The sequence below is a fragment of the Bos javanicus genome, chromosome 4 (genome assembly GCF_032452875.1).
Source record: "Bos javanicus breed banteng chromosome 4, ARS-OSU_banteng_1.0, whole genome shotgun sequence".
Classification (NCBI taxonomy): Eukaryota; Metazoa; Chordata; class Mammalia; order Artiodactyla; family Bovidae; genus Bos; species Bos javanicus.
The window spans coordinates 30,552,664-30,796,456 of NC_083871.1; the positions used below are offsets into that span (position 1 = coordinate 30,552,664).

At 39.0% G+C, this 243,793-nt stretch overlaps 1 protein-coding gene and 1 long non-coding RNA gene across 3 annotated transcripts; both read left to right on the forward strand.

Annotated features, from left to right (window-relative positions):
- Nucleotides 1-10,585: 10,585 nt before the first annotated feature.
- LOC133245927 (uncharacterized) lies at nucleotides 10,586-241,173 on the forward strand. 2 transcript variants are annotated; one of them, XR_009735818.1, is made up of 5 exons: nucleotides 10,586-10,932; nucleotides 46,944-47,014; nucleotides 105,871-105,951; nucleotides 172,337-172,440; nucleotides 240,964-241,173. It is a non-coding gene; the product is annotated as an uncharacterized LOC133245927 (long non-coding RNA). The 2 variants fall into 2 exon arrangements; XR_009735819.1 differs by having other exon boundaries at nucleotides 240,967-241,173.
- LOC133245926 (histone H3.3A-like) lies at nucleotides 58,362-58,873 on the forward strand. The gene has a single exon (XM_061413679.1). It carries the CDS (start codon nucleotides 58,448-58,450, stop codon nucleotides 58,856-58,858), a length of 411 nt encoding a protein of 136 aa, XP_061269663.1. The 5' UTR covers nucleotides 58,362-58,447; the 3' UTR covers nucleotides 58,859-58,873.
- Nucleotides 241,174-243,793: the final 2,620 nt, after the last annotated feature.

A 243,793-nucleotide genomic window follows, 5' to 3' on the forward strand; every position in this document is an offset into this window, starting at 1 on the left:
AAAAAATAATCCAGCCTTTCAGCATGACTTCTCAGGGCCTTAGAATTGAGGCACGGCGTGCCGTTTTAGTCTTATAGCTCCACCAATCCCACACCTACATGATCTAGTCTTCGTTAATGATTTTGTTTATAGAACATGCCACATTCTCTAATGCCTTATTGTCTTTGCATCTGCTGCTTTTTTTTCCTCTGGAAGATGTTTCCTCTCTGCCACTCTCCTCACAACTGCTTCTCTTTACCATGTTTTGAATGAACAAATAAATCTCACGTGATGGACAGCTAAGAGCCATGCCAAGGGAAATTAGTTCTACCCCTGAAATATGATTGCATAAATAATAATTTTTTGTAGAAATAGATTGCCTAAAAATAAGCACTGATAGTTTTTACCTGTAAAGAACATGTATCCCAGATATCCTTGATTGCCATAGTTGTAAACAGTGCAGAAGGATGAGAACCAACAGATGAAACAAGGAGAATAGAGCAGGAGCCATAAACACCCACGGAGGCTCTGAGGGAAAAAAAAGTCCCCCTAAACTTTTGTGTCATCACTTCACTGTTAAGGAAGTGGGGTGTTGGTCAGTGAACCTGGATAAAAGGCCCAGATTTCTATTCATGGTCACAAGAAACAGCAGGCAATTACAAGGACTATAGGTCTGTATAGATTTTAAAATACCTTCTCAAATTATTGAACATAGACTGGTCCACCCCTCTTTTTCCTCCTAAGGCTTTGACCTCTTTGAACCCATCAGATTTTTTTCCAGTCCTGACATCATGTGATTTTGAAATCTACTCTAATTCAAAGGCCCAAAGTGCATTTTTAAAGATTTGAATATGGGATTCAGCTGCTAAAGCCGCCTCTGCCTCCAGGTGTTGCTATTTTGAGAAGGTAAGGGTGAGGTGTGCTAGGCTTTTGTTCCCTCCACTCCACCAAGGCTGCTGCTGTCCAGGAGACAGAGCCAAACCCAGTGACCTATTTGAGGTCCTCTTCTTAGTTGGCCCATCAGTGTGTTGATTACTGAAGCCCTTTCTTGGTTTTCTTCTGATATCCTCTTTTTTGAGTCCTCATCATTTTCCAAACTCTTAACATTGGAGTGCCTACAGCTCAGTTTGTTAATATCTTCTCTTTATCTGTATTCACTCCCTAAGTGCCATCATTCAGTCTCATGGCTTTCATACTTGTGGATGGGGTCGCAAGAGTCGGACACGACTGAAGCGACTTAGCAGCAGCAGCAGCAGATGACTCCTAAATATGTGTCTCTGGTCCCAGTGAGGCACCTAAACCAGCTTGCCTGTGCACAAGAGCACATTTCTTTCTTACTCTGTATTCAATCACAGTGACCTCACCTTGGTAACTAGAAGTCAGCTATGAAAGGTATTTATACCAAAGAAATTGGCAATCTCTGCTACATATTGGACTTCTTTCTTTTCCTAGAAAGACAGTTGTTAAGCACTTTCCAGCCCACCATTTTTCCTGAACTTCCGATCCATGTACAGCAGTGTGTCTAGCTGCCTCCTGGATATATTCCTTTGCAGATCAAACATGTCTCAAACTGAATTCCTCTCTGCCAACTCTGTCATTCCCCCCTCAGCTTCCCCCTCAGTAAGTAGCAACTCCATCTTTTTAGCTGCTCAATTCAAAAATATTTTAGTCATCTTTGACACCTCTTTTTCTATCATATCTTATTGTCAAGTGCTTAGTAAATCCTATTGGATTTACCTTCAAAATATATCTAGCATATTCAAAATACTTACTCAGATGACCTCCATGGGATGCATGGATTAGATTCCAGAGGGAGGGAAAGAAGAGTTGTGTTTCTTGATAGAGCTGACTTGACTTCTTGCTGCCCTTCTCTGCTGCTGTGCTCCTCTCCTAGTTGACTAAACACTGAGTCTTCTTTGCTTCACTTTATAGCAGACTCCATTCACGTATCCTCTTACGTGCTTGTTTCAAAGAGAAATCAACAGCATGGACTATTTTTATCTGTGTCACTCCTACATACAATCAACCACATGGGCGGTGTATGTGGATTCTCTATTTCTACCATTATTCTAGTTTATGCAACAAAAGGCAACAAGTCAAAGGTGGACTTCCCAGGAAGCTAATGAAGCGTAAGCTTCAGGATCACTTGCCTGGACTCATGTGAGGTCTGGGAATGGCAGGGAGGCCTAGAGTGTTCTAGGTGGGGAGGAAAAGCCAAGCTGCCACTTGAAAAGCAAGTCAAAGGTGCCAGTTATTGAAATCTAATTTGCTGATTATATAATACATGAAAAAAAAGTTAACACACAGTCTATCTAAATATATTTGAAATATTTAGGAGAGTTTTTTTAAAAAGCTGCTCAAGCCATCTTCCTGATTTCTGATCAAAAGAATTTAATCCTGATTTGATTTGAATCTTCCAAAGAGTTTATACTACACTGTTACATGATCTACATGTGTAACGGCAACTTTGACAACTCCCTGTTGAAATAAACTCAAAGCAATAATACAGCAATTATTATCCCAGAATATACTAATGGTATATAATGGGATTTCAGAAACATCAACCATTAACCTCTGCTCAACAATATTATCTTCTGAAGTATTACTTTCTTTTTTTCTCCTCTGGCACTAGCATTTTGGAAAGTTGTACTGACTCCATCCACCCAGAAAAGTACAGAGCAGGGAACAGGGGTTTTCAGACTGAGAATACAGAAAAACCACACTAACAGCCCAAGAGAATAATGTCCCTTTTTTTTTTTTTTTTAAAGTTTTCCAACTTTTACACTTCTCATTGGCTAGCCTTTGAATGGTTGAAGTGCAGATGGGTCATCTCCCTTAAATGTCACCCACTATCCTGTTAACAGCCAACAACAAAACAAACAGATGGCTAGAGAATGGGGTGGGGTGGAGGGCAGATGGAGAAGGAGGGAAGGCCTACTGGAAATAACTCAATTCTTGATTTAGCAAGTTGTGTGTATAGAACTCTGCTGGAAAAGTTCACAGGAGTTATACTTCTGGAAAGTCAGGAAGATTGGATTACATCTTTAAAATAATTGGTCAAATAAATGGACCAAAACACAGGAGAAGCCTGTATTGACTTTCTGTTTACCCAGAAGGGGGAGAAAAGTACAAAACAAGCTTTTCTTTAACTACAGTGGCAATCTTCTAATAGCAGCACTGACTGGCTCCAAAATACAGGACTCAGAGGTTGATAATCATCTTTCAGCTTGGGTTATTGCATGCAATTTTTCACATTCATTCAGCTTTCTTCATATAGCTCTTAGTAAAGTAACTCTGTTAACAATAAAAGCTTTTATGGAGCCCATTACATTGGAGAGCTAACCACTCCTGTTTTTTTTTTCCTCCTTCTTCTTCATCTTCTTTTTATTGGCTCCTTGGAATATTTATAGCTGCCTTTGTTCTCACTGCAAAGTTGTACATCTGGCTGCGTGTGGCCATTTTCGTTTTTTTGTTGTTGTTATGATTGGGTGTGAAATGGCTAAGCATGTGTGTATGTTTGAGTGGCTTCGTTTTTCCACACATGTATCTGTCTTTATCATCCTGTCATTGCAACTGTTCGTTGTATAGCTGTGGATTGTCCACCCCTGGACTCCTTCCACTGTGAGTTTCTTGACATAAAACTTTATGTGCTGCCATGCTACTTCTTCCTGATAAACAGGTTCTGTAGTGGAGGGAGCCTTGACTGAGATTGGGCTTCAGGAACAAGAGCTTGGCTCCCTGAATGAGCCAATCACACTAAATGAGCAGATCAGATTCCCTGGTTAAGAGTTTCACAGGAACTGACTTACATAAGTGGAGCAGGCACAGTCTGACCCGGAGGGAGAAAGAACAAGGGAGCTTATTCTGTATCCCAGCCTCATTGACACGAGCACAGCATGTGTGAGAAGACAGCCATCTTTACTGCTCCATTAAATGCATTTAGGCATTACAACATCAGCACCAAAGTCTCCAAACTCATACCGAACAACTCAGCCTTGTCATCCTCATGCCTCCGGCTATTAAGTCCATCCTCTTATCTGAAAGATGAGAGAGTGGTAGAGATGGCTGATCTAGAGCCAGGGTGTCTGGCTGAGTTATTTAACTCACCGAGTCTCAGTTTCCACACCTGCAAAATGGGAATAATAAAAATATTTACCTTATAGAGTGATAGAACTGAGCTAATACTAGTAAAGTGGGTAAAAGAATACCCGGCCCACAGTAAGATCTTAAAACACTGGATTTTATTAACCCTTTAGTTAGAATGTAAGTTCCGTGAGGATAAATTTGGTCTGTTTTTTCACTGCTTTATCTCTAGCACCTAGGACTTAGTAGGTGCCAATAGATCCTTGCTGAGGGGATTCCTCACCAGGTTAACTTAAGAACTTGTTCCTGGAGAGAATCAGGGAAAGGAGTTTCCTAAACATCATATATCAGGAAGCCATGGGCCTGGTTCCTGTTAAGTGCCTGCCCATTTAAGGAAAACTGGGTTGAAAGGGGTTCGGAGGTGCTCCACCTCTCGATATTGCTTCTAGGTCAGTAACTCTCAAACCAATCCAGAAGGCAATACAGGTAATTCCCAAATCCACAAAAATCCACTTCTATTTTTCTGGCTTCCTTACAGTAGAAGAACAGGAAACTGCCTTTCCCTCCCCAGCACATCTCCTACTGGAGAAATTCTCATCACCCGGAGGGATCAGTTCTCATGACTCCTCTGCTGTGAGGCTCACTTTGAAGGTCTTTGGCATTGGAGGCTGTAAATGTGAACATAAAACTCGTGTTGCCAAAGGCAATTGGGTATCACAGATCTCTTGACTTTGAAGGCTGGAGTTTGCCAAGGCAATTTTAGACCAATTTGTTCTTTATTGTTTAACTGTAGCAGAGTGTTAATGTGGGACTCTTTCTGAATAAGGTTTTAGCTGAGGCCCTGAAAGCACAAAGCAATAGGTGGCAAGCATATGTGTAATCTTATTAATCTATAGCTTAATTTCCCTATGGACCCATACTCACCTTCATGGCACCTTTAGATAGCTAGATGACTTGAAGACAAACTTGGTGCCTTAAATTCTTTCATGCAGACAGTCTTCAATATGGAGTCCATGAAGGAACCACAAGTGGCTTTAATGATGAATGAGTGGGGCAGAGGTGCCCTGGTGTTGCCTTTGCCCACCTCAAGGCTTGCTCTTTCACCTGATTCTTTCAGGAACTCCCTGGGGTATATGTTGAGCAGTCAGATGCAGTGGGTCATCTGTATTCAACACTACGGAATAGGCTACTCATCACTCAGAAGAATGTGAGCATTATTGCAGAAATCAAGAATTTACTGGAATATTAACTACTGCCTGGCAATCCTGGGGATTACCAGGATTATCACAGAATGCTTCAGCCCAGCTCAGGGCATATACAGGGAAGAACTTTTCTCTTCTGTAGTTGCTGCAAAGGAGCAGTTGAGTCACTAGGGTATATTCCCAGTGGCCTGTGGGTATGGAAGGCTTTTCCAATGCAAAGGAAACATTAGCAACCTCTGACTGCTTCTGTCCTTGCCTTCTCTGTGCCTATGCTCTCAGGTAGCAATTAGGGAGTGTTTATGCTGCTGAGCTCAAATTTAGCTTTGGAAGGATTGAAAAAATACAATTTCTTGTATTCGTGTGACATACAGTTGAGAACGGATTTTTGAAAACTTAAGCACATTCTCTTAAAAACGGATAGGGACATGTTTTAAAAGGAAGAAACAGAGATTCAGAATGTGAGGTCTTCTTTGGGTCAGGAAACCCGAAGTACAAAGAGATTGGGCTTGACAAAAGGGAGAGGTGGCAAGTCAGAAGATCTTGGCTGGAGCCACTACGAACACTGTCCTGAAAACATGAACAACGTGGACTTTGCCTGAGTGTCGTCGGGTAAAGTCTCACTTGAACAGCCCTATCCCTTTAAGGGCAGTCACTGTGACTCACTGGACATTTGTTAAACCTACATGACAGATCCCCGCCTCCAGCCTTTATCCATTTCAAGAGCTAGAGAAGCAAAGGTATGAAAATGCGCCTTAAATACATCTCTCTTCTGTTATGAGTCCAGGCCTCCTGCAAGCTTTGTGGTGTCTTCTTTCTATGTAAGCCTGAAAGGTCAGTTGAGACTCACTACACTGAGCTCAGTTTTAATTGAGTCAAAATGAAGGAAGTTTAATAAAACTTTGGTGAAATATTGAAATGTAAATCTAAATATTTTTGATATCTATAATTATGGAATAATCTAGTACAGAAAAACAGGGGTAGTGGTGAGTGCCAGGCATCTCAGATTTATTTTTCTAAAATAATGGAAAAATTTGTGTTTTCAGTCACTGTAAACTGCTTTAAATAATGATGTTGTGTCTTACATCACACACACAATAATGGTTTTCTCTAATCCTGTCAAGATACAGTCTTGGTTGTTCTGATTTCTATCAATAGCTCTTTGATCACCAAAAACTTTGACCTTGAGGAGCTAGAGCTGTGATTCTCAACCAGAGGGCATTTTTGTCCACCAAGGGCAATTCAGCATATATTTAACTTATATGCAGAGTAAATCATGAGAAACGCTGGCCTGGAAGAAGCACAAGCTGAAATCAAGATTTCCGGGAGAAATATCAATAACCTCAGATATGCAGATGACACCACTTTTATGGCAGAAAGTGAAGAGGAACTAAAAAGCCTCTTGATGAAAGTGAAAGAGGAGAGTGAAAAAGTTGCCTTAAACCTCAACATTCAGAAAACGAAGATCATGGCATCTGGTCCCATTACTTCATGCCAAATAGATGGGGAAACAGTGGAAACAGTGTCAGACTTTATTTTGGGGGGCTCCAAAATCACTGCAGATGGTGACGGCAGCCATGAAATTAAAAGACACTTACTCCTTGGAAGGAAAGTTATGACCAACCTAGATAACATATTAAAAAGCAGAGACATTACTTTGCCAACAAAGGTCTGTCTAGTCAAGGCTATGGTTTTTCCTGTGGTCACGTATGGATGTGAGAGTTGGACTGTGAAGAAGGCTGAGCGCCGAAGAATTGATGCTTTTGAACTGTGGTGTTGGAGAAGACTCTTGAGAGTCCCTTGGACTGCAAGGAGATCCAACCAGTCCATCCTAAAGGAGATCAGCCCTGGGATTTCTTTGGAAGGACTGATGCTAAAGCTGAAACTCCAGTACTTTGGCCACCTAATGTGAAGAGTTGACTCATAGGAAAAGACTCTAATGCTGGGAGGGATTGGGGGCAAGAGGAGAAGGGGACGGCAGAGAATGAGATGGCTGGATGGCATCACTGACTCGATGGACGTGAGTCTGAGTGAACTCAGGAGTTGGTGATGGACAGGGAGGCCTAGTGTGCTGTGATTCATGGGGTCACAAAGAGTCAGACACTACTGAGCTACTGAACTGAACTGAGAGATGGTTCTGACGATCACAAATTGAGGCGAAATAGGGGAAAGAGGGGAGAGGGATTTGCTATTGGCAGCTAGAGGGTAGAGATCAGGGATGCTGTTAAACATACTATAATACACAAGACAACCCCTCACCACCAAAGAATTATCTGGAACAGAATGCTCTTAGTATCAAGGCTAGGAAGCCAGGAGATAGAATCTTAAAAGAGAGTCTGGTATATTGTTATAAAAATATTAATGAAGTAAGTTATTAGAAGATAATTTCTCAACTAGGTTATCTTTCAAAAAATGTGTATAATATTATAGCAGCTTAAGTTTAATAGAAAATAAATATGAAATGTTTGAAGTGAAATAATTTTAATTAATGACGATTTTTAAGGAAAACTTCTTGAAAACAGTGATACTCCTAACTCGGTGTGAAGTATAAGACAGTGACCTTGTCTTTCCAGTGATAGCTTACCAGCCCATAACTGATCCCTGAGGCATTTCTTAAGTACGGATAGTGTGTATGCAACACTGCTTGCTCTCCTGGGGGCAGCATGTCATGTGACCTCTTATTATAGTGCTATCAATACAGATTTCAAATTACCAATTCCAAAGCATTTTTCTTTGAGTTTATTGAAAGTTGCTCAAGAGGCACATTGTGCATGACAAGCACCCCGCATATGTGGGGGCAGATTTCAGAGGAATGACATGAGCTCTAACAATTTTCTCTCAGAGAACTTTATCCCATCTATGCAAAGTCATATGCAGGTTGTTGGTTTTTGCTTTTTTTTTTTTTTTTGCCATGTGTTTTAGTCTGTTCAGGCTGCTATAACAAAAGACCACAGACTGGATGGCTTGTAAACAACAGAAATTCATTTCTCACAGTTCTGGAGGCTAGAAGTCTGAAATCAGGATGCCAGTGTGGTTGGATGAGGGCCCTCTTCTGGGTCTCTGACTTCTCCCTGTGTCTTCATGTGGCAGAAGGGATGAGGGAGCTATGTGTAGTCTCTTTTAGAAGAAGAACACTAATCCCATTTGTGAGGGTCCACCCTTATGAGCTAAGCACCTCCCAAAGGCTTCACTTCTTGGTACCATCATATTGGGCATTAGGATACCAACATATGAATTTGGGAGGCAGGGCAGGCACAAACATTCAGACCATAGCACCGTAATTACATGAAATGATGTCCCAACTTCTCTCACTTAGGTTTATCTGCCTTTCTCCACACTGCAAACATAAATGACTAGCAGTGTGATGTTATATAAATCTTCTTTACCATTAGTCTTTCGAAATGAAGTGTATTATTTGTTCAGAAAATTATATCATGTTTGTGTGGAATTAATTTGTTCTCACTAGGCTGCAACTTTAGGAGGAGGCATCCAATAAAAATAATTCTTGGGAGACAAAACATATCAACATAAAGGAAATATTTACATCATGAGTTTCTATAATATGAAAATTATGTATCACCTTCCAGTCTAATGAGCTAGTGTCCTAGAGAAGCATTAATGCTGGTTATGTAGGTCTACTTGAGGTATGCATGTCAGACTCTATTCTCTGATAGCACTGTATTCATCCCTCCAGTCATTCAAGAGATATTTATTGAGTGCCTTCTACTTCCAAATGTTGTACTAGCCATTATATGGGAAATGTGCTGTGCTGTGCTTAGGCGCTTGGTCGTGTCTGACTCATTGCAACCCCATGGACTGTAGCCCTCCAGTCCATGGGGATTCTTCAGGCAAGAACACTGGAGTGCGTTGCCATTCCCTTCTTCAGGAGATCTTCCCAACCCAGGGATTGAACCCAGGTCTCCTGCATTGCAGGCAGATTCTTTACCATCTGAGCTGCCAAGGAAGTCCATATGGGATATAATTGCTGTAATTTGTTGGGTAAGTTTTACCTATAACACAAATCACAATTTAAAATTGTGATTGTGTCAATAAGTCACTATTTTGTTTCACTCATCCATCCATTCAATGTATATGTGAAGTACCTCTATGTACTAGAAATTATGCTAAGTGCTAAGGACACCAAGACTTTTAATTAAAGTCAGTAATCCTTATTTAAGTAGGATAGGCCGGAGGAGGCAATGGCACCCCACTCCAGTACTCTTGCCTGGCAAATCCCATGGACGGAGGAGCCTGGTAGGCTGCAGTCCATGGGGTCGCTAGGAGTCGGACACGACTGAGCGACTTCACTGTCACTTTTCACTTTCATGCATTGGAGAAGGAAATGGCAACCCACTCCATTGTTCTTGCCTGGAGAATCCCAGGGACGGGGGAGCCTAGTGGGCTGCCGTCTCTGGGGTCGCACAGAGTCGGACACGACTGAAGCGACTTAGCAGCAGTAGCAAGTAGGAGAGGCATAATAACTTTCCAGGTTAGATGAAAACCAGCTGTGATGGAAAATGTGGCTGGCACTCAGCATCCATTTTAACCTCCTTCTGCTGAGCCTTTTTAAAAAAATTGTTTATTTTTAATTGGAGGATAATTGCTTTACAATGTTCTGTTGGTTTCTGCCATACATCAATATGAATCAGCCATACGCACACAGATATTCCCTCCGTCTCGAACCTCCCTCCCACCTCCCACCCCATCCCACCCCTCTAGGTGGTCACAGAGCACCAGGCTGAGCTCCCTGTATTATACAGAAACTTCCCATTAACTATCTATTTTACATATGGTAATGTATATATTTCTGTGATACTCTTTCAATTCATCCCACCCTGTCCTGGCCCTGCTGTGTCCATAAGTCTGTTCTCCATGTCTGAGTCTTTATTCCTGCCCTGAAAATAGCTTCATCAGTGTCATTTTTCTAGATTGCATCTATATGCATTAATATACAATATTATAACTGTTTTTCTCTTTTTTATTTACTTGACTCTGTACAACAGGCTCTAGGTTCATCCACCTTACTAGAACTGACTCAAATTTGTTCCTTTTTATGGATGAGTAATATTCTATTATATATTTGTACCACAACTTCTTTATCCATTCATTTATAGATGGACATCCAAGTTGTTTCCACGTCTTGGCTACTGTAAATAGTACTGCAATAAACACTGGTGTACACGTGTGTTTTCCAATCATAGTTTTCTCAGGCTATATGCCCCATAGTGAGTCCTAAGCCTTTTTGTACTACCAGCAGCTGGGAGACTAGATGCCTTGCTTCCCAGAATCCCTTGCTGCTGGACGCCTGCGTGCGGACTAGACGCTCTCCCCCGAGACTTGGGGGAGGCAGCCGGCAGAGGGAGCCATTTTCCTAAAGCTTTACTGGTTTCTCCCGGGCACGTGCCGTCCTGGAGATGTTGGTTTTCCTGTAGCGGTTTTTCAGTGACCAGCCGCTAGCATTATGAATGCTGAAAGGAAAATGCAATAGTGGTGGCAAGCAACCGTTTCCTGACCCTGAGCTAAAAGTTCCAGTTAATAAATTCAGTGGATTCTCCACCTTCCTGATTGCGGCAGAGCAGGCCCCTAATGGGCAGTTTTTGAGGTGTGTTTCTGAGAGCCATTCCTGAACAACCAGTGGGAAGCCCCTGTCTCCAGCCCTTACAGCAGTTTTGTAAGTAATTAATTCCCTGAATTCTGCTTTAAATATCCTGCTTTAAATAGCCAGGTTTTGTTCCCCGCAGCAAAACTTGAACTTTAAAACAAAACCACAGGAAACGTGCACCGTATTGGAGGCCTCAAGGAGCAGCCCGTCTCCCGCTTTAGGTGCTTGTGGGCTCTGAGTCCTGTGAGGCAGATGAAAGTCAACAAGGTTGGCTTTGCCGCGGGAGTCGTGTCCCTTGTCCTTCAGGCACTGGAGGGGGCTTTGCGAGTTTTGTGCTGGGCAGCGACATGCCGGTGAGACCTTGGGAAACAGAGACTATACTCTCTTCATCTTTGTATCCTCTGTCTAGCGGAGTGCCTAGGGCATATCAGCCCTTGATAAAGATTAGATTCTAAAGGAGGAAAGTAGTGCTCTAGGCTGGAGAAGGCAATGGCACCCCACTCCAGTACTCTTGCCTGGCAAATCCCATGGACGGAGGAGCCTGGTGGGCTGCAGTCCATGGGGTCGCTAGGAGTCGGACACGACTGAGCGACTTCACTTTCACTTTTCACTTTCATTCATTGGAGAAGGAAATGGCAACCCACTCCAGTGTTCTTACCTGGAGAATCCCAGGGACAGGGGAGCCTGATGGGCTACCGTCTCTGAGGTCGCACAGAGTCGGACATGACTGAAGCGACTTAGCAGCAGCAGCAGCAGTGCTCTAGGCGCATTTGTTAGAACTAGACAGCAGAGGCAGGGAGCCATGGGAGTTATATGGGAATAAAGTTAAAGGAGCCTGGAAGAGCATGCGGAGGATTTGAAGCAGAACTCAACAAGCACTAAGGGACTGTATCAGTCAGAATTCAAAGAGAAGCAAACCCAGTAGGAGATATATATATATATATATATAGTATGAAGTTTACTGCAAGGAATTGACTTATGCAGGTGTAGGGGTTGGGAGGGACAAGCCTGAAATCCTTAGGGCAGATGGTCAGGCTGGAGCTCTTAGGTGCACAGGTGAAATTTCTTCTTCAGAGAAGCCTCTGCTCTTAAGGCATTTTAGCTGATTGAATCAGGCCCGCTCAGATTTTATACAATCTTTCTTAAAGTCAACTGGTTAAGGATTTAAATCACATGTATAAACACCTACAAAACAACACCTAGATTAGTGTTTGATTGAATAACCGTGGGAGCGATAGCCTAGCCAAGTTGACACACTATAAAAAGACCATCCACCAGTGACCCACTGAGGCGAGGAAATAATAGAAAAGGGTGAGGAAGAAGTCAGAGGTAGCAAGTCCATCTACTCCTTTGATGCCCTAGCATGCAGATAGGAAATGCTTAAAGCGCACTGGGGTAGCAACCTGTTCAACTGCATGAGACTGATGGAGGTGCTTTACAGTTGAATTTATTAATAAGCAGAAAAGCTTCTCCCTTGAGATGAAAGTAACTCATTAATTTATTATCTGAACTGGGACCATATTGAGAATAAAAAGGCGTTCTGTTAATGATTATGTCAGGAAAACTAGCAAAAACCAGGACGGTCCCAGGCAAAACAGAGCGCATGGTCCGTCCCCTCATTCAGCCAGAGAAGCTTTGAGTCCTCCTTTGAACCCAGCTCTCAAGGTTTCTTCAGTATATGTAGATGTACAGTGTCCCTCCTACCCACTTTTAATATTGCAGTGGGGAAAATAAACACAGAGTTTTGTTAAGTTTGTTAAAATTCACATGGAGCAATTTATTAATACTGAAAGATCATTTAAAAAGCAAGATTTTTGTTTTCCTTGAATGAACCAATTTTTGAGAGGATTATCTTAATAAACATTAATGGATACAAATTGTGAGCAATTAATGGCCCAACATACCATCCATGCCAAGTGATACAGTGATGTTACAGTAAAAGACCCCAGTGCATAACAGTTAGGAGCTTGACTTTGGAGTAAGATTGCTTTTGATTCATGCCCCAGTTACTTTGTTATTGATTATGTGAATTTGAACAAGTTGCTTATTCTCTCTCAGTCTCAGTTTCCCTACCTGTTAGATGAGGATAAAGATAAAGCTCCTATCATGGGAGCATGTAAGGATTAAATAAAACAATCCATGTTAAAAATGCTTGGCACAGTGCCTGGCACATAATAAATTTTCTATAACCACACATTATTACTGTAATACAGCTATGCAGTCTTTGAACTGAAATATCAAGTAAGATTTATTTTAGGCAACACAATAAAATGCTACCCATGTATTTATTTTTAGGACTATTTGCTAGGGTTTTATTCCTGTTTAATAGCATGTCCATTTCAATTATATAATACTTGTGGCAACACCATACTGTGTCTGGAAATTTCCATATGACAAACCCCCTCCTGGAGCAATATTAGGCAGCATATTATCCACATCTTCAGAAACTTTTTCATAAATGTGATTCTTATCCATGAAGTGTAATTATTGAATACAGCTTTGTTTGTGAGATTTCTGCTGAGAGACAAACTAGCAAAGCATAGGACTGTTCAACATTACTAGAAATGATGGGGAATAAAAGAGCTTTCCCACTATGCTTTGTAGTTTATGAGACTATCTCCAGGTAATTCATTAGTTATAAAGTGACATGAAAATCAATTAATTTTAATGGTGGATAACAGATTATGGTATTTAATAGTTCATCTAATTTCATGAGGCAAAGTGAATTAGACAATGCAGTGTAAATCTAATAAGAGTTGTGAGAGCTCATTTGACTGTCAAATGCAAATATGAATGTGTGTGTCAGGAGTTGGATAAAAAACTAAAGCATTCTATACAAACACTATACACTTTATATACAGTTTTAAGTTAGAAGCCTTAAGAAATGTAAGACACTGTTCTGCTTTAGCTTGCTCTTAGAACTTATTTATTAAGCACTTACTATCTAATCTATGGTGTCTGCTAAAGAAGAAAGCCCAGAAAGGTACATGCATCCCTCTCATCTTTTTTTTTTCCTTTTTAACTATAAGTAGAATAACTTAGAAATATTGGTGGTAAAAAGTTCTTCGTGAAAGGCTGTTTATGAATAATTGAAATGATGGAATACCAGGCTGTTGATGAGTTCTATTCCTCTGTGTGATATTAAAAATAGCTAATTTTCTCTCAAAACATTTTTTTATTGTTCTTAAATAAGTCCATTTAAACTCAGAAACAGAGCCAGTTCTCCATAATATTTAGCACAGCTGAGACTTTGGGTGAATAACTGCTTCCTTGCCCCATGAAACTCAGTTTACAGCCAGTCTCCATTCCCCAGTAGAACAGAATGTACAAAGGCAGACTTGCTAGAAAGTTTCTTTTTAAAATGTTGTTAAATTATTTCTTTGAAATAGTTTTTGCTTTACAATAAAGGAATAGGAGGTCACAGTTGCCTGGTTTCTGTTGATTCTCCTAGTTAATAAAGAGTTAAACAGTGAAGTGTGGACTTTTATTTTTATTTTTTTAAAGGCATTTTGAAGGTACTGGAGAGGGAAGGCCTGGTCCTAAGTGGTCATGTGGCTACCGCCATTCATCTTGGTAGTGACTATCTGTCAAAAGTGGCAAGAGTCCCTGTTAACAGCCCTGACCTGAGCAGTAATGAAGGGAGAGTGCACGGCAAAGTGTCCATTATCAGCAGGTCGGGAGCAGTAAATTGGAGCAGTTTGCTTCAATCTTGCTGCAAGTTGAAATGTAAGATAGGTGGGGATCAGCAAGAGGCAATTTTATCCTATGATCATTTTTGTCAGATCGCATCAAAGTGGCAACTTAGTTCGATGCATGATTTCAATTAACCAACTCTGGACGTAATGCTTCCACTGCCAGGGGAAGCTCTTTTCTGAGCCTGGGTTCCTCATTATTTCTTATTTCAACCCACCTGGGTATCCACAGGTGAAAGGAACTGTGAGGTTAGAGAAAGGAAGTGACATGTATGGATGACAGCCACTCCCCCAGACCTCGCCTCTGGGCAGCAAGCATCACGGTGTCTGGGTAGCTCTAAGTGCTACCTTGCTTATCTGCAAATTTCCTAACTCATAAATCTGTTTTTAATGACCTTCAACTCTGGATTTTAAATATGTTGAACTTGCATGCTGTTTACCCTTTAACAAAAGGATTAGTCTTTTGCATGACAGTTTTAGGGAGAGTCAGGTCACAAAGATCTGTACTTGTGCTAAGTCACATGAAGTTACTCATAAGCACAAAACAAGTGAAGTGAATGTGAAGCTGAAGACTGAAGCTTTGTTAATTCTTAGCTCCCTGAGAAGTCTTTCCTACATGGCCTAAGTGAATACTGGGTTCAGTGATTGTATGGAACGTATGCATATGTATATAAGGAAAGCCATGTCTGCTCTCAAGGAACCCACAGTTTAGGAGAAGTAAGACATACACAAACAGCTACAATAAAAGTAGGAAGTTCCATAAGAGGGAAGCAAGATCCTATAGGAATTTAGAGAAAGATCACTTTTTGGTTGGTGAAGTAAGGGCAAACACCAAAAAGATAAACATTTAAACTGGGTCTCAGTAGTTGGGTGGATATTTCTTTCTATAGGAGCCTAACAAATTACCATAGATTTAGCTGCTTATAGCATGACCAGTTTATTAGCCCACAGTTTCTGTGGGTTAGGACCAGGGTTAGCTGAGTCCTTAGTTCAGAATCACACTAAGCTGAAATCAAGGTGTTAGCCTGGGCTTGAGTCTCATCTGAGGCTTGGGTCCTTTAGCTCAGGCAGGTTGTTGGCAGAATTCAACTCCTTGCAGTTAAAGGACTTATTCTCTGCTCTCTCACTGGCTGCCAACTGAGGGTGCTCCTCATCTCTTAGAGGCTACTCACCATTCTCTGCCATGTGGTTTCCTCTTCAACATGAATTTGCTCCTTCAAGACCATCAAGGTGTGCTTAAGAATGGCCCAGCCCCTCCTAAGCACTCACCTGATTAGGTCAGCTCCACCAAGATGATCTATCTCCCTATTGATTAGCTCAGAGTCAACTGATGACTAACCTAACCAACCACAGGAGTGACATCCCAGCATATTCACAGGTTCTGTGAGGTGGAGGGGGCTGTACAAGTCTGTATTCAAGAGATGAGCATCTGGGAACCATCTGGCATGGTACTGTAGAAAGAACAGTTTTTGAGAAAAAGAAAGGAAGGGGCTAGGAAGGAAGTATTAAGGATGTTTGTGAACAGGTAGAAAAGTTATGACCAACCTAGACAGCGTATTAAAAAGCAGAGACATTACTTTGCCAACAAAGGTCCGTCTAATCAAAGCTTTGGTTTTTCCAGTAGTCATGTATGGGTGTGAGAGTTGGACTATAAAGAAAGCTGAGCGTCAAAGAATTGATGCTTTTGAACTGTGGTGTTGAAGAAGACTCTTGAGAGTCCCTTGGACTGCAAGGAGATCCAACCAGTCCATCCTAAAGGAAATCAGTCCTGAATATTCATTGGAAGGGTTGATGCTGAAGCTAAAACTCCAATACTTTGGCCACATCATGCGAAGAATAGATTCATTTGAAAAGACCTTGATGCTGGGAATGATTGAAGGCGGAAGAAGGGGACGACAGAGGATGAGATGGTTGGATGACATCACCAACTCAGTGGACATGAGTTTGATCAAGTTCCGGGAGTTGGTGATGGACAGGGAAGGTTGGCATGCTGCAGTCCATGGGGTCGCAGAGGCGGACACAATTGAGCGACTGAACTGAACTGAATGTGTTAGTTTTCTCAACTGAATCAAAAAATGGAGGTGACTGGGGAATATTGGCCTGGAAAGGGATTTTAGATTAAGTCCATGAAGCATCTTAAATTTCAGAGTGCAAACTCACCAAAGGTTTATAAGTGGTGATGTAATTATCATTATGATTTTTAAGAAGGTGATTCCTGGGTACAGGGCAGATTGAAAGAGAAAGCACTGTATGAGAAGGGGTTGTCTCTCTCTGTACAAGCATGGAGGTTCTTAGGGCAGTGTCTTGCTGCTGTAGCCTCAAGTAGAACATAGCAGGTGCCCATCACATATTTGTCAAATGAACAAATGAGTGTGACAGGACAGGGCACAATTGTCGTAGTCTGGGTGAGCAATATTAAGGGAGGAATTAGAGACAGCAGTGCAAAGAGAAAGGGGGAGGGTGTATTGAAGAGATATTGCAGAGCAATAAGCAATGGAATTTATAACCTATGGAGCAGGAGGAAAAGAGAAATCAAAACTGATATCAGTTTGGTTTTTTCTTTAGGTGTCATTACCAAAAATTCATTGCCAAGACACTTTCCCTGTTTTCTTCCAGGTGTTTTATGGTTTCCAGTGTTACATTTAAAGTAACCATTTGATTTAATTTTTTTTAAATTTTATTTTATTTTTAAACTTTACAATATTAGTTTTGCCAAATATCGAAATGAATCCGCCTCAGGTATACATGTGTTCCCCATCCTGAACCCTCCTCCCTCCTCCCTCCCCATACCATCCCTCTGGGTCGTCCCAGTGCAACAGCCCCAAGCATCCAGTATCGTGCTTATAACCTGGACTGGCGACTCGTTTCATACATGATATTATACATGTTTCAATGTCATTCTCCCAAATCTTCCCACCCTCTCCCTCTCCCACAGAGTCCATAAGACTGTTCTATACATCAGTGTCTCTTTTGCTGTCTCATATACAGGGTTATTGTTACCATCTTTCTAAATTCCATATATATGCATTAGTATACTGTATTGGTGTTTTTCTTTCTGGCTTACTTCACTCTGTATAATAGGCTCCAGTTTCATCCACCTCATTAGAACTGATTCAAATGTATTCTTTTTAATGGCTGAGTAATACTCCATTGTGCATATGTACCACAGCTTTCTTATCCATTCATCTGCTGATGGACATCTAGGTTGCTTCCATGTCCTGGCTATTATAAACAGTGCTGTGATGCACATTGGGGTACACGTGTCTCTTTCCCTTCTGGTTTCCTCAGTGTGTATGCCCAGCAGTGGGATTGCTGGGTCATAAGGCAGTTCTATTTCCAGTTTTTTAAGGAATCTCCACACTGTTCTCCATAGTGGCTGTACTAGTTTGCATTCCCACCAATGGTGTAAGAGGGTTCCCTTTTCTCCACACCCTCTCCAGCATTTATTGCTTGTAGACTTTTGGATCGCAGCCATTCTGACCGGCGTGAAATGGTACCTCATAGTGGTTTTGATTTGCATTTCTCTGATAATGAGTGATGTTGAGCATCTTTTCATGTGTTTGTTAGCCATCTGTATGTCTTCTTTGGAGAAATGTCTATTTAGTTCTTTGGCCCATTTTTTGATTGGGTCATTTATTTTTCTGGAGTTGAGCTGTAGGAGTTGCTTGTATGTTTTTGAGATTAGTTGTTTGTCAGTTGCTTCATTTGCTATTATTTTCTCCCATTCTGAAGGCTGTCTTTTCACCTTGCTAATAGTTTCCTTTGATGTGCAGAAGCTTTTACGTTTAATTAGGTCCCATTTGTTTATTTTTGCTTTTATTTCCAATATTCTGGGAGGTGGGTCATAGAGGATCCTGCTGTGATGTATGTCAGAGAGTGTTTTGCCTATGTTCTCCTCTAGGAGTTTTATAGTTTCTGGTCTTACGTTTAGATCTTTAATCCATTTTGAGTTTATTTTTGTGTATGGTGTTAGAAAGTGTTCTAGTTTCATTCTTTTACAAGTGGTTGACCAGATTTCCCAGCACCACTTGTTAAAGAGATTGTCTTTAATCCATTGTATATTCTTGCTTCCTTTGTCATAGATAAAGTGTCCATATGTGCGTGGATTTATCTCTGGGCTTTCTATTTTGTTCCATTGATCTATATTTCTGTCTTTGTGCCAGTACCATACTGTCTTAATAACTGTGGCTTTGTAGTAGAGCCTGAAGTCAGGTAGGTTGATTCCTCCAGTTCCATTATTCTTTCTCAAGATAGCTTTGATTTAATTTTTATGAGTGGTGTAAGATAGAGATCTAGTTTTATTCTTCTACATGTGAATATCCAGTTTTCCTAGCCCTGTTTATTGAATAAATACTTGTCTTTGTTGTATATTCCTGGCTATTTTGTCAAATATTTTAAGTCTTTGAATTAAAGGATATGCACAGGTATAGACAGGTAGATAAATGTTGCTTATCAGTGGCATATGTATATTTAAAATTAATATATGTAAATAATTTGGAAAAATTCATAAGTGACAACCAAGATTGTTGAAGAAAAACAAGATAGCTTTCATCAGAAAAGATTAAAGTATTTGAACCATTTAGTCATGAAAGCTTAGAGCAGGAGGTACCTTACGTGCTATCCACCGAACCTTTTAACTAGTGAGGACTCACAGTACCCTCTGTGCGTGATCATTCTGTCTTTGCTTAAACAATTTCAGAGACCAAGAAGCCACTGGATTTTTAGACAGCCTGTTTAAGTTTTAGGCAGCTTTGTTATTACATCTTTACCATATGTCAAAATATGCCTTCTTATGATTTATTTCCACTGCTCATAGCCTACTCTTTGGAGCAATGCCCAACAGACACAATATTCCTTCACATGACAGCACTTCAGACCAACTAAGTCCCATTTCTTGTGAGGAATGCATTCCCAAGGACCTTGCATATTCGAAATTCATGAAAACTGAGGCCAATTCTGAAAAGGTTGGTATGTGTGTGTGTGTTAGTTGCTTAGTCATGTCCGACTCTTTGCAACCCCGTAGACCACAGCCCACCAGGCCCCTCCATCCATGGGATTCTCCAGGCAAGAACACTGCAGTGGCTTGCCATTTCCCTCTCCAAAAGAAACTATAGAAAGAAAGAAAGTGAAGTCGCTTAGTCGTCTCCAACTCTTTGTGACCCCCTGGACTGTAGCCTACCAGGCTCCTCCATCCATGGAATTTTCCAGGCAAGAGTACTGGAATGGATTGCCATTTCCTTCTCCAGAAAAGGTTGGTATTTATTCTAGTTTTCTGGCTAAAGTGGTGCTTCTGTGTGGCAATAAGAGAAGTACACAATTCACTATTTGAACTTGTCTAATTCCTGATTAATTTTTAATTGAGGAGAATTGCCTTTGGAGATAAAGGGAAGCTATTTCAAATTCCCCTAGAAAGGCAGAGAACTGTATTTGAAGAAAACTGTCATTTCTCCAAGGCTTTTCTTTCCATACTCCCTCAACATATGGAAACACCAATATATTAGTCTACTAAAACAGTCCATGATGCCTCCATCCCTAGAGATGGAGGCAATTTAAGAACAGGCAAATTAACTCTCTTGAAGGATCAAGAATTTGCATATTCAGAGGCTGAGAAGTAAACCAGATGACCCACTGAAGTTCTTCAGCACTGATGGCATTCTGATTTTTACTCTTCAATCCCAGGTTTCTTAAATGTAACACTGCTTCCACACAACTATTTCCAATGGTAGGTATAAGGCATATCCAACAAAATATAAACTTAAAATACAGATTGGCAAAAGAGAGTAGCATTGATTTTTTTTTTCAGTATATTTAGGTGTATGCATAATATGTATTGTCCAATATCCAGAAGTCATTTATTTGCTTTAAGTCTTCAACTTGGCATGAACCTGTGTTTGAAAACCACTACCTGTGTTTGAAAATACAATTTTTATTTACATATTGTTATATATCACCATAGAACTCATGGATTTTTTGCATGTGTAACATTCAGGCTATGGTTTTTCCAGTAGTCATGTATGGATGTGAGAGTTGGACTGTGAAGAAGGCTGAGCGCCGAAGAATTGATGCTTTTGAACTGTGGTGTTGGAGAAGACTCTTGAGAGCCCCTTGGACTGCAAGGAGATCCAACCAGTACATTCTAAAGGGGATCAGCCCTGGGTGTTCCTTGTAAGGAATGATGCTAAAGCTGAAACTCCAGTACTTTGGCCACCTCATGTGAAGAGTTGACTCATTGGAAAAGCCTCTGATGCTGGGACGGATTGGGGGCAGGAGGAGAAGGGGACAACAGAGGATGAGATGGCTGGATGGCATCACTGACTCGATGGACGTGAGTCTCAGTGAACTCTGGGAGTTGGGGCTGGACAGGGAGGCCTGGCATGCTGCGATTCATGGGGTCGCAAAGAGTCGGACGTGACTGAGCTACTGAACTGAACACTCAGTTTTCTTTCTCATGTGGCACTTAAGTACACAGAGAAATTTCAGAAACAAAAAGAAAAAAAACACTTTGTATAACACTTCATATAAAAGTTTCTAGCATTTTTCTTTTAAGAAATCAAACTTTTAAAATCAACTAACTGAAGCCCTGAGTGACTGATACTCACAACTGAAGCCCTAACCCCATCTTTTTTTGCTGTTTTGTTCTTTTCAAACAAGGAGCAGTAATTGATGTTCAAAAGGACACTTTTCCCCTTTGAAAACTTTTTTTTGTCTTTATACACACTGAAAATTCTCAGCAATAGACAGTTTTATGTTTAGACAGACTGAATTGTCTGAAAAATTGTGATGCAGCAACTGGGCTGAGAGAGAAGTGAGATGTTTCTTTTTTTTATTTTATTTTATTTTTTAACTTTACAATATTGTATTGGTTTTGCCATATATCAAAATGAATCTGCCACAGGTATACATGTGCTCCCCATCCTGAACCCTCCTCCCTTTTCCCTCCCTGTACCATCCCTCTGGGTCGTCCCAGTGCACCAGCCACAAGCATCCAGTATCGTGCACCGAACCTGGACTGGCGACTCGTTTCATACATGGTATTATACATGTTTCAATGCCATTCTCCCAAATCATCCCACCCTCACCCTCTCCCACAGAGTCCAAAAGACTGTTCTATACATCAGTATCTCTTTTGCTGTCTCATATACAGGGTTATCATTACCATCTTTCTAAATTCCATATATATGCATTAGTATACTGTATTGGTGTTTTTCTTTCTGGCTTACTTCACTCTGTATAATAGGCTCCAGTTGCATCCACCTCATTAGAACTGATTCAAATGTATTCTTTTTAATGGCTGAGTAATACTCCATTGTGTATATGTACCATAGCTTTCTTATCCATTCATCTGCTGATGGACATCTAGGTTGCTTCCATGTCCTGGCTATTATAAACAGTGCTGCGATGAACATTGGGGTACATGTGTGCCTTTCAATTCTGGTTTCCTTAGTGTGTATGCCCAGCAGTAGGATTGCTGGGTCATAAGGCAGTTCTATTTCCAGTTTTTTAAGGAATCTCCACACTGTTCTCCATAGTGGCTGTACTAGTTTGCATTCCCACCAACAGTGTAAGAGATGTTTCTTTATGTCTGATCCTCTCTAACAGGAAGACAAGAAAAAAGTTGAAATTATTCTCCAAATATGAAAGCTATCTGTCAAAATATTACTTGTTGAAATTATTATTATTTAAATTTATCAACCCAATAGCATCTGCAAAATGAGAGGAAGAGGGTTAAGAAGAAATGTTCTTAAGATCTCCTGGTAGCTGATGTGTCCTTAGCTCTCAACAGTTGCTCCCCAGATGTTAAATAGCAGGTTCTTATTTTCGAAGTCTATACAAATAATTAGTAAGCTGTGGAAAAGACTGGGGCAACTCCTGTCTTTCTCACTAATTTAGTTAGCCTTGTTCTGGACTCTTATCTGTACTACCCAACCAAGTACAAAACTGTGAAAATAGAGTCCTTTGGAAAAAGAAAGTTTGAAACACAAGGCAGTTGCTAGAGCTCATGAGACTATGAGAATAACCAGCGGTGTGAAGTCTCTGGGCTTCCCAGGTGGCTCAGTGGTAAAGAATCTGCCTGCCAGGCAGGAGACATAGGAGATGCGGGTTCTATCCCTGCGTCAGAAAGATCCCCTGGAGAAGGAAAGGGTAACCCACTCCAGTATTCTTGCCTGGGAAATCCCATGGACAGAGGAGCCTTGTGGGCTACAGTCTATGGGGCCAGTCATACACGACTGAGCTACTAAGTGCTGAACTCTACTGTGAGATCTCTGAGAAAAGAGAAGGAAGGAGAACTAGAGCACATCTCAAGTCACTGGTCTTTGAAAAGAGGAGGGAAAATGAGGTTGGAATCAGAGGTGGGTTTTACAGATGAGAAGATGAAGGAATTCCCTTCTGGTGATTTCTATTTTTGACAAACAGAAATTTAACACCCGAAGACTTTTATATTAACCAAATTCATAGGCCAAAGACAAACTACCCTCCTTTAACACACACACACACACACACACACACACACACACACAAAATCAACATGGTCAAGGTTATAGAAAAGAAGATAGAGGGAGAAATGACTGGCTTATTTCATGAGGAATCAAATATTTATAACAGCAGCAACCATAGGAGTGACTATTGCCAACTACAAATTGGCACTTACCATGGGCACTTGGTATCTACCTCTACACAAATTAAATCGTGCTGCTGCAGCTGCTGACCTTCATTAACCCCCTGAGATGAGTTCAAGGTAGAGAGCAGAAGTATGAGGCATTCTGTGTTGTGAGGAGGGGTGAGGGGACTGGCAGAACAGGTCTTCATATAGATATTTTCAGGAGCCAATTTTATGAGCCCAATTCTTGTATCTCCCCATATCTGGAGGAGGGAATGGAAACCCAGTCCAGTATTCTTGCCTGGAGAATCCCATGGACAGAGGAGCTTGGTGGGCTAGCCATGGGGTTGCAGAGCAGACACAACTGAGCGACTAGCACTATGTCTAGAAAAGCACTAACATCTTTTTTGGTGAAGATTGTTCCTCGTGACTAGCAATAAGCTTCATGAGACTAGTAGAAACCTGGAAAAATATGGGCTTGACTGCATGTATTTTTCCTTCACCAAAATCACATATATGGTGACCTTTACCCCCTGCCTCTTTGGAGCAGTTTCTCAGAGCTACTTGAGGTACTCTCTCCCGGACTGGTCCACATTTTGCCTCAAATAAAGCTTAACTTGCAATTCTCACATTATGCATTTTTTTAAGTCGACCCTATTGATGATATCAGGACTGAATTTGATTCCGTAAAGTCCATTCTAAAGACTCAAGATAGTTTTTGCCCCAAATTAGTTGCAGACAAGGCTTTAAAAAATCTACCATTAGGAGGGCTTCCCTGGTGGTCCAGTGGTTAAGAATCCACCTTGCAAAACAAGGGACACCAGTTCAATCCCCTGGTCTGAGAAAATCCCACGTGCCTCAGGGCAACTGAGCCTGGTACTCTGGAACCCCCAAGCTACAACTACTGAAACCCATATGGCACAGAACCTGTGCTCCTCAGCAAGAGAAGCCACTAAAATGAGAAGCCTGCACACGTTAGCGAAGAGTAGTCCCCGCTCACCACAACTAGCAAAAGCCTGCGTACAGCAGTGAAGACCCAGTGCAACCAAAAAGAAAAATTAAAAAATGTCAACCGAAGGAAGCAGGTTGATTATTTAGTGCCTGTCCTGAGATAGGACTGGAAGGGGATGAGCTTTGTAGCTAATATGGAAAGTAAAACTTTTAACTTCAGTTTCCTTTGCATTCTTTATAATGATGTATAAATCAGAAACAGCTGAATTAAGCAGGCAATGCACAGCAGTTGAATACAATGATTAATGGTACCTACACAGTAATTTATGGGAAAATGCTATTAAGCTCAGATATTATACATAGTATAGTTCAATACATGTGTACGATATCACCTTAAACAAACCGAATTTGCATTACCTATTTTTCTCCATGTTATCAACCTTAGTGGATAGATTCTTGACCATCTCTGTTAACAGACATGCTTCATCTCAGTTGTGCATATCTGATGATATTTCTTACACTATCAAAATGTTTAGCAGTCTTATGATGGAAAGGGAGAAAGGATTTAAGGTATTTAAAATACATTCAAATACTTTTTATATAGCTTCATTCTTTTATGTGCCCAATTCAAAATTCAAAGACTGTATATATATGTGAGTATATGCATTTTGAGGTAAAAAAATTACCAATGAAAGTATAGAATTAAAAATAACTGAAAATAGTTTATACACTGCTGCCTGTTTTTATACCAATTTTTAAAAACCTTTACTAGTTTTAATATTTACTTTATGCCCTTTAAAGGACTCAAATTCATAATATACAAAGAAGTTTATGTGATATATAGAGCAGAGCCATAAACCATATTTTATGCATAACAGTGATTAAATACACGGTTGATATATTTCACAAAGATGGAAACCATGTCAAAAGGTTTACATTTTGATAACTTTCCTTTTGGGGGGCATTTCTAAATTATTTAAGTTGAAGAATAAAATGACTTGTTTGTGAATTTGCATGATCTTTTTAATCATCTTTAGGTAATGCTGATATGGCAAAGACACTAAATTACAGGCAGCAGTGGGAATCTGCTGGATAAAAAAGCACAGACTCGTTTTGTATATGAGTCCATGAGGAATATTCTGTTCAAGGAGTGGAGACATAAGAAAATTACCTAACTCATGAACCACACATTAAGAGCGTAGTCAGCTGTTGTAAATGCGTATCCAACAACAAACCATTATATATCTTTGGCTTAATTATATGTGCTTATTATACACCTGTACTGCAGAGTAGAGGCTGCTATTTGCATTACTTGTGGTTTTCTCTATCAAAACAGCATTAGCATTATGAAGCTTATCAAGCTTATGTATGATTTCTCTGGCTTGAGTGTGTAAGTCCCTTTATTTTGTGCACAACCCAAACAAGATGAGGGGAACAAATGAAAAAATATTTTAATCATGTTTGTAAAGAATTTAAATGTAGGGAATTCATAGATGTGGACGAGCATTAGCAAAATCACTAAGCTTTTGTAAACCAACTTGATGTTTAGGAAGAAAGTTAAAAAGATAAATTCAGCATTTAATTTTTTCTCTAGAGTTCCATCATCCTAAAGGGTGTTAATTATTATGATATTGATGTTATTTACAAAATAGCGATAAATGTTAAACTAACAAATAATTTGTGATTTAGAGTTTTTACAACTCGTGGTAAATAAACAGTCTAGGCACAATTATTCTGTATATTTAAGAGCATTTACTAATACATGGAAGTATTAAAACATTATGTAAAAATGTATATTTTAAAAGTAAAACATATATATATATTAAAAACAACCTCAAAAATAACTCTAAAGAGAATTTTATGGAACATTTCATTTTTATACATTATCAAAACTTATTTTTACAAATTAGATTTCCCCTAAGGTTTTGGTATGTACTTGTTTTAAAAGCATCTCAGAGTCACTAATTAATCTTTTAACTTCACCACTGGCTATATTTAATCTTCCCATGTCTTTCCTTTACTTCTGTTTTGCGTCCTTTCCAAAGGAGAAAAGTGAGGTTACACTAAGGGAGATGACACATGTCCTGATGAACACAATCCTATTATCATGACAAAAATAACACCATTTCAGAGGAATAAACAACAAATGGTGCCCAATGCCCAGAGAAAATTAAAATTCTATTTGAAATTCCCACAGGGTCTAGTACCAATCCCACAGCTGAAGTTTGATAGTTTCTCAGGAAGGCAAAGCTTAGGAAAATAAGGGGTTTGAATCCATGAAAAATAATGGTAATAATAGCAAAAGGAGACAGAGAAGGAAATGGCACCCTACTCCAGTACTCTTGCCTGGAAAATCCCATGGAACAGAGGAGCCTGGTGGGCTGCAGTCCATGGGGTCGCGAAGAGTCGGACACGACTGAGCGACTCCACTTTCATTTTTCACTTTTCACTTTCACGCATTGGAGAAGGAAATGGCAACCTGCTCCAGTGTTCTTGCCTGGAGAATCCCAGGGACGAGGGAGACTGGTGTGCTGCCATCTATGGGGTTGCACAGAGTCGGACACGACTGAAGCGACTTAGCAGCAGCAGCAGCAAAAGGAGAAGGGCTCCATATTAATTGATTTATAGTAGACCCAAAGAAGGGATGGTAGTTTGGAAAAAATATGCCTTGTAATTTTAGTAGATACCTCTTAATACAGAATATAAATTGCATTTCTTAAAAACCACAGAAAATCTGCAAATAAATCTCTAGGAATGCCAGCAAGTTTCTAGAAACATAACTCCAGTAATTTTTATTTTAAAGACTAGGGTTAGATGTAAAGATAGCAAAAATTTCCCAGCTCTGCTGAAAGATCATATATTTAATATATTTATTAAATGTTCTATTACCCCTTCATTCACAAAAACCAGAGACACTAAAATAAATATGGTCAGTGTTCTATATTACAGTGTGTGCTCAGTCACATACAACTCTTTGCGACCCCATGGACTGTAGCTTGCTAGGCTAATCTGTCCGTGGGATTTCCCAGGCAAGAATATTGCAGTGGGTTGCCATTTCTTTCTTCAGGGTATCTTCCTGACCCAGGGATCCAACCTGTGTGTCCTGCACTGGCAGGCAGATTCTTTACCTCTGAGCCACCTGGGCTTCCCAGCTAGCCTTTATTATTAATTGCTTAGTCACTCAGTCATGTCTGATGTTTTTCGACCCCATGGATTGTAGCCTTCGAGGGCTCCTCAGTCCATGGGATTCTCCAGGCAAGAACACTGGAGTGCATTGCCATTTCCTTCTCTATTATTATTAATTAAACTTTATTAATATTTATGTAGAGATGATTTTTTAACTCATTTACTTTAAAAATACTAATTTTTGTCCAATAATCACAGCAGTGTTTTCTCAGGAATTGCTTTTATGATAAAGCTATCTGAGATGACCAGAACAATGAAGTAATCTTTTTTTTTTTAGAATTTAGATTATCTCCACAATGTCTATTACATATTTTTGCAACTCAGCAAATTATTTCATTTCTCTCTCCCTAGTATGGAAATTTAATCTAGGTATTTATTTCATTTTCAGTAACCTATTTGAAGAAAGACTAACTACCGTTCAGTATACAGTATTACATTATGCATTCAAAACTGATACTATAAATTATGTAATCTAACAAAAAAATTATTAATGGTTTGTGTGGGGGGAGCCACCATGACACCTCAACTGCCAGCAATGGAAGTAATTTTCTCTGTACCCATCAGGAAAGGGAAGGAACCCAGAGTGCCTGTGTTTAAACAGGTCCATGGCATGCATTCTCTTTCACACACATCACTGTTTATAAAGACAGCAGTAAGGCCCCAGGGCAAATTTCAAGTCTAACCATAGGCCACTTTTAAACATCAGTAAGCAGATACTTTAATTAAAATACAGCTCTTTAGTACTTTTGTGTTCAGGTCCATTTTAATAAGCAATTCATGACCACAAAATAAGGATAGGATTGTCATTTTACTGAATTTTGTAGATGACAGAATTTACCAGCTGTTTTTCTCTGCTATTCTTCTCTACTACTGCAGTGCTCTCCCCACAAATTGTATCATGATTAAAAGCAGTGAATGTAGATTCTAAAGCTTTTTAAGCTACTTTAATATCCCCGGAATTAGGGAAGGAATCCTGTAATCCCTCAGGTGAATCCTTCTGAAATTCTGTGTTGAAGAAAATGGATGCCTCCACTAGACACAAGAGTAGAATAAAGGAGAATCCTGGCCAAAGGCAGGATTCAGAGGCATACTAGGTCAACGTGGACGTCCCAGAGGAAGGTGGGAACCTTGGGCTTGTTGGGCCATCCATCCATTTTGGGCACTTGTTTGGGTGATTTTTATCCCCTGCAGCACTTTTCAGCTCTAGGTTGAAAGAGCTGGTTAGGTTTCTTCAAAAATGGTAGAATAGAATAACTGCTGCAGTGGGCCTGGAGTCTAGGGTAAGTAGAAGAGTGCAGGGTTTGTGATAGACTTACAGGCTGGAGGCTGGAGAAGCAGAGCCTTTGAGGAAATCCACTGAGAGTACCCAGGTCCTCCTTCCCTTTGTATCATGTCCCCTAATTATGACAGTTGTCATAATTTAGCATTTCATGTCAAACAGTGTGAATCGTGGGGTAAATGTAGTATAATTCGTAGAACTCTGTTTTACAGAAAGTCTTTGATTTCTAAAAATATTTTACATAAAAATTATAGGAAAATTCATCATGAGGTTTTCAGTATGATTAAGACAAATCTGAATGTAATTTAATATAAAATAATAGGCTGAGCACCAAAGAATTGATGCTTTTGAACTACGGTGCTGGAGAAGACTTGAGAGTCTCACGGACAACAAGATCAAACCAGTCACTCCTAAAGGAAAACAACCCTGAATATTCATTGGAAGGACTGATGCTGAAGCTCCGATACTTTGGCCACCTGATACGAAGAACTGACTCGTTAGAAAAGACCCTGATGCTGGGAAAGATTGAAGACAAGAAGAGAAGGGGATGACAGAGGATGAGATGGTTGGATGCATCACCAACTCAATGGAAATGAGTTTGGGCAAACTGTGGGAGATTGTGAAGGACAGGGAAGCCTGGCTTGCTGCAGTCCATGGGGTTGCAAACAGTCAGACACGACTGAGCAACTGAACAATAATGACAGTTCTCTAATATAATTTCTTGGATTTGTGCTCACAACAATTACTTTATGTCCTAGTCTCAGAAAAAAGATTTTATATTAAAGCATCCTGCCTACAATGAAGCTGAACTTTGTCATACCCTGTTTTCCAAATAGACTGTCTCAATTCTATTAGGAGTTTCCCTGTGGCTCGGATGGTAAAGAATATTCCTGCAATGCGAGGGACATGGATTGGATTCCTCGGTCAGGAAAGTCCCCTGGAGAAGAGAATGGCTACCCACTCCAGTATTCTTGCCTGGAGAATTTCATTGACCGGGGAGCCTAATGGGCTACAGTCCATGGGGTTGCAAAGAGTTGGACAGGACTGAGCAACTAACACTTTTTAAATTTTCAGTTCTATTAAAATAGTAGAGTGACTCATTTGTTTTGATTTATTTTTATGTATTTCTTATATGAAGGATTAAATCTCCCTCACTATGGGATACTTTTGAATTTTTCATCTTTAAATTAATGTGTGAATACTTCCTCAAATTAATATGTAGGGACAATATTCTTAGGACTCAGGAATCTGCTCTCTCCTCTTCTATTTTACAAATTTAGTTTGATGCTATCATAGGTTCTTTCCAAAATGTGCTAAAGGAAAGTATTTGTTTTGTTTTGTTCTGAGAATTTAGTATTTTTGGTACAAAGCAGAGAATTTCAAGTAGGATCCTTGTATCATTAATGAAAAGAAAACTGCTTTGCAATTTTAGCTTTCACATAATGCTGCTAGTTATGAATTAGATGAATTATTATATGCTGAGTTTCATAATATGCATTGTCATTGGATTGTGCCCCCCAAAAAAGATACGTTTAAGTCCTAATTCCAGATATTTCTGAATCTGACTTTACTTATTAAATAGGGCCTTTTAACAATGTGTCCTAGGATGAAATCATAGTGGATTGAGATGGGCCTTAAATCCAACAACTGATGTCTTTTTTTTTTTTTAGGAATTTTAAAAAATTGAAGTATAGTTGATTTACTTAAGTTCTTGCTATATAGTAAAGTGATTCAGTTATATATGCTTTTTTTATATTTTCCATTGTGATTTATCAAAGGATATTGAATAATAGTTAGTTGCCTGTGCTGTATAGTAGGACCTTCTATATATTAGCTTGTGTCTGCTAACCCCAAAGTCCTCCTTTATCCCCCCCAACACACACCCTCCTTCCCATGGCAGCTATTAAGTCTGACCTCTATGTCTGTGAGTGTTTCTGTTTTGTAGATAAGTTCATTTGTGTAATAGTTAGATTCCACATATAAGTGGTATCATATGGTATTTGCCTTTCTCTCTCTTGCCCCACTTAGTATCATTGTCTCTAGGTCCATTCATGTTGCTGCAGATAGCATTATTTCATTCTTTTTATGGCTGAGTAATATTCCATTGTATATATCTACATCTTCTTTATCCATTCATCTGTCAATGGACATTTAGGTTGTTTCCATGTCTTTGGCTTCCCAGGTGTTGCTAGTAGTAAAGAACCCACCTGCCAATGCAGATGTAGGAGATGTGGGTTCGATCCCTGGGTCAGGAAGATCCCCTGGAGAAGGAAATGGCAACCTACTTATTCTTGCCTTGAAAATCCCATGAACAGTGGGGCCTGGCAACCTACAGTCCATAGGGTTGCAAAGAGTCAGACATGACTGAAGTGACTTAGCATGCATGTCTTGGCTATTGTGAGTAGTGCTGCTGTGAACATCGGGGTGCATATATCTTTTTGAATTAGGATTTTTGTCTGGATAAATGCCCAGGAGTGGGATTGCTGGATCATATGGCAACTCTTTTGTTAGCTTTTTGAGGAACCTCCATACTGTTCTTCACACTGGCTTCACCAACTTATGTTTCCACCAACAGTGTAGGAAAGTTCCCTTTTCTCCATACCTGTTCCAGCATTTGTTGTTCATCAACTAGTGTCTTAATTTATAAGAGAAAGGAGAGAGAGGTTTGGATTCAGAGACCTGAGGACGCACACAGGGAAGAAGGCCATGTGGCAACTGAGCCAGAGACAGGAACGATGCAGCTATAAGCTAAAGAACACCAAGGAGTGCTGGCCACCACCAGAAGTTAGGACTAAGGCATGGACCAGATTCTCCCCTCAGAGTTTCCAGAAGGAACCAGTTTTGTTGACACTTTGATTGTTGCACTTCTGGCCTCATAATTTGTAAAAGAATAATTTTTTTAAAGCCACCTATGGCAACCCACTCTAGTATTCTTGCCTGGAGAATCCCAGGGACGGGAGAGCCTGGTGGGCTGCCGTCTATGGGGTCGCACAGAGTCGGACACAACTGAAGCGACTTAGCAGCAGTGCATTGATAATCTGTTATGGAAGCCCCAGGATATAAATACCTGCAGTACATATAAAATCTGTAAAACCATACTTAAGCTTGTTTTCTGGTGTAAAAAAAGTCAACATAAGCCAGGACTTACACCACTAGAAACATAGGTGGAAAACTGTGGGGTGGGTATCTGGTGACTTCTTTTTTTTTAATGTGGACCATTTTTTCAAAAGTCTTTCATTGAATTTGGTTTTTTCTTAATGTATATATTTTATTGAAATATAGTTGACTTACGATGTTTTAGATGCACAGAACAGTGATTCAGTTATACACATATATTATTTTTGAAATTATTTTCCATTATAAGTTATTTCAAGATATTGACTATAATTCCCTGTGCTATACAGTAAATCTTTGTTGCTTGTTGCATATCTTTTTTAAAAAATTAGAAATCTAGCATTCTTTTCATACTAAGTCAAACAAGTAGAATCAAAATGTCATAAATGTTTTAGTTAGGCAAAAAATTCACATTTTCTAAAATACATATATTATACATATTATTTACATATATGTATTAAAAGCTTTTCTCCTACAGTTGATAAAAGCTTGAGAAAGAGCATAAAAAAAAGAAATGGAGGAATTGGAAAACAGACTAAATGAAATGGGAGCACTGAATATGAAATAGAGAAAGTAAAACAAACGATAAAAATAAAAGATCCTCATATAGTCCAGTTGTTATTAAACATGGCTGCTCATTACAGACATATCTGGAGCTCTGGAGAGAAAACAGCAAGACCTGGGCATTTGTATTTTTCCAAAAATTTCAAGATAATATTGATATGCATGTGGATTTTAAAAGGTTGAAAATTCTTAAAGAGATGAGAATACCAGACCACCTGACTTGCCTCTTGAGAAATCTGTATGTAGGTCAAGAAGCAACAGTTAGAACTAAACATGAAACAACAGACTGGTTACAAATCGGGAAAGGAGTACATCAAGGCTGTATATTGTCACCCTGCTTATTTAACTTATATGCAGAGTACATCATGTGAAATGCTGGACTGGATGAAGCAGAAGCTGGTATCAAGATTTCCTGGAGAAATATCAATAACCCCGAATACGCAGATGACAGCACCTTTATGGCAGAAAGTGAAGAAGAACTAAAGAGCCTCTTGATAAAGTGAAAGAGGAGAGTGAAAAAGTTGGCTTACAACTCAACATTCAGAAAATTAAAATCATGGCATCTGGTTCCATCACTTCATGGCAAATAGATGGGGAAACAATGGTAACAGTGACAGACTTTATTTTGCGGGCCTCCAAAATCACTGCAGATGGTGACTGCAGGCATGGAATTAAAAGACACTTTCTCCTTGGAAGAAAAGCTATGACCAACCTAGACAGCATATTAAAAAGCAGAGACGTCACTTTACCGACAAAGTCTGCCAGTCAAAGCTATGGTTTTTCCAGTAGTCATGTATGGATGTGAGAGTTGGACTATAAGGAAAGCTGAGCACCAAAAAATTGGTGCTTTGAACTTTGGTGTTGGAGAAGACTCTTCAGAGCCCCTTGGACTGCAAAGAGATCAAAACAAGTTAATCTTAAAGGAAATCCATCCTGAATATTCATTGAAAGGACTGATGCTGAAGCTGAAACTCCAATACTTTGACCACCTGATGCAAAGAACCAACTCATTGGAAAAGACTCTGATGCTGGGAAAGATTTAGGGCAGGAGGAGAAGGGGACGACAGAGGATGAGATGGTTGGATGGCATCACCAACACGATGGACATGAGTTTCAGTAGGCTCTGGGAGTTGGTGATAGGGAAGTCTGGCGTGCTGCAGTCCATGGGGTCACAAAGAGTTGGACACGACTGAGCGACTGAACTGAACTGAACAGGTTTTTCTATTAAATGGTAATTTTGGTGATATAACATTCTATTATTTTTTGCTTGACCAATCATGCTACAGTGGTATTAAGTGAGTGATAATTACATAATCACAATAGTAAAAAATGTTTACCAGTTTCACAATCAATAGCCAGACAAGAAGTAAAAGATAATTACAGTTGCAAGCCATTATGGAAACATGATTAATCTAACAATATAAAATGACAAGTGAAAGTGACAGTTGCTCAGTCGTGGCCGACTCTTTGCAACCCCATAGACTACATGTAGTCCATGGAATTCTCTAGGCCAGAATACTGGAGTGGGTACCCTCCAGTATTCCCTGCTCCAGGAAGGGAATCCTGGAGAATTCCATTCTCCAGGAAATCTTCTGGTTCCTTTCTCCAGGAGATCTTCCCAACCCAGGGATCGAACCCAGGTCTCCTGCATTGCAGGCAGGTTCTTTACAAGCTGAGCCACCAGGGAAGCCCAACAATAGAATATAATTACATACAATTTGGGTGGTCAAGCAGAATGATGTGGTAAGCAGAAGTGCATACATGCATATGTTTTCATCTATCCAGTCCTTCTGTGTCTTTTGGTTGGTGCATTTGATCCTATTACCGTTTTCTTAATTGTTTTGGGTTTATTTTCTGTAAGACTTTTCCTTTTCTTGTGTTTCTTGCCTAGAGAAGTTCCTTTAGCATTTGTTGTAAAGCTGGTTTGGTGGTGCTGAATTCTTTTAACTTTCGCTTGTCTGGAAAGCTTTATAATTTCTCCATCAAATCTGAAATAGAATCTTTCTGCATAGATTTGGTTGAAGGTTCTTCCCTTTCATCGCTTTAAATATATGGTGCCATATCTTTGTCTTTAATTTTTGTCAGTTTGATTGCTATGTGTCTTGGTGTGTTCCTTCTTGGGTTTATCCTGCCTGGAACTCTCTGTGCTTCCAGGACTTGGTTGACTGTTGCCTTTCTCATGTTAGGGAAGTTTTTGGCTATTATCTTTTCAAATATTTTCTCAGGTAGTTTCAGTTTCTTTCTCTCTCCTCCTTCTGGGACCCCTATAATGTGAATGTTGGTCCTTTTAATGTTGTCCCAGAGGTCTCTTAGACTGTCTTCATATGACTTTTTCATTCTTTTTTCTTCATATGACTTCATATGACTGTTTTCATTCTTTTTTCTATATTCTGTTCTGCAGCAGTGATTTCCACCATTTTGTCCTCCAGGTCATTTATCCATTGTTCTGCCTCAGTTATTCTGCTATGGATTCCTTCTAGTGTATTATTCATCTCTATTTGTTTGTTCTTTAGTTCTTGTAGGTCTTTCGTAAACATTTCTTGCATCTTCTTCATTGTTTACCCAAGATCATGCATCATCTTTACTATAATTATTCTGAATTAATTTTCTGGAAGGTTGCCTATCTCCACTTCATTTAGTTGTTTTTCTGGAACTTTTTCTTGTCCTTTCATCTGGGACATAACTTTCTGCATTTTCATGCTGATTAACTTTCTTTAATGCGGTTTTTGTTTTAGCCACTGTGGGACTGTGGTTCTTCTTGCTTCTTCTGTCTACCCTCTGATGGAGGAGGCTAAGAAGCTTGTGTAAGCTTCCTAATGGGAGAGACTGAGAGTGGGAAAAGCTGTGTCTTGCTCTGGTGGGCAGGGTCTTGCTTAGTAAAGCTTTAATCCAGTTATCTAATGATGAGTGGGGTTGTGCTCCCTCCTTGGTAGTTGTTTGTACTGAGGCGAGCCAGCCCTGGGGTCTGTGGGCTCTATGGTAGGGTTAATGATGACCTCCAAGAGGGTTACTAAGGGAGGGTTACCAAGGGAGACCTTCTCAGACTGCTGCTGCCAGTGCCCCAGTCCCTGTGGTGAACCCCTGCCAACCCACACCTCCACAGGAGACCCTCCCAACACTAGTGCATAGTTTTGGTTCAGTCTCCTGTGGGTCGCTGCTCCTTTCCTCTGGGTCTTGGTGCATGCAAGATTTTGTTTGTGTGCCTCCATGACTAGAGTCTGTTTCCCTCAGTCCTGTGGAAGTCCTGTAATCAAATCCTGCTAGCCTTCAAGGTCAGATTCCCTGGGGATTCCCAGTCCCTTTTTCAGATCCCCAGGCTGGCAAGCCTGATGTGGAGTTCAGAACCTTCACAACAATGGGAGAATTTCTTTGGTATTATTGTTCTCTAGATTGTGGATCACCCACCCGGCAGGTATGGTATTTGATTTTTGTCATGACTGCACCCCTTCTATTGTCTCACTGCAGCTTTTTCTTTGTTTTTGGATGTGGGGTATCTTTTTTTGGTGGGTTCCAACATCCTCCTGTCAATGGTTGGTCAACAGCTAGTTGCAGTTATGGTGGTCTCACAAGAGGAGATGAGCACACATCCTTCTGCTCTACCATCTTGAACCGGAAGCCCTTTTATTGAATTTGTTACAATTTTGCCTCTGTATTTTTATTTTTTTGGTTTTTTGGCCTCAAGGTATGTGAGATCCTAGCTCCCCAACCAGAAGTTTAACCCACACACCCTGCATTGGAAAGCGAAGTCTCAACCACTGAACCACCATGGAAGTACCTCTGGTTGACTTCTTTTTGATATCTAAAGATGTTAGCTTACTTTTCTTCATAATATACTTTCATCCTCATCTTTAGAAATTTTAAAGGCACGAGTCTGTACACACACAGAGAAATATATATATATATATATATATATATATATATATATATATCTGGATTAAAGATCTATATATATATCACTGTATAAATACCAAATGGTAATATTAATAGAATTGGGAGTTTTCAGTTTTTTTTCTTTTTGGTTGTAGAGCTTTCCTACTGCTTCTACAGTGAATATGAATTGCTTATATAATAAAATAGAAATTAATAGAGACTTTACCTGGTGCATGGCATGAAGTTTGCATTTTTGTAGGTCAAGTATTTCTGACTTTACTGTGTGCTAGGGGATATAAGGTAATGAATTCCAATCTCCTTGCCTTGGAAAATTTACACACACACACCCCTCATACCCACAAATACAACTAATAGAGGAGTGTTAGCTTTTTCAACAATGAGATATAAAGGAGACATCATGGATGTATCTGACACTTAACCAATTTAGATTCCTTTCCCACAACTTTCACTTTGAAGTGTGTCTTTTGATTCTCCATTTAGAGAAATGTGTCATGTTTGCTGATCAGAGAATGTCTAACCAAGGCTTCCCTGAAGTCTATTCAGTCACAATAGTTAAGAAAGATGTGAAAATGCAATATGCAACCCAAGGAGTCACATGTGACAGCCCTCAGAAATACCCTGTTTTCTAGAAACACTGCATTGTATGAAAGTCTTCAACATTAAAAATAAACAAGAATATCCTGTTTTACAGCACTACCAATTTTTAAAAACCTGATATTTCTAGGCCTCCCAATAATCTAAGGACAAACAATATCTTTAAAGTGGCCTACAATGCCCTATGAGATCCAGACCTGCCTCACCAACCTCATTCCTGCCATGTTCCCTTACTCTCTGCAGCTCAGGCCTCTTTAATCCCTTGGATATGCCCCAATTTTTCCTGCCACAAGGCATTTGAAAATACTATTCCTTCTGCCTGGAATTCTCTTCCCCCGACCTCTTTACCTAAATCATCCAGTTCATAATTTAGGTGTCATCTGTGTCTTTGTTTTTTTACAGTACACTTTCCTTACCCCACAGACCATGTCTACCAACCCAGCTTCTGTTCTCACAACATAATTAACCTTTCCTTCCTATCACTAAAGATGGAATTTTACATTAGTATGATGATTTTATTAATGCCTATCGCATCTTCTGGAATGTTCTATGAGGACAGAGATGAAACTGAATTTATTTTATCACAGAAGCCCCTGCAGTTGGACAGTGCCTGGCACAAGGTATGCTGCTGCTGCTTAGTCGCTTCAGTCGTGTCCGACTCTGTGTGACCCCATAGACATGAGCCCACCAGGCTGTCCTGCCCCTGGGATTCTCCAGGCAAGAACACTGGAGTGGGTTGCCATTTCCTTCTCCAATGCATGAAAGTGAAAAAGTGAAAGTGAAGTCGCTCAGTCGTATCCGACTCTTAGTGACCCCATGGACTGCAACTCACCAGGCTCCTCCATCCGTGGGATTTTCCAGGCAAGAGTACTGGAGTGGGTTGCCATTGCCTTCTCCGGCACAAGGTATAGTTAAGCTCTAAATGATTAAATTGAAGAAATATGAAGATGAATGGAGATACAAACATTAGAACCTTCTCCTGTAAATACACGAGACATAAAACTGTATTTAAAAAAAAAAAAAACTGTACACTCAGCTAGACAGATTGAAAGAACTTTGAAAGCAGCAGAGTTCAGTGACCATTCACAAATTGATGCTTAATCATGATGAGCAATTTGCTTCTTTTTGAGGTATACTACTAGCTATTCTTATTCATGAGTCCAGTACCCAGCATGACATTTCTACCATTTCTTCTTAACATGTACATAGTGTCTTACATTTGTATTATTCAATGGACTTACATTTGAGGAATGTTCATGATAAAAAGGTGAATTTCCACATCCCTGAGTTATGCATTTTTGTTGTTGTTTTTCAGTCGCTCAGTTGTGTCCAACTCTTTCTGACCCCAAGGACTGCAGCATGCCAGGCTTCCTTGTCCTTCACCATCTCGCAGAGCCTGCTCAAACTCATGTCCATTGAGTTGGTGATACCATTCAACCATCTCGTCCTCTGTTGTCCCCTTCTCTTCCCGCCTTCAATCTTTCCCAGCATTGGGGTCTTTTCTAATGAGTCAGCTGTTTTCATCAGGTGGCCAAAGTATTAGAGCTTCAGCTTCAGCATCAGTCCTCCCAATGAATTTTCAGGACTGATTTCCTTTAGGATTGACTGGTTTTGATCTCCTTGCAGTCCAAAAGACTCTCAAAAGTCTTATCCAACACCGTAGTTCAAAAGCATCAATTCTTCGGCAGTCAGCCTTCTTTATTGCCCAACTGTCACATCCATAAATGACTACTGGTAAAACCATAGCTTTGACTATATGGATTTTTGTTGGCAAAGTAATGTCTCTGCTATTTAATATGCTGTCTCAGTTTGTTATTGCTTTTCTTCCAAGGAGCAAGCGTCTTTTATTTTTTATTTTTTTTCATGTCCTATTTTTTTATTTTTTTTAAATTTTATTTTATTTAACTTTACAATATTGTATTGGTTTTGCCATATATCAAAACGAATCTGCCACAGGTATACATGTGTTCCCCATCCTGAACCCTCCTCCCTCCTCCCTCCCCATACCATCCCTCTGGGTCGTCCCAGTGCAACAGCCCCAAGCATCCAGTATACTGGCGACTCATTTCATATATGATATTATACATATTTCAATGCCATTCTCCCAAATCATCCCACCCTCTCCCTCTCCCACAGAGTCCAAAAGACTGTTCTATATATCAGTGTCTCTTTTACTGTCTCGTATACAGGGTTATTGTTACCGTCTTTCTAAATTCCATATATATGTGTTAGTATACTGTATTGGTGTTTTTCTTTCTGGCTTACTTCACTCTGTATAATAGGCTCCAGTTTCATCCACCTCATTAGAACTGATTCAAATGTATTATTTTTAATGGCTGAATAATACTCCATTGTGTATATGTACCATAGCTTTCTTATCCATTCATCTGCTGATGGACATCTAGATTGCTTCTGTGTCCTGGCTATTATAAACAGTGCTGTGATGAACATTGGGGTACATGTGTCTCTTTCAATTCTGGTTTCCTCAGTGTGTAAGCACAGCAGTGGGATTGCTGGATCTTAAGGCACTTTCTAACACCATACACAAAAATAAACTCAAAATGGATTAAAGATCTAAACGTAAGACCAGAAACTATAAAACTCCTAGAGGAGAACATAGGCAAAACACTCTCTGACATACATCGCAGCAGGATCCTCTATGACCCACCTCCCAGAATATTGGAAATAAAAGCAAAAATAAACAAATGGGACCTAATTAAACTTAAAAGCTTCTGCATATCAAAGGAAACTATAAGCAAGGTGAAAATACAGCCTTCAGAATGGGAGAAAATAATAGCAAATGAAGCAACTGACAAACAACTAATCTCAAAAACATACAAGCAACTCCTCCAGCTCAACTCCAGAAAAATAAATGACCCAATCAAAAAATGGGCCAAAGAACTAAATAGACATTTATCCAAAGAAGACATACAGATGGCTAACAAACACATGAAAAAATGTTCAACATCACTCATTATCAGAGAAATGCAAATCAAAACCACTATGAGGTACCATTTCACGCCAGTCAGAATGGCTGCGATCCAAAAGTCTACAAGCAATAAATGCTGGAGAGGGTGTGGAGAAAAGGGAACCCTCTTACACCGTTGGTCGGAATGCAAACTAGTACAGCCACTATGGAGAACAGTGTGGAGATTCCTTAAAAAAACTGGAAATAGAACTGCATCTTTTAATTTCATGGCTGCAGTCACCATCTGCAGTGATTTGGGAACCCAAGAAAAGGAAAATCTCTCACTATTTCCATTGTTTTCCATCTATTTGGAATGAAGTGATGGGGCCAGATGCCATAATCTTCATTTTTTGAATGTTGAGTTTTAAGCCAGCTTTTTTACTCTACTCTTTCCCTTTCATCGAGTCTCTTTCATTCCTCTTTTGTTTCTGCCATAAGGTTGCTATCATTGCAGATCTGAGGTTATTGATGTTTCTCCCATCAATCTTGATTCCAGCTTGTGCTTCATCCAGCCTGGCATTTTGCATGATGTACTCTGCATAGAAGTTGAATGAGCAGGGTGGCGATATATAGCCTTGACGTAGTCCTTTCCCAATTTGGAACCAGCCCATTGTTCCACGTCCAGTTCTATCTCTTGCTTCTTGACCTGTGTACAGATTTCTCAGGAGGCAGGTCTGGTATTCCCATCTCTAAGAATTTCCCACAGTTTGTTATGATCTACATAATGAAAGGTTTTAGTATAGTCAATCAGAAGTAGATGTTTTTCTAGAATTCTCTTGCTTTTTCAATGATCCAATGCTGCTGCTGCTAAGTCGCTTCAGTCGTGTCCGACTCTTTGCGACCCCAGAGAAGGCAGCCCACCGGGCTCCCCCATCCCTGGGATTCTCCAGGAAAGAACACTGGAGTGGGTTGCCATTTTCTTCTCCAGTGTATGAAAGTGAAAAGTGAAAGTGAAGTCGCTCAGTCATGTCCGACTCTTTGCAACCCCATGGACTGCAGCCTACCAGGCTCCTCCGTCCATGGGATTTTCCAGGCAAGAGTACTGGAGTGGGGTGCCATGATCCAATGGGTGTTGGCAATTTGATCTCTGGTTCCTCTCCCTTTTCTAAATCCAGCTTGAATTTCTGGAAAGTCAAGGTTCACGTACTGTTACTTGGAGAATTTTGAGCCTGCCTTTGCTAGTATGTGAGATGAGTACAATTGTGCAATAGTTTGAACATTCTTTGGCATTGCCTGTCTTTGGGATTGGGATGAAAATTGACCTTTTATAGTCCCGTGGCCACTGCTGAGTTTTCCAAATTTGCTGGCATATTGAGTGTGGCACTTTCACAGCATCATCTTTTAGGATTTCAAATAGCTTACCTGGAATCCCATTACCTCCACTAGCTTTGTTTGTAGTGATACTTCCTAAGGCCCACTTGACTTTGCATTCTAGGTTGTCTGGCTCTAGGTGAGTGATCACACCATCATGGTTACCATCGTGGTTTTGCATTTTTTTTACCTGCCAACTATTCCCTAGTACCCTGACCAAAGCTGCCAAGATGGCTCCTTTCTAGACTCACCTAGCATGCAGGGTTTCTAGATTATCCTTGCTTTCTAATAAGACACATGAGGCCAAGAAGAAACTAGTTCAGGGATTTTATTCTCTCTTCATTCCTTACCAGTTGCAAAGCCAAGTGTTCCTGAAACCTCCTTCCCTCTGTCTGGAAGTGGTTGTCTTCAGCTATCTGAACATTCATGGGCATCAAAGCTTCTCATAGGACACATAACCATGCTGCTGAATCCCAAAGAATTTTGCTCAGGACTTACAGCCAAGCTTTTGCTGTCAGTGCTGGATAAACATTACAAAGGAGAGGAAAATTTTCCCATCTCTTTTTGTCTAACTTAAGACAGGAATAAAGACCATGTTAATGGCCAAACACTATGTTTTCATGTCTCACTTAGAACATCAATGGATGAGTGTCTGCTTATTATTTTATAGAAATGTAAAAGGCAAAATGTGAGATTTCAAGAAGAAGATGGGCTTTTACTAGAATGTTTAATGGTTTTACACATTCTTTTTTCTCACCAACAGACAACTCATTGTATAGAAGAGATACCCTGGGATGCCCTGCTTGAGATCCTCACTGTTTTTTGTGTACGCTTCCTCTGAGAAGGTAAAATCATTATGTGGTAGTGTTGGCATCTCAGGTTACATGTGGGGTATTTTTCAAAAGGTCTCCCCAAAATAGAGCCAGTTTACTTTGTCACATTGCTGCTTTTCAATTTTGTGCTCATTTTAATTGCATCCACTCAGCAGTTCATTATAGTCTCAGTCCCTGAAGGTCACTCACTGTTACCACCTCTGAAGCTGGTGCTGCACAAAACAGCATGACAGCACAGAGGAAGACCTCTGACTGCACTGTCCCTTCCTCAGATACTCACCACCTCAGCTACTTTTAATGCCTCCCTACCAAACTTGCAGCTTCAAAGAAAATGACTTTAGCATGCAGGTTTTATGTGGCATTTTAGACATCATAGGGTTTGTGTATGGGCTGTAAGGGGCGAGAGCCCTTTCTTAGACCTCTGAGGTCTCGTAAAGGCAGTTCCTGATCTTGCTTATCTATAATGCTTAGCCCCTTTATAGACATCTTCCTGATGTCAAGCGTGACAAGAAAGTAAATAAAATGGAGAACTTCCCATATATGTTTTAGAAATGAATTGGGAAGCCCTTGAATCACTGGTCTTGCATGATCTAGCGCTTTACCACTCCCTGTTTTAAGGGGAGACTCTATGTTTGGAAGTCTGATCAGGTTGCAATCTACAAAATCACAGCTCTGGAAAGAACTCCCTATTCGATATGCATCCATAGAGACATGAGTATATTATTCCTTCCAAAGTCAGCTGCAATTGAAGCTCACTAAATTGACTCCACATCTTCCTATCTCAGGCAGTGACAGAGGAATAGCAAATATTTTTTACTAAAATGCTCATTTTTAACCAACCCCTTTTTTGAAGATTTCTCTATCATTGATGCGGAGGACATGATCTTTACTTTATAGAAGATGGCAGAACACCAGCAAATCAGTGTTTGAGTCCAGGGGCTGCTGTCAGTGCATCAAATGCTTATCCAGCAACTGTGTCTTTTGCCAGCAATGTCATGCAGAGTTGAGGACAGAATTTATTGTAATTGTAAGAGGATTAATGTCAAAAGGTAATTTGCATTTTTGTGAGCATAAATATATATGTATGCATGCACGGAGGGTCATGCATTGCACAAACATACCTGTCTTCACCCCTTGGTACTCCATATTAATGGTAGCCAAGAAAATCATGCTAATTGATATATCTCACATTGTGTAACAATGTGTTTCAACAGATAGCTTATACCAGTTCCTGTACTAAGCTGCCTACACTGAGTGGTAGATGACTGGTTTCTTTTTATTTGTTCATTCTGTTCATTTTCATGGGGAGCGCCCCAACACCCATCATCTTCCCACTCTCCTCTCTTCTAGCAGAATTTTCCTGAACTGGGTTGTATTCAGAATTATGAAGTTGTAATGGTGAATGGATGGAAAATGAAAGGAAAGCCAAGCAAGGGAAAATGTGGAAATCTGGTAGTCAAACCCTTAATCAAGTTGGTTTTACTTGGTTCACATGAAAAAAGTACCTCTTCAGCAAGTGCTACCTTCCCGAAGATTACTTTTGTCACATCTCAAAATGGTGATGATCATTTATTAAATGGATGTGATGTTACAGGCACCGTGCTAAAAGCTGTGTGTGCACAGGGTCAGTTAATCCTCATTCCAGTGCTGTCAGGTATTGCTGGTCTTATCCCCTTTTCACAGCTGCAAACACTGAGGTTCAGAGGAACTCACTCATCCGTGGTCAAATGGCTGCTAGATGATGAGTGCATGCGGGATATGAACATGACAGGTAGTCCAGAGCCTAGACACTTAATTAGGACTTCTCTGCACCATTTATTTTTATCCTTGAAATTCCCAATTATTTTGTAGATTTTGATAACCTATCATGAAGAGGTAATACAGAGGCAACAATAAAAGCTATATAGAGAAGACACCTGAATTTTCTATAAATATGTCAGCAAAATCTGATGCTCTGAAATGTGAATCTTTGTTCTCACCCCTTATATGAACTTGATTTTGCTTGTGACACATACCTCTAAAGCTCACTGTCAATCCTGTGTCCCCTGCCACCACCATCCAAACAGCCAAGACCTAATCATTCCACTAATAGGCTGTAAATAAATTGTCTTCAGAGGTGGAGGTTACCTAGGAGCTAAAATAATAAATTTTAAAATCACAGCTCCTAAACAGTACTGCGTTTTTACAAGAATGCAATTTGACCATCCTTGTGCCCACAAACTTATTTTGAAATCTCACTTCAGTTCAGTTGCTCAGTCGTGTCCAACTCTTTGCAACCCGTGGACTGCAGCACGCCAGGCTTCCCTGTCCATCACCAACTCCCAGAGCTTGCTCAAACTCATGTCGATCACAATGGTGATGCCATCCAACCATCTCATCCTCTGTCATCCCCTTCTCCTCCTGCCTTCGATCTTTCCCAGCATCAGGGTCTTTTCCAGTGAGTCAGTTCTTTGCATTAGGTGGCCAAAGTATTGGAGTTTCAGCTTCAACATCAGTCCTTCCAATAAACATTCAGGACTGATTTCCTTTAGGATGGATTGGTTGGATCTCCTTGCAGTCCAGGGACTCTCAAGAGTCTTCTCTGACACCACAGTTCAAAAGCATCAATTCTTTGACACTCAGCTTTCTTTATAGTCCAACTCTCACATCCATACATGACTACTGAAAAGACCATACCTTTGACTAGATGGACCATTGTTGACAAAGTAGTGTCTCTGCTTTTTAATATGCTGTCTAGGTTTGTCATAGCTTTTCTTCCAAGGAGCAAGCATCTTTTAATTTCATGGCTACTGTCACAATCTGCAGTGATTTTGGAGTCCAAAAATAAAGTCTGTCACTGTTGCCATTGTTTCCCCATCTATTTGCCATGAAGTGATGGTACCAGATGCCATGATCTTAGTTTTCTGAATGTTGAGTTTTAAAGCCAACTTTTTCACTCTCCTCTTTCACTTTCATCAAGAGGCTCTGTAGTTCTTCTTTGCTTTATGCCATAAGGGTGCTGTCATCTGTGTCTTTTTTTTTTTTTTCATTCTTGCTTTTTTTTTTTAATTAATTTATTTTAATTGGAGGCTAATTACTTTACAATATTGTAGTGGTTTTGCCATACATTGACATGAATCAGCCATGGGTGTACATGTGTTCCCCATCCTGAACCCCTCTCCCGCCTCCCTCCCTATCCCATCCATCTGGGTCATCCCAGCGTACCAGCCCTGAGCACCCTGTCTCATGCATCAAACCTGGACTGGTAATCTGTTTCACGTATGATAATATATATGTTTCAATGCTATTCTCTCAAAATCATCCCCCCTCGCCTTCTCCCACAGAGTCCAAAAGACTGTTCTATACATCAGTGTCTCTTTTGCTGTCTCGTACACAGGGTTATTGTTACCATCTTTCTAAATTCCATATATATGCGTTAGTATACTGTATTGGTGTTTTTCTTTCTGGCTTACTTCACTCTGTTTAATAGGCTCCAGTTTCATCCACCTCATTAGAACTGATTCAAATGTATTCTTTTTAATGACTGAGTAATACTCCATTGTGTATATGTACCACAGCTTTCTTATCCATTCATCTGCTGATGGACATCTAGGTTGCTTCCATGTCCTGGCTATTATAAACAGTGCTGCAATGAACATTGGGGTACACGTGTCTCTTTCGATTCTGGTTTCCTCAGCGTGTATGCCCAGCAGTGGGATTGCTGGAATCTCCACACTGTTCTCCATAGTGGCTGTACTAGTTTGCATTCCCACCAACAGTTTAAGAGGGTTCACTTTTCTCCACACCCTCTCCAGCATTTATTGCTTGTAGACTTTTGGATCGCAGCCATTCTGACCAGCGTGAGATGGTACCTCATAGTGGTTTTGATTTGCATTTCTCTGATAATGAGTGATGTTGAGCATCTTTTCATGTGTTTGTTAGCCATCTGTATGTCTCCTGACAGTCTTGATTCCAGATTGTGCTTTGTCCAGCCCAGCATTTCATATGATATACTCTTCAGATAAGTTAAATAAGCAGGATGACAATATATAGCCTTGATGTACTCCTTTCCCAATTTGGAACCAGTCTGTTGTTCCATGTCCTGTTCTAACTGTTGCTTCTTGACCTGCATACGGATTTCTCAGGAGGCAGGTCAGATGGTCTGGTATTCCCATCTCTTGAATAATTTTCCACGGTTTATTGTGATCCATACAGTCAAAGGCTTTGGCGTAGTCAATAAAGCAGAAGTAGATGTTTTTCTGGAACTCTTGCTTTTTCTGTGATCCAACAGATGTTGGCAATTTGATCTCTGGTTCCTCTGCCTTTTCTAAATCTAGCTTGAACATCTGGAAGTTCATGATTCACATACTGTATAAGCCTGGCTTGGAGAATTTTGAGCCTTACTTTACTAGTATGTGAGATGAGTGCAATTGTGCAGTAGTTTGAACATTCTTTGGCAGTGCTTTGGGTGAAATCTACAAATGCCCATTATCATTCCCTTGTAAGAACAGGGACTTCAAAGAATCTCTCAGATGATTTTCCTACTACTGTGGCCCATTCAATTCCCCTGACACTTGTTGAACTTAAACAACCCAGAGTGAGAAAAAATAGCCATTCTGGATGATATTTGTTTGATCAGGGTGTGAAAAATTGAATCACTCAATCAAGCCTGCATATTTAAGGGGACAGCTCAATTGAATGACAGCAGATTTGATGTGTGAGCCTGCATCTGTTAGTGGAGCTGACTAACAAAATGACTGTTGATCGTATGGATAAGTTTTTATCTAGTTCCAGCCTGGAGAAGCAATGAAAAGAAATTATCTACTCGTAAGTGATATCCAATCAAGGTGAGAACTAGAAACTGAATGTTTGGAAGTCTATGTTTATTAGAGCACTGCTTTGTTTTCTCTTATTTTGGGATAGTCTGCTTTGGGGGGATCATATTCACCTATTCAAATGTAAAGATGTAAAGAAGAGAAATCAGAGACCCCTTTAGAAAGTTAGATTTAGAATATTTCATCAAAGTTCATCTTGCATTGCCAGACTGACTTCTTGCTCAATCCTTGTTTTATCTCAGGCTCCTCCTTAGTTAAAATTCTTCTCTTTGAACCATCTCTAGGTTGAAACCTTCTTGGCAAAATAATATAAACCAGCATCTGCAGCTCGATGGACCTTTCAAGCCCTCCCAAGGTGAGAAAATGTTATTTTTCCCTTTTATGTGCTGTGGTTCATGGGGTAGTATTTGTCATCTTGTCATATAACAGTAATGACGTTCATCGTGTTGAAATACAGCCTTAAGCAGCAGCATCTATGGGTATGGGAGCGGTCTCCATACTGTGGCCCTCATCAGCCCCTCCAGGCACTCCCAATGAAAAGATTCTCCTTAAAATGCGCCATTTCATTCTGGTTTGTCACAAGGGTCAGTTCCTCACTAGAACAGTCTTTCTTTTGGAGCAGCAGAGGGATAATTGGTTTTCATGTGGGTGCTTTTTACCATATTTTACACTGACACTTGAAAAATTTGGTATTATATTCTTTAAGGATCCCTCCCCCCTCCCCAATATATACATGCAGACATACACACGCTCCATTTCTATGGGGGAAACAGGTTTGTTGTTTGCCATGAGGACAGCTGTAGTTGAATCATTGTGGTAACATATAGTCAAGGAATTCATGAAGGTGCAAATTGACAGCTCAGAGGGACGTAGCTTAGGCTCCCCTTTTGGGAAAGCCACCTCTCTGCTCTTAGCTCTATAGAGACTCAGGGAAGCTGCCAGTAGGGCCACATGTACTCATTCCGTCAAGCCTAACCCCGTTGCCACTGCCCCCTCAGGCTGCACGGAGCCCCTTAAGATTTCTTCATACCTTCAAGCCACACAGTGAAACTCATTTTATCCTCTCTCTACTCTTATCTGTCTTTTAGGGAGAGGGGAACTGTGGGAGAAAGCACACAGAATGATATTCCCACTGACCTCTTCCAGGCGGGATTGTCTCGGTCTCGAATCTCCAGGAGAGACAGTTCTGCCTATTGACAAATAGGCATTCTCAGGCAGTTTTTGAGGAAAAAAAAACACTTTCACAGATGATCTTGTAATTTTTTTGGAGAAAAGTTGCCCAAGAACACATAACCAAAAATATATAAAAATGTTACAGAGGTTAATGATCCAGTCAGTGAGATTTTGTGGTATTTCTGATTTGTAATTTTTTGTCAGTTCACTACCCCTATCCCAAAGAGAACACTAAGTTAAAAAGAAAAACTCATCAAAAGCCCTTCAAAGATTTAGGTGAGACCATTTCAGCAGTTGTTTAGTGTGATGGGGAAAAAATATCCTATAGACAAAAAAGAATTTTCAAATATATGAGATATGACCTCATTTTTTGATCAAAGCATGATGATGGATACCTGACTTTCAAAGCCAAAAACTTACTTTTGTAATATTGCCCCAAATTTTAATTTATGTATATTTAATAATAAACTCTGGGCTTCCCTGGTGGCTCAGCTGGTAAAGAATCTGCCTGCAATACAGGAGACCCCGATTCAATCCCTGGGTTGGGAAGATTCCCAGGAGAAGGGCATGGCAACCCACTCCAGTATTCTTGCCTGCAGAATTCTATGGACAGAGTAGCCTGGCGGGCTACAGTCCATGGAGTCACAAGGAGTTGGACATCACTGAGTGACTAAGCACAGCGCAATAATCAACTCATTTAGTTGCTTTGTGTTGCTTTAGTTGCTTTATTTAGGTGACAGTGTTTTAGAGAACACAATAGAAGATAGCATTGCTCAAAACAATACATTCCGAATACTTTATTGGGTTGGTGTTATGCATACAGTTGAGTATTTGAGTATACTTACAGTAAAGATTTCCATGCTAAAATTGTTGTAGTCAAAGTCTAGAAGAAGAACTTTGGGGCTTTAGTTGTCCATGAATTAAGATAGATATAAATTATTTTCTAAAAAGAATTTTCATTCTGCTCATTGGTAATGCCTTGACTTCTGGTAATCCTCTGCATGGAAATAGACCAGCTTTATGTTCATTTTTTTCAGTCATGTGTTTTTTGCTAGGCTCTAGTACTTTCACAAGGGGGAGGGTATCTAGTTTGACATTTCATTAAGATACAGTTTTAAATAGCACTGAAAAAGAAATTATATTCCAAATAATTGCCAAAGAGAATAATTTCAAAATCAAGTTATCCAAAACACAGCAAAAGCCTACCTGAAGGAAGCAGAGCTTATGGGGGACCACTCAAAGAATATGAATGAAATTCACATACACTTGGACACACTCTAAATATCTTCCTATTGAATTGCATTTGGGGTAAAGTCTTAGTCCATGTCATTAGCCATATGAAATTGATCATGTTATCTCTCAAGTATTATTGAGGATATTGAGCAATTACAGTACAGAGAATCCCTTGTATATGCAACCTCAAGGACACTTTCTACCTTATCTTAGTATCTGAGCTTCTCCTAACAATTGCTCTTTTTTCTTAAGGATTTGCCTTATGGATACCGTGGCTGGTGTATCGCCCTTTGCTCCTTACAGACATAGTCCAAATAGCCATCCACAAATACCAAATGCCTACAGGCTAGGCATTTTATATTGGTTGATCCCTAGATTTATTTAAGGTCGTTCTCCTTATTTTTCCTTTTTCTACCTCTAGTTAATATTCCTTTTGCTGCATTTTAGTCATCTGGGAAACCATTTTTATAAAAAAGAAGGCTAATAATATTGCTACTTAAGGGAAAGAGTTTATTACCCCAAAGCCTCAGAAAAGCCTGACTTATCCTATAGGAAGCTGGTAAAAATGAGAAAAAATTTCTGCTTGGTTTCTCAAAAAGATTCAAAAAGGAAAAGTTAAAGAGCTTCTTTGAATAAAGAGCAAGCAAGCATAGAAAAAAAATCAAAGCTGAGATAAAGTCAGATACAAATATAGCTAAAATAAGGAAATAGTATAAGAAAAAATATAATATAAAAATGTAAATTTGCTTTGATATTGATTATAGACAGCATAAATAATTTCTAAATTCATATCTATACTATGAAAGACACAGGAGATACCCATTCAGAAGCAGAGTAAAAAATGCAGAGGTAATAAAAAATATGAAAGGCTTATATGCGAAGTCAGACTTGGATAGTAATTTTCCAAATTCAGAAACCAGGGCAGTATGAGGGAAGCAATAGTCATGGATCTAACAGACAAAACTTTTCTGAGTAAAGAAAAATCATGACTCAAAGTGAATTACCAGGGTCTAGGCAAAATTAGTTAGAAGAACCTACATCTAAATCTGGAGTAGGAAATGGCAACCCACTCCAGTATTCTTGCCTGGGAAATCCCATTGACAGAAGGGCCTGGTGGGCTATAGTCCATGGGGTTACAAAGAGTTGGACATGACTGATCAACTAAGCAACCACATCTAAATGAACAGTAATAATTTTTAAAACTTAAATTCAGGAACAAAAAGGAACATTATATAATCACTTTTCAGAAATACGCAGCAATAAGAATGCTCGTTTCTTTTTTTTAATGAAAGAAAAACAAAAGAATGTTATCTATAAAATTTCAAGGCATAAAAAGATTGAGAAGCAAGAATTACATTATAAAATCTAGATGACATATCTATGGCAAGAGTCTCAGTCAGGCAAGGATTAAAGGATATATCACTATGTGTCCTTCCCAAGAAGAATACTTGAAGATAGATCCAGCAAGTGTCAAAAAAACTGGTGGGTTTCTGGAAACAGTGTAAAATCTAGATAATTATTAATAAGCTATTATAGATATAATTGAAGAATTCAATGAGAAATCCTAGAACTATTGGGTGAAAAAGTAGAGTCAAGTGACAAAAAATGATGTATAAAAATGAGCTGTATCTATAACCCTAAATGAAATAAAAACTTTGTAGTAAAGACAGACCATGGAAAATTAACGGGACACTGAATTTTTGGCCGTATATTATAAGGGAGTAGAATCAAAATTTACTTTTATGACCTTAAGAATTAAAGAGATATAGCTAAATTTAATATATCTAGATTGCTATAGAGTTAATTCAGAATTCCCCACTACTGTTAACTGCAAAAGATACCAATAGAGCAACAATCGTATAACCGGTAGAAGAGAGAAAACAAAGACAACAGTATCATCAGAAAGTTTAAAATAAGACCACAGAACCTTGCTAAATTTTAGCTCTAACTTTGTATGTGTAATCTTTGGGGTTTTCTCAGATACAAGGTCATGTCAGCTGTGAATAGGGATAGTGTTGCTTCTTCCTAATTTGAATGCCTTTTCTTTCTTTTTCTTGCCTGCTTGCTCTGGCTAGAACGTCTCATATAATGTTGACTGGAAGTGGCAAAAGTGGGCATTGTTCCTTGTTCTGGGCAGGCAGGCTTTCTGTCTTTTGCCACTGTGTTGTTGGCAGTGGGTTTTTCATGTATAGCCTTTATTGTGGTGTGGAAGTTAACTTCTATTTCTGTTTTACTAAGTGTTTTTTGTCATGAAAGGATGTTGAACTTTGTCAAATTCTTTTATTGCATCAACTGAGATGATTCGGTTTTTTTCCTGCATTCTACTGATGTGAAATATTACCTTGATTAATTTTTGTCTGTTGACCCATTCTGAAATTCCAGAAGTAGGTCCCACTTGGTCATGGTATATAACCCTTTTAATGTACTACTTTGATTTGCTGGTATTTTGTCCAGGATTTTTATGTCAATATTCATAAAGGATGTTTGTTATTTTCTTATAGTGTCTTTGGCATTAGTGTAAAAGTTTGTAATATATATTCTGGATGCAAATTCCTTTTCAGATCTATAAAAAAAAAGAACACAGAAATAAACATGCCAGTTATGACAGTACACACCAGTAAGTTACTATTTCCCCTTAACCCTTTACCTTCAGCCCCATAAAAAGATAACTTAAAGCAACCAAAGCATGTGGTCCTTACAGAAAATCTAATAGAGACAAAGGGGTTTTTGGTTTGTTGTTTGTTTTGTTTTAGGTATATAAATTCATAATTTTGAATATAAATACTGTGGTAGATTGAAGATGACCACAATTGCTTTGTCACATTTCCCCCACCAAGAGGTGGACTCTATTTCCCCAACTTTTATATTAAGCTCACTTGTGACTTGCTTTGACCAATAAAAATCAGCAGAAGGTATTTTCTGGGCCTTGGACTGAAGAAGCCTGGCAGTCTAGGTTTTTGCACTCTTAGAACACAGCCACCGTGCTGTAAGGAAGCCTAAGTTATCTTGCTTGAGACCACAATATATTTTACCACAATAAAAAAGAATATATATTGATAGAACAAATGTCTGTTCTAAAAAATCACTTCATCTTGCTTTATCCTGCCTTATCACAGTTACTTTTAGTATTGATAATGATTTTTTCTTCTTATAGTTTGCTCAGTATTTAAAAAAATTTTTTTAGAAATCCAGATTTTTTAAGGGTTTTCAAATGAAAAGCTTTATCTAGCAGTAATGCCCTCAGACTTCAAACTTAAGCTCCCTAAGGACCAGTGAAGTGTGCTTGCCAGTTGCAAACTGTGGGTTTGCAACATTCCACACAGTATTTTCTATTAAGGAAATGTTTTTTGTAAAAGTTCCAGTTAATTAGCAAAATAACCCATTACTGCTGCTGCTGCTAAGTCGCTTCAGTTGTGTCCGACTCTGTGCAACCCCAGAGACAGCAGCCCACCAGGCTTCCCCGTCCCTGGGATTCTCCAGGCAAGAACCCTGGAGTGGGTTGCCATTTCCTTCTCCAATGCATGAAAGTGAAAAGTGAAAGTGAAGTCACTCAGTCTGTCCGACTCCTAGAACCCGATTACTACCAGTCTCTATTATGCTAGTTGTCCCCTCAATCCAAATTATATAGTTAATATCTAAAGTTTCCATTTCTGAAGTAAATAGATTCAAGGAGGACCAAGTATATGATTCTTGCTGCATTTTTCTTATAGTCAATCCTTATTCAAGCATTTTGTTGCTGGAATATTCTGTATGAATCTCTCATACTCATTTTCTCTCCCTCTTGCCCTTACAGTGTGTTCTAGGGACACAGCTACTTAAAGCTGTCCTCAACCCCCATCCCTCACCTTGATATTTCTCACCTCTGTACCTTTTTAGGGTTGTATTTCCCTGCCTCCCCCTGCAATTTTGCTTTGCTGCACACACACACACAAACACACACACAGACTTCAGCATTTCACTAAAACTCCCTTCTACTATCACCACTTCCCAGTAATGTTCCTTGATCCTGTCCACTCAATCTCATCTAGACTCACAAACCCATGCATGCTTCAAGCTGAATTAGATGACTTTCCTCCAGGCTCCTAACGCTTTTGTTTTCTTCTCTTATTACACTTCTTATATGGCATTCAGTTCAGTTCAGTTCAGTCTCTCAGTCGTTTCCGACTCTTTGCGACCCCATGAATCGCAGCACGCCAGGCCTCCCTGTCCATCACCAACTCCCGGAGTTCACTCAGACTCACGTCCATCGAGTCAGTGATGCCATCCAGCCATCTCATCCTCTGTCGTCCCCTTCTCCTCCTGCCCCCAATCCCTCCCAGCATCAGAGAGTCTTTTCCAATGAGTCAACTCTTCGCATGAGGTGGCCAAAGTATTGGAGTTTCAGCTTTAGCATCAGTCCTTCCAAAGAAATCCCAGGGCTTATCCCCTTCAGAATGGACTGGTTGGATCTCCTTGCAGTCCAAGGGACTCTCAAGAGTCTTCTCCAACGACAGTTCAAAAGCATCAATTCTTCAGCGCTCAGCCTTCTTCACAGTCAAACTCTCACATCCATACATGACGACAGGAAAAACCATAGCTTTGACTAGACGGATCTTTGTTCGCAAAGTAATGTCTCTGCTTTTGAATATGCTATCTAGGTTGGTCATAACTTTCCTTCCAAGGAGTAAGTGTCTTTTAATTTCATGGCTGCAGTCAACATCTGCAGTGATTTTGGAGCCCCCAAAATAAAGTCTGACACTGTTTCCACTGTTTCCCCATCTATTTCCCATGAAGTGGTGGGACCAGATGCCATGATCTTCGTTTTCTGAATGTTGAGCTTTAAGCCAACTTTTTCACTCTCCACTTTCACTTTCATCAAGAGGCTTTTTAGTTCCTCTTCACTTTGTGCCATAAGGGTGGTATCCTCTGCATATCTGAGGTTATTGATATTTCTCCCAGCAATCTTGATTCCAGCTTGTGTTGCTTCCAGTCCAGTATTTCTCATGATGTACTCTGCATATAAGTTAAATAAACAGGGTGACAATATACAGCCTTGATGAACTCCTTTTCCTATTTGGAACCAGTCTGTTGTTCCATGTCCAGTTCTAACTGTTGCTTCCCGGCCTGCATGCACATTTCTCAAGAGGCAGGTCAGGTGGTCTGGTATTCCCATCTCTTTCAGAATTTTCCACAGTGTATTGTGATCCACACAGTCAAAGGCTTTGGCATAGTCAATAAAGCAGAAATAGACGTTTTTCTGGAGCTCTCTTGCTTTTTCCATGATCCAGCGGACGTTGGCAATTTGATCTCTGGTTCCTCTGCCTTTTCTAAAACCAGCTTGAACATCAGGAAGTTCACGGTTCACATATTGCTGAAGCCTGGCTTGGAGAATTTTGAGCATTACTTTACTAGCGTGTGAGATGAGTGCAATTGTGCGGTAGTTTGAGCATTCTTTGGCATTGCCTTTCTTTGGGATTGGAATGAAAACTAACCTTTTCCAGTCCTGTGGCCACTGCTGAGTTTTCCAAATTTGCTGGCAAATTGAGTGCAGCACTTTCACAGCATCAACTTTCAGGATTTGAAATAGTTCAACTGGAATTCCATCACCTCCACTAGCTTTGTTCATAGTGATGCTTTCTAAGGCCCACTTGACTTCACATTCCAGGATGTCTGGCTCTCGGTCAGTGATCACACCATCGTGATTATCTGGGTCGTGAAGATCTTTTTAATACAGTTCTTCTGTGTATTCTTGCCATCTCTTCTTAATATCTTCTGCTTCTGTTAGGTCCATACCATTTCTGTCCTTTATCGAGCTCATCTTTGCATGAAATGTTCCTTTGGTATCTCTGATTTTCTTGAAGAGATCCCTAGTCTTTCCCATTCTGTTGTTTTCCTCTATTTCTTTGCATTGATCGCTGAAGAAGGCTTTCTTATCTCTTCTTGCTATTCTTTGGAACTCTGCATTCAGATGTTTCTATCTTTCCTTTTCTCCTTTGCTTTTCGCTTCTCTTCTTGTCACAGCTATTTGTAAGGCCTCCCCAGACAGCCATTTTGCTTTTTTGCATTTCTTTTCTATGGGAATGGTCTTGATCCCTGTCTCCTATACAATGTCACGAACCTCATTACATAGTTCGTCAGGCACTCTTATCTATCAGATCTAGGCCCTTAAATCTATTTCTCACTTCCACTGTATAATCATAAGGGATTTGATTTAGGTCATACCTGAATGGTCTACTGGTTTTCCCTACTTTGTTCAATTTAAGTCTGAATTTGGCAATAAGGAGTTCATGGTCTGAGCCACAGTCAGCTCCTGGTCTTGTTTTTGCTGACTGTATAGAGCTTCGCCATCTCTGGCTGCAAGAATGTAATCAATCTGATTTCGGTGTTGATCATCTGGTGATGTCCATGTATAGAGTCTTCTCTTGTGTTGTTGGAAGAGGGTGTCTATTATGACCAGTGTATTTTCTTGGCAAAACTCTATTAGTCTTTGCCCTACTTCATTCCATATTCCAAGGACAAATTTGCCTGTTACTCCAGGTGTTTCTTGACTTCCTACTTTTGCATTCCAGTCCCCTATAATGAAAAGGACATCTTTTTTGGGTGTTAGTTCTAAAAGGTCTGTAGGTCTTCATAGAACCATTCAACTTCAGCTTCTTCAGCGTTACTGGTTGGGGCATAGACTTGGATTACTGTGATATTGAGTGGTTTGCCTTGGAAACGAACAGAGATCATTCTGTCGTTTTTGAGATTGCACCAAGTACTGCATTTCGGACTCTTTTGTTGACCATGATGGCCACTCCATTTCTTCTGAGGGATTCCTGCCCACAGTAGTAGATATAATGGTCATCTGAGTTAAATTCACCCATTCCAGTCCATTTCAGCTCGCTGATTCCTAGAATGTCGACATTCACTCTTGCCATCTCTTGTTTGACCACTTCCAATTTGCCTTGATTCGTGGACCTGACATTCCAGGTTCCTATGCAATATTGCTCTTTATAGCATCAGACCTTGCTTCTATCACCAGTCACATCCACAGCTGGGTATTCTTTTTGCTTTGGCTCCATCCCTTCATTCTTTCTGGAGTTATTTCTCCACTGATCTCCAGTAGCATTTTGGGCACCTACTGACCTGGGGAGTTTCTCTTTCAGTATCCTATCATTTTGCCTTTTCATACTGTTCATGGGGTTCTCAAGGCAAGAATACTGAAGTAGTTTGCCATTCCCTTCTCCAGTGGACCACATTCTGTCAAATCTCTCCATCATGACCCACCCGTCTTGGGTTGCCCCACGGGCATGGCTTAGTTTCATTGAGTTAGACAAGGCTGTGGTCCTAGTGTGATTAGATTGACTAGTTTTCTGTGAGTATGGTTTCAGTTTGTTTGCCCTCTGATGCCCTCTTGCAATACCTACCGTCTTACTTGGGTTTCTCTTACCTTGGGCGTGGGGTATCTCCTCACCACTGCCCTTCCTAACCTTCATTACGTTTATCTTTTTGTGTGTTCACTTCCTCCCAACCTCCTTATTACTAACCTGTAAGATAAACTGTATTTCATTTACTTTTGGATTTCCCAGCACCTAGCAATGAGACCAGTGGGAGGTGACTCATTGACCAAATCAGAAAAAAATGAGTGAGTGAGTAGCTTGAACCCCATGATATTAAATCTCTGCAAATAGTAATGCAGAAAACTGCATGGTTCCTTCCTCTAGTACGTTAATAACCTACTTGTCAGTTATTTGCTAGAATATGGATCCTTTACATTTCTTATTGTTCTCTCACAAATAGCTACATAAAAAACCTGGGAATGTTCGGCCACATTTGTAGTGTAGAATTTGTATCTGTTACTATGACATCTCTGTTTTATTCAGAATCTACTTCATTAAGTCCAGAATGGGTTAGTTTCAATACACAATTTGCAGCTGAATGTTGTTCTAATAACAAAATTCATCAGACAGAGACATCCTTCAAAGGTACTAAGAGTTAACTGTGTAATTTTCTTAATAAGACAGAGAAGGCAGTGCATCATTTTTTTTAACTATGGCATGCTCTGTGACACCATGTAATTTTTGGGGTATCTATACTTTGCTTGGAAAAGAAAAAACAATACCTAGTTTCTTTTTAAGACTATTTTTGCTGCCAAGAAAAAAAATCATTTGCTCTGTCACAATTATGGCAATAAATCTTACAGTGAAGACATTTAATGATGGCTACAAAGCTTCCTTTATTTTACCTTACAGAGACAGGCTTTAAGCTGAACTAACTTGGCATGTCAGGAAAAGCAAAGAATGGATGTGTTTTAGTTTTACAAATGCCTGTTTAAGAAATATGTTGTTAAAAAGTACTTTTTTGGTCCTAAGTTTGCATGGCCTATGATAAGACTGTTGCCTTCTGTATATAATAAGTTTAATTACATTCAGAAGTAAAAGATTTAGACTTTTTGTTCTTGGGAACTAAAATTTTAAGTTGAACTTGAAATAAGGTTGACTAACTCAGTTGTTTCAGACTTTTGCATCTTGAGGTTCCATTGGCTTCTAAATTTTTGAATTAATTTTGACTAGGAAATATGCTCAGAATATAAAATTCAGGAAGTCCCAAAGAGAGTATAGTGAAGTATCCTTCCTACCCTGGGCTCCCTGCTCTACTTAACACTTTCCCCAATCCATGCACTTATACCAACTTCTTCTGTATCATTTCAGAAGTGTTATATGCAAAGCAAATATTGAATATGAACATGCAATTTTCTTATTTAATGTCTTTGAGACTATCCCATATCAATACATATTGCATTTATTTTAATAGCTGCATAGAATCCCATTAGATGGATAGAATGTAATTTATAATCAGTCACATATTGATAAATAAATGTTATTACAAATGATATCTCAAATGCTTATCATTGGCACATGTATCTTTCCACAAATGTGAAATTATGTATGCAGCTTGAATTCACAGAAGAGAAATTGCTAGGTCAAAGGTTATGTATGTTTTTCTCTTAACAGATATTGCAAACCAATTTCCTTAGGTGTTATACCAATTTATATGCCACCAACATAAGTGTGCCTGAATTTTCACATTCTCACCAGAGAACATGTTACCAAAATTTAATTTTTACCAAATATAAAGGTTACAGGATATTCCCATATATTATAAACTATGGAATAGCTCTTATTTTTTCAAGATAGGTATCTGAAAAACTTGTTTTTAATGTGAAAATGTTCTTATTTAGAACATCTGAGCTAACTTTGATGAGTGACATAATCTGAAATGGTTTAACACTCATCAAAAAAGGAATTTAGGTGTTCGCAGCCGCCGCTGCGCCGCTGTCGCTCTCCAACGCCAGCGCCGCCTCTAGCTTGCCGAGCTCCAGCCGAAGGAGAAAGAGGGTAAGTAAGGAGGTCTATATACCATGGCTCGTACAAAGCAGACTGCCCGCAAATCGACCAGTGGTAAAGCACCGAGGAAGCAACTCGCTACAAAAGCCGCTCGCAAGAGTGCGCCCTCTACTGGACGGGTGAAGAAACCTCATCGTTACAGGCCTGGTACTGTGGCACTCCGTGAAATTAGACGTTATCAGAAGTCCACTGAACTTCTGATTCGCAAACTTCCCTTCCAGAGTCTGGTGCGGGAAATTGCTCAGGACTTCAAAACAGATCTGCGCTTCCAGAGTGCAGCTATTGGTGCTTTGCTGGAGGCAAGTGAGGCCTACCTGGTTGGCCTTTTTGAAGACACCAACCTGTGTGCTATCTGTGCCAAACGTGTAACAATTATGCCAAAAGACATTCAGCTAGCATGCCGCAAATGTGGAGAACGTGCTTAAGAATCCACTATGATGGGAAACATTTCATTCTTAAAAAAAAATTCTCTTCTTCCTGTTATTGGTAGTTCTGAACGTTAGATATTTTTTTTCCATGGGGTCAAAAGGTACCTAAGTATATGATTACAAGTGGAAAATAGGGGACAGAAATCAGGTATTGGCAGTTTTTCCATTTTCATTTGTGTGTGAATTTTTAATATAAATGCAGGGACATAAAGCATTAATGAAAGTCAAAATGTTTCAGTGAACAAGTTTCAGCAGTTCAACTTTATAACAGTTATAAATAAACCTGTTAAATTTTTCTGGACAATGCCAGAATTTGGATTTTTTTAAAACAAGTAAATTTCTTATTGACTGCAAAAAAAAAAAAAATTAAAAATTTTTCTTTATAGAGTATGCACACATCAAAACAGAGGAAAGAAGAATGTGAAATCTTTCCCCACTTCCTTTTTCCCCCAGCTCTAAATCCATTCTGTACTGGCTAGTCTTTACTCACTGCTCTCCCACCTTTTCTTTCGTAATAAAGAGATCGTTTACTTGACAGTTATTTTTTCCTAAGTGTGGTTGTTCGAAGTATAGTGACTGGATAAAACCAAATGTCTTTGGAATTTGAGGGCAAATTCAACTAATAGGAGACAGGACATTTTTGCCTTTTCTTTTAACCAGTTTACCAGATCATCTTCTATACTAATTTTCCTTTAGATCTGAGTTTTTATTTATTTCCTTTTCTGCTTTCTTAGGAAAGAAACCTATCCCCTGAATCTGCAGAGCTGACTTAAATGCTCTTTTCCAAAGCAGAGCACAAATTAATGAAGTCTTTTATTATATGGTAGTCACTGTCATTGTGGTTAAATACAAATAGTGCAGAGGCAGTGCTTTTTAAAGATACACACAAACACACATGTGCAGTGGTTTCTCTTTGATGAATATGGCAACCTGTTCATTTTTTCACAGCTGTAAGAAGACAGTTGTTAACAAGTAAAATCCAAATATCCATTTCGTCTTCTCAAATGAGAGAGAATATAAATAAGTTAAAGCTAAAACTTCACTAAGATTCATATACTTGGCCATGTATTTATATTTGAGGAACATTAAAAAATTATATTTGGCCATTCTAAAAATTAAAATGCAAAATTGGGCACAATGGGAGGTCCAATTGAGATAGTGTTGCAGATTAATGCTTAAATATTATAGTTAGCCATGCTGATGCTGTGCTTAGTTGCATCTGACTCTTTGTGACCCCATGGACTGTAGCCCACCAGGCTCCTCTGTCCATGGGGATTCTCCAGGCAAGGATACTGGAGTGGGTTGCCATGCCTTTCTCCAGGAGATCTTACTGACCCAGGAAGCAAACCAGGATCTCCTGCATTGCAGACAGATTCTTTAGCAGCTGAGCTACCGGGAAGCCCATAGTTGGCCATAATGTTAGGGGAAACACACTGACTGAAACTGCCCACCCTGGCCAGGCAACATAGTAACCACTTGCATGAGTTGTTTTATGACAGGAGGTCCTGGTAATGAACATGGAACTAATAAGCCACCACCAACCGGAAGAGTTCGGGAAAGGTCAAAAGGGGTTACCACATGTCAGACCACATCCCAGAATCCTTCTCTCTGGCATCCATCTTGGCTGAACAAGGCATACACCGCCAGAAAGGACTCTGAGTCAGAATGATTGGCTAAAGACAACCCAGAAGCTAATCCCATCACCATAAAACCTGAGACTGCAAGCCATGTAGCAGAGCTGTTCTCCTGGGTTCTCTTACCCTACTGCTGTCCACCTGGGTGCCCTTTCACGATAAAATCTCTTGCTTTGTCAGCATATGTGTCTCCTCGGATAGTTCATTTCCGAGTATTAGACAAGAGCCCAGTTTTGGACACTGGAAGGGTTCCCCCTTCCTGCAACAATAACAGGCTCTAAAATTAAGGTTTACGCTAAAACCAAAACAAAAAATTAATTTAAAAGTATGAAAAAAGCCAATGATAGTTTCAGTAGGTTTTTTAGCCCAAGTATCCCTTGATTTAAGCACACTCAGTAGCAAAATCTTTGGTAACATTGATAAAGAAGTCAATCCATTATACATATCTAAAGGACCAGTTCCAAGTACTGATATTTTAGTTTTAGTTTTGCTTTTGGTTAAAAATAATATATGCTGGGTGTTAAGCACATTCTGATGAAGTATGCTATTATAGTTAGTTCTAGTAGATATATTTATGTTTTGTATTAAAAAAAAAAAAAAAAGAGGCAAAAACTTTGAGAGAAACTGTTAGGCCAGAGGTGAAATCAAAAGGAAGATTCCAAGTATACAACAGGCAGAATTTAACAATACAGATAGAGCAGGAAAAATGTAATACAAAGCATGCTGAAGCACGAACCAAAATGTGTTGGCAAGATTTCTAGAAAGAGAGTGGTGATGCAAGAGAAAGTTGATAATGTGCACTGAAATGTCAGGGACCATAAATAGGGTGTGTTCCAAGAAGAAACTTTTTTATGTCTCTTGCATTTGCAAGCGGGTTCTTTACCACTGACGCTACCTAGTAAGCCACAAAGAACCTTTTTTAAATAATGCTAATGTTATTGTCAAGAATAGCTTATGGTCTGAATCTCTTGTTAGGTGGAGAATGACCTCTCAGTTCTAAAGCAGTGATTATTAGTGTGTGGTCCCATACCAGTATCATGGGCATCACTTTTGGGAACTTGTTAAAAATAAACTGAGTTGAGGCCCCAAAATCTGCAAATTTTACAAGCTTTCCAGGGATTCTGATGAAGGTTCAAGTCTGGAGCCCACTGTTCATAGACTGAAGCTATTGTCTCAGTGGTTATAAGAATTGGAATGTGTCAAATAAGCCCTTTTAGATTCCAGTAAGCTCTATTTCCATGTCCTGGTATCATAAGATTGTCTGTCTGGAGCAGGAGGAAACAGGCTGAGGAATAGTCTCCATTCTGTGGTATATCTTCACAATCACAGTTCATAAATTAGTTTTGGTTTCTCACCATCCCAGAAGTCTGTTCTGTATTATTGATTATTGTAGTAGAAGAGAAAGGCTTTTTCTGCTATTGGAAAGGAATGTTAATTGTATCAGTTTTCCCTTACTTATACCAATGTGAGGCAAACACCATAATGAACACAAACTCCATGTGGAAATCTTGGAAAATATGTGCTTTCTAGATGGCAAAGCCTTTTGGGCATCCTCCGCTCATATGCCACAGAGACCACCATGTTGTTGTTGTTTTTATTGTTAACTCATAGTAGTTAATCACTACAATAAGAATTAATATTTATTGAGCATTCTAAAGCTAAGCGTTGTGTTGAGAAAAAACTTATTTAAGCCATTGGTGTATGAGTTAGGTGCTATTATAACTCATTTTATACATAGTGGAACTTGAAGGGGTTAAGTAACTTGTCTAAGATCATTCAATTAATAAATATGTGGAAAAAAGGACCTCACTAGATTTGATGCCAGATCTCATATTATTAAAATCCTACAGTCTCTTCTTCTCTATGCCTTTTACCTGGACTGAGACAGTCCCCCAAGATCTTTCTTCTGTTCTTGATAGCTTCCACAACCCATTCTGTTCTGGGCTTTTGTTCACAATCAACATCTACAAAGAAGTGAGATACCTTTTAACTTTTTTTCCCACTATTCCTCTTCTTATACAGAACATAAGTGTGTAGGCTATAGAGTTTTAAGGATTTTATTGCCTTCATAATGAGAAAACCAGATATCTAAAACGGACTAACATGGAGAAAGTAACCAACTTTTAAAAAATATATATATATTATTATGTTTAATAAATAGATGTCATACTATATTTAATAAAATTACTGCATTTAATATTAAAATACATATTTTAAAGATATATTACTAAGGTCTTAAAATTGTGTTTTATAATCCCTGAATTCCTTACCATATTGTAAGGCAAGTCCAAGGGAGTTTCTCTGGATTTTGTACATTTTGAGTCGAGTAGGGGGAGGGGGATTGGGACCAGAGAAATAAGCAGGCATTCTCACATAGGTTGTTCCTGAACTTCCCCCCCGCCCCCAGCCTTTTCTTTAACATCCTTGCCAATGCTTGCCTTCCTCTCAACTTCTCATCCAGCTCCATCTCAGTTCCTATCAATTGCATCTTCTAAGTAGCCCTGTATTTGGTGACTTCTTCCTGCTTTTACTGTTACCACCTTTAGTATTAACTGATGTTTTTGAATTACATACTGAAGATAGTAGAGATATACAGAAGGCATTTAAGGCAAGGAAGTGGCATAATCACATATGAATTTCAGAGTCATCATTCAGACAGATATGCAGAGGACAGATTTGAAGGGAAACCAGAGGCAATGAGATAAATTAGATAAGGATGAATTAAATAAAAAGCATAGGAGCACTGAATACGGTGAAGGCAAATGATGGAAACTTCTGTATTGGTTTCTGTTCCTGTTCTTTGCAGATTACAAATTCATTTAACATTCATTCAGTAAATGTGTACTGAGCACCTAACCATGTGAGAGATGTGTTGCTAGGCTATGGCAACACAATAGTGAAGAGAACAGAACACAAAAATGCCTCTACGTAGCTAATGCTTTGTGTTGTTGGCCACCGTTATACTTTTACATGAATGCATGCTCTGAGAGACTATTTTACTAAACAAAAAAATGTATTCCTGGGTAGGTCACTGATTTGGGGATGAGGACACGGAACCAGGAGAGGAGAAGTCATGAAGATAAACCTTCCCTGTCTTGTGGTCTTAACTAGGTTTCCCCCAGACAGAAGGGAGGTAGTTGGCCATTAGTTACTATTAAATAGAATCATATATTCAGATTTTTTAGATGTCCTGTCATCCAGCATATAGTAAACTCAAGAATGAATAGAATATAAGTCAGCTAAGTCTGAATTTGGATAAAGGAAAAATAAAAAGACTGCTATCTCTAAAGAAATGTAGGTAGAAGCCCAGGTCAGAGGCTTGCCATCTCTAGGAGGGTCACCAGGTCATGATGCTTGGGAGTGGATGGTTATCCAAAGAGAATCCAAAGATGAAATGGCTGAAGAATTGTGAAAGAAAACAACTATGGCTAGGCTACTGTGAACGTGGTATTGGGCTTGAAAGCAACAAGGCTAAGTTTGATGCCCTGCTATGTTCTGCACAAGCTGTATGATTTTAAGCACATGAGACAGTCCTTCTGAGCTTGTTTTCCTATCTTTAAAAATGATACATTAACACTTATTCTAATCACACTACAGCATAATGTGAAAAGTCAAGATTAGAGTGAGAGGCTAATAAAAAGCTATATTTTATCAGTTTTATCTTTCTCATTATACTGTAAAGTAAGCTACTTCAAATTAGTTTTTAAGAGAAAGATTACAGATGTATGACTGGAAGTATATACAATACACGTGAAAGAAATTATTGCTATTATCCACTACCATGTCCATGCCTAAAAATAGGGACTGTATTTTTTTGCTTTTTATCATTATTTTTATTGAGGTATAGTTGATTTACAATATTACATTTATTTCTCCTATGGAGCACAGTCCTGTAGAGCACAGTGATTCAGTTATTTATATATATATATATACGCACACACACACACACACACACGCATACACACCCAGTTCTTTTTTTATATTCTTTTTCATTATGGCTTATTTTAAGATTATTGAATATAGTTCTCTATTCTACACAGTAGGACCTTGTTGCTTATTTATTCTATGTGTAAAACTTTATATCTGCTAACCCCCACCACCCACTCCACCCCTCCACCAACCCTCTCTCCCTTGGCAATCACCAGTCTATTCTCGATGTCTGTGAGTCTGTTTCTGTTTAATGGATAAGTTCAATTGTGTCATAGTTTAGATTCCATGTTTAAGTGATATCATATAGTATTTGTCTTTCTGATTTACTTCACTTAATATTATAGTCTAATATTATAGTCTAATCTCTAGTTGTATACATGTTGCTGCCAATGGCATTTTTTTTTTAATGGCTGAGTAGTGTCCAGACAGAACTATAATTTAAGAAGATACATGCACCCCTATATTTATAGTGGCGCTATTCACAATAGCCAAGCCGTGGACACAACCTAAATGCCCACTGACAGATGATTGGATAAAGAACATGTGGCAAATATATATATACAAAGGGACCATTCTTAAATCAGTTTAGAATCCCAAGAATCTTATACATAATCAGTTCAGTCTCTCAGTCGTGTCCAACTCTTTGCAACCTCATGGACTGCAGCACACCAGGCTTCCCTGTCCATCACCAAGTACCGGAGCTTACTCAAACTTACGTCCCTAGAGTCGGTGATGCCATCCAACTGTCTCATCCTCTGTTGTCCCCTTCTCCTCCCACCTTCAATCTTTCCCAGCATCAGGGTCTTTTCAAATGAGTCAGTTATTCGCATCAGGTGGCCAAAGTATTGGAGTTTCAGCTTCAGCATCAGTCCTTCCAGTGAATATTCAGGACTGATTTCCTTTAGGAAAATTGTATATAATCAATTATCATTAAATATTGGTTGGATGAATGAATAAAAGCACGAAAAAAAAAAAGAAACGTTGCTAGTTTTCCTAGGACTGACTCTGGAGAAAGTATCAGTGGCCTTCCAGATCTTTCTAGGGATGAAGAAATGAAGTCAGAATTTGTGTGACCTATTTTATAGTAGTTTAAAACTGGTTGGTACTGTACCTCAACTTAATTTGCAAATTGTCTAGTTTCTTGCTCTTCAAAGTATACTTCTAGAACAATACTAGTCTGCAAGCTCTCTGACACTGGTCTGTGACAATGTAAGTACAGAAATTAAGAGTAAGCATTTAGAAATGCTAGCAGCAACTTGACAGTGTAAATTTACATCTATTGAATCTTTTTAAAAGTTGTCTTGTATTTTTTCTTTTACATTTATTTTTCCATAAATTCATTTTATTATATGTTGCAAAATAATTGGTGTATGGCAGAGTAGAGTTGGGGGAGAGTCATCCTTCACTAAAGGCAGTCTGAGAAGCAGTGACCTGGTTTATCATTCTAGTTGTTTTCAGTCACTAAGTCATATCCGACTATTTGTGACCCCATGAAGTGCAGCATGCCAGGCTTCCCTGTCCTTCACTATCTCCTGGAGTTTCCTCAAATTCATGTCCATTGAGTAGGTGGTACCATCCAACCATCTCATCCTCTGTCGTCCCCTTCTCCTCTTGGCTTCAGTGTTTCCCAGCATCAGGGTCTTTCCTAATAAGTCAGCTCTTTGCATCAGGTGGCCCAAGTATTGGAGCTTCAGCTTCATCATCAGTCCTTCCAATGAATATTTCCTTTAAGATTGACTGGTTTGATCACCTTGCTGTTCAAGGGACTCTCAAGAGTCTTCTCTAGCACCACAGTTCAAAAGCTTTCAAAAACTATACGTGGTTATAATAAAGATGTCATATCTATGGGCACTCTTATAGTTTTTATGATTCCTGTAAATTAAAACTAGTGTAAGTGCAAATAAACCAGTCCTGGTTTAAATAATTACCATAGTGCTTAGTCTAGGGGGACTAGGGAGCTGATGTCTCATGGTATCATGGAAAAAATCCATAAGAACCAAAATTTTATCCAGTTCCTCCAGCTACTAATGGCATGGCCCTAGTTGAGAAGGAATTCTTTAACACTGTTCTCCTACTCGTAAAATGGGCATAGTTATTTCTGTATTAAAGAATTTTGAAGCGTAATTGGCTCTACAGAGGTTGCTTAGTACAGGATCTGGCACATAGGGGAAGCTAGTTTTCAGTATTATGATAGTTGTTTTGGCAGATCCTCTGGGAAAGGGAATAGGGTCAGTCGGCTCTGATGGCATAAAACAGCACAGATTCTAGTGGACAACTGAAGCTCAAATAGTTCTGACCATGGCTGCTAGTGTGTATTGATGATTCGTAGCTTTAGTGGCATACATAACACCGAGGAATCTTATTAAAGTGTAGTATTTAGTAGATCTGGAGCCCAAGAGTCTACAGTTCTAAGTAACTTCTGGATAGCGTGAATTTTGCTAGTCCGCAGACCGTACTTAGGGTAGCAGGGTCATAGACTAAGGTTCCAGCTTTAGCAGGTAACATACCATGAGGGCATGCACACTGGACCCTGTCCCCAGAGTTTCCATCTAGTAGTTCTTACAGTAGTTGAATGGGTGGATGCCATTGGATGTGACCTGAAAATGTGCATCTCTAACAAGATACATCAGCATTAGGTGTTATTGTAGTTAATGACTAGGGAACCACACTTTGAGAACTGTTGCCCTAGACTGTGTGGCAGACATCTTGGCTTCTTCATTGACCTTAAACAAATGACCTGATTTGCCTCAGTTTCCTCAGTTATAAAATACGGATAAACTGAATAATTCGTAAGAATCCTTCTAGTACTAAAATCTATCCATTCCTCCTGGCCTTTGTCTCAAAATAAACAAATATGCTACATTGGTGACTCTGAAATGTACGTAAATACATTTTTACCAAGAGTGTTTCCTTCATTCAAAATGACCAATAATGACACAGGTTTACTTATGGAAGAACACCTGTCAGCATCTTTTTTTGCCTTGATATGTGCTAAGGCTAACTGAGAACTGATTTTCTAAAAAATGAAAATCAGAGCCTAGAAGTCTTGATCCTTCTGCCTGCTGTCCTCAAGAACAATCCAACAAAGAGATCTTCTTTTTTCACTTAGAGTATTCCAGACTAGCTTTAATAATTGTTGTTTAGTAGCCAGAAACTATACTGTGTACTTGATGTGGATCATCCTATTTAGCCTTCACAACTACTGTAAGAGGCAGTTACTAATCTCATTCATTTGAGTAGAAAACTAGGAGATTTAAAGTAAGTTACCCAGGTGTGTACAGTGGTAGTGATGGAGCTAAAATTAATTCCTAGCCTGGGAGAGCAACCTAGACAGCATATTAAAAAGCAGAGACATTACTTTGCCAAGAAAGATCTGTATAGTCAAGGCCATGGTTTTTCCAGTAGTCATGTGTGGATGTGAGAGTTGAACTACAAAGAAAGCTGAGTGCTGAAGAAATTGATGCTTTTGAATCATGGTGTTGGAGAAGACTCTTGAGAGTCCTTTGGACTGCAAGGAGATCCAACCAGTCCATCCTAAAGGAAATCAGTCCTGAATATTCATTGGATGGACAGATATTTAAGCTGAAACTCCAATACTTTGGCCACATGATGAGAAGAATTGACTCACTGGACAAGACCCTGATGCTAGGAAAGATTGAAGGCAGGAAGAGAAGGTGATGACAGAGGATGAGATAGTTGGATGGCATCACGGACTCAATGGACATGAGTTTGAGTAAGCTCTGGGAGTTGGTGATGGACAGGGAAGCCTGGCATGCTGCAGTTCGTGGGGTCTCAGAGTCAGACATGACTGAGCGACTGAACTGATCTGAGCCTGAGAGATGGCAGAGACCACATTGTTAACCACTGAGGATGCAGAACAGAGAAGAGGAAAAAAAGGAGGAGAAGGCTGATTGATGCTTTCAAGTTTACTAATCCCTAATAATGGAGTCTAATGACAGAGTCAAAAACTACAACGAGGTTGAAAGATTTCAAACAGAAAAGAGTATAAATCTATGAGTTCAAGAACATTTTAAACTAATCTATGTTGACAAAAGTCATAGCAGTGGTTAACTCTGGGGAGAAATGGGGGAGTATGGCAAGAAGGAAACTTTCTAGGGTGAGTGAAAATATCTGGATATTGGTCACAAGGGCTTCCCAGGTGGCACTAGTGGTAAAGAACCTGCCTGCCAGTTGAGGGGACACAAGAGATGTGGGTTTGATCCCTGGGTCGGAAAGATCGCCTGGAGTAGGAAATGGCAATCCACTTCAGAATTCTTGCCTGGGAAATCTCATGGATAGAGGATCCTGGCGGGTTACAGTCTATAGGATTGCAAAGAGTTGGACATGTTTGAAGCTTAGCACTGAACTGAAGTGGTCACAAGGGCATATATATACATATATATATATATACACACACACATATACATGCAAAACCTCATTGAGCTCTGCATGTAAGATTTGTGTACTTTAATGCTTGTTAATTCTACTTCAGTTTAAAAAAAGGTACCTGAGAGCAAAATGCATGTGCATACACATACATGTAGGCCAACATTTTCTAATTTATATTTAAGCCATATATTAATGATTCCTCACTGAGCTTCTATAGGTCAGTCAGAATTATGACTCCATTTCACAGATGAATTAAGCAAGGTAAAGAAATCCATAGTGCATGACTGACTTTCTAGTTCCCAACATTCTTCATAACTTTATATTAGTTAGACAATGTGAGCTTGTATGCTTGTGGCTAGACACATTTGTAAAAAAAGACAAAATTAAATATAAAATGTATGGTCCTAAGCCATAAACTATAGTCTTTTCACTAGCATGTGATTTTAGGTAGTATGTTCAGGATGTCTCTAAAGGGATAGTTGTTTTCAGTGAACTGCTTTATTTGTTAATATTCAGTTCACCTATACTTTTCTTATCTTGGTTTATGATACTATATCTCCTTATTTCTTTGTAAGTTAATGGAAGATAATTCCCTGAGAATCCCATTTGCTATGTCCATCCACTCATAAGGTCACTTAATTTAATGCCCTTATTAAGTACCACTCTAAAGTTTAATAATTTTGCTGGCACCAACACTTTGCCATTTCTCCCCCAATGTATTTTGTGTAATTTATTCTTGTTACAACTCATCCCCCTTCATCTGCCCATAAACTGCAGTCATGATATTTCATGATATTGCCAGCACCATATAATTTACAAACGGCCTTGCATACCTAAAGGTCTGTTTAGAAAGAAAGAATAAATTGTTGCAGAGAGAGCTTGGTTAAACAAGTGGAATCAGGAAGTTTCATTAGCAAGAGCTCAAAGAGATTTTTATAGTGGTAGTTTCTTATTCTTAGACAAGGAACAGATACTTGCAGAGGGAAATAAAGCAGGTGGCTATTTTGTGTTCCTAATTAAATTGTTTGCCACCAGTAGCAAAACAGAATTCTGCCACTGTTAAATAGGCAACATCAAGGTAACTGGCATTGGTTCCTAAAAATATTTCAGTGCAAAGATTAATAAGAACAATTCTCAGAGAAAGGACTACAAACCTAAACAAACAAAAAATAAATGAATACCTTTGAAGTACTTTTTGTGCATGAGAGATCTGCCTTAAATGTTGAAATGAACAAAAGCCTAGAATTCACAGGCAGCGACATTTTAAATCTATCCTTTGAGGAGTGGGTAATTCTCTAAGCTACAGAATAGGAATCCACCGCTGTCCGCACGCCTTGAGGTGCAGTGCCTAGTAAATGAATCCGGAGTACAGACCGTAAGAGAAAAAGTCCAGCTCTGTCTCCTCCCTACATTACAATTATGAACTGGATTTTCTATTCTTTCTGCATGGGTTTCATTAAAAATAACTGTTATCACTAAATGTACTGGAAAAATAAATATTTTAACTGCAAACTCCTTTTCATTTTCTGTTTTGGAATAGTACAATACTAGTGTTACTTTTAAATATTTTAAAAATTATATTTGTTACATAAAGTGTGAGAACTTGTGAGTCTTATCACTGCTTTGAGAAAACGTGTTTCCCCAGTAAAGGTGTCATTCTTTTAGGTATGTTTGTCTATTCATGTTACGACTGAGAAATAATGAACAAATAATGCTAAAGGTTTAACCAGTGTTTACAGATTCCCATTTTAAGACACATTCAGAAACTTTAAGAATTAAATAATTATCCTCCCCCCACCTTGAAATTGCAAAATCAAGTGGGGGGGGGGGAATATTTACTTCCTATAATTTTAAATAAGATTTAAGTCCTTTAAGATTTACTTGCTAATACTGCTGCCTGATTTTAGTTTCCAGAATAGCGGTAAGTTAAAAAAAATTTTTTTTAATAAAAAATCAAATATAAATGAAAAACACTCCCTTGCATTAAGATAGGAACCCCCTGGTGTTTGAAGCTGAAATTCAGGAGAGAATCTCACACACTCTCAAATATGGTATCATTACTTTCCTATAGCAGAAGGGATATGATAGGGCTGACAAATGTGATCTCTGTTGGCAGAAAAGAGAATGGGATCAGCTCCTTTTATGAACACGTGAAAAAGCCTGTATAACTTTAGAAACCTTGATGTGATTGAAGATTAGTAGATTTTAGCAGATCTCTCTTTTAGACAGTTTTCTGCTATCCTTTGATAAGCCACTTCATTTTGCCATCTCAGGATACCAGTGGGGGTGGCTGGTATTTTTTGTTGCTGCGTGAATGACATCACAGAACTGGCATACCCCAATAGCAGATAAAAGGCACTACATCCACAGAGCCATGGGTACCTCTAGGATCTGGGAAAGCAGGAAGGAAAGAACATGAACATGCAAACTCCTGGTTAGGTGGCTTTCATTCTCTAGGTGTTTATTATTTGTATGTTTGTTTTTAAAGAAAGACATTTTCTGTCTTAGATTCTGGAAATTAATGTAGGGTGGTTTTCTTCTTTGCTTGAGAAATGTGATTGTAAATGTCACTTCTGTGTTCATGAAATGCTGATATTAAGAAAATATATCATGATCCACAAAAACCTAGACACTCATTTTGTTAGCTGTTTTGCATATAAAATATGTTCATAAGGTGGTACAAATAATTCTACATATGGCTTAATAATCAGCCTATGTATGTGCTATTGAAAGACATAGTATTTAAGAATTACAGTATATTCCTGTTTTCCTAAGAAAATTAGGGAGTGCATTTAATTAATGCTGAAATGCAATAGAATTCCTATGGAAATACTTATGACATCCACATGCATACCAAATAAGTTCATGATGATCAGTGTTATTACAGTGAATACCAAATGAATTAATAATGCTGGGACACTCAAAATGAAGTGTTACCAAGTGTTGTGGTATAACAAATATGGTTAAATATTGTGTGATTAAAGTTATTATAGGGCTTCCCTTGTGGCTCAGCTGGTAAAGAATCTGCCTGCAATGCAGGAGACCTGGGTTCAATCCCTGGGTTGGAAGGATCCCCTGGAGAAGGGAAAGGCTACCCGCTCCAGTATTCTGGCCTGAGTCTCAGTCAAAAGAAAGCAAAATTTCATGTCTCTTATAGGGAGTTAAGAGGGTAATCTGCTCTTTCTAAGCACTGTGATTCTTAACTTTGAACAGTCGCCGAAAGTATTTTCCCACATACTATGTACTATAACCATTTAAATCACCTTGGTGCCAAGTGGCAGAGGAGGTAGGGGAGGGTGGGTGGAATGATTCGGTAGTGGGGTGGGAGGTAGGTGGGGGTGGAGCAACAGAGCATACCTCAAGAATTCAGCAAGTTCTAAGTGTGTGTATAATTTTCTGTAGTTTGCATATTAAGAAAAGGAGTTTTCAGCTTAATTATTCTCCTCTAATGACAAGCTTATTAAGATAACCATTTAATATGTATTTCAAGACAGTGAGGCAGTGATAAACAAGGATAGTTTCTTTAGTTTTCTAGCTGAAGTCCCACTTTTCTGTGTCAGACATTTTCTGTCATAACAATTTCTAAAATAAGTTGTTTTTTATACTGTATCCCAACTATATTTGTGTAAATTATCTCCACACGTTCTGTTGTAGAAAAACTGGACTCTACATCTGCATTGTATTATTTATGCACTTAGATGTAATACATCGTAACAATTCATGTCTATTATAGATTTAGTAAGACGTGAAGGCATAAGTGGATTTAATCAGACATGTAATTATTTTTATGCCTCCAACTCAGAAATATGTGTAAATGAATTTATGGTTATTTGGCAATCAGTAGAAATGGTCTTTATAAATGTTGAAACAGCTGCTGGCAAATATATTTGCAAAAGAAGGAAAATGGCACTTATCTTCTTGTTGGGTAAATGATAAAGGAATTATTGTTAGCTGCGCGCAGTACCCTAGCTGCTAAATATTTGCTTCATCATCCTTAATATCACATAAATATACCCTAAACATAAGAAAAACCTTGAGTTTCTTTCCTTCTGTGATAACGGAACACACTTTTTTACAGGAGGATTTTTAGAACACATCTGTATTCTAAAAAGCTTTTTCTCTAAGTCTGAGCATTTTCTGTCATGCTGTTTGACTTTTACATTCCCATTTATTCTGTTATTTGTGGTATCATTCCAGTTCTTGAGGTAGAACACTCTTATTTAAAATAATGGGCCATGATAACGCACACACTTCAGATATGTTGATTCTGGTGTCTATTAGGATTTCTCACTGCCGCTTTTACAATAGCTTTGAGACATTTGTAAAACTTTTCTGCCACAGAGTAAAATGCAATCCCTGTACTACCAGATTATGACTTTGCTGTGTTGAAATGTCTAATAAATTACATATCAGTAAATGTAGATCTTGGACGAATACTCCGAGAAGATCTAATTTTCTTAAAGTGCATCTTTTTCCATTCTTTCAGATTTTCAGTTTAAATTTAATGCCTTTGACTGATGAAAAATTAATAGCCCCAGCACCTGAAATTTTCTTTATTCCCGGTAACAGAGAAAAAAAGCTAGATCTCTCTAATGTGTCAATTATGGCCCTGATAGATTACCATATGAAGAATTATTTCATTTTTCTTGGATCAAATATAAAACAGCTATAATATATTTAAGTTGTACTAAAACAGTCACACTGAAGACACTCCCGCACACAGTGTGAGGGCAGGCAACATAAATAAGGCTGTCACTACCTCTACAAGGCGAGCTCGGATTTGAGCATGCATCTGGGTGTTATGCAAATGATGATTTCCTATACTAACCCTTAGACTGATACTCAAATAATAACACACCACTGGCTTAAAAGTCACTTGCATCAGACTTTTATAAATCACGGGGTTCTCTTTCACTCAGGTATGTTGTTTCAACGATCAGTAGCATTTCCAATGAATTACACACTGACCAGTTGGAAGAGCTTCTGCCTGTTACTGGAGCAAACTCTTTGCAAACCTCGTCTGTCAGATGCAGCACTCCCAGCCCTCAGCCCCCTCACCGGAGCTGAGTTCCTTGGCAAACGATAGACTGCCCTCTGTTGATGGAAAAAACAATGCTCAGTGCAGGACACATGGAGAAGCTTTCTGATAAGTCGCAAAGCTGCGATTAGCTGGTACACATTTGTAATGGGAAAAAAATCGCATTTTAAGCTATAAAAATATTGATTTAATGGGTACTGATAGAGCAAAACTGTTGCAAATTCAGAGAGTTCAGAGGCAGTTGTAGAATCATATCTATTTACACACACACAGCTTATTTTTCACTTTCTACATAGCTGGAAATGCTAGGTAAGATGATTTCTTTTTATTCTGCGAAGATACTGATTTACCTACACACACTGTGCTTCCATTCAATTATTTCTGAAGCTGAATTGAAAACTTGGCATGAATAATAATCCCAAATGCTCAGGGTCTATAATTTAAATAATTTTAAAGTGAAAAACTGTAACAAACAACTCAAATGAATAGGGAAATTTCTAATTCCCTCAGGCTCAAGGAAGGGTGGGGGTGTTTAGACAGAAAGCAAAATCGAGGAGAGCAGCCTCCAGCGCTGTCTCTGCAGGGTGAGAAAAATGGATAACCTGGTTTGCTGTTAATGGCTTTCAAATGACGTTCTAGTGAGCCCTTATAAAACAGTAAATTTTATTGCAGTTTTAAAGCAGTCTTTCACTGATGCTTTCACTTTTCACAGTCTTTCACTTTTTCTTTCTTCATTTCTATATTTCCATTTACTTTGAATTGGAAGGTGGAGGGGGGTTGTAATCAAATCTCACAGAAGTGACAATTTTCTATTTTAAATCCGTTTCGCATGTTAATTAGTTTAAAAGCAAACTTGAAAAAATGTTAACTTGCACCAAATACAGGAAGCATTTGAATTTGTGTGACTTCCTTGCCTATTTTGGATAAAGACACTTACATTGCTACCGCATGTTTCAAATATCTTCTAAGAGACTGAATGTGGGTGATCTTTGTGTATTTTAGATATACAAAGCTGTAAGCTGCTCTTGTGCTTAAATCTGAGTATCTGCAACCACAAAATTAACCTTATGTAGGAATTTGATTGCAGTCTTCAATTCCACTGTTAGAAACGGAGAGATTTCCACACACCCCCCCCCCCCTGCTGAGGTTCTATTTGGAAATGCCAAATGAAATTGAGACTTAATAAATTAATCTTTATGCTATTGCCAGAAGACAGTGCTACCAAGAAAAGAAAGAGGGTATGTTAAATTGGATTTTCTAGATATGTTATCAGTATTGATGAAATTGATCGGATAAATTACTCAGTAACACTTTTCATTTTTCTTACAGAGAGGCTAAGAGGGTGGTTTTTTGTTTTTAAGTAGTTTACTTAAAGCTTTAAGGAGTCTTTCTTTAGGAAGTTTTTCTTGACTTCTTTAAAAAACCCAATCTTTTTCTATTTGAAATAACTTTGTTAATGTGAATTCAAATTTTCACAAGATTTGTTTGCATAAGGATGGGACATATGCTGAGGAAATAATTTAAAATGTGAGTTGAAATTCTCATTGACAATGATCTTACTAATGGGGCTGGTGATGCTTCAGAATTTGATGTACACAGCCTAAATAGCTGAATGAAAACTGAAAAATTCAGTTAGCATACCTGAGATATCAGCTCACTAGAACCTCTTTATTAGGAAGAATTGCAAACAGGAGAATGAGATCCTATTGGATTGACAATGTACCGGACTTTGTTAAGATTCCAAAGGGTTTTATCCATAGTCCTTAAACATGCTTCCTATTTTACCCATCTTAGCTCTTATACATTGATGTGGTATTTTTTTTAGCTGTTTTCCCCCCAAAGCAATATAATATGTTTTTTTAATTAAAAATATAATTATCTCATTTTTATTTCTTTTTTCAAATAGTAAAATTAACACTTAGGGACAGAGAACAGAACCTAAGTGTGATAAACACTTTTTTTGTTGTTATTGCTTAACAGTGAAAAAACAACACAATTATTAAAATGCAAATGTGTAGAAAATGAAAATAAAGTTCACAGAACTTTTTGCTTTGCTTCCACTACTGTAATTGAAGCTTGAAATGAAAATAAATGTACATTTCAAGGAAAAACACGTTTTAAAAATTAGAAATAGCTAAACTTGTTTTAATTTGTTTTTACATTTAATAAAGAGTATTTAACTGACTTTTCTCCTTTTCCCAAATATTAGTGTTATTTACATGGATTGAATTGTAAAATAGTCTTATGATACTTGCAATATTTATAAAGCAAAGTTAAAGAGGTGCTAAATATTTTAGAAACAGCCCACCAGAGGGCAGTCAGCTTTTAGTCTAACAGATTTGAAGTAGATAAATTTATTGGTATCGTTGGATTTTAAGTAAAATATCTATTTAAATTACATTTCTTTTTGTGTCTACAAGTTAAATGAAATAAGTCATGACTTCACATTGAGAAGGTTAAGACCTCAAACATTTTGAGTAAAAACTATTAAAGGGTGAACAATTCTAACTTCTACTCTCTGAACACCCTCACATTCAGTTTTTCCATTGTAATATTTATTTTTAGTCATAAAGCAAGATTTGTTTTGATTTGAGATGCCTTAGGACATCAATATTTTTTAATCAATACTGACTTTAGGACAACTTCTTATGGAGAGAGTCAAAGACAGAGACAAATTGGGGGGTAGCGTGGAAGAAGGAGGGAAAGGAGGTTAAGAAAAGAAAGATTTTGTTTTCTTGCTCACCTCTGTCTCACTCTGTCTTACTCATTCCAAACACATCTAGTATGGTTTTATTGGTGAGTAGTGTGCTTAATCATACAGATTATTGTACAGATTATACAGAGGAAATTCTGGAACCTGTGTTTGGAGATTGTATGATTAGTTCATGGTTTGTTTCTTTGTGCAGATACCATAGGTGTGGGCACTGAATATCCTCTCATTATCTTAGTAGTGGGAGATAATATTATTTATTTAGAAGAGTTCAAAAGCACTGAGATTCTTGCATATACAGTTTGTTTAAAATAAGGAAGAGCCATTGAAGTTTGGATAGTATTTTGTCGTTGTTCTTATTTGCAAAACTCTGGTTGTTACAATTCTAAGCCCTAGAAACAAAATGCTCCTCTAAAGCCTGCAAAAGAGAACATGAGTAATAATAATTCCTTATGAGGGCTTAAATGCTTTTACATATCTCTCACTTGGTTTTCTATAATAACCATACAAGATATTGAGACCTGGGTTAAATCACTTGGTTGTGATAACAGAACTGAGACCTAGATCTCACCCTCATGTTCTTCATTATCTTGTCCTGGAATTGGAGAAACCAAGAAAGAAGATAGAGTTGTGGATCCCCCAAGGGTCATTTGTTTATTTTTATTGTTTTTGTCAAAATGGAAACCAAATTTTTGCAATTATAAAAATCACCTATGTTTATAGGAAATAAGGATCTCCCAACCACAGCAATTAGTTGTTGTTGTAGTTCAGTCACTCAGTCGTGTCTGGCTCTTTGTGATCCCATGGACTGCAGCACGCCAGGCTTCATGAATTGGAGAAGGAAATGGCAACCCACTCCAGTATTCTTGCCTGGAGAATCCCAGGGACTGGGGAGCCTGGTGGGCTGCCGTCTGTGGGGTCGCACAGAGTCAGACACAACTGAAGCGACTTAGCAGCAGCAGCAGCAGGCTTCCCTGTCCTTCACCATCTCCCAGAGCTTGCTCAAACTCATGTCTGTTGAGACGGTGATACCATCCAACCATCTCATCCTCTGTCATCCCCTTCTCTTCCTGCCTTCAATCTTTCCCAGCATCAGGGTCTTTTTGAATGAGTTGGCCCTTTGCATCAGATGGTCAAAGTATTAGAACTTCAACATCAGTCCTTCCAATGAATATTCAAAGTTGATTTCCTTTAGCATGGACTGGTTTGATTTCCTTGCAGTCTAAGGGACTCTCACGAGTCTTTTCCAACACCACAGTTCAAAAGCATCAATACTTCGGTGCTCAGCCTTCTTTATGGTTCAACTCTCACATCCAAACATGACTACTGGAAAACCATAGCTTTGACTAGATGGACCTTTGCTGGCTAAGTAATGTCTCTGCTTTTTAATATCCTGTCTAGGTTTGAAATAGCTTTTCTTCCAAGGATCAAGTATCTTTTAATTTCATGGCTGCAGTTACCATCTGCAGTGATTTTGGAGCTCAAGAAAATAAAAGTCTGTCACTGTCTCCATTGTTTCCCATTTGTGTGCCATGAAGTGATGCGACCAGATGCCATGATCTTTATTCTTTGAATATTGAGTTTTAAGCCAGCTTTTTCAGTGTCCTCTTTCACCTTCATCAAGAGGCTCTTTAGTTCCTCTTCATTTTCTCTGATTAGGCTGGTGTCATCTACACATCTGAGGTTGTTGGTATTTCTCCCGTCAATCTGCATTCCAGCTTGTGCTTTATCCAGCCTCGCACTTCTCATGATATACTCTGCATATAAGCTAAATAAGCAGGGTGACAATATACAGCCTTGATGTACTCCTTTCCCATTATTGAACCATTCCATTGTTCCATGTGTGGTTCTAACTATTGCTTCTTGACCTGCATACAGATTTTTCAGGAGGCAGGTCAGGTGGTCTAGTATTCTCATCTCTTTAAGAATTTTCCATAGTTTGTTGTGATCCACACAGTCAAATACTTTAGCATAGTCAGTGAAGTAGAAGTAGATGTTTTTTTTTTTTTTTAAATTCTCTTGCTTTTTCGATGATCCAGTGGATGTTGGCAATTTGATCTCTCGTTTCTCTGCCTCTTCTAAACCCAGATTGAAGATCTGGGAGTTCTCAGTTCACATACAGTTGAAGCAGCTAATACTCGTAACATTATGATATATGTGTTTCCAGATATTTCCCCTGGATGTGTACATATTTTTTTTTAAATGGGATCACAATATATACCCTGTTTCATAGCCTCTTCTATTCACATTACAGTATATCATGAACACCTTTTCACATCATATTGATAATAAAAGCTAACCTCTGCTGAGTGCTCACCATGCACTCAGTTCAGTTCAGTTCAGTTCCTCAGTCGTGTCTGACTCTTTGCAACCCCATGAATTGCAGCACGCCAGGCCTCCCTGTCCATCACCAACTCCTGGAGTTTACCCATAATCATGTCCATCAAGTCGGTGATACCATCCAGCCATCTCATCCTCCGTCGTCCCCTTCTCCTCCTGCCCCCAATCCCTCCCAGCATCAGGGTCTTTTCCAATGAGTCAACTCTTCACATGAGGTGGCCAAAGTATTGGAGTTTCAGCTTTAGCATCAGTCCTTCCAATGAACACCCAGGACTGATCTCCTTTAGGATGGACTGGTTGGATCTCCCTGCAGTCCAAGGGACTCTCAAGAGTCTTCTCCAACACCACAGTTCAAAAGTATCAATTCTTCATCATTCAGCTTTCTTCACAGTCCAACTCTCACATCCATACATGACCACAGGAAAAACCATAGCCTTGACTAGACGAACCTTTGTTGGCAGAGTAATGTCTCTGCTTTTGAATATGCTGCCTAGGTTGGTCATAACTTTGCTTCCAAGGAGTAAGCATCTTTTAATTTCATGGCTGCAATCACCATCTGGCCTTGGAGTATGGAATGAAGCAGGGCAAAGACTAGTAGAGTTTTGCCAAGAGAACATACTGGTCATAGCAAACACCCTTTTCCAACAACACAAGAGAAGACTCTACACATGGACATCACCAGATGGTCAATACCAAAATCAGATTGATTATATTCTTTACAGCCAAAGATGGAGAAGCTCTATACAGTCAGCAAAAACAAGACCAGGAGTTGACGGTGGTTCAGATCATGAACTCCTTATTGCTAAATTCACCATGCACTAGGCGCCCTTCTAAGCATTTTACATGAATTATTACATTAATTCTCATAGTATCCCTCTCAAGTAGTTAATATTGTTTCCTCATTTAGTAGAAGAAAGAGGAGATTAACTATTGGGTGACACACAGAGCTTATATCTTGACCCTTTGACTTTTTAAAGGCCTTAAAGTATTCTACTATATGAACCATTTAACCATTCTTCATTGGCGAGCAACTCTCAGTTTCAGAAAAGAAGAATTTCCAGAAAGGGAAACTCTAGTTCCAAAACAGTATTCCTTGGTCTGTACAGGTAGACCTTAAACCATTCTGAGGTGTTTTTTTTTTCTTTTTCTTGTTTTAAGTATCACTGTTTCCTTGTTGTTGTTGACCCCTTTCCTCTTCACTCATTCCAGAAAAATGACCCATATCCATTTTCCAGGACTTCTGAACCTGCCCCTTACCACTGCCACTGAGAGACATAGTTAAAACTCAGGAGTGCGATGCCCAGAGTTTAAATCTTGACTATGTTATTTACCAACAGGGTGCCCTTAGGTATTACTTAATTTCCTCAGGCTACATTTTTCTTATCAACAAAATAAAGAAAGGCATCTACCTCACAGAGTTGTTTGAAAAATGGCATATGCAATAAGCCTGGCAAATAGTAAGTTTTCAATATATTTGGGAAGAAAGTGTCCCATTACTGCTTGATTGGGGGCCTTAAGGTGAAATGGAGTGAGAAAAGTGTATCCTATGTTGTTATAAAGACAAACTCCCATCTAAATACTAGGCTTCTAAGGACATTGAAAATTCCAAGTCTCCTTATCTTGAGTGACACATGAAGGAAACTTGAAATGAGTACCTTTCTTAAGTATATTTGAATAGAAATTTGTTTTCTGCCATCCAGTTCAATAAAGTTGGGGAGAAAGGAGGCAGGAGGAGGACAATATAAACTACAAATTCCTTCCTTGACATCCTTCTTCTTGTAATGTCTCTAAATACTAAATTATGAAGATTTGAAATAGGTACTAAAACTCACGTTCTGTCACCCAAGCTCTGAACTGTCTACAGCCAGTACCAAGATGCTAATTCCAAGTCTGTTCCTCAAAACAATTTCTGTTTCAGACATAAGGCTCCACTATTAGCTGGCCCAGCTCAGTGACTGTCAGAATTTGAGATTATTAGTTCCCAAACCCATTGTTAGCAGGTAGAGCCGGAGCTTTTAGCTAAAACATCAGTGTTGTTCTTCTGAGCATCCAGGGTGTGAAATTGCTTCTGATGTGTGCAGTTGTAATTCCAGTTGCCGCACAGTAAGACTGAGTTTAAACAACTCTCAGAGACAGAGGTACTGATGAGAATTTGTCTAAATTGCATAGAATGGCGGAAATCCCCATAGCACCTGGTCTGAGGCTTGACCATGAATACCAATTGGTTATCCACTTCTGTAATAGTCATTTTCCATTTATTTGGAGGAGAAATCCTTGAGCCTACACCAAAAATAGTACTTGATTAATAGGCACTCTTTGGGATTTAAAAACAATTAATTCAGCAGCAAGGTCTCTCTGGATGCATCTCCAGCTACTCCCATTCTTAGTCAGAAACACGGTCAATGGAATAAGCCTTAGTAAAGAAGTTAACCCCTTGGAACCTAGGTAGCCTGATTACCAACTTCATTACATGTACTTTTCACAGGAATCCTCATAATCTGGCATTATGACATTTGGCCAAGCTTTAAAAGTTCATATGATATAACTCAGAGTGACAGAGCTGGTGTTCAGATCCAGGTCCTTTGAATCTATGCTCTGTACTTTTTCAATAATTCTGGAGCTACTTTCCCCCATGGCTTTTCCAAAGCTACCAGTGAATGCAGATCCTCACAGTGCCCTGGATAAGGCCAAGGAATTCCATATTTAAGAGGTTTCTCCTTCACTGGGGATGAGGTACTAAAGGTACTAAAACACACGTCAAAACTCACATGTATAACGCTTACTTTTCCTGCCTGTATTTCAGAACGTGATAAGGACCAGTCAAGCTACCAACATTTAGGGCTAGAAAATATCCTGAAGTAATCCAATGGACCGTGTTCTTTTTTTTTGGTCAATATAGCAGTCCCTGGATTTACATAGAAGATGCTCAGAAGGCCCTAGTGTCACAGTTAAGAACTGCATCTAGTTACTTACAACTGTTGGTCTAACTAGCCCTGTGAAGTGAAGGGAAGTTGCTTAGTCGTGTCCGACTCTTTGCGACCCCATGGACTGTAGCCTACCAGGCTCCTCCATCCATGGGATTTTCCAGGCAAGAGTACTGGAGTGGGTTGCCGTTTCCTCCTCCAGAGGATCTTCCCGACCCAGGGATCGAACCCGGGTCTCCCACATTGTAGGCAGATGCTTTACCGTCTGAGCCACCAGGGAAGTCCCACTAGCTTATCTGTAAGCCAGATAAAAGCCACAGAAGAAATGCCTAGGTTTTCCATCTTGGTACTGTGGTTGCTAAGCAGACATGCTTCCTCTTCTAATGTTTTAGCATTTAAATTTTACTGTCTTAAGAGAGATGTTAATTTTCCTGTGCTTCATTTTCATTTTCAAATTTCTAGAGCTCAGTGACAGTCCCTTTTTTAAAGTGTAATGAAGCAAAATTTTTCCCATGAAGTGTTGATCAGGGTAGGCTAGTATCAATACCAGACAATACCTAAATCTCAACAACTGCACAATACAGAGGTTCATTGCTCACTCATAGGATATGTCATCTCCATTTGCCTAGGGACTGCTTCATGTGGTTCTCATGCTGAGACCTGGCTGACAGAAAAGCCGCTATCTGGAACATTCTAGTCACTGTGTCTGAGGAAAAGCAAGCTCTACAGGGGCTCCCAGCATCATTATTCCAGTCCGGAAGTGACTGTTTTTACAGCTCTTTCATAGGAACAAGTAAGAGGGCCTTTTCCTACCCACCACAAGAGGGCCAGAAAGCCTTGTCCCAGTGGAGCAGAAAGCTGGATAGAGTCAGCATGCCCCACTCATTACCGGTGCTACCTGGAAAGTTTTTGCATTTTAGAGGGAAAAAAAAAGCCTCTTCAAGATTCTGTGTTCTTCAGACTCTTGTCTTTTGCACATTCCTGTCCACATGAGAATGGTTTTAAATATTGCAAGATGTGTAAGGAAAGGAAATTTGGGAACTAGGAACACACGTTTTGAGATGGCTGTGTTCTACTTTCCAGTCAGAGCATAGCATCCAGACATCCTGTATGCAGTCATGCAGAGGAGTACTTGGTGTCAGGCAGGCAGCAGTGAGCCAGCGCACAGCCCGACAGTGTTTAGGAGAGACAACCCCCGCAGGTCCACACTACACAGTGTGACAGGAAGATAAGGTGTCCAATCTCAGAGTCGCACCCAACCCAGCTGGGGTGTCCAGGGGACTTCCCAGAGGAAGTTAAATGTTCTACAGGAAGGAGGACATGATACATTTAGTGCATTTCTTTTCTATCTTCTTCCCCCAAGCCTGGTTTCTTATTTTTATATAATTTTAAGAACACTTTTTAAGCCAAGTGTGTGAACTGCTATTACATAAGGAAATTATGGTATGCCAGTTCAATAGAATATATAGCCATCAAAGTGACAGTTATAGCCTCTTATTATTAAGTAAATGGACAGGATATAGAAGACAACATGAAAAATGGACACTTGAGACTTATGGATGGGATTGTGGGTAAAATTTCATCATGAATTTTTAGCATGACTGTAACATTAGCATGTTACTGTTAGGATGTAAGGCAATACCTGTACACATACCCACAACACTACGCAGTCCTTTAACTGTGGCCTCAGTGTTCCTGCCAGAGAATAATTCTGAATCTGTTTAGCTTAGACATTTTTATATTTTTGATTTTGTGCCTTAATGTCTACATTCTGTGAATCATCCATGGTACAAAGATTAAGATTTGAAACCTGGTTTTAACTATCTTCTATATGCTGATAACTACAGATTTAAAAATCTAGCTCTGGATGCATATAATCCAACCCCCTACTCAACATCTCTGCTTAACTGTCTATAGAAATTTCCTTCCAATAAATCAACAGCATATGAACAAAATTCATAAATGCAGAATTTTATGGTGCTGATACAAAAAAAACATATGTTAACTAAGATTAAGCTTGTACTGTATTCCTCAGTATTTTATTGCCTTAGCCAGGGTGTCAACTAACCATATAAATATCAAACATTAAGAAGTACAAATCAGCTTACTAAAATATCTGTCAGAGCTTTCCACATTTGTCAAATTTGATGTATTGCAACCTACAGGGGAAAACTTGTGTAGCAGAAACTCAAAAATAATTGAATAACCATATGTAAAAAAGCTAGAATTTGAGTTATTACATAAGATTAAATAAAGAGAAAAAGAGTTAGGAAGACCAAATTATATTTACACACTTTTGTTTGTCACAAATTTTCTACATGTTGTAGAGACATTAAGCTGTGTATTACTTATGAAGGAGTTTTAATCTAATTGGACATGTTCAGCTCAGTTCAGTTCAGTCTCTCAGCCGTGTCTGACTCTTTGCGACCCCATGAATCGCAGCAAGCCAGGCCTCCCTGTCCATCACCAATGCTGGAGTTCACTCAGACTCATGTGCATCAAGTCAGTGATGCCATCCAGCCATCTCATCCTCTCTCGTCCCCTTCTCCTCCTGCCCCCAATCCCTCCCAGCATCAGAGTCTTTTCCAATGAGTCAACTCTTCACATGAGGTGGCCAAAGTATTGGAGTTTCAGCTTTAGCATCATTCCTTCCAAAGAACACCCAGGACTGATCCCCTTTAGGATGGACTGGTTGGATCTCCTTGCAGTCCAAGGGACTCTCAAGAGTCTTCTCCAACACCACAGTTCAAAAGTATCAATTCTTTGTCATTCAGCTTTCTTCACAGTCCAACTCTCACATCTATACATGACCACTGGAAAAACCATAGCCTTGACTAGACGGACCTTTGTTGGCAAACTAATGTCTCTGCTTTTTAATACACTGTCTAGGTTGGTCATAACTTTCCTTCCAAGGAGTAAGCGTCTTTTAATTGCATGGCTGAAATCACCATCTGCAGTGATTTTGGAGCCCAGAAAAATAAAGTCTGCCACTGTTGCCTCTGTTTCCCCATCTGTTTCCCATAAAGTGATGGGACCAGATGCCATGATCTTTGTTTTCTGAATGTTGAGTTTTAGGCCAACTTTTTCACTCTCCACTTTTACTTTCATCAAGAAGCTTTTGAGTTCCTCTTCACTTTCTGCCATAATGCATATCTGAGGTTATTGATATTTCTCCCGGCAATCTTGATTCCAGCTTGTGTTTCTTCCAGCCCAGCTTTTCTCATGATGTACTCTGCATAGAAGTTAAATAAACAGGGTGACAATATACAGCCTTGACGTACTCCTTTTCCTATTTGGAACCAGTCTGTTGTTCCACGTCCAGTTCTAACTCTTGCTTCCTGACCTGCATATAGGTTTCTCAAGAGGCAGATCAGGTGGTCTGGAATTCCCATCTCTTTCAGAATTTTCCACAGTTTATTGTGATCCACACAGTCAAAGGCTTTCGCATAGTCAATAAAGCAGAAATAGATGTTTTTCTGGAACTCTCTTGCTTTTTCCATGATCCGGCGGATGTTGGCAATTTGATCTCTGGTTCCTCTGCCTTTTTTAAATCTAGCTTGAACATCTGGAAGTTCACGGTTCACATATTGCTGAAGCCTGGCTTGGAGAATTTTGAGCATTACTTTACTAGCATGTGAGGTGAGTGCAGTTGTGCGGTAGTTTGAGCATTCTTTGGCATTGCCTTTCTTTGGGATTGGACTTCCCTGGTGACTCAGACGGTAAAACGTCTGTCTACGATGTGGGAGACCTGGGTTCGATCCCTGAGTTGGGAAGATCTGCTGGAGAAGGAAATGGCAACTCACTCCAGTACTATTGCCTGGAAAATCCCATGGACAGAGGAGCCTGGTAGGCTACAGTCCATGGGGACGCAAAGTGTCGGACACGACTGAGCGACTTCACATTCACGTTCACGTTCTTTGGGATTGGAATGAAAACTGAACTTTTCCAGTCCTGTGGCTACTGCTGAGTTTTCCAAATTTGCTGGCATATTCAGTGTAGCACTTTCACAGCATCATCTTTCAGGATTTGAAATAGCTCAACTGCAATTCCATCACTTCCACTAGCTTTGTTTGTAGTGATGCTTGCTAAGGCCCACTTGACTTCACATTCCAGGATGTCTGGCTCTAGGTGAGTGTTCACACCATTGTGATTATCTGGGTTGTGAAGATCTTTTTTGTACAGTTCTTCTGTACATCTTTACATGAAATGCAAAGCCCATCTTTGCATGAAATGTTCCCTTGGTATCTCTGATTTTCTTGAAGAGATCTGTAGTCTTTCCCATTCTATTGTTTTCTTCTAGTTCTTTGCATTGATCGCTGAGGAAGGCTTTCTTATCTCTTGTTGCTATTCTTTGGAACTCATTGAACATGCATTCAAATGGGTATATATTTCCTTTTCTCCTTTGCTTTTCGCTTCCCTTCTTTTCACAGCTATTTGTAAGGCCTCCTCAGACAGCCATTTTGATTTTTTGAATTTCTTTTTCTTGATCCCTGTCTCCTGTACAATGTCATGAACCTCCGTCCATGGTTCATCAGGTACTCTATCTATCAGATCTAGTCCCTTACATCTATTTCTTACTTACATGGGATTTGATTTAGGTCATACCTGAATGGTCTAGTGGTTTTCTCCACTTTCTTCAATTGAAGTCTGAGTTTGGCAATAAGGAGTTCATGGTCTGAGCCACAGTCAGCTCCCGGTCTTGTTTTTGCTGACTTTATAGAGCTTCTCCATCTTTGGCTGCAAAGAATATAATCAGTCTGATTTCAGTGTTGACCATCTGGTGATGTCCATTTGTAGAGTCTTCTCTTGTGTTGTTAGAAGAGGGTGTTTGCATGACCAGTGCGTTCTCTTGGCAAAACTTTATTAGCCTTTGCCCTGCTTCATTTTGTACTCCAAGGCCAAATCTGCCTGTTACTCCAGGTGTTTCTTGACTTCCTACTTTTGCATTCCAGTCCCCCATAATGAAAAGGACATCTTTTTTGGGTGTTAGTTCTAAAAGGTCTTGAAGGTCTTTATAGAACTGTTCAACTTCAGCTTCTTCAGCGTTACTAGTTGGGGCATGGGCCTGGATTACTGTGACATTGAATTGTTTGCCTTGGAAATAAACGAGATCATTCTGTCGTTTTTGAGATTGCATCCAAGTACTGCATTTCGGACTCTTTTGTTGACCGTGATGGCTACTCCATTTCTTCTAAGGGATCCCTGCCCACGGTAGTAGATATAAGGTCATCTGAGTTAAATTCACCCATTCCAGTCCATTTTAGTTTGCTGATTCCTAGAGTGTCGACGTTCACTCTGGCCATCTCCTGTTTGACCATTTCCAATTTGCCTTGATTCATGGACCTAACGTTCCAGGTTCCTATGCAATATTGCTCTTTACAGCATTGGACCTTGCTTCTATCACCAGTCACATCCACAACTGGGTATTGAATTTGCTTTGGCTCCATCCCCTCATTCTTTCTGGAGTTATTTCTCCACTGATCTCCTATAGCATATTGGGCACCTACTGACCTGGAGAGTTCCTCTTTCAGTTCCTCTGTCAGTTTGCCTTTTCATACTGTTCATGGGGTTCTCAAGGCAAGAATACTGAAGTGGTTTGCCATTCCCTTCTCCAGTGGACTACATTCTGTCAGACTTTGGACACGTTCAAGTTATATTAAAAGTATGTTTCAGTCTGTTGGCTAGTTGTTTCAAAGAATAGTTTTAAATTTAATACACAAATCATTCACTTAAATTTTTTTTTAAGTTTTTACTAAGAAAGGATAAATCCTCCATTTTAATAAGTAGTTCCTCTCTTTAGCCAGGAGCCAACATATTGTGTAATGGTGAAAAACCAAAAGCATCACCATTAAAAAAGATGTCCTGTATCATGTATTATATAGCATTTTCTGAATATTCTGACCAATTCATAAGATATGAAATAGGAATAAGGGATATACCTTTTAGAAGAAAAAGATAAACTTTTATGAATAATATGTTATGATGTATTAAAACAAAGCAAAAATTAACCCCATGAAACAACAGTAGTTACACTTGCTGCTGCTGCTCTTGCTGCTGCTAAGTCGCTTCAGTCGTGTCCGACTCTGTGCAACCCCAGAGACGGCAGCCCACCATGCTCCCCCGTCCCTGGGATTCTCCAGGCAAGAACACTGGAGTGGGTTGCCATTTCCTTCTCCAGTGCATGAAAGTGAAAAGTGAAAGTGAAGTCATTCAGTCGTATCTGACTCCTAATGACCCCATGGACTGCAGCCCACCAGGCTCCTCTATCCATGGGATATTCCAGGCAAGAGTACTGGAGTGGGGTGCCATTGCCTTCTCCAAGTTACACTTGATATCTCTTAAATGGAGAGTGATTATTTTAATCAATAAAATTATATATTCACCCAGTGAAAATCTCAGTATCATCAAGAATTTTACTAAAATAATGGAGAAATATGAAAAATTAATCACTATTTAAAATAAATATAAAAATGTTAAAAATATAAAAATCTGACATTATGTTCATGTTTATGGCAATGCACACGTAGAATAAATGTAAAAGAAAACATGCAGTTATTATAAGAAGGAAACTACAAACCTTTTTTTCTGAGATTTTGAAAATTTATTGAAGATATTCTGTATCTTCCTCTCTGTAATAAAGGTATAATAGTAATGCCTACCTTAGTAAGCTTGTTGTGAAGACTATGTGAGTTTATATAAATAAGCTGTTTTAAAGAGTTTGAAAATAAATAAAAAATCTTCCTGCATGAAAGACTGAACAACAGGAAGGCACTTCATCCCAAATTGATTTTTAAGATTATGCTATTTCAGTTAAATAGTTTTTGTCTTGAACTGGATTGATTGGATTATTTTAGATTTTTCCTATTCTAGTGGCTTAGAAATTGTGTCTGTTACTCTGTTCATCTATCATTTTTCCTTAAATTTTCTAACAAAACAATGTAAACATGTTGGTTTCACAACATCCAGACTTGTACTGTCATCTCTGCCCCAAGAGTAGATAATTTTAATCCTTCGTCTACCATTGGGAGCGATTCCTGTGTTCAGTTAAGATCATCTGAAATTTTAGCTCTATATTATTATTTTTCCAGAAAGCTTTAAAATTAATTCACTGTTATATTCCCAGCCACTTTACTCAAACTTAACTATAAAATTTACCAGTGCCTTTACTCACTGTATTCTTGTGAGATGCAGGCAGAAATATTTTTATCCTTATAAGACTATTCATGGACTTTTCCATGGCTCCTCTCCCCGCCCCCACACAAACTCCTAAAAGTATTATTCCATATTTCCAAATCCATTCCTGATGTCAGTTGATATGAAGTTGACTTCAGAATAATAGGTAGGTTAGAAACTAGAGAACTGCTTTCCTGCCTGCTAATTTATATTGTAAAAGGCAGGCAGTTACTCTAGAAGGAAAGAGTTAAAGAAGTGAACTGAAACAGGAGCATGGACATGGTATGGAAAAGATTTTGGAGATCTTAGAGAAGAGAGATTTAGAGATTTAAGAGAGATCTTAGAAGAGGAGACATTTTGGATTTGGTGAGTAGTAGCTAGCATGTGCAGAGAAGGCAATGGCACCCCCCTCCAGTACTCTTGCCTAGAAAATCCCATGGACGGAGGAGCCTGGTGGGCTGCAGTCCATGGGGTCGCTAGGAGTCAGACAGGACTGAATGACTTCACTTTCACTTTTCACTTTCATGCATTGGAGAAGGAAATAGCAACCCACTCCAGTGTTCTTGCCTAGAGAATCCGAGGGATGGGGGAGCCTGGTGGGCTGCCGTCTCTGGGGTCGCACAGAGTCGAACACGACTGAAGTGACTTAGTAGTAGTAGTAGTAGTAGTAGTAGTAGCTAGCATGTGTGGGAGATACAAGAAAAACAGAGAAAGAGAATATTAAGAAATTTTCAGTGCATTAATAAAAGAAATTTCAGAAAAGATTTTAGTTGCTTCTATCTCCCTATTTGCTTATTTTGTTTCACCATTTTGTCTTTGGATGTGACTCTTCATTGAGATTGAACCATATGATGCCTCAGCTTGATATGTATTGTATCTGTAGATCATTCTTTTCAGAAATTCAGACGAGAGAGAAAATCCAGACTCTTGGAAGGTGACATCTGAGAAGATGTCAATAGCTTCAAATTTGTGGAACAGTTACTTATAATAACAAATGACCTTGAAACTTAGTGGCTTTAAGCTATGAACAGTTATTTGATATGAGTCTGTGAGTTGAGTAGAAATTTCTTCCAGTCAGGTTGGCTTGCCTTGGCCTAGTTCACACAAACATGACAATTCCTAGCCTCTGCTTGAGTTAATGCTTGCTATTGTCCCATTGGTCAAACCAAGTCAACTGGACAAGCCCAGGGATAGTTTGGGGAATAGAACCCACCTTTTGATGGGAATTGCTACAAAGCACTTTGCAAAGGGGCCTACATAGAGAGAAGGGAATGATTGGGAGCCATTTGTGTAATCTTCCATTTTTAGTGAGAGAATATATTTTTAGTGGGAGAATATATTAGCAAAGGTCTTAATACTTTAAATAAAAACGACCAACTGAAGAGCTAGAACTGCCAGTACTGAGTGTGGGTAGAAAAACTTAGGTGGCCCTGGAGGTGAGGTTTGGGAGGTGCTGAACAGAGAAGTTGGGGGATTTTTTTCCTTTATATATTTGTTTTATCTCATTATGGCAATAAATACCAATCACCTTTGTGATTTGTGAAATGGGATCTAATAAAGAGTATATCTTCATTTCCTACTGTTTCTGGAACTCAATAACACAAATTTAGATAAAGCAACACAAATTTATTTGCTTACACTTCTGTCCATCAGAAGTCTAAATGAGTAAGCCAGATTGTGTTCCTTCTGGAGGCTCAGAGCAGAATCCATTTCCTTGCCTTTTCCAGCTCCTAGAAGCTGTTCACATTCTCAGCTCATGACCCCATATCTCTCAGCCTTCTGCTTCAGTCCCTTCTTCTCCTCTGACCTCCCTGCCTTGCCCTTAGATGATTAAGTTTGGTCCATCAGATAATCCAGGGTAATCTCCTCATCTCAAGATCCTTAACTTAATCACATCCATAAAGCTCCTAAACTAACATCATTAGGTGTTGGCGGATTTGGGTGGGGATGTCTTTCAGTTCAGTTCAGTCCCTCAGTGGTGTCCGACTCTTTGCAACCTCATGAATCACAGGACGCCAGGCCTCCCTGTCCATCACCAACTCCCAGAGTTCACTGAGACTCAACGTCCATCGAGTCAGTGATGCCATCCAGCCATCTCATCCTCTGTCATCCCCGTCTCCTCCTGCCCCCAATCCCTCCCAGCATCAGTGTCTTTTCCAATGAGTCAACTCTTCACATGAGGTGGCCAAAGTACTGGAGTTTCAGCTTTAGCATCATTCCCTCCAAAGAAATCCCAGGGCTGATCTCCTTCAGAATGGACTGGTTGGATCTCCTTGCAGTCCAAGGGACTCTCAAGAGTCTTCTTTGGGAGGCCATAATTCAACCAGTCACAGTGCATTTATTAAATTAATTTTAAAATTCCTCAGGTTAAGAAACCCTTGCCCAAGACACTTCTCTGATTATAGCTGCAGTTTTCTCTGCTCAAGTGATTTTTGCATTCAGAAGTTGCAAAATGGCTGCAGTTTTCCTGATGAATCCACTAGGAAATGATTCCACAGAGATAATAGCCATTGCCATTGTTTGTTTCTGGTGGATTACCTCTTACTTCTTTCTGTAGAACTATACTTGCCTTCTCAGGGAATCCATGGTCTTAAGACCTGTCTTCTCAGATAATCGTCCCAGAGCCTCTGTAGTATCAGGCCTAGATGTCCATTCACATGGTACCACAGGAACCTCTAGGAAGCTGCCCACTTACACAGTGTTTAAGTTGGGTATTGATGGGATGTGTGTTCCCCATTGAGAGACCCATTTCCTGGTTTCTTTAGAAAAACTGGACTCAGTTGAGCTTGAACTTAAGAGAGACCTTGTAGAAATGAGACCATAGCTGTGGATTAGCCCACCTCTAGCCAAAACCTGTGACTGTGTGGATCACAATAAACTGTGGAAAATTCTGAAAGAGATGGAAATACCAGACCACCTGACCTGCCTCTTGAGAAACCTGTATGCAGATCAGGAAGCAACAGTTAGAACTGGACATGGAGCAACAGACTGGTTCCAAATAGGAAAAGGAGTACGTCAAGGCGGTATATTGTCACCCTGCTTATTTAACTTCTATGTAGAGTACATCATCAGAGAAGGCAATGGCAACCCACTCCAGTACTCTTGCCTGGAAAATCCCATGGATGGAGGAGCCTGGTAGGCTGCAATCCATGGGGTCGCTAAGAATCGGATACGACTGAGTGACTTCATTTTCACTTTCCACTTTCATGCATTTGAGAAGGAAATGGCAACCCATTCCAGTGTTCTTGCCTGGAGAATTCCAGGGACGGGGGAGCCTGGTGGGCTGCTGTCTATGGGGTCACACAGAGTCGGACTGAAGTGACTTAGCAGCAGCAGAGTATGTCATGAGAAACGCTGGGCTGGAAAAAGCCCAAGCTGGAATCAAGATTGCTGGGAGAAATATCAATAACCTCAGATATGCAGAGGATACCACCCTTATGGCAGAAAGTGAAGAGGAGCTGAAGAACCTCTTGATGAAAGTGAAAGAGGAGAGTGAAAAAGTTGGCTTAAAGCTCAACATTGAGAAAACTAAGATCATGGCATCTGGTCTCGTCACTTCATGGTAAGTAGATGGGGAAATAGTGGGAGCAGTGTCAGACTGTGTTTTTTTAGGCTCCAAAATCACTGCAGATGGTGACTGCAGCCATCAAATTAAAAGATTCTTACTCCTTGAAGGAAAGTTATGACCAACCTAGACAGCATATTAAAAAGCAGAGACATTACTTTGCCAATAAAGGTCCGTCTAGTCAAGGCTATGGTTTTTCCAGTGGTCATGTATGGATGTGAAAGTTGGACTGTGAAGAAAGCTGAGCACCAAAGAATTGATGCTTTTGAACTGTGGTGTTGGAGAAGACTCTTGAGAGTCCCTTGGACTGCAAGGAGATCCAACCAGTCCATCCTAAAGGGATCAGTCCTGGGTGTTCATTGGAAGGACTGATGCTAAAGCTGAAACTCCAATATTTTGGCCACCTCATGCAAAGAGTTGACTCATTGGAAAAGACTCTGATGCTGGGAGGGATTGAGGCAGGAGGCGAAGGGGACAACAGAGGATGAGATGGTTGGATGGCATCACCAACTCGATGCACGTGAGTTTGCATAAACTCCAGGAGTTGGTGATGGACAGAGAGGCCTGGCGTGCTCCAATTCATGGGGTCGCAAAGAGTCAGACACGACTGAGCGACTGAACTGAACTGAACTGAGACACTGGTGAATCTGGTAGAGAGAAATAAAGTTTGTACTTGGTACACTCTTACTGGCTTCCTGGTGGCTCAATGATTTAAAAAACAAGTAAACAAAAAGCATGCCTGCCAATAAAGGAGATACAAGAGATGTTGGTTCAATCTCTGGGTTGGGAAAATCCCCTGGAGAAAGAAATGGCAATCACTTCAGTATTCTTGCCTGGGAAATCCCATGGACAGAAGGGCCTGGCAGGCTGCAGTCTATGGGTTGGCAAAAGAGTTGGATATGAACTTAGTGACTAAGCAACAACAAAAACAACACTATTGTTATCAAAGCACAACCACAATTCACCTCTGATTTATCAGTAATGCATCACCTAAGTTTTCCCACAAATAGTTGGCAGTACTCTTGTATGCTCGGAAAAGGCAATGGCACCCCACTCCAGTACTCTTGCCTGGAAAATCCCATGGACAGAGGAGCCTGGTGGGCTGCAGTCCATGGGGTCGAGAAGAGTCGGATACAACTGAGTGACTTCACTTTCACTTTTCACTTTCATGCATTGGAGAAGGAAGTGGCAACCCACTCCAGTGTTCTTGCCTGGAGTATCCCAGGGACGGGGAGCCTGGTGGGCTGCCATCCATTAGGTCATGCTAGTCGGACACGACTGAAGCGACTTAGCAGTAGCAGCACTCTTGTATGCTTACTGAGTACATAAGTTCAGTTCAGCTCAGTCGCTCAGTCGTGTCCAACTCTTTGCGACCCCATGGACTGCAGCATGCCAGGCCTCCCTGTCCATCACCAACTCCTGGAGTTTACTCAAATTCATGTCGATGTCTATTGAGTCGGTGATGCCATCCAACTCTGTCGTCCCCTTCTCCCACCTTCAATCTTTCCCAGCATCAGGGTCTTTGCCATTGGGTCAGTTCTTTGCATGAGGTGGCCAAAGTATTGGAGTTTCAGCTTCAGCATCAGTCCTTCCAATGAATATTCAGGACTGATTTCCTTTAGGATGGACTGATTGGATCTCCTTGCAGTCCAAGGGACTCTCAAGAGTCTTCTCCAACACCACAGTTCAAAAGCATCAATTCTTCAGCGCTCAGCCTTCTTTATAGTCCAACTCTCACATCCATACATGACTACTGGAAAGACCATAGCTTTGACTAGATGGATCTTTGTTGGCAAAGTAATGTCTCTGCTTGTTAATATGTTGTCTAGGTTGGTCATAACTTTCCTTCCAAGGAGCAAGTGTCTTTTAATTTCATGGCTGCATTCACCATCTGCAGTGATTTTGGAGCCCAGAAAAATAAAGTCTGCCACTGTTTCCACTGTTTCCCCATCTGTTTCCCATGAAGTGATGGGACCAGATGCCATGATCTTAGTTTTCTGAATGTTGAGCTTTAAGCCAACTTTTTCACTCTCCTCTTTCACTTTCATCAAGAGGCTCTTTAGTTCTTCTTCGCTTTCTGCCATAAGGGTGGTGCCATCTGCATATCTTAGGTTATTGATATTTCTCCTGGCAATCTTGATTCCAGCTTGTGCTTCATCCAGCCCAGCATTTCCCATGATGTACTCTGCATGTAAGTTAAATAAGCAGACTATTCATACATAGCCTTGACGTACTCCTTTTCCTATTTGGAACCAGTCTGTTGTTCCACGTCCAGTTCTAACTGTTGCTTCTTGATCTGCATATAGATTTCTCAGGAGGCAGATCAGGTGGTCTGGTATTCCCATCTCTTTCAGAATTTTCCACAGCTTATTTTGATCCACACACAGTCAAAAGCTTTGACATAGTCATGGTGGTATCCAAACCCTTTGCAAAGAGAAGTCTAAAGGTAATACATTCTGGTAAAATTGACTTGAGGATTTAAGTAGAATGAACATCAGGGTTGGTGATCCCAGAATTAAGTTGATTGCTTTGAAATTCCATTTTCCTGTTTGCTTATTATCATCAGTAAAATTGAGAGAGATTCACAAGCAACTGTGAGAGTGCTAGCGTTCTAAGTCGCAGCCACCACCACCTCCTGGGGAAAGTACACATTTAAGACTGAGAAGGTAAGATTTTCCTGGTCTTCAATTCAGAACATTTTAATTGAAAAAATTAAATCTATACAAATTAAATATTCATGTTTTAGCTGTGATGAAAATCAGCTCTGTTACTAGCACTTACTTCCACTAGCACTGACTTTAAACATAGCCTCATATTCATTCTCCAAGGGAAAGGGGTCTTTCTTGTTGTTATAATTGTAATTCTTAGGATTCCGTATGAACTACCCAGTCTATGGTCTTTTGTTACAGCAACCTGAGCTGACTAAAACAATCTTTATAGTTCCTTAGAGCCTTTGCTTTATATGGCCTCTGTCTAGAATCATGTCTCTCTGATGTGAGTATGGCTGGCTCTTTCTCAATATTCAGATATCTGTTTAAATTCTACCTCCTGAGAAAGGCCTTTATTGATACTATCCAAAAATCTAGAGGAACTGTCAAGACACACTGTTGACTTTCTCTAATTTCTGTTCAGTCGCTCAGTTGTGTCTGACTCTTTGTGACCCCAGGGACTTCAGCTCGCCAGGCTTCCCTGTCCATCACCAACTCCCAGAACCTACTCAAACTCATGTCCATTGTGTCATTGATGCCATCCAACAATCTCATCCTCTGTTTAACAAGCTACATATTTTTTACTTTGCTACTTGTTTTTTCAGATGTATACATTTGTTTTTGTTGTTTTTCATGCCCAGTTGTAATATAAATCAAAGTGAGCAGGGAGACAGTTTGTATGTTTGGTTTATTACTGTATCTGCAATGCTTAGAAAAATGCTTGAAGCATTTGAGCATTTTGGAAAATTTTTTTAAATTAATAAAGACAGACAGACTATCAGGCCAGCATCCAAGGTAGCCAGCTATTGCATCCCCTTTTCCACTTCAGAACATATTCTCTAAAGGCATAAATTGAGGGTATTTTAATAATCCATGAAGTCTGAAGTGGCAAATAGTATCTTTTCTTCAACCCTGCTTTCACTCTGGGCTAGGATTCTCAAGACTGTGTGATTCAGATATCCTCAAGCATTTGAGTTACTGCCTGAATTTGACTCATCTTTGCCTGTAGAGCATCTAATATTGCCTCTCTAAATGGCTTACTTGATTCAATCAAATACAGAGCAGAGTTCCCACACCAGGGTCCAAACTCTTCAGCCAACAACTATCAGGTACAAACCTTGAGTTGGACCAGCTGGGTCTCACATTCTTTGCAGCAAGGGAGAGTGCTCACCGTGGGGACCTGGGAGGCAGCTCAGTAAGACAATGTTAGAAAAGACTTCTTAGGGAGCTGCTGTTGAGTGATCTGGGGAAGAGCTCAAGGAAGCAGGGCTTTGCTGAATGCTCTCAGGAAGTGAGGGGAATAATTCTATGATTGCATATCTTGACTGTAACTAGAACAATGAGGCTAAGGCTGTCATTGTTACAAAAGCAGCAGTCATTCACATTAGCTGGGAGAGGGGACTTTTTGGCATTTTGTGGTTTACATGGTGACCTTGTTTTCATCTGGGCTTAGATAAGATTATGAAGTTTGTTTTGTTTGTTTGGTGTCATCAGATGTAGGACTCTGGAAGATTCTGAGGATGCCAGGGCCTAGCTGTGAATGCCAGGTCAGCTGTTAACCACACACAGATCCAGTTGTCAGAGTCAAGTCAGTTCCCCAAGTCAGGGGCTGCTTTTTTTGTTTATACTGGCTGCCTCGGAAATGATTGCCCTTACCTCCCATGTCCAGCTCACACACATGGTTATGTTGAGCTTTTATCTGATCATAGATCCATCATGTATCGAGGCAGCTTCCACCCCACAAATGCTGCTCAAGCCATTGTTAGTTACCACAGAAAGACCTAAGTCTATCTCCTCCAAATGTGGCTGTAAGTGTGGTAGTTCCTTAAAGTTTCCTAAACTTCTCCACATACAGGTACAGAGAAGATTGCAGTTGCCTCAGGGCAGGAGGGTAAGGATCTGGGCTAGGATAGTGGCAGTGTGGATGTGGAGAAACTGGGTGCCAGGCTATCAGAAACTGACACTCGTAGGATCAACCTTCAGAGGAACTGAAGATACAGATACCACTAGCCTAAGAGACTGGGTATTAGTGATGTTATTCACCAACACGGAGCTTCCAACTCCACAGCAGGTTTGTGGGGAGGTGATAATTTCTATTGGGGACATTCTCATTTGTAGAGGTGGCCTGTGGACACTGGAGAGTAGGAAAAGATAAGTGCTACGACCCATCAACAGGGAGAACATAAAAATGAGAAGTGGCTCTGGGACAGACTCATAAATAACAGGCATAAAACAGAAGCAGAGAATGAGGAATTTATCCTCAGTCAAAATCAAAGCTAAGAAAAGGCTGATAAATATGAACTTTAAAAAAAACCAGAGGCATCTGGAAAATCAAAGACTACAAAGACCCATTATAGTGGCTATTTTCATTCATTTGTCTATTCAAGAAGTATTCATTCACACCCTGGAAATAAAGTAATGGGGAAAAAAGAAAACAGGCCAATATCTCTGCCTTCATGGAACTAACATTATAATCCGTCTCTCAGTCGTGTCTGACTCTTTGCGACCCCATGAATGACAGCACGCCAGGCCTCCCTGTCCATCGCCAACTCCTAGAGTCCACCCAAAACCATGTCCACTGAGTCGGTGATGCCATCCAGCCATCTCATCCTCTGTCGTCCCCTTCTCCTACTGCCCTCAATCTTTCCCAGCATCAGGGTCTTTTCCAATGAGTCAACTCTTCACATGAGGTGGCCAAAGTATTGGTGTTTCAGCCTCAACATCAGTCCTTCCAATGAACATCCAGGACTGATCTCCTTTAGAATGGACTGGTTGGGTCTCCTTGCAGTCCAAGGGACTCTCAAGAGTCTTCTCCAACACCACAGTTCAAAAGCATCAATTCTTCGGCAGTCAGCTTTCTTTATAGTCCAAGTCTCACATCCATCCATGACCACTGGAAAAACCACAGCCTTGACTAGACAGACCTTTGTTGACAAAGTAATGTCTCTGCTTTTTAATATGCTGTCTAGGTTGGTCATAACCTTCCTTCCAAGGAGTAAGCATCTTTTAATTTCATGGCTGCAGTCACCATCTGCAGTGATTTTGGTGCCCAGAAAAATAAAGTCAGCCACTGTTTCCACTGTTTCCCCATCTATTTGCCATGAAGTGATGGGACCAGATGCCATGATCTTACTTTTCTGAATGTTGACCTTTAAGCCAACTTTTTCACTCTCCTCTTTCACTTTCATCAAGAGGCTCTTTAATTCTTCACTTTCTGCCATAAGGGTGGTGTCATCTGCGTATCTGAGGTTATTGATATTTCCTCCGGCAATCTTGATTCCAGCTTATGCTTCATCCAGACCAGCGTTTCTCATGATGTACTCTGCATATAAGTTAAATAAGCCGGGTGACAATATACAGCCTTGACGAACTCCTTTTCCTATTTGGATCCTGTCTGTTGTTCCATGTCCAGTTCTAACTGCTGCTTCCTGACCTGCATACAGGTTTCTCAAGAGGCAGGTCAGGTGGTCTGGTATTCCCATTTCTTTCAGAATTTTCCACAGTTTATTGTGATCCACACACAGTCAAAGGCTTTGGCATAGTCAATAAAGCAGAAATAGATGTTTTTCTGGAACTCTGTTGCTTTTTTGATGATCCAACAGATGTTAGCAATTTGATCTCTGATTCCTCTGCCTTTTCTGAAACCAGCTTGGACATCTGGAAGTTCATGGTTCATGTATTGCTGAAGCCTGGCTTGGAAAATTTTAAGCATCATTTTACTAGCATGTGAGATGAGTGTAATTGTGTGGTACTTTGAGCATTCTTTGGCATTGCCTTTCTTTGGGATTGGAATGAAAACTGACCTTTTCCAGTCCTGTGGCCACTGCTGAGTTTTCCAAATTTGCTGGCATATTGAGTGCAGCACTTTCAAAGCATCATCTTTCAGGATTTGAAATAGGTCAACTGCAATTACATCACCTCCACTAGCTTTGTTCATAGTGATGCTTCCTAAGGCCTACTTGACTTCACATTCCAGGATGTCTGGCTCTAGGTCAGTGATCACACCATTGTGATTATCTGGGTCATGAAGATCTTTTTTGTACAGTTCTTCTGTGTATCCTTGCCACCTCTTCTTAATATCTTCTGCTTCTGTTAGGTCCCTACCATTTCTGTCCTTTATTGAGCCCATCTTTGCATGAAATGTTCCCTTGGTATCTCTGATTTTCTTGAAGAGATCTCTAGTCTTTCCCATTCTATTGTTGTCCTCTGTTTCTTTGCATTGATCTCTGAGGAAGGCTTTCTTATCTCTCTTTGCTATTCTTTGGAACTCATTGAATACGCATTCAAATGGGTATATATTTCCTTTTCTCCTTTGCTTTTCGCTTCCCTTCTTTTCACAGCTATTTGTAAGGCCTCCTCAGGCAGCCATTTTGCTTTTTTGCATTTCTTTTTCTTGGGAATGGTCTTGATTCCTGTCTCCTGTACCATGTCACAAACCTCCGTCCATAGTTCATCAGGTACTCTATCAGATCTAGTCCCTTAAATCTGTTTCTCGCTTAAGAAATGGAGTAGCCCATCATAGTCAACAAAAGAGTCTGAAATGCAGTACTTGGATGCAATCTCAAAAACGACAGAATGATCTCTGTTCGTTTCCAAGGCAAACCATTCAATATCACAGTAATCCAAGTCTGTGCCCCGACCAGTAATGCTGAAGAAGATGAAGCTGAACAGTTCTATGAATACCTACAAGATCTTCTAGAACTAACTCCCAAAAAAGATGTCCTTTTCATTATAGGGGACTGGAATGCAAAAGTAGGAAGTCAAGAAACACCTGGAGTAACAGGCAGATTTGGCTTTGGAATACAGAATGAAGCAGGGCAAAGACTAATAGAGTTTTGCCAAGAGAACACACTGGTCATAGCAAACACCTTCTTCCAGCAACACAAGAGAAGACTCTATACATGGACATCACCAGATGGTCGACACCAAAAATCGATTGGTTATATTCTTTGCAGCCAAAGATGGAGAAGCTCTATACAGTCACCAAAAACAAGACCGGGAGCTGACTGTGGCTCAGATCATGAACTCCTTATTGTGAAATTCAGACTGAAATTGAAGAAAGTGGAGAAAACATTATAACAGGGAAAGCAAATAGTAAATAAATGACTAAATAAGATGAGTAGGTAATCAGTATTTTGAGGAAATATAGAGGAGAATAGTTGGAGCTGGAAGTATGGGAGGGAGGTTTTCAGTTTTAAATAAGGTGTTCCTCAACTTTGAAGTGGCCTTTGAAAAAATATTCGAAGTTAGTGAGGGATTGAGTGATGCAATTATCTGGTCAGGTCTCTGAAAAGCAAGGAAATGCTCACTACTCATACTAGCTAGACAAATAAGGATAGTATTGCCTGGTGCCTTACGGTAGGTACTCTATGTAGATATTCAACCAGTATATAAAAATAACAACAGATTGATTTGGAAAAAAGTTAAATATGTAGAATATCTTGATAAAATGCATATTTAAAGGTTGCAATTTAACAACTTAAAAGATCTTTAAGGGACTTCCCTAGTGGCCCACTGTGCAAAACTCCATTCTTTCAGTGCAGAACTCTGAGGTCTTTCATTGTCTTTCTTTCTCCTTAGAGTAGGTATCAGAGATATATTTGAAGGATTGGGGTATGGGTGCTTGGTTCAATCAGTTTGGGTTTTGGGGAGGTAATATTTTGTTCTCTTTTGCCTTAGTCCATTGTTTCATGGAAAATAACTCATATACACATTACAGTCTTATTCTGATTGACAGTCACAGTGATTTCTTAAGGCTGAGATGTCTAATATAAAGCAGATCTATATACACATGTACATAAACAATTTATATCAAGACTGTGTTAAAAGTTAACTGTGTCTTGATTTTTGAGAACTTAAATATTTGCTTTTCTGCCACTGCCAGGAAGAGTTCATAAGTGATGGAAGTACTTTGGCTTTCAGAGAGATGCTATTTCTTTGTAATGCTACCTCTTTGGGGAACGAATGTGAAAAATAAAACATGTCATTTTACATGATACAAAGTCTTTTTATTGTCACTTTCCTGGCTTTAAAAGCGAATGGGACAAATCATAAAAAGACATATTGTAGGTGCAGGTTCTGCTTTAAATTTAGATATTCTAATGGAGTGTACAATCTGTGAGGCTTTTCTGTGTCACTCATTTTTCCCATTCCTTATCCATGGGCAGAGTGACCTGGTAATAAAGCACTGGACTGTGAAAAGGATGATTTATTTTTGGCTGACAGCCTTTCTCAGCTTATAGCTCTTGGAGATGATTTCCCTACCAACTTACTCCACAGGAGTATTGTTAAAGTACAGCAAATTGAGCCCTGGGAATTTAATAGAAGTGAATGAATACATAAATAGCTTCAAGGACTGTTTGCCAAATTGTCAGAGATTGTGATCATAATGATCAGTTATTTATTATATATGTGTGTATTAATATATGCACATAATTGATATATAATATTGAAATGATACTTAGAAACTGATACTTTTAAAAAGTTAATGGAGCCACACTGGGACTGCTCCATACCCACTAGGATGGCTATAATAAAAAAGAAAACAGTAACAAGTCTTGGTGAAGATGTGGAAAAATTGGAGCCCTTATACACTGCAGCTCAGAATGTAAGATAGTACACTATATAAAACAGTCTGACATTTCCTCAAAAAGTTAAACATAGTATTACTATATGACCCAGCAATTCCATGCCTATGCATTAGCCCAAAAGAATTGAGAACATATAGCCATGTAAAACTCACACAAACATTCATAGCATATATTCATTATTCAGCATTATTCATAATAGCCCCAAATTAGAAACCACTCAGATGTCTATCAACTGATGAATGGATAAATCAAATGTAGTATATCCGTACAGTGGAATAATATTCAGCCACAAAAAGGAATGAAGTACTGATACCTGCTAACCTGTGAATGAACCTTGAAAACACGCTAAGTGAAAGAAAACAGATACAAAAAGCCAGATATTGGGGTTTCCCCAGTGACTCATTGGTAAAGAACCTGCCCGCCAATGCAGTAGACACATGTTTAATCCCTGAACCAGGAAGATCCCATATGCCCTGTAGCAACTAAGTCTGCGCACCACAGCTATTGGGCCTGTGCTGTGTAACACAGGAAGTCACCCCAATGAGAAGCCTGTGCACTGCAACTAGAGAGTAACCCCTGTGTCGCCACAACAGAGGAAAACCTGCACAACGACGAAGACCCAGCACAGCCAAAAATAAATGAATATATAGTTTTTTTAAAGGCCAGACATTATATGATGTCACTTATATGAAATGTTCAGAATAAGGATATCCTTAAAAATGAAAAATATATGTTAATATTTGCCTAGGACTGGGGAGTTAGTGGGTAAATGGAAAGTGACTGCTAATAGGAATGGCATGTGCCTTTTAGGGATGATAAAAATGTACTGAAATTACATAGTAGTGATGGTTGCACAATTTTGTGAATATACTTAAAAAAGAAGCATTGGATTGTATACTTCAAAGGATGAATTTTATAATACGTGAGTTGTATCTCAAATTGTTATTTTAAAAAATGTTTTAAATCAAGGACTTGGCATTTGATTGAATATCAAATTATATAAATGGGTAATTGTTAATTTTTGGTATGATAAAAATTTTATGATAATGTTTTTAAAACAGGTCTTTGAAGATAACTTACCTGTAAATAAATTTTTAAAAAATTAATGGAAAGCCCCTATCTAGATAGATTTCTATCACACAGACACAATGGTCATGGACTCTGTATCCTAGATGAGTGCTGTGATCTTGAGAAAATAACTTAGCTACTGCAAGACTCAGTTTCTTCTTATATAAAACAGACATTGTTATTAGGATTGAAACCTCCCAGGACAGTTGTGAAAGCCAGTAGGAAACTGAGAGATGGTAGCTGCTGGCGGTGGTCAGGGGCTGGAGGAGGAGGTGGTTAACTTCATTACACTGATTCTAACACAGTTTTTCCAATTTTAGCAACACTGAAATTCAGATGCGTCTACTAATCAATGGTGCATGCATGTGTGTTAGTTGCTCAGTCATGTCCGACTCTTTGCAACCCCACGGACTGTAGACTGCCAGGCTCCTCTGTCCATGGAATTCTCCAGGCAAGAATACTAAAATGGATTGCCATTCCCTTCTCTAGGGGATCTTCCCCACCCAGGGCTTGAACCTGGGTCTCCTGCATTATAGGCAAATTCTTTACCATCTGAGCTACCAGGAAGCCCCAATCAATGGCATATCGTAGCTTAATTGGAAACATTTTTCTTTCTTAGTGTTCCATAAAATAGAGGAGCATCTTACATTCAAATAGCTACTTACACTCTGTGAAATAACAATATTGCTAGTATTATAACCGCTGCCCTTACTGTTGAGATATAGTTGGTTTTGTTTACTGTTCTTTTAGCCAGATGCTTCTCTTGACAGACGTGGTATTTAAAGAACAACAGTGTATTTCTTCTGTTGTCTCCCCTTCCTCTATTTCTTGTATTTTGTTGTCCCTATTTATTATTTCTTGATCCAACAGTTATCTTCAGTGTTACTATAGACAATCAAATTATAGTTCTTCAAAATAAGTAAATACGTGAAGTAACAGATGTGATAACTCACTGAGGGAATCCTTTCACAATGTACACATATACAAATCATCCCATTTTACATTTTCAGTATCATAATTTTATTTGTCAATTATCTCAATAAAGGAAAAGGCAATGGCACCCCACTCCAGTACTCTTGCCTGGAAGATCCCATGGACGGAGGAGCCTAATAGGCTGCAGTCCTTGGGTTCGCTGAGAGTCGGACACGACTGAGGGACTTCACTTTCACTTTTCATTTTCATGCATTGGAGAAGGAAATGGCAACCCACTCCAGTGTTCTTGCCTGGAGAATCCCAGGGACAGGGGAGCCTGGTGGGCTGCTGTCTCTGGGGTCACACAGAGTCAGACACGACTGAAGCGACTTAGCAGCTTAGCAGCATCTCAATAAAAGTGTGGAAAAACTTGCCTAAAAACCACAATAAATAAATATTAACTAAATACAAAAAAAGATTATCTTTCAGAAAAGAGGCCATAATTTGCAAATTTTGTTTTCAAAAATGACATTTATGTAGGAAATTTCAAATGTATAAGCCACTGTTTATTTTTACAGGGAAAGAAAGAAGACTGTACATGTATATATATATAAATCAAAAATAACTTCTTCCACTTAAAAGCAAAACCAAAACTCAGCATCTCCATATTGATTTCCTTAGTATCTATAAAATGATAACAGATATAGCTCTGCTGCTGCTGCTAAGTCACTTCAGTCGTGTCCGACTCTGTGCGACCCCATAGATGGGCAGCCCACCAGGCTCCCCCGTCCCTGGGATTCTCTAAGCAGTAACACTGGAGTGGGTTGCCATTTCCGTCTCCAATGCATGAAAGTGAAAAGTGAAAGTGAAGTCACCCAGTTGTGTCCAACCCTCAGCGACCCCATGGACTGCAGCCTTCCACGCTCCTCCGTCCATGGGATTTTCCAGGCAAGAATACTGGAGTGGGGTGCCATTGCCTTCTCCGAGATATAGCGCTACCAATCTTATATTCTAGGCACTGAAAGTATAGTGGTTAACCATAGAGACTTAAAATTTACCCATGGGGAACTTGCATTCTAGAAGAGGGGCTGTAAAGTAATAAACATGTGCTATATCAAGTAGTTATGTGTACTATAAAAATAATAAAGTTGAGTAAAGGGGTTAGTGTATAGTGTTTTGTTTTGTTTTGTTTTTTATAATATAGGGTGTTCAGCGAATCCTTCTCTGACAGGTAATATTTGAGAAAAAGTAGCAGCAGGAAGACAGATAACCATTATGAAAGTGTGTCCCCCTTTCTCCAAGGGATCCAAGACCCCCTGTGGATGTCTGAAACCTCAGATAGTACCGAGTCTTACATGTTTTTTCTTATACATACATACCTATGATAAAGTTGAATTTAAATTATTCACAGTAAGAGATTAACAACAATAACCAATAATAAAATAGAACAACTGTATGCTGTATGTTGTAATAAAAATTACACAAAGTGGGCTCTCACAGTATCTTTTTGGACAAATTTAACACCTTTTTCATCTTCACTGAGCACTTATCACCCGCTGTGGCTGTGACTTTTGCAGTCTGAGATGTGAAAGCAAAACTAGTATGAATGTCTTCTCCCTTCTTGACAGTTTCATGAGTAGAGGATTAATCCTTACTGTAGCTCTTAGCAACCTCAGCATATGATTTTTTTTTCTTTCCTTAAGTCAAGAACTTTCACCTTTCACTTGAAGAAAGTGCTTTGTGGCTTCTCTTTGAAACATCTGAATCTCCAGCATTACTACTCTTGCACTTTGGGACCATTATTACCTAAGATAAGGGTGACTTGAATACAAGCACTGCTATGTCTCCATACTGGATCTGATAATCATACCGACTAACAAAGTGATCAATGGGCAGGATAAGCTGGACAAAGGGAAGATGCAAGTCCTGAGTGGGATGGCATAAGATTTTATAATGCCACTTAGAAGAGCACACAATTTAAAACGTGTGAATTACTTATTTCTGGAATTTTCCATTTAATGTTTTCAGAGCTCAGTTGACTGCAGAACTGAAACCACAGAAAGTGAAACCACAGTTAAGGGGGACTGCTGTACTCTGTAAGCTGTAAAGGTAAGGAAGTATTTTCTCTCATCATTCTATAATGTCATTGTTCTCTGACTAAGGCCCTAAAAAAAGACTTAGGTGGATCTCTTGATCATTATGAAGTTCATGGGCTTGTTTCAGAGAAAAGAAGAAAAAAGAATTGCTGTGCAGTATGGTAAATACTGATAGCTTATGGTGAATGGTGTTGGATTTGTGACCTCCGAAGATTTAGCTTTGGGACCAGGGACCAGGCTAGATCACTCAAGAGCTTTTGTGTAGCAGAGTTTTATTAAAGTACAAAAAGGGACAGAGAAAGCTTCTGACACAGACATCAGAAGGGGGATGGAGAGTGCCCCCACTTGCTAGTCTTATCAAGGCCTTATATACTTTTACCAGACCCACTGCCACAACATACATCTTAAATTAACAAGATTAGAACTAACAATAGAAAGGTCGTACCAGAGCCGCTCCCACAATATATGTCTTAAGATATCAAGATTAGTCAGAGGGTTCTTCTTAAGGAGAAACATATCCTCCTGCAAGCTACATTGTTATGTTGACTAAGACAAAGCAATATAGAAAAAAATGTTTGTCCTTTTCTCCTTGAGAGCCCCAGACCCCTTTCTCCTTCTCAAGGGCTCTGGACCCTTTCTCCTCCCTGGGGACCCTGGACTTCTTATCAACCTACCTAGTAATTGACTCTCTCACTACTAATATAGAAAAATCTAACACTTCTGTGGAAGCATAGAGGAAGCAGGCCTAACAGAAGGCTTGACAGGTGAAATACCACTTGAGTCAAATCTTTTAAAATATTTTTTAATTAAAAATGTGTTTTTAGAGGAAATTCACAGAACACAGTAAAGAGAATATCACCTCATCACACAGGAAAGAAGGTACCACCCTTAGTTTTGTTTTGTTTTTGACATGTGAATGTAAGAAAGAAAATCGCTTCCTCCCTACTGCTAGGATTTGTCTAACTCTTTCTGTAAATGACCAGATAGTAAATGCTTTGGGTTTTGTGGACCAGGTGGACCCTGTCACAGTCACTCAGCAGTGCCGGTGCAGCACAAGAGCAGCCACAGACAATACATGGACAAACGAGACCAAGGCTGTGGCCCAGCACATTTTTATTTACAAAAGCAGGCAGCCAACTGGATTTGGCTGTAATTTGTCGACTCCTGCCTTACCTTAAACCCCAGAGATTTGTAGTTAAAAAAAATGTGGTGGATGTTCGATTTTTTTTCTACTTTAAACTTAAAGAATACTTTAAAAATTTTCAGAATAATGGAGCAGAAGAGGAACAGTACACTTAAGACAGTCATGTACAGTTATGAAAAGTTACAGTCATGAAAAAGGGAATTCCTTGGCAGTACATTGTTTAGAACTCCATGCTTCCCTTGCAGGGGACGTGGGTTTGATCCCTTGTTAGGGAACTAGGGTCCCACAAGCTGTGCGACATGGTCAGAAAAGAAAAAAAGAAAAGGAAAGATCTAATCACACCATTCACAGACTAGTCAAAGAGTTAAACTAATCATAGTTAATATTGTTAGACCTGATATATCCCAAGCTAAATCACACAGTTCCTGTGTAATAATAAATTACTGGCCATTTACTGACAGTGATAGGATGACAAGAAATGACTAGAGGTATCTCAATTTTAAATTTTACCTGTGTGCTTTTTGAGTCTCAGTTGCCTATGGGAGGAAGAAATGTTTGTACTTCAAGTTTCAGTCATTTCTTAGCATTCAGGTGTGAATAAAATGATTGTAAAGGCTTTAGGATCTTCGTTTCCCCTTTGGCTCCAAGGACATTTCCAAAGATCTTCTCTGATTCTGCCATAAGCTTTTATTTCCACCATACTTACTCCAGAATCTTAACATCCATTTGCTTCTCTGACACATAGTTTTTGTTGGTTTTACACTTGGGTGAGATGACCTGGAACCTTCTGAGTGACTCCTGTTGCTCTGCATAGCTGCTAAGACTTTTTTTCTAACCACCCCTAAATTTCCCTACTGCTTCCAGTATGGCAGATTATGTACACAAAACCAAGTAATGACATACATCCCTTACCAAAAAAGAAATCTCAGTAGGAAAATGAAACCAAAAAGCTGAGCGTTCACAAGGACCTTTTAGAACTATTATGTCTGTGGGCAAATGTATGTCTCATCTCTTGAAGTTCTGCCCCTGATGTGATGATAGTAGTTCAAGCATCTGAAACAGACATAGGCTTGAGTTCTTACTCTGTACTTGAGCAAATCACTGCACTTCTCTGTGGCCCATCTATAAAATGGATGTTTACTCCATAGGGTTGTGTTATCAAAAAACAACTTGAATGAAAGCTTGGACTGATATCCAGCAGGTCATAGGGGCTTAGTCACTATTAAGCTCTTTCATCTCCCTTAGTTAATATGTAGTCTGTTTATTTGCATATTGAAATATAGCTTCACACACAAAAACATGGAAAATCAGTTTTGATATGCAAGTATAGAATTATTTTATGTGATAATAACTTAAATAATCTGGGTTTTTTAAAAAGTTAAAATAGCGTTTAAATTATCTTGAGGAAGAAAGAAGAAAGGAGTGAGAGAATGAAAGAGAAATTAAAATAACGTTTTTATTCTGGCTTCTTTTGATTTAGTATTTCATCTCAAGCCTTAACATGCTCAGTCCTCATTCTTGTTTGTCTCTCCTCTTTATTCTTCCTTTAACTCATATTGCTTGTATTTTATGTTCATCTGTAAGCTCCTGGAAGTCCTTTCTGGAACACAGTGGGGTATAAATAAAATAAAATACTATGGGTCAGAGATGGCAACTTCAGAAGGAGAGCCCATGGAAATCAATAATTCTTAACAGTGCATAAAACAGTCTAGTCTCAGCCCTTAATCTGGGGCCCATTGAGCAATAGAACCAAGAGTTTGACTCTTCTTGAACCTGTTTTACTAATTTAAAAAGTTAAAAAGAGGTAACATTTATCAGGTATTTAGTAAATACTGAAGGCTAGTCTAAGAACTTTTATCTGTGTGTTGTTGTTGTTGTTGTTGTTCAGTGTTCCCTACAGTTCTAAAAGCCAGGTTCTTCTTATTCTCCTCAATGTACAACTGAGGAATGGGTGGCAAGGAAGTTAAGTTTTTTTAAGGTTACATATGTGCTAAGTGGCAGTGACTTATAGAGGATTTATGAAGGACTTATAAAGGAGTTAGAAATCCTTTTACAATTCCTTTATTTGGTTTTAGTCTCATAAATATTTATGAATTGTATAGAAGGCCATTCTCTTGTAAATCAGCTTACTTCCCTTAAAGTTGTTATTATTTTGGTCATTCCTTCAGTATATTTTCAGAATTTTCTATACAAATATTTCGTTGCTAGGAAAGACAGGAGTGAAAATAGCCTACCCTTTTAAACAGTCAAATCAACATAATAAAATATCCACAGAGACATGACTGCATCAGACATGTGCAGGACTCTGAGTCTGCACAGTGTTGGGTTCTTTGGCTTCGTGGTTTCTGGTCCAATGGGGAATCCACATGTGAAACATGATGTGATGATATTGTATGAGAGAATCATGGTAACACGTGATGCTCTGAGAGCATAACTGGGTACCATTTCCAGATGGGTCACTTAGGGAAGTCTTCCCGCAGAAAAGTTGCCTCAGTTGAGGTATTTTGAAAGTTGAGATGAAAGAAGTAAGTGGTGGTATTCAGAGTGTGGTGTATCAGTCAGCTCAAGCTGTCATAACCGAATACCATAGACTGAGTCGCTCAAGGAACAGAAATTTGTTTCTTATACTTCTGACTGCCGGGAAGCCCAAGATCAAGGTGCCAGCCAATTTGGTGTCAAATGAGGGCTTTCTTCCTGGTTTGTAGATGGCAGCTTTTTGCTGTGTCCCCACATGGAGGTGGAGGTGGATAGAAAAGAGAAAAGGGAGCAGGGGAGCCCTCTGGTGTCTCATAAAAATACTAATCCTATCAGATAAGAGTCCCATTCTTATGACTTCATTTAACCTTAATTACCTCCTAAAAGTCCTATCTTCATGTACAGTCACATTGGATATTGAGGCTTTCAGATGAATTTGTAGGGGGTGGGGGACAAGAGGTGGCGGACACAAACATTCAGTCTATAGCATACAAGTAAAGAGACAAAAAAAGATAGAGTTTGAGTCTGTTGCAGTAACAAGAATAGCTTGAAGAGGGGCTAGATAGAAAACAAACAGTAGAGGAGATTGTGATTTTAGGGTAGTGACAGTGAAGACAGAAAGAAGTGAACAGATTAGAGAGAGATGTTTAGGGAGTCAAATAGCAGGGTTTAGAGGTAAACTGAATATTGTGGAAGAGGGAGGGAAAGGTGTCAAAGCTGGCACCCAAGTTGCTGACTTGGGCCTCCCCAGCACTTGGCCCCGGAGAAGACGGGAGCTCATGCAGAACACAAAGAGAGAATTGTCACTGTGTCCCAGGCAGGGCAGTGAGAGAACTCTCCCCTAGTTGCCAACTGCCCCACGTAGAGCTGGGTCTCTGACTGTAAGAGCATTCTGTCACCGAGCCTACCTTTTATAACCACCTCTAAGACTCAAAGTTTAAAGGCTAATGACACCCCATTGGTGTTTGTTTATCAGCTTTTACCAGTTTCCACATAGACTTGTGTTCTGAGTTTTTCCTTTTATCTTTGATTTATTTTCTCAAGGTACATGGGAATTCTCGATGAAAAACAGCCCTCTGTGACCTTGTAGGTATATATTGATTGGTTGAGCAACCTTTGAGCCAAAAGATCTTAGATTTCTTTGCTGAAATATATCTGGATGAAGAAAAAGCAGTTAAATACTATAATAACAATAATAATGACTACTGTTTAGACAAGCATTACCGGGTGCCAAATACTGGACTAAGACATATGAATATTTATTATTATCAAATTGAATCCTGGCAGCTACTCTCTGAGGTTGGTACTATTATTACTTCATTTTATAGGTAAAGATATTGAGATTTGGAGTTTAAATGCCCTGCTGGTAAATCACCCAGCCCAGAGGTTAGACAAACAGATTGGCCCATGATCCTTCTTTCTGATTTGTATACGATTTTGCCTCTTCTGTTTTTCTCTATGATGGTTTAATAATAGAAATACATATTAAACATTTTATCTATTAAATTGTTAGCATTTATACTGTGATCTAAAATAACTTTCTTATTACTGTAATAAGAAGGCTTACTGCAAGAAAAAAACTTGTTAAATATAAAGAAAATAAAAGTAACCCATAATCCTACCACCTAGTGATAACCATTATTATAATTTTGATGTGTTTTGTGCCAGTATTTTTTAATACATGTTTTTAATAGTTGAGATCAGTGTTTATACATTTTAATGATGCTTTTTCCATTAAAATTATAAATATAATGCTGTCTCCATACTATTAAATATGATTTACAAGTGTTGTTTTCAGTGGCTGCAAAATACTTCATATGGGTATAATTCATGTAACCAAGAATTTTTGAACATTTAGTTTCTTCCAATTTTTTACTACTGTAAATAATACATTTTGTATTTTAAGTTACTTCCTTTAAAAATATCACCAAAAATGTAATTATTGCTTCAAAAAGGGTAGGTGCTTTTTTTTTTTACATTTATTTTTAATTGGAGGGAAGTTAATTTACAGTATTTTATTGGTTTCTGCTGTACAACAACACAAATCAGCCATAATTAAACATATATCACCTCCCTCTGGAGCCTCCCTGTCCTCCCCCCTTCCTACCCTTCTAGGCCATCACAGAGCACCAGGCTGGGCTCCCTGTGCTGTAAAGCACCTTCTTAACTAGTTACTTATTTTTACACATGGTAGTGTATATATGTTGATGCTACTTTCCATTTGTCTCACTCTCTCCTTCCCCACTGTATCCACAAGTCCATTCTCTATATCTGAGTCTCCATTCCTTCCCTGAAAACAGGTTCATCAATTTTTCTAGATTCCTTGCTGCTGCTGCTGCTGCTGATGCTAAGTCGCTTCAGTCGTGTCTGACTCTGTGCGACCCCAGAGATGGCAGCCCACCAGGCTCCGCCGTCCCTGGGATTCTCCAGGCAAGAACGCTGGAGTGGGTTGCCATTTCCTTCTTCAGTGCATGAAAGTGAAAAGTGAAAGTGAAGTCGCTCAGTCGTGTCCGACTCTTAGCGACCCCATGGACTGCAGCCTACCAGCCTCCTCTGTCCATGGGATTTTCCAGGCAAGAGTACTGGAGTGGGGTGCCATTGCCTTCTCCCCTAGATTCCTTATATATGTGTTAATATACAATATTTGTTTTCCTCTTTCTGACTTCCTTCACTCTGTATAACAGGCTCTAGGTTCATCCACCTCACTAGAACTGACTCAAATGCATTCCTTTTATGACTAATATTCCATTGTATATATGTACAACTTTTTAAATTTACTTTTTTTGCCATTTTACCTTTTAATTGAAAGATAATTGCTTTATAGAATTTTGTTGTTTTCTGTCAAAACATCAGCAAGAATCAGTCACAGGTATACCCATATCTCCTCCCTCCTGAACCTCCCTCCCCATCTCACCCTTCTAGATTGTCCCAGAGCCCCTGTTTGAGTTCCCTGAGTCATACAGCAAATTCCCATTGGCTATCTATTTTACATATGGTATTGTAAGTTTCCATGTTCCTCTCTCCATACATCTCACCCTCTCCCTCCTCTCCTCCTCTCATGTCCATAGGTCTATTCTCTATGTCTGTCTCCATTGCTGCCCTGAAAATGGATTCATCAGAAACATCTTTCTAGATTCCATATCTATGCATCAGTATATGATTTTTATACTTCACTCTGTATAATAGGGTCTGGGTTCATCCACCTCATTAGAACTGACTCAAATGCATTCCTCTTTATGCCTGAGTAATATTCCATTGTATATATGTACCACAGCTTCTTTATCCATTCATCTGTTGATGGACACCTAGGTTGCTTCCATGTTCTGCTGCTGCTGCTGCTGCTAAGTCACTTCAGTCGTGTCCGACTCTGTACAACCCCAGAGACAGCAGCCCACCAGGCTCCCCCGTCCCTGGGATTCTCCAGGCAAGAATACTGGAGTGGGTTGTCATTTCCTTCTCCAATGCATGAAAGTGAAAAGTGAAAGTGAAGTCACTCAGTCTTGTCCAACCCTCAGCGACCCCACGGACTGCAGCCCACCAGGCTCCTCCGTCCATGGGATTTTCCAGGCAAGAGTACTGGAGTGGGGTGCCATTGCCTTCTACAGCTTCCGTGTTCTAGCTATTGTAAATAGTGCTGCAGTGAACACTGGGGTACATGTATCTTTTTCAATTTTGGTTTCCTCAGGGTATATGTCTAGGAGTGGGATCGCTGAGTCATATGGTGGTTTTATTCCTAATTTTTTAAGGAATCTCCATACCATCTTCCGTAGTGGCTATATCAATTTACATTCCCACCAGCAATGCAAGAGGGCCCCCTTTTCTCCATACCCTCTCCAGCATTTATTGCTTGTAGACTTTTTGATGATGGCCATTCTGACCAGTGTGAGGTGATATCTCATTGTAGTGTTGATTTGCATTTCTCTAATAATGAGCATTTTTGAGCATCTTTTCATGTGTTTGTTAGCCATCTGCATGTCTTCTTTGGAGAAATGACTGTTTAGATCTTTTTCCCACTTTTTGACTGGGTTGTTTGTTTTTCTGGTACTGAGTTGTATGAGCTGCTTATTTATTTTGGAGATTAATTCTTTGTCAGTTGTTTCATTTCCTGTTATTTTCTCCTATTCTGAGGGTTGTCTTTTCACCTTGCTTATAATTTCTTTCGTTGTGCAAAAGATTTTAAGTTTAATTAGGTCAATTTTTTTGTTTATTTTTTTCATTTCCATTACTCTGGGAGGTGAGTCATAGAGGATCTTGCTTTGATTTATGTCATTGAGTGTTCTGCCTATGTTTTCCTCTAAGAGTTTAATAGTTTCTGGTCTTACATTTAGGTCTTTAATCCATTTTAAGTTTATCTTTGTTTATGGCATTAGGAAGTATTCTAATTTCATTCTTTTGCATGGTAGCTGTCTAGTTTTCCCAGCACTAATTATTGAAGAGGCTATCTTTGCTTATTGTATATTCTTGCCTCCTTTATCAAAAATAAGGTACCTGTAGGTGCATGGATTTATCTCTGGATTCTCTATCTTGTTCCATTAGTCTATATTTCTGTTTCTGTGCCAGTACCATACCCTCTTGATGATTGTAGCTTTGTAGTATAATCTGAAGTCAGGAAGGTTGATTCTGCCAGCTCCACTCTTCTTTCTCAGGGCTGCTTTGGCAGTTTTTTATTCAGTCTTTTGTATTATATTCAGTCTACTTGGTCTTTTGTATTTCCATATGAACTGTGAAATTTTTTGTTCTAGTTCTGTGAAAAATGCTATTGGTAATTTGATAGGGATCACATCGAATCTGTAGATTGCATTTGGTAGTATAATCATTTTCACAATATTGATTCTTCCTACCCAGGAACATGGAATATCTCTCCATCTGTTTATGTTGTCTTTGATTTCTTTCATCATTGTCTTATAATTTTCCATCTACAGTTCTTTGTCACCTTAGGTGCATTTATTCCTAGATATTTTATTCTTTTTGTTGCAGTGGTGAATGGGGTTTATTTCTTAATTTCTCTTTCTGATTTTTCGTTCTTAGTATATAGGAATGCAAGTGATTTCTGTGTATTAACCTTGTATTCCGCAACTTTGCTGAATTCACTGATTACCTCTGGTAATTTTCTGATAGTTTCTTTTGGATTTTCTTTGTATAGTATCATGTCATCTACAAACAGTGAGAGTTTTACTTCTTTTCTGCTCTGGATTCCTTTTATTTCTTTTTCTTCTTTAATTGCCATAGCTAGGACTTCCAAAACTATGTTGAATAATAGTGGTGAGAGTGGACACCCTTGTCTTGTACCTGATCTTAGAGGGAATGCTTTTAGTTTTTGCCATTGAAAATAATGTTTGCTGTGGGCTTATGGCCTTTACTCTTTTGAGGTAGTTTTCTTCTGTACCCATTTTTTTGAAGAGCTTTTATCATAAATGGGTGCTGAATTTTTTGAAGGCTTTTTCTGCATCTATTGCAATGATCATATGGTTTTTATCTTTCAATTTGTTACTATGGTATATTACATTGATTGATTGCATATATTGAAGAATCCTTTCATCTCTGGAATAAACCCAACTTGATCATGGTGTAGGAGCTTTTTAACGTGTTGTTGAATTCTGTTTGCTAGAATTGTGTTGGAGAAGGCAATGGCAACCCACTCCAGTACTCTTGTCTGGAAAATCCCATGGACTGAGGAGCTTGGTGGGCTGCAGTCCATGGGGTCGCTAGGAGTCAGACACGACTGAGCGACTTCATTTTCACTTTTCACTTTTCTGCACTGGAGAAGGAAATGGCAACCCACTCCAGTGTTCTTGCCTGGAGAATCCCAGGGACGGCGGAGCCTGGTGGGCTGCCGTCTATGGGGTCGCACAGAGTTGGACACTACTAAATCGACTTAGCAGCAGCAGCAGCAGCAGAATTGTGTTGAGGGGTTTTGCATCTATATTCCTCAATGATATTGGCCTGTAATTTTCTTTTTTGTGTTGTCTTTGCCTGGTTTTGCTATCAGAGTGAGTGTGGCCTCATAGAGTAAGTTTGAAGTGTTCCTTCCTCTGCAATTTTTTGGAAGAGTTTCAGAAAAATAGGCATTAGCTCTTCTCTAAATGTTTGATAGAATTCTCCTGTGAGGCCGTCTGGCCCTGGGCTTTTGTTTTTTTGGAGATTTTTGATTACAGTTTAGATTTCAATGTTTGTAATTGGCTTGTTCATAATTTCTGTTTCTTCCTGTTTCAGTCTTTGGAGGTTTGAACATTTCAAAGAATCTGTCCTTTTCCTCTAGGTATGTACAACTTCTTTATCCATTCATCTGTCAATGGACATCTACGTTTCTTCCATGTCCCAGCTATTGTAAATAGCGCTGCTATGAACTTTGAGATATTTGCATCTTTTTCAGTTTTCTCAGGGATGGCTGGGTCATGTGATAGTTTCATTCTTAGTTTTTTAAGGAATCTCCATAGTGTTCTCCATTAGTGGCTGTATCAATTTACATTCCCACAAACAGTGCAAGAGAGTTTCCTTTTCTCCACATCCTCTCCAGCGTTTATTGTTTGTGGATTTTTTGATGATGGTCATTCTGACTGGTGTGAGGTGATATCTTACTCTAGTTTTGATTTCATGTTTTCATGTGTTTATTGGCCACCTGTATATCTTCTTTGGAGAAATGTCTGTTCAACTCTTCTGTGCATTTTTTCATCAGACTGTTCGTTTTTCTGCTACTGAGCTGTATGAACTGCTTATATGTTTTGGAGATTAATCCTTTGTCAGTTGTTTCATTTGCAATTATTTTCTCCCATTCTGAGGGTTGTCTTTTAATCTAGTTTATTGTTTCGTTTGCTGTGCAAAAGCTTTTAAGTTTAATTAGTTCCCATTTATTTTTGTTTTTATTTCCATTCCATTATTTTTGTTTTTATTTCCATTGCTCTAGGAGGTGGGTGAAAGAGGATCTTGCTGTGACTTGATGTCAAAGAGTGCACTGCCTACGTTTTCCTCTAAGAGCTTTATAGTTTCTGGCCTTACATTTAAGTCTTTAGTCCATTTGGAGTTTATTTTTGTGTATGGTGCTAGGAAGTGTTCTAGTTTCATTCTTTTTTTTTTTTTCTAGTTTCATTCTTTTGCAGATATCTGTCCAGTTTTCCTAGCATGACTTATTAAACAGACTGTAAAAAGGATAGATGTGTTTTTAAGGATCACATTACTTTTAAAAAACAGTAAACCATAGACACTCCTATCCGCAGGAAATGAGAACCTAGACTCATTATATTCTTACCAGCACAGTTTATTATCATTTAAATCTTAATTAATAATTTAAATCTTTTCAATAATTTAAATTTCTATTTGACGATAAACAACATTTAAGATTATCATACACCTTTGGAGTTCTTTTTATCTTTAAATTTTTTTCTTATCCCTTATTCATTCACCTATTAATTAATTTAACAAACATTTACTGAACAATTATTATACACTAGGCCCTATGTGAAACTATAAAATATAACAGTAAATAGGATGGGAATATCGTTGCTCTCATGGTGCTAACAGTCTAAGGAAAAGGCATAAGTAAATGAGTTTAGAAGACCATCTGATGGTAAAGGGCTATGCACACTATTTATTTAAAAGGGATAAATATGACAAAGGAAAAAAGCCAAGTTCTTTTTTGGTCTCAGGAAACCTTCACATTCTTAAAAAATTATTGAGGACTTCAAAGTGGGTTATATCTATTTATATTAACTGTATTATAAATTTAAAAAATTAAAACACAAGAACACTTAAGCACACATTCCATTAGTAGCCATCAGTTCAGTTCAATTCAGTTGTTCAGTCGTATCCCACTCTTTGTGACCCCATGAACCACAGCATATCAGGCCTCCCTGTCCATCACCAACTGCCAGAGTCTACCCAAACCCATGTCCATTGAGTTGGTGATGCCATCCAGCCATCTCATCCTCTGTCGTCCCCTTCTCCTCCTGCCTTCAATCTTTCCAAGCATCAGGGTCTTTTCAAATGAGTCAGCTCTTTGCATCAGGTGGCCAAAGTATTGGAGTTTCAGCTTCAGCATCAGTCCTTCCAATGATCGCCCAGGACTGATCTCCTTTAGGATGGACTTTTTGGTTCTCCTTGCAGTCCAAGGGGCTCTTAAGAGTATTCTCCAACACCAAAGTTCAAAAGCATCAATTCTTAGGCACCCAGCTTTCTTTATAGTCCAACTCTCACATCCATACATCACTACTGGAAAAACCATATCCTTGACTAGATGGACCTTTGTTGACAAAGTAATGTCTCTGCTTTTGAATATGCTGTCTAGGTTGGTCATAACTTTCCTTCCAAGCAGTAAGTGTCTTTTAATTTCATGGCTGCAGTCACCATCTGCAGTGATTTGGGAGCCCCCCAAAATAAAGTCTGCCACTGTTTCCACTGTTTCCCCTCTATTTGCCATGAGGCGATAGGACCAGATGCCATGATCTTAGTTTTCTGAATGTTGAGCTTTAAGCCAACTTTTTCACTCTCCTCTTTCACTTTTTATCAAGAGGCTCTTTAGTTCTTCTTCACTTTCTGCCATAAGGGTGGTGTCATCTGCATATCTGAGGTTATTGATATTTCTCCTGGCAATCTTGATTCCAGCTTGTGCTTCATCCAGCCCAGTGTTTCTCATGATGTACTCTGCATCTAAGTTAAATAAGCAGGGTGACAATATACAGCCTTGATGTACTCCTTTTCCTATTTTTCCAACTTTTAGGATTTTAAATAGCTCAGCTGGAATTCTGTCACCTCCATTAGCTAATATTTATTAGCTAATGAACATTTACTAATGTTCATGGTAATGTTTCCTAAGACCCACTTGACATCATACTCCAGGATGTCTGGCTCTAGGTGAGTGATCATACCGTTGTGGTTATATGGGTCATTAAGTCCTTTTTTCTTTAGTTCTTCTGTGTTTTCTTGCCACCTCTTCTTATTCTCTTCTGCCTGTGTTAGGTCCCTACCATTTCTGTCCTTTATTATGCCCTTCTTTGCATGAAATGTTTCCCTGATATCTGCAATATTCTCAAAGAGATCTCTAGTTATACCTATTCTATTGTTTCCTCTATTTCTTTGCATGGCTCACTTAGTAAGGTTTTCTTATGTCTCCTTGCTATTCTCTGGAACTCTGCTTTATGTTGGGTATATTTTTCCCTTTCTCCTTTGACTTTTGCTTCTCCTCTTTTCTCAGCTATTTGTCGCTCCTCCTCAGATAATCATTTTGCCTTCTTGCATTTCTTTTTCTTTAGGATGGTTTTGGTCACCACTGCCTCCTGTATAGTGTTACAAACCTCCATCCATCCCTCAATAGTGAACAATTTCTAAAACTTATGTGGAAATTAAAGATATCAAACCCAGTTTTAAAATACCTGTTTAGTTTTTCTAATGCTCCAGCTGAAATTTCCAAAGTAAGTATTTCCATAAACAGAATCTCCATTTTGACAAGAAGAGACAAATGGACGTTAGTTCAAAGCAATAATATTTAAGAATTGCTGATTCTGAATCCAGTTGATTTTAAAAGGAAAAAATGAAAGAAAAAAATATGATAGATTGTAACCAATGGAACAGTTTTCCACAGCGTACCTGAAATTTCTTCACCTTTTTCTCTTCTGTTTGCTTCCACTAACTTCCCTCAAAGTCCTAATTTTAGCTATCAGAAAATAACAGTGTTACATGGCTTTAGCAAATCAAATGCTTTCTATTGGAAACAGCCTTTGGAGAGAATGTAGCTTACTAAAAGATTAGATGTAATTTAATTTTTAATCTAGGAATGTATCCTTAACAGGAGTCCTTTAAATAGCAGATATCATTTTTTATTATGAATGTGGGTGTCACCTCTAGGAAGAGCTTTGTAATTCCTTTAGCACATTAATGATGCCTTATTCACAGCTGACCCATGGGGCATTTGCTGAGTTAAAAGAGTTGAGAAAAACATATATTTTAATATACTGTAGGGCCAGAGGGGCTACATAGAGGAAAGAAGTGCACAAATTACCTGGCTTTTCTTTCTTTTTAAATCTATGATTGATTTAAATAGTTTAATATGTAGATGGATGTAGAAAAAAAATTTTTTTCAAACGTATTCGGTGTACTTTCACTGAGAAGTTAAAAGCCTCTAAAACAAGAACAGATGACCAATTGTAAGACTGAAAAGTCCAGTATTACAAATTAGGTTTAGGTAGAAATTGAAAATTCATCTAAAATGGGCTGGATGAAACTCAAGCTGGAATGAAGATTGCTGGGAGAAATATCAATAACCTCGGATATTCAGATGATAATCACCCTTATGGCGGAAAGTGAAGAGGAACTAAAGAACCTCTTGATGAAGGTGAAAGAGGAGAGTGAGAAAGCTGGCTTAAAACTCAACATTTAAAAGACTAAGATCATTATATCTGGTTCCATCACTTCATGGCAAATAGATGGAAAAAATGGAAAGAGTGACAGACTTTATTTTCCTGGGCTGCAAAATCACTGCAGATGGTGACTGCAGCCATGAAATTAAAAGACACTTGCTCTTGGAAGAAGAGCTATGACAAACCTAGACAGCATAATAAAAAGCAGGAATATCATTTTGCTGATGCAGATCTGTGTAGTCAGAGCTATGGTTTTTCCAGTAGTCATGTACAGATGTGAGAGTTGAACCATGTACAGATGTGAGAGTTGGAGCACTGAAGAATTGGTGCTTTTGAACTGTGGGATTGGAGAAGACTCTTGAGATTCCCTTGGACAGTAAGAAGATCAAACCAGTCAATTCTAAAAGAAATCAACCCTGATATTTATTGGAAGGGCTGATGTTGAAGCTGAAGCTCTAATACTTTGGCCACATGATGCAAAGAGCCGACTCACTGGAATAGACTCTGATGCTGGGAAATATTGAGAGCAGGAGGAGAAGAGGGTTACACATGATGAGATGGTTGGATGGCATCATTGACTCAATGGACATGAGTCTGAGCAAACTGAGAGATAGTGAAGGACAGGGAATCTGGCAAGCTGCAGTCTATGAGGTCACAAAGAGTCGGACATGACCAAGAGACTGAACAACAAAGAGGTTAGAAATGCATCTAAAACAGAATAAAGTTTATCAAATTTTTAAATTGTGGTAGGAGAATAAATACCTTCATGATTAGAATCCATAATGTGGTTCTGAACCAAACGGAACATTTCATTCACTTTGCTTTCATGTTATTAAAGAGAAAGGGAAAGAAAATAGAATCAGTAAGTGAACTCCTCCCTTCCCTTCTCTACTTCAACCTTTGAACAGTATTAGATTGACTCGCATACCTAACCATTTTTTAGGTCAGACAGTAGGAACTAGTAATTTCATATAGTTCAGCTTCATGTTGTTTTTTTCAAATTATGAACCTTCAGAATATCTGAACTAAGATGCTTCCAACATTGTATACACATGACCAGATGTTCCCTTTGTGTAAAGACCACAATGTCAGCTAGAATGTTTTTGGCTGTGGACTTTGTGAAAAGCAATATATGCTCTTGGAAATATATATGTGGAGATGTACTTCCAATTAAAAGTATATATCATTATCTTTCTCTGATAGTACAATGACGATTCACTGTAATATAAAGATAAGTAAAAAGTGGTATGTCAAGATACAATTCCTTTTCAAATGCCTCTCTAAACATTCAGGATTGTTGTGTAGCAGGCTAGAAGCAGCAGACCTATGAAGGTCAGTCTTGTGCTCTCTCACTTGTGTCTGCTTAAATCTTAAGAAAATGTGCTTTTGCTCATCATGTATCAAAAGGAAGGATCAAGCCTTCCTTGTGAAGTGTAATTTCCACATGGCTTTATATGTTAGTAGAATGTGACAGTGTGAAGTTCAACAATTTGAACCTTCTCTGAGGAATGCTCTCAAAGAGATTCCAAATCCTCACTCAGAGACAGATGTTTTCAGTTGTTAGTGATTTACTTTGCTGATTCTTTCCATTTGTCAACCATTTGAGAATAGACTTAAGTTTTCAGGATTCTAATACCAATCACATGGCTAAAATTAGAGCTCTTAAATGTGTGCTAAGTGCCTACAATTTCTACATCTCTAGAAAATAAAAGGAATCTGGTAGCATTAGGAGGAGGATAGGGGCCTTGTTAGATGACCTTCACCTAATCATTTATGGTCTCTGCTTCTAGAAACTAGAATAGCCTGGTCACTTATTTATTCCTCCTCTAATTCTGCCACTTGGTTGGAGATCCAAGTCACTCTTAATTTGTCTTATTTTAGAAACATATAATCTGGCTAATTTGTTCCTTAAGAATTAAATTCCAAGTCAAACATCTCCCTTTAAGGCTAGGTCCATGTTATGTCCAACCATCCAGGTAAGTTTGGGGAGGAGAAGGAAATCTATCATATGTCTCGGAGTGAAACAGTGCATGAATCAGAAATGCTAATCTGTGTGCTAATGGACCATTTATTTGCATTCCATTTTCCTTGGAGGGAAAAAATGTCCTGTGTCAATCTTTTTCATTTTGAGTGCAGTATGCGTATCTGTTGATATTTAAAGAGCTGCACATGCACAGGTATATTCGCATCTCTAAGCGGCATAATTGGTTTCTGTTTCAAAATAGAAACCTATCAACTAAATGACTCACACGAGATATTTCCAAATACCCATTTGATAATGTGATTGATACACTGCAAATATCTATTCAAGGCTTTTAATAAACTGATGGATTTTGCTAAATAGGAAATGGCAAGAGGAGTCCAAACATTCAAGTTGTATAAAATTCAGAGTTGCATTATTTCAAGGGAATAAGTAGCAAGCCTGCCCACATAGCCAGTTCAGAGTTGTAGTTCAGCAGCATGAGTCAGCAGTGTCCTGGTCTCAGGTATAATCTTGTGCCATTAACCTGGCAGCAGTTGTCTAATCTGGCTTTAATATCAATGAGAACAATTCTGGTTCCTCTGACTGCCTGGGACTTCCAGGATTCAAGCATCGTTCCAAGAATCCCCCCAATAACTGGTGCCTGACTCATTTGTATGATTAGGGAGATTGGACCAAAAAAAAAAAACAGTGTTGGAGGGCTGTGGTCTCCTTTTCCTGGCATTTCCCAAGATGGAGTTGCCTGCTTATCAAACCCAATTTGCAAAAGCAAGCTGGGCAGAGAATGAAAGCCAATCACCAGTTGCATAATATTGTAATTCACATAGTCACAGAATTTTACTGTATTATTATTATGAATATTGTTTTTTACCAGCTTTTAAGTCTGGGTATCAAACTTGTACTCAAAAGCATATTTGCACCGTCATGTTGATTTTTCTTTTTGGTAGGCCAAGAACCACTAAACACCCAGTTTTAGAAAAGTAACGAATGTGTTGTATTTGAGTGTTTGCATGGGTTACCTCAACCCTATAAGGTAGGTAGACTAGTTATTCCTATTTTAAAGGTTAGAAGACTGAGGCACAGAGAAGTAACTAAATTGGTCAAGATCGCTGTATTAGGGCTTGCCTGGTGGCTCAGTGGTAAAGAATCCACCTACCAAGGTAGTAGATGTGGGTTCACTCCCCTGTCTGGGAAGATCCCATATTCCATGGGGCAATTAAGCCAGTGCACAACTATGGAGCCTGTGCTCTAGAACCTGTGCCCCGCAACAAGAGAAGCCACCACAATGAGAAGCCTCACTCTGTTAACTAGAGAATAGCCCCTGCTTGCCACAACTAGAGAAAAGTCAATGCAGCAATGAAGACCCACCACAGCCAAAAATAAATAAGTAAATAAATAAAATTATTTTTTTTTTAAAAAGATCACTCTATCAGTTTCCTAGAGGTGCTGTACCAAAGCACCACAAGCTTAGTGGTGGTAAGAAATGTATTGTCACACAGTTCTTGAGGTTGAAAGTCTGAAATCAAGGTGTCCGGAGAGCCATGCTTCATCTGAAGCCTATAAAAGAATTCTTTGTCTTCCTAGCTCCTGGTAACCCCAGGGTTCCTCAGTTTGTAGATGCATCACTTCAATCCTTCTTTCAACCCAGTACTACCACATAGCCTTCTCCCTGTGTATCTCTGGGTCTTCACATGGCTGTCTTCTTATAGGAACAATAGTCATTTTGGATTGGTAGCCCAGCTACTGCACTATGACTTCATTGAACTAACTACATCTGTAATGAACAAATTTCCAAATTAGGCCATACTTTGAGGAACTGAGGGTTAGGACTTCAACATATCTCTTTTGAGGACATGCAATTCAATCCATACCAGTCACATAACTAGGAAGTAGTATAACAAGGATTGAAATGCTTGCACTCAGTAATGCTGCCTAAAAATTTGGGATGTGGTGGGGGTTAGGTATGGCAGGATGCTAAATTGTAGTATATACTGTATCTAAAGTATTTTGAATGGTGCTCTTTTCAATTGAAAGACGACTTTTGAACACCTTTCCCCTGCCTTAACCTCCTCTGGAAGCAAATACTTTATTGTTGAGTCAATACTTTAGGTCAGTTCCTTAGCATTCTGATGTGTTCCTTTTTATACCTTAGAGAATCAGAAGGGACAATAACATGAAAATTACATAAGATGAATGAAAAAGCCATACAAAATCACACATATAATGATGATAATCCACAAACATTTACTAATGCATAATTTTGTTTTCTTACATTAATGATAATAACTAATCTTTTTCTAGCATTTACTGTATGTAAATATTTTACTCAAAAAGCTTTAGACCATTTGATCATTAAAGTAATCTCATTAAGCAGGCAACATTATTGCTGCTAGTTTGCAGATACAGACTCTGAGAAATAGAGAAATCAGTTGACTTGCCCAAGTTCTTAAAACTGAGTTCTAGGCAACCTCATGTGCTTTAACATCCTCATCCTTGCCTCTCTATTCTCAAGGTTAAAAACATTGGTGACAGTGTTCTTCAGCATACCCTAAACAGTTTTTTAAAAGACCCTGAAATCCCATACGCCAACATTTCATTGGGATTGAAGTGAAATCTCATTTCATTGAGATTATAAAGCTATTCCTCTGATTCATCCTAATCAGTTCAATTCAGTTCAGTCGCTCAGTCGTGTCCGACTCTTTGCGACCCCATGAATCGCAGCACACCAGGCTTCCCTGTCCATCACCAACTCCCGGAGTTCACTCAGACTCATGTCCATCGAGTCGGTAATGCCATCCAGCCATCTCATCCTCTGTTGTCCCCTTCTCCTCCTTCCAATAGAGAAGAAATTCCATATGTGTCTTGTCTAAGCTCTGTCCAGTCACAAAAGAGTCTTATATCCCTGGTATTCAAAGTTTTTCTTTAATATTGACCCTTAAAGGCCTAATAATTAATAATAAGAACTTACTATGAATCATGTACAGTTATACTACAAGTATGTGTGATATAGAGGGATAGTGAAGTTAGATTTAACTCCCTTCCCAGCACATTGGTATAGCTCTTAGCCATAAGTAAGTAATTCAGGTAATATTTATCCTGGTCTTAATCTTCTCCTTTTTATTGTTGAGTTACCTTTCTCTATGGCCTGTTCCTGATATTTTAGTTGATAATTTTCTACTGGATCATTACTGAAATACTAGCTGCAACATGGAAATCTTCATGCTCTCTGCAGCTTCTCCAGTTCCACTAATGGAATGTATGGACATTCAGCCTTAATTATAAGCTCATCTGTAACTAGTGATCTTTCTTATTTATTTATATCACTGCTGCTATTGCAACTGTATTAATGTTATACATTCCCCTCTTGCCATCTGTGCATCAAAACGTACTCCATAGATACTCTGTCTTTTTGGTCCCTACCATTGAAAGAAAAACTCTGATTTAGCCACGTATTCACCTTGGCTGAATCCTACTCTTCTAAATGTCTTAGTCTACAAATTCACACCAGTTTTTATGTGATGAAATGTAAAAATTATATATAAAAACATGTATAAAATTGTTTCCATTGATTCTTTGATCAATGTTTGATTAAATAAAATTTAATAGACCAATGTTTGATTAAATCAAATCAAATTAAATCAAATATTATAGCCATTTATGAACTTAATTAAGTTAGTTAAATATTTTAAAGTGTATGAACAGTTTCTTTTTAAGTATAGCAAATATCTGACAAGACAAAGTTGTAACTTAAGTAAATCTTCCTCTTCTAAAAATAAGAAGTTAAATTTACAAATTAAAATTTCAAGTTGTCTTGAACATTCTAATACTATTTATATGCTTCATAAAATTCTCTTACACCTTTTTGTTTCAAGTGGATGATACTTTTAAAACATCTTCGAATTATGATTACCCAGATTATTTTTACTTTAATGCAAAGATGTCAGACTATATACTCTTTATACTTATTTATTTAGCTTCCCTGTATGAAAGTTCATTTTATTAAGGAAACAGATTTTTACATAGAACATGGAGAAGGTTAGTTATGGTAAGTCAACAGTAAGATATTTAAGACTGAAACATGGGATCAAGAATTAAGTTTAGGATGCTTTTATCAGAGTCATAGGAATTCAGTGAACTGTTTTTAAAAGTCATTGTGCCAACAGGAGATCCCAATGCTATACCATACAACTTGAATTGAGTTTAATAACCTCTGTCTCCTGAATTTTTACACTACTTCATAATTCATTCTTTCCTTCCTTCACTTATAATCTCTTAATTTTAGCACTTGATCTCTGTTAAAAAAAATTCTACACTTCCATTCAGTTTGCTGATAATTTCTTACAGACGTTATTTGGATTATGCAAAATTCTTCCCTACCTCTTTGAAGTCTGTATTCTGATCATGATATTTTTGTCTTATATAGCTCTTGGCCACAACTCTGTGTTCATCCTTTTTATTTTTAACGTCTTTATGAAGAGATAATTTACATATCATAGAATTTACAAGTTTAAATTGAACAGTAATTTTTAGTATGTTTACAGAAATGTACAACTATCACCACAATTTTTCAATATTTTTATCACCTCAGAAAAGAAACTCTACCTTTCAACTATCACCCCACACCACCTCTCCATATTCCAGTCTCTTCCCAGCCCTAAGCAGCCATTAATCTACTTTATATCTCTATTAGATTCCCTATTCTGAACTTTCGTATGAGTGGAGTCATATAGTGTCTTCTGTGACTGACTCAGTTGGCAAGAATGCAGCATGACCATCCCAGGACAGGAAACTTTGCTTACAGAGAGGTCTGGACTAGATTTAGAGTAAAAGATGAAAATATCATGACTGTTTAGCTAAAAGTGGCGGTATAGGATGGAAATGAACAGGGGAAACATTATGGTTTTGCTAGACCGAGATTGCATTCCAGTTGGGATGGATGGTTGACTAGTTAGAAAACTTAACAGGGAGATCCTAGAAATAAGAAAGCCATACATAGATAACCTGATATAAACTCTCCACATATCCAGGGGCCGCTGGGATATGGCAATGCATGGCCACTGGGATATAGCAATGCATGGCAAAAAGTTCTAGGAAAGGGGGAGTTGAGAACTGACTGCAAAGTTTAAAGTATCCCCCAGTGCACACAAAGATCACTTCAATACGGGATAGAAGCATTATGACCTTGAGATACATGAACACCTGTGCTTAGTTGCTCAGTCATTTACGACTCTTTGCAACTTCATGGACTGTAGCCCGCCAGGCTCCTTTGTCCATGGGGATTCTCTAGGAAGAATACCGGAGTGGGTTGCCGTGCCCTCCTCCAGGGGATCTTCCCAACCTAGGGATCAAACCCAGTCCTCCCACATTGCAGGCAAATTCTCTACTATCTGAGCCACCATTCTTGGGGAAGCCCAAGAATACTGAAGTGAATAGCCCACCCCTTCTCCAGGGGAGCTTCCCGACCCAGAAATTGAACTGGGGTCTCCTGAATTGCAGGCAGACTCTTTACCAGCTGAGCTACCTGGGCACAACTCTGCCCAAATTAGTGGCCTAACCACTAAATTATGTTGACACAGTGATGACTTCCTGAAAGTCAGGCTGTAACAAAAAAATTTAAACACTGAAAAAACATAAGCAGATGAATGATACAGGAGAGACACATTCTGCAGTTTATGTTCAGGCACATTACTAAAAATAACCAACAAGCCCCCCACTTTCAAAAAAAACCTCAGAGTGGCTACAGTATATTATCTAAAATGTCCACTTTTCAACCCAAAATTACTAGACATGGAAAGAAATAAGATATAATCTATACCTGGGAGTGGGTACAGGGAGTCAATGGAAGTGGACTTTGAAAGGGCCCAGATTATAAAATTATCAGCAATATGACATATACTGCAATCCGGCTATTATAAATATGTTCAAAGAATTAAATATAATGGCAATAATTCAATGAATGAGTTATCTCAATAAATTGAAACGACAGATGCTATAGAAGCTGGAAGTATATTCCTTGCCCAGTAGAGAAAAAAATGAAGGGGAAGATGGTGGAATCTGTGAGTTGGATCACGTCACTAACCTACTTAAGGTCCATCGGCAGCTTTCCATTGACTTTAGACTAAAAATCTGTCCCCCCAAAAAAAAATATTAGAGGAAAGAATTAAAAGAACCACATAAAAATTCAGTATTTGAAAAACAGAATAATTGAAATAAGAAATTAAGTAAGTGAGTTTCATAACAGAAGGAATAAGTGACCTTGAAGATAAATCAATAGGAATCATCCAATTTAAGAAACAAAAATAAACATTCTCAGATATGGGGGACATTATCAGACATTCCAACATACATAAAACAAAAATCCAAGCAAGAGAAGAAAAAAGAAGTTCTGAAAATACATTTGAATAAATAGTGGCTGAGAACTTCCCCAGTTTGCTAAAAAAAAAAAAAATTACAGATCCCAAAATCCACTGAATCTCAAGAAGGATAAATAGATACCTAAACACAGACATATTTTGCCAGACTGTTGAAAGAAAAGAGAAAATGTTGAAAGCAGCAAGACAAAAATAGTGCATCACATTCTCATTCCCATGAAACAATACAATTAACAGGTAACTTCTCATTGGAAACAATGGAAGTCACAAGAGAGAGAGCATATTCAAAATGCTGAAAGAAAACACAGTGTCAACAATGAATTCTATCAAGTAAAATTATCTTTCAGAAATGAAAGTGAAATTAAGACATCCCCAGTAGACAAAATCTAAGAAAATTCATTGATAATTGATCTTTCATCTGAGAAAAGACCTGCAGACTAAGAGGAAGTGATCTTTCTTACAAAGAAGACCTTCAGACTGAAAGGAAATGACACCACATGGTAACTCAGAAGAACCCCAGAAATGGTAAATATATGGATCAATGTTTTTTAAGTGTAAGACTATATTCTTCAGCTTATAAAATGTACAAATGTAATGTGATTGAGAGTAATAACACAAAGATGAGAAAAAAATGGAGTTGTATTGGAATAAGTTTACAGTATTTACATAATAACTAAGAATATTTACTAAGTATAATTATTTGAACTAACCAAAAGTAGGCTGTACAAAGATCAAATCACATATGTTAATGCCTATATGTTATATATATTTACGTACTCCATAGCTTAGTTGTGACCAACTCTTTATAGCCGCATGGACTATAACCTCCAGGCTCTGTGCAGTTTTCCAGGCAAGAATACTGGAGTGGGTTGCCGTTTCCTCCTCCAGTGGACCTTCCTAACCCAGGGACTGAACCCACAACTCCTGCGTCTCCTGCATTGGCAGGCAGGTTCTTCACCACTACCCCATCTGAGAAGCCCAAGAATAACCATAGACACACACACACAAATAACACAAAAATTATAGCTAAAAAACTTCACAGAAGAAGTAAAATAGCCTAATAGAAAATATCTGGGGTCTTCCTTAGTGGTGTTGGAGAAGACTCTTGAGAGTCCCTGGGACTGCAAGGAGATCCGACCAGTCCATTCTGAAGGAGATCAGCCCTGGGATTTCTTTGGAAGGAATGATGCTAAAGCTGAAACTCCAGTACTTTGGCCACCTCATGCGAAGAGTTGACTCATTGGAAAAGACTCTGATGCTGGGAGGGATTGGGGGCAGGAGGAGAAGGGGATGACAGAGGATGAGATGGCTGGATGGCATCACTGAGTTGATGGACCTGAGTCTGGGTGAACTCCGGGAGTTGGTGATGGACAGGGAGGCCTGGTGAGCTGCAGTTCATGGGACAGTTCAGTTGGACACGACTGAGCAACTGAACTGAACTGAACTGAACTAGTGGTCTAACGGTTAAGAATCCGACTGCCAATGCAGGGGATGAGAGTTTGATCCCTGATTTGGGAAGATTCCACATTCCTCAAAGCAGCTAAGCCTGTGCACTACAACTGTTAAGCCCAGGTGCCATAGCTATTGAAGCCCAGGTACCTAGAGCCCGTGCTCTGCAACAGGAGAAGTCACTGCAATGAGAGTCCTGCTCAACACAGCAAATAGGAGCCCCCTCCCATCTCTAAAATTAGAGAAAGCCAGCACACAGCAACGAAGATCCAGCAAAGTCATAAATAAATAAATTATTTAAAAAAACTGATTAACAAGAGAGTAAAGAAGGAACTGAGAAACAAAAGACATGAAATATATAGAAAACAACAGTAAGATTGTATGTACAAATCAAGCCACATCAAATAATTATAATAAATTTGAATGGGCTAAACACTTCAATGAAAAGGCAGAGATGGGAAATTCCCTGATGGTCCAGTGTTTAGGACTCCAGGCTTTTATAGCTGAAGATGCAGTTTCAATCCCTGGTCAGTAAACTATGATCCCACAAGCCATGTGGTACAACCAAAAGAAAAAAGGCAGAGATGTAGACTGGATTAAAAATCAACAGATCCAATTATATGCTATTTATAAAAGACACTTTAATCTTTATAAATTGGTTGACCTTACTGCTAACATGTCTGAAACAGTACAATACACCTTCTTTTCAAGTACATATGGAATGTTCTCTGGGATAGATAAACTGTGTGCTAAGCTACTTTTAAAAAGAAAGAAAAGTCTCAATAAATTTAAAGCAGTTGAAATCATACAAACTATGCTTTCCAACCATAATCAAATTACGAATCAACAACAGAAAGACATTTGGGAAATTCCTAAGTAATTGAGTGTTAAATAATACATTTCTGAATAACTCATGAGTTAAAAAAGAAATCACAAGAGAAATTAGAAAATATCTTAAACTAGATGAAAACGAAAATGTAAACTACCAACATTTAAGGGATACATCATTCAGTTCAGTTCAGTCGCTCAGTCGTGTCCGACTCTTTGAGACCCCATGAATCACAGCACGCCAGGCCTCCCTGTCCATCACCAACTCCCAGAGTGCACCCAGACTCACGTCCATTGACTCAGTAATGCCATCCAGCCATCTCATCCTCTGTCATCCCCTTCTCTTCCTGCCCCCAATCCTCCCAGCATCAGAGACTTTTCCAATGAGTCAACTCTTCGCATGAGAAAATAGAACCACTTGTCATCTCTTCTAATTTTAAAAATCATAACTAGCTTGTAACTTACCAACATTTAATAGTGTTTCTTCTGTATAATAGTTCAGTTCAGTTCAGTCGCTCAGTCATGTCCGACTCTTTGCAACCCCATGAATTGCAGCATGCCAGGCCTCCCTATCCATCAACCAACTCCCGGAGTTCACCCAAACTCATGTCCATTGAGTCAGTGATGCCATCCAGCCATCTCATCCTCTGTCATCCCCTTCTCCTCCTGCCCCCAATCCCTCCCAGCATCAGAGTCTTTTCCAATGAGCCAACTCTTTGCATGAGGTGGCCAAAGTATTGGAGTTTCAGCTTTAGCATCAGTCCTTCCAAAGAACACCCAGGACTGATCTCCTTTAGAATGGACTGGTTGGATCTCCTTGCAGTCCAAGGGACTCTCAAGAGTTTTCTCCAGCACCACAGTTCAAAAGCATCAATTCTTTGGCACTCAGCTTTCTTCACAGTCCAACTTTCACATCCATACATGACCACTGGAAAAACCATAGCCTTGACCAGATGGATGTTGGCAAAGTAATGTCTCTGCTTTTGAATATGCTATCTAGGTTGGTCATAAGTATAATCTTTACTCCTCATCATTTCCAATTTAGATAAGAACAAATAATTCACCAGGCTGAGGACTTAGTCTACAACTCATGTGTTTGAGAAACCTGTTCCTACATGTGTTTTTTGGCTATATTTCCACACTTGCTAGAAATGAACAAAATGAAAATGGTTATTAAATATTCAGATTTCTTCTGCCTACAGCTCTATTCCTGCAGTTTAAAAAATATATATATATGTTTTTATTTGGCTGCACCAAGTCTTAGTTGCAGCATGCAGGATCTTCGATCTTCCTTGCGGCATGTGGAATCTTTAGTTGGAGCATGTGGAACCTAGTTCCTCGACCAGAAATCAGACTCAGCCCCCCCGCCCCGCCCCCGCCTACATTGGGAGCACAGAGTCTTAGCCACTGGACCACTGGGGAAGTCCCCCTACAATTTTTTTTTTAAATTATCCTCTCAGATAGTAATTTGAGAATTGCACTCTTCCCTGAGCACAGTGCTTCCCTACCTCTGCCAGTTTTTTTTTTTTTTTCCCCTGAATTATTTCTGAAACATTCTTGTGCCTGCATGTAGAGTCGTGTCGGACTGTGTTCCCATGGACTGTTGCCTGCCAGGCTCCTCTGTCCATGAAATTTTCCAGGCAAGAATACTGGAGTGGGTTGCCATTTCCTCCACCAGGGTATCTTTCTGACCCGGAGATGGGTCCCAGGTCTCTTGCACTGGCAGGTGGATGCTTTACCACTGTGCCACCAGGGAAGCCCAAACGTTCATGTAGTATTTCTTAAATCTCAGAAAAAAGCGAAAGTCATCCACAGGCCCTTCAACATCTTTTGGAATTTCTAACAGCTTGGTGTTCATACTGATTTAGTTTCATATCCAGGTGCTATTAACTATCTTTCCTTCTTAAAGTTTGTGAAAAAAAAATTAGAGGTGAATGAAAATGTAATTTTTTTGTCCCTTAAGATTATACCTCAGGAGACTAAAAAAAGACAAAATAGCTCCCAAAGTTCCACTTAATTGTCATGCAAATGTATATATTCAGAAAGAAGCTACAATTATATACAGTATATGATAAATATATACCATATATTCTACTATATATTATAGTGATCATTATGAAACTATAGGACTTTGCCAGATTCACAAGATAAATATATCTAGCTAATACACTGCAATTCTTTGAAAAAAAAAAAAAACTTAGCCTTATGGAAAAATGAAATAAAAGAAAAATATGCAGAAATATTGCTAGAATGTATCTTTTCCTTTGCAGAAAATTTCCTTTTAATTTTCAGAGAAGTAAGATATATACTTCTTGTTTTGGAAAGTGGCAGTTGTCATGGTCCTCCTCCTCACTGAGCACAGACTTGACTTTCTTGTAATCCCTCCATCATTAGAAAAACTTCGTTATGATCCTTTACCAACCAACAGGATAAGTATGGCAATATTAGAACCATCACTGACATGGAGAAGAGAAAGGCATTTAAAATTTAGATTCTCAGCCCACATATAATCAGGTTTAAATCATCCGATTTTTGATAGAAGAATTGTCACGGTCTATGAGACTCTTCTTTTCTTACATTTCTTTAATACATTTTCCAAACAAATTTTTAAGAAAAAGCATGTGTATTTCTTAGTTTTCATCAACTATGTATAGTTTTCATTTTAAACTTATGATCTCTAAAAGGCAAGTTACGACCAACCTAGATAGCATATTGAAAAGCAGAGACATTGCTTTGCCAACAAAGATTTGTCTAGTCAAGGCTATGGTTTTTCCTGTGGTCATGTATGGATGTGAGAGTTGGACTGTGAAGAAGGCTGAGCACCGAAGAATTGATGCTTTTGAACTGTGGTGTTGGAGAAGACTCTTGAGAGTCCCTGGGACTGCAAGGAGATCCAGCCAGTCCATTCTAAAGAAGATCAGTCCTGGGTGTTCTTTGGAAGGACTGATGCTAAAGCTGAAACTCCAATACTTTGGCCACCTCATGCAAAGAGTTGGCTCATTGGAAAAGACTCTGATGCTGGGAGGGATTGGGGGCAGGAGGAGAAGGGGATGACAGAGGATGAGATGGCTGGATGGCATCACTGACTCGATGGACGTGAGTCTCAGTGAGCTCCGGGAGTTGGTGATGGACAGGGAGGCCTGGCATGCTGCAATTCATGGGGTTGCAAAGAGTCGGACATAACTGAGCGGCTGAACTGAACTGAACTGAAAGCAAGAATATTGCCAGACTACTGCTAGAAAATAGTTGCTTATCCCCAAATTCCTAACTGAATTTCCACAATTTTAAATTATGTTTTACTTTTTCTAAAAGTTAAAAGCATGTCTTTAGACCTAGCTATATGTATTGAAAATTGAAGTCTTCCATTAATAACACTTTCAAGATTTGTGTTGTAGGGAACACTTTCTGAGAAGTCAGACCAATGACATATTTCTGTGATCTTTAATTGCCTGACAGTGTTTGCCAGTAAGACTTTTTTTGTAGTCTTGGCTTCATGATATATTTTCCTATCCTACCTATTTTGTGGAGCACATTGAGAGGATGCATATGGAAACAGTGAAATTTGCATCAAAGTAATTACATTTTAAAGATTTGGGATCTTTATTACAATTACAAAAAAAAAAAAAACAGTAATGTACTTCATTATTCTCCTATTTCAAGTCTTTGACTTGTAATCCTATAGTTGTTGTATACTGATTTATTCTGCAGATTGCTTTAAAAAGGGCAGCATCAGTAATATTCATTTACAAATTACTGTGTCTTGTTGTCAGTATCTTCTAAAATATTATTCTCGGCATATGTGATTCATCAAGACAGCCAGATGGTAAATTTCCCTTTGGCAGAATACATTAAAACTCTTTCATTCTATCATCCTTTTGCAAGTTCTCACTGTAATAAGCTCTTACTGTTAACAAATTGGGTGAGATAATGCTCTTAGGAGTCTGATACCTTGATGAGAGAGGATAAATTCTTTTTTCTCGGCTATAGTTCAGTTATGTTCACAGCACCCATTTATCACGAAAATGTTAAAGGTCACATGGATGCCAGCTTGTAGCAAATGCTGTCTCGATTTGTTCTACGCAGCTACTGTTACGCATTTAGCTGGCAAGTTAAATCACGCCCTTTTCTGTTAGGTCACTAATAGCATTCAGAAGAAGAAATCCCCCTGAGTATCACCATGAGAAATCATTTCACAGACAATGGAACCTTCACAGTCTCAAATCATCTGGGAGTCAGAACTAAATGATGGGAGGGCAGTGTAGTTACCATGTGAAAGTTTTCAGAAATAAGCTATATAAACCTTAATAATCAAAAGAAACCTGAAATCCCCACATTTCTCTTTAGAAATGTACTTGGGAATCAGTGTTGTCTTGTCTCTTTCCTGATTTGGTGTTGGAGAAGGCAATGGCACCCCACTCCAGTACTCTTGTCTGGAGAATCCCAGGGATGGGGGAGCCTGGTGGGCTGCCGTCTCTGGGGTCGCACAGAGTCGGACACGACTGAAGCGACTTAGCAGCAGCAGCAGTGACATAAAATCTTAAAAATGTACACATATATATACTGCTATCACTTATTCTATCTTGGGGGCAAGGAGCTTCCTCTGGAAACTAGAAAAAGACTTTATTTAAAGTTCAATAAAACCAAAATGATGATTCAGGTGCCTTCCAACAAAAGAAAACTCACTTCCAACAAACATATTGTGAACAATCTTTGTTAATATTTTTGTCTGGTTCTAGATATTTCCTAAAAGCCATTAACAAAATAGCTGATTTACCAATGTTAGGTTTGAAGAATCATTACAAATAATAATTTATTGGTGAAAAATAGTTTCATAAGGATCCCTCATATTCAGGTAAGCCCCTCTGTCTCCCGTGACTCTGCTTTATCTCTCTTTTAATTTCCCATCAGTTTCCAGCTGCTATAAGAAGCTGACCATCCCTCAAAATTCTGTTTTGAGTTTCACGCAGAAAGAACTATAGTTACGACAATGATGAGCAGTCAACTGAAATAAATAATTAGTGGAAACAAGTAAATTAAAACGACTTTCAGAGAATCAGAGACGCTGCTTCCTTTGTGTTCTTATCAATCCTCCTAAATGCAGCTACAGGTTCAGGGACAGAAATGGGTGAAATCAGTACCAGATAGCAACTTTCAGTCATAATCATGAGATGGAAGCTCCTTCCAAACAGCACAATCTGCAAACACCCTGCAGTAGCAGATGTTGACAGAGCTCTGTTGGCTGAGTAGAGTGCAGTGAGCCAGACAGCGTCTTATGGCCAGGTGACCCCGGGGACAGTGCACTGGCAAATGGGAAGCTCAAGGCCCTGTTGGGAAGTTTCTTGTTGGGTCTGATCCTTTGTTTTATTTCTCTCCTCTTGTTATAATGTTTTTGGCAATCTGTATTGGGCTTCTCAGTGTGCACAGTGCTCTCTCGTGTGCTGTGTCTTCCAAACCTCAGAAGACTCCTCTTGAATTAGGTGTTTTGGTATCTCTAGAGGAGGAAGTGCCACTCAGTCAAGTTTGATGATATGCTCCATTTCAAACATCCAGTGATTGATGGGCCTGGGACTTGAATATAGATTTTAAATATCTGTATCCTCTATCATGTTGACCACATCACACCACCTATTACACTGGCGGAGACACAAATAGGGTAACAGCTATCCTCTGTACAATATCTGCAACACATCAAGAAAACATCTGGTCAAATAAAAGGTGAAAAATGCTGAATACTCTCTTGCTTTAGGAGACTGACTATGTGTAATAGTTTATTTAAAGTTCTGAGAGGTCCTGAAAGAAAGGAACTCTATTTCATCTTGCTTTTTCCAGCATTTTCCTAATTTTTAGTCCATAGAACACTTTTTCCGCTTAATATGCATCAGCATTTCAGAGAGAGATGTTCCATAAAAGACATCTCAGGTAGCAATACCAAATGAAATGCAGGTCTCTCAGTTAAATTTGAATTTCAGATTAAAAAAAGAAATTAATAAGTATGCACCAAATATTCTATGCGACAGAATAATTACTTATCGTAGGTAGACTAATTATGTGACTTTTTATCTGAAGTTCACTTTTAATTGGTGTCCTATACTTTTATTTGGTAAATCTTGACTACCCTAACTGTGATCATTACTGTTTACTTGTCTTTCCTTTCCCATAGGTACTCAATGAATAATATGTTCTATGGCATAAATTTTATTTATTTTATTGTCCCATATAATTATTAGGTTAATATTACACAGTAATGAAGAAAATAGATTAGCCCTAATATCAAAACCATAGAAAAAATTAAAATGTAAGTTGGAATTATAATGATGGCTTCTTTTCCCACAAATGTCCTTTGAACGTTTGAATCCTAGAATAAAATAACCAAGCAGGCACATAGCAAAATCAAGCAAGCCAGCCGGAAAATGAGAAAGTGTGTACCTGGGGGCTGTTTTGTGTCCATAGCATCATCTTCATCGCCTGCTGTTTATCTCCAGATGAATGACCTGCTGGCACCTCAGCCCTGCAGCACTGCTCTGCCAGGACATACCATTGTTAAGAAACTGATGTTGTCTTTGACTCAGTTCTCTCCTTGTTGTTGTTGTTCAGTTGCTAAGTCGTGTCCAACTCTTTGCAACCCCATGGTCCAGGCTCCTCTGTCCTCCACGAATTTGCTCTCTCAGAGTTGTTCAACTTCATATCCATGAGCCAATGGTGCTATCTAACCTTCTTATCCTCTGCCACCTCTTTTTCCTTTTGATTTCCATCTTTCCCAGCATCAGGGTCTTTTCCAATGAGTCTGCTCTTCGCATCAGGTGCCTGAAGTATTGGAGCTTCAGCATCAGTCCTCCCAATGAATATTCAGGGTTGATTTCTCTCCTTAACCCCACCTATCTGATGGATTTCTAAATCCCTATCAATCCTACCTCTAAAATAACTTGTATCTCTACCTTCAGAGGTAATGCCATCTATACTGCCTGTTTGCAGATACTCCTTTTACTTACAACTCCAATATCTCCTGATGGGCCCCCCTGCCTCCAATCTTTCCCCTCCTTTATAGTATACTACTATCAGAGTTGCCTTAAAAACTAGTTTAAACATCTCTATGCTCAGTCGCTCAGTCATATCCTACTCCCTGCGACCCCATGGACTGCAGCCCACTAGGCTCCTCTGTCCATGGGATTCTCCAGGCAAGAATCCTGGAGTGGGTTGCCATTTCCTCCTCCAGGAAACATCTCTAGTCTGCTCAAAAACATACAGTGATGCCCACCATCTGTATTTGTTTGCTGATGCTTGCTAATAAGCCATTGGCCAAAGCAAGTTAAGTGGCGAACCACAAATTCAACTGTTAGAAAAATAGACTCCTCTAATGGAAGGAAGTGCAGAAGCACATTGTAATATATACACAATATATGTTGTGACTGTAGAAATAGACTCCACTGCCATTTGTGCTATCTACAATATATGGACCCTTGTCTAAAAGATAAAACTGAGACTTTGTCTTTCAACTTTCACACTTTTTTATTGGCATTTAAAAATTTGTAATTAGAGGATAATTACGTAACAATAATGTGATGGTTTTTGCCATACATCAACATGAATCGGCCATAGGTATACATATGTCCACTCTGTCTTGAACTCCCCTCACACCACCCTCTCCACGCACCCCTCTAGGTTGTCACAGAGCACCCGCTTTGAGTTCCCTGCACCATACATCAAACTCCCAGTGGCTGTTTTACATATGCTAATGTTTATGTTTCAGTGCTATTCTCTCAAATCACCCCACCCTCTCCTTCCCCTACTGTGACCAAAAGTCTGTTTTTTATATCTGTGTCTCTTTTACTGCCCTACAAGTAGGATCATCAGTACTATCTTTCTAGAATCCATATATATATGTGTGTGTTAATATGCAATAGTTGTTTTTCTCTTTCTGACTTACTTTACTGTGTGTAATAGGCTCTAGGTTCATCCACCTCATTACATCTCAAATGCGCTCATTTTTATAGCTGAGTAATATTCCATTGTGTGTATGTACCACAACTTCCTTATCCATTCATTTGTCAATGGAGATCTAGAATTGCTGCTGCATCCTATCTATTATAAATAGTGCTGCAATGAACATTGGGGTACATGTTTCTTTTTCAATTATGGTTTCTTCAGGGTATATGCCCAATAGTGGGATTGCTGGGCCATATAGTAGTTTCACTCCTAATTTTTTAAGAGATCTCCATACTGTTCTCCATAGTGGCTGTATCAATTTGTATCCCCATCAACAGTATAGGAGGGTTCCCTTTTCTCCACACTCTCTCCAACATTTATTATTTGCAGACTTTTTGATGGTGGTCTAGCCATTCTGACCAGTGTGAGATGATACCTCATTGTAGTTTTGATTTGCATTTCTCTAATTATGAGCAATGATAAGCATTTTTTCATATGTTTTTTAGCCATCTGTATGTCTGGTTTAGAGAAATGTCTGTTTAGGTCTTCTGCCTACTCTTTGATTGGATTGCTTATTTTTCTGGTACTGAGCTGTGTAAGCTGCTTGTTTATTTTGGAGATTAATTCTTTGTCAGTTGTTTCATTTCCTGTTATTTTCTCACATTCTGAGGGTTGTCTTTTCACCTTGCTTATAGTTTCCTTCATTGTGCAAAAGATTTTAAGTTTAACTAGGTCCCATTTGTTTATTTTTGTTTTTATTTCCATTACTCTGGGAGGTGGGTCATAGAGGATCTTGCTGTGATTTGTGTCAGAGAGTGTTCTGTCTGTTTTCCTCTAAGAGTTTTATAGTTTTTGGTCTTACATTTAGATATTTAATCCATTTTGAGTTTATTTTTGTGTATGATGTTAGGAAACGTTCTAATTTCATTCTTTTACACATGGTTGACCAGTTTTCCCAGCACCACTTGTTGAAGAGACTGTGTTTTTTCCATTGTATATTTTTGCCTACTTTGTCCAAGATAAGGTGCCCATGGGTGCATGGATTTATCTCTTGGCTTTCTATCTTGTTCCATTGGTCTGTAATTTTGTTTTTGTACCAGTACCATGCTGTCTCGATGACTGTAGCTTTGTAGTACAGTCTGAAGTCAGGAAGGTTGATTCTTCCAGTTCCATTCTTCTTTCTCCAGATTGCTTTGGATATTCGGGATCCTTTGTGTTTCCATACAAATTGTGAAATCATTTGTTCTAGTGTTCTAGTTCTGTGAAGAATATCATTGGTAATTTAATAGGGATTGCACTGAATCTATGGGTGGCTTTGGGTTGTAAAGTCATTTTCACCATATTGATTTCTCCAATCCAAGAACATGGTATATCTCCCCATCTGTTTGTATTATCTTTGACTGCTTCCATCAGTGTCTTACAGTTTTCTGCATACAGATGTTTTCTCTCTTTAGGTAAATTTATTCCGGATAATTGTGTTCTTTTTGTTTCAGTGGTAAATGGGATTGTTTCTTTAATTTCTCTTCCTGAATTTTCATTATTAGTGTATAGGAATTCAAGGCATTTCTGTGTATTAATTTTATATCCTATGACTTGACTATACTCCGTGATTAGCTCTAGTAATTTTCTGGTGGCATCCTTAGGTTTTTCTATGTAGAGAATCACGTCATCTGCTAATGGTGAGGGTTTTACTTCTTCTCCAACCTGGATTCCTTTTATCTCTTTTTCTTCTCTGATTGCTGTAGCTAACTAGGACTTCAGACACTATGTTGAATAGTAGTGGTAGAGTGGGCACCCTTGTCTTATTCCTAATTTTAGAGGTAATGCTTTCAGTTGTTCATCATTGAGGATAACGTTTGCTGTGGTTTTGTCATATATGGCCTTTATTAAGTTGAAGTATGTTCCTTCTATGCCTACTTTCTGGAGAGTTTTGATCATAAACAGGTGTTGAATTTTGTCAAAGGCTTTTTTCTGAAACTATTGAGATAATCATATGGTTTTTATCTTTCAATTTGTGAATATGGTGTATCACATTGATTGATTTGTGTATATTGAAGAATTCTTACTCAACTTTAACACCGTTTCCATCACACTACAGTGCCACTTTAAATGAAGCACCCCAAAGTATTAATCAGTTTAATGTATGAAGCCACAGGAATACCAATAAACTAGCTTTGGACATAGATCTTTCTTTATTCCTTACATCTTCATCTCTTTGGTTTATGCTGCTGCTCTGACTTCTGTTTAATCAGCACATATGTCTCCAGCTGTTACTTGGGCTCAGGGACCTATATCTGCCTCATCTACCTGTGGCCTTGTCTAAGGTTACAAATGAAAATTTCATCTTAATAAAAAAAATTTTTAACTACCACCATCACCTCAGTCAATAAATGTTCAAAAAGTGTAATTTGTGAAAGAGATGCTTCAACTAGTTAATATCTGGGAAAAAATGTTCAATTTCACTAATAATTACAAAATTCAGATTAAATCAATGTGATACAGTTGCTCCTCCACCACCTTATTTCACTCTCAGTGATTTGGTTTGTTCTTTGGGGTTATTAATCAAGAGACCTGGTACTTCCAAGGGAGTGTAATTTGGAATGTTTGTTTTTGAAAGATTTTAGCTAATTTTAATCAAGAGATTTCACTAATTACTATTCCGTGAATGTCTTCTAAAGAACAAATCCTAAATTTGAAAAATAGTTATGTGCACAAAGATGTTTGTTATATAATTATTTATATTACCATAAAACTGAAAACAACCCAGTTTGGGTAATAGTGAATAGAGGAATAACTCAAACCATTGGGTGCTAACTTGGAATATTATAAACTTATAAAATTATATGAATGTGTGAAAATAAAAAATGTGCTTATAAAATTAAGCAAAGAAACAACTCATAAAATTCTCATGTACTTATTTCTATATATAAAACAAAATAAATAGTTAAAAACTATCTACAAAGTAAATACTGGAATGAAACCTACACAGAGTTAGCTATAGCATTTCTGTAGTCTCCACAGTATCATTTATTAATCTGTATTACTTTCTTAAAGTAAATTGTTTTTATTTATCCTATATAGTAAAGATTTCCCTTTTTGAAAAAAAATTCACTTATTCACTTTTGGTTATGCTGGGTCTTCGTGGCTGTGCATCCTTTCTCTAGCTGCAGTGTGTAGGGTCTACTCTCTAAATGAGGTGAGTGAGCTTCTTATTGCAGTGGCCTTCCGTGTTGCAGAGCATGGGCTGAAAGGCACGTGAGTTTCAGTAATCGCAGAAGGGGGGCTCAGCAGTTGCAGTTCCCAGGCTCTAGAGCATGGTCTCAGTAGTTATGGCAAATGAACTTAGTTGCTCCGTGGCATGTGGGATCTACCCACATCAGGGATTCAACTCGTGTCTCTTCATTGGCAGGTAGATTTTTACCACTAAGCCACCAAGGAAGCCCTCCCTATTGTTTTTAACACTAGTTCAGCTCAGTTCAATCACTCAGTCATGTCCAGCTCTTTGCAACCCCAGGGACTACAGCACGCCAGCTTCCCTGTCCATCACCAACTCCCGGAGCTTACTCAAACTCATGTTCATAGAGTCCATGATGCCATCCAATCATCTCATCCTCTGTTGTCCCCATCTCCTCCTGCCTTCAACTTTCCCAGCATCAGGGTCTTTTCAAATGAGTCAGTTCTTTGCAAAGGTGGCCAAAGTATTGGGAGTTTCGGATTCAGCATCAGTCCTTCCAGTGAATATTCAGGACTGATTTCCTTTAGGATGGACTGGTTGGAACTCCTTGCAGTCTGAGGAACTCGCAAGAGTCTTCTCCAACACCACAGTTCAAAAGCATCAACTCTTTAGTGCTCAGCTTTCTTTATAGTCCAACTCTCACATCCATACATGACCACTGGAAAAACCATAGCTTTGACTAGACAGACATTTTTTGGCAAAGTAATGTCTCTGCTTTTTAAAATGCTGTCTAGGTTGGTCATAGCTTTTCTTCCAAGGAGCAAGCATCTTTTAATTTCATGGCTGCTGTCACCATCTGCAGTGATTTTGGAAACCAAAAAAATAAAGTCTGTCACTGTTTCCATTGTTTTCCCATCTATTTGCCATGAAGTGATGGAACCAGATGCCATGAACTTTGTTTTCTGAATGTTGAGTTTTAAGCCAACTTTTTCACTCTCCTCTTTCACTTTCTTCAAGAGGCTCTTTAGTTCTTCTTCACTTTCTGTCATAAGAGTGGTGTCATCTGCATATCTGCGGTTATTGATATTTCTCCCAGCAATCTTGATTCCACCTTGTGTTTCATCCAGTCCAGCATTTTTCATGATGTACTCTGCATATAAGTTAAATAAGCAGGGTGACAATATACAGCCTTGATGTACTCCTTTCCCAGTTTGGAACCAGTCTGTTGTTCCATGTCTAGTTCTAACTGTTGCTTCTTGACCTGCATACAAGTTTCTCAAGAGGCAGGTCAGGTAGTCTGGTATTCCCATCTCTTTCAGAATTTTCCACAGTTTATTGTGATCCACATAGTCAAAGACTTTGGCATAGTCAATAAAGCAGAAGTAGATTTTTTTCTGGAACTCTCTTGCTTTTTGATGATCCAGCAGACGTTGGCAATTTGATCTCTGGTTCCTCTGCCTTTTCTAAATCCAGCTTGGACATCTGGGAGTTCACAGTTCACATACTGTTGAAACCTGGTTTGGAGAATTTTAAGCATTACTTTGCTAGCATGTGAGATGAGTGCAATTGTGTGGCAGTTTGAGCATTCTTTGGCATTGCCTTTCTTTGGGATTGGAATGAAAACTGACCTTTTCCAGTCCTGTGGCCACTGCTGAGTTTTTCAAATTTCCTGGAATATTGAGTGAAGCACTTTCACAGCACCATCTTTTAGGATTTGAAATAGCTCATCTGGAATTCCATCACCTCCACTAGCTTTGTTCATAGTGATGCTTCCTAAGGCCCACTTGGCTTCACTTTCCAGGATGTCTGGCTCTAGGTGAGTGATCACACCATCATGATTATTTGGGTCATGAAGATCTTTTTGTATAGTTCTTCTGTGTTCTTGCCACCTCTTCTTAATATCTTCTGCTTCTGTTAGGCCCATACCATTTCTGTCCTTTATTGTGCCTATCTTTGCATGAAAAGTTCCCTTGGTATCTCTGATTTTCTTGAGGAGATCTCTAGTCTTTCCCATTCTATTGTTTTCCTCTAATTCTTTGCATTGACCACTGAGGAAGACTTTTTTATCTCTCCTTGAAATCTCAAAAATGACAGAGTGATCTCTGTTCATTTCCACGGCAAACCATTCTATATCACAGTAATCCACAAGTCAATGCCCCGACCAGGAATGCTGAAAGAAGCTGAAGCTGAATGGTTCTAGGAAGACCAACAAGACCTTCTACAACTAACACCCAAAAAAGATGTCCTTTTCATTATAGGGACTGGAATGCAAAAGTAGGAAGTCAAGAAACACCTTGAGTAACAGGCAAATTTGGCCTTGAAATACAGAATAAAGGAGGGCAAAGGCTAACAGAGTTTTGCCAAGAGAACACACTGGTCATTGCAAAACCCTCTTCCAACAACACAAGATAAGACTCTAACATGGACAACACCAGATGGTCAATACCGAAACCAGATTGATAATATTCTTTGCAGCCAAAGATGGAGAAGCTCTATACAGTCTGCAAAAACAAGACCGGGAGCTGACTGTGGCTCAGATCATGAACTCTGTATTGCCAGATTCAGACTTAAATTGAAGAAAGTAGGGAAAGCCACTAGACCATTCAGATATGACCTAAATCAAATCCCTTATGATTATACAGTGAAAGTGAGAAATAGGCTCAAGGGATTAGATCTGATAGACAGAGTGCCTGAGGAACTATGAATGGAGGTTCAAGACATTGTACAGGAGACAGTGATCAAGACCATCCCCAAGAAAAAGAAATGCAAAAAGGAAAAATAGTTGTCTGAGGCCTTACAAACAGCTGAGAAAAGAAGAGAAGCAAAAGGTAAAGGAGAAAAGGAAATATATACCCATCTTAATACTAGTACTCATACCTAATCTTTATTAACTTTATATAGAATAAATTATTGTTAAATATCGCCCACATATTCTGTTTGTCCATGTTGACTCTGCTTTCCACATTCAGTCAGAAATTAGTAATTATACAGTGCTAGTTTTATAATGTGGAGAAGGCAATGGCACCCCACTCCAGTACTCTTGCCTGGAAAATCCCATGGACAGAGGAGCCTGGTGGGCTGCAGTCCATGTGGTTGCTAAGAGTTGGACATGACTGAGCGACTTCACTTTCACTTTTCACTTTCATGCATTGGAGAAGGAAATGGCGACCCACTCCGGTGTTCTTGGAGAATCCCAGGGACGGGGAGCCTGGCAGGCTGCCGTCCATGGGGTCGCACAGAGTTGGACACGACTGAAGTGACTTAGCAGCAGCAGCAGCAGCAGTTTTATAATGAGCTACTGATGCCAGTGTATTTGGGGTTTGGAGTCTTCAGACTATGATGTCTTAATATCGACCCTATAGTGTATATCCCAATTTATGTATAATTTATCTTATGGGCAGTACCATGATTGTGATAAACAATATAAATAATGCTCTTTAACAAGAATATGTTTTGTGAGAAATAACTTTTAAATTATATTTTGATTTTAGAATCTGGAGAATATGTTTGGATATTTTCAATTTTTCTTTCATATAAACACTTCCTTACCCCTTAGATCTAGAGGATTTTAGTGTATATATTTCACTATTCTGTCTCCAATTTTATTAAAGTAATTACTGCTTTTTCTGTGTATCTTTAGCCATCAGTTCCCTGAACTATTTTTAAAGTGTTAATAGATTTCAGAGTAAAGCTACAAAAGTAATATTAAAAAACATGCCCTTTTTCTGAAAGAGAGAAACACTGACATGTCACTCAACTTGATACACAGATATATATTATGCTTATTGCTTTGACAAGCTTGTTTATATGATTTCCAATAATATCTGTCAGGATTATAAATGAGTAGCAGAATAGATTCAGGTGATATACTAAGAGATGGCAAGTGTAATGAGCTGGATTCTCAGTTGTAAATAACAGAATCCCTTCCCTTTTAGTTTCAATAAAGGAATTTGTTGTGGAATATAGATAGAATATAAACTTACTGGAGATGTTCTAGAAGAAAACTAGAGATTCGTGTTGAGGAATGATAACAGAGCTACATCCCACAACAAGCCTGCCTAGAATGTTGTGCCTGCCACAATCGGAAAGTGAAAGTGAAGTTGCTCAGTCGTGTCTGACTCTTCAGGACCGCATGGACTGCAGCCCACCAGGCTCCTCTGTCCATGGGATTTTCCAGGCAAGAGTACTGGAGTGGGGTGCCATTGCCTTCTCCACCACAATAGGAAAACTACACCCAAATGATGAGCCCCCACAGATGCCAGCTAGGGAGTCGTGTTGCCTCTGCCAGAGTCTGTGCTACAAATGACTGTTTTGCCTTGTGCTGCTTTCTCTACAATAAATCATTTCTGAATCAAACTTGTCATATAAGGCCACAAGAATCCAAAATACAAGGGTATTGTGGCACTTATTATTACATTTCTTCATAGAAATACTCATTTAAATTAGGAGTAAAGGGCTGAAACATGCTCTTTGGTAAGGAAGATGACTACTTCACGGTTACCTTGCTCTCTCTGAGTCTCCTCTCTACCCAGAGATGTGAAGCAGAGTTCTTTGAGCTTCTTGAATGTTCATTGGAGACAGATTATATCTCAACTAAGAGTTGTTTCTCTGCCTACCATAGTAGTGCCTTTTTTCTTGGCAATTAAATTTCTCATTAAGAAGTAATTTACTACCATTTCTCTGTATTTTTGTAAGTGAGAGATGAACGCTGGTTTTTCAGTTGACATACCTCAGGAGTAACTTGTATTGGTTTTATACCTAAGACAGTGACAGCTTTGTACAGACTATCCTATAGTTGTTTGAATCATCTTTAATGAACCACGAGTGCAGTCATATTCCAAGACTGGTGTCATCAGTTGTTTCTATGCCCCTACCAGGGATCCTCATAAACATTTGGAGACATGTCTCTACTTCTTGATAACCTGTAGAATAGGGCCTGTGATTATTGTTGTTTAAGTCTTAAAGGAAAAGCTGACCTCTGAACTCTAGAACATTTGAGGTTACTTGGAGTTTCAGTTTTTAAAACAATCCAGGAGACATACACTACAATTAACACAGCTGTTTGGTCATTATTAAAATCCATGTAACTAACCTGGCTTTAGATACGTCTTGTGCTGCTTCCAGTGACAGTAAGTTGCAAAACTGACTTCATCATTTCTGAGTGGAAGGGGGCATGGAATTAGTATTTTACCAGTAGTTTCAAAATTACTTCAAGTTGATGATACCAAGATGTTTAGTGCAGTAAGTTGAAAATGAAATACAATTGTCTATACAAGGCTATACATCTAGATCTATGCAAGTTCTGTACATCTACAAATTGAAAAACCCTAAAGCAATAGCTTTAGAAAGAGAAGTTATGACAAATCTAGATAACATATTAATAAACAAAGGCATTACTTTGCCAACAAAGGTCCATATAGTCAAAGCTATGGTTTTTCTAGTAGTCATGTACAGATTTGAGAATTGCACCATAAAGAAGACTGAGCACCGATGAACTGATGCTTTCAAACTGTGTTGCTGAAAAAGACTCTTGAGAGTCCCTTGGACAGCAAGGAGATCAAACTGGCCAATCCAAAAGAAAATCAACCCTGAAAATTCATTGCAAGGACTGATGTTGAAGCTAAAGCTCAAATACTTTGGCCACCTGATGCGAAGAGCCAGCCCATCAGGAAAGACCCTGACGCTGGAAAAGATTGAAGGCAGGAGGAGAAGGGGACAACAGAGGAAGAAGTGATTGGATGGGATCACTGACTCAGCGGACATGAGCTTGAGCAAACTCTGGGAGATGGTGAAGGACAGGGAGCTCTGGCATGCTAGAGCCCACAGGCTCACAAACAGTCAGACACAGCTGACCAACTAAACAATAAAGCAATAGCAGCACTGAAAAATTCTGTGGTTTAAGATGGTTGTAGCTTGGCATAATGGGAAATAATACTCAAATGATGCAGAACTTTCCTTATTATTATAAAAGCATTAGCCTTGACTGTAGTAATCTGCCTTCTTGTCCATTTCATTCAGATCATTGTCATAAATGACTAGTCCTGTCTGCCTATTAAAGGCTATTTTCTTAGTCAGTTTTTACACTAGTAGAAAATATGGTCTAAAGAAACCAAGATGCTATTCTTCAAAAAGAATAGCATACCTTATACTTTTGTTGTGATAGTAAAAAAAGAGTCCAGCTCTTTAAAAGAAAAGATTCTCCCTATAAATACGTTGTTTTATATTCTAAAATCTAAGTGATCTCAGTTCAGTTCAGTCACTCAGTCATCTCTGACTCTTTGCAACCCCATGGACTGCCTGTCCATCACCATCTCCTGGAACTTACTCAAACTCACGTCCATCAGTTGAGTTTCAATCTCCTGCCTTCTGCTCCTTCTCCTCCTGCCTTCAATCTTTCCAAGCATCAGGGTCTTTCCAGTGAGTCAGTTCGTCACATCAGGTGGCCAAAGTATTTGGAGTTTCCACTTCAGCATTAGTCTTTCCAATGTATATTCAGGACTGATTTCTTGTATGAGTGACTGGTTTGATCTCTTTGCAGTCCATGGGATCCTCAAGAGTCTTCTCCAACACCACAGTTCAAGAGCATCAATTCTTCGGCACACAGACTTCTTTAAAGTCCAACTCTCACATTCATACATTACCGCTGGAAAAAACCATAGTTTTGACTAGACGGACCTTTATTGGCAAAGTAATGTCTCTGCTTTTTAATATGCTGTCTAGGTTTGTCATAGCTTTTCTTCCAAGGAGCAAGCATCTTTTAATTTCATGGCTGCAGTCACCATCTGCAGTGATTTTGGAGCCCCCCCCAAAATAAAGTCTGTCACTGTTTCCACTGTTTCCCCATCTACTGCCATGAAGTGATGGGAATGGATGCCATGATCTTAGTTTTTTGAATGCTGAGTTTTAAGCCAACTTTTTCACTCTCCTCTTTCCCTTCATTAGGAGGCTTTTTAGTTCCTCTTCAAATTCTGCCATAAGGGTGGTGTTATCTGCATATCTGAGGTTACTGATATTTCTCCCGGCAATCCTGATTCCAGCTTGTGCTTTGTCCAGCCCAGCATTTCTCATGATGTTTAGCTAAGCAGGATGACAATATACAGCCTTGACGTATGCCTATCCTATTTTGGAACCAGTCTACTGTTCCATGTCTGGTTGTAAATGGTGCTTCTGCATACAGACTTCTCAGGAGGCAGGTAAGGTGGTCTGGTATTCCCATCTCTTTCAGAATTTTCCACAGTTTGTTGTTATCCACACAGTCAAAGGCTTTGGCATAGTCAATAAAGCAGAAGTAGATGTTTTTTGGAACTCTCTTGCTTTTTCAATGATCCAGTGGATGTTGGCAATTTGATCTCTGGTTCCTCTGCCTTTCCTAAATCCAGTTTGAACATGTGGAATTTCACAATTCACATACTGTTGAAGCCTCACTTGGAGAATTTTGAGCATTACTTTGCTAGCGTGTGAGATGAGTGCAGTTGTGCAGTAGTTTCAACATTCTTGGGCATTTTTGGGGGGTTGGAATGAAAACTGATCTTTTTCAGTCCTGTAGCCACTACTGAGTTTTCCACATTTGCTGGCACATTGAGTGTAGCACTTTAATAGCATCATCTTTTAGGATTTGAAATAGTTCAGCTGGAATTCCATCACCTCCACTAGCTTATCATAGTAATGTTTTTAAGGCCCACTTGACATCACCCTCCAGGATGTCTGGCTCTGCATAAATGATCATACCTTTGTGGTTATCCAGGTCATTAAGTCCTTTTTTATATAGTTCTTCTGTGTATTCTTGCCACCTCTTCTTAATATCTTCTGCTTCTGATAGGTCCATACCATTTCTGTCCTTTATTGTGCACATCTTTGCATGAAATGTTCACTTGATATCACTAATTTTCTTGAAGAGATCGCTAGTCTTTCCTATTCTATTGTTTCCCTCTAATTCTTTGCATTGATCACTGAGGAAGGCTTTCTTATCTCTCCTTGCTATTCTTTGGAACTCTGCATTCAGATGGGTATATTTTTCCTTTTCTCCTTTGCCTTTAGCTTCTCTTCTCTTCTCAGCTATTGTAAGGTCTCCTCAGACAACCCTTTTGCCTGTTGCTATTTCTTTTCATTGGAGATGGTCTTGATCACTTTCTCCTGTACAGTGTCATGAACCTCCGTCCCTAGTTCTTCAGGCACTCTATCAGATCTAATCCTTTGAATGTGTTTCTCACTTCCACTGTATAATTGTAAGGTATTTGATTTAGGTCATACCTGAATGGTCTAGGGGTTTTCCCTACTTTCTTCAATCTAAGTGATCTAAAGACTAATTATTCTTAATGGAGTTTGCACAGAGCTTGGTCAATAGTAGATTTTCCTGATAAACTCCACATTGAGATTATTGTATTAAAGTAGGCATTCTTGTAAGGTCTATAGCATCAGACTCAAATGTTCAATTGAAGACCAGTATTAATTCTGAGGTATCTCTAAGTAACTTAGAAATATTTTTATACTATGAATCTTCTTGTGCAGTGCCAGAATTTGTTGGTTTGTAAATAAAAGATGATCTGTTTTCCATGCAGAGAATGAATTTATAGAGCACCCTAGTAGGCATATTTTAAAAAATTAACTAACTCACTAGACTTCCAGTAATGGTGATTGTGGAAACTATTCCACATTAAAAAAAAAATTAACTGAATTTTTAAATATTAAGACACTAGAGAGCATCCAAAGTCAGATAGCAGTCATTGGATGATTTAGTTTTGAAAAACTGTATTTGGGCAAGATAATTCTCAGTTTGCAGTTTTCTGGTCCGTGGGCACTAAACAACCCCCAAAGCAATGATTGTGGAAAACATAAATAGTGTAAATTGCAATCATACCAGCTCAAAATGTCAGAGATCAAAGTTCATGGCTATAAAGCCAGGTAGAATGTTAAAGGAAAAACCCAAGCAACAAGAGAGCTACAAAAGGACTAATACCCAAATTCTGATTATGAACTGCCAAAATCCCTGGCTGGCAGTTTTAATTATGCATCATGGGTGTCTCAAGTGACCCAGGGGGGAAGGAGAGCCCCTAAAATCAAACAGATCAAAGAAGAATTGACTCTTCCATAATAGACTTACACAGGACTTTACCTGTGAGTCTGATACTTTCTTCTTTTATAACAACTGAACAGAGCTCTAGCAGTAGAAAGCTGAAGCCTTACAGATTTGAAGTGTACCCGCCAGACTCAAAGTATCAGAAGGAGGAGGACAGGACCAGAAGAAAAACCTGAAATTCCTTGTCTAAGAGACAAGGAAACCACAAAGGTGAGCCCATCCTTGCCCGTCCTTGACTGATTACCAAATTATATAGATACAGTGCAGAATTCATGGAGCCACGCTGAAAAAGCATTGGTGGAAGACCAAAAGGACAGGGCAGGAACATAACTTGTTATATACAACAGGAAAGATAAGGTTTGCAGTTACTGTCTAGGCAGGTTAACTGCTTACTAAATCAAAAAATCAAGTCTTTAGAAAAATATAAGATAAGAATTGCAGCAATATGTCATTTATCATGTCCAATTTTCAACCAAAAATCACTAGTCAAGCAAAGAGCAATGTGAGATCTATATTTAAGAAAAATGTAGTCTATAGAAAGTGACTTCAAGTGAGCCAAGATACTAGATTTCAGATTTAAAGGCTTAAAAGCAATATCTACATTTATATATTCAAAAATTAAAGTAACATGTGTTCAAAGAATTAAGTAAAAATGTAATATCAATGAGTAAACAGCAATCTCAACAGAAAACAAATCCTAAAGCTGAAAATTTTTACAAATGGAAAAATTCATTATCTGGGATCAATAGTAGATTAAAACAAAAACAGTAATAAGCAGCAAGGATCTACTGTGCAGCACAGGGAACTATATTCATTATCTTATAATAACCTATTATGGAAAATAATATGAAAAATATATATATAGCTGAGTCACTTTGAACACTTGTATACCTGAAACTAACACAATATTACAAATTAACTACACTGCAATAAGCAATTTTAAATAAAAATAAAAACAGTAAATAAAAAAAAGTAGATTAAACAGAATGATGAATCCATTCATTGATGTTAAGGTAACTTGAAGAACAAAGAGAAAAATGTTCAAAGAAAAATGAACAATCTTAGAACCTGTGAGACATGGCAAGTGGTGCAACATATAAAAACTGCAATTCCATAGAGAGAACTGAGGGAAAATGGATGAAAACTTCCAAACTGGATAGAGAAAACAGATTTATTGGTCAGAGATGCTCAACCAAAACATAATAAACATAGAATTGCTCCCAAAAGTGTTATAAACTTCCAAAAGCAAGCATAAAAGAAAATCTTAAAAGCAGTAAAAAAAAAAAAGAAAAGAAAAAGCCATTCCATCAGGAAACAATTATATCAGCAGTCCCCAGCCTTTCTGGCACAAGGGACTGGTTTCGTGGAAGACAACTTTTCCATGGACCCAGACACTGGAGAACCCTGGGTTAGATTAAGTCGTGCCTGACTCTTTGCAACCCCATGGACTGCAGCCCACCAGGCTCCTCTGTCCATGAGATTTTCCGGGCAAGGATACTGGAGTGGGTTGCCATTTCCTTCTCCAGGGGATCTTCCCAACCCAGGGATTGAACCTGAGTCTCCTTCACTGCAGGCAGATTCTTTACTGACTGAGCTACACGGGAAGCCGGGTTATATTAAAGTTATATAGATTAATGGCTCATGTATCATCTGAAGCCATTTCAATCAGAAGACTGTGAAATGACATATTCAGAGTGCTAAAGGAAGTTATTTTCCACTAAGAATTCTACATCCAGGAGAAAGTACTTTCATAATGAAGATAAAATATATTGTCAGATAAATAGAAACTGAACCAAAACTGAGTTAAACCAAATACACAAGACTGAATTCATCAGTAGCAGATCTGCATTTAAAAGTACAAAAGCAATTTTCATGCTAAAGGGAAATGATACAAGATGGCCTCACACTAGGAAAGGCTTCTGACTTAAAAGATCCTCACATAAACATCCAGAGTTACGTTTGACCAAATACTTGCCACTCCATGGTCATCAAATTGACAAATACAATTAATCAGCACAAGTCTACCACTTGTCATTTGGCACTCATATGCATCTCCTTCACCATACTTAATCTCCAAACGAAGACAATGACATGATCATAATTCTGCTTAAGATGATACAACAATGAACCAAACACACAAACTAATGGCTCCCCCAAAAGAGGAGGTAAAGTCCTTGAGTAGTGTTGACTCTTCTTCATGATATTATGCAGCTTAAGTACCATGGTGTAAAATTATATTTTAAAATACTTAAATATTGTTATATAAAGTTTGTACATCTTATATCACATGATAAAGGAATAAAAAAAGGAAGGAAACCAATACTCACACAAATATATCCGTGACAAATAAGGAGGAAATAACTCATAGCAATTACAGTCCTTGGTTTCTGTTTACTTGTCATACCTAGCTTGTGTTTATAACAGTCTTCTTTTACTACCCATTCAGTATTTCCTTTGCATTTAGCAAGCGCCTCAGCTAGTTTCAGTTCCATGGAGTGGGGTGAGCCTGAAGGGTCTGGGCCATTAATACTGCTATCTAGACTGGGCTGTTACAGTTTTCCTGTGACTCCTATCCTAGTAATTCTAAGAGATACCCTAGGAGATCTCCTGTATTCAAGACATACTTTTCTTTATCTCCATTGTGGAGTATTAGGATTTTCCTTGGTGGTCAAGACCAACCACCCCAGCTAGCACATAAACTCAATTTGCCTGTTGATTCATAGGCTTGAGGAACCCAAAATGGTGGAGCAGCTGTCTTAACTTCCAGTTCAGTAAAATTATTATGTATCTCCCTGTGGAAGCATTCTTCCCTTTGGAACCAAGACCTCCAGGCCAGCAGAGCATAAGATCACAGTATCAGGTTGGTTTATTTCTCTCACTTGGTTCTTGTCTTACTGTAACAAAGATTTGGAATGACAGACTAATTACAGTACAAGCAGGCAGGATTTCTCAGTTGCTGTTTTGTTGTAATAAGGATTTGAAACAACATGGGCCACTTTGTCATGTAACTTACTTGTGCTTTCAGGGTCTGCTTGGGCCTGGTGACATATATACCACTTCCATTTGATGATGGAATGTTGCTGTACATACCAAACTTTATGGTTTGCTCCATCAGATATCAATATCAATTCATGATGAATAGTTCAAGTTGCATAGTAACCATGGTGGCCCATAGTTAAGTGTTCAGTCTCTACTAAGACTCAGTAGCTGACCAAGAACTCTTTCCCAAAAGGAGAGAAGTTATCAGCAGAGAATGGCAGGACTTTAGTCCAAAATCCTGAGAGTCTGTGTTGTGAATCATCAATCGGGCCTGCCTGCTGAAAGCTCAAAACAGCATCCCTGCCTACCTACTACACACTCTTCAAGCACCCTTGGATCTGTTGGACCATAGTGGCAGAGCAGTTGGCACAGCAGCCTGGACCTGCTACAGAGCCTTCTCTTGTTCCAGACTCTACTCACAGCTTTTCAGGTCACTTATTTTTTTTAATTTATTTATTTATTTTAATTGGAGGGTTATTACTTTTCAATATTGTGGTGGTTTTTGCCATACATCGACATGAATCAGCCATGGATGCACATGTGTCCCCCATCCTGAACCCTCCTCCCAGCACCCTCCCCACCCTGTCAGCAGCTTTGAGTGCCCTGCTTCATGCACTGAACTTGCATTGGTCATCTATTTTACATACGGTAATATACATTTCAATGCTATTTTGTCATATCATCCTACCCTTGCCTTCTTTCACATAGTCCAAAAGTCTGTTCTTTACATCTGTGTCTCTTTTGCTGCCTTGCATATAGGATCATCATTACTGTCTAAACTCCATATATATGCATTAATATACTATATTGGTGTTTCTCTTTCTGACTTACTTCACTCTGTATAATAGGCTCCAGTTTCATCCACCTCATTAGAACTAACTCAAATGTGTTCTTTTTTATAGCTGAGTAATATTCTATTGTGTATATGTACCACAACTTCCTTATCCATTCATCTGTCAGTGGACATTTGGTTGCTTCCATGTCCTAGCTGTTGTGAACAGTGCTGCAATGAACATTTGGGTACATGCATCTCTTTCAAATCTGGTTTCCTCAGTGTGTATGCCCAGCAGTGGGATTGCTGGGTCATATGGCAGTTCTTTTTCCAGTTCTTTAAGGAATCTCCACCGGCTGTCCCAGTTTGCATTCCCACCAACAGTGTAAGAGAGTTCCTTTTTCTCCACACCCTCTCCAGCATTTATTGTTTGTATACTTTTTGATGGTGGCCATTCTGACTGGTGTGACGTGATCCCTAATTGTGGTTTTGATATGCATTTCTCTTAATAATGGCAATGCCAAAGAATGCATAAACTACCGCACAATTGCACTCATCTCACACACTAGTAGAGTCATGCTCAAAATTCTCCAAGCCAGGCTTCAGCAATATGTGAACCGTGAACTCCCTGATGTTCAAGCTGGTTTTAGAAAAGGCAGAGGAACCAGAGATCAAATTGCCAACATCTGCTGGATCATGGAAAAAGCAAAAGAGTTCCAGAAAAACATCTATTTCTGCTTTATTGACTATGCCAAAGCCTTTGACTGTGTGGATCACAATAAACTGTGGAAAATTCTGAAAGAGATGGGAATACCAGACTACCTGATCTGCCTCTTGAGAAATTTGTATGCAGGTCAGGAGGCAACAGTTAGAACTGGACATGAAACAACAGACTGGTTCCAAATAGGAAAAGGAGTATGTCAAGGCTGTATATTGTCACCCTGCTTATTTAACTTCTATACAGAGCACATCATGAGAAACGCTGGGCTGGAAGAAACACAAGCTGGAATCAAGATTGCTGGGAGAAATATCAATAACCTCAGGTATGCAGATGACACCATCGTTATGGCAGAAAGTGAAGAGGAACTAAAAAAGCCTCCTGATGAAAGTGAAAGTGGAGAGTGAAAAAGTTGGCTTAAAGCTCAACATTCAGAAAACGAAGGTCATGGCATCCGGTCACATCACTTCATGGGAAATAGATGGGGAAACAGTGGAAACAGTGTCAGATTTTATTTTGGGGGGCTCCAAAATCACTGCAGATGGTGACCGCAGCCATGAAATTAAAAGACACTTACTCCTTGGAAGGAAAGTTATGACCAACCTAGATAGCATATTCAAAAGCAGAAACATTACTTTGCCAACAAAAGTTCGTCTAGTCAAGGCTATGGTTTTTCCTGTGGTCATGTATGGATGTGAGAGTTGGACTGTGAAGAAGGCTGAGTGCTGAAGAATTGATGCTTTTGAACTGTGGTGTTGGAGAAGACTCCTGAGAGTCCCTTGGACTGCAAGGAGATCCAACCAGTCCATTCTGAAGGAGATCAGCCCTGGGATTTCTTTGGAAGGAATGATGCTAAAGCTGAAACTCCAGTACTTTGGCCACCTCATGCAAAGAGTTGACTCATTGGAAAAGACTCTGATGCTGGGAGGGATTGTGGGCAGGAGGAGAAGGGGATGACAGAGGATGAGATGGCTGGATGGCATCACTGACTCAATGGACGTGAGTCTAGGTGAACTCTGGGAGTTGGTGATGGACAGGGAGGCCTGGTGTGCTGTGATTCATGGGGTTGCAAAGAGTCGGACACAACTGAGCGACTGAACTGAACTGAACTGAATAATGAGTGATGTTGAGAATCTTTTCATGTATTTATTAGCTATCTGTATGTCTTCTTTGGAGAAATATCTGTTTAGTTCTTTGGCCCACTTTTTTATTGGGAGTTCTTTTTTTCTGATATTGAGCTGATTGTGCTGCTTTTATATTTTGGAGGGTAATTCTTTGTCAGTTGCTTCATTTGCTATTATTCTCTCCCATTTCAAAGGCTGACTTTTCACTCTGCTTATAGTTTCCATCGTTGTGCAAAAATTTTAAATTTAAATAAGTCCCATTTGTTTACTTTTGGTTTTATTTCCATTATTCTGGGAGGTGGTTCATAGAGGATCTTGCTGTGATTTATGTCATAGAATGTTCTGCCTATGTTTTCCTCTCAGAGTTTTATAGTTTCTAGTCTTGCATTTAGATCTTTAATCCATTTTGAGTTTATTTTTGTGTATGGTGTTAGAAAATGTTCTAGTTTCAGTCTTTTACACATGGTTGACCAGGTTTCCCAGCACCACTTGTTAAAGAGACTGTCTTTTTTCCATTGTATATTTTTGCCTCCTTTGTCAAAGATAAGGTGTCCATAGGTGCATGGATTTATCTCTTGCCTTTCTATCTTGTTCCGTTGATCTATATTTCTGTCTTTGTGCCAGTACCATACTGTCTTGATGACCAGCTTTGTAGTATAGTCTGAAGTCAGAAAGGTTGATTCTTCCAGTTGCATTCTTCTTTCTCAAGATTTCTTTGGCTATTTGAGGATTTTTTGTGTTTCCATTCAAAATGAAATTATTTGTTCTAGTTCTGTATTGGTACCTTGATAGAGATTGTGTTGAATCTATAGATTGCTTTGGGTAGTATACTCATTTCCACTATATTAATTCTTCCAATCCACAAACATGGTATATTCCTCCATCTATTTGTGTCATCTTTGATTTCTTTCATCAGTGTTTTATAATTTTCTATATATAGGTCTTTTGTTTGTTTAGGTAAATTTATTCCTAAACATTTTATTCTCTTTGTTGCAGTGGTGAATGAGATTGTTTCCTTAATTTCTTTTTCTGTTTTTTCATCATTAGTATATAGGAATGCAAGGCATTTCTGTGTATTAATTTTATATCATACAACTTTACTATATTCATTGATTAGCTCTAGTAATTTTCTGGTGATATCTTTAGGGTTTTCTATGTAAAGGATCGATCATATCATCTGCAAACAGTGAGAGCTTTACTTCTTATTTTCTAATCTGGATTCCTTTTATTTCTTTTTTCTTCTCTGATTGCTGTGGCAAGGACTTCCAAAACTATGTTGAATGGTAGTGGTGAGAGTGGGCATCCTTGTCTTATTCCTGATTTTATAGAAAATGCTTTCTGTTTTCACCCTTGAGGATAATGTTTGCTGTGGGTTTATCATATACGACTTTTATTATGTTGAGGTATGTTCCTTCTGTGTCTGCTTTCTGGAGAGTTTTGATCATAAATGGGTGTTGAATTTTGTCAAAGGCTTTCTCTGCATCTGTTGAAATAATCATATGGTTTTTATCTTTCAATTTGTTAATATGGTGTATCACATTGATTGCTTTGCAAATATTGAAGAATCCTTGCATCCCTGGGATAAAGCCCACTTGGTCATGATATATGATCTTTTGAATATGCTTTTTAATATTCTGTTTGCTAGAATTTTGTTGAGGATTTTTGCATCTATGTTCAACAGTGATAATGGCCTGTAGTTTTCTTTGTTTGTGGCATCTTTGTCTAGTTTTGGTTTTAGGGTGATAGTGGCCTCATAGAATGTGTTTGGGAGTTTATCTTCCTCTGCAATTTTCTGGAACAGCTTGAGTAAGATAGGTGTTAGCTCTTCTCTGAATTTTTAGTAGAATTGCCCTTGAAGCCATCTGGTCCTGGGCTTTTGTTTGTTGGAAGATTTTTTATTACAGTTTCAATTTTGATACTTGTGATGGATCTTTAAGATTTTCTATATCTTCTTGGTTCAGTTTTGGAGGATTATACTTTTCTAAGAATTTGTCCTTTTCTTCCAAGTTGTCCATTTTATTGGCATGTAATTGTTCATAGTAGTCTCTTATGATCTTTTGTATTTCTGTGTTGTCTGTTGTGTTTTCTCCATTTTCACTTCTAATTTTATTGATTTGATTCTTCTCTCTTTTATTCTTGATGAGTCTGACTAGTGGTTTGTCTATTTTATTTATCTTCTTAAAGAACCAGCTTTTAGTTTTGTTTTGATTTTTGCTATAGTCATCTTCATTTCTTTTTCATTTATTTCTGCTCTGATTTTTATAATTTCTTTCCTTCTAACTTTGGGGTTCTTCTTTTCTTCTTTTTCTAGTTGCTTTAGGTGTAAAGTTAGGTTGTCTATTCCATATTTTTCTTGTTTCTTGAGGTAGGCTTGTATTGCTATAAATACAAACACTCCCTCTTAGCACTGCTTTTATTGTATCCCATAGGTTTTTGAGTCCTTGTGTTTTTATTTTCATTTGTTCCTATGCATATTTTAATGTCCTTTTTTATTTCTTCTGGATCTGTTGGTTATTCAGAAACATGTTGTTTAGCCTCCATATACTTTAAGTAGGCCAGAGCAACACACCCAAATGAGGAATATGTTGTCTCCAAAATTTAAAGAATTCCACTAGGCATTGTGCCCCTTTCTTGGTTGTAGGAGGAGCCAGATGTAACAACTTATCCTTTACGTTAGAAGGAATATCTTGACATGCCCCACACCACTGCTGCTGCTGCTGCTGCTGCTAAGTCACTTCAGTCGTGTCTGACTCTGTGCGATCCCATAGACAGCAGCCCACCAGGCACCCCTGTCCCTGGGATTCTCCAGTCAAGAACACTGGAGTGGGGTTCAGTGGTTGCCATTTCCTTCTCCAATGCATGAAAGTGAAAAGTGAAAGTGAAGTCGCTCAGTCTTGTCCAACTTTTAGCAACCCCATGGACTGCAGCCTACCAGGCTCCTCCATCCATGGGATTTTCCAGGCAAGAGTACTGGAGTGGGGTGCCATTGCCTTCTCCCCCCACACCACTGTACCCCTACAAATTTTACTGAGGTAGAAGGTTTTTAAATTTTAGTTGGATTTATTTCTCACCCTTTGGTACATAAATATTTACCAATAAATCTAGAGTAGTTGTTTCTTCTTGCTCCTTCTTGCTCCAGTCATCATAATGTTACCAATATAATGTACCCAGTGTGATATTTTGTGAAAGGGAAAGACAATCAATATCTTTGTGAACTAAGTTATGATATAGGCCTGGAGAGTTGATATCTCTCTGAGGTAGGACAGTGAAAGTATATTTTTGGCCTTGCTTTGTGACAGAAACTGCTCTGGTGGTCTCTGTTAGCAGGTATGGAGAAAAACATGGTATACCAGATCAAAAACTATAATATATATATCACTTACCTTGGGATGTATTAATTAGCTAAAGAAATGAAACCACATCTGGTGCAGCAGTCACAGTTGGAGTCACCAGCTGGTTAAGCTTATGAGAATCCACTCTCATTCTCTAAGATCCTTCTGTCTTCTTTACAGGCCAAATAGGGGACTTTAATGGGAATGTGGTGGGAATCACCACCCTTACATCCTTTAAGTCCTTGATGATGACATTAATCTCTGCAGTCCGTCTATGAATGATTATTGATTTTGGTCTACTATTTTCCTTATAATAGTCCTTACTCCACAGGTCATAATGGCCCCACTATAGTAGTCCTCACCCCAAAGCTCAGGGAACAAATGAGATTCTGCCATTTGCTGAGTATGTCTATTTCAGTTATGTGTTCCACTGAGTAGTATGATGAATAGGTGCAAGGACCCACTGGGTCCACTTTGAAATGGACCTGGGCTGAAACTCCGTTGATTGCTGACCTGCATTAGCTCCTACTTGGACTGTTGGACAACAGTGATCTTTCAGGTCTCCTAGGATTTGTGTCAGTTCAGAGCTAGTATCCAGGTGTTCCCAAAAATTCTGAGTACTTCTTTTTCCTCAGTGTACATTTATCCTAATAAAAGGTTATAGGTCACTATGGGGGAATGCTGAGGAAAAGATTAATGGTATAATATTTTAGCAGCATACTTCTTTAAGGAAGCCTCTCTCTTTTTCATTTAAAGGGTTCTGGGTCTGTAAACTGGCAAAAGTCTAGAAATTGAGTGAGTGACCTTGACTTTGTTTTTTTTGATTCAGTTGAGACTTTTGTTCACTTGACCTAGAACTTTTGGCTCATATAGATTAAGGATATAGTAAACTTTCTGTTTTGCTTCTAGGAATACCATGATGAACTGGCCCACCCCATAGGTCTATGGGAGTCATACTATTCCTCTTACTACTTTGACTCTTCTGTTCATTATGATAACCATGCCCATCTTGCCTTTGGCAGTTGAGTATAACCACTTGGCCCCTGCATCCCAGGATCCAATCTTACCATTGCATTTAGATTTCTCAGTTCATTGATGGCAGTTTCCATTGTAAGGTCTGACCTTTAGAGAAGAGCAGTCACAGAGCTCTTCAAGAATGCTAGCACTCCCCTCACAAATTTATTTCTCAAAGTTGTGCCTTGAGAGGGTATGCCTTCTGAACCCTCCCAGGGTAAGTTGGTTTTAAATGACAAATCCACTCTAACATTCCAGTCTTTTTAAGCATTTGAATCTCTTCCTCTACACTAAACAAAGGCAGATCTGGCATTTCTAATTTGCTTACTATAGACCACCTTTTGGTCCATATTTTAGCCAGTCATCCAAACTTTTGGAACCCTTTCTGACTCTTTGAGCTGCAACATTAAATGCAGAATTTCTGCTTAATGAGGCTTCCTCCCTGGTGACTCAGTGATAAAAGCATCCACCTGCCAATGCAGGGGACACAGGTCCAGTCCCTGGTCTGGGAAGATCCCATGTGCTACAGAACAACTAAACCCTTGTACCACAACTATTGAGACTGTGACCTAGAGCCCAGGAAGCACAACTTCTGAAGCACACCTGCCCTAGAGCCTGTACTCTGCAATGAGAAGCCACTGCAATGAGAAGTCCGTATACTGCAACACAGAGTAGCCCTCACTCACCACAACTAGAAAAGAGCCCTTGCAGCAACAAAGACCAGCACAGCCAAATAAATAAATAAAGAATTTCTGCTTAATGACTCCATATCGATAACTTTCTGTTCAGCAGCATTCACACCCTGGCTGCTCAAAACACTTTTCATCATGCTTTTTAAAAGTTTCCTGGGCCACAGAAAGGAGTGGCTCCTAGAGAGGAGAATGAGGACTAAGCAAGGTTTGGGGACCAAATGTCCAATATGGGAAGCCAATGAGAGATGTTCCCCTCCTGTCAGTAGGTGGTGTTCTCTCTGCTAGTTAGCAGGCGGATCATAGGGAACTTTCTTCAGCCCATCAACTGATGGGTGCCAGGTGGACTGGGTCACTCATTCACTCTTTTTGGCTTCCTGACCCTGGCACAGGCCCCACTGTGACCTGCTGGATTGGAGGCTGGAGAGCCTCTAAGGTATTGCCTCTACTCAATACATGTGATCCTTTCAAACCCTGGCTCCATCGCAAGTTAAGTTCACTTTGTCGCTCCTCTGTCTTCCCACTGCTACCATCTGACAGATTTATGTCATCTTCATGTAGCAAGGACCATAAAATAAGCACTCTACCTGTCATGTAGATATTCAAGAATTTTTTTTAAAATTTCACACTTCAACCTTGGCTTTTGAAATTCACCAACCAAAGATCTGATTACTTTTTTCTTGGTTCTTTTGTGCTAGCACATCAAGAAGCAATAGGTCCCTAAAATATAGCTCTCAGCAGCAATGGTCACTCACCAAATACCAGAAAAATGACAACCATTCATATACCAAAACAGTGTCTTATTAAGATACAAAATAGTATCTTACTGAAGTAAGAAAGCAAGCTAAGTAGAGTCCTGGGAAACCCCAATATTTAAAGGTCTAGTGGATAGGGAATAAGAATGGGCTCTTGAACACCAGAGAAGTAATATATCAGGAACAAGATCAGCATTGTCTGCGCCATAAAGAAGTAAGTAAGGCAAAGGTTTTTGCAGGCCATTTGCCTTAGTTATGAAGTCTTTGTCGAGCTCTGTTTCTGAGGAGTCAGCATGGAACTTGAAATCAGAGGGATATGAGTTTCAGTCTTGGCTGCACTCCCTACTCAGTACATGTGTGACCTTGGACGAGTGACTCAGCCTTGCATCCACCAGTTCCTCTTTGTGCTGATGTTTAAAAATGCTTTAGTGGTTATCAGAGTGCCGTTTCAAGGACACCAGTACCAGAATCACAGGAAAACCTATTAGAAATGCAACTTCTTGAGCCCTGTCCCATATTTATGGTAGCAGAAACTCTGAGGGTGGACCCAGCAATTTCTGTCTGACCATGTTTCCCAGGTGTCTGTGATCATACTAAAGTTCAAGAACCACGACTCTATAAAATTTATTCAGGAGGAAAACAGAATCAAATATAAAGAAGGGAGGACAGTACTGCTAACACGTGGTAGATCACGAGTAGACTTTGCTTGTCGCCTTTCTGTCTTCAATCCAGCCCTCACTTTGGTCTTTCTGTGTAACCTGCTAATCTTTTCCCTTGTTTCTCAGCCATCCTCTCCCTCCTTCTCGTTCCCATTCCATCACAAAGGAATACTCTCACGTACTTACTTAACTCTCCTAGGCCAATTACTGATAATGTGGTCCACATGGTGATGAAAGAGCCAATTAGTGCAAATGCATTTTCTTTTTACTGAACAGAAAAGAGCTAACTGGCTATTTAAAGTCATGCAGGAACCTCCACACACAAAGCCCAATTATTTGGCTGAATTTTTCACTTTCCATTTGCTTATACTGGTGCTGTGTAGACAAAACCTCAACTAATTACTCCGTAGGTTTCTGGCTCTAACAGTATCAACAAAATATAAAAGTCACATATTTGAAGATGTAGCCAAATGAGGTTCCCACGAAGAGGAAATAAGCAACAGCTTTCCCCTAAATGTGGGCCCGTATTTATTTCTAGTAAAAGCTCATAATGAAAATCACTATGTGCACTTGCTGACAAACACACTGAAATGAACAGAGCATCGTTATTTGGCACAACACAGGTTTTGCTCCATGGCTTTTTGTACCAGCATTTTCATCCTTTACCAGAACTTTGCTTTTCTAATCACTAGATTGATAGAAGTAAATGTGGAGGATCAGGAAGAAAGAAAAAACTTGAAAACAAATAGTCAAATGCTGCATTTTTTATCAAGCCAATTGCTTAATTGATAGTGCATCTTCATTCAGTTTAAAACCAAAATTTAACTGTATGGAAGAAGGCTCTCCTTCTAAGCCACTTGTACTGGAAATTACTTTAAACTGTCACAATTTAAATAAAGTTCATTAGGCATATTATGTACAATCAAGTATCAGTTCTGCTTGGGCCATTGCCATGGAGCCTCAAAAATATTGTCAGGAGCATGTTGTGCTATGATATTTGGAGTAGTTTTATCTCTATCAGCGTCTCTCTAGTTTCAGATGCCTTTAGCAATGATGGACTTACCAGTCTTCATCTCATCTCTCTTAGGTCTGTTTTCAAACTCCCCTCAGTGGCGACACTGACTCCTCTCCTGGTAGGGTCAGCTGGCTGCACTTCTTCTGCCATTCTTGACTCAAAGCAAAGAGGATTTAAATAGCTTTATATCCCAGTACTAATACCTGGGCCTTGTGGCTCTCTCGAATTAAAATTTTAGCATAGGGAAAATACGAGAGGACTTTTACTTAAATTTGGGCCAATATTTATGGACTCGGTCCTGGGCTGCTGGTAAATTTGCTTTTTTTCGTCTTTATTTTCCTTTGTTGTTATCGCTATTCCCATTGTACACTATAAGGTTTGCTGTGTTTCAGGCACCATTGACTAAACCCCCACTGTAAGATTACAAGTGGGGTCCCCAAAATTCAACTCTGTGAAATGTGAATTTCTTTATTGAAAGACTGATTAAATGATCTCAGTCAGCCTGCATCAGAGCCAGGCCGCCTGGAGTTCCAGGACCCAGGAGATAGTTGCCAATAGCATTGCATCTGAAATATGCAGTATTATGGGGCTTGCTTTTATTTTTACACATAATATCTCACTTAATTTACATAAAATCCTTTAAGAAAGATAGGACTGTTATTCCCATTTGACAGATGAGAATGTCACAATTTAGAGGCGTCAGGCACCTTTCCCATGGGCACAGGTCACTGTCATTTGTATCTCTAGCTCAAATATGGCTCACTGAAGTGCCCTAGCTTTTATCCACCATGTTATAATTTCCTGGATTTGGCACTCTCCTTAAAGGCTGCAAGCCTTACCCTGAACCCAAGCCTAGTGTAGACTGAAGGCAGACTTTCCTGATAACACCAACAGCCCCCAAAACTCAGGACATTGCCTCCCCTTCTACCCCACTGTCAAAATCTGTCTGTATGGTTGAGACTGCACAACCTCTTCCAGGAACAATCCACCTCCCATGTTAGGTGTGGCTTGAGTCACACTGGGTGGTGCTGGCACATAAACCAGGCAACTTTTAGCCAAGTAACGTGGCCTGTCTGACCTCAGCTTCCTCTTCTGCAAAATGAACATAATGATAATGGTCATGTACTTTTGTCATGTAAATGACAGTATTATGTAAAACCCCTGCACTAATACCTAGATGCTCAGTCGATAAATGGTACCATCCTTTCTTTGGCCGGTGCAGCTGCTTGTGCACAGTTCACTAGGCTTATCTCCCAGCTTTCAGTTTCTGGCTGAGTATCATGCCAGCCTTGAGCTTTTTCTTTGACTGTGTTTATTCTTTGCTACTAGGAAACACCACCACCCAAGTTCTAAAACCTTGAGATAAAATAGGCAGTCATTGTTAATACAGTTTCTATTCTCTATCATAACGTTGGCTTTTAGAAAATATTCTGGTGGGGTTTTTTTGAGGGGGTAGGTGAGGAGAAGAACCAATATTCTCTTTTGACAGCTTTAACATATGACTTAAAATTTAGTAAAGTCTTCAAATGTTTATCTGCCAGGAAAGCCTTCTCTCTTCCCCTCCCACTTTCCATCTCTCTCTGGTTTCTCTTCCTTTTTGAGTTGTTTTGGTAAAGGTGATTCAGTTGGAACCTCCTAGACTCAAATAGGTAGAAAGATTCCAAGATTCCAGGGTATCAGTTCTCTCTGATGGTTGTAAAGGTCCATTTGATCCCCCATTAAGCAAAATCATGACTCTTTATTTCAAAGAAGCGTAGTGTTAAGATTCTTTTATGGGCCCTAATCTTACAGGGATGCTGGTGTAGTGATGTGAATGAAAGGTGTTTCTCTGTAATTCTTATGTGCCCTGGAAAATCTTCAGCTTCCAAACTGCATTTCTCTAAGATCAGAAACAGAGAGGAGGGAAAAGACACTTAGGAAAAGGGAGACAGTTCAGTCGCTCAGTTGTGTCCAACTCTTTGCGAGCCCATGGACTGCAGCACACGAGGCTTCCCTGTCTATCACTAATCAGAGCTTACTCAAACTCATGTCCATCGAGTCAGTGATGCCATCCAACCATCTCATCCTCTGTCATCCCCTTCTCCCCCTGCCTTCAGTCTTTCCCAGCATCAAAGTCTTTTCCAGTGAGTCAGTTCTTCGCATCAGGTGGCCAGAGTATTGGAATTTCAGCTTCAGCATCAGTCCTTCCAATGAATATTCAGGACTGATTTCCTTTAGGATTGACTGGTTGGATCTCCTTGCAGTCCAAGAGACTGTCAAGAGTTTTCTCTAACACCACAGTTCAAAGGCAATAATTCTTCTGTGCTCAGGTTTCTTTATAGTCCAACTCTCACATCCATACATGACTACTGCAAAAACCATAGCTTTGACTAGATGACCTTTGTTGGCAAAGTAATGTCTCTGCTTTTTAATATGCTGTCTAGGTTGGTCATAGCTTTTCTTCCAAGGAGCAAGCGTCTTTTAATTTCATGGCTACAGTCACCATCTGCAGTGATTTTGGACCCCCCCAAAATAAAGTCTCTCACTGTGTCCATTGTTTCCCCATCTATTTGCCATGAAGTGATGGGACCGGATGGCATGATCTTAGTTTTCTGAACGTTGAATTTTAAGCCAGCTTTTTCACTCTCCTCTTTCACTTTCATCAAGAGGCTCTTTAGTTCTTCTTTGCTTTCTGCTGTAAGGGTGGTGTCATCTGCATATCTGAGATTATTGATATTTCTCCCAGCAATCTTGATTCTAGTTTGTTCTTCATCCAGCCCAGCACTTCGTATGATATACTCTGCATGTAAGTTAAATAAGCAGGATGACAATATACAGCCTTGACGTACTTCTTTCCCGATTTGGAACCAGTGAAAGAGACTCCGGAAAAGGGAAACAAGAGTTTAGAATTGGAGGAATTGCTACAAAGAGAGGACTTCCCTATAGCTGAAATGGTAAAGAATCTTCCTGTGATGCAGGAGACCAGGATTCAATCCCTGGTTTGGGAAGATCCTCTGGAGAAGAGAATGGCAATCCACTCCAGTATTCTTGCGTGGAGAATTCCCTGGACAGAGAAGCCTGGCAGGCTACAGTTCATGGGGTCACAAAGAGTCAGACATGACTGAGCAACTAACACACACACAAAGAGAGTGCTTGTACCTGGCAATCAGTTACTAGAACATGGCCCCAAGCCAAAGCCTGAGTCTTTAAAGCAAGGCAGTGTGGTATATCAGAAAAAGGCTGTGAAGTCAGACAAATCCAAGTATAATCCTATTTATAATCTCAAATTTTCTCTGTATGTTTGGGCAAGCTACTTAGCCTATCTGAATGTTATATCTATAATCCATGTGTACTGGGGATACTAAGGCTTACCTAACCTGTTGTGAGAATCACATTCATGTAAAGTTTTTTAATCAGATGGATTCTAGTATTCAGAACACATATTGCTTCTCTGTTTCTTTTACTCCTAGTCATAAGAGGTAAGAACAGGACAACCTGAAAGAGCATTCAGTGGCCAAAGCTGGAACAGTTTCAGCAACAAAATGAATAGCTAAAATGTAAGATCATAACCCATAGATAAAACAAATACCCATAAGTCTATATCAATAATAACTAATCGTTTCTATAAAGAATGGCAGTTCTTCTTTAGAGAAGCATTTCTATCAATAATAGGTAACAGTTGTTGTGGATAAGAAGAGAAATGGCACTAATTAGTAACAAGAACATATACCAAAGTAAAAATCTTACTAGAAAAGGTAAATATAAAGTTAATGAATAAATCACTTATAAAGTCAGTATGAAAGTTAAAAGAAAAAAGTATTGAAGTTAACTAAAACTACATTACTTAGGTAAGAAATACATAAAATATAAATATGTAAAAGGTAACATCAAGCTTATTCAGTGTGGAGGAAATAAACATGTAAAGTTCTGTAATGTGTTCAAGTTTAAGTCGTTACCAACTTAGAACATCGTATACATAGGATGTTGTATGTGAACCTCACAATAACAACAAAACAGAAATTTATAGTAAATAACAAAACAAAATGAGAAAGTAACCTCAACATAATACTAAAGAAAGCTATCAAACCACTCAGGAAGGGAGAAAGAGAAGGAACAGAGAGGAACTACAAAAAGAGAAAACAGTTAACAAAATGACAGTAAGTACATTCCTATCAATAATTACTTTAAGTAAAATCGCACTGAATTCTCCAATGAAGAGACAAAGCATGGCTGAATGGATTAAAAAAAAAAAAAAGACTCATCTATGTTTTACCTATAAGAGACTTACTTCAGAAGTAAGGACACACAAAGACTTCCAGATCAAGATGACAGAGTAGAAGGATGTGTGCTCATCTCCTGTGAGAGCACCCAAATCACAGCTAGCTGGTGAATAACCATCAACAGGAGGATGCTGGAACCTACCAGAACAAAAGATACCTCATGTCCAAAGACGAAGAAGAAGCCACAGTGGGACAGAAGGAGGGACACAGTCATGATAAAATCAAATCCCATAGCTGCAGGGTGGTGTTGTTTAGTCGCTCAGTCCTATCCGAACTGCAGGGTGGGTGACCCACAATCTAGAGAACAATACCAAAGAAGTTCTCCCAGTGTTGTAAAGGTTCTGAACCCCACATCAGGCTTCCCAGCCTGGGGATCTAACAAAGGGAATGGGAATCCCCAGGGAATCTGAGAAGCCCAGCAGGATTTGATTACAAGACATCCGCAGGAGTAGGAGAAAGAAAGACTCCAGTCATGGAGGGCACAAATAAAACCTTATGTGCACCAAGATTCAGAGGAAAGGAGCAGTGACCCCATAGGAGACTGAACCAAAACTACCTATTACCTACTAGTGTTGGAGGGTCTTTTGTGGAGATATAAGTTGGCAGGAACTTGCCACACGGTCGGGGACACCAGTCTGGGAAGGTCCCCCATAGTGTATACCTCTTGGAGGTTGCCATTAACCCAGTCATAAACAACCATACATAACCCAAACCAGACTCTAGGGCTGGTCTGCCTCAGGCCAAAAAATTGCCAAGAACGGAGCACAACCCCAGCCATATTAGATAATTGGATTAAACTTTACTGAGCAAGACCCTGCCCACCAGAGCAAGACCCAGCTTTTCCCACCACCAGTCCTTCCCACCAGGATGCTTACACAAACCTTACGGTCCTCCATCAGAGGGCAGACAGAAGAAGAACCACAATCCCACAGCAATTAAAACAAAAACCATGCTACACAAAGTTAATCATCATGAAAAAGCAGAAGTTATGTCCCAGATGAGAGGACAAGATAAAACCCCAAAAAACAAGTAAATGAAGTGGAGATAGGCAACCTTCCAGAAAAAGAATTCAGAATAATGATAGTGAAGATGATCCAGAATCTCAGAAAAAGAATGGAGGCAAAGCTTGAGAAGATGCAAGAAATCTTTACCAAAGAGACACCAATATTTCATACAAAGATGGGCACAATAAAGGACAGGAACGATATGGACCTAACAAAAGCAGAAGATATTAAAAAGAGATGGCAAGAACACAGAAGAACTATACAAAAAAGGTCTTAATGACCTAGATAACTATGATGGTATGATCACTCACCTAGAGCCAGACATTTTAGAATGTGAAGTCAAGTTGGCCTTAGGAAGTATCAGTATGAACAGAGCTAGTGGAGGTGATGAAATTCCAGCTGAGCTACTGCAAATCCTAAAAGATGATGCTGTTAAAGTGCAACACTCAGTGTGCCAGCAAATGTGGAAAACTCAGCAATGGCCACAGGACTGGAAAGGGTCAGTTTTCATTCCAATCCCAAAGAAAGGCAATGCCAAAGAATGTTCAAACTATCACACAATTGCACTCACCTCACATGCTTGCAAAGTAATGCTGAAAATTCTCCAAGTTAGGCTTCGACATTATGTGAACCTATAACTTCCAGATGTCCAAGCTGGATTTAGAAAAGGCAGAGGAACCAGAGATGAAAATGCCAACATCCACCGGATCATCGAAAAAGCAAGAGAGTTTGAGAAAAACATCTACTTATGCTTTATTGACTATACCAAAGCCTTTGACTGTGTGGATCACAAAAAAACTGTGGAAAATTCTTCAAGAAATGGGAATACCAGACCAGCTTACTTGCCTCATGAGAAATCTGTATGCAGGTCAAGAAGCAATGTTTATAGTTGGACATGGAACAATGGACCGGTTCCAAATTGGAAAAGGAGTATGTCAAGGCTGTATATTGTCACCCTGTTTATTTAACTTATATGCGGGGAAACAATGGAAACTGACAGACTATTTTCTTGGGCTCTGAAATCACTGCAGATGTTGACTGCAGCCATGAAATTAAAAGACACTTGCTCCTTGGAAGAAAAGCTATGACAAACCTAGATATCATATTAAAAAGCAGAGACATTACTTTGCCAAAAAGGTCTATCTAGTCAAAGCTATGGCTTTTTCCAGTAGTCATGTATGGATGTGAGAGTTGAACCATAAAGAAAGCTGAGTGCTGAAGAATTGTGATGCTTTTGAAGTGTGGTGTTGGAGAAGACTCTTGAGAGTCCCTTGGACTGCAAGGAAATCAAACCAGTCAATCCTAAAGGAAATCAGTCCTGAATATTCATTGAAAGGACTGATGCTGAAGCTGAAGCTCTAGTACTTTGGCCACCTGATGCAAAAACTGACTTATTAGAACAGACCCTGATGCTGGGAACATTTGAAGGCAGGAGGAAAAGGGGATGACAGAGGAAGAGATGGTTAGATAGCTTCAACGACTTGATGGACGTGAGTTTGAGCAAGTTCTGGGAGTTGGTGATGGACAGGGAAGCCTGGCATGCTGCAGTCTATGGTGTTGCAGAGAGTTGGACTTTACTGAGTGACTGAACTGAATTGAACTGAGAACTAAAGAACAAAAAAACAGAGATGAATGAGACACTAGAAGGAATCAATAGCAGAATAACTGAGGGAGAAGAGTGGATACTTAACCTGGAAGACAGAATGGTAGAAATCACAGCAGAACAACCAAGAATACTCCACCCAGCAAGACTCTCCTTCAGATTTGATGGCGAAATCAAGAGCTTTCCAGACAAGCACAAGTTAAGAGAATTCAACACCACCAAACCAGCTTTACAACAAATGCTAAAGGAACTTCTCTAGGCAGGAAACAAGAAAAGGAAAACACCTACCTATAGGAAATAAACCCCCCCAAATTAAGAAAGATACAGATGAATTAAAGCACCCAGCAAAAAACAGACTGGCTGAGCAGATGAAAACATGTGCATGTGTATGCACTTCCACTTACAACATCACTCTGCTTGACCCCCAAATTGTTTGTAATTATTTTTGGTTATTTTTGTACTGTTAGGTTAATCATGTTCCCATTTTGGTGTGCAGTTGTAATTATCTTTTTTTCTTTTGTCTGGCTATTAATTGTGAAAACTGATAAACATCTTTCACTATTGTGATTATATAAATATCACTCGCTTAATACCATTGTATCATGATTGGTCGACAGAAAAATAACAGATTTCTATTATCACCAAAACTACCATTTATTAGGAAAAAAACCTGTAATCACTTTTTAAAATTCATATGCATATCAGAATTATCTTGGAATTTTTTGAAAAATACAAATGCTCAAGTTTTGTTGTTTTGTTTTTTTGGCCAGAGCTCCAGGTATGTTTCTAATGAGCAGTCTTGTTTAAAGTCCACTGGACTATATGAGGATCTTTTACTTTTATTTGCTTTGGTTTACTTTTTCTATTTCATATTCAGTACTCCCATTTCATTTAGTTATGTTTTCCAATTTTTCCATCTCTTCTTTTTTTTGATGTTCTTTCTCAAGCCTTTATCAAGTGTAGTAGAAAAGCTCTTGTATACAATATATATAAATAATATGTATATTATATGTATTTTAGGAAGCTTTTAAATTTTTGCCTAACTAAAAAATTTATGACATTTTGATTCAACTTGTTTGACTCACTATGACTAGAATGCTAGATTTTTATTTTAAAATAATAGGCAACAAGCAACAAAAGTTTACTGCATAGCACAGGGAACTATAGTCAATATCTTGTAATAACCTATAATGGAGAATTTCAAAAACAATGTACGTGTATATGTATAACTGAATTACAAAAAAAAATAATTGTACCTTTTGAAATTTAATAATGGTTATCTTTTTGCCAGTTTCCCTAAATGTGCTATGGACACCTAATAACAACATATGACAGAATTTTAAATATATTTGTGTAGGATATGATATTAATATAAACAGAAATAGAAATGTTATATTGAAAATATCAATGACATCGTTCAAGATGCTTCTATTCTTATTTTTTGTGCACTTGATAAAGTATTCTCAGAAAAATGTTATTATGTCTCACTATGATTGTATATTTTTTTCCTTTTCGCTTATATTTCTTCTGATTTTTGCTTTATGAGTCCTTGTTTCTTTGTTGTTAGGTGTCTGATGGTTTATGATGTCTATCTTCTTTGTGAACTGTACCTTTCATCATTACAAATATTCATCTTTATTTCAGAAGTAAGAATTAAGGACAGAAGAAGTAAGGACACGCAGACTGAAAGTGAAGGATGGAGAAAGACAGTCCATGCAAACAGAAACAAAAAGCCTGGTGTAACTCAGGTAAAATACTTTAAAACAAAGATCGTAATAAAAGACAAAAAAGGCCATTACATAATTATAAAAAGTCAGTACTGTGGAAAGATATAAAATATATGAGATGTTTATAAAATGTGTATGCATCCAACATAGGAACATCAAAATATATAAAACAAAATTAATGGACCTAAAGGGAGAACTTGACAGCAATACAATAGTAGTAGGAGAATTTAGCATCAATGATCAGACAATATCAGTAAGGAAACATTGATTTAAAATCACATTACATAAAATCACAATAAAATGGCACATTACACCAGATGGACTTTATAGATAAATACAAAGCAGTCTATCCAAAAGCAGCAGAGTAAACATTCTTCTCAAATGCACATAGAACATTCTCTAGGATAGATCACACGTTAGGTCCCAAAAATGTCCCAGGAAATTCAAGATCATTATAATGATAGGGAAGCATCTTTTCCAACCACAGTGGTGTGAAACTAGAAATCAGTTACAAGAAGAAAACTAGAAAAAAAATGTGGAGATAAACAACATGCAGTGGGTCACTGAAGAAATAAAAGGAGAAATAAAAAAATACCTAGATACAAATGAAAACAGAAGTACAATGTACCAAAACCTATGGAATGCAGCAAAAGTTTTACAACAGAAGTTACTAGTAATACAGGTTCACCTCATTAATAAAAACCTTAAATAAACAATCTTTCTTTTCATTAAATATCTAGAAAAAAATAATCAAAGCCCAAAGCAGACGCTTTACCCTCTGAGTCACCAGGGAAGCCCAGATATCTAGAAAAAATAATCAAAGCCCAAAGTTAATAGAAAAAGAAAAAATAATAAACATCAGAGTGGAAATAAATAAAATAGAGACTAAAAAGATAATAGAGAAAATCTGTTTCTTTAGATTTAGGTAACTAGCTCTTCTTAGTTCTTTGAAAAGATTTTAAAAATTGGCAACATTTAGATAGACTGACCAAGGGGAAAAAAAAGTTCAAAAAAATCAGAAATGAGAGAGAAGTTGTAACTGATACAATGAAATGCAAAAGATCACAGGACTCTACTACAAACAGTTATATGCCCACAACTTGGGCAACATAGAAGAAATGAATAAAGAATAAATTTGTAGAAACATATACTTTTCCAAGACTGAACCATGAAGAGATGGAAAATCTGAATATAAATAAATTCAATCAGTAATAAAAACCTCCCAAAAAACAAAGTCTCAGACCAGACAGCTTCACTGTTTAATTCTATCAAACATTCAAAGAAAATGTAATATCTATCCTTCCCAAACTCTTTGAAAAAACTGAAGAGGAAGGAATCCTTCCTAACTCGTTTTATAAAGATAGCATTATCCTGTGGAGAAGGCAATGGCACCCCACTCCAGTACTCTTGCCTGGAAAATCCCATGGACAGAGGATCTTAGTAGGCTACAGACCATGGGGTCGCTAAGAGTCGGATACGACTGAGCGACTTCACTTTCATTTTCATGCATTGGAGAAGGAAATGGCAACCCACTCCAGTGTTCTTGCCTGGAGAATCCCAGGGACAGGGGAGCCTGGTAAGCTGCCGTCTATGGGGTCGCACAGAGTCAGACACAACTGAAGTGACTTAGCAGTAGCAGCAGCATTATCCTGATAGCAAAACCAGACAAGGACACCACACACACAAAATCATCAAGATTAGTAGCCTTGCTGAATATAGATGCAAAAATTTTCCAGAAAATAGTAGTAAGCCAAATTCAACAATACATTACAAGGATCACACACAGTGATCAAATGGGATTTTTCCCAAGGATGTAAGGATGATATAACATCAACAAATGAATCAATACACCACATTAACAAAATGAATTATAAAAATCACATGATCTCAGTAGATTGACAAAAAGCATTTCACAAAAAGCATTTCAACATCCATTTATGTTAAGAACCTCTCCACAAAATAGATATAGAGGGAGCATCCTCAACATAATAAAGATCATTTATGACAAACCCACAACTCATACTGTATTCAGTGGTGAAAAGTTCAAAGCTTTTTCTCTAAGATTAGGACAAGAGAAGAATGCCCACTCTCACTGTTTTTATTTAACATAATATTGGGAGTCCTTGCCATGACAGTTAGGCAAGAAAAATAAAACAAGAGGTATCTAAATAAAAAAGGAAAAAGTAAAATCATCACTTTATGTATGACTTGTACTATATACAGAAAACCCTGAAGATTCCACTTTAAAAAAAGTTAGAAATAATAAATTAATTCAGTGAAGTTACAAGATATAAAACCAGTACACTGAAATCTGTAGCATTTTGATACACTAATAATTAATTACCAGAAAGAGAAATTAAGAGAAGAATTCCATTTACACCTGCATCAAAAAAGATAAAATACCTAGGAATAAATTTAAGGAGATGAAAGACTTATATACCGAAAATGGTAATATATCATTAAAAGAAATTGAAGAAGATACAAATAAATGGAAAGATATAGTCAACTCATGGATTAGAAAAATTAATACTGTTAAAATGTCCATACTGCTGATAGTAGTCTACAGATTCAGTGAAGTCTTTATTAAATGTCATTTTTCACAGAGCTGGAACAAAATTCTTAAATTTGTACAGAGACACAAAAGATCCTGAGAAGCCAAAGCAATGAGAAAGAAAAACAAAGCTGAAAGTATCATACTCCCTGACCTCAGACCATATTAGAAAGTTATGATAATCAAAACAGTTTAGTAAGGGCACCAAAAAAAAAAAAAAGGCACAAAGATGAATGGAACAGAATAGAGAGCCCAGAAATAAATCTATGTTTATATGATCAGTGTAACACAAAGGAGGCAAGATTATATTGTGGGGGAAACAGTCTTTCCAGTAACTGTTTTTGGGGAAAATGGGCATCCATATATAAAAGAATAAAACTAGACCACTCTCTCACATCTAGAAAAAATTAACTCAAAATGGATTAAAGGCTTCAATGTAAGACCCCAAACCATAAAATTCCTGGTAGAAAACGTATGTGGTGAGCTACTTGAAATCAGTCTTGGCAGTGTTTTTCTGTATCTACCTCCAAAAGCAGGAGAAACAAAAGCAACAATAAACAGAATTACACCAAACAAAAAACGTTTATGCAGCAAAGGAAACCGTCATTAAAATTAAAAAGCAATCTAGTGAATGGGGGAAGATATTTTGAATTATGTATTCAATAAAGGGTTAATACCCAAAATATATTGAGAACTAATACAACTTAACAACAAAAAACAAATTTTTTGAAAGAGGAGCTTAATAGGCATTTTTTCCAAAGAAGACAAACAAATGGCCAACACGTGTGTGAAAATGGTCAACAGCACTTACCATAAGGAAAATGCAAATCCAACCACAAGATATTGCCTTAGACCTGTCAGAATGGTTATCTTCAAGAAGACAGGAAAGAACAGTTGTTGACAAGGAGACCGAGAAAAGGGAACTTTTGTGCCTTGTTGGTGGGAATGTAAACTGGTATAGCCACGATGGATAAAAGTATGGAGATTTCCTAAAAAAATTAAAAGTAGAACCACCGTGTGATCCAGCTATTTCACTTCTGTGTACTTATCCAGATAATATGAAAACACTAATTTGAAAAGAAATATATGTACCCCATCACAGCATTATTCATAATAGCCAAGATATGAAAGCAGCCTAAGTGTCTGTGGAAAGTTGAAGGGATAAAGATGATGTGATACGCGCATGCGCGTGCACGCGCGTGCACACACACACACACAATATGGAATATTACTCAAGCTTAAAAAATGATACCTTGCTTTTGCAACATAAATATACCTTGAAGATATTACATTAATTGAGATAAATCAGACAGAGAAGAAAATTCCTATGAAATAACCCACCTGTGAAATCTTAAATGAGCAAAGAAAACAAACTCATAAATACAGAGAACAGATGCATGGTTACCAGAAGGGAATAGTTTTGTGGGGTTGGGGGAATAAGTGGACATCAACTGCATGGTTGTTGTAGTTCAGTCACTAAGTCATATCCAACTCTTGGTGACCCCATGGATTACAGCACATCAGTCTTCCCTGTCTTTCTCTATCACCCAGAGTTTGCTCAAACTTGTGTCCGTAGAGTCGGTGATGCCATCCAACAATCTCATCCTCTTTTGCTCCCTTTTCCTACTACCCTCAGTCTTTTCCAGCATCAAGCTCTTTTCCAGTGAATCTCTTCTTCGTATCAAGTGGCCAGAGTACTGGAGCTTTAGCTTCAGCATCAGTCCTTCCAATGAATATTCAGGACTGATTTCCTTTAGGATTGACTGGTTTAATTTCCTTGCTGCCCAAGGGACTCTCAAGCATCTTCTCCAACACCACAGTTTGAAAGCATCAATTCTTGAGCGTTCAGCCTTCTTTATGGTCCAACTCTCACATCCATACATGACTACTTGAAAAACCATAGCTTTGACTATATGGACCTGTGTTGGCAAAGTGATGTCTCTACTTTTTAATATGCTGTCTTGGTTTGTCATAGTTCTTCTTCCAAGGAGCAAGCGTCTTTTGATTTCATGTCTGCAGTCATCTTCCACAGTGATTTTGGAGCCCAAGAAAATAAAGTCTGTCACTGTTTCCATTATTTCCCCATCTATTTGCCATGAAGTGATGGGACTGGATGCCATGATCTTAGTTTTTTGAATGTTCAGTTTTAAGGCAGCTTTTTCACTTTCCTAATTCACCCTTGAAAAGAGGCTCTTTAGTTCCTCTTGACTTTCTGCCATTAGGGTGGTGTCATCTGCATATTTGAGGTTACTGATATTTCTCTTGGCAATCTTGATTCTGGCTTGTGATTCATCCAGCCCAATATGTACTCTGCATATAAGTTAAATAAGCAGGGTGACAATATATAGCCTTGACATACTCCTTTCCCGGTTTTGAACCAGTCTATCGTTCCATGTCCAGTTCTAACTATTGCATCTTGACCTGGATACAGGTTTCTGAGGGGGCAGGTGAAGTGGTCTGGTATTCCAATCTCTTTAAAATTTTTCCACAGTTTGCTGTGATTCACACAGTCAAAGGCTTTGGCATAGTCAATAAAGCAAAAGTAGATGTTTTCTGGAATCTCTTGCTTTTTCTATGATCTATGATTCGGTGTTGGAGAAGACTCTTGAAAGTCCCTTGGACTGCAAGGAGATCCAACCAGTCCATTCTAAAGGAGATCAGTCCTGGGTGTTCATTGGAAGGACTGATGCTAAAGCTGAAACTCCAGTACTTTGGCCACCTCATGCAAAAAGTTGACTCATTGGAAAAGACTGATGCTGAGAGGGATTGGGGGCAGGAGGAGAAGGGACAACAGAGGATGGGATGGCTGGATGGCATCACTGACTTGATGGACACGAGTTTGGGTAAACTCTGGGAGTCGGTGATGGACAGGGAGGCCTGGCGTGCTGTGATTCATGGAGTCACAAAGAGTCGGACACAACTGAGCGACTGAACTGAACTGATGATTTGGCAGTTTGATCTCTGGTTTTTCTGCCTTCTCTAAATCCAGCTCGTTTATTTGTAAGTTCTCGGTTCCTGTGCTGTTGATTGACATTAACTAGACTTCTAGTGGTAATCACCAAAAGTAATCACAGATATTAAATTATAACCCAAAATCACTGCAGATGGTGATTGCAGCCATGAAATTAAAAGACGCTTACTCCTTAGAAGGAAAGTTATGACCAACCTAGACAGCGTATTAAAAAGCAAAGACATTACTTTGCCAACAAAGGTCCATCTAGTCAAGGCTATGGTTTTTCCAGTAGTCGTGTTTGGATGTGAGAGTTAGACTATAAAGAAAGCTAAGTGCCAAAAGATTGATGCTTTTGAACTGTGGTGTTAGAGAAGACTCTTGAGAGTTCCTTGAACTGCAAGAAGATCCAACCAGTCCATCCTAAATGATATCAGTCCTGGGTGTTCATTGGAAGGACTGATGTTGAAGCTGAAACTCCAATACTTTGGCCACCTGATGCGAAGAGCTGACTCATTGGAAAAGACCCTGATGCTGGAAAAGATTGAAGGCAGGTGGAGAAGGGACGACAGAGGATGAGATGGTTGGATGACATCACCAGCTCAATGGACGTGGGTTTGGGTGGACTCCGGGAGTTGGTGATGGACAGGGAGGCCTGGTGTGCTGCAGTTCATGGGGTCACAAAGAGTTGGACATGACTGAGCAACTGAACTGAACTGAACTCCTGAAACTTATATAAGAGTATATACCAATTTTACCTCAATGGGAAAGAAAGGTAGAGTGAAACCTAAACCTAAAACTCTTCATTTTGTTTTAAATATTCCAGCACTTAACTGTTGGCAAGGTGGAACTACATTTTAACTCAGATTACATCAGTCAAGTTGGAACTCAGGAATCTAACTTCATCAAAACAGCACAGTTTCAATACTTTTGAAAATGTTTATTATTTGTAGAGCAGTGATCCAGCTGTTGTATTCTTAAAAGAGAATAACAGTAAAGTTCAGTTCAGTTCAGTCGCTCAGTCGTGTCCGACTCTTTGCGACCCCATGAATCGCAGCACGCCAGGCCTCCCTGTCCATCACCAACTCCCAGAGTTCACTCAAACTCACTTCCATGGAGTCAGTGATGCCATCAGTAAAAGATAATAATAAAAATCTCAGTATTGCTCTCCAGGTCCTTGTCCTCTCTCTCCTCTGCTGTAGAAGTGTTGAAACTATGTAACATCAATGTGAAATAGAAACTTTGCTCTCAGCCATAAAGAAGTGAAGCCATGTATTGATTCATCCCACCAATCCAGTTAGACCTTGGAAGTTAGATTGTGTAAGCTGAGATTCATCTGCCTATAACATTTTTCTCTCTCTTCTTTTTCTGGTAAAGAACTTCTCTGTGATATGTAGAACAGAGGACCAATCTCATCTCTGTGTACAGGGATGGGAAGGTCAACAAAACTTTGACTAGTCAGAGTCATTCCCAGTATTTGTGCTGCATCTTTTCTATCTGAAATTATAGGCCATAAAGCAGAATATATCCTCGGAGCACTGTAGGATACCATCTGTTTTAGCAAGGAAAAGAAATTCCCAGAGAATAAAGCCAACACAGGGAAAGGTAGATTTGACACATGGTACACAGGAGGGAAAGAGAGAGAGAAAAAGAAAGAGAGAAGATTGGAGAGGGTGGGGAGTGGATAAAAAAAGAAGAGAGAAAGACAGAGACAGGAAGAAAGAGAGCAGGACAGAGAAGCCAAGGTTTTTGTGAACACTGAACATGAGAGCCTTCCATCTCTGTTTGAAGTCTGTACTCTTCTGTTCTTGAGTTACACGCCCAAAGACATTCCTGTTTTTCTTCAGCCAGATGAGATTGTCACACTGTCATAGTGAAAAATAGACATCTTCTTTGTCAGTTATACCTCAATAAAGTAGGGGGGAGAGATATTATTTATCATTTTTAATAAGGAAATAAAGGAATAGCATTGATGGCAAAAAAGCATTTTAATAAACATCTTGATGGGCATGATCTCTTTATGTGTCTCATCAGATAAAAGAAGCCTCTAAGCTCTATGTCAACCTTTCTTGTCATTTCAGGATACCTTTAACCGTGTAGTAGATCAGGTTGTGAAATCTAAGTTCCTACTCAATCACCATTTTTCAACCAGGGCCTGCTCTACAGATAATTCCATAAAAGTAAACTTGCTTTTGAGGCTAGTTTCTCTTCATTATTGCCCTATACAAACAGATTTTCATTGCTTATGTGCAAAGGAGAGAAAGATAATCGGATACATTTATTAATACTTAAAGATCAGTGAATTTACATTTTACTCCTTCTGGTAATACGACTGTGTTTCATAAGATTTAACATCAGTGTTTAATCCAAAGAAAGTAATGTGTAATGGTAGAATTACAAGGGCTGTAGCATGTGGATGGGAAGATATTTTCTGTTAAGGAAATTACCCTCCTTTTTATGTGAGGAACTCTAAAAGTGACATTTTAAATATCAAAAGCTTCGGCATCTGTTTACATTATTTAAAATTCAGACAAGTGGTCATGCAAGGGATCAACTCATTCTTTGTTTCTTAGAATAGAATAAGGCATATAATTTCACAAAAATAATTTACAATTATTTATTTCAAGTTCCTTCAAAATCTGGACACATTAATGTCCCAATTCCCTTTGACTTATTGCCCTCGGGGACTTTTACCAGCAGGTCATTCTTCACCATCCAGGTGTATGAGAGATCATAAAATGAACGTTCAAGCCTTAAATCTAAACTGTTTTTAATTCAAATAGTATCATGTTTTTGATTTCGGTTCATTCAAGCCAAGTCATGCCAAAGGACACTAAACAAATGGCTAGTTTACACAATTAAATAATCAAAACATCTAGTAAAAATAAAAAGAATATTGACATCTGAATTTCTAGAGGAGGTAAAGGATAATCCGAATATGTTTTAGACACATTTCCATCATGCACTCCAGTGAAGATCAGCTTTCGATGTTCTCCCCTACTTGTGATTTGGATCATTTTTTTTTCTTCATCCCCCTCTATTTTTCATTCTTTTTTCATTTTTCCTCCTTTATCTCCTCCTTCTATCGTCCTTTCCTCTTGCCACTTCCTTCAGTTTAAATGGTTAGCATTTATTGGGAAGCTAATCAGTTCCAGGCACTAGGCTAAACACTGGGGATTAAACATAAAAAGGCAGAGTGCCTGCTGTAGTAGCTTTCTATTGCTTGGTAACAAATTACCGCAAATTTAGTAACCTAACACCCAGTCATTAGCTCCCAATTTTGCAGCAGTTGTATGTCGAAAGTCCAGCCTGGGAGGGTCTCACCAGGCCAAAATCAAGGTGTTAACCAGGCTCAGATCTCAGGTACGGATTCTGAGGACAAATGCATTTCCAGATTCATTCATGTTGTGGGCAGAATTCATTTCCTTGCCATTATAAAACTGAGGTCCCAAGTTTCTTTGCTGTCTCTCTTCCAGGGCCTCTGTCAGCATTTTTCACAATCAGGTCATCCACATTTCTTTTCACAAGACCTCTCCATCTTTGAATGGAGTGTTGAATACCCCTCGTGCATTGTATCTCTCTGCCTTCCTCTTCAGTCACCAGCTAGAGAAAATTCTGTACTTTAATGGGCCTCCCCGGCTAATCCAGTCTTCCCATATAACAAAACAATCTCAAGATTGATAGCTCATCATATTCACAGATCTCAGGGACTCAGGCAGGACATTTGTGGAGATCCATTGCAGAAATTCTGCCCACTACATTTGCCATCATGGTGCCCGCAAGCTAGTGAAAACAGGAAAATTATAGCATTAGAGTAATTATACAAGAAAGAGTGGTATAACAAAATGTGGTATGTGTCATAAAAAGGAAAACAATTCTGATTCATGCTACAACATGGATGAACATTGAAGACATTGTGTAAGGGAAATAAGCCAGACATAAAGGACATACAGTGTATGATTCCACATATGAGGTAACAGAATAAGCATATTTCATAGAGACAGAAAGAATAGACTTTACCAGGGGCTGAGGGAAAGAAGGAAGAGGGGGATATTGTTTGATGGGTACAGAGTTTCTGTTCAGGACAATGAAAACATTCTGGAAATGCGTAGCATCATCAATATACTTAATTGAACTGAATTATACACTGAAAAGTGGTTTAAATAGTAAACTTCATGTTATGTATATTTTATCATGGTAAAAGAAGATTAAAATGTTGAAAAAGTATAGTAGGAACATAGGAAAAGAACAGCATAAGCTATTTCCTGAAATATCAAAGTGTCAGATGTGGTAGGGTATAAGATCGCAGGAGTGTGGGTGGGGGGAAGGGTGCAGACTGTGCAATAGGGAGGGTAGTGGCTTAATTTCAGTTCTCTTTTTGATCATCTCAAGATGAATGTGTTCATTTTGTCCAGATATGGCCTTCCTTTCTCACACAGGTTGCCTGGAGAGCAAACCTTACTTAGCAATCATTGGTAGTCCTAGAACCTTAAATGTTGGTGGTAGAGGTGTGAATTAAGTTAGCTTCTATTCGTTAAATGTCACATTGGTGACCCCAAGTTCACTTTGTTTCTAGGAAATAAAGAAAAAAAGGAAACAGAGACTGAACACTCCTCTGTGCTGGCCTCTGGGCTTCTTCACAGAGCATCAGTGTCTCACAATAACTCTGCCAGTGGAAATTATCCCATTAATAAAACTAATTTTATTAGTTCCACCGATAAAATAGTTGTTACCTTCCCACATCTGGGTCATGTAATATGTGCTTCCCTCTTCCATGACTATCTGCATTCTTTTAGCACTATCACTAGCTCCCCACCCTCTCCACCCCCCCACCAGCTTAAGTTGCTTCACATAATTCCTACCTAATATTTTGCAGGGCTGTCCTGTTCAGTACTCTTGCCCGGAAAATCACATGGATGGAGGAGCCTGGTGGGCTGCATTCCATGGGGTCGCTAAGAGTCAGACACAACTGAGCGACTTCACTTTCACTTTTCACTTTCATGCATTGGAGAAGGAAATGGCAACCCACTCCAGTGTTCTTGCCTGGAGAATCCCAGGGACGGGGGAGCCTGGTGGACTGCCATCTATGGGGTCACACAGAGTCGGACACAACTGAAGCGACTTAGCAGCAGCAGCAGCATGTTCAGCTTTATCGGTTGGGCTCTGCAAAAGATCCAGGAGCACTATTCACATAGATTACAGCGTAGAAGATGCCCTCTGGTGTTGTACAAACACACACGGCAGATGTCTCCTCAGTTTCAGCCCAGAGTAGAGGGCTTGGTTAGATCTCATACTCATATTACATCTGTAGTCTCCTTCACCGCGTGTATTACAATCCTGAAAGTGAAAATGTTGGTCACTCAGTTGTATCCCACACTTTGAGACCCCATGGACTTGGAGCCCATCAGGCTCTGTTCATGGGCTTCTCCCAGGCAAGAATACTGGAGTGGTTTGCCATTTCCTTCTCCAGGGGTTCCCAACCCAGGGATTGAACCTGGGTCTTCCGCATTGCAGGTAGATTCTTTATCATCTGAGCCACCCAGGGAAGCCACTTAAATAATTATTTGCATAATTAATGTTTGGTATCTGACTTCCTGGCTAAACTATAAGTTCAATAAAGGGAGGAATTTCATCTGCCTTTAAATTTTTTTTAACAAATAAATGAGACAATTGGATTTATGTGAGTTCAGTTCAAAGCAAGCTTCTTTTAATTGCAACTTAGTGGTGGTACCTGGGACTGAGGCGCAGAAGCATGTGAAACTCAAAGAATAGCACACTGGATCTCAAAACCTTCACTCTTGTGTTAAGCTTTTTTTTTTTTCCAGCAGGTTAGACAGATAACATTTTTTGCAATTTTATTTATAAGTTGATCTTAATAACAATATGCCTTTATTATCTTCTAAAGAAGCACTCTACAGAGCCAGATTTTGTACTAGATGACTATACTGAATTGAACAGTGTCTTGCAAATACTCATGTCCACTTTGAAACTCAATGTGACTTTATTTGAAAATAGGGTCTTTGTAAGTATAATTGGTTAAGATGATGCCATACTGGATCAAGACAGGCCCTCAAACTCAATAGCTGGTGTCTTTATAGGAGAAAGGGGAGAGAGATTCAGACACAGGGACAGATCAGACATAGAGACCTTGTGACAACAGAGGCAGGGATGTGAGTGATGCAGCTGCTCACCAAGGAACAGCAAGGATTACTGGCCACTACTGGAAGTAGGAAGAGGCAAGGAAAGATTTTTCCCTAGAGCCTTTGGAAGCAAAATGTCCCTGCAGCCCCCTTGACTTCAAACTTCCAGATTCCACAACTATGAGTAAATAAATTTCTGTTGTTTTAAACCATCTAGTTTATGGTGCTATGTTATAGCACTCTTTTAATTTTTTAAAGTCGCTCAGTTCAGTTCAGTTCAGTTCAGTCACTCAGTCATGTCACACTCTTTGCGACCCCATGAATCACAGCACGCCAGGCCTCCCTGTCCATCACCAACTCCCAGAGTTCACCCAGACTCACGTCCACTGAGTCAGTGATGCCATCCAGCCATCTCATCCTCTGTCGTCCCCTTCTCCTCCTGCCCCCAATCCCTCCAAGCATCAGAGTCTTTTCCAATGAGTCAACTCTTTGCATGAGGTGGCCAAAGTACTGGAGTTTCAGCTTCACCATCATACCTTCCAAAGAAATCCCAGGGCTGATCTCCTTTAGAATGGACTGGTTGGATCTCCTTGCAGTCCAAGGAACTCTCAAGAGTCTTCTCCAACACCACAGTTCAAAAGCATCAATTCTTCGGCGCTCAGCTTTCTTCACAGTCCAACTCTCACATCCATACATGACCACAGGAAAAACCATAGCCTTGACTATACGAACCTTTGTTGTCAAAGTAATGTCTCTGCTTTTGAATATGCTATCTAGGTTGGTTATAACTTTCCTTCCAAGGAGTAAGCGTCTTTTAATTTCATGGCTGCTGTCACCATCTGCAGTGATTTTGGAGCCCCCAAAAATAAAGTCTGACACTGTTTCCACTGTTTCCCCATCTATTTCCCATGAAGTGATGGGACCAGATGCCATAATCTTCGTTTTCTGAATGTTGAGCTTTAAGCCAACTTTTTCACTCTCCTCTTTCACTTTCATCAAGAGGCTCTTTAGTTCTTCTTCACTTCACTCACTTCACTTCACTTCACTCACTGCCATAAGGTTGGTGTCATCTGCATATCTGAGGTTATTGATATTTCTCCTTGCAATCTTGATTCCAGCTTGTGCTTCTTCCAGCCCAGTGTTTCTCATGATGTACTCTGCATAGAAGTTAAATAAGCAGGATGACAATATACAGCCTTGATGTACTCCTTTTCCTATTTGGAACCAGTCTGTTGTTCCATGTCCAGTTCTAACTGTTGCTTCCTGACCTGCCTACAAATTTCTCAAGAGGCAGATCAGGTGGTCTGGAATTCCCATCTGTTTCAGAATTTCCCACAGTTTATTATGATCCACACAGTCAAAAGCTTTGGCATAGTCAATAAAGCAGAAATAGATATTCTTCTGGAACTCTCTTGCTTTTTCGATGATCCAGGAGATGTTGGCAATTTGATCTCTGGTTCCTCTGCCTTTCCTAAAACCAGCTTGAACATCTGGAAGTTCATGGTTCACGTATTGCTGAAGCCTGGCTTGGAGAATTTTGAGCATTACTTTACTAGTGTGTGAGATGAGTGCAATTGTGCAGTAGTTTGAGCATTCTTTAGCATTGCCTTTCTTTGGGATTGAAATGAAAACTGACCTTTTCCAGTCCCGTGGCCACTGCTGAGTTTTCCAAATTTGCTGGCATATTGAGGGCAGCACTTTCACAGCATCGTCTTTCAGGATTTGAAATAGCTCAACTGGAATTCCATCACCTCCACTAGCTTTGTTCATAGTGATGCTTTCTAAGGCCCACTTGACTTCACATTCCAGGATGTCTGGCTCTAGGTGAGTGATCACACCATCGTGATTTATCTGGGTCGTGAAGATCTTTTTTGTACACTTCTTCTGTGTATTCTTGCCATCTCTTCTTAATATCTTCTGCTTCTGTTAGGTCCATACCATTTCTGTCCTTTATCGAGCCCATCTTTGCATGAAATGTTCCCTTGGTATCTCTGATTTTCTTGAAGAGATCTCTAGTCTTTCCCATTCTGTTGTTTTCCTCTATTTATTTGCATTGATTGCTGAAGAAGGCTTTCTTATCTCTTCTTGCTATTCTTTGGAACTCTGCATTCAGATGTTTCTATCTTTCCTTTTCTCCTTTGCTTTTCGCTTCTCTTCTTTTCACAGCTATTTGTAAGGCCTCCCCAGACAGCCATTTTGCTTTTTTGCATTTCTTTTCTATGGGAATGGCCTTGATCCCTGTCTCCTGTACAATGTCACGAACCTCATTCCATAGTTCATCAGGCACTCTATCAGATCTAGGCTCTTAAATCTATATCTCACTTCCACTGTATAATCATAAGGGACTTGATTGAGGTCATACCTGAATGGTCTAGTGGTTTTCCCTACTTTCTTCAATTTAAGTCTGAATTTGGCAATAAGGAGTTCATGGTCTGAGCCACAGTCAGCTCCTGGTCTTGTTTGTGCGGACTGTATAGAGCGTCTCCATCTTTGGCTGCAAAGAATATGATCAATCTGATTTCGGTGTTGACTGTCTGGTGATGTCCATGTATAGAGTCTTCTCTTGTGTTGTTGGAAGAGGGTGTTTGTTATGACCAGTGCATGTTCTTGGCAAAACTCTATTAGTCTTTGCCCTGCTTCATTCCTTATTCCAAGGCCAAATTTGCCTGTTACTCCAGGTGTTTCTTGACTTCCTACTTTTGCATTCCAGTCCCCTATAATGAAAAGGACATCTTTTTTGGGTGTTAGTTCTAAAAGGTCTTGTAGGTCTTCATAGAACCATTCAACTTCAGCTTCTTCAGCATTACTGGTTGGGGCATAGACTTGGATTACTGTAATACTGAATGGTTTGCCTTGGAAATGAACAGAGATCATTCTGTTGTTTTTGAGATTGCATCCAAGTACTGCATTTAAGGACTCTTTTGTTGACCATGATGGCTACTCTATTTCTTCTGAGGGATTCCTGCCCGCAGTAGTAGATATAATGGTCATCTGAGTTAAATTCACCCATTCCAGTCCATTTCAGTTCACTGATTCCTAGAATGTTGACATTCACTCTTGCCATCTCCTGTTTGACCACTTCCAATTTGCCTTGATTCATGGACCTGACATTCCAGGTTCCTATGCAATATTGCTCTTTACAGCATCGGACCTTGCTTCTATCACCAGTCACATCCACAACTGGGTATTCTTTTTGCTTTGGCTCCATCCCTTCATTCTTTCTGGAGTTATTTCTCCACTGATCTCCAGTAGCATATTGGGCACCTACTGACCTGAGGAGTTCCTCTTTCAGTATCCTATCATTTTGCCTTTTCATACTGTTCATGGGGTTCTCAAGGCAAGAATACTGAAGTGGTTTGCCATTCCTTTCTCCAGTGGACCACATTCTGTCAAATCTCTCCACCATGACCCGCCCATCTTGGGTTGCCCCACGGGCATGGCTTAGTTTCACTGAGTTAGACAAGGCTGTGGTCGTAGTGTGATTAGATTGACTAGTTTTCTGTGAGTATGATTTCAGTGTGTCTGCCCTCAGATGCCTTCTTGCAACACCTACCATCTTACTTGGGTTTCTCTTACCTTGAGCATGGGGAATCTCTTCACGGCTGCTCCAGCAAAGCGCAGCCACTGCTCCTTACCTTGGACGACAGGTATCTCCTCACCGCAGCCCTTCCTGACCTTCAGTGTGGGATAGCTCCTCTAGGCCCTCCTGTGCATGCGCAGCCACGGCTCCCTGGACGTGGGCTTGTTCCTCCCGGCCACTGCCCCTGGCCTTGGGCGTGGGGGTGTGGGGTAGCTCCTCCCGGCCGCCACCCCTGACCTCAGACGTGGGGTAGCTCTTCTCGGCCACCTTGGCTGTTCCTGCGCCATCGCAGTCTGGCACTCTCGGCCGCTGCCCCTGACCTCGGACGTGGGGTAACTCCTCTTGGCCGCCGCTCTCCGCCCTTCAGGCATGGGGTACTCCCGGCTTCTGCCCCTGACCTTGGACATCGGGTATCTCCTCTTGGCCGTGCTTAGTGTGCCGGTCGCAGCTCAGTTGTGTCCAACTCTGTGTGACCCCATGAACTATACAGTCCATGGAATTCTCCAGGCCAGAATACTAGAGTGAGTAGCCTTTCCCTTCTCCAGGGGATCTTCCCAACTGAGGGATCAAATCGAGGTCTCCCGCATTGCTGGTGGATTCTTTTCCAGCTGAGCCACAAGGGAAGCCCAAGAATACTGGAGTAGGTAGCATATCCCTTCTCCAGTGGATCTTCCCAACCCAGCAATTGAACCGGGGTCTCCTGCACTGCAGGTGGATTCTTTACCAACTGAGCTATCAGAGAAGCCATGTTATAGCACTCTTTGGAAACAAAAATAATAACCTTTTCTATGACTACATAGAGTCAAGATGTGCTAAGTACTTTGTTTTGACAAATAAACCTCAAAATTTCAATCTTACTGGTAGAAGTTTGAGACTCAGGAGCTAGAGTCTATTGTAGATATTCCAGGTATATTGGTGGCCATCCTCCACATGGTGATTCAGTGACCCAGACTCTTTTTGTCTTGTGATTCCTCTATTGTCTGTAGAAAGAGAAAGAGTTTAGAACAGATAGTACCTTTCAGTTGCCTTAAGTGACACACATTCTGTTCATAATCTGTTGTCAAGAACTGGTGACATGGCTACACTAGATAAAAAAGTAAATACATGCACTTTTGAATGGCAGTGCTGTATTGTGGGAAGGGGATACAAATTTTGCTGGACATTTTGCCATTTCTGTCCTGTTGACCTCCAAACATAGTAGATTTGGCCAGTCTGAGCAGTGACCTCATACTTGGCATAAAACAATGAGCTTGATTAGTTAGATCCTCATTCTTGGGAATTTTGTTTTAGAACCTTAGAAAGAATCAAGCACTTAGTAGAGGAGCTGTTGCTGAAAGGATGTACTTGAAGAGCCATAGGTAGGGCCAAGGCCATAAGCAATTATGAGACACCCAAGTTCTCAGAAAGTAGAGCTGTGAATAATCAGAAACCTTGAAGAATATGTAATTCAACAAGAAGAGGATAACTAGTTGACATACAAGAGAAGCTAGATCATGTTAAAAGCAGAGCACTGGAGTGAAACTCTTCAGACTCCTTCTAAGGCACCTAAAGCAGCTGTGCATCAAGTGTCCACTCTTCTAAAACTCAGCTTGAGTATATATCCTCTTTCTGGAATCCCATGACACTTCAGTTGCTATTGTTACTCATGTATACTTGCCATTTCTTTCCCTATGCCATCTACCTCCTATGACTTAGCTAGCTTGAGTATTTGTTTCTTGCAGTCCAAAGAATATCACAAAAACAGTTATCCTGTTCTTATTTCTTGTTATTCAGTCACTAAGTTGCCCTCTTTTTTTGCCTTCAATCTTTCCCAGTGTCAGGGTCTTTCCCAGTGAGTCGGCTCTTCACATCAGGTGGCCAAAGTATTAGAGCTTCAGCTTCAGCATCAGTCCTTCCAAGGAACACCCAGGACCGTTCTCCTTTAGGATGGACTGGTTGGATCTCCTTGCAGTCCAAGGGACTCTCAAGAGTCTTCTCCAGCAGTACACTTTGAAAGAATTTTTTGGCACTCAGCCTTCTTTACGGTCGAACTCTGACATCTGTGCATGATTACTGGAAAAACATAGCTTTGACTATGCGGACCATTGTCAGCAAAGTGATGTCTCTGCTTTTTAATACATCTAGGTTTGTCATGTCTTGGAGAACAGTAATTACTAGCACTGATCATCACGTTTCTAGAAGTTATTGTAAAAGTTTTAAAATAATGTGATACTTAATTCCAGATCTTTGAGCATCAAGAGGCAGTAGTAGGAAATCAAAGTATAGTAAGGTACTCAACTCAGAAAATTTTGAGAATCACTGAGAAAGGAGGGAGGGCAGACAATAAAAAGGAAAGGAAATCTTATTAAATCTCTAAGAATGAAAAATATGGATGATAAATATGTAGTTGTGTGTGAGTAGTATAGTCACCTCTGATTTTTCAAGCTAAAGGGAAGAGCATTAGATTGGAAAATAATGACAATAGCAGATAATTGCCTCAGGGGCTTCTTTAGCATGTTCATCTCAAAAATGAAGATGTATAATTCACTGTACCTGTCACCACCAAATTAATCTTCCTGACACATTTCTTTAATCATGTCACTTTCCAATTTAAAAACCTAAAGTTTTTCATTATTTGAAAAATAACAAATGTCTAACAGTTGGGACCCTCCACGATCTGAAACCAAGGTAGCTTTCCAGTTTATATAGATTTTATGTTTTCTGGTCAAGCTAGTCTCTTGCTTGTCCCCCAGAGTGCATGGCTGTTGCCCACCTCTGTACGTTTGTTCACATTCCTCTCTCTGTTGAAATCATCTCTGACTATCAAAGTTATACTTTCTCTACAGGGTTCCTATCCTGCCACCAGCTGCTGCTTCTGCAGGCTTTCCTGCATTACCGTAGTCAGCAGCAAGGTCTTCATCTCTGACAACCTACAAAGCTCTATTACAGCACATGCTCTCTTCTGTTAGAGTTTTTGGTATATAAGTTTTTTTAGCTCTTGCTTCAACGTCTTACCAAGCTCTTGAAGTCAGAGACTATATCTGATTCATCTTTATACCCTGCATATTTCCTTGTGCAATGATTTACTCATAGTAGGGATTTAATACATACTTGTAGTGTGCGTGTCCAAATGTATGAATGAATTAGGAAGCATTAAGAATAGTTATAGTGCCTATAATATGAATGTGCTGCTAAGTCGCTTCAGTTGTGTCCGACTCTGTGCGACCCCATAGACGGCAGCCCACCAGGCCCCACTGTCCCTGGGATTCTCCAGGCAAGAACACTGGAGTGGGTTGCCATTTCCTCCTCCAATGCATGAAAGTGAAAAGTGAAAGTGAAGTTGCCCAGTCGTGTCCGACTCTTAGCGACCCCGTGGACTGCAGCCTACCAGGCCCCTCCATCCATGGGATTTTCCAGGCAAGAGTACTGGAGTGGGTAGATAATAAAATTGACCATACTCAACTGTAGTTTAATTTTATTTATTTATCATAGGGTTTATACAGTAACTTTTCTCCATGTATAAAGAGATCCATCATTGCATCCTAATTTTCAGTGTTTTGCCACACTGCTTTAAACAGTACAAGAGGTATATGTGACAGCGGAAGTGATGGCTCTTTAGTTGCATGAAACTTACTTAGGATTTTGCACAATGGCTTGCCATTTGCCAATGCTAGCATGCACTTCAGCAAAAAAACCACATCAGATAAATTATGGTTTCCTTCTTGCTCTCAGAGCAGCAGTAACCCCATGGCCGTATCTAGTTAGGGCACAAAGTCGTTAACCACCGTTACAAGAGACTCAGCCTTGACATGGAAACACTTCAGCAGCTCTTTGACAGAAGGCTGCAATATCTGGGTTAATCAGTGTCAGATTCATTTTGTGCACATCTGTGGGACTGCTTAAAGCCAAGTGAGGTTATCGGGGCCTGAAAAGTATAGCAGACTGACGCCTAGAAAAACTCCAATGTTAGGCAACTAGATATGTGTACTATGAGATTTTTAAAAGATATATATGTGTGTGTGTGTGTATAGTTGTAAGTCAAGGGCATTCTTAGCTAGATTGCTCATAGATCTGCTAATATCCCACTGAAGATATTGAGCTTTGTTTTTCTCCACTCAGGAGCAGCACCTTAGGATGCCACATAATTCCAAGAGATATCAGAAAGTAATTTCCTCAGTTCCCTTATGAGTTTCAAGAGCTGATCCCTGGGGGAAAGGGAAGAATTTTGTGATTTATCAGCTGCCTTGCTTAAACACTTCACAAGTGAATTATTGCAATCTGCAGGCAGCACTCAAAATAACAACTCTCTCTAAACACTAACCATCATTCAGTCACTGAAGAAGCAGACAGGGAAATATGACCAGTGTAAAATGACAGTCCTTTTCTTGAAGCTAAAAAGAGGTTCATAAAATCATTAAATTCTGCCACAAGTCACTTTATTAAAAGTGAAAAACTTGATCAAAGTAGGGACATCATTAAATGGAAGCAACTGACATGTATCATTTTGACCATAGGAGTGACAAGTTTCAATAGGATTAGACGGCTGAGATTTCTTATAGTCAGGGTTCTTTGAACAGGGAAGAGAAAATTCTAACCTGTCATTCTCAGATACTTTTTTCATTGCCTTTATGCTTTATATCCAAGGTGAACCTAAAGGATGATTTAAAGTAACCCTTAGTGGAACAATACTGGTTGTTGATTGTTCTATTCCGGGTTGAGGGAGTGAAATTTGCTCCTCTTTGCCCAGTAGAAATAAGCTCAAAAGTGATAAAATCCAACCTGCTTCAGCACTACCAGAATAAGTAAAAAGAAAAACATACCAGGAGAACAGTAAAATGCACTCATGATAAGTTGTCTTAGAAATATCACCTTGGAGTCAATGAAGAAAGAAATGTGAAGAGTGACAAAAATTTTTTCCCACTGATTCCTAGGAGAGGAGAGACTAGTACATTTGAAAATGATGATGATGAGTTTTATAGTGATAAGAGAAGTCTTTAGACACTTCTAAAAATGACATTGCTTATTGAGTATTAGATATGTATCATGCATTCCCCTTGACACTTTCTATAAGTTCTCACTAATAATAACCACCATCTAATAATATTACTATATTGCTATTTTTATTTTATACAAAAGGAATGAGACAGTTTCTCAATGAAGCTCAGAAATGAATCCAGAGCATCACAGCTAGTGATTTGTGGTGCTGGCTTCAAATCCAGATCATGATACTAAACCCTGTGCTTTTTCCATCATCTTCAGTCATTCCCAACCATGACACCTGCATCAGAGAAATCATCTAAGGTGTATCTTAGCTATACGCACAGACCTAGGTGGTATATAAAGGAAATTTCTAGTCATAGTCTCCAGTTTTGTTTGGAATTCAGAATTTCCCTGATGGCGCAGTGGTAAAGAATCCACCTCCCAGTGCAACAGACAGAAGAGATGCGAATTGGATCGCTGGGTTGGGAAGATCCCCTGGAGTAGGAAATGGCAACCTATTCCAGTATTCTTGCCTGGAAAATCCTATGGACTGAGAAGCCTGAAAGGATACAGTCCATGGGGTCGCAAAGAGTCAGAGATGCAAAGAGTCAGGTAGTTTAAGAACTACCCTAATATGAGCAAAGGGAAAGACCATATTTGGGTAATTGAATTTCTACACAAATTAAATGAATAAATAGGCAAGTATCTCCAGTCAAAAAACTTCCTATCATTATACTGCTACTGCTGCTAAGTCACTTCAGTCATGTCCGACTCTGTGCGACTCCATAGACGGCAGCCCACCAGGCTCCCCCATCCCTGGGATTTTCCAGGCAAGAGTACTGGAGTGGGGTGCCATTGCCTTCTCCGATCATTATACTACCCCTACAGAAATAGAAACTTTTCCTTTTCAGGATGTCCTTTATTTCTCTGTGTAAACATTTATCTGTTGGTCCTTAACATATCACAGATTCTCTCACTGCTCATGTCTAGCTATCTGGGGCATAAACTCTATGAACTCAGCTTACAAAGGCACAGCCTCATTTTGCTGCTCTTCATGTCATTATTTGACACTGTATATGTTTTTCTCTTTCCTTTGTCCACTGGTGACTTTACTAACTCTGAAACGAGAATACTTGAGAATTTCTCATGATGCTTGAAGCCATTCTGGTTTTGTTTGTTTGTTTGTTAATTTTTTTTTTTTGGACCCATTCTATATTATCCAGGTCAAAATGGTTTTCTTCTAAAATGTAGAGGCTCTGCATTTGAAGTGTTTTGTCTTCCTGGATTAATTGAGGTTTTTTAGGCCACATTCTCCTTTCTAGCTGACTTGTCCTTTGTTGGCAGATGAACAAATTTTTGGCCACATCCTGCCTCTGTTAACCTTCACCCAAATCACAATGCATTCTGGTTCCCTGTTCTTAAAACTTTTCCATGCATACCCCCTCTCCACTATCTTGACTTTCTCTCCTACATGACTGTCAACTGTTCGATTATTTGCTTTCCCATACGTACCTCTGTCTACCTCTGCTGACAGAAGCACCCTCATAGCTGCATGTGATTTGGAGATAACAATTTTTGCCACATGAATATCACCATGAAGATATTCCCAAGCAGACCAATGAGGAGTCCACAGACCTTTTCTTTAATCTAGAGCATTTGCTAGAAGAATCCTGACGTTGAATCTGATTACGTATCAGGACTCCACCAGCCACTGCTTTGGCTTCCCGGTTGAGTGGTATTCTGTGTACCTGTCAGCTGAAGCATCCTCTTCCAACTCCCTCTAACCCAGCTGGCTTGTTTCAATGAAGGGCCTTGGTAAGGATGAAAATCTAAATGGTCTTCTCTCTCTTGTCCATTTCCTCCCCTTCTTTACTTATTTTATATACAACATGTGTGATTCACAAAATAGCATTTATTCTCTTGCTTTGTGTGTCCCTTTTTATGTGTAAATTTTATTTCTCAAGTAGACTGAAGACTTTTTAAGAACAGAATCCTTGTCTTATAATATTCACCTTCCCAACAATAACTAACATGAGATTCTGTTAGAATCTCAAAAACTGTTCTTTAATTTGCTCTTTAAGTTGACTTGAGCTATTTATAGCATCATTTGGTACTTTTGATAATTTGAAGATGAGGAGATCTGCACAATCCTAAAGCCTTTTATCATAGAATGGAATTTATTTTAAGGAAAAGCAAGGAGATGTCTGAAAACCTTGGCTGAGGGAAAATGGCATTTAATCTATTGGCCCCAATATTGGCACCAAGTTAATATTTAGTTTCTGGAACGTTTTATTTCACTTGGAGTTACTCATCAAAAATGTGAATTCTCTTGTAGAAGCATGCAGAACAGACAATATTTACTTACAATTTTCCTAATTAATTTCCCAAGAAATAGTCACTAGAGTTGAAGAATTGTCTTTTCTATCTCTTAGAAAATAAAGATCATATGAAACTAAAACTACATAAACACCATAGAGATGCTAAAGTGTACATTTTATGTACATACAATAAGTTTAACAAATACTGAGGGTTTTGATCTAAATTTGTTTCCCCATAAAAGTCCACCTAAAATTCACATATTGAAATCCTTATGCACAAAGTGATGGTGTTGGAAGCTGGGCCCTTTGGGAGGTGATTAGGTCATGAGCTAATCCCTCATGAGTGGGATTAGCTTTTATAAAAGAGGACCCAGAGAGATCCCTAACCCTCTATCTACCTCGTGAGGAAACAAGAAATCTGCCACCCTGAAGAGGAATATCACCAGAACGTGCTGGTACCTTAATTCCAGACTTCCGGCTTCTGGAACTGTGAGAGAGAAGTTTTTGTTGTTTATACGCCCCTCAGTCTGTGGTATTCACAGCAGTGTGAATGGATTCAGAACAGACAACCGACAAACAACTAATCTCAAAAATATACAAGCAACTCCTACAGCTCAACTCCAGAAAAATAAACGACCCAATCAAAAAATGGGCCAAAGAACTAAATAGACATTTCTCCAAAAAAGACATACAGATGGCTAACAAACACATGAAAAGATGCTGGTGGGAATGCAAACTAGTTGTACCCCAATGTTCATCGCAGCACTGTTTGTAATAGCCAAGACGTGGAAGCAACCTAGATGTCCATCAGCAGATGAATGGATAAGAAAGCTGTGGTACATATACACAATGGAGTATTACTCAGCCATTAAAAAGATTACATTTGAATCAGTTCTAATGAGGTGGATGAAACTGGAGCCTATTATACAGAGACACTGATGTATAGAACAGTCTTATGGACTCTGTGGAACATGTAAAATATCATGTAGGAAACGAGTTGCCAGTCAGGTTCGATGCATGATACAGACTGTGTTGTCTTATTAATCTCCTGTAACCAAGTTTCAGCCTATGTACCTCGACAGTATAATCTCAAGACTGCTAAAATCTATAAGATCAAATAGATAAGTTTTGTTTTATATTTAATTTTTTGAAATTTAAATGTGTTCTTTTTAATAACTTATTTTTACTGGATGTCCCATTCTCTATTATTGAGTCAGTATTACTGTAAAATTTCCATACATTACACTATACACTATATGTCCCTACCCATTTAATGGAAGATAATATTCTTTACACAGCTTTAAAATCATTGTTTTTAATAACAAAAAGCTTTCTTTCTCCCATCTTCTGTTGACTTTATTCCTTAACTCAACCAAGGATAATGATTTTAACATGGAAAGTATCTTTGCAGTTTTTTTATTCTCAGAAGTTTTCCATATTTGATGTCTCAAGAGCCCCATTAAAATAGGTATATTATGGAATTTTTCTAGATATGCATAATTATATCAAGTGTTCAGTGTATGAGCAGGTTTTTTCCCCCTACATTTGTCAACATAGAGCTTGCACTCAGTATTTAAAGCACATTATATCTAGCCTCTCTCAGTGCATTAATTTGATATGTACAATTTCATTTATTTCTTAAGTTCCAATGAGTCTTTATTTAAAATTCTTTAGTACCTTGAATTCACAATATTGAGCAAATTTCTCCCAACATGTTTAATACCAACATTATACCCTGAAAATATTAGCTTTTTCAGTTCAGTTCAGTTCAGTCGCTCAGTCATATCTGACTCTTTGCAACCCCATGAACTGCAGCACACCAGGCCTCCCTGTCCATCACCAACTCCCAGAGTTTACTCAGACTCATGTCCACTGAGTCGGTGATGCCATCCAACCATCTCATCCTCTGTCATCGCCTTCTCCTCCCGCCTTCAATCTTTCCCAGCATCAGGGTCTTTTCAGATGAGTCTGTTCTTCACATCAGGTGGCCAAAGTGTTGGAGTTTCAGCTTCAGCATCAGTCCTTCCAATGAATATTCAGGACTGATTTCCTTTAGGATGGACTGGTTGGATCTCCTTGCAGTCCAAGGGACTCTCAAGAGTCTTCTCCAACACGAGAGTTCAAAAGCATCAGTTCTTTGGCACTCAGTTTTTTTTATAGTCCAACTCTCACATCCATACATGACTACTGGAAAAACCATAACTTTGACTAGATGGACCTTTGTTGGCAAAGTAATGTCTTTACTTTTTAATATGCTCTCTAGATTGGTCATAGCTTTTCTTCCAAGAAACAAGTGTCTCAATTTCATGGCTGCAGTCACCATCTGCAGTGATTTTGGAGCCCAAAAAATAGTCTTTCACTGTTTCCATTGTTTCCCCATCTATTAGCCATTAAGTGATGGGACTAGATGCCATGATCTTAGTTTGTTGAGCTTTAAGCCAACTTTTTCACTCTCATCTTTCACTTTCATCAAGAGGCTTTTTAGTTCCTCTTCACTTTCTGCCATAAGGGTGGTGTCCTTTGCATATCTGACGTTATTGATATTTCTCCCAGCAATCTTGACTCCAGCTTGTGCTTCTTCCAGCCCAGCGTTTCTCATGATGTACTCTGCATAGAAGTTAAATAAACAGGGTGACAATATACAGCCTTGACATACTCCTTTTCCTATTTGGAACCAGTCTGATGTTCCATGTCCAGTTCTAACTGTTGCTTCCTGACCTGCATATAGGTTTCTCAAGAGGCAGATCAGGTGGTCTGGAATTCCCATCTCTTTCAGAATTTTCCACAGTTTATTGTGATCCACACAGTCAAAGGCTTTGGCATAGTCAATAAAGCAGAAATAGATGCTTTTCTGGAACTCTCTTGCTTTTTCCATGATCCACTGGATGTTGGCAATTTGATCTCTGGTTCCTCTGCCTTTCCTAAAACCAGCTTGAACATCTGGAAGTTCATGGTTCACGTATTGCTGAAGCCTGGCTTGGAGAATTTTGAGCATTACTTTACTAGCGTGTGAGATGAGTGCAATTGTGCAGTAGTTTGAGCATTCTTTGGCATTGCCTTTCTTTGGGATTGGAATGAAAACTGACCTTTTCCAGTCCTGAGGCCACTGCTGAGTTTTCCAAATTTGCTGGCATATTGAGTGCAGCACTTTTACAGCATCATCTTTCAGGATTTGAAACAGCTCAACTGGAATTCCATCACCTCCACTAGCTTTGTTCATAGTGATGCTTTCTAAGGCCCACTTGACTTCACATTCCAGGATGTCTGGCTCTAGGTGAGTGAGCACACCATCGTGATTATCTGGGTTGTGAAGATCTTTTTTGTACAGTTCTTCTGTGTATTCCTGCCACCTCTCCTTAATATTTTCTGCTTCTGTTAGGTCCATACCATTTCTGTCCTTTATCGAGCCCATCTTTTTATGAAATGATCTCTGGTATCTCTGATTTTCTTGAAGGGATCTCTAGTCTTTCCCATTCTGTTGTTTTCCTCTATTTCTTTGCATTGATCACTGAGGAAGGCTTTCTTATCTCTCCTTGTTATTCTTTGGAACTCTGCATTCAAATGGGAATATCTTCCCTTTTCTCCTTTGCTTTTCACTTTTCTTCTTTTCACAACTATTTGTAGGGCCTCCTCAGTCAGCCATTTTTCTTTTTTTGCATTTCTTCTCCATAGGATGGTCTTGATCCCTGTCTCCTGTCCAATGTCACAAACCTCCGTCCATAGTTACATTCATACAATGGGATATTTTTCAGTCATAAAAAAGGACATAGTACTGATACATGCTACAACATGGAAGAACCTTGAAAACATTATGTTAAGTAAAAGAACCTAGACACAAAAGGTCACATATTGTATGATCCCATTTTATGACATGTTCAGAGTTAGCAAATCCATAGAGACAGGACACAGGTTAATTCTTGCCAGGAGCTGCAGGAACAGGAAATGAAAAATGATCACCTAATGGGTATGGACTTTTATTTGTGGTGATGAAAATGCCTGGGACTAGATAGTGGTAAAAGTGACAAGTTTATTAAATGTCACTAATCATAAATTTTATGTGTGTTTTACCAAAATGTTTTAAAAAGGGAGAAAAGAAGTCATTTAAAAGAGAAAAATTGAGTAACTTGCTCAGGACTGTATTGTTGTTGTTCAGTCACTCATTCATGTCTGACTGTTTGTGACTCCATGGACTGTAGCAAGCCAGGCTTCCCTGTCCTTGCCCATCTCCCGGAGCTTGCTGAAACTCATGTTCATTGAGTCAGTGATGCCATCCAACCATCTTGTTCTTTATCATCCTCTTCTCCTCCTGCCTTCAGTCTTTCCCAGCATCAGGGTCTTTTCTAATAAGCTGGCTCTTCTCATCAGGTGGCCAGAGTGTTGGAGCTTCAGCTTCAGCCTCAGTCCTCCCAATTATTATTTAGGATTGACTGATTTAATCTCCTTGCAGTCCAAAGGACTCTCGAAAGTCTTCAGCAACACCACAGCTCAAAAGCATCAATTCTTCAGCACTCAGCCTTGTTTATGGTCCAACTCTCAGATCCATACATGACTACTGGAAAAATCATAGCTTTGACTACATGGACTTTTGTTGGCAAAATAATGTCTCTGCTTTTTAATATGCTGTTGAGGTTGGTCATAGCTTTTCTTCCAAGGAGGAAGCATCTTTTAATTTCAAGGCTGAAGTCACCATCTGCAGTGACTTTGGAGCCCAAAAAAATAGTCTGTCACTGTTTCCATTGTTTCCCCGTCTATTTGCCATGAAGTGATGGGATTGGACACTATTATCTTAGTTTTTTGAATGTTGAGTGTAGAACATCAAATAAAAGGTGGTTTCAAAATCATGTAAGGAAAACACTTTTCAGGATCTCCAAGTTGTTTGATCTGCACGCAGTGAGGTATATGTGTTGAGGGAGGGAATACAGGCAAAGACACAGGTCAAGGAAGAATCTGTTTCCACTATGAATACACCGACCTTGTAAGGCAATAGAGACAATCCTAGAGGCACAGGTACAGGAATGGGGGCACTCAAGAAGAGGTCACCAACCTGTCACTTAAGTGAGGATCTTCCCTCATGACATGCCCCTCCCTAGAAGAACTGCGTCCTCTGGGTTTCTGGATAGAGAAAGTGCTGCTGAAACAGAATAAACACAGCAGTCAGTCATTGTCCATCTTCTACCCCAAACAAACAATAAAGTTAGAAATATTCATTTCTATACCTCAGATATCTCTTTTGTAGAATGAAGATAATAATAATAGTTCCTATTTTGTAAGTCTGCCTCAGCATCAATAAGTTAATACACACAAAATCCCTTAGGATAGTGACTGGCCCAGTCAACACCTGTAAATGTTTGCTCTTATTACCTTGATGGTTTCCATAAAGTGTCCCTCAGATCTTTCCATTTTTATCATATATGATAAAACTGTGTGCTATCATATCTGGAATGTTTGCCCAAGAACAATACATTTTGTTAACCTAGGACTAATCACCCAAACCTGACCTCATGGGAAGTAGCATTATCTATCATTTCATTTGTATTTTACAACTGCAGAATAAATTGCCTTCCTGCTTACTTCATTTACTTTGATGACAGAGAAAAAGTGTTTTTTTCAGGTTAGCCTGTACTTGTCAATGTAGAACTTAGTGGCACTAATTAGGAGACTCCAAAAAATTAATATAATACAATAACATAATGAAGTATACCAAATAGTCTGGGCGAAAGATGATTTTTCAGATTTCCAAGAAAAAAACATGCTTTTTATCAAAGCACATTGCATAAACATTGTAATCCTTCATTCAGATTACCAAAGAGGACAAAGACAAGAAAATATTAAGCATTTTATAGGCTGCAACTGTCCATCATGCTTTAGTGCTTTCTGCACCACGATTCACTAATCAACTTTCTCTCACACAGACTCATTATGTAAAATGTGTATCAGTAAAATGTGAAAATGAGCCCTCCTCACTATAACCAGGCTTGAGGAAAGAAGAATTTTAAATCTTGACATTTGGGACTGTTTGTTTGTGACAACAGTGTGACAAGTAGGTCATTAATCCTATTTTATCAGACAGTGAAATAAGTCAAAATTGCTATGAACACGTAACAATATAAATAGTCCTCTAACAAACAAGGTCCTTATGATTCTTGAATCCAAACCAAGAGCTTAGACTTTTTCTGTATGGGGTCATATAGTAAGTACCTTAGGCCTTGCAGGTGATAAAGTCTCTGCCAGAGCTACTCAGTTCTGCCACTGTAATGTAAACATGGCCATAGATAACATGTAAACAAATGGGCCTGACTGTGTTCCAATAATACTTTATGTAAACACGCTACAACATGGATGAAACATGAAACATTATGGCAAGTTAAATAAGCCAGACACAAAAGAACAAACACCGTATGGTTCCACTTATATGAGGTAACTAGGATCGGCAAATTCCTGGAGACAGAAAATAATAGTCGTTATCTAGGTTCTGGAAAGGGAGGAATAGGTACAGAGTTTAAATATGGGATGATGAAAAAGTTCAGGAAATAGATAGTGGTAATGACTGTACAATATTGTGCATGAATTTAATGCTACTTGCACACTTAAAATGGTGAAATGGTACATTTTATATACAATTTACTGCAACTGAGAAAACTTCATTTTACAAAAACATGCACTTGGCCCTCAAGTCTAAGTTTGCTGACCCCTGAGCTAAATGATCATTTGTCGAGCTGACTGTGCTTCTTTCTTCCCTTCCTACATCTTTGCTGTTGTTTCTGCTGCTGCTGCAGCTGCTCTTTATTTCATTCCTTGACTAAGCTGTGCAGTCAAATGTTGCCTTGTGTGCAAGGGAAAAGAAAAACATTTGCATTCACTGGGGCCAGTTTTTTCTAGATGTAGTCCATTCTGAAACCCCCAATTTTTGCAGATGATGCAGATCTAGAACTGTGAATATGAGTATGCTGTTCCATGCATATGAAAATGACCCTTTTCACATAGCCCAAAACATTAGAGGATAAACTAGGACTGGTTTTCACCTTTTCTGCTGGGGTCTACAGATTTTCACTTTCCTTTCCCTAGTTTTTCAGTGGCTAGCAGCATAAATGAAGGTGCTAGTGTTAGGGCACTTAGGCTATGACTGTCAGTAGAGCGGTTCTTTTCAAGATTATTGGATCTTAACAGGGTGAACCATTGGCCTTGACTAACAACTTGTGTCTAACCAATTAGGTCAATTGATCTTGAGTTAATCATTTTCAGAAGACAGTGATGAGTGCTTAACCTCTGAAGACAAACCTGATTCCTCAAAATAGAAACTCAGGCAATTAAAAAACCGAGATTGTTAAAAGGGAACCTATTTGCAAATATATATTATTTTTGGAAGATACCTTTAAGTGAACTAACTCAGTCTACTGAGACCTCTTAAGGATTAGAATCCCTAATTTACTTCAGAGTCTAGTCCATCAAAATTGATGACCTAAGAGCTGACTTGGGTAAACCACCTTTGAGAGAGCCATAATAGTAAGAATAATCAATCCTCTGTCTTTAACTAATGAAATGAAAATTATTTTGCTGAAGTGACAGAAGACAAGGCTCTTGATTTCAAATAGATTTTTAGCTAAATAAAAGAATAAAAAAAACTATCACTTTTGTTATGTCACTCATCATGCTACAGTTTTAAAGCATCCCAGTATCTGCTTAAAAGACTAAAATCATATGACTTATATACTTCATTATTAGTGTTTTTATTTTTTTCCCTAATTCCTATCATGAATCTTTGTGTGTCAAAGTAGAAAAGACATTGAATCTAGAAGTCTCAAAAGTGCAAATATCAGATAACCTCAACAATATCATTTGATACCAAAATAGATTGTTTATAATTTTTAAGGCCATTTCTGCTTTTTTCTTTCAACACTTGGCCCTGCTACAAATAAGACACTAATTGATGGAAAACAACTTTTAGTCTTTTTAAGCCTAAATACTGTTTTCAATTAAAATGAGAAATATATTTGTATTCAAAACTCCATTTTCTTAAAATCTCTTTAATCTGTATATGATAAAAGTTGTTAAAATATTTTATCAGATGAAATACAGAAACATCCCATGATAGTCAACTTTAGCTGTAAGCCTATATACATTGTGCAGATGCTCAGATATAAGGGGGAAGACAGCAGTGATGTCTGAAAATTTATGGTCACCAAAATGATTAGGTTACAACATTCACTTCTAAGCACTTGAAGTATTTACAGATCACTTGAAAAATCACTCTAGTTTGCAGGATGTTACCTGTTGACCTTTGAAAGTGGAAGCAAGTGAATTTTGCCATCAGTATCCTCCTTTCATTTTGAAGTGTAATATAGTGTCATTGGTTCTCCAATATACAGTGCCAATTTCCCACTCATGTCTTGTATCTTGAGTTTCTTTTCCCTTGTTAGAAAAGTGTAGTGATGAAATAGGTGCAGTAACTTTGATCACAGAAAGCCTGTGTGATTACATAGTGTTTCCAGCACAATCCACAATGTTCTGACACTGGAAATCAGCACAATGATAAGAAAGATCAAAAAGCTTGTCAGGAAAGTTTGGCGAGTGTAGCCTCAGGTGAAAAGGTGGTGGCTTTTGTGGTGGCTTTGAATACTTAGAAATCAGAATGTATATATGGAAAATAAGTTGCCTTCTCCTGGTCATTTCTAGGAGATCTTTTTGTGAGGTTCATTTTTCTTTTAAAAAGACAGAATGTCATAAAGAAAGTGAAATGTTTCTTTCTCTTCTGAGAAGAAACATTCTTGGAAAGGATTGCTCCCAGACTGAACAGGACATGGACTATTGTTAGAATTACATAAATAATTCCTTCTTTAAAACTGACTTATAATTCTGCAATTTGACAAGCTTTGACTAGCTGCACTAATTGGACTCACACAAATACAGCCCAGTTTCCCTTTGAAATCTGTGGGCCACCCTGCTGGTATTTTCCCTTGATAATTATTACTCCCCAGGGCCCTAAGTGCTGAGCATTCCAAAGTACCTGTTTTTGTCCCTTTCAATTATTTCTCTCTGACTATGCATAAAATTGGTTAGAACAAATGCTTTTACTTAAGCCCAGGTGTTACTACCCTTTTTCCTTTGTTTCTTGTTTTTGAATTTCTTATCATGAGTTAGCTTGTATTCACCATGAGTAGCTACTACAGCACATTCCCAACTCTGCTGGTAGTCACAATGAACACTCTTGGCTATATGTGCAAAGGAGAGAGTAAAGGCTCCTTCCACACCTCTGATGTTCCTTAACCTCAGAGGCACCTGAGATCACATATTTACCTAAAATACACCTCTGAAACCAATCTCTAGGATTCTATCAGATGCTGCTTTATGTACTTTAAATATAGATACTTCACTTCCTCAAAAAGCAAAGTAGGTAATTATTATCATGTCTACTTCACAAGTATGGAAACTGTGGCTAGGGGGTGTTGAGAAACTTGACCAGGGTCTTCCTGGCTAATAAACATTGAAATCAGGATTTAACCTCCTTTCTAACACCAAATTCCATGCTCCCTCCATCACTTGGCATCAAACATCACCAAAGCTTCTTGGTTCTCTTCTTGACATGTAAAATCTGCAAGAGTCATCATGGTAAAAAGCTTATTTTTTTAAAAAAGAACTTAGATGTTTTGTTTTATATTGTTTATTTATGGCTGCAGTGGGTCTTCTTTGCTGCGTATGGCCTTCCTCTAGCTGTGGCTAGCAGTGGCTGCTCTCTAGCTGCAGTGCATGGGCTTGTCACTGCAGTAGCTTCGCTTGTTGTGGAGCACAGGCTCTTGGGCATGCAGGCTCAGTAACTGCTGCACTCGGGCTCTGAAGCGTGGGCTCGGTTGTTGTGGTATATGGGCTTAGCTGCTTTACCTCACAGCATGTGGAATCTTCGTGGACCAGGGATCAAACCCGTATCCCCTGTATTGGCAGGCAATCTCAAACACTGGACCACCAGGGAAGTCCAAAAAGTTAACATTTTAGAAGCAACATACCAAAAAACACATGTTCTACATGTATGGTACATTGCTAATGCACTTTAATTAATGATTAAAATATATAAAAAAGACTGAGAGCTAATACACCAAAATATTAGCACTGGGTATCTTTTGGTCAATTACTGGTAATGTTTACTTTTTTCTTATACTTTTCTTTATCTTACTATCTTTCTATAATAAATATGATACTTTTAAATATCGTGTTTACTTAAAATGCAAGAAATGTCCCTATTTAAATGCAAATGGTATAATGGGCTGGATTTTGCAGAATGCCTTACACATTTGTCGTTTGTCTTTGACAATTGACAGTTCAGTTGACAATTATCGTTGGGCTTCACATGTCAGTGAATATTTTAATGTCCAAGGGAGGGCTTTTATATGCAAAATGAATCACTTAGAGTTGTCTAAATATGCAATTGGTAATGGTAATTAATTAAAAGATGGAGTTTTTCTTCAACCAATCAATTTTCTTCAACATAATCAGTTTAAATAAATTCAACTTAAAATTCTTGCTAGTTGATTTATGAATTACATAATTTTATTAAAAATAAGTACAATCACTTTTACTTCTTGATTAATTTTAACTGTTTAATTTAGTAGGTGATCTCATGTCATTATTAAAACCCATTCAGAAAACTTACTTCACTGAATTCCCCTTAAACGTGAGCAAATTAATTTTTTTTTCTTAAAGACATCACATTCACAGTGAGGCCAGTTTACAAACTAAAGCAATTTTTATAAGTTCTTGGCAGCTTTTAAAAATATAACAAATCAAATTTATAACTTTAGTAAGCATTCAAACAACTGTTAATAAGCTTAATTAATTCCATTCTCTAATTCATGTCAAATTTGTCACAAATATCAATTAGGCATTTCTAATTAAAAGAACAAGACAAATAATTAGTTTCTCTAACATGTCAGAAATTCTCTAACATGCTTTTCTTGGACTGCATATAAGGAACATAAATCATCATTGTGACTTAAAATATATTCTGCATAAACTGACTGCTGCAGGATTAACACTATCTATAGATCTTCTTCATTACCGCTATAATTATGTGTGTAACGTTCTAGGTTCGCAAAATCATTTCTCCAAGAGTAGAGATTACTGTCTCTAGCAGAGCCACGTTCCTTGGGTAAAGATTCAGAACTGCAGATCTGGATAATTGATTTGAATTTGGGGACTAGATTGTGAGATCAGATCTGTGCTTCTTTTCGCAATCCTGAGTTGCTTGCCATATCAACAGGGGAATTCAAAAGAATGCTTTTAGCTGCCATATAATTTTACACCCTCTAAAACATTCCCTGAAAATATTTAAAATTTCGCCTTTACACATTTTTAAAAACTTTTTTGTAGACTGATTTAAATAGATGAAATTCTGCACCACCCATATGGAATCCTGATAATTGCCTTCAATTAGACTTAGTTGAGTTCTGTACCTACTTCATGGTTATAGCATCTTTTTTATATGTTGTTCATTATCTATCTCCTTGACCACTATTTGATAGGCATTCTATTAACAATACAGTAACAATATCTTACTTGTAGATTATATAGTCACAAAATGTTTATAACTTGCCTTAGATCTATACTACAGCAGAAAACATTATGTCCTTATTAACTTATTAAGATTATATTTAGATAGCTGGCTTGTTAATATATAAAAATTATACTTAGATCGCAATTGAGGGGCAGCTAGTTCATCTGACCATCAAACCCCAAGGGCAGCCATCACCCACCTATAATCATACAATAATAATTTTTCCCACATAGGCACGAAGTGTTACTCATAATGATTGTAGGATTTTGTAAACCCACTGCAGCACAACTAATTAATTTCATTTTTATTATTGTTTTCAGAAAGTCTGAGATAGATGCTTAATAGAAATTATGGTCATCCTCCAAATTAGCACATTTTCAAATTTACCTTTGGCTATTATAATTGGAGCTGTTTCCAATTTTTAGTATCAAATAAAATCACAGTGAACATGTATTTGATCATGAACATAGTTTTATTGTTCTATTGAGTTTTTTTCCTTAGAAAAAATTCCCAATAGTGATATTATTACTCAGTGAGCAGATGGACTTAGTTTTGGATATTAATAGGTATTGTCTTTAATGTTTTCCAAAGAGTTGGTTTGATTACAACAGTGTCAGGATGTATTTGTTTTGTTTAGATGTTCTTTAATTTGGACAGATTCATAGGTGTTAAGTGGTACTAAAATGTCACTGTGATTACTAGGGACAATAGATTTTTTTCTAACATTTGTTCACTATCTGCATTTTTACTTATGTGTTTTACCTCTTTATAGTCTTTGTTCATTTACAACTAAGGCTTCATGTTTATCCTGTCAATTCATGTTAATTCTTTATATATTATAATACTAACCTACTGGTGCTCACATTTTATACAACCTGGTCTTCTATTTAATGGAGAAGGAAATGGCAACCCAGTCCAGTACTCTTGCCTAGAAAATCCCATCAACAGAGGAGCCTGGTAGGCTACAGTCCATGGGATTGCGGAGTTGGACACGACTGAGCGACTTCACTTTCACTTTTCACTTTCATGCATTGGAGAAGGAACTAGCAACCCACTCCAGTATTCTTGCCTGGAGAGTCCCAGGGACAGAGGAGACTGGTGGGCTGCCATTTATGGAGTCACACAAAGTTGGACATGACTGAAGTTGGCTTAAAGCTCAACATTCAGAAAATGAAGATCATGGCATCCGGTCCCATCACTTCATGGGAAATAGATGGGGAAACAGTGAAAACAGTGTCAGACTTTATTTTTCTGGGCTCCAAAATCAGTGCAGATGGTGACTGCAGCCATGAAATTAGAAGACGCTTACTCCTTGGAGGGAAAGTTATGACCAACCTAGACAGCATATTCAAAAGCAGAGACATTACTTTGCCAACAAAGGTCTTTCTAGACAAGGCTATGGTTTTTCCAGTAGTCATGTATAGATGTGAGAGTTGGACTGTGAAGAAGGCTAAGCACCGAAGAATTGATGCTTTTGAACTGTGGTGTTGGAGAAGACTCCTGAGAGTCCCTTGGACTGCAAGGAGATCCAACCAGTCCATTCTGAAGGAGATCAGCCCTGGGATTTATTTGGAAGGACTGATGCTAAAGCTGAAACTCCAGTACTTTGGCCACCTCATGTGAAGAGTTGACTCATTGGAAAAGACTCTGATGCTGGGAGGGATTGGGGGCAGGAGGAGAAGGGGACGACAGAGGATGAGATGGCTGGATGGCATCACTGACTCGATGGATGTGAGTTTGAGTGAACTCCGGGAGTTGGTGATGGACAGGGAAGCCTGGTGTGCTGCAATTCATGGGGTCGCAAAGAGTCGGACACGACTGAGCGACTGACCTGAACTGAACTGAAGCGACTTAGCTGCAGCTGCTGCTTCTATTTAGTATTATTATATTTTATACTTACGTTAAAATGATTTGTTTCAAATGTTATGGCAGTAACACAAAGAAAGCAAGGGAATTCCAGAAAAACATCTGCTTCAAACACTGTGTGAAAGCCTTTGACTGTGAATCACAACAAACTATAGAAAATTCTTAAAGAGATGGGAATACCAGCCACCTTACCTTCTCCTGAGAAACCTGTATGCAGGTCAAGAAGCAACAGATAGAACTGGACATGGAACAAAGGACTGGTTCAAAATTGGGAAAGGAGTACATCAAGGCTGTATATTGTCACCCTGCTTATTTAACTTATATGCAAGAGTACATCATGTGAAATGCCAGGCTGGATGGATCACAAGCTGGAATCAAGATTTCCAGTAGAAATATCAACAACCTCAGATGTGCAGATGGTTCCACTCTAATGGTGGAAAGGGAAGAGGAACTAGAGAGCCTCTTGATGAAGATGAAAGAAGAGAATGAAAAAAACTGTCATAAAACTCAGCATTAAAAACTAAGATCATGGCATCTGGTCCCATCACTTTATGGCAAATAGATGGGGAAAAAAGTGGAAACAGTGAAAGACTTGACTTTCTTAGGCTCCAAAATCACTGTGGAAGGTGACTGCAGCCATGAAATTAGAACACTCATGCTCCTTGGAGGAGAAGCAATGACAACCTAGACAGCAGATTACAAAGCAGAGACATCACTTTGCCAACAAAGGTCCATCTAGTCAAAGCTATGGTTTTTCCAGTAGTTATGTATGGATATGAGACTTAGACCATAAAGAAGGCTGAGTGGTGAAGAATTGATGCCTTTGAACTGTGGTGTTGGAGAAGACTCTTGAGAGTCCCTTGGACTGCAAGGAGATCAAACTAGTCAATCCTGATGGAAATCAACCCTGAGCATTCATTGGAAGGATTGTTACTGAAGCTAAAGCTCCAATACTTTGGCTACCAGATGTGAAGCTCTGATTCACTGCAAAAAACCCTGATGCTGGGAAAGATTGAAGGCAAAAGAAGAAGAGAGCAGCAGAGGAAGAGATGGTTAAATAGCATCACCGACTCAATGGACATGGATTTGAGCAAACTCTGGGAGGTAGTGAGGGACAGGAAAGCCTGGCATGCTATGCTACTATCCAGGGGTCACAAAGAGCTGGACACGACTTAGCAACTGAACAATGACAATAAATATGGCAATGAATCTAGCAGTCTTTGAATAGTGATTCTCTAGCTTTCTTTTAAGAAATATAATCTATTTTAAAATATATGATTGCTCTGTGAGGGCAATGACCATGCCTATTTGTTCACAAGAATTTCCATAATCTAACAAACACATCCTGGCTCATGGTGGTTAGTCATCATTTTTTCTTTTTTTCTATCTAAAAATGTACAGCATTTCCAGAATCATTTGGCAATTAAATAAATTTAGGAAACACTGAAAATTACAGTCTACTTTATGAGTTTTATAACATGTATTAGTATGTTAAAGGCTCTGAGTAGTCTGGTTATTTAAAAAAAAAACTTGATTAATTTTATTTACTAATTTTATTTACCCCAAAGCTATACACATTTATTTTATCGTAGAATTTTTATTGAGTAACATCACAGAACAAATTTCCAATAATGGGTTTCAGAAATTATATACTAATATTATAGAACATTTATTTACCTGATTTATTTACTAATAAAGATATTCAGGATAGCTACTCACATAGAAAGTATTAGGGAAAAAACTATTAACTTAGTTTGTATACTAAGAAAAATATATATATTTCAGAATGAAGGATAATTAATTTTTACAGCATGCAGTACCAGCAAACCTGCACTATAGAAAATATTCAAAAGATTCTTCCATAAAAAGAATATGAGATCAGACAGAAATGGGGATTAATGCAAAGAAATAAAGAAGTTATTTATTATTTATTATTATTATTTCTCAAAAAAATTAAAGGTAAACATAACAGTTATATATTTATTTTTGATCACTCTAAAAGATTATCATAAAGTAAAAATAGAAACAGTAATGTATTTGGAGTTTATAGCATATATAAAAGTAAATTGTCAATAAATCACAAAAGATGGGAGGAAGATGGGGAGCTTCCTGTTACAAAGTTCTTATATCTCACACAAAGCAGTATAATATTATTTGAAAGTAGATAATCATTAACTGCAGATGTATATTATAAACTCTAAGAAAAAATTCTGAGAAAATAATTTAAGGATATATAAACAATGTGTGGATCACAATAAACTGTGGAAAATTCTTCAAGAGATGGGAATACCAGACCACCTGACCTGCCCCTTGAAAAACCTGTATGCAGGTCAGGAAGCAACAGTTAGAACTGGACATGGAACAACAGACTGGTTCCAAATAGGAAAAGGAGTACGTCAAGGCTGTATATTGTCACCCTGCTTATTTAACTTATATGCAAGAGTACATCATGAGAAACACTGGGCTGGAAGAAGCACAAGCTGGAATCAAGATTGCTGGGAGAAATATCAATAACCTCAGGTGTGCAGATGACACCACCCTTACTGCAGAGAGTGAAGAGGAACTAAAAAGCCTCTTGATGAAAGTGAAAGAGGAGAGTGAAAAGTTGGCTTAAAGCTCAACATGGCATCTGGTCCCATCACTTCATGGGAAACAGATGGGGAAACGGTGGAAACAGTGTCAGACTTTATGTTTTTGGGCTCCAAAATCACTGCAGATGGTTGATTCCAGCCATGAAATTAAAAGACGCTTACTCCTTGGAAGGAAAGTTATGACCAACCTAGATAGCATATTCAAAAGCAGAGACATTACTTTGCCAACAAAGATTTGACTAGACAAGGCTATGGTTTTTCCAGTAGTCATGTATGGATGTGAGAGTTGGACTGTGAAGAAAGCTGAACACCGAAGAATTGATGCTTTTGAACTGTGGTGTTGGAGAAGACTCTTGAGAGTCCCTTGGACTGCAAGGAGATCCAACCAGTCCATCCTAAAGGAGATTAGTCCTGGGTGTTCTTTGGAAGGACTGATGCTAAAGCTGAAACTCCAGTACTTTGGCCACCTCATGTGAAGAGTTGACTCATTGGAAAAGACTCTGATGGTGGGAGGGATTGGGGGCAGGAGGAGAAGGGGACGACAGAGGATGAGATGGCTGGATGGCATCACTGACTCGATGGATGTGAGTTTGAGTGAACTCCGGGAGTTGGTGATGGACAGGGAGGCCTGGTGTGCTGCAATTCATGGGGTCGCAAAGAGTCAGACACGACTGAGTGACTGAACTGAACTGAAACAATAAGTAAAGAGTAGAGGTAAAAATGGAATATAAAAATCTACTAAACACAAGCCAAAAAAAAGAATAAAATGTTTTTTAAAAAATGCTGTTGTACAGTCGCTCAGTTGTGTCTGACTCTGCAACCCCATAGACTGCAACACACCAGGCTTCTGTGTCCTTCACTATCCCCTAGAGTTTGCTCAAACTCATGTCTATTGAGGCAGTGATGCCATCCAGCCATCTCATCCTCTGTCATCCCCTTCTCCTCCTGCCCTCAATCTTTCCCAGCATCAAGGTCTTTTCCCGTGAGTCAGCTGTTAGCATCAGGTGGCCAAAGTATTGAAGCTTCAGCTTCTGCATCAGTCCTTCCAAAGTATATTCAGGATTGTTTCCTTTAGGATTGATTGGTTTGATTTTGCTGTCCAAAGGACTCTCAAGAGTCTTCTCCAATACCACAGTTTGAAAGCATTGATTCTTCGGCACTCAGCCTTCTTTATGGTCCAACTCTCATATCCATACATGACTACTGGAAAAACCATAGCTTTGACTATACGGACCTTTGTTGGCAAAGTGATGTCTCTGCTTTTAATACGCTGTCTAGTTTTGTCATAGCTTTTCTTCCAAGAAGCATGGGTGTTCTAATTTCATGGCTGCAGTCACCTTCCAAGTGATTTTGGAGCCCAAGAAAATTAAGTCTTTCACTGTTTCCATTGTTTCCCCATCTATATGCCATGAAATGATGGGACCAGATGCCATGATCTTAGTTTTTTGAATGTTGAGTTCTTTGCTAGTTTTTCCACTCTACTCTTTCACCTTCATCAAGAGGCTCTTTAGTTCCTCTTCACTTTCTGCCATAAGGGTGGTGTCATCTCTATATCTGAGGTTTTTGATATTTCTCCCAGCAATCTTGATTCAAGCTTGTTATTCATCCAGTCCAGCATTTCACATGATATATTCTGCATATAAGTTAAATAAACAGGGTTACAATATACAATCTTGATGCACTCTTTCCCAATTTTGAACCAGTCTGTTGTTTCATGTTCCATTCTAACTTGCTTCTTGATCTGCATACAGATTTCTCAGGAGGCAGGCAAGGTGGTCTGGTATTCCCATCTCTTTAAGAATTTCCCACAGTTGTGATCCACACAGTCAAATGATTCAGCATAGTCAATGAAGCAGAAGTAGATGTTTTTCTGAAATTCTCTTGTTTTTTCTATGATCCAGCATATGTTGGCAATTTGATCTCTTTTTCCTCTGCCTTTTCTAAACCTGCTTGTACATCTGGAAGTCCCTGGTTCACATACTGTTGAAGCCTAGCTTGAAGGATTTTGAGCATTACTTTGCTAGCATGTGAAATGAGTGCTGTGTGCCATTTTTAGAAAATGGCATGGAACAAAGACAGAACAATTAGCAACATGGTAGATTTTAACTTAACTGTGTCAATACTTTACAAGTAAATAGTCTAAACACAGAGAGTGTAGATCAGACAAAAGAAGAAACTCATTTTAAATATAAAGATGTCTGGTTTAAAGACACACCATTCAAATAGTAGTCAAAATATTTTTATTTTTAAACAAAGTTCAGCACCCTTTAGTGGTAAAATTATTTAATGTTTTGGGAATATAGCCTGATTTATGTATATTAAATTAAGAAGTGAAAAAATGTCCCTTAAACATGTAGCTTTCTTTCCAAAGTTATTGTTTAGAGATGCCCTTCACCTTTGTCTTCCTGATACAAGGTAGCACTTCAAAAGAGAGCCAAAGCTAATAATAACTTGGTAGTTTCCTAATGAAAATTGCTCCACATATAGCCCTGGACTCAATCAGTTGGGTTGTCACTTTTCCTTCATGAAAATAGGAATAGGTGACTATTCTTATATTAATGTTAATGCAAATACTTATTTACAAGACTCCATAAAACTGAGTATATTCAACACTTAATATTAAGTTTCTCTGTGTTTCTTGTACAATTTTGCTCCCTGATTATACTGCTGTATGTTCTTATCATCAGCTACCTCTCATCTTTCTTGTAGAATTGGAACTTGCTAATGGGTAATCTGTTTGTTATTCTACAAGCTTTCTTTTTTTTAACTTGTATATATTTCCTATGCAGGGCTCAATAACATAAAGTCAATTTTTAAAACACTTTGATTCTGTCATATCAAGATATTTCCTATAAAATAATTCATCTGAGGATCCTTTCTAAAACATGAAAACCAAACTGCCTCTCCTTTTGAGGAATCTCCAACCACACACAAAAAAATGCCAATTTATTTTTGGCATTTTGGCAATTATCTTCAGAGCTAAAAACTGTGAATTAGAATGTTTAAAATTTAGATTTGAACCCTGATAACATCTCAGGATAGGTAATTTAAGCAACAAAGAAGAGATGGTGCCTCTAATTTATGTTTAATAACTTAAATTGTAACAAATTGAAATATTTGTCTTTGGTAAAGTCCTTGACAATGGAAATCCTGGGTTTAGGGGGAAATATTACAAATCTAGTTAATCTCCTTATTTAATTGCTTTTTCTTAAAGTCATTACTGGTTTTTTTTAAAGGCACACAAATACAAAGCAAACAGATTTCTGTCCGTTTTCATAATCTTAAAGCATAACAAATAATAATCAAAAAGTGAAAGAAGATGAGATGAGTTAAGGATTGCTTACATATAATAAAAATTATGTGAAGAGTGAACTTTAAAAAGCTACTAAGAAAATTAATTGATATCCTGAATTCATTAGTTGAAGTCTTTACAAGCATTTTTAACTGGAGTGGATTCTTTTGCTTATGGAAGGAAGCCTTGTCAGATGAACAGCAGCTCAATGGAGAGGAAACTTGTAACAAGACATGGGACATTTTATTTTTGAGATTGATTTGTCTCATGAAGGCTAATAGTGACCAGACAGCTGCCATCTTATTATTGTGCAGTTGCTTATGGGAAATAGATCAGCATTGTTTAGTTTCTAATAGAAGTATTTTCCATACATCATAAATTGCTAGCCCAGTTAATGCCCTTGTTACAATAAAGTGTTAGTAAATTGAATGCATCTGAGAGTTGTATAGGAGGAGGATCCCTTTAGGGCTGTTCCATTTTAAGGTTGCTGTTTTTTGTTATTTTTACAGAGACAGAATTTCATTCCCATTAAAAAATAAGTTCATAGCAAGGCTTTTGTGTACTACTGTTCTTTATCCTGCAGTATCATCATATTCCTTTCTGAGGAAAAATTAGCCCTGATTATGCCTTACTAAATGTTTTTTAGGGATGCTGTATAACCTAGAAATTTGAAAGAATGGTATAGATATTTATTTGTAAAAGTTATTAATTTAAATACCATGTTGTCTAAAAATTGATGGATAAATTGAATGATTAGTCTTTCAAAAAAAAACTTAATAGCTTAATTAAGCACTTACATACATTTGGTCCCTGTCTGTCAGTGCAGATAAAGATGAAAAAGTGTAAACAATGCATAACTGAATGAATCAGTGGTGTTTTCAGTCGTATTCATATCTGTCCTATCTATAGTCTTCTGTATCTGTCATATCTATAGTCTTCTATACTAAAAAGGAATGATCTTAAAGAGACATTTTACCTTAAAAGCATCTATTTTATGTTTGGGAACTAATCTCACACAAAGGAGTAGACCTGTTGTTTCCAAATTACTTTGAGGCATTAGATTTCACCCTAGGATCTTTATATTGGGTTCTTTTGGAAGCTTAAATCACCTAGAATTAACTAGAAGTTATTAGTCATAATGTTTTATCTTGTGAGTGAAAGTCACTCAGTCATGTCTGACTCTTTGCAGCCCTGTGGACTATACAGTCCATGGAATTCTTCAGGCCAGAATACTGCAGTGGGTAGCTGTCCCCTTCTCCAGGGGATCTTCCTGACCCTGGAATTGAACCAAGGTCTCCTGCATTGCATTCTCCTAAAAGTTGCTAATTAGTGTATGTCTTAGGCTATGTGACTTCCCTGTTGGCTTAGACGATAAGGAGTCTGCCTGCAATGCAGGAGACCCAGGTTTGATCCCTGGGTTGGGACAATTCCCAGGAGAAGGAAATGGCAACCCACATCAGTATTATTTCCTGGAAAATCCCATGGACTGAGGAGCTTGGCAGGCTATAGTCCATGGGGTCAAAAAGAGTCAGACACAACTGAGTGGCTTCACTTTCACCTAAGCATCTTATGCAGTTAAAGTTAGCAAAATACCTTACAGTTATGATAAACAGGTCCAAGTCAATAACATGACAAATAGTTGGGCTTCCCTGATAGCTCAGCTGGTGAAGAATCTGCCTGCAATGCAGGAGACCCCGGTTTGAATCTTGGATCAGGAAGATCTGCTGGAGAAGGGATAGGCTACCCATTCCAGTATTCTTGGGCTTCCCTGGTGGCTCAGCTGGTAAAGAATCCACCGGCAATGCAGGAAACCTGGGTTCAATCCCTGGGTTGGGAAGATACCCTGGAGAAGGGAAAGGCTACCCACTCCAGTATTCTGACCTGGAGAATTCTATGGACTGTATAGTCCATGAGGTCACAAAGAGTTGGTCACAACTGAACAACTTTCACTTTTATATTATAGTATTAAATTAATCTTGAAATCTCAGGTTTAGACTTGATATTCACATGGAAGTCTCATCAACTTATTAGCTTATTATCTTTTTGAAATCCAGTAGTTTTAGATACCAGTCTCACTGTAACCATTTTTCTGGGTTTTCTGTTAACCTTTTATTTATAGTTTTTTGCAATTTTTTTCAATAAACTATATATTTTTTAGATTTTCATGTATTCTTCTGCAGCTTGCTTTTTTGATTGAACATTTTCTTTTTAGGTTCATTCATGACAATTCATGTCACTGTAGTTCAGTTCTTTTCACTGCCATTTAGTGACATTTCATTGTATGAATATTCTCAATTTATCTATTCTGTTATTAAAGAATATTTGAGATGTTTCTAATTTTTGGTCCCTGGAAACAGTTGCTACTATGAATATTTCTATCTGTGTAAGAATTTAAGGTTTAGAAGGGGAATTACTGGGAGGGTAATTGCTAAGAGGGGAATTGCTGATAATGTATATTGTTTTCTAAAGTGATTCATACCTCTCACCAGCAGTGGATGAGAATTGCTATTACCATCACTTACAGTGTTCCATGTGGATAGGTTTTTAACTCTCATCAGTCTGATTTGTATAAAACTGTATCTTAGAGGTTTCTTGGCCGTTTTCCTGATTTCTTATAAAATTGAACATATTTTCCTAAAAAAAAATGATTTAAAATGTTACGATCAAGTTATATAATTAGTTATGGGGGGAGTATCTAACTGAAATATGGTGGAAGTCGGGGCATCTTGAGGCAGCTGTTTGACTGAGACGTCAGTTTTTACCTGTATCTTGTATAAAGGAATCAGCCAAGGAAAATCAGATTTGGGAGAAAGGCAGAAGGATGCTGGAGGGAATAGTGTGTGCAAAAGCAGTGATGGCATAGAATATCAAGAATCACAGATGTCAGAAGTTCATTATGTTCGTGTTGAGAAAGTGACAAAGAAGTAGACCAAGGCCAGATCATGATGAAACTTCCATGTGGTGTTACGGACTTTGATTGTTCCTGAAAACAGTGTGAAGCTCTTGAAGGACTTTAAGTAGAGATAAGACATAATAATCTTTGCGTTTTAAAAAAGATTGCCCTGTATTCAAAATTGAACATAAATTGGAGAAGAATAAGAAGGCTAGCCCAATATCAAAAGGACTGCAGGTACAGCAGGAAATTACACAATCCTAGAAAAGCAGTATCAGTAAGATGGAGAGAAAAGGTCAGGTTCAATATACTTAGAGGATAAACTGACAAATCTGGCAGATGATTGTAAGAGAAGTATGAAGGAAAAGGAAGAATTTCTAAGTAATTCTCAATTTTCTGAATAGTTGCCAGAAACAAATCGGCTGAGCATGTTTAGGACATTGAAATTTCTGGTGCAGTTATGAGATTCGTTCACATATCACCATCCAAAAGGAGATGTACAGAAAGATACACTCCTAATCAAGGGAGAGATTGAAATAGATATTTGGAAATTATGACCCCTGAATGGAATTGGAAACTATAGGTCAGATTTTTATCTAGAACAGAGGTTCTTAAAGTGTAATCATGATACCTCTACTTGACTCACATGGTTTGCAACTTGTCTGTCCATATGAAAGGAAAAACAGAAGAAAACTCTATTATGTATAAGGTTAATTATATAAAATATTTATTTATGATATTATCAATATATATAGGAAACCCTGAAGACTCCTCCGCAGAAAAACTATTAGAACTGGTAAATGAATTCAGCAAGAGAGAAGGATACAAGATTAACATATAGAAATCAGTTGTATTTCTTTACACTGACAATGAAAAATCAGGATGGGAATGTCAAAAACAATGCCTTTTAAAATTGAACCGCCCAAAATAGAATATTTAGGGATAAACCTGACCAAGGGGTGAAAGACTTATATGCTGAGAACTATAAAACATTAATAAAACTGAAGGTAATTCAAAGAAATGAAAAGATATCCTGTGCCCTTGGGTTAGAAGAAATAATACTGTCAAAATGGCCATACTACTCAAAGCAGTCTACAGATTTAATGTGAACCCTATCAAATTATCCAGAATACTTTTCACAGAACTAGAACAAATAATCATAAAATTTATATGGAAACATAAAAGCCCAGAATTGCCAAATCAATCCTGAAGAAAAAGAACAAATCAGGAGTCATAACCCTTCCAGACCTCAGACAATACTGAAAATCTACAATAATCAAAATGGCATGGTATTGGCATAAAGACAGACATATGCATCGATGAAACAGAATAAAGAGCCAAGAGATAAACCCACACATCTACAGTCAGTTAATCCTTGGCCAAAGAGACAAGAATGTACTGTGGGAAAAAGACAATCTCTTCAGCAAGTGGTGTCGGGAAAGTTGAATAGCTGCATGAAGTCAGAACACACCTTCCCAACATACAAAAAACAAACTCAAAAACTTAAAAACTTAAACATAAAACATGACTCCTAAACATAAATCTCCTAAAAGAGATTATAGGCAAAACATTCTGTGATGTAAACTGTACCAATAGTTTCTTAAGTTAGTCTCCCAAGGTAATAGAAATAGAAACAAAAATAAACAAATGGGACCTAATCAAACTTACAGGCTTCTGCACAGCAAAGGAAACCACTGACAAAATGGAATGACAGTCTGTGAAAAAACAGTAAATATTGGCAAATGATATGACCAATAAGGGTTTGCTGCTGCTGCTGCTGCTGCTAAGTCGCTTCAGTCGTGTCCGACTCTGTGCGACCCCAGAGACGGCAGCCCACCAGGCTCCCCCGTCCCTGAGATTCTCCAGGTAAGAACACCGGAGTGGGTTGCCATTTCCTTCTCCAGTGCATGAAAGTGAAAAGTGAAAGTGAAGTCACTCAGTCATGTCCGACTCTTCGAGACCCCATGGACTGCAGCCTACCAGGCTCCTCCGCCCATGGGATTTTCCAGGCAAGGGTACTGGAGTGGGGTGCCATTGCCTTCTCCAAATAAGGGTTTAACATATAACATATATAAAGAGCTGATACAACTCAGCATCAAAAATAAATAAACAATCCAATGGGGCGGGGGTCGGGGGGGAAGGCAAAAGTCCTGAATAGACAGTTTTTCAAATAATACATACAGATGGCCAAAAGGCACGTGAAAAGATGCTCAACATAGTTAATAATCAGAGAAATGGAAATCAAAACCACAATGAGATATCTCCTCACATCTGTCATCAAAGAGGCTACAAATAATAAACATTGGTGAGGATGTGGAGAAAGAGGAACTTTTTAACCCTGTTCTGGGAATGGAAATTACTGCAGCCACTATGGAAAACAGTATTGAGTTTCCTCAAAAAGCTAAAATACAAAAAATTTGATCCAGCAATTCCATTCCTAGTTATTTCTTCAGATGAAGAAAAAGAAAACACAAATTTGAAAAGAGACACATACCCTAATGTTCATAGCAGCATTATTTGTATTTGCCAAGATATGGAAGCGACCTAAGTATGCTCCAACAGATGAATTTACAAAGAAGTGGTGTATACACACACATGCACACACAAATGGAATACTGCTGCTGCTGCTGCTGCTGAGTCGCTTCAGTCGTGTCCGACTCTGTGCGACCCCATAGATGGCAGCCCACCAGGCTCCCCCGTCCCTGGGATTCTCCAGGCAAGAACACTGGAGTGGGTTGCCATTTCCTTCTCCAGTGCATGAAAGTGAAAAGTGAGAGTGAAGCTGCTCAGTCGTGTCCGACTCTTAGCGACCCCAGACCCCATAGATGGCAGCCTACCAGGCTCCTCTGCCCATGAGATTTTCCGGGCAAGAGTACTGGAGTGGGTTGCCATTGCCTTCTCAGCAATAAAAAATAGTTAAAATTTGACATTTGCAACAATACAGATGGACTTGGAGGTTATTATGCTTACTGAAGTAATTCAGACAGAGAAAGGCAAATACTGTATGTTATCACTTATATGTGGGACCTATTAAAAAGTAAATAAATGAATGTAACAAAATAGTAACAGACTCACAGCACAAACTAGAGGTTACTGGTGGGGAGAGGGAAGGAGGAACAGGAAAGGGTAAGGTTATGGTAGGGGATTAAGAGGTACAAACTGTATATAAAATGATAAGCTACAAAGGTATGCTATATAACACAGAATACAGCCAATGTTTTATAATAATGCTGAATGTAATAAAGTCTATGAAAGTTTAAATCACTATGTGGTAAAGCTGAAACTAATGTAATATTATAAATCAAACCTCCTTAAAAAATTATGCTGTTTATGTTGGACAATATCCATTAGTGTCATTTGGCAAAGATTTTTGCCAAAATTTGTTTTGTTGCTGAGAAAAATGTATATTGTTAATTTTTATGACTAGTTTTACCAGCCTGTTAGGAACAGTATGACTTGTGCCTGTTTTTGCTGTGAAGTCTTCAATGTTGAAGAAGATCTTATTAGTTTTGGTTTAAGTAATATAAATTACCAATTTTATGTTGGAAAATATTATTCAGTTCTGGAGAAACTAAATTGGCTTAATTTTTAGCTTTTGAGGAAAACTGTACTTTTTTTGAATTCAGGAAAACTGAATTCATGTTCTTTTTTGACAAGCTTCATTAGAGAGGATGAGGTAAATGGACTGCCTGGACAGTAAAATGCAGCCTTCAGTTATCCATAATGGCACTTGCCATGTGCACTTTTCCTTTGCAGTTCCTTATGTGAAATCAGTCCACTCTATATTCATTTCCTCTGCCCAGAAAGACTCACATTTAGATTTTACTGAAAGGCTGTGTTACTCACCTTTCTTTATTACTTTCTTCTGTGTTGTTGGGATTGTTGTTATTGCCATCTTACTTTTATGCTTCAGTGAGGCACTACTGGCTCATTTTTGAGACTTGGGGATAAAGCACCATGGCACTAAATAAAATGCAAAACATGTGCTGTGCTATGCTAAATCACTTCAGTCATGTCTGACTCTGTGATCCTATGGACTGTAGCCCGCCAGGCTCCTCTGTCCATGGGATTCTCCAAGCAAGGGTACTAGAGTGGCTTGCCATGCCTTCCTCCAAGGGATCTTCCCAATGCAGGGATCAAACCGGGATCTCCTGCACTGCAGGCAGGTTCTTTACCATCTGAGCCAGCAGAGAAGCCCCCAAAATGCAAAATAATAGATATTAAAAACTAACATGAAAATATTTTCAGAGATACACTTACTAATGCAGTTTTTAGAAAATATGCAAAAGCAGCAATTATTAAACAGGTCATGGAATTTCTGTGAGAATAATGCTCAATCTTTAAAGAAATATTTTCTTTTTATTGAAGTATACTTAATTTACAATGTTGTGCTAATTTCTGCTGTATAGCAAAGTGATTCAGTTATACATACATACACATTTTTTAATGTTATTTTCCATTATTTATCATAGGGTACTGAATATAGTTTCCTGTGCTATAGAGTAGGACCTAGTTGTTTACCTGTTTTATACATAATAGCTTACGTCTACTAACCCAGCCTCCCTCTCCATTCCTCCCCCAACCCCTCTTCTCCTTGACAACTATAAGCCTGTTCTCTATATCTGTGAGTCTGTTCTCTTTCATAGATAGGTTTATCTGTGTCATATTTTAGATTCCACATTTAAGTGATATCATATGGTATTTGTCTTTCTCTTTCTTACTTGCATCACTTAGTATGATAATCTCTAGTTGCACCCATGGTTTTGTTCTTTATTATGACTGAGTAGTATTTCGTTGTATATGTTCAACACATCTTCTTTATCCATTCACCTGTCTGTGGACATTGAGATAGCTTCTGTGTCTTGACTATTGTGAGTAGTGCTGCTATGAACATGGGACTCCATATATCTTCTTTCTTTCTTTCTTTTTCTCTGAGCTGAGTCTCCGTTGCATTGGGCAGGCTTTCTCTAGCTGGGGCAAGCGGGAGCTACTCTTCTTCGGCTTGCGGGCTTCTCCTTGCAGCGGCTTCTCCTGTGGTGGAGCAGGAGCTCTAGGCATACAGGTGGCGGTAGTTGCAGCACACAGGCTCACTGGTTGTGACTCACGGCACGTGGGCTTGCAGACTGCAGTAGCTGTGGCATGCGGGCTCAGTAGTTGCAGCTCGTGGGCTCTAGAGTGTTGGCTCAGTAGTTGTGGCACGCCTGCTTAGTTGCTTCACAGCATGTGGAATCTTCCCAGCCCAGGGATCCAACCCTTGTCCCCTGCGTTGGCAGATGGATTCATATCCATTGCACTGCCAGGAAAATCCCATGTATCTTTTTGAATTAGAGTTTTTGTCTGGATGTATGCCCAGGAGTGGGATTGCTGGATCATAAAATAATTCTAAATTTTAGTTTTCAGAGGAACCTCCATACTGTTTTCCATAATGGCTGCACCATCTTATATTCCTACCAGTGGTATAGGAGGGTTCCCTTTTCTCCACACCCTCTACAGCATTTGTTATTTGTAGACTTTCTAATGATGGCCATTCTAACAGGTGAGAGGTGATAGCTCATTATTTTAATTTGAATTTCTATAATAATAGTAATGTTGAGCATCTTTTCATGTGTCTGTTGGCTATCTGTATGTCTTCTTTGAAGAAATGTCTATTTAAGTCTTCTGCCCATTTTTCAATTGGGTTATTCATTTTTTCCTTGTTGAGTTGTATGAGCTGTTTTTATTTTGGAAATTAAGCTCTTGTTTGTTGTATCATTTGCAAATATTTTCTCCCATTCTGTAGGCTGCCAGATCCCCTAGCTCACAATGCTACTGGAAAAGAGAGCTTTGTTTTGTTTTATTTTAATTATTTATTTGAAAACCATGATATGAATTGGAAAGTGTCATATGTACCCATGACATGTGGAACAAGAAAGGATGTCAGTACATAAATAAAAGGAAGTTCACCCCAAGTGCCAATCCTCCTCAGGCTCCTTTCTCAGTAAAGAAGAGCAGGAAGATAAAAATATGTCTATAGATATTAATTCATAATTTAGGGAAGTTGTGAAAATTGTGAATGGGATCAAAGTATGCTGATCCTATTTTCAGCATGCTGAGCAAAGAGATGAATAGCAATTCAAGGTTCTGATATTTCACATTTAAGTATACTGGCTTTTGAGAGGACATGAGAAATAAGATAATAACCTTTCCTCATCAATTGACAAAACAAGTATTAGGTTGGTGCAAACATAATGGTGTTTTTTGTGAATTTTAAATCATTATAACTAAGCTCAAACACATCTTCATTAATCAAAATAGGAACCATTACAATCAACACATTTTTGCTAATGTGAAATAAGTTTTTAATCCCTGTAATGTAAAAATCCATGCTTCAGGATTTGACAAACTCTTAGATATTATTTGCTGAATCCTGCTAGTTGTGGAAGCATTTTCCCTGCAACAAGTTATCGAGATGCTTGAAGAAGTGGTAGTTGGTTGGCAAGGGGTCAGGTGAATATGGCATATGAGGCAAAACTTTGTAGCCAAATTTGTTCAACTTTTGAAGCATCGATTGTGTGACCTATGGTTGGGCATTGTCACGAAGAAGAGAATTGCGCCCTTTCTGTTGACCAATGTTGGCTGCGAGCATTGTGGTTTTCAGCGTATCTCATTTGTTTGCTGAACATACTTCTCAGATGTAATGGTCTCACCAGGATTCAGAAAGCTGTAGTTGATCATATGAACAGCAGACCACCAAACAGTGACCATGACCTTTTTTGAGTGCAAGTTTGGCTTAGGGAAGAACTTTGGATCTTCTTCTTAGTCCAGCCACTGAGCTGCTTATTACCGGTTGTTGTATAAAATCTACTTTTCATTGCACGTCACAATCTAATCGCGAGATGTTTTTCTTGTTGCCTAGAATAAAAGAAGACACCACTTAAAAATTTACAGTCAGTCAATGAGGTGCACACTTATCGAACTGTTTCACCTTCGTAGAAGGGTCGATGTTGAGTTCTTCAGAAATTTCTTGTGTGTTTGCAAGAGGATCATCTTCAAGAGTGGCTTTAAATTCATAGTTGTCAACTTCGATGGCTATCCACTGAGCTCCTTATCTTCAAGGGCTCTCACTTCCTTCGCAAAACTTTTGGAACCACTGCTGCACTGTATGTTCTACATACTGCTGTTCTACAGCAGTTTCTAATGTTGCGAGTTGTCTCCCCTGCTTTACTACCCATTTTAAACTTGAATAAGAAAATTGCTAAAATTCGCTTTTGGTCTAATATCATTTCCATAATCTAAAATAAATATAAAATAAACATCAAGTAATAAGTCATTAGCAAAAAAGTGTAAAGCGAGAAGCTCACATTAAAATCATGTATAATATAACCATGGAGAAGGAAACGGCAACCCATTCCAGTATTTTTGCCTGGAAAATCCCACGGACAGAGGAGCCTAGCAGGCTACAGTCCATAGGGTCACAAGAGTTGGGCACAACTTAGTGACTGAACAACCACAACATAATCACATTTATTTACGAATGTATTCCAATATCAAGGGTTATGGGCTTCCCTGGTAGCTCAGATGATAAAGAATCTACCTGCAATATGGGAGACCTGGGTTCAACCCTTGGCTTGGGAAGGTCCCCTGGAGAAGGGAATGCCAGCCCACTCCAGTATTCTTACCTGGAGAATTCCATGGACAGAGGAACCTGATAGGCTACAGTCTATGAGGCCACAAAGAATCAGATGCAACTAAGCAGCTAACACTTGCAACTTTCCAACGTTAAAATGACAAATTTCAACAATGCGAAACCAAAATTACTTTTGCTCTAATCTAATAAAGCTCATTTCTATGGTTTTGTTCAAGTGGTGGTTGTTCAGTCGCTCAGTAATGTCCAGCTCTATGTGACTCAATGGACTGAAGCATGCCAGGCTTCCCTGCCCTTCACTATCTCCCAGAGTTTGCTCAAACTTCTATCCATTGAGTCAGCGATGCCGTACAGTCATCTCATCCTCTGTCACCCTCTTCTCCTCCTGCCCTCAATCTTTTCCAGCATCAAGAGCTTTTCCAAGAATTGGCTTCTTGAATCAGGTAGCCAAAGTGTTGGAGCTTCAGCTTTAGCATTAGTCCTTCCAACAAATATTCAGGACTGATTTCCTTTAAGATTGACTGGTTTTAGTGTCCAAGGGACTCTCTCAAGAGTCTTCTCTAACACCACAGTTCAAAAACATCAATTCTTTGGCACTCAGCCTTCTTTATGGTCCAGCTCTCACATTCGTACATGACTATAGGAAAAACGATAGCTTTGACTAGACAGGCCTTTGTTGACAAAGTGGTATCTCTGCTTTTTAATACACTGTCTAGGTTTGTCGTAACTTTTCTTCGAAAGAGCAAGCATCTTTTCATTTCATGGCTGCAGTTACTGTCCACAGTGATTTTGGAATCCAAGAAAATAAGGTCTGTAGTTGTTTCCATTTTTTCCCCCATTTATTTGCCATGAAGTGATGCCATGATCTTAGTTTATTGAATGTTGAGTTTTAAGCCAGCTTTTTACTCTCTGTTTTCACCTTCCTCAAGAGGCTCTTTAGTTCCTCTTCAGTTTCTGCCATTAGGGTGGTATCATCTGCATATCTGAGGTTTTTTATATTTCTACCAGCAGTCTTGATTCCAGCTTGTGATTCATCCAGCCCTGCATTTCACATAATGTACTCTGCGTATAAGTTAAATAAGCAGGGTGACAGTAAACAGCCTTGATGTACTCCTTTTCCAATTTGGAACCAGTCCGTTGTTCCATGTCTGGTTCTAACTCTTGCTTCTCAACCTGTGTACAGGTTTCTCAGGAGGCAGGTAAGGTGGTCTGATATTCCCATCTCTTTAAGAGTTTTCCACAGTTTGTTGTGATCCACACAGTCAAAGGCCTTAGCATAGTCAATGAAGCAGAAGTAGATGTTTTTCTGGAAAAACATGATCCAGCAGATGTTGGCAATTTGATCTCTGGTTTCTCTGCCTTTTCTAAATTCAGCTTGAACATTTGGTAGTTCTCAGTTCATGTACTGTTGAAGCCCAGCTTGCAGGATTTTAAGCATTACCTTGCTATCATGTGAAATGAGCACAATTGTGTGGTAGTTTGAACATTCTTTGGCATTCCCCTTCTTTGGGATTAGAATGAAAACTGACCCTTTCCAGTCCTGTGGCCAGTGCTGAGTTTTCCAAGTTTGCTGGCATATTGAGTTCAGCACTTTAATAGCATCATCTTTTAGCAGTTGAAATAGCTCAGTTAGAATTCTATCACCTCTACTAGCTGTGTTCATAGTAATACTTCCTAAGGCCCTCTTGATTTTGAATTCCAGGATGTCTGGTTTTAGATGAGTGATCACACCATCGTGATTACCTGGGTCACGAAGACCTTTTTTGTACAATTCTTCTGTGTATTCTTGCCATCTCTACTTATATTCTTCTGCTTCTGTCCTTACCGTTTCTGTCCTTTATTATGCGCCTCTTTGCATGAAACGTTCCCTTAGTATCTGCAATTTTCTTGAAGAGATGTCTAGTGGGTCAAGTGATATAACTCTGCAACTTGTTTTCAATTTTTTTTCAACAATACTATTATTATAATTAATTTGAGAAAGCCATCATAGTAAAATATTAACAATTGGTTAATCTAGGTGAAGTAAAATGGTTATTGTGCTGTACTTGTGACTTTCACATATCTTTTAAGTTTTTAATTTAAAAAGTTAAAAAATAACTCATGAGACCAAAACAATTAGTGTCTATGAAACATCCCTAATTAAGGTTCTACAATGTTTTATTCTTTGACTTAATCGTGTTTCCATTGAGGGAACTTTGTGTATTAAAACTTGCTAATTTGGTGCACTTTGTGATTGGGAGGTACTGTAGGATGGGGCAGGAACCGCTTACTGTGTACCCTGATTACTTTTTAAGAATGGATCCTGGTTTTAATAGAAAATTATAATTGTACTTTTGTTAGTACAAAAACTATAGATTATTTTTGCCCTTCTTTTCAGAAAACACAAAATTTCAAGCACAGTGTACATAATTAGGTCAAATAAAGTATAGGCAGTTTTTATGAGGCTTGAGGCTTATCTAATTTGTGGAGAGGGGAGGGGCATTTTAAGAAAAGGTTTGCAAATTTATATATGAATGTAAATATTTAGCATGAAAAACTAAATATTACATTACATTACAAATTATATTACAAATTTTATTATGCCAAGGGATAACACAAATATTTCTAAATCTAAAAATATTATATTTTGATCAAGTGCTGATCTTAGTTTGGCTGATCTTCATTAAAATACCACAAACTGGGTAGTTTGTAAAAAGCAGAAATTATTTCTCACAGTTTTAGAGAAGTGGGAAGTCCATAATCAGGTGGGAAGTCCATGATCAAAATATCAGCATGGGGGACTCCTGGTGAGAGCCCTCTTACTGGTTTATAGCCAGCACTTTCTGCTTGTATCCTTACATACTAGACGGGGCTAGAGAACTTTGTAGGGTTTCTTTTTTTTTAGGAATTTTAATCCACACATAGAGGTTCCACCGTCATGACATAATCACCACCCAAAGGTCCCACCTCTTAATACCATGACAGTGGACATTAGGATTTAAATATATGAATTTGGAGGAGATGCAAATATTCAGACTGTACCCAGGGTCTCATACGTTTCTAACTTACATAGATACATACAGAAGTAATTGTCAGCCTTATAAATATATAAACAATGATACACGCCAAATGTGTCCCCAACTCAACTTGCTTTTAGCAAGTTCCCCAAAAATGCTCACAACCATTTGAAAAAATACATGATAAAGCAGGAAGTGTGAAGGAGGGAAGTACGGGTGGAAAGAGCCATATTTACCAATTATAATTAAAATAATTTCTAGATATTTATGCAAATGGTTGTTGGGAGCAATTGAATGCCAGTAGTTACATCAATGATAATTCATCCCGTAAGAGAATTTTATAGTGAAAGTAGAATGGAAATAGGAGTTCATGGAAAATAAGAAACAATGTAAAATTTCTGGCTACTAAAGAAAACCTGTTCATGTATTTTAAATGGACAATGATGCTATCAAATCTGTGTGGTGTTTAAATGATCCATAAATGTGCTTTTAAATATGGTGTTAAAGCTTTAATTTTAAAATACCATAGATAAGTATGCTAAAAATTATATCCTTTAAAAATTTTTTAAACTTGTCATAGAAATTCTTAGATATTAGTTTTTAAATGTTTAAAGGGCATATGATTTTTCCAAATTATTTTAGGATGTACATGAATAAAAATGCCTAAGGACCAGTACCCTAGTTTCTCTAAGCTTTTTGCCTGTACAAAACAATTCACTGGTAATCTGTCAACCTGGATAAAACTAATTCCTCCCCAAAATTTCATGGAGCCACAAGTCAACATTTTATGCAGTTCATTAGTGGGATTAAGATTTTAGTGGAATAAAATTGTCCTCTCCTTAAGAAACACTTTTGAATGGCTTTTATTATGCCAGTCAAGATCTGATGGACTATATACCTCCCAAGTACAAGGTAGAGAAGTTTGTTCATCTTAATACAGAGGTATGACCCCATAGCACATCACAATTTTATTTTCCACTGGCTCTTCCCAAAGTGCAGGGTCAAATTTAGCACTGAATTTATATAGTTTTCATTATACCGTGTTTCCTAGCACCTAATTGTCTTGTTGGCCACCTCAGTTGTTACTTACATTGCACCTGCTTTATTTATCTTAATGATTTTATGGTTTTATTGTACCTATGAGTGAATGGATTGTTTTCTTTCTTTGACCTTTAACTCACCCACTTGTTAAACACAAAGTACCTTGGATAAATTCAATTTGAACTAAGCAAATCATCAGAGAATCAAAATATTCAGTTTAGATGGTGGTATTATTGACAGCTAGAAATAGTCATACAGAGAAGGCAATGGCACCCCACTCCAGTACTCTTGCCTGGAAAATCCCATGGTTGGAGGAGCCTGGAAGGCTGCAGTCCATGGGGTCGCTAAGAGTCAGACATGACTGAGCGACTTCACTGTCACTTTTCACTTTCATTCATTGGAGAAGGAAATGGCAACCCACTCCAGTGTTCTTGCCTGGAGAATCCCAGGGACGGGGGAGCCTGGTGGGTTGCCGTCTCTGGGGTCGCACAGAGTCGGACACGACTGAAGCGACTTAGCAGCAGCAGCAGCAGGAATAGTCATAAGAGTACCAAATTAGCATTGTATTTATTAAATAGAAACTTAAATGACTAAAATCATTGCATTTTTCTTTTCCAATTGATAATTCAATTAATTTTTCTTGTTTTGTGGCCCAAAATTAAGGGTTTAGGATTAAGACAAATGGGAAAATTACCAATGTTATCAAAAGGCAAACAGTAGCTACTAGACATATATTATGATTTTTAAATTAATAACAATAAGCCAAAATTATAGTTAGCAGCCCAGTCTTAGTAAATGCAAGAAAAAAAATTACCCAGGAAGTAGCTATATCATAAAATAGCAGATGGTAATGGCAACCCACTCCAGTACTCTTGCCTGGCAAATCCCATGGACGGAGGAGCCCGGTAGGCTGCAGTCCATGGGGTCACTAGGAGTCGGACACCACTGAGCGACTTCACTTTCACTTTTCACTTTCATGCATTGGAGAAGGAAATGGCAACCCACTCCAGTGTTCTTGCCTGGAGAATCCCAGGGACGGGGAGCCTGGTGAGCTGCCGTCCCTGGGGTCGCACAGTCAGACACAACTGAAGCAGCTTAGCAGTAGCAGCTTAGCAGCTATATCATAAAATAGCAGATGGTATTAAGTTCTAAAGTATTTTGCAGAGCTACTTAAAATAATTAAATATAATCAGTGTTATATGTACAAAACATCACAGAGGCTCTTTCAGTTAAGGAAGTGAATACAGTTTGTGATAAACCCTTCAAAAGCAATACCGCATGTAATGAATTGATTCTTTTATTTAAATTATTTATTTAAATATGTATATGTGAAAGAAAAAGAATTCGCACAATAAACTCTATTGAAATATTTAATAAAGGAAGAAATTAAGTTGAGGGAATACCAGTGATGATTTCATATAGAAATTATCATCCCCATCTATAGTTTACTTGAGAATTTCAATAAGGTCTTAGTGATTCTTTACAATCACAACAATATAACAATCAAACACCACTTTAGTTACTCTTCTGTACCCTCACTGTGGCAACGTGTAAGTAAAAAATATTAAATTTTCTTCTAGAAGGTCCATTTTTATCAATGTCTTAAGTAACCCTCAGTCTAGTATATAAGATATTTTGGGCTGATCAAGGCATTTCCTGACCTGCTGTAGGGAGTGCTTCTCCTCAGGAATCACACAGTACTTATAGAGAAGTTCCTATTCAGGGGTGTAAATATTCCATTTGATCTTTTGTTTTTAATGAAGTATTCACCATGAAAATTTTTATGCCCTTCTTGCTGCTGCTGCTGCTGCTAAGTCGCTTCAGTCGTGTCCGACTCTGTGGGACCCCACAGACAGCAGCCTACCAGGCTTCCCTGTCCCTGGGATTCTCCAGGCAAGAACATTGGAGTGGGTTGCCATTTCCTTCTCCAATGCATGAAAGTGAAAAGTGAAAATGAAGTCGCTCAGTCGTGCCCGAGTCTTAGTGAACCCATGGACTGCAGCCTACCAGGCTCCTCCATCCATGGGATTTTCCAGGCAAGAGTACTGGAGTGGGGTGCCATTGCCTTCTCCCATGCCCTTCTTATTCCCTCGCAAAAATAATTTAAAATGTTAACTTAAAGGAGAGTTCCTCGTAACTTATTTTAGCTCCCTGTGCTGTGCTGTGCTGTGCTTAGTTGCTCAGTCATGTCCAACTCTTTGTGACCCCATGGACTGTAGTCTGCCAGGCTCCTCTGTCCATGGGGATTCTCCAGGCAAGAATACTGGAGTGGGTTGCCATGCCCTCCTCCAAGGGATCTTCCCAACCCAAGGATCAAAACCAGGTATCCTGCATTGCAGGCAGATTCTTTACCATCTGAGCCACCAGGAAGCCCATATACTCAGCCATAATAAAAGAAAAATTTTGCCATTTGTGACAACATGAATGGATCTGGAGGGTATTATGCTAAGTGAAATAAGTCAGACATAGGAAGACAAATAGTGTATACTATCACCTACATGTGGAATCTTATTAAAAATAAAATAAAGTAGTGAATATAACAAAAGAAACAGTCGTACAGATACAGGAATCAAACTGGTGGTTACCAATCCAGGGAGGGGTAAGATAGGGATAGGGGATTAAAAGTACAAAATTATTATATATGAAATAAATAAGCTACAAAGATACACTCTGCAGCACAGGGAAAATAGCTAATATTTGCTAATAACTACATGGAATATAAGCTTTAAAAATTCTTAAATCACTGTATTATACCCCTATACTTATATATATTATATATCGGCTCTATTTCAATTATTTAAAAAAAAAATTCTGGAATGCTGAACATATGGAAGGTACTGGACAGGTGGTTTGCTTGGATAGACCATAGGAGTTTCATGTCTTGCTAAAAAGAGAATCAGAGCAGGACAGTAAGTTAAAGCAGTAAAATAGATTTTATTCAAAAAACTATTGCATATGTATGTCTTTGTCAATCCCAGTCTCCCAATTTATCACACTACTATGTATAAAATAGATAATAAGAACCTACAGGGCTTCCCTGGTGGCTCAGATGGTAAAGAATCTGCCTGCAGTTCAGGAGACCCAGGTTTGATCCCCAGTTTGCAAAGATATCCTGGAGAAGGAAATGACAACCCACTCCAGTATTCTTACCTAGAAAATTCCATGGACAGAGGAGCCTGGCAGGCTATAGTCCAGAGGGTCTCAAAGAGTCAGACACCACTGAGTGACTAACACTACTACTACTACTACTACAAACCTACAGTGTAGCACAGGGAACTCTACTCAATACTCTTTTCCTGTATGGGAAAAGAATCTAAAAAAGAGTGGATGTATGTACAGCTGATTCACTGTGCTGTTCAGTAGAAACTAACACAATATTTTAAGTCAACTATACTCCAGTAAAATTAATTTTAAATAAATAATAATAATACATTTTTAAAAAATATTACAGTAGGGACAGAGAGATTACAGAATAGAGCTAGAATCAATTCCAAATACAACCAGAACAAGTATAGATTTATAACCAAGCAGTAAGTTTGGGTGGGATATCAGTAGATGGAAAATTACTACAAGGAGACAAGTCTGGGGAAGTCTGACTGAAATGAGTAACAGGATTCTTGCTGAGGGCAGCCAGGCTGATCAGATACACCTGGGGGGAGGTGGCAAAAATGAGAAGTTTGATGGGATATTAAAGGTGGGAATTCTTGCTAAACTGATTTAGCAGGATTCTTACTGAAACTGGATTCTGCAAGGAAATACAAGGATGGGCCTCGATGGAGAGTTTAGGGGAGCCTGATTGAAATTTGGCCTGGGAAAGCATCTTTTAACCCCTTCCCCTATACTTTGCCCTGTGCATCTCTTGCATCAGGATGTTCATCTGTAGCCTTTGAAGTATCTTTTGTTAAAATAAACAATGGTAAGTACACTGTTTCTCAGAGTTCTGTGGGCCATTCTAGGAAATAATTGAACCTGAAGAGTAGGTCATGGAAACCTCAGAGTTATAGCCAGTCAGAAGGTCAGATGCCCAGATGACAACCTGGCTTTGTGTTTGATATCTAAAGTGGGATTAGAAACAGTATTGTGGGACTAAAGCCATAATCTGTGGGATTTTATGGTATCTCCAGGAAGACAGTGTCAGTTTAATTGTGAGATGGTGTCTGGAGAACCAGAGAATTGCTTAATATGGGAGAGAAATACACATACATTTGGTGAATGGAAGAGTCAGAAGTAAACTATTCCATGATTAGAGCACTGAATTGAGAGTAGAGGAGAAATACCGGAATTTTTTTTTTTCCTATAGAGTTGTTAACTTCAGGAATAATGTAATTGGGACTTTTTAGTAATGATGGGAACCTAAATTAAACTAGCTAACTTAAAATAGAAATCTGTCAGCTGAAATAATTGAGAAAGACTAGGATATTTCTGTTATTGGACATGACTTAATCCTTAAACATGTTACAGGTTCTCTTCTCTTGGTTCTACTTCTCTTTGTATGTATCTCTTTGTATGTTCATGTTGCAGAGATAATACTTTGATTTATACTTTTCCATACTGTGTATCCATATGCAAGATAAACTTGCCCCACAGATTTTTGCTTGAGGTGGTTCTAACAGCAACCCCAAAGCATAACCAAGGGAATTGTCCAAGTCTCACACACACACCTACCTCTGCTGGCAGACTAAAATAAAACCAACTATTGAACGAGGGCAAAAGAAGGACAACTTGCTAGTCACTCAGAATGTTAGTATGATAGGGAACAGAAAGCAAATTATAATCATCATCAAACTCACTGAAATGACTGAATTTAGGAGTGTACATAGTAGACCTGTAATATGAAGAAGGCCTAATTGGGCAGGGGTGGGACACTAATTATTACATGGTCTGTTCTATTAGAGGAGAATAAGTCAAACAAAACCAGCTTGACCAAGCACATAATTAGACTGCAGGAAAATCCTATGGTCTGGACTCAAGAGTTAGCAGGTCCTCCAAGGGCCTGAAGCTTTCCTAGAAATTAGAAAGTGTTATCCCCACCCCAAATCATTGCTACCCTCAACCCCCTGCAGTTTTTCAAATGGTTACATCTTTATGTAGAAGTCCAAAAGATTTTTGAGATGTCTGGAGTGTCATGGGATCTCTAGGGAGCTCCAGTAGAGTTGATGGAATTTGGAAGACCCATGAAATTCCCTGGATTCTGACCAGCTTAGAAATGTAGACTCTATATCCTCAATGCATATTAATTATGTACTGGAACATGTACTCAAAGCATGGACTCAACCAGCAGCATCAGCAACCTTTAGGCACTTTATAGAACTGGAGCTTCTTAGATCCCACCCCATGATGACTGAGGCAGAAACTCTGGGGAGAGTCCCAGCATCAAGTAATTCTCACACAACTGAAGTTTGAAAACTGCTAATCCAGAGATGACTAGAAATGAAGTTCACTAGCCAGACTCTTGAAATATCCTGTATGATGGTTCATATTATTGATCTGTCAGAAGAAAATGGAATTGTTTCTCAGAGTAATTCCCAAAAGAACTTTAGATAACTCCCAACCAAGTTCATGAAGAATTACCATAGCTTTAGTGTAGATTACACTGTTAACTGGTCATTTATTCTGTGAATAAATAGATTGTATAATTATATGGAAGCAAAGTGTTTTGGTGGATTTTTCCTTTTTCATCTATTCCGTATAAATAGTCTGTTGTTATTATCCAAATTAATAGTTGTAATACATTGTGATTTATATAATGCAATATAAAATTGCCATAATTACATTTTGTGAAAAACACAGCTTGTATGGTAATGCCAAAATGATCCATATAATATGACATCCTGCATAACACAAATATAGGAATGCACCCAAAAGTTAGATCTTAGAAAGTATGAATCACAATTTTAGATAATGGAATGTACATTAAACAGTACAATTGTGATTATATAGTATTAGAAATAAATAACGTGAAAGTCAATTATACCCTTGCTCTAATATAGAAGTGAAGGTAAAAACACAGAAATGTTTTAAGATGTAGGTGAGTAAACACTGAGAAGCTCCCATCAATGGTCTCTAACAGTTAACATTTATAGAGCACTTATAGGCGCCAGACATTATGTTAGGAGCTTGGACAAACACTAATTGATTGGAGCCTAAAAATTTCCTTATGGCATAGATTGCTTTTACCAACTCATTCCACTTTAGGGAAGAGGAAACAAGGCTTGAAAAAGTTGAATACAATTTACCTAAGGCTAACTGTCTAAACAACTGCTAAATGGGAACTCATGGCTCAAATCCAGTGCTTCAGCACTTTAAAGTAGGTGTTCCTAAGTACCAAAATATGATAGTAAAACAACTCATAAGAGAAGACAAGAGTAATCTTCATGACCTCAGATTAGATAATGATTTTTTAAATATGACATGAAAAGCACAAGCAACCAAAAAAAATAGATAAATTGGACTTTATAGAAATTGAAAAATTTTGTGCTTCAAAGAACATCATCAAGAAAGTGAAAAAACAAAGAAATGAATGGGAGAAAATATTTTAAAATCATATATCTGATAAAAGGGACATGTATCTTCCAAAGAAGATGTATAGATGGCCAACAAATACATGAAAGATGTTCAATATCATTAATCATCTTAGAAATAAAAATCACAATGAGGTACCTCTTCACGTATACTTTTGTTGTTATTTAGTCGCTAAGTCATATCCGACTCCTTTGTGACCCCACGGACTGTAGCCCACCAGGCTCCTCTGTCCGTGGGATTTTCCAGGCAAGAATACTGGAGTGGGTTCCATTTCATTCTTGAGGGGATCTTTCCGACACAGCAATCAAACTCGCATCTCCTGCATTGCCAGGCAGATTCTTTACAACTGAACCACTTCATCTACCAGGCTTCTCTGTCCATGGGATTCTCCAGGCAAGAATACTAGAGAGGGTTGCCATGCCCTCCTCCAGGGGATCTTCCTGACGCAGAGATTGAACCCTCGTCTCCCCCATTAGCAGGTGGCTTCTTTAGAACTAGTGCCACCTGGGAAGCCCACTCATATATACTACGATGTCTAAAATCAAAAAGACAGAAAACAGGAGTTGGCAAGGATATAGAGAACTGGAACCCTCATATCCTATACTGTTGGTGAGAATTTAAGATAGGGCAATCACTTTGACAAATAGTCTGGCAGTTCCTCAAATGATTAAACATGGAGTTAACGAATAACCTTGAAATTCCACTTAGGTATATGCCCAAGAGAAATAAAACATGTGTCCACACAAAAACTTATACACAAATGTTCATGGCAGCATTATTGACAATAGCCAAAAGATAGAAACACCCAAATGTCTATCAGCTGATAAATGGATTTAAAACTGTAGTATGTTCACACAGTGGAGCATTTTTCAGATATATATCTTCATAAAAGGAATCAAGTTCTGATTCCTACTATGAAGTGGATGAATTTTGAAAACATTACACTAAGTGAAAGAAGCCTGTCACAAAACCCACATATTATCTAGTTCCATTTATGTGTAATGTTCTGAACAGGCAAGTTTATAGAGATAGAAAATAGATCATTGGTTTTTTAGGACTGGAGTGCTAGTGAATGGGTTTGTGTGGTGATGGTTCAAGGGTACAGTATTTCTTCTGGAAGTTAGAAAATGTTCTAACATGGATTCTGGTGACAGTTGTACAACTTTGTGAATACATGTTTTTAATATTGAATTATAGCAACCCACTCCAGTATCCTTGCCTGGAGGATCCCAGGGACGGGGGAGTCTGGTGGGCTGCCGTCTATGGGGTCGCACAGAGTTGGACACGACTGAAGCGACTTAGCAGCAGCAGCAGCAGCATACACTTTAAATGGGTGAATTGAATGGTTATATCTCAATAAAGCTGTTGCTGAAAAAAAAAAGAGTGAGAGTAGAGAATGTAAAGAAGGCTGAGCGCCAAAGAATTAATGCTTTTGAACTGAGGTGTTGGAGAAGACTCTTGAGAGTCCCTTGGACTGCAAGGAGATCCAACCAGTCCATTCTGAAGGAGATCAGCCCTGGGATTTCTTTGGAAGGAATGATGCTAAAGCTGAAACTCCAGTACTTTGGCCACCTCATGCGAAGAGTTGACTCATTGGAAAAGACTCTCTGATGCTGGGAGGGATTGGGGGCAGGAGGAGAAGGGGATGACAGAGGATGAGATGGCTGGATGGCATCACTGACTCAATGGATGTGAGTCTGAGTGAACTCCGGGGGTTGGTGATGGACAGAGAGGCCTGGCGTGCTGTGATTCATGGGGTCACAAAGAGTCGGACATGACTGAGCGACTGAACTGAACTGAACTGAGAGAATGATTAGAGTCCTTGGGAAGGTGATGGTTTAGGATAGCTGTTGGAGTAAATATGGTAGCAACTGGCCGAAGATACCAAACCATTTCTGTCAAGTGGTGAAAAGATGATTAAAATTGGATTGTGAGCATATACAGAAGTATAAGCCTACAGGAGCAGAAATCTTCAGCTCAAAGTCTAGAGTGGACAGGCTGGAGGACTTGCACACAAGGACTGAAGATCAGGGTGTAGACCTTGGTCACCAAAGGTTCTTCCTGGGCTTCTTTGTTCTCTGACCATTCCTGCACTGTCTTCTTTCTTTCACCGTCCTTCTTCCACTGTCCACCCATCAGGTGTCTATGTCCTCAGGTGCTCCACATGCCAGCCCTCTACTCTTCTTGTGCTGCATGCTGTCTCTTGGAGACTGCACACTCTCTCATGTTTCAGCTGCCATGTAGGTATATTCTGCTGAAACCAAAATACATATTCACAGCTCAGTCCTTGCCTGAGCACCAACCCATTCTTCAGCTGCTCACTGGACATATCTACATAATTGTCCCACACATGTCCCAAACTCAGCTGTCCAACATCATTCCTTCTCCATCCAGCTTATCATCCTCTATCCCTATCTTGGAAAATGAAAAAAAAAAATCCTTTGATAGTTTAATTTTGCATACAGTAGAACAGTGGTTTCCTGGAGCCCAATGAAATGAGAAGGTTTATAAATGCAAAAAGAACTGGGAAATGGAAGAGACTCTTACAAATTACCCTCCTGACCAAGTCACACCTTTGGTTGACAACTTTCAATTATCTTTAGAGTGCAAAGATGAAAACCCAGATTCTACATGCCATTGCTCATAATTCAGCTTTCTCTGTAAATTTAATTAAAAAGAGTATATACTGAGAAGTTGTGATATAAACATAGACCTTGACCTCAAATGGTTATGATCTAGCAAAGGGGGCTCATGGGTGAACAAGAAACTTCCAAACATGTGGTAAATGTAAATAAAGATTAAGCACAAGATACTCTGCTGACATGTAGGGCAACTTCTTCAGTAATTTAGGGATAGGAGGTTAGACTGTGTTCAAAATAGGTTTCCTGAGGCCAGAACAGTTTCTGAAACAAACAGGATGAGTAGAAGTGTAGTGGAGACAAGAGTATCCCAGGTATGAGTTTGGCCTACCTGTGCCTCTGTAAGGTTGGCTGCAGAGAGACAAGGACTGGAAAGGGAATCTGGTGGATGCAGAGATTTGAGTAAGGTGGAGCCACCTTAAATGATGGGTTAAGAAGTGGACACGAAAAGAGATAGAACACTTTCCCCATAAACTTGGCTGTCAAGAGGGAGAGAAAGACAAGGCAAGACGCTGAGGGGGTGTATACTGGGGGAAGTGTATAGGCTTGTTACATGTGTGTGTTTCCAAAATAAGAGAGATGTGAGCAAATTTAAACAGTGAAGGGAAGAAGCCAGAGCCAGGATTGGTTGGAAAGATGAGCTATGGAATTAGATGTCTAATGTGGGAAAGACTGAGAAGGTGAACAAGGTGAAGGTTTTAGCCTCATTCTGTGGGATTAGAAGGAAGAAGAAGCAAAGATGGGTGTGAAGGAGAGGTTGGCAGGAATTTGATGGGTTTCATTTTCAAATTCAATGACAGGGCAAATAGGAGGATAGATGGTTTGCAGATTATAAACAATGTTAGAAATAGCCATAATGACTGTAGAAGGACTGAACAGCAGACAGACTGGTATTTTCCATGAATTTGAGACCAGCTCATTGGGTCGCAAAGAGTCGGACACGACTGAGCAACTGAACTGAACAACTAGGTATAAATAACAAAGTTGTAAAGATAGGAAACTGAGATTTGAGCATAGAATGTGCTATTTTGTGATTTCAGAAGCAAATCAAGCCCAGGTGATGATAAGATTGAGACCTAGCCATGGGACTGAGCGACTAATTAGGAAAATGAAGTTAATTTTACCTTTGAATCAAGGGAGTCAGTGAACTGAGAAGCCAGTGAATGAATGGAGCATCCACGTGTGTACTAAATTCCCCTAGTTGATGCCAAGTCTTATGGAGAAGACCATTCAGAAGAATGGAAGATTGCTCTGGAACCTGTCTCCCTGATTCTGTTGTCTATTCTTCACATAATGGCTGGGTTAATTTTTTTTAATGTATTTCTTATTTTTGTTATTCTCTTCAAAACCCTCCCCTGTCTTCCCACCTCCCTCTGATTAATTCCAGTATTTATACCCTGGTCTTCCCTATCTGGCCTGCCTACCTTTCCGCTTTGAGTCCCTGTCTTACCACTGAACTATTTGTTCCCAGCCACACCGGCTTCTTGACTGTGCCCAACATGACCTAACTTGTCCCTGCATCTGGGCCTTTGCACTTTGCTTTGCTGTGCCTGGAGAGCTCTTCCCCCTGTGGCCTCCCTCATCTTCTTCCAATCTCTGCTTAACCTTCCTCATCTTCTTCTGTGCCTTTTCCTATAGGAGTCCCTGTTCTCCACCTCTGCTTCATTTCTTAAATGGCATTCATCACCATCTAACTATACATATGTTTCCTTTTTCCCCCCTTAGAAATCCCCTCCCAAGAATAGAAGCTACCTGAAGGTAGAATTTTGGACCATTGCTCACTGCTATATTCTATAGGAGGCATAGGTTAAAAAAAAAAAAAAAAGTTTTTTTTTTTTTTTTGCATGAACGCAGTAGCAGTAGCATAGCAGTGGGTTTTGAGAAAGACCTTGATCGTAACCATGTGGAGCTTGTGAGCAACTGCAGGGAAAGGGAGAGAGAGGGAAGAGTGTGCACAGGTTGAGGAGTTGTTGACAGGCAATGACATTCCAGTGGGCACTCAGAGGTATTGCTGGAACACTAGGCATAGGTCATTGGTAAGAAGTCCAAAACAGTCTGGAGACATGACAGCAAGGGTGGATGATTGAAAGAAGTCACTTTGGGAAGTCTCCAAAGACAATGGCAGGGATGGGAGGTGTGGTAACATTTGCTGGCTTTAAAGTTTCCAAAAACTTAGAGCTGACATCCCTTGGATTGTACTTTTGGATTGATTATACTTCTGAAGGACTCCCCATGAGAGATAATAGCAGTCATGGGTGTGCAAGGAACACAAAACTTGCTGGAAGCAGTTGCCCATCCTATGGGTGGATGAATGTGCCACACACATGGATCCTTGGATACCGGTCAGTGCCGGGGCACTTTACCTCCAGTTCTCCACAGCAATAGCCCTGAGGGGTGAGGGGCAAGTCCTGTCAGACTTCATGTTTACTGTCCTTGCTCCAAAGGTGCTCTTGCAGCATTTTCTTGCCTCCATACCTACGCTCACACTGTTCCCTCTGCTTGGAATCTGAAATACCCTTCCCTCCCCAGAACTCTTCCTATTTTGGCATTCTTTAAGATCCAGCTATATCCTCCACAAACTTTTCCTTTACAGCCCCAGCCTGGAGGGGTTTTTCCTTGCTTTGAACTCCTATTGCAGTAGTTGACTGTAGATTCACTGCCCTGTTCAGTGACTGCACTGAACTCGTATTTATACCTTCTGGGTTATATATAACATGTGTGTGATGGTGCCTTGCTGTCTCTCTAGCTTCCCTGTAGGCTTCGTGAAGGCAGGGGCAGGCTTGGTTGTCTTTGGAGCTCCCACATTACCTGACACAGACCCTTACCCAGAGAAGCTATTCATATAAATTGATATAGTTTAATTTGTTAATCATTAATATTCTATGCCGACACCCAGATGATAGTTCTGTTTACCTTCTAATGATTATTTAATATAATGAAAGTGCTATAATATTGTATACTTTCCCTTTTCTATTCACAGATTCTTCTAAACACTGATATGTTGGGTTCTCTGTTGAATAATTCAATTTTACTTTTTTAGCAGAGGCCAGAGAAGTTGGTGGATGAACAAACAGCTTCTGGAATCAGATGTATGGGTTTGGATACAAGCTCTGCCACTTCCTAGAAGGGTGAATCTGAGTAAGATCTGTAAAAATCTTCCACACTCAGTTTCTTTATCTGCAAAATGGGGATTGTAGTAACCTGCTTCTCACTGATTTGTTGTGGAGACTAAATAAATTATACCATGTGACATTCTTAGGTCAGCTCTGGGTGAATGATAAAGCCCTCAGTGTCTGCTCACTGCTATTTCTGAGTGACCAGAAGTTTCGAGACTTACAGTATGAGGTTCTCAGAACGCTTTTCACTCTACTCCAGTCACTGAGGAACAGAGAGCAAGCAGTGAGGCTACGGCGTTCTGCTAGCTATGTCAGGAGACCAGGCTGCAGGCTAAACTCCCCCACTTAGTTTATGTGTTATTTCAGGCAAGACACTCGACTCTTTGGGGCGCTGTCAAGATCAGGGAGTAAGCATCTGTGAAAGCACTTTATAAACAGCATGCTTGTTTTACCCAAAGCAAGGGGAACTGTGGTTGAGAACAGGAAACAAATGTATTGGCTTGGTTTTGAAAATCTTACCCTTAGAAAATTCACTTCAGGAAAAAGTAACTCTTTGTCTCGCTTTGATTGGATTATCTATTTATCTTATGTGGCCTTCTTTTTTTTTTTTTTTTTAATTCCTAGTGCTATGGAAAGTCTTCTTGAGCCCAGGATATGCTTCCTTTTCTCATTTGTAAATCTGGTTGGTCTACTAAACAAGCAACCGCAGTCAGACATGATTTTGTGGTTTAAAGTCTGTTGCTGGGCTTTGACAAAGGAGCTCTGTAGGGAGTGGTAATGCGATTAGAAGGGTAACTGGCTGGGGGAGTGGGGACACCCAAGCCAGACACACACCCCTCCCTACAGGGTTCTTGAAGAAATGTGTCAGAGGCAGGTTAAGAGCAACGTCTCTGGTGGGAGTGGCCTGGATACGAACCCCAGCTTTACCACTTATTTTCTGGGCAAATTACTTCCCGGCTCTGAGTGCTGCTGATTCCACATCTGTAAAATAAGAATGGCTATAGTACCTACTTTATAAGGTTACCTGGGGCTTAAATGAGTTGATACATGTAAAATGCTTACACCAAGCATTGTTGCTGTTGTTCAGTCTCCCAGTCATGTCTGGCTCTTTGTGACCCCGTGGACAGCAGCATGCCAGACCTCTCTGTCCCTCACCATCTCCCAAAGTTTGCCCAAGTTCATGTCCATTGCACCGGTGATGCCATCCAGCCATCTCATCCTCTGATGCCCTCTTTTCCTTCTGCCCTCAGTCTTTCCCAGCATCAGGGACTTTTCCAATGAGTCACCTGTTCGCATCAAATGACCAAAATACTGGAGTTTCAGCTTCAGCATCAGTCCTTCCAATGAGTATTCAGGGTTGATTTCCCTTGAGATTGACTGGTTTGATCTCCTTGATTTCCAAGGGACTCTCAGGAGTCTTCTCCAGCACCACAGTTCAAATACAGTAATTCTTTGATGCTCCGCCTTCTTTACAGTCCAGCTGTCACAACCATACATGACCACTGGCAAGACCATTGCCTTGACTATATGGACCTTTGTCAGCAGAGTAATGTCTGCTTTTTAACACATTGTCTAGGTTTGTCATAGCTCTCCTGCCAAGAAGCAAATGTCTTCTGATTTCATGGCTGCAGTCACCATCCACAGTGATTTTAGACCCCAAGAGGAAATCTGTCACTACTTCCACCTTTCCTGCCCCTCTATTTGCCATGAAGCAGTGGGGCCGGATGCCATGATCTTAGTTTTTAAAATATTATTTTTAAGCCGGCTCTTTGACTCTCCTCCTTCACCCTCATCAAGAGGCTCTTTAGTTCTCCTTCACTTTCTGCCATTCACATATCTGAGGTCATTGATGTTTCTCCTGCCTATCTTGATTCCAGTTTGTAACTCATCCAGTCTGGCACTTCTCATGATGTGCTCAGCATACAGATTACACAAACAGGGTAACAGCAGACAGCCCTGTCATACTCCTTTCTCAATCTTGAGCCAGTCAGTTGTTCCATACTGGGTTCTAACTGTTGCTTCTTGACCCGCATACAGGTTTCTCAGGAGACAGGTAAGATAGTCTGGTATCCCCATCTCTTTAAGAGCTTTTCACAGTTTGTTATGATCCACACAGTCAAAGGCTTTGGCCTAGTTGATGAAACAGAGGTAGATGTCTCTCTGGAATTCCCTAGCTTTCTCTGTGATCCGGCAAATGTTGGCAATTTGAGCTCTGGTTCCTCTTTCTTGTCTAAATCCAGCTTGGACATCTGGAGGTTCTTAGTTTGCATAATGCAGAAGCCTAGCATGCAAGATGTTAAGCATGACCTTACTAGCATGGGAGATGTGAGCAATTGTCTGATGGTTAGCACATTCTTTAGTGCTGCCCTTCTTGGGAATCCAGATGAGGACTGACCTTTTTCAGTCCTGTGGCCACTGCTAGGTCTTTCAGATTTGCTTATACAATAAATGCAACGCCTTGATGGCATCATCCTTTAGAGTTTTAAACAGTTCTACTGGAATTCCGTTACATCCACAAGCTTTTTTAACAGCAGTGTTTCCTAAGGCCCACTTTGCTCTCCAGAATGTCTGGCTCTGGGTGGCTGATGACACCATCATAGCAATCCAGTCTAGTCCATTTAGATCCTTTTTATGCAGTTTTTTCCATGTATTCTTTCCATTTCTTCTTTATCTCTTCAATGTCCACTAGGTCTCTACCATTTATATCCTTTATTTTGCCCATCTTTGGGAAAAGTGTTCCCTTGGCATCTCAAA

Bases quoted from the DNA above. Each gene is read 5' to 3' on its own strand.
- LOC133245926 (XM_061413679.1), top strand. From the start codon at position 58,448: ATGGCTCGTACAAAGCAGACTGCCCGCAAATCGACCAGTGGTAAAGCA.